Here is a 252,795-nt window from a genome sequence, read left to right as displayed (position 1 = left end):
TGAAGATGATCACAGCCCGCAAAAAAAGAATGAATGTAAAAATAAAATTATCGAATTATAGAGTTTTATTGTATGTTTTAATATAGAAAATTCTTTGTGACCAATTTATATATCATTTTACAGTGTTTTTCACTCTATCTAATCATTTATAACAATCATTTTAAAATAATTAATTATGCCTGCTTTTCAGAACATTGAATACAAGATGGAAAAATACCAAATTCGCATAATTTTCTTGTTTCAATTCAAACTAGGCCGAAAAGCTGCTGAAACGGTTCGCAATATCAACAAAGCATTTGGCCCAGGAGCCACTACTAAATACACAGAACAATGGTGGTTTAAGAAATTTCGTGGCAACAGCGAGAGTCTTGGAGATGAGCATAGTGGTCAGCCATCAGATATTGACAATGATCAATTAAGAGCTTTAGTCGAAGTAATCCAAGTACAACTGTTCAAGAACTTGCTTTTGAATTAGACATAATGTACATGACAATTTCCAAGCACTTGAGAGCGATTGGAAAGACAAAAAATTTGATAAATCGGTGCCTTAGGAATTGAATGACAACCAAAAAAAACGCTGTTATGAAGTGTCATCTTCCCTTATTTTACGTAACGAGAACAACTTGTTTCTCGACCAGGTTGTGATTAGTTATAAAACGTTGGTTCTTTACGACAATCAGCAATGCTCAGCTCAGTGGTTAGACAGTAATGAAACTCCACAACACTTCTCAAAGCCAGAGTTGCACCAAAAGAAGGTCATGCTTGACTGATGGTCTGCGACTGGTCTCATCCATTAGTTTTTTAATGCAGACAAAACCATTACGGTGGAAAAGTACTGTTAATAAATAGATGAAATGCATCAGAATCTTCAACAACACTCAGCATTAGTCAACAGAAAAGGCCCAATTCTCCTCCACGACAATGCCCAATTGCATGTTGCTAAAATGACTGCAAAAAGTTGAATTAATTGGGCTACGAAACTCTGCCTTATCCGGCATACTCTCTCGACCTCTCAACCACCAACTACCCCATTTTTAAGCATCTCAACAACTTTCTGCGTGAGAAATGCTTAAAAAACCTAAGTGACATCAAAGACACCTTCAGCAACTTCATCGCCACCAGAAAGCAAAATTTTTACATAACTGGCATAAATACACTTGCTTTGCGTTGGCAGTCTAGGCCATTCATAAATACATCCTTGGTTTCTCATTGGTTTAACAAATTGCGCTCTCCATGATATGAGTGGCAACAAGTTTCTGTAGATTAGAAATTATATTCACCAATTAAACATGATTTCAAGGAAAAGTATGGGAACTAGGAGATAGATATAGCACTATCAAGACTATGACAAGAATGTATAATGGAGAGTTCTAGAATTTTGAATAAATTTACTGTCATTCCAATTTCAGGGAAATCCATCATTTGTTATCAACAAAGAATCACTGGTAATAATAGATGTAAGAACTCCAAGTGAGTTACAATAAAATAAACCTCCTTAAAAACTTCAAATATACATTATTTTTATGAAATTTATATCATATGTATAAAATTCTCCAGAGAAGACAATATGGGTAGAAGTTTGATCCCAGCTCTTGCCTGTGGCACCCATTTGCATCAAAACGAAGATGGTGATTTGTGATTTTTGGTGCCAAAATGATTTCTTATAAGATGAGGCGACTATGTCAAGATAATCAACTTTCTACCTACCCCCTTATACACATACGTATGGCTACACTCTTCTGAAGGTTAAAAATTCATACACATAGCATAACAAATAACTATGTAGACTTTCTTTTTTCCGTTTCTCAATTTTTGAGATGAGAATTATTTGTTTTATATGGATTCTTCGGACTACTTATCTTGAGTGTCATTTTCACAACGTTTCGGCCGACGTAACCTCTGACCCTTTTTGCGTGTATCTTGTCAAACTCGGGAATCTTTTTGTCAAAGTCAGGAACCTGCACATAATTCAGTTGTAAAGTTACACTCTTCTGGAGGTTGAAGATTCAATCCTCAATGTGAGCGATACTCAAAATAAAATTGTGAATTACTTAGGACTTCTAGCCAGTCATGGCTGACAGAACGAGTATATGCTACTCTCGTGAAAAGGATTAAATGAAGGTTTCCATTTGAAATTTCGTGCAGATTCCCAAGTTAGACAAATATTAAAGTTTAGATAGCAATTTTTATGCGTTAATTTTTTTGTTTTTGGTAATAACTTTGATATTTCTTCCCTTATGCTCCATTTATCTTGAATATTACTGAATTTTTCTATATTGTGGCTCATTTTCCTTTTGCTGCTGAGTTAGACATAGACTTTATGCACACGAATCTGTTAAGGTCTATTGAGCAGTTTACTGAAGATAGAGATTTTGGAGTCACACATGCAACAGTACAGACATACATACACATAGCATTAAGCCTTATCTGTACTTCACACATGCAGTACTGACTTCAACCTCAGGCTGTATTTTCTTTTGTATTTCTATGTAATCATTAGTGTAGCCATTATTATATGTATTATTTCTATGTAATCATTAGTGCAGCAATTATTATATGTATTATTTCTATGTAATCATTAGTGCAGCAATTATTATATGTATTATTTCTATGTAATCATTAGTGCAGCAATTATTATATGTATTATTTCTATGTAATCATTAGTGCAGCAATTATTATATGTATTATTTCTATGTAATCATTAGTGTAGCAATTATTATATGTATTATTTCTATGTAATCATTAGTGTAGCAATTATTATATGTATTATTTCTATGTAATCATTAGTGTAGCAATTATTATATGTATTATTTCTATGTAATCATTAGTGCAGCAATTATTATATGTATTATTTCTATGTAATCATTAGTGCAGCAATTATTATATGTATTATTTCTATGTAATCATTAGTGCAGCAATTATTATATGTATTATTTCTATGTAATCATTAGTGTAGCAATTATTATATGTATTATTTCTATGTAATCATTAGTGTAGCAATTATTATATGTATTATTTCTATGTAATCATTAGTGCAGCAATTATTATATGTATTATTTCTATGTAATCATTAGTGCAGCAATTATTATATGTATTATTTCTATGTAATCATTAGTGCAGCAATTATTATATGTATTATTTCTATGTAATCATTAGTGCAGCAATTATTATATGTATTATTTCTATGTAATCATTAGTGCAGCAATTATTATATGTATTATTTCTATGTAATCATTAGTGCAGCAATTATTATATGTATTATTTCTATGTAATCATTAGTGCAGCAATTATTATATGTATTATTTCTATGTAATCATTAGTGCAGCAATTATTATATGTATTATTTCTATGTAATCATTAGTGCAGCAATTATTATATGTATTATTTCTATGTAATCATTAGTGCAGCAATTATTATATGTATTATTTCTATGTAATCATTAGTGCAGCAATTATTATATGTATTATTTCTATGTAATCATTAGTGCAGCAATTATTATATGTATTATTTCTATGTAATCATTAGTGCAGCAATTATTATATGTATTATTTCTATGTAATCATTAGTGCAGCAATTATTATATGTATTATTTCTATGTAATCATTAGTGCAGCAATTATTATATGTATTATTTCTATGTAATCATTAGTGCAGCAATTATTATATGTATTATTTCTATGTAATCATTAGTGCAGCAATTATTATATGTATTATTTCTATGTAATCATTAGTGCAGCAATTATTATATGTATTATTTCTATGTAATCATTAGTGCAGCAATTATTATATGTATTATTTCTATGTAATCATTAGTGCAGCAATTATTATATGTATTATTTCTATGTAATCATTAGTGCAGCAATTATTATATGTATTATTTCTATGTAATCATTAGTGCAGCAATTATTATATGTATTATTTCTATGTAATCATTAGTGCAGCAATTATTATATGTATTATTTCTATGTAATCATTAGTGCAGCAATTATTATATGTATTATTTCTATGTAATCATTAGTGTAGCAATTATTATATGTATTATTTCTATGTAATCATTAGTGTAGCAATTATTATATGTATTATTTCTATGTAATCATTAGTGTAGCAATTATTATATGTATTATTTCTATGTAATCATTAGTGCAGCAATTATTATATGTATTATTTCTATGTAATCATTAGTGCAGCAATTATTATATGTATTATTTCTATGTAATCATTAGTGTAGCAATTATTATATGTATTATTTCTATGTAATCATTAGTGTAGCAATTATTATATGTATTATTTCTATGTAATCATTAGTGTAGCAATTATTATATGTATTATTTCTATGTAATCATTAGTGCAGCAATTATTATATGTATTATTTCTATGTAATCATTAGTGTAGCAATTATTATATGTATTATTTCTATGTAATCATTAGTGTAGCAATTATTATATGTATTATTTCTATGTAATCATTAGTGCAGCAATTATTATATGTATTATTTCTATGTAATCATTAGTGTAGCAATTATTATATGTATTATTTCTATGTAATCATTAGTGCAGCAATTATTATATGTATTATTTCTATGTAATCATTAGTGTAGCAATTATTATATGTATTATTTCTATGTAATCATTAGTGTAGCAATTATTATATGTATTATTTCTATGTAATCATTAGTGCAGCAATTATTATATGTATTATTTCTATGTAATCATTAGTGCAGCAATTATTATATGTATTATTTCTATGTAATCATTAGTGTAGCAATTATTATATGTATTATTTCTATGTAATCATTAGTGCAGCAATTATTATATGTATTATTTCTATGTAATCATTAGTGCAGCAATTATTATATGTATTATTTCTATGTAATCATTAGTGCAGCAATTATTATATGTATTATTTCTATGTAATCATTAGTGCAGCAATTATTATATGTATTATTTCTATGTAATCATTAGTGCAGCAATTATTATATGTATTATTTCTATGTAATCATTAGTGCAGCAATTATTATATGTATTATTTCTATGTAATCATTAGTGCAGCAATTATTATATGTATTATTTCTATGTAATCATTAGTGCAGCAATTATTATATGTATTATTTCTATGTAATCATTAGTGCAGCAATTATTATATGTATTATTTGCATCTTTTATACTACTGTTCTCATTTTGAGTGTCATCTTTCACAACTTTCGGTTGATGTAACCTCAAACCTTCTTCAGGTGTATCTTGTCAAACTTAAGAATGTTTCTATCACACTCTGGAATTTGAACAGAATTTTGAACAGAAAAATTTATTTACTTCACAGGAGTAGCGTGTTTTCCTTCCATCAGCCATGTCTTCACAATAATCATCTTCCGTTCTTGTTAGCTGGCTTCAAACCTTCCCTGGATCAATTTCCATTATAAAAAGAAAAACATTGTTTATGATTGTTTAGATACAAGAGACGTTCACTGATGGCAGCAGATTTGGAATGGCGGTGTGTGAGCGAGAAAATTCAAGACCGCTTGTTTATAATTAATCCAATATTTTTTGAAATCCCAAATAAAAATGAGTGAAAGCTAAAACAAATTTAAAAAATATAAACATGACTAGCTTATATTTTGATTTCTTTTCTTTGTAATATTTTCTCAACAATTTGTATTCCCCATCAAAAGAGAGTCACCAACCTGATAGGTCCTGAACTGTCATCTAGGCTTCAGCCTCTGTCCCATCGACGAGATGTTGCATCCCTCTGCCTGTTCTACAAATACTTTAATGGTGAATGCTCTGACGAACTGCAAGCACTTGTACCTCCCCGACGTAACTACCCCCGACAAACCCGACAAGCTACTAAGTCTCATCCCTTTACAGTAGAGATCCCTAGGTGCAAGAAAGCCTTTTACTCCAATAGTTTCTTCCTCAGAACTGCAGGTCTTTGGAACTCCCTTACGAGATTCTGCTTTCCCAACTGCACTGATATGCAAAAGTTCAAGTGTAATGTGAACAAACATCTTTCTACTCATCTCCCTTCATAATGACCCTGCTAATTAAGTCTCTGATAGTAGCCCCTTGCTTCAAAGTGGCACTGTGCCTTGTTTGGGATGAAAATTGAATTAAAAAAAAAAAAAACGCTGATTCTTTCCAGAATTCAACCTAATTAAAAAACAAAAATACAGAAAAACCGGCAATTATGAAGAAAAACTAATTCGTCTAAGGGACGTAGCTCTACTTTTACTAAGATTATTATTATTATTATTATTATTATTATTATTATTATTATTTTTTCATACGATAATTTAGAATGCTAATTGTAAGAAAAGAAAGATGCTACTATTTTTTTGTTTTGAGCAAAAACACAAATCTAGGTTTCTTTTACAATCTACAGAGAGTCCAAAAAGTAGTTAAAAATCAAACATGCAACAAATAAATGTAATCATAGCCAATAAAAGTTACTTTGCAACTATTCGTTACAAAATCAGAATGGCATCGATACCATCGGTTTTTATTTCTCTAAGGATTGGTATACGCCCTGCATTCTTATGTAATTTTCACCTTTCACATTTAATTCCTCTATCTCATCGACGTGTTGTTCTCTGCAGTTTTCAATTCACTGAGGGTCGCAGGATCAGCAGCATAGGCAGAGAAAACAATGCCCATCTACAGGGTCGCCGCTGCATCACATATTTTTAATTTTGCATTTACAGGCGCATTTTTTCCTCTTGCACCTCATGGAGACACACCCTGTGTCCCATTTAATTCTCCAGTCAACTTCATAATGTCTACAGATAGTGCACACTGCATTTTTGCATCCCTTTTCATACGACCAATTATCTACGGCTCCCCTTGCTACATTTTCCATTACATTTCTTCATGCCTTTTATTTCACGTTAACAAGTCAACTCATCCTTACTTTCAGTGCAATGTTTATTGCAATTTCTTCATTAACCTTCGCCTCTCCAGATGCAATTTCTCTTGCATTTCAATCCATCAACACGTGACGACCACAGACCATAGCATTCCCCCCAATTGACTGGGAACTTTGTGAAATTCATTATTTTTTTATCCGTATCTCTTGACAGCCCATACCGATCTATAACAATGGACGATGATTAAAATACACAAACAAAATCACACACCTCATTCCTACCTTAAACCAACTCCATCACGGAAACGACGAAAACAAATCGTACTTTATTTTATTCTATTTTAAAACTGTTAACTGTCACTCCCTTTTTCTATTCTGTTTTATTTTTCCCTTTAAAACTATCAACTGTTGCTTCCTCTTTTCTTTCTTTTTTCTTTCTTTTCTTTACTCATTCTACTTCCTTTTTTTTTTTTTTGTTTTGGTTCCCCGACAAAAGGAGGGTGGACCTGTAAATTCATCCTTGTCTGTTCGTCCGTTTGTCAGTTCGCCTGTCTGCACTTTTCTCAACAACTACGCCTTGGAATTTTTTGAAATTTTGCACAAGCATTAAACATCATATGAGTAAAAAAGTAACAGAACAGATTTTCCGGGAAAACTCCAGTTTTTCAGGCTAAAAATGGTTAAAATTGACACATTTGTGCTTATTAAAAAAAATTGATGCCTTGAATTTTTATAAAACTTTCTGGAAAGTTGTAACTGATTTCTATATAATTTTGTCTATCTATACTTTGCGATAACTGTTGGGTGTGTCCCAGGGGCTTTTTTAGAGCTAATAAAAACACTCCATTTTTGGGACTATTTTACTATATTAGTCCAAAATTTTCTGTGTATGTCTATTTAGCAGTTTTGCATGGTGCTGAACTCAAATTTAAAAATGTTAAGGCCTTGGGGACTTTTGGGGCTTAATCAGAGGAGTGGGGGGGGGAAATGATGGACTGAGTCATTTCTTTTTTTGCATGGTGCAGAACTCAAATTTACATATGTTAAAGCCTAAAACTGCATCATTCGTTCATTTTCACTAGGATTTGACATCCCCTGGGGACTTTTGGGGCTAAATGGGGGGGGGGCAAATGCTGAACTTAGTCATTTTTTTATGCCTCGTTCACTGTGCATTCACGAGGGACCATGCATGCTTCACTCGTACCATTACACACTGTTGCTCCCTTTCCTATTTATTTTTCCTTTCTCTCTTAAAACCGTCAACTGACGTTCTTTCTTTTCTTTCTGTCTGCCTCTCTCTCTTTTTTTCCTTAAATGATTACACGACTGTCGTTTGGTCCTATTTTGTTTATTTCTTTTTCCTTTTCTTTTTTCCCCCTGTTTTTCTTTCTCTCTAAATGGAATGAAAAAAAAAGGTTGCAATTTTTCTAAATCAACAGTTAATTTCTTTTAATGTTAAGTTTAAGGGTTGACTGTTTTCAACTATTTCTCCGTCACCCTCTTCTTTCTGTTTACTGCTATGCTAATGGGTAAGGGACATTCTTATGCCTCCTTCATTCTCTCACACCTGATAGCCAGAGCCTATGTTTGCGCCCATATCTCCTCCTTCCTTTTTTTTTCTTTTCTATCTCTCTTTCTCTCTTTTGCTCGTACCCAGCACCACTTATGCATGAGTATGTTATACAGCAACATATCAATCTGTTTCTTCTTTATATATCTCCTCTTTCTCTCTCCATATCTATTTTCTATATTCAAACACATGGACTACCATTTAAGTATTTTCACTTTTTCTCTTGGAGGAGGGGTAGGAGAAAAATCAACAATACTTTGCATATTTAGACAAAAACGTTTCAAAACAATACAATAAAACTTAACCTAATAATCTGACAACCGAGACACAGACAACAGGAGAATCGCCATCCCTTTCTTCTTAGTTTTATGTTAAAAATTTTTGCTTTTGTTGTTTTTCTTTTTGAGTTCGCTTTTTTTTTTTCAATCTTTTTCAATTCTTTGTTTTGCGGTTCCCTATTTTTTGTTTTCAGGTTCAATTGTCAACATTTTTTTTTCTTTTTCCATTCGTTGCTTAGTGTGAGTTTTTTTCTTGTTTTTTTTTTTTTTTTCGTGATTATGATTATTTATTTTTGTTCTTTTTTTTCTTTCTTCCTTTTTGTCAACTCTAGCATTCTAATTTCTCGTTTTGTTTCCTTTTTTTTCCAAAACGACCCATATCTTCCCCCAGGTCGCATCCTGGTCAACGCCAACAGATATAACAGAAGTATCTATCCTGGTCACAGCACCATCAATGTAACCCATTAGGGGTCAGGTTGCACAGACAGGCAGGAAAACGTGTGCTAATCTTAAATCCCTGTGGCAGCACTTTTACTTCATTAAGTTCTGGACCTCTCAAAATGCAACCAGGCGCTCTCTGCCCACTAGAAAATAGCACTCTGATGCTCAAAGTGTACAACACGCACAACCCCAAGTTTGGGGGCTATACCTGTGGTACTGTTGGGTGGTCGTCTGGCATCAGCCTCTGTGTTTGAATTTCTTCTGCAGGTGTACTGGTGTTGGCAGATGAGTGCTCCTGACAGTTGCAGCTGGAATATCAGGGTTCAGGGCAGAGCTGAAAATCAATTGGTCCTTCTCGACAAACACAGGTATCAATAATGAACAACGCTGAGGATGATTTTCGTATAAAAAAAGTGAATTATTTGACAAAAAAAAAAAAATTCAATATATATCCTGTAGAGTTTAGATCATTGGGTCTGTCTCTAGACTTAAGCAATATTTTGGATACAAGTGCTTTTTCTTTTAAGAAGATAAAACAAAATCTCAATGTTTCTTTTTCCAATAGCTTTCTTCCACTTGGTAATTTCGAGCTAGTTCTCAGAGCTTTTGCTTTCAAAGTTAACTCACAAGTCTGAGGACCTGTATCTCAGCCGGCCAGAGGAAAAAAAAATTCCAATTTGATCAGAGCATCTGTTTTTTTATGAAATTGGTTCCCTCTCCTCCCATCTTTTTGGGATCATTCTGGTTTCCTCTCTATTCTCTCCCTCTCTCTCTTAACCTGTACCTTTCTATCTCTCTCTTTTCTCTCCAAATATATCCTAAATCAATTTATTTATTTATCTATCCACCCACCTCCCTATATATTCTAAAGATTCTTTGTGAAATCAATACCGATTCTTCCCTGATTGGGGTTTATCACCGTCCATAACTGTCTGGGTGGCCAACTGTCTAGATACGCAACAGCTGGGGGACCGAAGTCACCCCTCCCTTGATTTATGGTCCTCTGCAGATCACATTGGCAACAAGAGTCTCTGAATCCAAAAATGCACCCTCCTCACCGAAAAACCCACCTCTTCCCTTATTCTTCTTGTTTTAAAAGAAATTCCATTATAAAGTTGCCAAAACAAACAGATATCGTTTCTACATTCATGAATTCAACGCCTAAACCTTCCTGATGGACAAAATTTTATGGACATTTATTTTTTCTTGATCAAGTGTCAGCATGAACCCTCTAAATCATACTTCCTCCTCTCTCAGCAGGGATCTTGGCGTTGCCCCGGATCCCGTTACACAAAATCATTCTGAATTTATTTAAAATTGAAGCAATAAGAAATATTTGCATTCAAAATTAAAAATAACTGAGTTTCTTTTATTTTATTTACTATTTTATCTATTTCATTTCATGTGTCCGTTCCGGTTCGTGTTTTTTTATGCGTTATTTTTTCTCGTCTTACACTGTCAATACGAAAACGAGGCTCTAAACAGGGAGACAAATGGTCCATGAGACCCCCCCCCAAAAAAAAGTAGTCGAAGAAAATTACAATTCCTCTGTGATTAGTATCCTCAATTCTCGCATGAAAAACTGAATCAATCTATTAGTAAAATGGAGTTATCCCCCCTTAGTCCAATGACAACGATTGCAAAAGCACCTATAAGTCCTTTTGCAACTATCGCCGCATTTTCTTTTTTCTTTTTTTGCAATATTAAAGCTTATATTATTGTTTTCTCTTTACATTAAATAAAGTAGTTGAATGTTGATCTCAAATCTTTAATCAGTCGTCGCACTTAAATTGTATCGTCGCATTTTTAAATAGATGCAAATTCTCTTTTCTTTTATTTTTATAATTCCTAGAAGTTGTGTTTTCTTAATAAAAAAGTAACCGAAAAAAAAAAGAAGAAATAATAAATAAATAAAGAATAACAATCCCTCTATATTTAGCGTCCTAAATATGAAAAACTGAACGAATCTATTAGTAAAATGGAGTTATCCCCCTCTGCACAATGATGACCATTGAAAAAGACACCTCTTTCTTCATGATTGCCGAATAATCTTTGATGTACGTAACCATCACGGAACGAAGATAGTCTCAAAATAACGTAAATTGATCAAGTAGTTTTATTTTATTTTTAACTAAAAAAAATCAAACTTTATAAGTAAGTAAACACTTACAATGCCCGTCTCTCATGCATCGCCACCTCGAATGAAAAAAATAAGGGCAGATAAGTATACAATAATTCAAACTTGTAAGATCAGGTTTGTAATGGCACCGCTTTTCCATTAATCGCTTTAAATCTTTTAAAAATGATTTTCTTTATAAAAAATATCTAATTGATCAATTTACGTAATTTTTGAAATATGACATTTTCGTTCCCTGACGGGTAAGTACATCCTAAAAGTTTTTTTTTTTTTTTAAATTTTTATATAAGTTGAACTGTGAACTTGCACCGAAACGACCGGTAAATATAACTCGTAAATACGCAAGTAAAATATAGTAAATAAATAAATAAAACGAAACTCGGAGTTCTTTTTAAGAAATGAAAGATGAAAGGAAATTTCTTAACGGACGAATTAAAAAAAGCGTGAAGAACAAAACGGAAGTAGAAGTTGTGTTTTAGAGGGGGACGCATGCGCAGCTGTGTCCACTTCCGGTTCCACAAAAAGGGTAAAAAAAAAAAAAAGAATAAAAAGAAACAACAAAAACAAAAAGCATTTGAGAGCAGCAGACGCCAAGAAGCAGTCATGGCGGAGGGTCGGAGTGACTCAGTGGAGCAACAGCAAAAAAGCCATCACAATCAAAACCAACAACATGAACCGTCAACGACGACGACGACGACACCGACGCCGCCAACAACTGGGCCAGTTTTTTCTGGTCAAACGACAACAATAAACAACAGTATTAATTCTTCGAGTTTAATTACGACTGCTGGTAGTAGTAGTAGTAGTACTAGTGGCGGCGGCGGACAGTGTCTCCTTCAGCGGAGGGCGACAGTGACGGCGGCGACAAATCCTTCTGTCGCCCCTACGGCCTCCGTTGGAGCCGCCAGTGGTCGTCGAAATACGATGGATGGTGGAAGCACAGAGACGACGTCCACTTCTTCCTCTTACCCTCATGATGAGGTCGAAGTGGCACAAATGGGGATACACATGCTCTTGAATAATGGATTTAGAGAAGCCAAGGAATTATTCGACTCCCATAAGTGAGTTTCTTTTTTTCTTTATCACGCACGCACACACACACACACACACACACACAGAAAACAAAAAAAAATAATTAGGTGCTTGTTCAGAATTCAACCTAATTAAAAAGGTCAATGACTGTTTGTCCAACCTGCAAAGGGTGTTTATTCCGAAAGGCGTTCTTAACATGGGGGAGGTTGGAGGTGTTTATTCCGAACCCCCCCATGTTAAGAACGGCTTTCAGAATAAATACCCATTGCAGGTTGGACAACCACTCCAGTGCATTTTAATTGACTAAAAAAGAAAACAAAACGACTTTATGATGTGCGTACTGTGCGTACCCGTCCCGACCCATCTCATCCATCACTGAACGAATGTGTCATATTCCCAAAATCACGTTAATTGATCAAATAATTTTTTCTATTTTAAACTAAGAAAATCAAATTTCATGAGAAAGCGAGACGGTGAGACGCTGTGTTTCGATCCGCCATGTTTAATCAATGAGGGGACAACTAAATTCGAACTACTGAGATCAAAATCAGCCTTGAAATTGCTACAAATTCGTACAGAAATTTTTTTTTTATATAAAACTACTTGATCAATTTGCGTGATTTTGGAATATGACACTTTCATTCCGTAACAGATATGCAGGATTGCAGGATGCACATAAAGATTTTTCCGTATCGTTTTATAAATTTTTGTTAGTTATGCACTTTTGTTACCGTTTTTGTGAAATGTTATTTTGAAAGCATAGGGAGGGGAGGGTGTTTTGTAACTATTCTGTGCTTCCACCTAACAATTAAAAAAAAAAAAAACATTGTAAGACTTGAATTTAACCTGAAAAAAAACAAAAATTTTAATAGCGCGGTAACAAAAGTGCATAAGCACCACATTTTTTGTTTGTTTATTTAAATTAGGTTGAATTCTGGATAAGGACCGAAAAACGTCTCCAACCAAGCTGTCCGCTTGTGCGCGTTTCTCGCCTATACATAACTTTAATATAAATACTCATAGAATTATTATTTTGGGGGCAGTTGTAATCCCTAACCAGTTTAGAAAATCCTTCTTAGCATGAGGGAGGGTTGGGATTCTGTTAATTCTTCCCTTTCCGCGGACAAAACTCTGCTAAAATGTAAACAATTTACCGAGGATGTTAAAAACGTACAAGTACCAAATTTATTTATTCATCGAATATTTTATTGAAGTGAAAACTAAAATAATTGTTTAAAATCAAATTAAACAAACAAACAAAAAAACTCGAAAACGTGACGTTTCTTTTCGGGTAAAAATAAACGCGCGTTTTTTTTTTTGTTTTTTTTTTTGTTTTTTTTTATTCGTTTCGGCTGCATTTTTGCACGCGACTTTCAAGGAATTCTTCACTTCGTCTGCTGTGAGTTTCTCGCCTCAACGTAACTTTGAAATGTGTATTGAATTTTTTTTTTTTTAATTCGTTTTTAATCTCAACAAATGTAAACCTGATTCTTAGGGCATTTATTACTATAGACGACACAATGTCACGGTGACAAATCATTGGGTAGGTTTCTATTAGTATTTTGTCTAGTTTTCGAGTTTTGAGCGATAATCGAGAATGTAAAAATGACAGCTTCATGTTCGCCATCTTGTCATTCTAACTTAAACTTGGCATTGCTTGTGTTTCAAACTTTAAAAATTGTTTTAAAATAAGTTAAAACTTACAACAAAAGACTTATCCAAGTAAATAAAAGAAAAACTTACCTTGCCTTTGGTAACATTTATTTCTTAGTTGTTTAATGTTTCGGTGCTTGTTAAGATAGTTGACTGATCGATTGTTAAAATAAGTTGTTTTAAGCACAAACAAAACTTGTCACATCGAAAAAACAGGATATATTAAAAAATTACGAAAATTCATCGAATAGAAAATTATTTATAATAAGTGATTTTTACGGAAAATGGAGGGAAATGTCATTTTCCCTAGATGTGAAAAACCTTGAAGATTGCGACTACAGGGAACATACTTATCTCCTTTTCGCCACTTTAATGGTTGACGTTTTGTGTTAGTGATAGATTTTTTTTTATTTTACTAAAAACACAATAGCAGTTGTTCTACTCTGAAATTTTCGTAATTTTTGGAGATATTACTTACTTTTTTCGACATGACAAGTAAGTACTGTTGTTTTGGCTTAAAACATCATATTTCAAAAATCGATCTGTCGACTCTATCTTAACAAGCACCTTTGTTTCTTTGCCACTTTTTCGGCTTGTTGTCAATTCGTGAATTCTTATTACGTAAAATTGAATACGCGCCTCTTTGGGTGCATTGTTGAAGAAAAGTTTCACAATCTCGGTATTTTAAAACTATAAGAAAAGATCTCGTGTATCCGTGTTTTTCGCCCAAACGTAACTTTAATTTTTGTAATTCTATTTACAAATCACTTTTTTTTCTGATAATAAAATTCTGTTATTTGTTTTTGTTTAGCAACAATCGAGTTTCTTATGCCGAAATAATAAAAGTAAGGAACTGGATATTTGTTCATCTTGAACTTTTCAGCTTTAAGATGGCTAACCATTCAAACAGCATTTTCAGAATAATTCCAGTTTTAGAATAATTTAGGCGATTTTCAAAAACGTTTAACAGAAGAAAAAAAAAAACGGATGAAAAACAAATGTTAGCATGTTACATTTTTATTGTCTTCAAAGTCTTGCAAACCAGGCGAATTCAATATGGCGCTTGATTTTACTCTATGTGAAACCTCGATAATCGTAATAAAATCGAAAATTAAACCAGAAAAATACAGCTAATAAAAATACCAATCGGTTGAAAATTAAATTTTCGACCGATTGGCGACAGTTATTAACTGTATTTTTGTTTAATTTTCGAGTTTTAAATTATTACTCATACGCCATCGAGGCTTCACATTCGATACTTAATGTTGGAGTTTACAAAATGGCAAAGATAAAAGCGCTTTGAGATATTTCCCCAGAAAAAAATTAGACAAGTTTTTTTCTGTTAATTATTCTTTAAAATCGCTACAATTCAGAAATAATTCATTCAACAATTTTATGACCAAAAAATGATTAGGTTATATTAATTACGGTATTGTTTGGTTATTAAAATTATTAATTGAACCTAACCAAATCTTTTATTTAACTAGAACTGATTTAGGTTTCTGAATTTTTAAAATCAGGATTGATAATTTGGATTTTCTCCACCTTGACGTGGCGCAACGGATAAAGTACTAGGTTTCAGTTTTAAGTGACTCACGCACTCACTCTTCTCACTGGAGGTTACAGTGCGGGCGGGCCGGGCGATACTCACTGCGAATTACTTAACACGATCATGGCAGACGGAACGTGGATTAAATAAAGGGTTATATTCAAAATTCCTGAATTCGACAGAAAGATTCCACTCGGAGAAGGTCGGAGTGTAAATTTTCAGATTAGATCCACCTCCACAATTTTCTTTTAAATGACGACTTTTGAAGGTTTTCGGCCATGCTAAATACGAAAATCGCCTTGAAATTTTGCAAAAATAATTAGTTATCGAGATATAAAAAGTTGTCTTATGCATTGTATTCTTTGGTGGCCATCTTTGTTACGAGCGTAGATTTGTTTATGGAGCGCGCGCACGCGCATAAAAACGATGGCCGCCAAAGAATACAATGCATAATACAACTTTTTAATCTCGATAACTACTTATTTCGGCAAAATTTCAATGCGATTTCCGTATTCAGCATAGTAGAAAACTTAGAAAAGTCGTCATTTAAAAGAAAATTGCGGAGGTGAACCTAATCTAAAAAAATACCATAGAAACGGTAAAGAACTTATTTGGTTATGATACCGTTGCTTCGGCAGCCATATTAAAGCTGAATAGTTCAATATAACGGAATTTGGTTTCTATTCTGGTTTGTATGTAAGATAAAAACAAAAGAACAAACATGAACGTAAGTTCGCTTGTGTCGAAAATAAAAAAAACGAAAGTGATGTTTCGACTATGGTATACAAAAGAAAACCTCTCCCCCTCCCTTATAAAATATAGAATTTTCTTTTAGACTTCTTAAAAGAATATCTTGATTACTAAATATTAAACCCATTAATTTCGGTAAATCGTATGCTAATTCAGCCAAAATAAAAAATGAGATTTTACTTTTTAGGCGGTTGCATCATGTCAACACCATGGGAAATTTGACGGTAAAAATAAGAGAGAAAAAAAAAAAATAAATAAAATAGACGGTAGTGATTAGTTCTGGGCCGACAGTTTCTAACCGGATAGCGTTTTAAGAACATAGTTTCGTTAGAAATACTCAAAAGCCATTTCCCCAAAAATTCGGATTGAAAATTTGAAGTTGATGATTTCATGTAAACAGCCTGAAAAAACTTGACGTTAAAGCAAAACAAATGATATGCTTACACTTAACACTATCACTAACCCAAATTCCGAGTGGCAATTAACCCCTTACACATACAATTGATTTCCAATAAATCAAGAAAAATATCCAAAATAAAAATTGGTAACATGTCTTTAAAACGCTATCTGATTGGAAAGGAGTGCGTGTTATTTTACGTCTGCTAAACGGTGGTCGTGTTCTTGCATATGTTTTCCTTTTTGTTTAAGAAAAGCAGAACATTAATCGTGACTGGACCTAGAACCATAATACTTGACATTTTGTCTTAAAACTTTAATTCGATTCAGTTTCACCAGTTTGAAACACTCCAAAATCATTTTCCAATTTCAAAGAATCAAGTCAGCAGTTTTAATTTAATGTTATAACCTAGTTTTACATACCCAACGTTACCCGGTATTCTTTTGCCTTCAATTTTGTTTCGTTTTTTTTTTTTTTTTTTTTTTTTTTTTTTTTTTTTTTTTTTTAACTGTGTGGTTATAAATAAACACACACACACACACACACACACACACAAAACGACATTCCTAAATTTCTGTTTGCATAGTGGCTCTTCGAAGTTCGAGAAAGTGGACCTTAAGTTTAAGCAGTCTTGTACTCTCCCTTCTCTTAGAATGTGAGGACTAAAGGACAAACTATTGGCAATGTTTCCGACAAAGGGGGAAGAATTGCTATTATTTTTTTTATGCTTTTTTGAATTAGGTTGAATTCAAAATGAGAACAAAAGATCACTTTTGTATTTCTAACGTTGAAAAACCAAAGTCCATGATTGTGCAATTTGCGAGTGAGCGAAAACATGACTTTTCAAACACGTTCCGTGCCATATCAAAGAATCAAGTTTTTTTTTTCTTTTTCTGTTGATTTTTCTAACCGTGATTGACTGCAACTAATTTGTATTTTGGTTAAAAATTATCAGTTCAGGAAGTCATTGAATAATTTCATTAATCGATCATATTTTCTGTGAAAATATTATTGAATTCAACTGTTTTAAAATTTCTTACTGAATTAAAACTTTATAAACGAACAGAAATATCCCCCTCCCACTTCTGGTCTCACACACACACACACACACATATATATATATATATATATATATATATATATATATATACACTAGCAGGATTACCCGGCGTTGCCCGAGTGTGGCGAGGTGGTGTAGTAAGCAACCCCTGGTGGGAGAGAGTAGGCAGCCCGGGTGGAGAGAGGTTAAAAAAAAAAAAAGTGGTAGTAGGCAGAGAGGCTTGAACCCGTAACAAGACAACAGGACAAGAAAGTGAAAAAAAAACAAAACCTAACGTCTTATATAAATGCATCTATCGTCAATCAAAAGGAGACAATGACTTGTGAAAATGTCGACGAAAAAACCGACTCCTCCTTATAGGAAACTGCCCAGTTGAGGGCGAAGGAATGAATGTTTTTGGACAATTTTTCGATATTTAAAGAGATTGAGCTTTAAAAAGATACCAACTTTGTCGCATTCCTATGTGTCTGCAGAAAGTTTTTGCGAGACACACACACACACACACACACTTTGCCTTTTATATAATAGATTAGCGGGGGTACCCGGTGTTGCCCGGGTGTTTAGAGGTGTGTGTGTGCTGTTAAATAAAAAAGAAACTGAGGAGGGGGGGGTAGGATCGAACCCGAAGCCCTGAGGCGAAGTTTGAAAATAAAATCGGCCAGCCAGAAAATGAGTTACTTAAATAAATTCAAACATCTTTCAGTAAGAACCAAATTGACAGGTGCGCGCACGGAAGTCGTAGAGCGTTACGACGACAACAACGACGACGTAAGCAATAGCTATTCAGCAAATGAGGTCAATGACCAGGTTTGTTTGTTATAAGCGAAGTAAAAAAAAAAAAAAAAAAAGAAAACATAAAAACGAACGTTAAAACTTAAGCGGCAGGTGGGGTAATCAAAACATTGAAAAAAAAAAACTAACGTAAGGCAAACGAACGATGTTAAATGTAAAAATTGAAAAAACAAAAAAGGAAACGGAAAAACGAACACGTGAAAAATGGCTTAAATAAGCCTGTTTCGATATTAAAATTTAAAAAATCGGTGGGTACCCGGGTGTTTTTGGGTGTGTAGTCGGGGGTGGATAAGAGAAGTAAAAAAAAAAAAAAAAAACCCAGAAAAACGAATGTTACGTGAAAAATGGCTTAAATAACACTGGTTCAATATTTAAATTTAAAAAAATCGAAAAAAAAAAAAAAAAGACATCTCACACCACAATTCGAACCCAAAACGTTTAGATAACGAACCAACGCGCTAACCAACTGAGCTAACTTGACATACATGAAATTTAATTAGTTTTTCAACTATTTAAAGTAAATCAAGTCATGACATCATCTGACGCATGCGTAGAACCGGTCGTCGTCACGAGAGTACCGTTTTTGTTGACACCCCCCTGTTGAAAATTGTTGATTTCAAGGTGAAAAAATTAACATTTTTGGCCAATTTTTCGATATTTTTTGAGCGAAGGATGAAGCTTCAATATGATACCGAGTTTGTGAATTTTCGTCATGTCTGTCAAAAGTTTTTAGCGAACACACAAACACACATACAAACATACATACATACACACATTTTCGCTTTTATATATATAGATTATTTAAATATTGGTCAAATCCTATTTCGGCCACCTAAATTGGTTTTAACAACTTAAAACAACTTCTTTTTCTTAAACTATATTTTATTTTTAGTAAAAAAAATTAAAAACCATTCTATTAAAGCCAGATAGACCCCATTATTTTATTATACCATACCTGTTCAAACTGAAACATGCTTATCAGAATAATCTTATGTGGATCTATATTGAAAAAGCCTTGTTAAACTTTGTGATATATTTCCATTCTATGGAGGTTAGACGCGAACGCAGACCCCATAATTTTATTATACCATATTTTTTCAAACTGTAACATAATTATCAAAGTATACTAACGCAGACAGATATCAAGTCTTTGTTAAAGTTTGTAGCATATTTTCATTCTATGGAGACCAAGTGCGAACACAGACCACACAATTTTATTATACCATCCCTGTTCAAGCTGAAAGATACCTATCAAAGTATTCTTATGTGCATCTCTCAAAAACCTCTTGTAAAAGTTTGTTTTTTTATTTCCGTTCTTTGGGGACTGGGTGCGTACACAGACCCTACATTTTTAATAAACCACTCCTGGTCAAAATGTAACGTACCCATTTTTACTCCTTTATATCTCTTCTATCATTGTATGTGGTCAGTTTTGTGTAATAGTAAACCATATAGGAGCCTATTCGTGTACACACGCACATACAGCTTTATTGCTTGACTGGTAGGATTATTTAATTGTGAAAGAACTACATAAAATACGTAGTTAAAAGCAAAATAGTTTTGGGACTATTCAAATAATTTCCAACGCTATTGATAATGTTTACCCTTTCATTTATTTATTTATTTTTTTTTTTTATTACTGCCTATGTTTTGAAACGCATAAAACTATGACGTCACACCAAAGCTATATTTTGTTAGGGTAATGTTTTAAGCTCTATTTATAAGAAAGTCAGTTGCTAGAAATTTTGGTTTCCAGTCATAGGATCTGCTTTATTTGTTGTAAATTTACTTACTAGCAGGCCGCCCGGCATTGCCTGGTTATAAACTACGCCTAAATATATTTTAATCCATACAGAAACTGAGACATGGGCATGAGAGTATTGTTTTTTCTAAACAGTTCACTTCTTGTAAATATAAAAAAAAAAATATTTAAGCTGAGATCAAAACCAAAACCTAAAAGCAAGTCAAGTATGATAACCATTAGGCCAGCTTAACACGGTCTTTAAAAAGTGCTTTAAAACCTATTTATTCTTAATATAAAAAATCTATCCTGTGAATGATTCACACATGTGCATTCGTGAAACAGTTGACAAACATAAAAATCTGATACCCCCCTCCTACCATCTTGTCAATTTTTACCCCCTTTACAGCCCTTTTTTTCTGGATGTAAACTGATTAATAAGTTTTCCACATCTCTAAACAACCTATATACCAAATTTCAAGTCTGTAGATCCAAAATTCTTTGAGTATATAGGTTGAGAATTGTCCTCGCACACGCATTCTCATTTTAATAGATATATAAATTATTAATGCAGTATTTTCTTTTTCTAAAGGTAGTTAAGCTGATATTTTGAAACGAGAAAATTGTGTTAAAAAAATTGTGATTGACCAGGTTTACTATTTATGCATGAAAAATATACGACAATTGACTCCTGCTGATTCTCTATTTGTTAAAAACATCATTTGAGCAACCTGTGATTCTTATGTCAGAAGCAAGAAGCAACCGAATTTAATTCAGACGGACTGCCATGCTGTGTTTTTCTTCATTTGTTTTCTTGCAATTGTTTTCTCAACACACAGACAGTTAATTTGTTTTTATAAATTCTAACAAATAAAATGAGGTAATTTACAACAAATACAGTGCAACAATGCAAATAAAACGCAATGTAAATAAATTGGTGCTTTTTTCCCCCCATTTCTAGAACGTTGGTTTCGTTTTGTATTTTCTTAGATTTTACCAAGCCAATATTTGCATCGCAATAGGAGAGGCCGAAACCTTAGTTTTAGGGTTATATCATTTTAAGAGTTGAAGCACTTTCCGATAATGTTTGTTATGATGAAGTAAAATATTGGATTTAATAATTGTTTCATTTTACTTGTTTTCCATGCGGTCACAGGTCTTTTTTTTTTTTTTTTTTTTTTTTTTTTTTTTTTTTTTTTTTTAATATCTAGCTCCATGAAGTGGGTACTTGCGTTGAGAACAAGTATGACCTTTATAGTAATTGAATATTTTGGCTGATGCTTGAACAATGATTGTTGTGTATATATATATATAAACAAATATATATATATATATATATATATATTTGTGTTTTTTTTATTTTTTATTCAAACATGTCAATAGAAACAAATTCACAAAGAACATGAAAAAATATTATTCTTGAACCTGGCTGCAACCAGTTCTAGATGAAAGAAGAAAGTCTGTGCATTCCTTTTTATAGCATAGATTGTTATGTCACCTGCTGCCATGAAAAAGGGAGATAATTCGGGTTTAGTATTCACTAGTTAATGTATTGAGGAAAGTTATTTTTGAAATCCTTTTCATATACAAATGTAAGATTTAAAGTTACATTCAAATTATGACTTTCTTACCAGATCTAATCTGTGTTCTTGTATTTTGTTCTGGTGAAATGTATGCATTTAGGATATTGTTTGTTTGTTTTTGTTTTACGGCATATCAACCGTTTTTAGGTTATTTAATGCAGAATCCAGTGATTTTTGAAGAACAATTTTTTAATAGAGTATATTTGTTTTTGTTTTTTTTAAAGTCGGTTTCTATTTAACCCATAGTTGAGACCCTAACAGGTACTACCACTCCAGGTTGGAGTGGACCATTTTTTTTTTTTTTTTTTTTTTTTTTTTTACAGTGATCACCACTTATCAAGGCCCGGAAGCCACTCAGGGATAAGGGTTATTACAAGTACATTACGTTAGTGTGGAGATTTGATGAAGTGTTTACTTAAGGGGGCGGTTCATTAGGAATTTGTTAACATTGGACTTGAAGACATCCAAGTTGTAGTTCGGTGGGAAGCAGGCAGACGGAACAGAGTTCCACAGGCGTGCAGTTCTAAGAAAGAAGCTTTGTTCATGGAATCCGTGTTTTGATTTAGGCACAGATATAGAGTGGGGGAAATTTTTCACAGTGGATTCAGCTAGACGGGTGTTTTTCGTGAAAGATTGGCGAGGGGGGACCAGAGATTGGAGTTCAGACGAGCACCTGCCATGGAAATAACGATAAAACAAGGATAGGCTCGCAACATCTCTTCTGTGGGAGAGAGGTTGCAAGGTAGAGAAAAGGGCATCCCCCACTAAGCCACGAAGTCTATTTTGTACTCTGTCAAGGCAGAATAGGCTGTTTTTAGCAGCTCCTGCCCAGATATGGCAACAGTATTCCATCCTTGGACGTACTTGGCTTTTATATAGATAGAGAATTGCATCAGTAGTGAGATATCTTCTGGAGCGGTAGAAGGATCCCACCATCTTTCCAGTGACCTTGGCAACAGACTTGATGTACATGTTCCATTTCAGATCAGGAGTAAAGGTCAAACCCAGAAGCTTGTCAAAACACGGGGCCTCACCCAGACGAGAGCCATCCATCACAATTGATGCCAGATGGGGATCAGAGCGTTGATGATGTAAGGATAGGAGTTTGAGTTTGGATGCATTAAAGGTAACCAGCCACATCTTCCCCCACTGAACCACGCGCTCGAGATCAGAGGACCTGGGAGCAATGTCAATTTAAAGATGGCTCCACACTCCCCAAAGCCCACAAGCTGGGGCCTCACCATCGGATATAGTTTAAGGTCATATCCAGGACCATTTAGGATATTGGATTTCTATATATGGTATCTGAATCATTGTAGATGTTGTCTGTTGGCAGCTGTTATTTGGACACTGAAGCAGGTTTTAATCTGTTGATGGAAACTAATTTTTACCATTTTTTTTCTTTTGTGAAAAATTTGTCCTTTTGACTCCTCTCTAAAGACCTTTGTATTGTGGTTATGTTTTTTGAAAGTTTCATTGGAGACAAATATGTATTCACCATCAAAAAGTGTTGCACAAGACCTTTTTCTCACAACTTGCCCTGAATTATGTTCAGTTTCTGTTCTGTCGCCTCTTGGATCTTCCGACCACTCTGTTGTATCAATTAAGATAAAAATGAAATGTAATAAGTCCCCCAGACGTACCTCTTCACCGTACAGTATATCGATACACTAAGGCTGACTGGGATAGCTTCCGTACATTTATATCTGATCTACCTCTGCATTCCATGTTTAAAAAGGATGTGTCCTCTATAGTATTAGACCTAACTGAATGGTTAATTGTAGGTATTGACCATTTCATACCCTCTAAAAAGTTTCAGCAAAAACCTAACAGCCAGCCATGGTTCTCTCCAGAATGTGCTGCTGCCATTGCACACAGAAATCACTTTTTCCACTGCTTCAAACGTAATAGATGTATGGAAACTAAAGCCGTTTTCAGGACTGCCAGCAACCATTGTAAGAAAGTAATAAGGAACGCAAGAGAGTTGTATGCTCAATCTGTTAAGTCCAAAGTAGCTGAGCAGCGGCTTGGTTCCCACCAGTTTTGGCAAATAGCAAACAGAATCCTGAACAGAAGCGTGTGCTCCATCCCAACTATTATCAATGGACCTGAGGTAATCTCGTCAGCATCAGACAAAGCCAAACTCTTTGTCAAGAACTTTGCAGCTAATTCTACCCTTTGCGACCAAGACCGCCAACCCCCAATATTTCCTCCTGTATCAGAAAACACGCTATGTGATATACGTATATCTGTACGTGATGTTGCGAAGCTAATCAAAACCTTGATTCGAGTAAAGCAACTGGCCCTGATGGTATTCCAATTATAGTACTCAAAAAACTTCAACCTGAACTAGCGCCCATACTTACAAAACTGTTTAAACGTTGTCTTAAGGAGAATAGTTTCCCATCTCCCTGGAAAATCTCATCAGTATGCCCTGTATTTAAGAATTCAGGTGATCGCTCATCCCCCTCTCAGTACAGGCCAATAAGTCTCCTGTGCGTCATGAGTAAGTTGCTAGAATCTGTGTTAAATACAGAAGTAATCAAACATCTCAACAAAAATAACCTTCTTAGTGACACTCAATATGGTTTCCGTTCTGCTAGATCTACAGCAGATGTCCTTACAGTTATATCGCATAGGATTAGCAAATCTCTCGACGGTGGCAATCTTTCTAGGGCAATTGCTCTTGACATATCTAAAGCCTTTGATAGGGTATGGCATAAAGGTTTACTTCATAAGATCGCTAGCTATGGTATAGCTGGAAAAGTCTTCTCAATTATTAAATCATTTCTTTCTGATAGGTTCATAAGAGTAGTAGTTGAGGGGCAAAAATCAGAAGCTCACAGTATTAATGCCGGTGTCCCTCAGGGATCCATCCTGGGCCCAACTCTTTTCCTGATCTACATTAATGATCTTCCAAATCATATCCTTACATCATTTGTAGACATTTATGCTGACGACACTACCATTTATGGTACCACATCTAAGACAGTAAACGACCAAGTTCTCTCCAATTCTCTCTCCTCTGATCTTGAGCACGTAGTACAATGGGGAAAGGAGTGGCTGGTTACTTTTAATGCATCTAAAACCAAGCTTCTCTCTTTACATCATCAACATTCTAATCCACATTTGTCATCAATTGAAATGAATGGCTCTCGTCTTCAGGAGGCCTCAAGTTTTGACAAGCTTCTGGGCTTGACCATTACTCCTGATCTTAAATGGAACACGTATATCAAATCTGTTGCCAAGGCCGCTGGAAAAATGGTGGGATCTTTCTATCGATCCAGTAGATATCTCACTGCTGATGCTATTCTCTATCTATATAAGAGCCAGGGACGTCCAAGGATGGAATACTGTTGTCACATCTGGGCAGGAGCTGCTAGAAAGGACTTGTCCTGCCTTGATAGAGTTCAAAATAGACTTCGTAGCCTCGTAGGAGATGTCCTTTTCTCCTCCTTGCAACCTCTATCTCACAGAAGAGATGTTGCGAGTTTGTCTCTGATGTATCGTTATTTTCATGGAAAGTGTTCAACTGAGCTTCAATCTATGGTCTCCCCTCGCCAAACTTTCACAAGAAACACTCTTCTAGCTGTAAACACTATCAATAATTTCCCCCACTCTTTATCTGTGCTTAAACCTAAACGTAGATTTCATGAACAAAGCTTCTTTCTTAGAACTGCACGCCTGTGGAATTGTCTTCCGTTTTCCTGCTTTCCGGCTGACTACAATATGGTTGTGTTCAAGTCAAAAGTAAATAAGTTCTTGATGGGCCGTTCCATATAGGTTATTAAATTTGCCAAATTTTCATTACTAATGATTACTATATTGACCAATTTCTACTGTACACTCTTTAACCCTTATCCTTGAGTGGCCTCTGGGCCTTGATAATGTGGTGATGCCTTTGTAAAAAAAAAAAAAAAAAAAAAAAGCATACTTTTGACGTTTTTGTTTTTAAGTCTTGTACAAACGTACTCTAAGAATGTACATCATTTTGTTGTCAAAATATTGTCCTGGAAAAGATAATGTTGATCCAGAAAATAACTACAGCTAGGATTTCGACTTAAATCCTATTTGATGACGTTTTTAATTGATAATAGGACCAACGACAATTATCAACCCAGATGACTGTGGTGAGCCTCATTGAGAAAGATGCTTTCAAATATCTGAAATTACTCTACCAAGCTCTTGGAGTAGGAATGGTAAGTAGGTGTTTGTATATGCTTGGTGTCTAGTAGGATCTTAAATTTGACAAAAAGGTTTTAACTAGAACTGTGTACTTCTGTCCGTCGTGATAACTGTGCACACACCATATGTGGCTATCCCCTCTTTCAGAATGGCTTTGGCTACTGTGTTCGCTGAGATGTCCTTCAATAGATGGTCCTGGATATGACCTTAAACTATATCCGATGGTGAGGCTCCAGCTTGCGAGCTTTGGGGAGTGTGGAGCCACCCTTTGACATTACTCCCAGGTCCACTCTGACCCGGATCTGTTAAGGTCCCAACTATAGGTTAAATAGAAACCGACTTGAAAAAAAAATATAATCTATTAAAAATTTTTCTTCAAAATCACTGGATTTGGCATTCAATAACCTAAAAAGGGTTGATATGCCATAAAACAAAAACAACCAACAATCCATGGAATTGTAGTGGGCCAAACATAAAAATCAATCAACAATTGTGAGCATATACCAGGAGTTCTGGCAAAATGGTAAGGAGTCCAACAATGTTTATATGCAGATGAAAGAACCTGGAATCGGGGTTGCTGACTATCTCGATAAGGGACTTGGCGTGTAGGTAGACTTTGCAACGCTGATAGTTTTATATAGTTGTCAGACTCTACGCTGACATCTTTGTTCATCCGAGGCCATACAAATCTTTCACTGATTATTTTCAGGGTGGCTCTTTTGCTGGGATAGGCGAGGGAGTTAAAATGAGCCAACATGCATTTTTGGAATAAAGGTAGGACATATGGTCATGTCACAATAGAGATTTTTTTTTTTTTTTTTGCTAAAAAAGATTGGTACATGTACAAGTTTCAAAAAAGTGTTTTGGAGAATCTGATGCCTGCTCCTGTGCAAACAAGTTGTAACTAAAAAAGTCTTCAGTGAAAAGTTGTCTCTGGTCGGAAAAGTTCATAAGCTATGATACTTTGTTCATCTTTTATATATTGTTTTCTTCAGTTGAAAATTGTGCTATATATTCCAGGTGACTAGATTCATGGGAGTATATTTCTCTGCATGTCGAGATAGTGCATATGTTTGTCATCTGTGCAGCTGGTAACCTATTTTCGAGTATGTGCTTGAAATGTTTGACTGCAAAGTAGATTCCCTAGAAAAAGTGCTGTACTTTGATTTGAGCTTGGAAAAGAAGATAGATATGAGTACTTTTGCGTTATTAATTTTCTGTTGTAGTATCGGTGGTTCAGATTAATTTAGCCTGAATGTCGATAGTAAGGCATGTAAGTTTGTCATTTTTTAATGCGGATTTGGCTGCATTGAATGCATGGAGTGTTTCTGTATTGAATGTAAGTGTTTTTGTCTTTTCCCTTTGTTCTGCAGGATATTCATCAGAGGAGATAGATTCTCTGAACAGTCTGGGATAAAATGACAATTGACGAATCCTATGAATCGTTGCAACTGACAAAGTGAGGTTGGTGATAGGAAATGCTGTACTGCTATCTTTTCAGGTGCGAGTCTGCTTTCATCGATTTGTTGTCCCCAAAACTGAACAAAAGCTCAACACCGGATATACACTTGCTTCCATTTATTTTTAGACCATGACATTCTAGTCTTGTAGAACTTGATGTTGCGTGTGTGTTACTTCATCCAGGCTTGCTATGAGGATGTCATCTCTGTACGTGTATACATAAGGTAGTCCTTTAAGATGTTGTCAATGAGGTGTTGAAAGGTGTTTCCCAGTGATTCTTAACTAAAATGCATCAAATAGCAGTCGGGTGTCATTAGTGCATTGAATCGCCAATAATCAATACATACAAGATGAGAATTCAAATCTTGTTTGGAAACTAAATGGAATGGTGAAGGGTATGGACTTTCAGAAATTCAATTATTCCATCCTCAATCATTTGCTAAAATTCTTGTTTGGCATACTTTTATTTTTCGGGCAATAGATGTCACGGATTCAAATACACTGAAAGTCTTGTTCTTATGTGTTATTGCATTGAATGTTTTATTGCGTCCCTTATGTAATTCATATAACAATTGTTCTGATTTAATTACCACATACCTCAACTCTTAGAAATAAACTTGATCCCTGAGATTCTCTCAAGTGTTTACGCTATTGAGTCTTTCGATTAAGGCTCCACTTTAAACAGCCTTCACCCTGGTAGCATGTCTTGAATAAGGTTGCAAGAGATGATTAACCAATTGTGATTCCACTAAACCAACTGCTTAGTCAAGTTCTCTTGATGTCTTCAACTGTCCACTGATATGTTTGCACCACTCCAGGTGGAGAGAATTACGTCTTGAATTAATCCCCCCCTCTCTGACAAGCTGCATGTCTGAACTCAAAACTCAATATAGCAGAAATGCTGTTTCTAATACGATTCTTAACTATTAATTAGAATAATTTAAATGATGAGAAAAAAAGAACATGATTTAGTGATGTGATTTAGTTTGCAATCACAGTGCTTAATAATAGTAAGAGCTCAATAATAAATGGAGAGAATAAAACCCGGGATAGAATAGAGAAAAAAAAATAGGGTGAGGCTGTACACTCCTTGCCTAACACTTAGGCAAGGAGAGTACAGCCCCACCCTATTTTTTTTCTTTTAAAAATGACATTAATTTTCTCACCCATTTTTATCTGGTTGGGCTCCTTGCCTAGACCAATGTAACTCTCTCTCTCTCTCTCTCTCTCTCCAAATTTCCCTCTCTTCCATCAGCTGCCTCAGATTTTAAGGATTACAGTTGGTGTCATGTGTCATTTGCTGGATGTACGTGGGTCTAGGTCTTCCTATGCTTGTGCACCTATGCTGTGTACCTATTTACAATGCCTCCCCACGGGACAGTTAGACACCAGGGTCGTTTTTTAACGTGGAGAAAAGGTACAAAAATAAAAATTGTCTCAGTCGTGAAGGACTGCTCCTCCACCGAAAGAGAACAAGAAATGGAAGTGCAGCATCTGAAGAACAGATGGTATTTATTTGCTCCCCCACTGAGCAAATTAGGCACAAGGCCGTTTTTAATGTGAGGTAAAAACCAGCTCCCCTAAAAGAAAGGCAAAAAGGGGGCACTCTGGTTACCAAAAATAATAATTGTCCCAGTATAGAGGGTTTCCCCTCCATTGACTGGTACAAATTATCTTAAGTGCAGCATCTGAAGAACAGATACTACACTTTGATCTTGGCCAGACATTTCTCTGGTGAGAAATGTATTGTATTCTTGCTTGTTCATTTTGAAGTGACCGGCAAAACGGAGACGTCGCTCCCTAATGGTAGTAGATATGGCAGGTAGGTTGCCATTCCAACTGTAAACAAAATAATTGGAATTTAATTTTAAATCAAAGTTAGACTCTTTTCTTGGTCAGCAACAATATGTGTTTACAGTGTGTGTGTGTGTGTGTGTGTGTGTGTGTGTGTGTGTGTATAATCTATAATATAAATCTCACCTGTCTGTTTAAATGTATGTATGTCTACCTAAAACTTTTGACAGAGGCGACGGATTTTCACGAGATCAGTATTGTCTTCGGACGACAAATATCGAAAAATTGGCTAAACACATTAATTCCTTCACCCTCAACTGGACACTTTTCTACAAGGAGAGGTCGCTTTTTTCGCCGATATTTTCGAAAGTAATCCCCTCTTTTCAAATAACTAGCCGTAATTTAAACCTTCATCATTTCCAGTTTGGTGATAGGCGCAAAAGCAAAGACGGTACTTTTTATTCACGTTCTTTTCCTCCTTCACAGTATGAGTTCGAGCCTGCCTGCCTACTACCACTTTTTTATTTATTTATTTTTTTGCTCAACACACATCTCCAAACACCCGGGCAATGCTGGGCACCCAGGTTAGTATATATATATATATATATATATATATATACTAGCAGTTCTTCCCGACTTTGCTCGGGTCCTATGTACTTGTTCATAACTTTATGTGCATATGTATATATTAAAGAGTGTGCATATCTACCGTAATGCCTTTCTATATAATAATCTTCCTTAACTACCATAGAGAAAAGTTGGTAAGGACTGCAGAGGTCAAATTTTTTAAAACTTTGACTCTAATTTTGACCCCTTAACATTTATTGTTTTGAGCTCAAATCAAGTTAAAATGTTGAACCCATGTCCAAGTAACCTACATGTAAAATTTCAAGTGTTTGGACAAAAAATTGGCGAAGGAGTTTGGTAGAGTCTGCAAAGGTCAACTCTGTAAACTTTGATCTCTTGCCAGCCAAATTTTCGTCCCCAAACTCTTTAAACAGCTTGCTGCATGTCTGAAGACCCTTTATGTAAAATTTCAAATGTTTAGACCAAAAATTGGCTGAGTAATTTGGTAGAGACCGCAGAGGTCAATTTTTAAAAAAACTTTGACCCCAATTATGACCCTTTAACATTTATTGTTTTGGACTCAAACTAAATTATAAAGTTAGATCCATGTCCAAGTAATCTACATCTAAAATTTCAAGTGTTTAGACCCAAAATTGGGGAAGGAGTTTGGTAGAGTTCTTAAAGGTCAAACCGTTGAACTTTATCCCTTAGCAGCCGAATTTCTGGTCAAAAACCGATTAAAAAGATTTTCCCAAATCTCACTACCCCTTATTTCAAAATTCGAGTTTGTAGACTGAAAATTGAGAGAGAGTTATTTTGTAGGTAAGTGCACACACACACACACACACACACACACACACACACACACACACACACACACACACACTTTTATAGATATATAGATTACGGAATTCTTTTTTTGAAAAAGATGTTATCCTCGAAATATCAAAGGCAATTTAACATCCCGGTTATATTAAACAGTAAGTCCATATTCACTGACTCTCACTGATGTGATTGTTTTTGAAAAAAAAAAAAAAATAGATATAAGATTTATAAAATCAACATGACCTTCGTTCGTTTATCTGTTTTTGTTCATACGTCACATTATTTCAATACACCGGTATTCTACATTGTTTCAGTTTTCTTACACACACACACACACACACACACACACACACACACACACACACACACACACAACTTTATGCATATTTGTCCTTTTATGCAGAAGGATTCGTTTTAGTAAAACGGTTTCCTTGTGGCGCCAAACTCTTCGAGTAAGAAACTCTGACTTTACCCCGTCCTTCCTCTTTTTAAACTCATGTCTGTGTGAACATGGTTAGATTTTAATTGCTGAATCGCTGATATAAATGACAGCCACAAATTTAAACATCGAAGAAAGAGAGAGAGGGATATATCAACTCTGTTAATATAGTAGTTACCTGTCAAACGCGAAACAAAACTAGAATTATTTCTTTTTAACAATGCTATTTCGAACTACTGTTTTCTTATCTGATGAACACACACACACGCACACACACACACACACACACACACACACACACACACACATGACGCTTTTCTTTTCCCCTCAGAAAATAACCACGTGTTTCCCTCTGTTCGTAAAAATCAGTAATCTTAAACGTCATGTCCTTTTCACAAGACACTCATTTAGGTTGGTTGTTTTTGTTTTACGGCATATCAACCCTTTTCAGGTTATTTAATGCCGAATCCAGTGATTTTGAAGAAAATTTTTTAATGGAGTATATATATATATTTAAAATTTTTTTAAGTCGGTTTCTATTTAACCCATAGTTGGAACCCTAACAGGTACTACCAGTCCGAGTTAGAGTGGACCTGGGAGCAATGACAAAGGGTGGCTCCACACTCCCCAAAGCCGGCAAGCTGGGGCCTCACTATCAGATATAGTTTAATGTCATATCCAGGACCACGCTCATTTAGCTAAGCCTGCCTAATGAACACTCGTTGCAAAAAAAACAAAAAAAACAAAAAACAAACAAACAAACTTAACGTTGAAACGATTTGAATTAATGCTTCTTAAACATGTTAATAAATGTTATTTCATTTCAACACAGCGATCTAGAGTTCTTCGTCAAGTATCGTTGTTTTTCCGAAGTGATTCATTTTTAAAAATTTTATGTGTGGGGATGTGGTTTGATGGAAGCCTTTTGCAAATCGGAGATTACATTAAATTTGCCTTTAAGGGTCCCGTGAATACTCTACTACTTTCGACTTCTAGAGATTCCTGCATCTGCAACCTCTGTCTTAAAAAAAAAAAAAAAAAAAAAAAAAAAAAATTGATATCCAATTATGAATTGAACACCGACTCACCTGCAACCTATATAAACTAAAGTAATTTTTTAAAATAAATATGTGATTGCGTTTTTCGCGTTATGCTTCTGTTCCGTTTCATAATCAACCGTATCCATTTCCGGTAGCTTGGTTTTTCCGAGCACTGATTTTGTTGATGAGTCCAAAATAATACATTTTATCAACCCTCATCTAAAAAAAATCTCGAACATAAAACTTTCAATGGATTCCAATCGTCTTGGCCTTCTTCCTGGATTGCTATCAATTTTCAGAATCATTTCTTGTAGTTTTTTCTGTCTCGTGTTTCATAGTTGATTTTGGTGATACCCTAATAATCGAATCGTTGTCAATTTCATCTTATCCCAACCTCTTTCGTTCGATAATGGTACGGTCGAAAATGTTTTTAGCTAGGTACGTGCAAAATGAATAATCATCTTGACCCCCTCCCTTTATTCACCAAAAATCAGAAAATTAACCAATTTTAATGAAATTTTCAGTATTTATCAAATAAAGATCACGGAATATATTGAACCTAAGCACCGCCAAAACTGGGAGGGGGGGGGGGCAGGTAAGTACTTTTTGACGAACCGTCTTTTTAAAAATCTACCAAAAATCAGGTAATTATCCGATCAATACGAAATTTTCAGCGATTATTAAGAGAAGAATGAACTTTATAACAGTGCACTTATTTTTCATAAACGATATTTGTGTGTATATATATATATATATATATATTGTTTACAAAACCCCCCTTGTTTTGAGGGGGTTCCAAATATGCTTAAAATAATCATCTGAAACTGAACACAACATATTGTGTTGTTGTAAGGGACAGAATTATAGATTAAAAAAAAAAATTGTTTGCCTACCTTATTTTGACGTCTGAATATCAGAACTTCGATTGTGTTTAATTATCCCGCTTTTGAGTTTTGAAGTGTGAAATTCGGTGAATATGTTAAGTAAAATAATTAATTTAAGTTAAGCAAAACAAAAAAATTTTTTTTAATATTTATACGAAAAAAGCCATTTTAAAATCTTTGATAAATAAATTAATTTTTTTTAGCGAGCCGAGTAATGCATGACCATTATTAAACAGGGCATGCTTTGAAGAATCGATACAAAAAAAAAATTCGATAGATATTGTGCCCTTTGTGTTAAAAATAGCATCATTTTTTCGATCCCGTTTGAAAACGTTTGCCGCCTTTCGACTACGGTGGACCAAACGCGCTGAAATTTTTTTTTATTCTGCTTTAAATTGCCCCCCCCCCCATTTTGGGGAGCCTGGCCCCCACACACATACACATTAAAAACCAAACTCATACAAATGGTCACCCATCTGGTACTGGCCAGCCTCAGCGTTAATAATACATTGAAATTTTCGTCATTGAAAAAATTTCTTTTTGGCCTGTTTGGTCTTCCATAGTTTGCTTTTTATCAAATACAACCGTAAACATTGTCTAGATCGACACGAAGTAACTGGTTGCCTATATGAATAAGTGAAATTATTTGAAATCCAGGTACTTATATTATATTTTTGCATATTCTCTTAGAAAATCATCCTAAATCTTAGACAACAAATAAATAAATTAATTATTTCAAAAACCTTTTTTTTTCTTTTTTTTTTTTTTAAATATTTATGTACGTTTTTTGTGCAAGACAAAAAATGTCAATTGTTAACTTTTTAGGAAAATTTAACATTTAAAATTTAATTAAAAATAGAAAAAGTTTTACATTCTTCTGTTTTCTATATGATAAAATTCAGGGTTTTATCTTTCTGGAAAAAAGTTACTCAAATAATGGATTTTAATAAATGTAATTTCGTTTTAAAAAACAACAACTTGATTTTTCGGCCATTTTTGGTGGTGTCTATGAACCCATTATTTTTATTTAAAACTTAGTGAAAATGTATTATTTTGTTTAAACAAAAAATACCTTTACTGAAGTTATGGTTTTCAGTAGTAAAAAAAAAAAAAAAAAAAAAAAAAAAAAAAGATTCAATTTATTTTTGCTTTTTTTTTTTATGAAAATAAAGCATCGTAAAATATAACATTATTTAATTTTTACAGGAACATTACGATAAAAGCCCCTAAAGTTTGTATTAATGAATTCTATATAACTCGAAGAAAAATGAATTTCTCGAACTACCGATATTATTGAATTAAGCATTGTTTATTTAATATTTTCACACAAAAAAATTATAATATAAAAAAAATATTTCTACATCTTTTTTTTTAAATTACAGGTTTCACATAATTTTTATATGTAAGATTTTAATATTTTCTTCGCTTGAATGAATGTGAAACTTTCGGCCTAACATTATTTTTATATATTGAACAATAATTAAAAAAAATTAATTTAAAAACATGAACATAGAAAAATAATTAAATTAAAAAAATGGTAAAAAATATACAAATGTTCAGAATATGAATGTACGGATGCACGTCTGGGGGGGGGGCTAACACCCTCCTTCCTTTTTAATTACATGACTGGCTGAAATTTTGGGCTTCCGTATATTCTGTGTTTACAATACTTTTGTTGCGCTTTTGCGAACGGCAGAATCACTCGGATTATGGGCCAATTAAGCTATTTTTTGTACAAACGAGGTGTTTTTTAAATTTTTTTTAAAAATGTTTATTTAGTTCAATATCTTAGGACTTTACTTTACTAATCATCTTTGAAATAGACCCAGAGAACTAATACTTTTAAAGGATTTTTACAATGAATTTATTTAACTTGAAAATTTAGCTGAATTGGTTTGCTCGTCGTGAAAACATTTTTCATAACTTTTTTTTTGTTCACGTATACAAATATTGTTTTCCTTTTGGAAATTAAGTTGTCCTTAATCTGGCTGACGTACGAGTGCTACCCCTCTAGAGAAATACGCATCGCATCGGCTTCGATGTTGTACGCAGTTCGACTTAGGAAGCAATTATTATTTTTACAAGGAAAGAATTTTTGCGTGTGTGGCCTAGTTTTTTTATTTATTTATTTTGGCTTGAACTCTGCCCTTTTGCCCTTTGCGAATTATTTTGTGATGATTTTTTTTTTTTTTTTTCTGGCTGGATATTTTTTGGGGGCCGGAGATTAGTTATAGGTAATTATTAACAGGAAAATTGGTGCAAGTCCAAATTAGCACTTGTGGCGATGAACAAAAAGCTTTAGCATGTACTTACCTCTCATGGAATGTCGTCGATCGAAACACAGTGAAATGTTATTTGGTGATAGTGCAGTGCAGTGCACTTATTGATCCGCGCTATTTTTAAATAGTATTTTCAAGTTTAATTAAAGTTTTACAATACCTGTTTTTATTAAATTGTTAAGTGAAAGTACAGAATAGGTACACAACACTCTCCCCATATTAAGAATTGCTTTCCAAATAATGTCATTATTTCAGCACGGCTCAATAAGTGCACGAGTACCTTTTTATTTTCTTGAATAAAATCAAATCTACTCAACGAGAACACTACTGTTTTTGTTTTAATAATTATTTTTATTAAAAATTAAAAAATAAAAATTTCAATTGTTCAAAACATGTTTTTTCTCCAAAGCTTATTGGGATTTTTTTTTAATTGCCATATTTTTCATGCGCATGCTCATGTTTTAAAATTATCTAAAATTTTTCAAACGTAATCAGTATTGTTTTTGCTGGCGGCCATCTTGTTTCCCATTTAGGGGTGGGGGGAACGCCAAAAGGACCAAAACATGACCCCAAAAATATTTTTCGGCTTCAAGAGCGAAATGAACCCCCATTCACCCTTTCGGATATTTTTCCGCTTCCCGATATCGAAACGGACAATCTTTTTTTCACTTTCTTAATAAGATTCATTTTTTTCACTTTCGTACTAAACTGCGCGCATGCGCGTAGTCACTTGACGTTTCACAAGGTGGCGGACATTTTAAATGACAAATAGTTTTCATGAAATAAAGTTTTCACCCCATTTAATGGTAAAAATATTGCTGTCAGTAAGTTTTCACGAGCGGTTACGAAAGCATATTTTAGGTTTTTCGTTCTTTTTTTTTGGGGGGGGGGAGTATTCAATTATAGAAGTTGTGTAGTTCAGCAGGTGCTTCTGCAGTTTAATTAACAGTTTTTCCATAAGTAACGCGCCGACATTTACCTCGTAGAATACTGTTTAACATTTCACAGAAATTCCGTGCTTACATTTGGGGAGGCGGTGTAGGGGCGGGGGCGGGTGTGTTGTGGCAAAACAAGACGGCCGCCATTAAAAATGATAGAGATTACGTTGGATACTGAATGTCTTCAAATACTGATAACTGCGTGTTTGCGGAAAAAATAAATGCGATATTCGTCCTCAGCGTACCCGAAAACCTAGAAAAGTCGACAAATTAAAGGTGAATGCCGAGGGGTCGGTAAACTAAAAATTTACCAGACAGGTATTTGATTTTCTCTGTTAAAAAAATTACTTGATCAATGTGATGGTTTTGGAATATGACCTCTTCGTGCCGTGATGATGAGTAAAGATTTTTCTGTATTACTGATTTTTTAATTTAGTGTAATTCGAAATAAACTCACTTAGCTTTTAACACTTTACTGCAGTTTCATAGTATGAACGACCAATAGTGTCCCAGCTTCAATTGGATAAACTAATACACGTACACATGTATGGTTTATTTATCATTATAATTCGAAATTTATGAATAATTATGAAGCCAGATGACGAATAGAAATTGACTTTCGTGATTAATTTTCTCCGTGCCTCTGCCTCAGTGAGGCATGGAGAAAATTAATCACTCACTGCCTCCTCAGTGCCTCTGCCTCAGTGCCTCCTCTGTAGTATCAAAGAACCGAATGTGATTGTTCACAATGTTACGCCTCTTCCCCTACTCAGGAAATAAAATAACAATAAATAAATAAATAAAAACAAAAACGTTTTTTACTTATTTTTGTTGTTTATCGAATGTTTAAACATTAAACACTGTCCTGTTTCTGAAACCGTTGGCGTTTTCATATGATGTCATCGGAATGTGTGTTTTCCACGTGTCTGCGAGAAGATAATGAGTTTAAGAAGGAAGTGAGCGAACATTTCTTTCGTAGATTTATGGTAGCGTATTTTAAATAAATGAATAAATGAGTCGTTAATATTGCTTTCGTTGTTGATACCCTTATTTGTTTAAATAACGATTGAGTGATACCATATTCCTTTCTAATTCATTTTTTTTTCTTGTGTCGTCGCAATTTTTGGAATTGCGGAGATCAATACTTTGTGTTGTTTGTATCATTCGGACTACTATCTCCACCTGTTATTTTCACTACGTTTCGGTTAATGTATCCATCGACTTTCTTCAAGTGTGTCTTTTGGAATTTTTTTTTTTTTTTTTTTATAGAAATCGCTCCTCCAGACAGGACATGAAGTCACCTAATGTAAAGAGCTAAAAATAAAAATATTACTTCAATGTCTAAAACTATCTAACGATAAGGGTGAGATGAAACCCAGAAAACAGTAATTCTCCCCCCCCCCTTGCCAGAAGTATCGCTCATGGAAGGGAGGACTAAAGGCAAAAAATAAAGGGGAACGACATTTACAAGGCTGAGGAATTTTTGTCAAAGTCTGCTTCACAATTTCAAAAAAAGATGAAGGGCGAAGGTTACATCGACCGATAGTAACGAGAGTGAGAATAGTAGCTCAAAGTGTTCCAAAGAATACCCGGCAATTCGGAATCTTAACTGCTTGTTCTAAGAGAGGTAACTCTATTTTACTAAAGTAGTTGAAAAATCATTTTTTCTTACAATTACTCGAATGTTTTAAGAAAAATTATAATATCGCCGCATGTTCCTATTTACTTGTCTCCCCACGAGGGCAGAGTTAGACACAAGGTCGGTTTTAATATGGGAAAATTCAACTCTTCAAAAAGGAGCACTCTGGATAAAAGCAAAAATTAAAATTGTCTGTCACGAAAGATTTCTCCTCCACTGACCGAGAACAGAAAAAGTGAAGTACAGCATCAGAACAGATACTACAATGTGATCTTGGCCCGGAGGCCAGAACTTTGTTACATTAAATAAAGTAGTTGCAAAAAAAAACAAAAACAGATGCTACAATGTGATCTTGGCCCGGAGGCCAGAACTTTGTTACATTAAATAAAGTAGTTGCAAAAAAAAACAAAAACAGATGCTACAATGTGATCTTGGCCCGGAGGCCAGAACTTTGTTACATTAAATAAAGTAGTTGCAAAAAAAAAACAAAAACAGATGCTACAATGTGATCTTGGCCCGGAGGCCAGAACTTTGTTACATTAAATAAAGTAGTTGCAAAAAAAAAACAAAAACAGATGCTACAATGTGATCTTGGCCCGGAGGCCAGAACTTTGTTACATTAAATAAAGTAGTTGCAAAAAAAAACAAAAACAGATGCTACAATGTGATCTTGGCCCGGAGGCCAGAACTTTGTTACATTAAATAAAGTAGTTGCAAAAAAAAAAAAAAACAGATGCTACAATGTGATCTTGGCCCGGAGGCCAGAACTTTGTTACATTAAATAAAGTAGTTGCAAAAAAAAAAAAAAACAGATGCTACAATGTGATCTTGGCCCGGAGGCCAGAACTTTGTTACATTAAATAAAGTAGTTGCAAAAAAAAAAAAAAAAAAAAAAAACAGATGCTACAATGTGATCTTGGCCCGGAGGCCAGAACTTTGTTACATTAAATAAAGTAGTTGCAAAAAAAAACAAAAACAGATGCTACAATGTGATCTTGGCCCGGAGGCCAGAACTTTGTTACATTAAATAAAGTAGTTGCAAAAAAAAACAAAAACAGATGCTACAATGTGATCTTGGCCCGGAGGCCAGAACTTTGTTACATTAAATAAAGTAGTTGCAAAAAAAAACAAAAAACAGATGCTACAATGTGATCTTGGCCCGGAGGCCAGAACTTTGTTACATTAAATAAAGTAGTTGCAAAAAAAAACAAAAACAGATGCTACAATGTGATCTTGGCCCGGAGGCCAGAACTTTGTTACATTAAATAAAGTAGTTGCAAAAAAAAACAAAAACAGATGCTACAATGTGATCTTGGCCCGGAGGCCAGAACTTTGTTTCATTAAATAAAGTAGTTGCAAAAAAAAAACAAAAACAGATGCTACAATGTGATCTTGGCCCGGAGGCCAGAACTTTGTTACATTAAATAAAGTAGTTGCAAAAAAAAAAAAAAAAACAGATGCTACAATGTGATCTTGGCCCGGAGGCCAGAACTTTGTTACATTAAATAAAGTAGTTGCAAAAAAAAAACAAAAACAGATGCTACAATGTGATCTTGGCCCGGAGGCCAGAACTTTGTTACATTAAATAAAGTAGTTGCAAAAAAAAACAAAAACAGATGCTACAATGTGATCTTGGCCCGGAGGCCAGAACTTTGTTACATTAAATAAAGTAGTTGCAAAAAAAAAAAAAAAAACAGATGCTACAATGTGATCTTGGCCCGGAGGCCAGAACTTTGTTACATTAAATAAAGTAGTTGCAAAAAAAAAAAAAAAAAAAAAAAAAAACAGATGCTACAATGTGATCTTGGCCCGGAGGCCAGAACTTTGTTACATTAAATAAAGTAGTTGCAAAAAAAAAACAAAAACAGATGCTACAATGTGATCTTGGCCCGGAGGCCAGAACTTTGTTACATTAAATAAAGTAGTTGCAAAAAAAAACAAAAACAGATGCTACAATGTGATCTTGGCCCGGAGGCCAGAACTTTGTTACATTAAATAAAGTAGTTGCAAAAAAAAAAAAAAAACAGATGCTACAATGTGATCTTGGCCCGGAGGCCAGAACTTTGTTACATTAAATAAAGTAGTTGCAAAAAAAAACAAAAACAGATGCTACAATGTGATCTTGGCCCGGAGGCCAGAACTTTGTTACATTAAATAAAGTAGTTGCAAAAAAAAACAAAAACAGATGCTACAATGTGATCTTGGCCCGGAGGCCAGAACTTTGTTTCATTAAATAAAGTAGTTGCAAAAAAAAACAAAAACAGATGCTACAATGTGATCTTGGCCCGGAGGCCAGAACTTTGTTACATTAAATAAAGTAGTTGCAAAAAAAAAAAAAAAAACAGATGCTACAATGTGATCTTGGCCCGGAGGCCAGAACTTTGTTACATTAAATAAAGTAGTTGCAAAAAAAAAACAAAAACAGATGCTACAATGTGATCTTGGCCCGGAGGCCAGAACTTTGTTACATTAAATAAAGTAGTTGCAAAAAAAAAAAAAAACAGATGCTACAATGTGATCTTGGCCCGGAGGCCAGAACTTTGTTACATTAAATAAAGTAGTTGCAAAAAAAAAAAAAAAAACAGATGCTACAATGTGATCTTGGCCCGGAGGCCAGAACTTTGTTACATTAAATAAAGTAGTTGCAAAAAAAAAAAAAAAAAAAAAAAACAGATGCTACAATGTGATCTTGGCCCGGAGGCCAGAACTTTGTTACATTAAATAAAGTAGTTGCAAAAAAAAAAAAACAAAAAAAAAAAACAGATGCTACAATGTGATCTTGGCCCGGAGGCCAGAACTTTGTTACATTAAATAAAGTAGTTGCAAAAAAAAAAAAACAAAAAAAAACAGATGCTACAATGTGATCTTGGCCCGGAGGCCAGAACTTTGTTACATTAAATAAAGTAGTTGCAAAAAAAAAAAACAAAAAAAAAAACAGATGCTACAATGTGATCTTGGCCCGGAGGCCAGAACTTTGTTACATTAAATGAAGTAGTTGCAAAAAAAAAAAAACAGATGCTACAATGTGATCTTGGCCCGGAGGCCAGAACTTTGTTACATTAAATAAAGTAGTTGCAAAAAAAAAAAAAAAAAAAAAAAACAGATGCTACAATGTGATCTTGGCCCGGAGGCCAGAACTTTGTTACATTAAATGAAGTAGTTGCAAAAAAAAAAAAAAAAAAAAAAAAACAGATGCTACAATGTGATCTTGGCCCGGAGGCCAGAACTTTGTTACATTAAATGAAGTAGTTGCAAAAAAAAACAAAAAAAAAAAAAACAGATGCTACAATGTGATCTTGGCCCGGAGGCCAGAACTTTGTTACATTAAATAAAGTAGTTGCAAAAAAAAAAAAAAAAAAAAAAAACAGATGCTACAATGTGATCTTGGCCCGGAGGCCAGAACTTTGTTACATTAAATGAAGTAGTTGCAAAAAAAAAAAAAAAAAAAAAAAACAGATGCTACAATGTGATCTTGGCCCGGAGGCCAGAACTTTGTTACATTAAATAAAGTAGTTGCAAAAAAAAAAAAAAAAAAAAAAAAAACAGATGCTACAATGTGATCTTGGCCCGGAGGCCAGAACTTTGTTACATTAAATGAAGTAGTTGCAAAAAAAAAACAAAAAAAAAACAGATGCTACAATGTGATCTTGGCCCGGAGGCCAGAACTTTGTTACATTAAATAAAGTAGTTGCAAAAAAAAAAAAAAAAAAAAAAACAGATGCTACAATGTGATCTTGGCCCGGAGGCCAGAACTTTGTTACATTAAATGAAGTAGTTGCAAAAAAAAACAAAAAAAAAAAAACAAAAAACAAAAAAACAGATGCTACAATGTGATCTTGGCCCGGAGGCCAGAACTTTGTTACATTAAATAAAGTAGTTGCAAAAAAAAAACAAAAAAAAAAACAGATGCTACAATGTGATCTTGGCCCGGAGGCCAGAACTTTGTTACATTAAATAAAGTAGTTGCAAAAAAAAAAAAAAAAAAAAAACAGATGCTACAATGTGATCTTGGCCCGGAGGCCAGAACTTTGTTACATTAAATGAAGTAGTTGCAAAAAAAAACAAAAAAAAAAAAACAAAAAACAAAAAAACAGATGCTACAATGTGATCTTGGCCCGGAGGCCAGAACTTTGTTACATTAAATAAAGTAGTTGCAAAAAAAAACAAAAAAAAAAACAGATGCTACAATGTGATCTTGGCCCGGAGGCCAGAACTTTGTTACATTAAATAAAGTAGTTGCAAAAAAAAAAAATTCTTGCAATTCTTAGTAAAATAGTTATCTCCCTTAGAACAATGAGTTAAAATTCCGAATTGCCGAATACCTACTATAATTTTCCTTTTTATTGCTTGAAATATATTTTTCCTTCATATTTCGTTGTACACTTCGAACTAAATTTTGTGTTCAATGAATAGTCACGTGGCTGAGAAATGGTGTTTCTGGGCGCACACACGTGCCATAATACTTGTCTTTGACCTAAATTCTCTGGTCGCCAGAAATGACGATAGAAAAGATCAATCATTTTTTTTTCATGCCAAAGGTTACCATATAAATTCAGCCCCCCCCTTTTTTTTTTTTTTACTTTAGGATAATGTTATATCAATGGAGATAACTTAGCCTGCATAATTTTAAAATGCCGAAATCAATTTTATTCAAAATATCATACGTGATTAAAATTAACCAAGAAATTTTCCCAAAACGCTATTTTTTTTTTTTTTTTTTTTTTTTTTTATGTAAGAAAAAAATCGTTTGTTAAATATTGGGTAAATTTGTAGATTTAATCTACTAGATTATCATTCTTCGCTGCTGCCCCCACCCTCTCAAGCACATTCTAATAGCACATTGAAAAGCAATTATTTTAGAATGGCGAATGAGTTTCATAAATAAATATCACGTACATTGATTCCTGCTGTCCAATTCATTCTAGCGTTTTAGGGTAGTTAACCATTTTTTTAAATGCTAATTCTAATCAGAATAACAGTTTTAAAACCATTACGATAAAATAAAAAATAAGTCAATACAGCACTGAATGACATCACTCACTAAAACGGATGGGAATAACCGTGCACATTGAATGACGTAGAATATGAAGTGTTCATATTATACATCGACATTCACTGAACAGAATGATGTTATCCATTAAATCATAGAAATCTAGATCGATTTTTTTTTTAACTAGATAACCCGTGTCACTGGTCGTCTACTAAAAAAAAAATAATGAATATAAGTTTTCAGGTAATATAAACTCCGGAGAGGGGAGGGAGGCGGCATTATTTTACATTAACCGTATACTTAACTAGTTGAATGTCCCAACTAACAAATGAGCAAGTCTGTTTCATAAACTTTTCCGATTTTATCAGATTTATGTAAACATACCCATATTCTTTTTATTTCTCTTTTAAAGTTATTTTCTTATTCTGATGAGTCAGGGCGGAAAAAAATTAAAAAATTGGAAATTATATGAATGGTTCTGTCCTACGAAACAGGTGCTGTCAAGAATTGGACATTTTAACATGCTGAAAGAAATAAACGGTAGGATGGACAACATCTTAGAATTTGGAATATGTACTTTTTGTCATTATAGTATATTATAGTATATAATACTAGACTTTTGGATCCGTTAAAAATAGGCAAAACTTATACCTATTTACTATGCCTCCCCACGGGACAGAGTTAGACACCAGGGTCGTTTTTTAACGTGGAGAAAAGGTACAAAAATAAAAATTGTCTCAGTCGTGAAGGATTTCTCCTCCACCGAAAGAGAACAAGAAATAGAAGTGCAGCATCTGAAGAACAGATACTACACTTTGATCTTGTCCCGAAGGCCAAACTTATAGTCCATTGACTAAGAATGGGTACTTTATTCCAAACTTCTAGAGTAAATGTGGTATTGTGGTGACTAATTCCTGTTAATCTCAAACTGCATTGAACAGATACCATAATGCACCTTATAATAACAAAGGTCCACACAAAATTTTAGCCAAATCGGCCTATGTAGTTTCTGAGAAAAAGTGGAACAGACCGACAAACAGACAAATATATATATTTGGTTAAATTGACAGTGTCTGAGGGTCACATAACTTGCGTTTATATAAAAACCGAATTAGTGAATTGAATGAAACTGACACGAAATACATTATTTACAAGACTTGTTAGCTTACTTGCTTTTATATTAGTGGCCTGGAAAGGCCACAGGGGAGAAAACCAAGCAAAAAAAAAAAAAAAACTTAAGCTGGTCTGCCAGGACACTATATGTAGAAATGTTGGCAAATTTGTGGATATTTTATTGATTTGAAAATATAGGTTCTTTTTTTTTACCAATTGTCATAAAATTTTAATCATAGGATAGTATTATAATCTTCAAAAAGCCTGAAAATTTTCATGTAGTTTCGTCTCATAGAATCAAATATGAGTATTTCAATATTCAATTTGACTAGATATATCCACACACACACCTGATTTCTTCAACACCTCTAACCTTGACGGAGGGGAGACTAAAACTTGCTGCTATGGTTTCAAATGATCTGAAATAACTGCAAGGGAAGACTTGATTCCAAATATTTATCAGATGTCTCCCCTCTTTTGGAAATAGGGTACGATTATGAATCTTTCCAATATTAAATAATTCTTATACACTGTGAAATTTACTTTATGTATGAAAACCAAAGAGGGGAGATATAACACATAAGTATTTGGAATCAAGTCTCCTCTTGCTGTTATTTCAGATCATTTGAAACCGTTCCAGCAAGTTTTAGTCTTCCCTCCATCAAGGCCAGAGGTTTTGGGGAAATATCAGATATTTTGTAATTCATATGCAAAACTAGGAAAACAAATGATTATGATTGAAATATTGGTAAAGGTGCAATATCTTTCAACTCACAAAAAATCCTTTAAAATTACCACTATTATAGGTTTTCCAGAGCATGAAAATAAGTTAAAATCCCAGGAAATGGGTAGTTTTCAAGATATGAGGAAATTATAGTTTTAAAAAGTGGAAGATCACTTTTCTATATTAATTTAATGTAAAATGAACACCCATTTTATATGGTCCTGGATATGACCTTAAACTATATCTAGTGGTGAGGCCTCAGCTTGCGGGCTTTGGGGAGTGTGGAGCCACCCTTTAATTACCATTGCTCCCAGGTCCACTCTGACCCGGAGTGGTGGTACCTGTTCGGGTCCCAACTATGGGTTAAATTGAAACCGACTTGAAAACAACAAATACATTCTATTAAAAAAATTTTCTTCAAAATCTTTGGGTTGATATGCCGTAAAACAAAAACAACCAACCAACCCATTTTATAGCCACCTTTTTAGGTGGGGGAGTCTGTTATTTATTTATTTATTTATTTTTTTTTGGGTGGTGTTTATTTGGTAATTGTGGCCTGGTAGACCAACACAAAAGCTACCGTAAAAAACTTATTTTCTATAGGTTTTCAGGTGTGCTGAAAACGAATATCGTATTTAAATCTTCTGCAAATAAGTATTTCTCTGGGGATTGAGCAATGCAATTCTTTGTTTTAAGTGGTGGCCATTGTTGTTCATGCAAGTGCACACATATTTTTGCTTAATACTATGCCACTGACCTGATATGAAGAGTGCTGGCCTCTTCTGACAGAATCTCTTCCTGAATTTTCTTAAAACTCTACATAGTATTACTTGTTGGCTGTCTGTCCAGTGGGAACCCAGTGCATGTAGATCTTGCCTGTGCTGTCAAAAAAGGGATTATCATAAGTTTCCGGGTGGATTTGCTCTGTCTGGCATTCTTGGGTCTGGGAAATCTCATGGTCTCTGGGTCATAGTAGCAGATCCATCTTTCATGGCATCAAAAATTGTGAATTGATCAGCTCGATCATCTCCCTACTGTCATGACAACATATTTTTTCTGATCTTCTCTGAGTACCCTTGGGACAAACTTTGCGCTCTGTATCATCAGTTCCTTGCAAATAATTGTGTGTACAGTTCCCACACGGACATCAAACTGCATTTATTGTCTCTATAGACACACGATGGTCCTTATCCATGAAATTCTTTATTTGGCCAATCAACTCTGGTATTTTGACTTCCTTCACACACCTGTCATCATCCCCGACAGACTACCTGCCTTCCTTGAATCTCTTATGTCACTCAAAAACTGATGCTTGATTCATACAAGATGGCCCAAAAGCAGTCTGAAACAGTCTGTTTCTGTGGCATTTTTTTCCAAGTTCAAAACAGAATTTTATTGCATATTGTTCTTCTGAAGTGTCCTCACGTCCAGATTGCATTCTTGAAATTCATCAGACTTCAGTAGGATGTATTCCAATTTCTGCTGGAGCTGTTTATTTGAACCTGAAATCATAAAAATCGCTCAGTCATCTCATAAGATGTATAGCAATAACATACTAAATTTTAAAGGTTAAGACAATTTTAAATGCTTGTACAAAACAAATTTGAAAACTCATTTAGGGCACTTCTTATAAATAGAGAAAGATAGGTTACATTTGTAAGAATTATATTTAACTTATTCTCAACCTGCATTTTTAGTTGTACACTTTAAAAGTTGGATTCTGGACCAATAGTGCACAAACTTTTTAATTTGCAACAAACTTTGATTAATTATAATTTGATGGCTAATAGAGCAACCAAGAAAAGTTTGTTTATTTTGCAAAGATCTGTATGGATGCATTAACTGTTTTTAGATGTAATGAAAATAAAATTTTCTTTTGGGATAAGGATTTAATGATTGTTCTCGTCTTGACAAGCTTTGGGGCTTGACCTTTACTCCCGATCTGAAATGGAACTCATATCAAATCCATTGCCAAGGTTGCTGGGAAAATGGTAGGATCCTTCTACTACTCCAGTAGATATCTCACTCCCGATGCAATTTTCTACCTATACAAAAGCCAGGTACGGCCAATGGAGTACTATTGCCACATCTGGGCAGGAGCTGCTAGAAGCAGCTTATCCTGCCTTGACAGAGTTCAAAATAGACTTTGTAGCTTAGTGGGGAATGCCCTTTTTTCTTCCCTGCAACCTCTTTCCTACAGAAGAGACGTTGTGAGCCTGTCTCTGCTTTGTTATTTCCACGGAAGGTGCTCGTCTGAGCTTCAATCTATGCCCCCCCCCCCCGCCAAACTTTCACAAAAAACACTCGTCTAGTCAGAACCATTACCAATAGTTTCCCACACTCTTTATCTGTGCCTAAACCTAAATGTAGATTCCATGAATAAAGCTTCTTTCTTAAAACTGCACACCTGTGGAACTGTCTTCCGTTGACCTGCTTTCCAGCTGACTACAATCTGTCTTCAAGATCAATGTAAATAAGTTCTTGATGAACCCGTCCCCCTATGTAATCCAACCTACAAAAATTCCACTACCTATATTTACTACGTTATAATCACATTGACTAATGTATACCCATTAACCCTTATCCTCGAGTGGCCTCCGGGCCTTGATAAGTTGTGATTTCTATGCAAAAAAAAAAAAAAAAATGAAAAACAAACAAACAAATCATTCAAATGAGATAGGCATTTGTCTGTACAACATAAAAAAAATACACAAGTTAAAATTTTATTCAAAAGTAATCTATTTCATGTGGAGATAAGAAAATACATTTCCAAAACAAACGAATATTACATGAAAAAAGTCATTTCTTCATATGTACCTTTCTCTCTCTCTCTCTCTCTGCTTCTTTCTCTCTTTGTGCCTCTTTCTATCTCATGAAAATTATCTATATATTAATATAATAGCATGTGTTATTTTCTGTGTCACACTTACATCTGGGTCGTTTGTTATGTATTTCCATTTCTTGTCATAAATAATTTTACCAAGAATTCTTCATAAGTTTTGGTTTCGGTTTCGATTATGCCTTAAGGAACTCAAGTTATATATATATATATATATATATATATATATATATATATATATACATTTTTTTTCATAAGTTTTTATTTCGATTTTGATTCAAGCTAATGCACCCAAGTCATATGGATATATTTTTTTTATTTTTGAAATCGCAACTTTATAATATATAAAAAAATCAATAGAACATTAACTCTATAATAATATATACAAAATCTGCAAGAATTAAAATATCATATTTAAGCGTACTTTATGATCAGGCTTTGCCGGGCATTCGTGCTAGCTTAGATAGATGCTTTTGCAGTTTTAACAAAAAAATCTACAATAATATCAGAGCGTCTCCATTTACACTGAACATCTACAGAATGCCAACATCAATATATTACATATGAACTAGTCCCCTGTGGAATTTCCACAGGTCCCACTAGTGCTTCATTATTCCAAAACGAATGTATTTACATATCAAAATTTAAATTCAAAATGTTTGTACACATAGTAATAGTTTCTTCAAAGTGAGACAAATTTAATCTACCAAAAAGGAAAACAATGAGAATTTGATGATTAAGCACAAAAATTCAAGAAAAACTTTTCTTATGATTTAAGTCAACAACTTCATTTTCATCCGTTGCTTTTGTTTGGTCATCCTTTCAAGATAGGGCAAGCTAGCACATTTCTACAGTTTTATTTCTTCTAAATGAATTAATGTGAGTTTTTTTTTCTTATTTAATATTAGTATTAATAATAGCAATATTAATTAAACCAATTTAATGACAACTTCATGTTAGATTATTTTGAAATTCAGATGACACCTTTTGATTAAATACTTATGCATGGACTTTGGAATACTTTTCTTTTAAAGAAAAAAAAAATACAATGACTAAGAACGTTTATTTATTTTATTTTTTTTTGACAAAAAGATAATTTTATTTATTTTTTTTAATAGAAAATTTTTATTGAATATTTGTTTTATAGTTGTGGTAGTGACCATTACGTTTGTCATTGTACATACATAAAATGACACTGCGACAATGGACGGTTAGAATGTTAAATAGATCTCTCAGTCGAAATATGAGATCCGGTAGGATGCCTCATCCTCAGCTTGAACAAAACAATAAAATTATAATAAAAATAAAGAAATAAAAAAATGATCATTTTTCCTTGTTGTTCTCCAAATTACCAAAAATGTGAAATGAAAATTGTTTCTTTGATTTTCTGTAGGGAAGGCTGGCTTAGTTGCACCCTGGAGAGCGGGTAGTTTTTTGTTAGTCTCATATTGTTGTGGTATACCTACCTTATGAATGATAATGAACTCTTCTACTTATTATAAAGATCAGGAAGAATATCTCTTGGCGTTGTGCACAAGTCATGCACATGTGGCAGTCGGACTGATGTATAACCACACGTTTAATTTCTTGTGTTTAATTTTTTGTTCAGTCTATTTTATTTCCACTAAATACAAACTTGTGTCTTTCTTTCGGACACTCAAAGGACAAAAACAATAATGCTGAATCCAGTAATTGGAGTACTGTTGCCACATCTGGGCAGGAGCTGCTAGAAGCAGCTTATTCTACCTTGACAGTTCAAAATAAACTTCATAGCTTAGTGGGGGATACCCTTTTCTTTTTCCCTGCAACTTCTTTCCTGCAGAAGAGATGTTGCGAGCCTGTCTCTGCTTTATCGTTATTTCCATGGCAAGTGCTCGTCTGAGCTCCAATCTATGATCCCCTCACCAAACTTTCACGGAAAACACTCGTCTAGCTGAAACCACTATCAATAATTTTCCCCACTCTTTATCTGTGCCTAAACCAAAACGTAGATTCCATGAACAAAGCTTCTTTCTTTAAACTGCACCCCTGTGAAACTCTCTTTCATTTTCCTGTTTTCCATCTGACTACAATTTGGTTGTCTTCAAGTCCAATGTAAAAAAATTCTTGATGAACCATCCCCTTAAGTAATCCAATTTACCAAATTTTCACTACTAATGATTACTATATTATCCCACTGACTATTGTATACTCAATAACCCTTATCCTTGAGTGGCCTGTGGGCCTTGATGAGTGATGACCCTTATGTAAAAAAAAAAAAAAGAAACTTTATTATTCAAGCTCTTTATATTTTCAAATATTTATTCCTGATGTTTGGTTTGGTTCTATATTCGGGCTATTTAATGCCGATTCCAGTAATTTTGGAAAACGTTTTTATGCTTTAAGTTCTTTATATCTTCAAGTATTTATTCATAACGTTTGGTTTGGTTGTTTATTTATTTTTTTTTTTTTTGTTTTTTTACAGCATATCAACCCTTTTCAGATTATTTAATACTGAATCATGTAATTTTGGAAAAAAAAAGCTTTAATACTTATAATACTTAAGTTTATATCTATATTTATGCATAGCGTTTAGTTTGGTTGTTTTGTAGATGATTGTTTTTTTTGTTGCTTCTGACTTTGCAGAACATGCACTCTTGGCAGTCAGACTGACGTATAACCATGATCTTTATTTCTTGTATTTATATTTCTGTTCCACTAAATACTGAGTTGTCTTTCTTCCAGACCCATATAGAACCACAACAAATATATAACGAGCACTTTCATTCCCTGGCAATGCCAGGTGTCTTTAATAGTTTTAATGAAACAAATGCTAAGAATGCCATGAAGTACTGTGAATGCAATTTATAAAAAGTTGCTTGTTTTTTTTTTTTTTTTTTTTTTTTTAATAAATTTCTCATGAAAAATGTAAAATCTGACAAAATGAATACTCTCATCTATAATATAAGTCTCACCTGTTTGTATGTATGTATGTATGTTTGCCTAAAACTTTGGACAGAGATGATGGATTTTCACAAGATTGGTATTGTTTTGAATCGCGACCCTTCAGACGACAAATATCGAAAAATTGGCCAAAAACATTAATTCCTTCACCCTCCACTAAGCACTTTTCTACAAGAGGGCTCGCTTTTTTCACCGATATTTTTGAAAGTCATCCTCTCTTTTCGATTGACTAGCCTTTATTTAAACCTTCGCCACTTCCAGTTTGGTGATAGGCACAACAGCAAAGACATGTTTTTCTTTTTTTTTTTTTTTTTCATATTCTTTTCCTCCTTCATGGTACAGGGTCGAGACTGCCTGCCTACTACTACGTTTTTTTTTTTTTTATTCAGCGCACACCTCCAAACACCCGAGCAACACCGGGCACCCAGGCTAGTATCTTAATAAAACTGCTAAAACATATTAAATAGATCTCTACCAGATTTATTGAAGCTCAATAATAGGAAAAGTAAATTTCTATCATCTATGATTATTAAGTAAACATAGCATAAGGGTAAATGATCCATGATGAATTTAAAGGTCAGCATGTAACTATAAAACGTGACCTTTTCTGTCGATTGATGAGAATTGGTTTCCAGATCAGGTACACCAGAAAAGGAAATGTGAATTAAAAAATAAATCAGCAGAAGTTTAGGTTGTGTTAAATCAACACTTTTGCTGTAAGTATATTTTCATGTGTATTCATGACTTAATTTCAGACTATTTTAGTTTTTTATTTATTTACTTATTTTTTTATTGTATTTGAACGAGAAGTATGAAATTCTAAACTTTAAAGATCTTCAAAACCTATTAAATTGTATAAGTGAAATAACAAACAACTATCCACATAAATGCATTTAATGTTCATCATGATACATCTATCAAAAAAAAAACAAAAGTAAGAAACAGACGTTGCTGTTTTTCAGTCAATTCTCATCTTATCAGTTTTGTTCATCGAGATTAGATCATTCATCTTCTTCGGTCATCAGTGAATAATTCCACAATAGTTCAATATTTTTTTTATTGCTGATATGTAGTAATACTTTTTTCAGTATTTAAGATCATATACGCAAATCTTAAGCATATAATTGAGATTGGCTTCTGGCAATCGCGAAACTTATATCAAATAAAAATGCAATTAAGAAACAAATGCACAAAATTCTTTCAGTAATGAAGATCTAGGTAACAACTGGACACAAACAGTGCATGAAACAACAAGTGATGCACATTGTGATACAATTGAGCCCCTAAGTGTTAGAAAGTTGGAGAGGAAAATAAGTATGATGAGGAAATAAGTTTATCAGCAGAACAATAGACGGAAAGTAGTTCACAAAGAAACACAAAAGAAAGATAAAATGGGATGGTTAATCAAGTTGTGGAGTAATAGGAACAAAAAGACTGAACAATGGAGGTCAGTATGTTTAGAGTTAGTTTAGGGAGTGTTGATGAGTTTTGCGACAGTTCGGTATGATTTGCTTGCGGATAGTCTTGGTTGATGACTGAGTTGAGGACAGTTTAGAGTTTGACTCTGTCAAACATAGACCATTAGTTGGACCAGATCGAGAGCGCTTTAAGGGATTGAGATGAGCTAACATCAATTGACGAACATGGACTCAATAGAACGTAAATGTGGATATGTGGATCTTAACGTGTTAAGGATCGATGGTGTCACACATGCATAGCCGGAATGCAACTAATATTTGCAGAATGTTGGAGTTTGTGTTTTGTTTTATTTTTATATACCTATTGAGTCACTGCACACCCCTTGGCAATTGCTAATGTGAGAGATGATGGCATGACCAGAAGAGAAGACGAAGGAGAAAACCAAAAGCAACCGGTAGCGTTTGCTATCAAGCAAGAAACCACATGGTTTTGTCACAGAAATAGTGGAGGGATGTGAATATATATTTGTATTTTTTTTTCTACATTTACTTTAAAAGAAATTTACTTAGTTATGAAAACGAAAGAAAGCATTGTAATTATTGTCTTTTGACAACATTTCAAAGGCCAGCAATGACTTTTCGACTTAAAATAAAAATATTATTTAACTTCTTTAAGGAAATATTTCATCTAGGTTGGGATTAATATCAAATAATCGCCATCTAAAAAACGGGACATAACTCTTTATTCATCCATGCAGAATGATTGACACAAACAATGCTTTGGAAAGAAAGTACACCAGTGTAACACCATGTGGTCCTCGCTTGACGACATCACTGATCCCATTTTTCTTTTCGTGGTCTTCGCCTTCATCTTTTTTTTTTTTTTTTTTTTTTTTTTTTTTTTTTTTTTTTAGCTATGTATCTCTCAAATTGGCAACTGTCAACAGGGGTTCACAAGTATAAAAAATAAAATAAAACAAAATCCAGTACATTCTGCAAATATCAGTTGCATTCTGGATATATGTATGACCCCATCGACACTCTGAACTCTAGGATCCACATCGTCTGCTAAGGGCTCTTTGTTATTGGTTGATGTCCACTTATCTTAATCTGCTCAGAGCCACAACCTACATTCAACTGTGTTGAACTGAGAACACCTTCAACTGTTATAAACCCAAGATTCTCTATAAACTATCTGTCGTAAAACTTATTACCACTATCAAAACTGCTCACAAACTAAATATATTGACTGATATCATCCAGTCCTGTTGTCCTTGTTACTGTCACACCTTGATTAACAGTACTACTTCAGTTGCCTTTTGTGTACATTGGTGAACAACTTCCTATATCGTTGTTCTGCTGATAAACTTATTTCTGTTTCTTTTTTTTTTTGTTATATCTTTTCCTCTTTTTTTTCGTCTTAACATTTGGTGGAAGGACGTTGATAATATCACAAATGTAATGATCAAATGACACTGTAAGTCATTCAATTTAACTTTACAAAAATTCAATTAAAAACGAAGCAAATTATGTAAGTAAGGGTGAATTCTGTATTTAGATTAGTGTAATTTGTAGTGGTAAAATATGTTTGTATGTATATGTGTGTGTGTGTACTAGTGGGCAGCCTGGCTTTACCCAGTTGTAAAATATGCTTAAATATGATATTTTAATCCATGCAGATTTCATATTATTATAAGGCACTATAATTCATTATTATATTGTAAACAATTTATTCAAAAATGATTTCCAAAGTTGAAAAAAAAATGACTTTGGTGCCATCATCTGGAATCGAAACCAAAACAGTTATCCCTCCAGTCAGCCATTTTTGTTACCGTTTGAACTATCACCAGATGGCTAAAAAAGGCTAAAAGTTAAGCTATTTCAGGTTAAAAATGAGTATGCATGCTCTTAGTTAGTCAATTTACTCTTGCCAAAGTCAACTGTTCTTTTTTTATTTGATCCCTTAGCAATTATTTTTACAGAAAAAAAACAAAAACAAATCGGAGGTGAGCCACATGTCTAAATACCCTATATATCAAATTTCAAGTCTGTAGACCAAATGTTCTGAGAGGAATTTGGCAAAGATTTTTGCACACACATTGACAAGGTCACTTTATATATATATATATATATATATATATATAAACATTTCCATGTGATAAAATGTTTTCATCCTAAATATTACGCAATTATGTAGTATGTAGACTCTACAAATAAATAGAATAAAGCGTAATAGTTTAATGAAACCAATCATCTAATAAAAACAAAAAATGAATGATTAATTAATGAATGTTCGTTTTTCAAAGTAATATGCAAATTAGTTAACCTTCATGTAGTCGCTCGCATATCCAGGAGTATATTAAGAGGTTCGTTTTAATAATTTTTAAATAGAAAAAAGATAGGCTTTTAATATCAATGTCAGGGTGAGAAAAAAAAGTCAACTTCATAAGTATATTGATATATCCATGTGTTCACCAAAAGATATCATACCAAGCATCAACAGCTGCTAACATTATCCAGATGATTTTTATCATAATAAAAAGTACATTGAAAAGTAATGGAAAAAATATACTGTCAATTTTGATGGCATGTGCCCACTTTTTGTGTATTATGAGAAAGATATATGATATAAAGCTGAACGTCTGTGTGTGTGTCTGGTCGCGAATAGGCCACCTTCGTGGCCTTTGGGCCAAGATCAAAGTGTAGTATTGTGGTAAATGTTGCCAGTCAAGAGTAAAGTTACTAAAGACTCCAATTTTTACTTTAGTTACAAAAACCCTGCAACACTCCCCTCCCCAGATCTTATCGGGCCTTGTGCCTAAATTTGTTTTGTCTTTAGGAGATTTTACTTTTTTAAATTTAATTTTATATTGTAATTTTTTTAATTGTAATTTTTTCTTTAAACGAAATAAATTAAATATAAAGACCAAAGTGTAGTATCTGTTCCGGCAGATACTGCAAGCAAAGACCATATGTGGAGGGCGACCCCACATATAAGACCTTGGTCAATGTCGGGGCAACCCTTCATACCAATTGTCACTATCCAGCTCCCCTACTCCCCGGGGAGTTGGTCCCCATTTCCCCTTCACTCTTCACATTAAAAATCGGCCTTGTGCCTAATTTGCTCAGTGGGGGAGCAAATAAATACCTGGTCACGAATAGGCTCCTATATGGTTGACTATTATAGAAAACTGATCACATATAATGATAGAAGATGTATCGAGACACGGGAATGGGTATGTTTGATCTGGCATAATAATGATTCATTAAAATTGTGGGGTCTGCGTACGCGCCTGGTCCACAAAGTATGGAAATAAAAAATTTAAAAATTAAAAAAAAAACGTTTACAAGTGTTTTTGATATAAATGTACATAATAATACTTTGATAAGTATGTTTTAACTTAAATAGGGATGGTATGATAAAATTGTGGGGTCTGCGTTCACGCCTGGCCTCCATAGAATGGAAATAGGCACAAACTTTAATAAAGACTTTTCATATCTATCCGCGTATGTATACTTTGATAATTATGTTTCAGTTTGAAGAAATATGGTATAATAAAATTATGGGGTGTTCGTTCACACCTGACCTCCATAGAATGGAAATTTGTCACAAAGTTTAACAAGGTTTTTTTTAATATAGATCCACAGAATATTGTGATAAGTGTTTCAGTGTGAACAGGTATGGTATAATAAATTATGGGGTTTATCTATTTTATTTTTACTTTCATCATATTTTGCTTTGGTTTTGATACCCCAAATTCAAAGCTATCTCTTTACAACCCTTCCTTTTCATAACCTATCATACTTTCATAAATCAGAGTCCATTTTCTGTAGGCTGTTTTTGAACCCAGTCAACGACGGGTACTTTTGCTAGTATATATATATATATATAACATGTAAATGAGCAAACAATGCTGAATTCACAGAACCTTGAAAACTTTTTTTAAGCAGAGTGCGGGTATCTCTTAAAAACATCAATAATATGTACTATGTATATATAATAATAAATCTATGCTTGTAAGATCCTAAACTATTGATGTTATCATTATGGAATATGTATTCTAGGGAACAGAAGTATGTAATGTGGGTACATTATTACTTTGTTTTTAACTATACCATTTAAGTGGATATCACCGAAAGAAAAAAAAAAGTGGATGTTAAAGAAAAAACTTAAAACATAAAAAAATTTTTTTTATGGAAATCACTCCAGACAAAGCATGCAGCCACTTGATATAAAGAGCTAAAAAAAAAGTTCAAAAACTAAAATATAATGTGGGTATTTACTTCATACAGTGCTGATCAAAATGATAAGATCACACTTACAATTGGTGTTTTGAGCACAATATAATTTTTCAAAATAATCTTACTTAAAAAATATATAAAATGAACCCCAAAAGCCTTTTGAAATGTAAAAGTTTCCTCTAAAAAAATATACGTTAAATTTTATTCGCCAGAATCTAAAAATGCAACCTATGCCTGCACATATAACATAGTCCCATAGTGCACAGGGCTTTACATTGCGAGTGAAACAGTCGCATTTGCGAGTGATTTTTCAAAGTGGCGATTAGAAATAATGAAACGCTCATCTTTTGGTGATTGTATTTCTTTCACTGACAATCTTCCAAAGTTCACTGAGTGAAAAATATCTTCAACTTTGTTCGTTTTATTAAAAAAAAAACAAAGTTAAATTATTTAAACAATAAAAGTTTAATAAAACAATATACTCTTTTTTTTTTAACGAAGGATGTTTAAAAAAAAAAAAATCTGAAGAAATTAGTATGTTAATAACTTCAAGTATCAATATAAAATTTGTTGCATATTTAGAATTACACTTATTTAAAAAAAAATACGCAGCAAAATCTTTATGATGTACATACTCGTCATAGAACGAGGATGTCATATTCTAAAAATCATGTGGGTTTGGCTAGTAACTTTTCTATTTGGCTAGTAAACGAAAATATTTAGTTGTCAAAGGTCAACTGAAGATAAATTTGTCCATAGAGCCGTGGTGCATGTGAGCGCCTAGAAAATAGCAGCAGCAGCAAAGGCTTGCTTGCTAAGAGTTTTGCAGTTTAGGAAGTGTGCGCGAGAAAAAGAAAAAAATGCACCATGTGGTTGGGAGAAGCCAAATGTGACGTCAAAGAAAATGAAAAATGGGCTAACTGTAAGAAACTTTTTGAAGTTTTAAAGTAACGGTAATAAATGCTTTTATTAAAAAAGGAAAAGATGCCAACCCAGATTTTAATTTTTTTTTTTCCTTTGTTTGTAACTGCAATGTTATACTCATGGGACCATAATTGTATGATGTTGTTAATCCAAATGTAATCAAAGCATTAAAGATCTTTAAAGGGCAGGTAATTCATGACTAGTTATTATCAATTGTATCATTTTTATAATGTTGAAAGGAAACATTTTCACCGACTTTGAGCAAGGCAGAATTGTGAAACTTGAAAAACGTCTTTCACACAGAGCAATTACAAGCGAATTAAATTGATTTGGTCGATCCTAACAGTCTCCTTACAATGTTTATATCATTTCTTATTTATAAGCTCTACACACATTTTGAGCACTTTTGAAAAAAAATTTTTTTTTTCTTTTTGAATTCATGTTAACAATTATTACATCTTTGATCTGGTTTCAAAGCACAGAATTAACATTGGCTCTAGCATTCGGACTTAGGGTTAGTGCATGCACCAACTTTTGTTGAAGGGTAAGGGACTTTACCACCGAAGATGCGCCACTTGACTAATTGCCTTTAGGTATTCAACCCTTGGATATCGACACTCTTAGCTGACTTCAGTCGGGTCTAGGCAAATAAGGTGTTAGGCTTGTATTCTTTGTAATCCTCCGTGCAAACGGTTACGAAAACCTAGCAAAAATAAAAGAGCATAGTCAGCAGAGAGATGGACACAAGAGGAAGAGAAATTAAACAAAATGGCAATGAAAACTTAAAATTCAAATAATTTGATTTTCATATTCTTTCCTTTTTTTTTTTTTTTGGACCCGGCTTTTAATTTTTTTTTATAAAAACAATCAACACTTGAATGACATTGAAATAAAAGCATGTAATTAACAGAAAAAGGATCAAATAAAATGTCACATATATCAAACTTAGTCTTTCGGTTTCCTCTGGTAATTAGAAAGTGTGATGGGAGGGTTTAAGCACAGAAGTTTTCTTGACTAATGTTCAATGGGACAACTCAACAGGTTTCTGGAAATCTTGGAAAGATGAAGGTTTAAGCACAGAGTCTGTTTTTTCTACTGAATGTTCAATGGACGACTCAACGGCCCTCAGTCATATCTACAAGTCCGTGAAGAATATAGCAAAATTTTCTCTTTTCACATGAGACAAGTGGGGGGGGGGTAAGAACTTGACATGAATCTGTGAACCAGGGCTAGCAAAAGAAAATATTGCCGACCTGTTTCTTTTGGGCATAATCCGTAATCACCTTGCTACTCCGGGAGGATGTAACTGGTTCGTTGCATAAAAGTTCCAATTTACAGAGATGTTCACGCATCTCTGATTCCATCCTTACCGTAATATCCAATGATGGACTTTGTACCCCTCGGGGCAAGAAATTGTCCTCCATCATTGCTCCATGTGTGTTACTGCGGTTAAGCCTCCTTTTTTTTCCCCTAAGCACAAAGAAAATGTGTCTTTTCACACTGACGTCAACTGAGTGAGAGAGAAAAGCTTTTTTTCTCGCTACTGATCGGCACATGTATAATGTCATTATAACGTCATTCGCCCCTTGATTTCAATCGTGCATCATATCTAAAAATAGAATGTGTTGCTATCTGATAGATTTCTTGTCACCTATGTGATCTCTCAATCTGATTTAATAGCGACACTTACAGCTGCCCCGTTGAGTCAGGGCATTGCTTTATTCCTTCTTCCTCCGGTGTTGCTCGGGCCCCGTTCATCACACTATGTACTTTGACCTTATCAATCAACAAGAATATCCATTCCAGGATGGGTGGAAGAAATAAATGTAGTTGTAGTTTTAAAGGAGAGTAGAAAGTGGACCGTGGTTTTACTTTCAGCAGCCACATCACTCTTTTGCTTCCCTTATATTGTCCTTTTAGTCCTCACATTCTATGAGCGATGTTTCTGACAAAGGGGGAAAAATTGCTGTTTTCTGGGTTAGAATTTATCCATCTAATACTTAGTGTTGGTTAGTTTTTGAACTTTTTGTTTTAGCTCCTTACATCAAGTGGTTACATGCTTTGTCTGAAGTGATTTCTAGAAAAGATAATTAAAAAAAAACAAAACGAATTTTCGATGAATTCATAACAAGTTTCGTTCCTGGTATTCAAAATGGTTAACATAATAAAAAATGTATATATCTGTCTATCTACTTATACATAAAAGGCACCTTGTGTGCATGTCTCTGAGTTTGCTCCTTATGAATTACGAAACAGCTGTGTCTGAGAGCGTTCTTAGGTAGATTTTGTATCAGAATGCCATTAATAAGTATCAAAAATTGAAAAACTCTGATTAAAGTAGGAATAGTTTGATTTTGACCAAAGTTAACACCCTTATGCAGCCTAACATCATAGGTGCATTTGAGAAGTTTTATCACCACAAAAGCAGAAAGGCCTCATGGATAAAAAATCAGCATTAGGAGCATGTTCAAAATCAATGTTTCTGTTTAGAGCACAATTGAAGCATGATACTTGACATTTTGCATTTTAAACTTTAATTCAAGCCATTATCTAATAAATAATTTTATAAAATCAACAGTAGATTCTCTACAGTACAATGTAGACTACAATGTAGAGAGGTATGTGAAGCTTCTTCCAAGTACATCACGGTGGGTTACCAATAAGAGCAGGCAATCAATCGATTTAATTGAAAAATGAGCGAATTTTGCTAATTTCGATGATGAAAGTATTGGAGGTGTGGAACATTTTATCTTCATTCAATCCTGGGCAACGCCGGTTCTCGCATATATATTGCACACGCGTACAAAGCGATAACTAAATTCAGTGAAGTGATAAGGCCTAGACTATATTTTATTTGAATTTAAAATCTATTTGTCATGCTATCGACGTTTGCAATAAAACATCTATAAAATCTATCAACATTACCAGTTGTTCATATTTCGTTTCTTAGATTTTGTTTTTTTGATAAATTTATGTGTGTTCATATCAAGTTTTCAATATTCAAAGATCTATGAGAGGATAGAGATGCAAAGGAATCATTTTGACGTACAAGAGACTTTGTTGTGCAAACTCAATCTTTCAAGGCACCAAATAGATTTCATAATCTCTGTTGATTATTTGCTGACGTACTAGCAAAATTCTTTTTTTTTTTTTTTTTTTTTTTACCAAATGTTTCATCTTGTTAAAAATACTTCTCAGCTAAATATTTTTTAATGAATAAAACTAACTTTAAACATTTTTTTTCAACGGTTTAAATATTTTTTAATGAATAAAACTAACTTAAAAATTTTTTTTCAACGGTTTAAATATTTTTTAATGAATAAAACTTAAAAAAATTTTTTTCAACGGTTTAAATATTTTTTAATGAATAAAACTAACTTTAAAATTTTTTTTTCAACGGTTTAAATATTTTTTAATGAATAAAACTAACTTTTTAAAAATGTTTTAACAATTTAAATATTTTTTTAAATATCTTTTTTTTTTCATACAGTATGATGTGGGTAGCCTCGAGATGCACTTGTGTTGGTTTGATGACAGTGATCATCTGATGATAGGACAAGTGTTTGTTGAGAATAAGTTGTTTGGATTGTTAGTAACTGTTGTCTCCTCTTATATGCAGGGAAACAGAAACTTAATGAAATGAGACATGCTGTTCGTAAAGTTAACAGCAGGTTTAATAGAGAAGGAATATAAATGTAATGAAATTCTGAAAAAAATATCTACATTGTCGAATGGTGAGTCGAGGTATTCTTTAGGTAATATTGGCTTAAGTAATGTTGTTGGAGACTGTTAAGAATAGTCATCTGTCTGACTCTTTTTGTTGGTTACTGTGTCTAGTTGTTCATTGTTGGTACTTTGCAAAGAGCAAGTAGAATTCTGCTGAGTGGATTATTTGATTATTAACAATTTAGAGAAGGGGCATGCAATTAATAAGTGAGTCTGTAACAGGCTGGTCATTACTAAAAACTTGATTGCCTTAAGTAATCTCTATTCTTTCTACACTCTTCCTAATTGTTTTAATTGTTTTTTTTTTTTTGTTTTTTTTCCCTTCCTCTGCAAAAATTTAAGTTCTGTTTTGATAAGGGAGATAATCACAAGAGGATTTTTTTTATCAAAAATCAAGTAGTTACTTTTTCTTTTTCCTTTCTCGTTTTGATTAGCTGATTCAAACCATTTCTTCTGCGTCTCTCAACTGATTAACAGATTTACATTTATTGTGCACTTCCTGCTTTCAGTTATTCTAAATCGATTCTATCTTCGAACACTATGGACACAATTACTTTCTGTATCCATTCCACTTCATATAGTGTGTTCCTGTGATAGTCTAGACACCCCACCCCAAGTGTTAGGAAGTAGGGAAGAAAAAGAAATATGACAAAAAAAAGGAAACAGGTTTATCAGCAGAACAATGATGACATTGTTTACCAAGATACACAAAGGAAGCTGAATAGAATTGTTAATCAAGGTGTTGCAATGATTTGGGACAAAGGACTGAACAATGGAAATTGATGTCTTTGGAGTTGGTTTGTGGAAGAAGGTCTGAGGTTACATTGACCAAAACGTTGTGAAAATGACACTCCAGATGAGAACAGTAGTTTGAAGAATCTAAATAATATGAATAACCAATCCTCTCAAAAATTCAGAAACGTTACTTTAGTCATCCATTTTGTCTTGCTGAAAAATCCATTATAATTGAACTTCTGGAAGTGTATTCTGGAGAAGGTCTACATATCAATGGCCGGAAAACATTTTTGATAGTTGTGAACCAACAATGAAAGAACACAACTTCATTGTCGATTCCATTTATGATCATAGAAAACGTGTTTCAATAAGTAATTTTCATTTACCAATAGCGCCACACCATTTTTTATTTTTACTTTTTTGATGTTTTCTAGGTGGCAAAATTTACCCAAATTACTGTATATCTAAAAAAAAAAAATTCCAGGTGTTTTTAATGTGATTTCTGAATTTCTTGCCTCCAAAAACTGTTTCTATGCAACTTTTCATAGCTCTAGCATGTTTAGATGGAATTCTATTGAAAAGTGGATTTTTTAATCCCATGCTTTTCTTGCAAATGTTTTACACAAAATCTTAAATCTCTATATATAAAGTAGTAGTATTTGTGTGTGTGCCTGTGTACAGCTCTTTTACAGCCCAAACCACTGGACCGATCATGACCAAACCTGGCATAATGATAGTTTCCCATCTAAGAATGGTGCACACTATTTTTCTAGGTTATAGTTAAAATTATAGGCTATGTGTGTATGTATATATATATATATATATATATATACTCCTACAGCCCACACCACTGGACCAATCATGACCAAACCTGGCATGATAATGGCCCCTCATTTAGAGATGGCGTACACTATTTTTCAATGTCAAGGTTAAATGTTAAGGTCAGAACTTTGCTGTACTCTCGAGTACCCGCTTCATAGATACAGCAAAGTTCCACGCAAAGTATTTTTGCTAGTAATCATATATTTCCTGATTCACTTGGATTTAAAAGGTCAAGTTTTCAGGATTGCCTTGTTTTAATGATAGCACCAATTAAATTTTGGAAGATGATTGGATGATTTGACCTATAAGATCATCAAAGTTAAACAACATTGAGCCTGGTCAGTACATAGATAATCATTTAGGAATACTAAATGCTGTATGTAAAACATCCAATCCTAGTGATCTTATAAGCCGAACACTAGCTAACAATCTGAAACTATGGCAAATATTGTGATCTGTGCTGACAGATTGATTTCATATCAATGCATATATGATTATAAATTAAGAAAATTTTATTGTAAGATATATATTGTTTAATGCGTATATTTCTGCATATTAAAGCAATATATAAATAAATTTAGATGGTAAGTTATTAAAATTCAATAAAAAAAAATGTGGATTCCTTCTCATAGAATGAAATGCAATGCCATTCTAAGCTCTTCATGTCTTGTGCATTGCAGCAATCAGTAAACGATTAGAAATGTGTTTTTCTTTTCTTTTGTCTCTGGTAGCAATCAAAGAAAGCCAATTTCTGCAGCCAGCTTTGTGCTTATTGAATTTTTTGGTCTAGGAATCCAGAATCGGATTGGTACCATTCTAATCTAGTAGAAAAGTGCCTCGCATGCTCTTTGGATTCTCAAAGTGAGATCCATCGAACCGGAATAAGAAAGATCTATTTTTATTTTGTTTCTTTTTTTTTTTTTTTTTTTTTTTTTTAAGAAAATAATCGCTTTTATTTTCTTGTAGAGGCCTGTCATATTCAATTACAAAGAATGATGTTCAGCATACAGGATGTTGCAGCAAAATCCGACATTTGACAAAAAGTAAACAAAGTATTTGGAGGTATTGAAGTATTTTGAAGCCCTGAACGAACGAGGTTAACATAATCACCCTTAAATTTTCCAGCAGGACTCCATTCCTGCACACAAGGCTAAGGTGACTTAAGCATGGCTGGTCAATAATATTCTTCACTGCTCATTGTGTGATATGGCTACCCTCCTCACCCAACTGCAACCATCTTGCCTATTTTTCTGAGATGTGCTCAAGGCTAAACATTGAGTCTGCTCAGTACTAAAATGGATGACCATTTGGAAATTTCGAGTGCTGTATATGCTCTCCGCTTATCTCAGCATTGTTTCCAGTCAGTCTTGGGCCTCTCCTTGCCACTGGACCCAAGGACTAATGTGGTTGGGGATTGTGCAACTTTTGCCTCACAATTACACATGCAGCTACCCTTAGAGGGGTGCCCATTATCTCTTGAGACTGAATGGAGGTATTGCATCGCTCAAAGCCAAAACCAACGAGCATGCCCACAACATGGTTGACTTTCTGAAAGTTGCCATTGTGGAGGCATTTATTGCTATAGATAAAGACACAGGCACCAAAGTGTGTTATACATTTTCTGTTCAACTTAAGATAGTTGTCTCTGTCAGCAGTGGTTACATTGAAAAATAATATAGTAAATCTGCTGCTAAATTAACCGTTAGCCTCTTTTTATACAACTCTTGTTTTTATTGCCTATTTCGTTTTGTTTTTGTCAGGTGTCGAATTTTGCTGCAACATCCTCTAGAGTGCATATCTCTATTAGGGCCAAATATTGACACTGCCACAACCACCACCACCACCACCACCACCCTGTAAATGGCATTAGTGATGCATATGTGTTTAATTACACACTCCTGCCATTGAGAAATGTATGAACCCACAATATTAACACAGCTATAAGTTAAATAGTGACTTCAAAAAGGTGTAATTTCAAATATAAAAATGGCCCACTTCATTCCAAAAAGAAACTTTCTTCTCTTTCACTTATAAAAATGACTGTATCTCCTGCTAGCAGACTTTGCCACTTTGCTATCATTTTGCAAAGTTTACTATTTGAAATGCTAATCATATTATTTGTATTCTTTGAACGGCTCTTCTCATCTTGAGTGCTGTTTTCACAACGTTTCGGTTGATGTAACCTCAGACCTTCTTCAGGTTTATATTGTCAAACTCTGAACTCTTTCTGTTAATCTCGGGAATCTGCGCAGAATTTTGAATGGAGCCCTTTATTTAATCCACAGGGACAGTATGTTCTTGTTCCGTCAGTCATAACTGGGTAAAACTCCTTTAAATAATTTGCAATTTTGAGTGCCGCCCACACTGAAAATTGAACTTTCAACCTACAGAAGTGAATAACTTTACAACTGAATTTTACCAAATACTTCAACCACTATGCCACAGATCCTTACACAGAAAGATTCCTGAATTCAACAAGAAACACCCGGAGAAGGTTGTAGGTTATATCGACCGAAACATTGTGAAAATCTAAACAATACAAATAATTAATCCTTATATCAAAATTTCAGAAATTAAAACAAACATTTCATTCACAACTTTGTGGTAAACTCGAAACAAAACCTTTCTCATTTATTCGTAAAGATAAACCTTAACATGGAAATTCACAATCATTAATGCAGAATGCTTCAACGTTAATGCTCTCTTCTTGTTTGACGTCAACTGGAGATGAATTTGTAATTATTTTGTGAAACCCAAGGCTTTCTGTTCGAAATGCCATACTTTAACAAACTGTTTTTTTTTTTAATAATTGTTTATTGTTTGTGCCAATTATGGGTTGAATCAGTCACCGTGTTCATTGGATCACAAAAGCAATCAAGGTGCAAATTGTGTTTCAAAGGAAATGTCTTATTTGAGAAGATTTAATAGTTTCAATGAAAAGACAACAATGACGATGTGTAATTGATAGTGAGTTGTTATTACAAGATAATGCTTCACCTACTTATTACTTGTAATACAGACACATGGGAACAGCAACAACATCATCGGTTGCATGAGAGAAATTTTTGCTCTTTTATTTTTTTCTTCCTCTTTCTTCGCTTATTTTATCTTCCATTTCCTATACACCGCCTTCCTTTTCATATACACTCTCTTTATTCCCCATCTCTTCTTTCTCTCTCTCTCTTTTTTAAACACTTTTTCTTCTCTCCTCATTGTTTAAACAACCAATACAAGAAAATAAACAAATATATCCCCTTCTTTTATTTCCTATACCTTCCTTTTTCTTTTCTTATGCCCTCCTCTTCCTTTTCTTGTACTCTCCTTCCTGTTTCTATACCTTCCTCTTCCTTTTTCTAAACCTTCCTCTTCCTTTTTCTAAACCTTCCTCTTCCTTTTTTTAAACCTTCCTCTTCCTTTTTCTATACCTTCCTCTTCTTTTTTCTATACCTTCCTCTTCTTTTTCTATACCTTCCTCTTCCTTTTTCTATACCTTCCTCTTCCTTTTTCTAAACCTTCCTCTTCTTTTTTCTATACCTTCCTCTTCCTTTTTCTATACCTTCCTCTTCCTTTTTCTATACCTTCCTCTTCTTTTTTCTATACCTTCCTCTTCCTTTTTCTATACCTTCCTCTTCTTTTTTCTATACCTTCCTCTTCTTTTTTCTATACCTTCCTCTTCTTTTTTCTATACCTTCCTCTTCTTTTTTCTATACCTTCCTCTTCTTTTTTCTATACCTTCCTCTTCTTTTTTCTATACCTTCCTCTTCCTTTTTCTATACCTTCCTCTTCCTTTTTCTATACCTTCCTCTTCCTTTTTCTATACCTTCCTCTTCTTTTTTCTATACCTTCCTCTTCTTTTTTCTATACCTTCCTCTTCTTTTTTCTATACCTTCCTCTTCCTTTTTCTATACCTTCCTCTTCCTTTTTCTATACCTTCCTCTTCCTTTTTCTATACCTTCCTCTTCCTTTTTCTATACCTTCCTCTTCCTTTTTCTATACCTTCCTCTTCTTTTTTCTAAACCTTCCTCTTCCTTTTTCTATACCTTCCTCTTCCTTTTTCTATACCTTCCTCTTCCTTTTTCTATACCTTCCTCTTCTTTTTCTATACCTTCCTCTTCTTTTTCTATACCTTCCTCTTCCTTTTTCTATACCTTCCTCTTCTTTTTTCTATACCTTCCTCTTCCTTTTTCTATACCTTCTTCATTATCTTTTTTCTTAGCCCTTTTTCTCTTCTCATTATTTCCCCTTTTCTACTTTTCATTTTGGACAAATTATTGAAATCCATTCAAAACGAACATAAAGAGACAAGAAAATGAACAAAACTCATATTATACAATATGCTAAAAAAAAAAAAAAATCATTATCACTTGCATTGCGTTGTGACTCTTATAATCTTGCAATGCACCAATTCTGGCAGGTGTGTCTTTTTTTTTTTTTTTATATCGTCTTTCTTTTTCTTTCTTTTTTTTATATCCGGTTTCTTTTTTTATATCGTCTTTCTTTTTTTTTATATCGTCTTTCTTTTTTTTTATATCGTCTTTCTTTTTTTTTATATCGTCTTTCTTTTTTTTTTATATCGTCTTTCTTTTTTTTTATATCGTCTTTCTTTTTTTTATATCGTCTTTCTTTTTTTATATCGTCTTTCTTTTACTGTCTGTCAGTTTTGGCAGATGTATCTCTATTTGGTACCACCTTAGATATTTCTATTCTCTGGAATTTATTGTTTGTTTCATGTCTTTTACTGCATATCAACCATTTTTAGATTATTTAATTGTGGAACAATGATTACCTTAACGTAAATTATTATTTTATCCCAAAGTGGGAAAAGTGGGGTGATTCATACCTTTCTCAATTCTACCACTACAACAGTAGTGACTGCAATAGATCCAACTCTGCCATAGTTTCTGTTGGTATCGATTACATCACTTGCACCCTTCTTCCCCACAATTTATGAATTTATTTTCCTTGTAGTTTGAATGAACCAAAACTTGCAATATTAGACAAACAAAAATATCACTTGTGTAATGTACCTGTTGGTCATCCCTGCTTTAAATATATTATTTTTTTCTTTACCAATCTGTTCAGATTTTCAAAAAATAAAAAATTAAAAAAGAGATCAAATGTTATTTTAAAATATTTTCAATTTTTCTACTTTGTTTTAATATTTTCATGTGGAAATAATAATCTTATTTGTAAATAAAAGAATTTTTTTTTTTCAAATGTTAAAATATTCAAGTTTTAAAAAAATGAATAAAAGTTAAAAAATAAATAAATAAAACAAACTAACAAATGAGTTAAATTTTATTTCATTGTAGATAAAAAAAAAAATCAGTTCCATTTTTAGAAATAAAGGGATGATTTAAGTGTTAATGCATTGTACAAACATAAAAGCTAGGTTGAGAAAAAGGTGGTGTGTTAAAATTATATATACAGGGTGAACCAAAATCTTTTTGCTTTACCAATCTGTTCAGATTTTCAAAACTTAAACTTTTTTTTCTATCTTTCAGATACAATACGTCGTTAGTGTTACATGAGAGAATTTATTTTCTATCCAATTACAAGGAAAGATCAATTTTTAGATGAGTGGCTTTCAAGTAGCATGACAATTACGGAAGGGGATTATGGCATATCCTTGATAATCCCCTTCCTATCTGCTTCATATTGTGATTAAAATTTTTCCTCGAGAAAACATTTCCTCTTCGGAAATATATAAGTAAAAATTGTGTTATCTCGATACAAATAAAATTATAAGACAATTTCATGTATGTATTAGTGTTATTCTCATGATGAGAACGGAATTGATATTGTTTTTGTTTATTTACTATTAATCGAATATGTATTATAATTATGAACATGCAAAAACAACTTAAATTAAAAAAATAATTTGATTATAAAATTAAAGCAACTATAATACAGGTCTCAAATTTTAATATTTTGTTATAAGTTAAAAAGAAAGAATGCGTTATTTTTGTGACTTTATGGGGATTTGTAAAGAATTTTAAAGAAATTTAAACTGGCAAAGAGAAAGTTATTTAAATTGGTTTTAAAATTCTTAGCAAATCTTCATTTAATTAAGATTGAAAACTTTGGAAGCTATTTACATTCAATAATTGTATGAGGATTAAAACATTATTTTAACAATTAGTTATAGTTTTATGACTATTTGATTCAATTAATAATTTAATGGCAATGATGTTGCAATAATTAAATTTGGAAAATCTTATTTAAAAAGTAATTTAATACCCTCCTCCCGAAGAAAACAAAACAAAAACTGGCATAGTTTAAAAAGGAATAAAGGAAAGTGAAAATGAAACCAAAGGGTTTTTTTTTTTATTTGTCATGAATATATATATCTTGAATATACTTTTGTTTTCTATTTTGAAAAGGGGAGGTACCTTTCTCCCGAAATTAATCAAAGTTCCATACCACCAACGAACTTTATATACACCGGACATACCAGCAACTTGGTTATAAAATAATTATACAATGAGGGGAGGAATGATAGACGAATAAACAGTTAGAGATTTCTCTTCTCAAACACACTCGTCTACTCGTTTGTTTGTTTTTCTTTTCTTTACTCTCATGATTCCGGTCTTTTTTTTTTTTTTTTTTTCGCATTGTTTTTGGCTTTTAAAACTTCCATATATTCCTTTACAACAATGCTTTAAGCAAACTACCACCTACTCTTATATATATTGTGTTATTTTCAGCTTGGTTTGGTTCAGCCTAATTTAATGTGTAGAGTTTGAAAATTGGACCTCAGTATTACACCATACATGTGCAAGCTATGAGGGCTCAAATGCTCAAAATGGTATTTAAATTATAAATGCTAAAAAATTATCTTTAGAATAAACCATATAATTGTATAATAAAAATATTTTTCTCTGATTTATTTTATTTGAAATTCGACGCCTCTAAAAACGTAGATATATAATGACTTTTATCTTGTATACAGTCTACAGGTATTTCACTTTTACAATTAAATATTTTTTCATCTTTAAGGTTTAAAATTTTTAGTTTCTCATTCATACAAACTAAATTATCTAGATATATGCATATCCTAGTAACTGTCTGCTATTCTTAATTATCAAACTATATATATATATATTTTTTTTTTTACATAGGAATCACCACTTATCAAGGCCCAGAAGCCACTCGAGGATAAAGGTTATGAGTGTACAGTAGTCAATTGGACAATATCATAATAATTGTTAGTAGTGTAAATTTGGCAAATTAGATTACTTAAGGGAACGGCTCATCAAGAACTTGTTTACGTTGGACTTGAAGACAACCATATTGTACCTATTTACTATGCCTCCCCACGGGACAGAGTTAGACACCAGGGTCGTTTTCAGCTGGAAAGCAAGCAAACGAAAGACAGTTCCACAGGTGTGCAGTTCTAAGAAAGAAGCTTTGTTCATAGAATCTACATTTAGACACAGATAAAGAGTGGGGAAAATTATTGATAGTGTTTTCAGCTAGACACGTGTTTCTCATAAAAGTTTACTAAGGAGAAATCATAGATTGGAGATCAGATGAGCACTTGCCATGAAAATAACAATAAAGCAGAGACAGGCTTCTGCGGGAAAGAGGTTGTAGGGAAGAGAAAAGGGCATCCCTTACTAGGCTACAAAGTCTATTTTGAACTCTGTCAAGGTAGGATAAGGTCGTTCTAGCAGCTTCTGCCCAGATGTGGCAACAATACTACATCCTTGGATGTATCTGGCTCTTATGTAGGTAGAGAATTGCATCAGCGGTGAGATCGATAGAAGGATCCTACCATTTTTCCAGCGACCTTGGCGACAGATTTGATGTAAGTGTCTCATTTCAGATCAGGAGTAAAGATCAAACCCAGAAGCTTGTGAAAACATGGGGCCTCCCCAAGACGAGAGCCATTCATTTCAGTGATGCCAGACGTGGATCAGAGCGTTGATGATCAAAAGATAGATAGATGATGTAAAGCTTGGTTTTAGATGCATTAAAAGTAACCAGCCACTTTTTTCCCTATTGTACTACATGCTTAAGATCAGAGGAAAGAGAATCAGAGAGAACTTGGTCGTTTATGGCCTTTGATGTGTTGCCATAGATGGTAGTGTCATCAGCATAAATGTCTACGAATGATCTTAGGATGTGATTTGGAAGATCATTGATGTAGATCAGGGAGAGAGACTTTGGCCCAGAATGGATCCCTGAGGGACTCTAACCTTAATACTATGAGCTTCTGATTTCTGCCCATCAACCACTACTTATGAACCTATCAGAGAGAAATAATTTAATAATTGAGAAGAAATTTTCAGCTATATCATAACTGGAGATCTTGTGAAGTAGACCTTTATGCCGTACCTTATCAAAGGCCTTTGATATGTCAAGAACAATTGCCCTAGAAAGGAAGCCTCCATCGAGAGATTCACTAATCCTATGAGATATAACCCTAAGCACATCTGCTGTAGATCTAGCAGAATGGCAGTCATATTGCATGTTACTAAGAAGGTTATTTTTATTGAGATAGTTGACTACTTCTCTATTTAACAGATTCCAGTAACTTACTCATGATGCACAGCCGGTTTCTTCCTCCCTGTATTCATCATGTAATCAGCACTCATTTCTCTCATTCAGTCTACTTGCTAATTTAGCAACCCTGGTTTTTATATTTATTAATACAAATAAGTTATGCAATTTTAAAATAATTTCAGCAAAAATAAGAGTGTAAAAAACAAAACAAAATCAAACAAACAAAAAATTCCCAGGCAATACTGGGTAGATAAAACTAGTTTTTTTTTATTCATGTTCACCCCAAACAAGGCATATCGCCACTTGGATGTAAGGGGCTACTAATTGGGACCATACCTAAGAAAGATTAAAAAGATGTTGGTTTATGTTATATTTGAACTTCTGCATATCAGTAGTCAGGGAAACATGTTAGTAGGAAGGGAGTTTTAAAGTCTAGCTATTCGAGGGAAGAAACTATTAGAATAGAAAACTTTCTGACATTTAGGGATCTTAACAGGGCAGGGGTGTGATCTTCTTGCTAAGCAGGTTTGTTGGGGGGGGACACAAGTGCAATGAGTTCATCAGAGCACATTCCATTAAAATATTTGTAAAACAGGCACAGGGATGCAACATTGCAGTGATGGGACAGAGGTTGGAGCTTAGTTGACAGAGTGAGACCTATTAGATTGGTGACCCTTTTTTTTTTTTTTTTTTTTGGACCCTATCCAAGAGGGAGAGACTAGTGGTAGATGCACCAGCCCGGATGTGGCAACAATACTCCATGCATGGGCGAAAGGTGGCCTTGTAGAGGTACAGGATACTCTCAGGTCTGAGTAGTTTTCTAGCACGATAGAGGGAACCCACCTTCCTTGCAGCAGCTTTCGCAATGTTGTTAATGTATTTGTTCCAGTTCGTGTTTCCTGTGAATGTTAAGCTGAGGAATTTGAAGGAAGAATTCTCAAGTAGGGAGTTAATAAGATTATTCAGTTGTCTTCTTTTTGAGAAAGTCTAAACAAATAAATCCGTCAGATAAACATTTATAGTATGAACACGTCCAGTTTTGTGTATTCTTTCAGTTATATATAAAGATTGGTAAGGTGCTCGACTGAGCTTCAATCTATGACTCTCCCCTTCATTCATAACAAAAATTTGTTCAACTGCAATCATAGTCAACAATTTCTCTTTCTCTGTGCCTAAAACTAAACAAAATTTCCATGAACAAAGTTTCTTTCCTAAAACTACCTACCTGTGAAAACTACCTATCTGTAAAGCACGCTATTGTGGTGCTGCTTCCCAAATGTCTATAACATGGTCATTTTCAAGTCCAATGTAAACAATTTCTTGTTAAATAATAAAATTCTGCCCAATCTCAAATCTGTACAGTGCTATTTCATCAGCTACCTAGCACTTGTTAACTCTTATCCTTGAGTAGCCTTTGGGCCTTTATAAATAGTGCCTTCCTAATAAACAAACAAACAAGATGTTGAACTCTTGTTGATGTCCTGTGTTCCACTGTTTGGATTGAAATGTATTTTTATTTACGAGTGAGTCACCACTAATCAAGGCCCAAAAGCCACTCGAGGATAAGGGTTAAAGAGTGGGCAATGGTCACCGGGGCAACAGTATAGTAATCAGTGGTGGAGATGAAGTAGAAATGGATTATTTTAGGGGAACTTGTTTATATTGGACGACTATGTTGTTGTCGGTCGTAAAGTAAGCCAGCGGAACAATTCCACAGGCAAGCAGCTCTAAAAAAAGAAGCTTTGTTCATGGAATCTGTGTTTAGATTTAAGCACAGTTAGAGGGTGGGGGAAATTGTTGATAGTGGTTTTAGCTAGTCAAGTGTTGTTTGTGAAAGTTTGGCAAGTGGGAACCTTGGATTGGAACTCAGGCGAGCACTTGCCATGAAAATAAAGATAGAGCAGGGGCAGGCTCGCAATGTCTCTACTGTGGGAAAGAAGCTACAAGGAAGAGAAAAAGTCATCGCCTATTAGGTTTCGAAGCCAATTTTAAACTTTGTCAAGTCATGATAGGGTACTCCCAGCAGCAGCTACCCAAATTTGGCAACGGTACTCCACCTCAGGACATACTTGGCTCGTGTAAAGATAGAGGATTGCATCAACAGTGAGATATTTACTGGAGTGGTAGAATAATTCAATCATTTTTTTAATTTTCCGGCGATCTTGACGACGGATTTCATATGTGTTCCATTTCAGATCAGGAATGAAGATCAGTCTTAGAAGCTTATCTAAACATGAGAAAAGTAATAATATCTGATTGACTTGGAAATGTTACATTTAAGACTTGTAACAGCATCAATCCTAGCAATTATTCTTCCTTATGTGCAATCACTTCTAGATGAATTTATATTAAAAGGAAAAAATACATGAGAAAATAAATGCATGTTTGAAACCTATTATTAAGAGATTAGTGTCGATTAACTGATGGAAGATTTGCTAGATCCGTTGCTTATACAAAAGCAATTAAATGAACATTCATTCCATTAGGTGCGAGTGTGATTGCAAGAATTAGGATTGGATGGAAACTTCTGCCATTACTAACCAGCAGAGCGTTACCATAGTTGAACAAGGAAAGTATCTATCTTATATGTATATGGTATGATGATGTATGCTAGTATAACCTCCCTCATCCCAGGACTGTATTCTAATGAACTAAGATGATGTAGAAGCGTTCTCTTAGCAAACTCCCTGTATGCCTTAGCACTCAGTGAAACTAACCTACATTCCTCCATTGTCCCAGGACTGTACTCTAATCAACCATGTCTCTGACAGCATAGATGCAGCACTCTCCCTGGATACCAGTGCCCAAGTACATGTAATTGGCAGCATCACACCTAACATTTTTATATCCTATTCCCTACACAGTAACATTCCCGACCCGTCTCCCAGATGGACAGGTCCTGAATATGACCTTAAACTATATCTGATGGTGAGGCCCCAGCATGCGTGCTTTGGGGAGTGTGGAGTCACCATTTAATTGCCGTTGCTCCCAGGTCCACTCTGATACGGAGTGGTAGTACCTGTTAGGGTCTCAACTATGGGTTAAATAGAAACCAATTTGAAAAAATATATATTCTATTAAAAAATTTTTCTTCAAAATAACTGAATTCAGCATTAAATAACCTGAAAAGGGTTGATATGCTGTAAAACAAAAACAACCAACCAACCCAGATGAACAAGATCAGCAAGTTTCACTTCTAGACCTATTTCTGACCACAGTTCCTGAGGATTGTCACACATACTCATTGCCCACTCTGAAATGCCGATCATGTTGTAGTAATGATAGACATCACCCCAAATTCTTGACCCCAAGTTAAAAAGCCATTGCTCAAGACAACAAGGTACTACAAGAAGGCTGTCTGGGAAGCTATCAGTGATCACATTAGAGATGCTTCTTTTCTCTTCCTGTGGAACAGTGCACAAATGAGATCACTGAATGGTTCAAAGCAGCAATTGAAGCGCATGCTCTCACATATAGAAAACCCCACTCCTCTCAACGGTTCACTTCTACTTGCACAACTGCCATTACTCAAAGGCAGTGTATATACTGCAGATTTATCCGACATAAATCCAGTACAAATAAACAAAAGTATACAGAAGCTTGAAATAATTGTAAGAGTGAAATAGCTGCTGCTAAAAGAAGATATACCAAAACCACCAGAAAATGCATTGAGTTGCAGAAATTATGAACTCACGATTTCTGGAAAATTTATAACTGTGTAATAAATAACAGACAATCACCAACTCCTCCCTTATCCAACAATCTTGAGGTTATTTGCATGAAAACTGAGAAGGCTAACCTGCTTGCCCAACAGTTTGCTTTCGACTCCACTTTAGACCAGCAAACCACTCCTAGATTTTCCTTTGCGGACAGAAACCACGTTTGACGATCTGAAAATCATTCCTTCCCAAGTTTGTGATATAAAAATCCTAGAGACCTTAAAAGCATGTGGATCTGATCTCATCCCGGCTATACCATTAAGAAAATGCTTCGCCGAGGTTGCCCTAGGTCTTTCTAAACTCTGCATCAAATGCCTTACCAAACCTTGCTATCTTGGTTACTGGAAAATTGTTTCTATGGTACCAGTTTACAAGAATTCTAGTGAAAGAACTGACCTACTAAATTATTGCCCTATTAGCCTTCTCTCTTTATTTGCCAAAATTTTTGAGTTTTTAATTAATCAAACACACCCCACAGATACTAAACTTCTTTCCGACCAACAGTATAGATTTAGGCAAGCCTGTTCTACTGCAGATATTCTAACTGTAATCTCTGAATGCACTAGATAAGGCAAGGGAGGCTAGAGCAGGGTTTGGCACGATGGTCTTTCATGAAAATTAAATCATGATATTACTGGACGAATACTTAACATAATCAAATTTTTCTTAAATTATTAACTCCTTAATCATTTTTTAATGTTATGGGAAAGTTTAAAGGACTGCACAAGCAAGGAAAAATGAAGTTGAGCGGTTGAAGTTTCAATATGAAAAAAAAAAAACCTTTTATAAAGAGAAAAAAGGTGAAAATGTGGCAGATACAGCTATGAAGTTTCCAAATGTATTGCTGAAAAAAAAATGAAACCATTTATAGATAGTAATTTTTTAAAGAATGTTTATTGGCAGTTTTGCATATTGTTTGCCTGTAAAAAATGTCTTTATTTGAAATTATCAGCCTTTCTTTGAGGGTGGTCATGCAGAAATGTCAGCAGATGTTAAAAATCAAATAATGTACACCTGCAGTGAATTGCAACATTTTTTCGTTGCAGTCGATGAGAGCACAGACTTAAGTAACACTGCACAACTTACTGCATTTGTGCAAGTAGTGACTTCTACTTTTTGAAGAGTTTATTCAATTAACTCCCTTGAAGGGAACCGTGACTAGAGTAGATATTTTTGTGGATTTCATTGTCTCAAAAATTCGCAAGGTGAAAATTAAGGAAACAAAGGAAATAAAGCTTGCCATAGAACTGAAGAAAATATGGAATATTTGTAACATTGTTTGGGAACCCACACGTTGTAGCCTCAGTTGCAAAGTAGACAAAAAATAGAAAAGAACTTAAACTCGCATTATTTTTTTTTTTGTTGTTGTTATACGACTTTCATTTCCTCATTCTCCCGCTATGCATGACCTCGTAACGACTGACGTCTCTCACATGATTATCTTCTCGAACATGCGCTCTCCATTTTATAGTCTTCTTTTTCCTTACCATGACGTCATTTCGCTCACAGCTTGGTATTTGCACATAGCTATGATACACATGAAAACTGGCACTTCTAATAATTGTAGTAGAACTAGAAACGATTAAAAACAAACAAAACAAAAAAACTAGGAAAGAAGACAAAGAGAAATTGGAGTTAAAGGAAAGATTGGCATGATAAAAAAACATGGTACTTATGGAAACAGCCAAAATATTAAGAAAACTACTTGAGTGCAGAAACCAACTACTATAGTCAGGAGACTAAACAATCCTAGGCAAATGAAAATAGAATAGCACTGTGTAATATACAATTACAAATATAGAAAGAACATGAGACGAACTGAAGTTGAAACTGTTCGGATATGAGAAAAACCCAATAATCAGACACCAACTTGCTCCACACATGTACACAGAATAAAAAAAAAAACTGATGGTGTCACAGAAAATAGTCTGAGAGGATGGCAAGACTGAAGGGGGAAGTACCATCCAGGCCTCTACTTGAAGAAAACTGAGAGTACTAGATGAAGCTCATTATCACTTGAACTCCAGAGAAAGCCAAGATTGTTATCAACAAAAAAATCAATAATAACACAAAATGATTTGTAATGGTGCTTGCGGAAGAAAAAGTGGAGAGTACTTGAAAGCTGGAGAGACTTGTCACACAGTCTTCAAGGAACACCACATGTTTTTGACAGTGATCGATCACTGATAATGACTTGTGTGGGTAAGGAATAATAATGAAGACAGGTGAACGGTTGATATTATTTCTTATTCTGTAATCTTATTTTTATTTATTTATTTATTTTTTTTTTTTTACAAGGTGATCACCACTTATAAAAGCCCAGAAGCCACTTGGGGATAAGGGTTATTGCGTGTACAGTATGTTAGTATTGGAGATTATGTTGACACATTCATAGCAGATTCTTTTTGCATTTTGTAATAAAATAAATTTTCTATAGAAAATGGAGAGACAATTCAATTCATTTAGCAAAAAATAAAACAATCATGCTTCAATGCCATATAGGGAAAGAATGGTAGAAATTTATACAGCAGACACAGTAATCCAACACCTGTCCAAATTTATCTTTAATTATTGTTAGTATGTTTATTACTTCACTTGGAAGTTCATGGATTCTGATTGAGAAAGCAGCTCTCCTTCTGTTCAAATCAAAATCGACTGTGAAAAAGTTTTATGTAGTATCTGCGTAGTCTTCTTTCTGGTGCATAAAATTTTATTCTGTCCCATAACCCACCCTGTTTTCTTTATCCCCCCCCCTCCTCCACTCCGGATCCAATCTTTGGACGATAAATCATGTTTTCTTTATTGCTTTCTTTGTTCAGCTTATTATGAATCTTTGTTGTAATCTTTTCCATCTATATATATAAAAGCGAAAATGTATGTATGTTTGGATGTCTGCTATAAACTTTTGACAGATGCGACGAAAATTCACAAACTTGGTATCACATCGAAGCTCCATCCTTTGCTCAAAAAATATCGAAAAATTGGCCAAAAATGTTAACTTTTTCACCCCGAAATCGACAATTTTTGACGGGGAGGGGGTCAACAAAAACGGTCCTCTTGTGGCAATGACCGATTCTACGCATGCGTCAGATGAGGTCGTGACCTGATTTACTTTAAATAGTTGAAAAACCAAACAAATTTCATGTATGTTGCGTTAGCTCAATTGGTTAAAGCCTTGGTTCATTATCTAAACGTTTTGGGTTCGAATCGTGGTGTGAGATGTTTTTTTCTTATTTAAATTTAAATATTGAACCAGTGTTATTTAAGCCATTTTTCACGTAACGTTCGTTTTTCTGCTTTTTTTTTTTACTTCGCTTATTCTTAGCGACACCCAAAAACACCCGGGTACCCACCGATTTTTTAAATTTTAATATCGAAACAGGCTTATTTAAGCCATTTTTCACATGTTTGTTTTTCCATTTTCATCGTTCGTTTGCCTTACGTTAATTTTTTTGTGTTTTTTTTTTATTGCTTGATCGCCGCGTAGCGGGGAAAACAGAAACTGGCTTCCACAACTTGACGTTGTTGCACCTGCTAATTTCGGTTTATAAACGTCAACTTAACACACTTATCAATTCATCTGTTCCCGTGGTCGAGATGGTTAGGTTGCAGGTTTTTTTTTTCCATTTCCTTTCCCCATCCACGTCAAACGTTCGGGGTTCAAGCCTACCTTTATACTAAAACTATTTTTTTTCTTTTACACCTCCAAACAACCGGCCAACGTTTTTTTTTTTTTTTTTTTTTTTTTTTAACAGGGTTGTTTTAATCTAACAACCCCCGACCCCCACCCCCACCACCAACACACACCTCCAAACACCCAGGCAACGCCGGGTACCCCCACTAGTTATATATCAAGAATGAACTGTTCCTTTTTTATTTTTTTTCATTTTTTATTTTTCCAAGTTCTTGATTTTATCATAGACAAAAAGATGATTTTCTGACTGATGTGGAACCAGGTATGCTCCCCTGTTCAACAATCACCGATCCCAAATGCTGTGTACCATGGTCTTCTTAGTCTTCTCTTCTGGCAGTATTGTTGTCTCTTATATTGGTAGCTGTCAAGGGGGTTTGGTACACATGAGTTCACAAGTATAAAAAATAATGTAAAACAAAGCGCAACATACAAAACACATTCTGTGGAGATCAATTGGGCTCTGGATGCGTGTCTGACACCATTGTGGGAAAGTCTGTTGAGGTCTTGTTGTCTGTTGACTTCAGCTCATCTTGATCTCCTAAAGTTCTCTCAATCTGCTCCGAGCCATGACCTGCCTTCAACTTTGTTCAACTCTCAACTGTTACAAACCCAAGACTCTCCGTAAAATATTGAAGAAAAGTTGTAAGAAAATCTTTTAAAATTTTTTTATGTTACTGTTTGGTAGTTGAGGAAGGAATCTGTTACCGGCCAGGACAGGAAATGTTTCTTTTCTCCCCAACAATGATAAATTAGTAACACGGTCCTCCCTTTTTTTTTTTTTTTTTTTTTTTTTTGCTTTCTGAATAATTTGCTTTATTATCCAGTGTGTGTGTATATAAACAAATCTGCTTACATTCTTATTGGCTGAAATCCAACAGAGCATTTGATATCGTTTTCTCATTGGTTAATTGTTTTTACTATTGAGATCTGCCTAAGCGTTTCTCGCATCGCATTGTGATTGGACATTTCTGATTATTCCTGTCATTTGCCGGGCACACCTAAGTAACTTTGTGGAAATCTCGGGTCAGTAAACGCAGAAGTATCACTTTTTTTTTTTTTTTTTCAATTTCTTCGGGTTAGCCATTTTTTTTTTTTTTTTACTTTCAATTTCTTTGGGTTAGCCTTTTTATATCATAAAGATACCAAAACAATCCACACAAAAAATATACTCAGTTTTATTGACAATAGATAATGGCTTTGAAAAATAGCCAAAATAAAAAAGTTCATTGATGAAGTGTCTTTTTTTCTTTTATGGTCTCGTGTGTCAATGTTGATGTCCAAAGCAATTGTAAGATTCTCGAACTGGTTGCTATGGGCAACGAGCTGGTGTGCTGAGTGGAAATTGTTTTTCCTTTTTTTAAAGCTGACTTGTTAGGTTGTCTTTTTCTATAAAATTCAGTGCGACAAGTTTGGGGAGTAACCCTAACCGTAGCCCTAACCTGAGTTAGTTGCGAGTTCTCTTATGGCAGGTTTTAAAAAAAAAAGTGGGCTTGAAAGTTGATATAGTTGTTTTAAATACAAATTAAATAGGCTCCAGAAATAAGCATGGCATAATGACATGACACCCCCTCATTTTTTTTATATTGCGGAGGCATATAATTTCTTTGCTTCTGGTTGTTTTGTTAAATTTTTTATTTCATTTCAAGTCATCCGAAACAAGGCACACTACTACTGGGATTTAAGGGATTACTGTGAATTCAGGGCAAGATTTATAGGAGCATGCTAAGAGGGAAGTTATGCAGCAAGATAATTGTTCACATTATATTTAAATTTTTGCATGTTAGTATAGTCGGGGAAAATGGAGTGGATGGGACAAGGAAGGAATTCTAAAGGAGGGGGAAAAAAGCTATTGGACTAAATTGCATTCGAATATCTGGTGACCTCTATAGTGAAGAGGTGATATTTTTTTTCTGTCAGGTTTTGTTGATGGTATTTACACTGAGGGGGCACAAGTGCTGCAAGTTTGTTGGAGCACATTCTGTTGAGGTACTTGTAAAACAAACACACTGATGCAGCATTGTGGTGATGGGACACGGGCTGGAGCTTGGTAGACAGTGTAGGATCTATTAGGTTAGAGACTTTTTGGATTCTGCCCAAAGAGAGAGACACTAGTGTTTTGTGCATCAGCCCAAGTGTGGTAACAATATTCCATTAATGGATAAATAATGGCTTTTTAGAGGTATAGGATACTGGCAGGTGTGAGAACTTTTCTAGCCTAGTAGAGGAACTTCTCTTTTTTTTCTTTTTTTTGACACAGTGATCACCACTTATCAAGGTCCAGAAGCCACTCAGGGATAAGGGTTATTGCAAGTACATTACGTTAGTGTGGAGATTTGATGAAGTGTTTACTTAAGGGGACGGTTGATTAGGAATTTGTTAACATTGGACTTGAAGACATCCAAGTTGTAGTCCGGTGGGAAGCAGGCAGACGGAACAGAGTTCCACAGGCGTGCAGTTCTAAGAAAGAAGCCTTGTTCATGGAATCCGCGTTTTGATTTAGGCACAGATATAGAGTGGGGGAAATTTTTCACAGTGGATTCAGCTAGACGGGTGTTTTTCGTGAAAGATTGGCGAGGGGGGACCAGAGATTGGAGTTCAGATGAGCACCTGCCATGGAAATAACGATAAAACAAGGATAGGCTCGCAACGTCTCTTCTGTGGGAGAGAGGTTGCAGGGTAGAGAAAGGGGCATCCCCCACTAAGCCATGAAGTCTATTTTGTACTCTGTCAAGGCAGACTTTACAGTAGACTTGGCAATATCCTCTATGTATTCAAATTCATGTTATTTTCCTAATATTACGTGATTTGGCTTTCAAGCGCACTTGATGCATATTTTATTCAAATTAAATCAATGTTTCTATATGGAACTTACACCCTTGACGTTATTCTCACGTTACGCACTGTTCCAACATTTCAAAATATAACCGCTGAGATACAATGCGCGGCTCTTTACAAACAAACTTTTCTTTCTCCAACTTTACAACATGACAAGAAAAAAAAAAAAAAAAAAAAAAAAAGAAACAACATACTGAGGATGGAGTATAGCTCCAAAATATAATTGTTATAAATTTCAAACAAATAAAGTATTTTATTTTCCTAATATTACGTTGTGATTTGGCTTTCAAGTGCACTTGAAGTGTATTTTATTTTATTCAAATTAAATCAACATTTCTATATGGAACTCACATCCTTGACGTTAACTGTGAATGTTATACAAAGGAGTTTAAATGTTGGATTCTTAAAGAAATTGCTCTCAGCAATGGCGATAAGATGGTTAGTAAGGGTTCTTATGATTGTTAAAGTTGAGGAACTTTTGTCTTGGTGGCATCATATATAATTTTTCATTTTTGACCCCATTTCACTACAGACTGGTCATTTTCTAAGGATTCAAACATTACCTTGGATATGTTTGTGTTTGATTTGCTCATATGTTGAGTAGAGCATGGTGTCATTAGCAGATGTATCCATCTCGGACGCAGTTTCATCAAGATGTATAAAAATGAGGAATAATAATGATCCAAGGAAAAATTTCCACTCAGCACACCAGCTTGTTGCTCGTAGCAACCAGTTTGGGACTCTTACAACTGCTGTGATCATCGACACACGAGACCATCAAAGAGAAAAGACACCCCATCAATGAACTTTTTATTTTGGCTATTTTTCAAAGCCGTTATCTATTGTTAATAAAACTGAGTGTGAAGAGAAAAGTAATTACACACTTTAGAAGACATTTATTTTGAAAAGATTTTAAAGATAAATTAGAAAGCTTTAAATGTCGTGAAATGATAAAATGATTTTATTTACTTTGTTGGTGTTTTATTCAAATATTTTGCTAAAAAATTAGCTTCATCAGTCCAGTCCATATTTTTTTTTTTCATTTTGTTATGAGAAGGAGGTAATCCTTGGAGAAGAAAAAAAAATATGGACTGGACGTAAAACCCTGATGAACCTAATTTTTTAGCAAAATATTTGAATGAAACACCAACAAAGTAAATAAAATCATTTTATCATTTCACGACATTTAAAGCTTTTTAATTTATCTTTAAAACTGAATATATTTTTGTATGGATTGTTTTGTCATCTTTTTCATATTTGCCTTTTTATTTACAAAGGCCAACCCGAAAAAATTCAAAGTAAAAAAAAAAAAAAAAAAAAAAAAAAAAAAAAAAAGTTTACAAATTTCAGTTGACTAAAGATTGCATTATCTGTATCATCTGTCAGGCTCCCCTCAAGTATCAGGAAATAAATAAAAAACAAACAAAAAATGAAATAAATATGAAAAAAAGGAAAGTTTATCAACATAACAATGGATAGGAAGTTGTTAACCAAGGTACACAAATTAAACTAAATAGGATTGTTAATCAAGGTTTTTTGGGGGTACACTCACATTAATGTCCTATATCAATGTCCAGTCATTTAGAACAACTTGGATCCTTCTTTTGGTTAAGAAAGATTTGATTATATTAAATATCTGTCTAATAATATTGTACAAATATTTCTGAGAAGATTTTCATGCTAGACCTTATCAAAGGTCTTGGATATATCCATCACTACCACACTAGCTTCTCTTGCTTCAGCCAGTGCATTGTATATGCATTCAGAGATAACCATTAGGATATCTACAGTAGGACATGATTGGCTAAATCTATACTGTTAGTTTGACAAGTTTAGCAATTTTTAGATGGCGAACTATCGATAGATCAATTACTGATTCATTATATTAAGATTCTTATTGAATAAAGAATTAATAATAAAAAAATGTTTGCTTGTTTCTGTTCCTTATTGAAACAAAGATTTTACAGCTCAAATTTGAACATTAAACTTAAAAAATCAGGAATAAACTGAATTGGTTGTGTTGACAAGCTTAATAATGGAGATTTGGTGTCTATCTAAAACTGAACTTTCTCAAAAGATATTTCACCATATTCTTAAAAATAAAAATGCGAAATGTTGAAGATTATTTCTATAATGAAAGTTTTACTTTTAGAACGACCCTCGTATGACAAAACACACTCTGGACGCTCATGCACAGCCATCGTTCATTAAAGTGCATCGAGAATGGTAGTGACTATGTAGAAAGTAAATTCTAGAACACAAAAGGCCGCTCGTTTTAATAGTACCACTCCCGTTTTCGAAGCCCTTCAACTTTTTGAGTTAAAAAAAAATACAACGCTTTACTTTTGGGAATGACACTCGTAGATCAAAATGATTTGCAAACAAACCGAGCATCACTGTTCTGAGATGTTTTTCTTGCCCCTTTTCCCATGTATTAACACATTTGAATTATTTCCCCTTCCTGTCTGTTTTAAACCTCCTCCCCTCTTTCAGAATAACTTCTATTAGCTGCTACTGAACATTCTCATACATTGCTGTTAGTATGGAAGCTCTATTTTTACTATCTACGCAGACATGACAGAAAACAATAGAATCTATAGTAAATAGTTTTCCCAAGATTAATATATGCTTATTTATATTTACAGATAAGAATAGTGCTGAAAAACTTAGAGTATCTCATTAAAATTGCATCTAACAACATTGATGCATGCTATGAGCCAAAAGAGCATCAGACTTATCTGATATTCTGCAAGGGTGAATTGTGGGTCAACATGAAGGTGGTCTTAGTTTATTTTTTGTTTTAGGCTTCTTGATTCCTTAGGGAATATAGGGCCACAACAACGCTCCTCCAACAGACCCTGGTCCTGAATATGACCTTAAACTATATCCGATGGTGAGGCCCCAGCTTGCGGGTTTTGGGGTTTTGGGGAGTGTGGAGCCACTCTTTAATTGCCATTGCTCCCAGGTCCACTCTGACCCGGAGTGGTAGTACCTGTTAGGGTCCCAACTATGGGTTAAATAGAAACTGACTTGAAAAAAAACAAAAAACAAATATATTCTATTAAAAAACTTTTCTTCAAAATCACTGAATTCGGCATTAAATAACCTGAAAAGGGTTGATAAGCCATAAAACAACCAACCAATCCAACAGACCCGGTTCTGGCTTGCCCTCTTCAGTTCAGCCCATTCATTCCGGCAACTCTGGTCTCAGCCTCAATGCTTCTTTTCAGTGCACTGGCTTCCCGGAGGCTTTCACCCGCTCGCATCATGAACTCTACTTGAGAGGATCCTTCTCGGACCAAGAAGTCCACAGATGATGTTGCGGTTTCTATAACTTTCTTTGACAGAATTGGGTTGTTGGCCCTATTCTAACCCCCAACCTGAATGATCAGTGAGTGCTCTTAGGTTGAAGGGTAAAGATCAGACTGTCTGGCTTGGGTAACACTACCAGGAGACGAATCTCCCGCCAGCATAGCTATCTGGGTCCTAGAGACATGCAAGCCCCTTAACCATGCCAAGGTTGCACTCGCTAGGGGAGAAGGTGGTCTTAGCCAACGCAAAATAGCAGGAAATCTTTCAATACTCCTTTCTACTGTTAATAGAGTGATCGTACAATTCACAAGAGAGGACAAAGAGTGCACAAAATCTCATCTAGGTCACCTCGGGCCCTCTCAAAAGACTTTGCGTCTTGTGGAAAGAAATATTGAAGAGGATCTTTGGTGCAACACAAGCTGGTGTCAGTCCCAGAACAGCTGTCATGTACCTTCACAAGCTGAGTTACTATGGTAGAGCTGCAGGAAGGAAACCTTTTCTTCATCTTGCCAATGACAAGCGCAGAAAAGATTTTTGAAAAGGCACCAATAAAGACCAAATATGTGCATAAATGCTACACTTTGATCTGAGTTAGTGCCCCCTCCCTCCCTGTTTCAGATAATCTAATGCATGGTTCTATGTATGTGTGGATGTTCAAGTGGCTCAATGATGTGATGGGACGTTGCCAATTTTCAGTGCACTCTGCTCTTATGAACATCCACTCTGATGCAACAAAATTAAAGCACTTTTTGATTCCTGCCATTTTAATCTTAGATTCTTTTAAGCATCTTTTATTGCATTTTGAAGGATTTGCTCGTCTTTTGACCTTCTAGCAGTCATCTTCTGCATAGTTAAACCCATACCTTTTCTGCTGTTCAGCACCGCAATTTGGCAATGATACAATCTTTCTGACACCACCACCATCGTCATGAAACAATCCTGAGGCATTTCAGAAATCCGACTCTTTTAACAATAACACCACCACCACAACCATCATTAGGTTCATTGATTTCAAGCTGGTCTGTTTCTTAAGGTTTATCCAACTTCTGTTTCAAGATGAAAAAAATATTATCATCAATGTCCATTTAATCATTGATCTCATCAATTGATATTGGATACTGCTTCTCAGCTTTGCGAAAAATCTTGGTTTCATTTTTCAGTAAAGATGATGTGCTGAATCCATTAGCAACAGGATTGTGGAATTGATGCTCCAATCCTCAATTCCAACTTGGATTCCAATAGCTCCGAATCTGACCTAATAAATCTTATTTACTCCTAATATATCTTCTAAGATATATTCTATTTCCTGCTTCCTTTGTTTCAGCTCGTTTAACTCCTTGGTCTAGTGGTCTTCATCAATTTGTTTTAATACCTCATTGTAATACAGCTTCCAGTAGCTTCTTTTGAAGGACTCTAAGGTTGTGGAACTCTCTTCCTGCTCACTGTTTTCCTTCTACCTATAGCCTTGGGCTTTTCAAGACTAAGGTCGATAGGCATCTAATCTCTTTGCAATAATCAGCTTTCGTTAGCTTTTTGTTAGCTCCTTACATCAAGTGGTTTCATGTCGCTAGTGATTTCCATTACAAAAAGAAATGTGTACCTACCTGATGCTTCCCGCTGGTGTATTGCAATGTGATTTGCTTTTTCTTTCTTTTTTAAACCATGCCATTTTTTTTTCATCAAAAATATTTTTTTTTTTTAATAAACAAAGAGAAGTAATCCTGTGTAGATGATAATGCAAAGTTGCATCTCCCTTTTTTAAGATGGTGGCCATTTGAGAATAATTCCAACTCTGACAAAGTATTTTCTGGAAAGAGTTATATCGAATTAAATTTTATTCTTAACATGCTGCAACAATCCACAAGAAAAATTGATATACTGGAATCAAATATTGATTTTGTAGGAAGAAAGCTATCGATGACAAAGAAAACAAAGAGACTGACTTTACTTTAAATTTTAGATATTATTTATAATGTTTTGATTTTAAAGAGGACAGGCATGCATTTAAGACTGAATTCGATCATTTTATTAAAATAAAAAATTTTTTTTCATTCATAATGAACCAGACGTAAAGAATTCAATTTTAAAAAAAAAAGTAATGCAATATGCAGCACACGTTTGTGAAATATGAATGCTAAACTTTGATTCAAATACATAAAAAGTTTGACTTCCCCGGGCAATGAATGCGTCCCGTCTCCGACTTCACAAGCTGAGCTACTATGGTAGAGCTGCGAGAAGGAAACCTCTTCTTTGTCTTGCCAATGACAAGCACAGAAAAGATTTTTTGAAAAGGCGCCAATAAAGAAGCCTTTATCTGTTTTTTTTTTTTTTTACTTTGAATTTCTTCGGGTTGGCCTTTGTAAATCAAAAGGCAACACAACTGGGCAATGAACGCGTCCCGTGTCCGACTTCCCCGGGCAATGAAGGCGTCCTGTGTCCGACTTCCCTGGGCAATGAAAGCGTCCCGTGTCCCGGGCAATGAATGCGTCCTGTCTCTGACTTCTCCAAGCAATGAATGCGTTCCATCTCTGACTTCCCCGGGCAATGAATGCGTCACGTCTCCGACTTCCCCGGGCAATGAATGCGTCCCGTCTCCGACTTCCCCGGGCAATGAATGCGTCCCGTCTCCGACTTCCCCGGGCAATGAATGCGTCCCGTCTCCGACTTCCCCGGGCAATGAATGCGTCCCGTCTCCGACTTCCCCGGGCAATGAATGCGTCCCGTCTCCGACTTCCCCGGGCAATGAATGCGTCCCGTCTCCGACTTCCCCGGGCAATGAATGCGTCCCGTCTCCGACTTCCCCGGGCAATGAATGCGTCCCGTCTCCGACTTCCCCGGGCAATGAATGCGTCCCGTCTCCGACTTCCCGGGCAATGAATGCGTCCCGTCTCCGACTTCCCCGGGCAATGAATGCGTCCCGTCTCCAACTTCCCCGGGCAATGAATGCGTCTCGTCTCCGACTTCACCAGGTAATGAATGATTAGTATGCAAGTTCTCAAGCACTTGGTATATTCTGTTCTTGGAAACGATTTTTTTTCCATATATTAAATAAAGGGTCTGTTTAAAATTCCATGTAGTTTCCAGAGTTCAACATAAATATTCCCAAGTTTGAACATGTACCCCTGGGGAAGGTTTGAAATTACATTGGCTCAAATGCAGATGAGAATGGTAGTCTGAATAGTTAAATAATCGAGAAACTTATTAATTTCTAATTCTTGTTACCATAAAACAAGTGTCAGTTCTACTTTTACGCATCTGTTGCCATAGTAACTATAATATTTTTTTCTTTCTCTTTGAGGAGTGCTTGCCTTAATAGCTAACCTATAATGCACTCTTCAATTCTGATAGATATTTTGAATAGTGAGACATTCAATAAATAAGGTGAACACATGAAAAAAAAAATTTTAATTGTGCTTTTTGGAAATGGTTTATAAGCACAATTATTTTTTTTATCTTGGAGAAATATGTTTTTACGTCTTCAATATGACAGAAAATGTATGCAATCAGTTCATAAATGGATATTCTGCAAATGTTTTTTTTTTTTACTTGTGCAGTGTTCAGAGGGTGGGGTTCACCCCTTATCAAGGCCCAGAGGCCAATCTAGGATAAGGGTTAATAAGTCTTATAATAATAAGACAACTCAATTATGACCTATAATGGTTTATTTAAGAGGATGATTTAACAGGAACTTATTTACATGAGACTTGAAAACGACCAAGTTAGCTGGGAATCAGCCCCATGGTATTGTGTTCCACAGATGGACAATTTCAAGAAAGAAACCCTGTTCATGGAATTTTCATTTAGTTTTAGACACAGATGAATAGAAGGAAATTGTTGGCAGTTGTTGTAGCTAAATGAGTATTTGCTGCGAACGTCTTACAGGGATGGCATAAACTGAAGCTCAGTGGAGCACTTACTGAAGAAGTAAAGATAGAACAGAGATAGACTTGCAGTGTCTGGTCCCCACTCGCCAAACTTTCATGAGAAACACGCGTCTAGCTGAAACCACTATCAATAATTTCCCCCACTCTGCCATTTTGATGTAGGGGGCTACTATCAGGGACAGTAGTGGCAGCGATACTATGTAAGGAGTCTAGCAACAAGATATCTATTCCCATTACACTTGAACTTCTGCATGTCAGTACAGTTGGGAAAACATGAACCCAGAAGGGGGTTCCAGAGTCTAGCAGTTCTATTAGAGTAGAAGGCTTTATGTATTATGTTGAGGGGGTTTCAGAGCATCCACCATTAAAATACTTGTTGCATCGCTCTGCCTGTTTTACATTTCATCAATGGGAGAGTGGTTGAAGCTTAGATGACAGTTTAGGACCTATCAGGTTGGCGATATATCTTCACTGCAGAGTTCCTTCAACAGCCATAATTTATTGCTTTTAAAATGAACATATGGTAATGAAATGCTGTTACCAAAAAAAGAAAGGAAGATGGAAGAAAAAAAAAACCTATGAAAATTACACCAGTTTGACCGAAATACTAAATTGACTATTTAAAAAATTGAAAAAAATTTGGAAAAAAGTTTCATCAAGCAAAATACTTTATTTAATAACGTTTGACTAAATGAAAATATGCTGCCTAAATATATATATATATATATATATATATATATATATATATATGCTAGGGTTGTTCCAAAAATAAAACATCCTACTTTTCTTTTGTTTTTTTTTTTACTCCAAAAATTGAGTTATGCAGACGAGTGGTACCATTAAAACGAGCAACCTTTTGTGTTCCAGAATTTGTTTTTCTACATAGTCACCACCATTCTCAATGCACTTTTGCCAAGAATTCAATGGCACATCTCTGCGTCTGATGCACATCCACGATAGAGGTTGATTTCTTAGTCTCACACCATCAATATCTGCAACAGGGAGACGGAACTTTCAAGTCATGTATACATAAGTTCAGTCATCATAGCAATGCAAATTGCAATCCCATCCGATCCATTTGGTCGAAATGAAAAAATAGGAGGCATTACTTTTGGAACATCACTTGTATATCTAATCATATTAATAAGTCTTTACCATAGCAATTGTATGATTATCACATTGTCTGAAATTTAGATTTATAGTTTTTGATAAAAAAAAAACGTAGTTAAAACTAATGTGTTATTTCAGCGCAACAAAACTGATAACGAAACATGGAAAGGTCAAGAACTTTTATCAGAAAACAAATCTGAAAAATAAGCCTAATATTTTTTATAAAAATGCAAGCGTTATCTCTAAAAAAAATTATTGCAATCTGAAAGAAACTTAAACCCAAGTATTATGGTTACTCTTTCTCGTATATTTTATCTATATCATATTTCTCTTAGTCTCTCTGTCTGTTCCACTTTTCCTCAGAAACTACTTGGCAGATTTGGCTGAAATTTTTATCCCTAGATGTAAGAAAGCCTTCTACCCTAATAGTTTCTTCCCCAGATCTGCTAGCCTCTGGAGCTCCATTCTGGGTTCATGTTTTCCCAACAGAAGTTCACGTGCAATATGAATAGACATCTTGTTGCTCAACTCCCTACGTAGTATCGCTGCAACTACTGTTCCCGATAGTAGTCCATCATCATCATCTACATCAAAATGGCACTGTGCCCTGTTTGGAATGAAAATGAAATGGACCTTTGTGTCAAAGTGCAGCAAACCAAGTATTATGGTATCTGTTTGATGTACGGTTACAGATTAATGGGGATTAATCAGTATAATACCGCATTTACTCTAGAAGTCTTTTCGGAAACTACTGAGCTGATCTGACTGTATTTTTTTTTTGTATGGACCTTTGTTATGATAAGGTATAGAAATTAAGTATTATGGTATCCATTTAATTTATAGCTAGGAGTTAATAGTGATTAGTATTTAATGCAAAAATGAGCACAAATTTAACCATATACAACGATCAGCTTGGTATAAAACACCCCTTTAAGTCAACAGCTTATTTTAACAGTAAATTTTAGGCTGTTTGTGTGTGTATGTGTGTGTGTGTGTGTGTATAAAAACACAATTTAATATTGTAAATTATACTTTGCATTAATTTATTGTTCGACGGGATACTCGAAGAAGATATATTAAAGTTTCCTTAATCCACAGAGTTTCAAAAAAATGTGTTCTTCTCATCAGAGGAGAGATATTAGCAAATAAATATTATAGCGAAGCTATGAATTTGCTGGTACTTGCATTAATTGAAATAGCATTGTATGGAAACTAGTCATAAATGCAAAAAAAGTTTTTAGTGCAAAGAGTACATGAAATGGTGAAAAGAAATGAAAAAAAGAAAGTAAATTCAAAATTAAAGATTAAAAATCCAATTGAAAGGATATGGAGTGGTTAGGTATTTTCAAGACAGAATAATCATAAAAGTCAATGTTCTCATAAGAAATCGGTGGTTTGTATTACTGTACACATAGATTCGAAAAAGTTGTCAAAAAACAAATATATAACAAATAAATGTTATCAAAGGGAAGATAAGTTATTTTTCTACCAAAGTGGACATATTTTTCGTGTTTTTATTTAATGTAGCATGTTTATTCAGCTCAAAAAGCTGACAGTGTTTACCGATGTATTGGAAAATTCAAAATGGCGCCCGACACTCTCTTTAACACGGTAAGTTCAGGAAAAGATGTTATAAATAATAAACTAGACAAAATACTGTTAGAAATTCGCTCAATATATGTTACCGTGACATAAGTTGACATATATTCGGTTGTTTTTTAATAGTATTTTGTCTAGTTTATTATTTATAACATCTTTTCCCAAACTTACCGTGTTAAAGACACAGTCGGGCGCCATTTTGAATTTTCCGATACATCGGTAAACACTGCATGTTTTTCGAGCTGAATAAACATGTTACATTGAATAAAAACACGAAAATTATATCCAGTTTGGTAGAAAAGTAACTTATCTTGCCTTTGATAACATTTGTTTGTTATATATTTGTTTTTTGACAACTTTTTCGAATCTGTGTACAGTAATACAAACCCGAAATCGGATTTAATAATGTTGACAAATAAATCCAAATTAAAAATCCAAAATGTGTGTAATCTAAGTATGTAGAAAGATTCTGTTTGCAGTCAGTCAAGAAATTTATTTTCAATTGTTTTTTCACTTAGAGATAGTGGAACCGGTGTAAGAAATCTTCCATGACCGTTTAAAAAGTTTAGTAATGACGGGAAACTCATATAATGCAGTTTCAATTAATGCCAGTACCAGCAAATTCATAGTTTTGCTAATATCTTTTTTTAAAACTCCGCAGATTAAGGAAATCTTAATTCTTTTTTGAGTATCCTGTCGAGCAATAAATTCATTTAAAATATAATTTACAGTCTTAAGATAACTTCTTCTATGACAAGCTCTATATCTTATTTTGGTTGTATTGAGCTATTTTATTTAGTTGGGGTTACTATATAACTATTAATATTTATATTCGCTTAAAATTTACAGAAGCTTTTTGATTGTAAACCTAATTTTTACTTCTTGATTTTGTATATGTACAGGGTGGGACAATAAAGTTGTCACCCTAAAGAAAACAATACTACAACTTCATTTTAAAACTTCTTGAAAAAATCAATTCAGATTACTCGATTATATAGTAGAGCTGACATCTATTCAATGTAACCGCCTTCAGCCTCAATCACTACCTCAATACAGGCCCGGAATTAGGAGCATGCCTTTTCCATAAGCACAGACAGGAGTTCGGTGAATATTTGGCAGATGGTGGTGATCAGGCTGGCTTTGGTGATGTTATTGACGTATGACCAAATCAAGTAGTCCAGCGAATTCAGGTCAGGGGTGGGGGGCCCAGTGAGAGATAAGTACAAAGTCGTATCACTCTTTCTGAAGCAAAGGTTGGGTCTCTTTGAACTTGTGGACTAGCACCGAATCCTGCTGCCAGACCCAAGGTCTGCCAGTAGTCACCTGATTGCACCAGGGGATCACCGCACATCTAGGTCCATTTTGGGGTTGACTTTCAAGCTGACTTCAAAGATGTGAGGTGGCATGATAAAGATAAAACCACACCACAGACCAAATTGTGACCGGAAACTTTTTCATCACCCTGGGGATGTCCCTGTTATTCGTGGCAGTCCAGCGATGCATTTTGAGCGTTCTGGCAATGGTCCTGTTGTCATGACTTGTATCAGTAGAGAGCGTGAGTTGTACAGCAGCGCATCTCTGATTTCACTTGTTGAACATTGTGTCACTTTCAGAAATGATAGAAGGCTCCTATCGCTCTTGGGATTTGTTCACAACTGGCCAACTAGTAGATGGTCTCAACAAAAAAAGAAAGCTGGTTTTCCTCAAATGGAAATGGAATCATGTTGTCTTTTCTATGGTGACAATTTTATCGTTCTACCTTGTATATATAAATTAGGCATGTGGATGTGTTTATATATTTCTGTTTAAGATTCACTCCTAAACTAATTAACCGATTATTATAAATATTTGAAATACAGCTGTAAGGGTGGGAAATATAGATTATATTGGTCCCCCGATTTATCGGAGAGAGGGACCTATGTTTTCAGTGGCATCCGTGCATCCGTTAGTCTGGACGATTGTCAGATAACCGTCCATTAGTTTTTCCTGAAATTTTGCCACAAATTGTATTTCATTAAATAGATGTACACAGTAAAAAAAATTTTTTGCAAAAATTTCCGTTGTCCTCGGAGGCTCAAAAGAGGTAAAAAAAAAAAAAAAATGCCCCAAAATGGCAAAAAATGACGCGCTTTGCCCCATAGCATTTGATCCATCCATTAGATTTTCCTGAAACTTGGCCAAATGTAGAGGCCATTGTTCTTAATATAAATTCAGTGTGGGTGATCCTGGCAAAATTCTAGTTCACATCCCTCTGGGACTTTTAGGACTAAAAAAACATGCCTTTTTGGAACTCTTTTTTCATATTACTTAAAAACTTGATATGTATATCTATTTAGTGGTTTTCCATGGTGCTGAATTCAAATATACATGTCTTAAGGCATGAAACTGCACCATTTGTCCATTTTTTACTGGGATTCGGTGTTCCCAGAAGCTCAAGAGATTACAAATGCCCCAAAATTGCAAAAAATGACACTTTTTACCCCCATAGCTTTTGCCCCATCCATTAGATTTTTCTGAAACTTGGCGAAAATGTGAAGGCAACGTTGGTCCTTCACACTTCTCACATTCATCATTTCCTCACTATTTTTTGTGGCGTCATCTCGCATGCAGCACCAGAGGGGGACCACGCACGTGCGAGTTGTTTAGTTTTAATTTAGTTCAATGCAACAGGAACAAAAAGGGAATGAAATCCCTTTGTGAAAATTGATACATCCAACGTTTGAAATATCAAAATAGGTATTAGATATCAATTGATAAATATTTCTCAAATGTCATTTTCTTTGTAGTATTTGAAAACGTTTTTAAGCACAACCACCTATTTCAAGATTTAAATATTTCAGATTTGCATTAAATTTGATCCATAGTCATTAGACACCAATTATGCCAAATTTCCTCAATTTTAATATTTTTTTTAAACTCCTTTAGCTTTAGCCTTCAATTTTAGACATTTTCTAAAATCAAAATCATGCCATGGATTTTGACCTAAATTTGAATAAGAATTCTAGAGATAAGATTTAGTGGTATTATATCTTGATTCTAATATTCATAAGCAGACATAGATGTGGTGCAAAATTGTTTTGTTTGGGCGATTTTATTTACTCTAGAATGAATATTGTTTCTAGTAACTTAGAATTTTTTATCAAACAATTTTTCGAGTTTTGAGGATAGACTTTCATGATCATACCATCTGTGGACAGAACAGATTGCAAAGTTCAAGTATTTTGTTTAAAGTTTCGTGTTCGACACAGCAGCGATATCAGATAAAGTTAAAATACTTTTTGTATTTCATCTTTACTGATCAAACGATCCCATCATTTAAAAAACAAACTGAAGGGTATAATGCATGTGTGGACATGAAATTATTTTAGCATATTATTATTATTATTATTATTATTATTATTATTATTATTATTATATAAGAGTAGCAAAATTTGTGGAAATTCTTTGGAGTGAGAGATATATTTAATCAACAAATATGTTTTGATAAAGTTAATATTTTTTAGGAAACTGCAAAAAAAATTAGTTTTTTTGGACAGAAAAACCAATAACATACAGCAATATGAAAATGTCTTTTATTTTAAATATAGAACTGACCCAAATGAGATGAACTAATAAATACTCAAAAAGTAATAGTGTGCTACATAGTTCAATACAAATATCACATTGTTAGAGACAACCTTTAATGTGCTCCTTCAGTCTAGCACCTCTTGGCTGACTATGTTCTTTTTTTCTCTGTTTCTTTTGAATGTTCCCATTTTTACGTAACATTTCACTGACTTTCTGCAGTGAAAAACTGCTGCACATCGCAATTTACTCACACTATCACAACAATGATCATATATTATTATAATAATATTTGAAAATGAGACAACTTCAAAGGGAGGTTACTCTTATATTCTTGTCCAGGGTTTTTCAAGTGAAAGTTTTCAAATTTGGTCCTTTTTGAAGTAGTTTGATCTTCAAAAATTGTATTTGGCCTTTTTCAAAGCGTAATGTATGGACTAAGGAATGAACAAGCAAAATATTATATGGATAATGGATTCATCTGATTTATTCCAAAATGTCTCCGTCATTGTTCACATCCCATCAGACGAGCTTTTAATTTAATTCAATATATTTTTTTTTAATTTGTTTTTATTACCATATTGTTTTTGTTTTGTTAAGCCCAATTTCATGAGAACTATTAAAAAAAAATCAATAACTGGCAAATATCAGACGACCTACTATTCATGCTTGGAAGAAAACTGATCAATTCTAATTCATAGAAATGATATTCTAGTGACTAAAATAAATTAATTATATAGTCAATGTGCAGACAAAACAATGGAGTTTTATTAGGAAATATAAAAACATCTGGAAATAATTGATTAAAAAAAAAAGTTTAATTGAGAGAGAGGGGGGGGAATTGAGAATGATACAAACAGAAAAAGAGTGAGTGAAAGTAAGGGAGATAATTGTGTAAGAGGGAGAGAATAAGGGAAGGGATAGAGTGGGAGAATGAATGAGAGATATTTTCAATAAAAAAAAGAAATGAGAATGAATGAATAATTGAAGGGAGCGAAGTGTGTGTGAGTGAGTGAGAGAAAGAAAAAGAAAGACAGAAAGAATAAAAGCGTGATACCGGTGAATGAATATAAATTTTGACTGGACTCCCAGAACATCAGATTAATCTCATTTTTCATTAAAGATGCAAGCATTTAACTCTCTTACTTCTAGTTTTGATCAACCACTGATGTAAGCCCCGTCTTCACTCCCCTTACTGACAGAAATTATCCATCTATGCTTATTAGTGGATACGTACTGACGCTATTTAACTAAAGAAAGCGGTAAAGCGCTTTGCTATAATCAACCAATTGCCATTCTTGGCTCAGGGCCACAATCGCGGGCAACTCTTTTCAAAAGCTGTGGCCAGCAGTAACCATGACCTCTAGCAATCTATGAGAGAAAGAGAGATGCTTATGAAACTTTAGCCACATCGGGCAAAACGCCATCGGAAAAGAACTGGCATGCCAGGTTAGGGTTGGCATTCAAAAATGCTAATTTTTACGAGTGGAGAATTGCTTGAAAATCATCATTCAGAAGACATTGATTACATCCCTGGATACTTTGCAATCTTATGCCACGACCGAAAAAAAGTATCTATATTATATGATAAATAATCCAACTTTTTGCATCCGGATTCCAATAATCAGAAACTTCAAATTGTATGTTGTACATATGATTATGGATGTTGCCATGTGGTTTAAACTACAGTGGCAAAAAAAAAAAAAATGCTTGCTATTTTATCGTTTTGGTTGCTTTGTGGACTTAATCATAAACTCATCATCATCATCATTGGTTTGATCTCCTTTTTACTTGCTGGCATGTGTTCGACAGCTTTTAGAAATTGACTTCCAAATTAACCTATCTCTGGCTATGTTTTTATTTATCCCTATTTCTCTAAAATTCATTCTTAGCACGTCCTCCGTTTGTTACATAGAAAAGGGGAGGACCATAATTGTATTTGTTGTCATGGAATGATTATTATTAGAATGAAAGGAGATTATGCGTGTCATAAAAGAATTCCGTGTGCGTATGATCGTCTAGTTTCATATGCGGTTGTGTGTGTGTTCATATCTAATTGTTCATATGCTTTTGTGTGAGTGTGTTACATGCATTTTCTTCGACATACCTTACTTCATGTGTCGTCGATGTTGATCCATCTGGAATTCATCTTCTCTTGGAGGGAGACTGGTACCTGTTAGACGAAGATTTATCACTCCAAGACGATGAATTGGTTTTATAGTTTTTTATTTACCTTCCAGATGTCGACACAGAATATGGAAGTGAATCTTGCTTGCTTTGAACACGTCAGCATTCCCCACCCTCAGTGAAGGGGAGGGAACAGCTATTAAGCCGTCTGTCTTCTTCAAAGCCCAAATCCAGTCTCACAGATCTAGCCAACCTGACCACGTCACTCATACGTAATCTGGTCAGCTGACCCTCGGTTCTGGTAAACGTGTCTACACTCCACGTTTACTCACCTCTCTCTCTCTCTCAATCCATTCTGTAACACTTTGGAAGATATGGACACAAACAATATAACAAGATATGTAATATTTTAATATAAAAGTCATAAAATCTACTTTTTCCATTATGGAATTTTTTTTTGTACTAACGAGTCACCACTTATCGAGGCCCAAAGGCCACTCATGGATAAGGGTTAATGAATGTCAGGTGGCCGGTTAGACAGCACTTTGGGAATTGGAGGCAACGGTTGAAACTTGCTAGAATTTAATTATTAGAGAACGGCTCAATAATGTGTTAACTTTAAAATGACCATGCTGTAGTCAGGTGGAAAGTTGTTTTGTGTAATTTGTATTCCACAAACAGGCAGCACTTGGATAGAAACTTTTCTCATCGAATTTCTGGTTAGTTCTAGGCCTAAAAAGGAAGAAAGAAAAAAATATTTGTAGTGGTTGTAGCTAGATGAGTTCTTGCTCTGATTGTTTTGTAGGGCTAACCAGAGATTGGTGTTCAGTTGAGCACCTGCCATGAAAATAATGATAGAGTAGAGAAAGACTGGCATCATTTCTTGTGCAAGAAAGAGGCTGTAACGAATAGAAGAGGACATTCCCCACTAGATTTCAAAGTTGATTTGGATGTACTGATATGCTAGGAGTGTATTGCTATTGGGGCAACCACGTTAAAAAAAAAAAAAAAAAAATTCCATGGAAAGGTAATTGTAAAAAATCGTTTGTACTTATTCTAATTTAGGGTTCATTAAAGATGCTGTGAATGACACCACTTTCTATTCTTGACATGTGGACAAATTGAACCACACATATCCAAGGTAATGGCCGAATCTCTAAAAAAAAAAAAAAAAAAAAATTGATATCCAGTATGTCAATATGTAGTGGAATAGGGCAGTAAATAGGTGGTTACATTTAATACCACCAAAGCAAAGCTCCCTTCGATTAACAATTATAAGAAACCTTACCAACCACCGATTTCCATCATCGCACCCTCCCGAGAGTCCAACATTCAAACTCTTGACCTAGCAGTTACATTTAACATGAATTTGAATAAATACATAGAAGATATTGCCAAATCTGCTGTGCAGAAGGTAAGCTCCCTCTACAGGGCTAGAAAACTTCTCTCACCTGCCAGCGTCCTCTATGTAGCCATTGTTCACTCATGCATCAAGTATTGTTGCCATTATGTACTCATAAAACTTGCTGCACTTGTGGCCCAATTAACATAAATACTCCTGACCAACCTAATAAAGAGCAAAATCATATACTTTTATTTCAGAGACTCCCAGATGTCAGAAGACCTTTTACTCTAATAGCTTTTTTCCTTGAACCGATTTCTTTTGGAATTCACTCTGTTCCTTGTTTCTACCAGCTGTATCAACATGCAGAAATTTAAATGTAATGTGAACAAGCATCTCACTGCACAACTCCCCACTCAGGATGCCTCTATAAATCTGATCCCTAATTCACAGCAGCCCCTTACAACTCGGTGGCAGTGTGCCTTGTTTAGGGTGAACTGAAGTAAAAAAAAAAAAAAAAAAAAAAAAAAAAAAAAAATTACATACCTTCTGTTCATTTATTTAATTTTTTATGCCAATTTTGGTACTGAGTAACTCAACAATAAACTTCAGTTCCTGTTGATAAAAAAAGAAAAGAAAAAGGACATCAGTGAAAGAGCTAACAAATATCACAATATAACGGTTTGCAATAGAAAGTGGTGTCATGTGATGCTGTGCTTTTTATCTTTTAGTGGATAAGTTGTTTACATTATATTTCGAATGTACATCCTAATCTTGCTTGTTAAATTTACTAGTGGCAGGACGATTCCAATATTTTCCCTATTCCGATACAATTACCAATGCTGTTCTAAATTCCTGAATCCGATATAGTTATCGATTCTGATTTTTCTTAAATTTCTGAATATTGATTTAAAATTTTTTTTTTTTTTTTAAAGGTGGAGTGAGAGGAGGGAATTTCGTAAAAATCCATGTAATATGTGCATGTATTTTCAGAAACGTAAAAATAAACTTGTGGATGGATTAATCTATAGATTTTAGTTTTACTGATAGTTTAGAATCAAATATTTATCATTTCATGAGTAATACGAGCCATGGAAAACTAAATTTTAACAAAAAAAAAAAACAAAAGCACAGATGAATCGTTTTTGGCATCAGAAAATAGATAAATTTTTCCGATACCGATTCTGATATCCCAAAAGTTCCGATTTTTTTTTTTTTTTTCAATTCTCAATTCCAATTAATTGTATAACACTAACATTTACAGTATCTGTTCTTCAGATGTTGCACTTCAATTTCTTGTTCTGTCAGTGGCAGAGAAATCCTTCATGACTGAAATAATTTTTAATTTTTGTTCCTTTCTTCACATTAAAAAACAACCCTGGTGTCTCTGTCTCGTGGGGAGGCAAAGTAAATAGGAACACTAAAATTTACATTATTTTGACTTCCTGACATTCTAAGATGGTGATCATATTATGTTTTTTATCATCATCATCATCATCATCTTGTTTTTGTTTCAGTCATTCTCTGCCTTTCAGTGACAAGGTGTTATTTAAGTAATTCAGACTTCTGGTAGTCTTCATTATTATCACAATATTTTTGGTGTTGTACTGTCCTCTAGGTATGGCAAACCGGTGTAGTTTGGGTGTGCAAAAACAAATATAGTGCAATTCTCTTCAATTTCAACTTGCGACATCTTGTTTCTATTTGAGGAAGGGGGTGTATTTTGATAAAATTTGAATCCAAACACAATTTAACTTTTTTTTTTTTCTATTTATAAATGTGGAAATCCTACTCTTGTCTCATTAATAGCTTTCTTTCCAGGCTGTATCGAAATAAGGTCACGTTAGTCAAGGTTAGATAGCCTGAAATATGTGAATAGTGTTAATAATGAAAAGAATATTTTGATAAAATGTTCCACTTGTAAATGTATGCAGTTGATTGAACCAGAAAATAAGAACATGCATCGATTGAAGCAGCAGCAGTCATGTTAAGCTACGCTCGTATTTTTGCACCGACCGCATACCAAACATATGTGCCATGGCTTTTTCTTGTTTTTCATCTTATTATTGGTCGTGTCGAGATTCTAGTGCCTGTGATCGCCGACCATGAAGCATTAGTCCATACTTGGCATATATAATAAGAAAAGAAAAATGAACATATATATATATTGTATACAATACTTATTGAACATGGCTGTAGGTACTGTTCAGCATCTACATCTGAACCAAGCTTTCCATCTGCCATGTTCAGGATCTCAGCTAAGATTAACTGTTGTTGTCTAAAGAAAAAAAGTCTTAAATTTTTAAAATAAAGCGCTTGGGTTTCTATAAGTAAGGTTAACTCCACAGTGTGAATGCGGTATTGTGGTGAAAGGTGCTGAATAAGAGTAATCTTAAGATTCATAGACAATAGAAAGACCGCCCCCCCCCCACCAATTTTCTTAGAGCTTCATGCCTAAGTTTATTCTTAGTTATTTTATCTTATATTCTTTTATGTATCCATTACTGAAATGTATTTGAACTTAATGAGTAATAAACTAAATATATAAAATTAACTGTTGTTCGACGCTTCTCACTTTCTGGCATTTCTCAGTCAATCTCTATCGCTGATCTGTTCTCATGGCCAGTGTCTCTTCAATATCTCTACTTAATAATCATATACTTTTAGATTTTCTCAGTTTACTTCAACTGGAAAATTTATAGCTCCTCCTTCCGAATTCTCTATTGTAACACTCTCTTTCATCTAACTCAGGGCTTTTCAACAGGGTCCATACTGCTCACTAGGTGCGGGAGATGGCGGAGGGGGGCGTTAGAGACTTCAAGTGAGCGATGGACAAATTTATCGTATAGTGTGTCCTTGAGATCCTTTGGGGGGGGTGTGTGAAAAACTAAGAGCTTCTAGTAACATTACGGAGTAACCCATTTTCTTTGGGATTCACAATTCATGTGGAAATTATTTGGAAAAATTAATTCAAGAATTATACCCTGTAATGTTGGCAAAGCTTCTGAAGTGTTTCCTGAATCTGATTGATTTCTGGTTCATATTTTCAACAAGTCTTTTTCATCTATCATCAAATGGATCCTGGGAATAGAAACCGAATGAATGTAGTGAAACGTGGTGATCGAAGACTTTTTCTATCAAAAATGGAAGCAAATATTTCAAAGTTTATTGTTGATCATCAATAACGATCTGCAAATTGATTGGTTATTCCTGTGATTTTTATTCTGATTTTTATTTTATTAATTATTGTATTATGAGTGTTCTAGGGGAGCGTTTGGCGAAAAAGGTAGGAAACTCTGATCCAACTACTCATGGCGTTACTTTGTCTACAGGGCTCTATGGACAAATTTATCTTCAGTTGACCTTTGACAACTAAATATTTTCGTTTACTAGCCAGATAGAAAAGTTACTAGCCAAACCCACATGATTTTTAGAATATGACATTTTCGAGTATGTACATCATAAAGATTTTTCTGTATATTTTTAAATAAGTGTAATTCTAAATGTACAACAAATTTTATGTTGACACTTGAAGTATAAACATTCTGTTTTCTTCAGATGTTTTTAAAACATCCTTCTTTAAAAAAGAGTATATTGTTCTATTAAACTTTTATTTTTTAAATAATTTAACTTTATTCGTTTTATTAAAAAAAAAAAGTTGAAAAGATATTTTTCATTCACGCTTTGCAAGATTGTCGATGAAAGAAATGCAATCGCCAAAAGATAAGCGTTTCCTTATTTCTAGTTGCCACTTTGAACAATCACTCGCAAATGCGACTGTTTCACTCGCAATGTAGAGCCCTGGTCTATGTAACACAAAGTATACGTTGCTTTCATATTGTCATTTATTTCTTAGCTAATCTCTCTCCAGTGGTCCTGATTGTGTAGGTGGGTCAGTCTGATATCACAATGTTTTCAGAATTGAGTGTAGAAATGATTTGCACAAATATTTTTTTTTTTTTTTACACGGTGGTCACCACTTATCAAGGCCCGGAAGCCACTCAATACATCATGTTATGTAGTTATGATTGACGGAGATTGACGAACTGGTTGTTCGCTTATCGCTTGATATAAAGGTAGATAAAGAATTGTCTGTGGTTAGTCATGTGACTAGATGAAAAGATTTGAAGTGATGTAATCGGTTGCAGTGTGAGTTTTTAATGAGGATATAAATACAAATGTCAAATTTCGCAGGAATGCTAATATCCACCTTGATGAAAGATTTAGACACAAATTTTCTATGGCGTCAGTTGTTGCAAAAATTGATAGGCATATTATATCCGTTCTAATTTGCTTGTTCCCGCTATTTCCCTCCCTCTCTCCCCCATACTGTCTCCCCTCTCTTCCGCCATTTTTCCTTTCTTCTATCTTTTCTTTTCTTTCCATTCTTTCTCCTTTTCCTTTCTTCCTTCTCTCTCATATTTTCCTTTCTTCCTTCTCTCTCATATTTTCATTTCTTCCCTCTCTCTCCTCTTTTTCTCTTTTCCCTCTCTCTCTCTCCTCTTTTTCTTTTCTTCCTTCTCTTTTCCTTTCCTTTACTCTCTTTCCTGTTGTTTTTCCCTTTCTCTCCTCCCTGCATTTATTTTCTCATTTTCTCATCCCTTTTTTCTTTTGTTTTCTTTCCTGAATATAAGCAACCCATTATATAATACTTAATGCCCTTCATAAATATTATTTTATGATGAATCTAGATTTTATTTATTTTTTTAAGGAAACAGAAACCAACAATATTAATTTGATGTAAGCTGTTTGGTTTTTTTTCCCTATTTTTGTGTGCGTGCATCTCAGAATGGATTTAATTTTTGTTAATCTGTTTGTCACTTTTTGTAAATTTCTGCATGCTTTTATTTTTTTTTTTATATATGAAAAAAAATATACAGAAGAATTTATCTATTGATCATTATCATTTTAGGGTTGACGTCCATTTTACATGCTGGTATGTGAAGGACGGATTTCAGAATTTAACTTCCAAATTAACCTATCTCTGGTCAAGTTTTTATTTATCCCTCTTTCTCTCATGCCCATCTTTTCTTTTTTCTTAAATTGGTTTTCTCGTGTGAGCTGACCCTATTGTTTCCTGTTCTACACACATCTTTCTATACCGTACAGATTTAATCTTTCTCTGAGCTCATCAGATCTAAACCTGCCTTGAACACATTACACATCCATCATATCATTCTCATGCCATTTTTATCCACACAATGCGTGTCATCATCCTCCACTGGCCAAGTTTCACTTTCATACAGTATCACACTGTGTACACAACAGACCTGAATATGTACCTGAAATTTAGGATGGATTCATTCCCGAATTTAGACAAGCCAAACTAAAGTTTGCAATTCACATTGACTCTCAAATGTGAAATTTTTATCAATAACAATGCAAAATGAATGGACAAATGTTGGGAATACATATTTCTATTTATTGTAATAATGTAAGTTTGTCTTCACCTAAACTATCAGTTTGTTTTGACTTCTAATTATATCAAGCTGTGGCCATCTATAACAACAGATTTTCAGCCTTGTGTAAAATAACGTTATGAAACGATTGTTCTGATCTAATTTTAGGTCAAATCATCAGACCAGATGTCACACACGCACGCACGCATGCACGCACACACACGCACGTGTGTGTGTTTTATGTACAACCCACACAAATTTATGCTAAACAATTTTTATGTCTTCCTGCTTTGATAATTGAATTATTGATAGTTTTAAATGTTTAAAACCTTTGACGCAAACAAATCTATCATGTTACACATTGATGGGAATGTTTAAATGAATATTGCTTTCATTTGTAAGTTTTATTGCAGCATAACCAGCATGTATTGTTGAGAAACCATGTGGTCCCTGCTCGGTAACATTGTCGACCCCCAACGCTGCTTCTTTAGTCTTCTTCTTCTTGGTCTCTTCTGGTCGTGTTGTCGTCTCTCACACTGGTGGATGCAGAAGGGGTGTGCATGGGTTCACAAATATGAAAAAACACAAACTCCCATGCATTCCATAGATATTATTCGTATTATTTTGATTCTTCGAACTATTGTTTTCAGCTTGCATGTTATTTTCAAAACGTTTCTGTCGATATAACCTCCAACCTTCTTCTGGAATCTTTGTTGAACTCTGGAATCTTTGTTGAACTCTGGAATCTTTGTTGAACTCTGGAATCTTTGTTGAACTCTGGAATCTTTGTTGAACTCTGGAATCTTTGTTGAACTCTGGAATCTTTGTTGAACTCTGGAATCTTTGTTGAACTCTGGAATCTTTGTTGAACTCTGGAATCTTTGTTGAACTCTGGAATCTTTGTTGAACTCTGGAATCTTTCTATTGAAACGGTTTCAGAAATAAAATGCTGGTGGGTGTTTGTACTTCGCTAAAAAGGGGCGTGGCCATTTCGCCAATGTCGCCTTCAGTGGCAGATGTGTCACTAAGCAAACATTAATCAGTGACCTTCAATTAGTAGATTTCTGATAAGTTTAGCTGTACACATAAAAGTGCATACATAACCAGCATGAGCTACTAGAGTAAATACAGTTAATTGAATACAAGTTGTTATTATACCTATTAGGGATGTTAAGGTGATTGTGTTTTTTTTCCTTTTTTTTTTTTTCGATGGTATAATTATGTACCTATTTACTATGCCTCCCCACGGGACAGAGTTAGACACCAGGGTCGTTTTTTAACGTGGAGAAAAGGTACAAAAATAAAAATTGTCTCAGTCGTGAAGGATTTCTCCTCCACCGAAAGAGAACAAGAAATGGAATTGCAGCATCTGAAGAACAGATGGTATTTATTTGCTCCCCCACCGAGCAAATTAGGCACAAGGCCGATTTTTAATGTGAGGAGTGAAGGGAGGGGGGAGGGCAAAAGGGGACCAGCTCCCGAGAGGTGGGAAATGGGAGCTGGTTAATGGTCAGGCATGTGGGGTTGCCCCCACATCTGGTCTTTGCTAGTCATAGCTAGTCATAGCCTGCAGCATCTGAAGAACAGATACTACACTTTGATCTTGACCAAAAGGCCAAGATGTAATTGGAGATGGTAAACTCTATAAAACTTCATTTCAATTACATCAATTAAGAAAAATGAATGTTGGTTTAAAAAGAAAAACTATAAGCTCAATGACGTCCAGCATCTTGTTTATATATTGTCTTTAGAAACAATTATTGAAATTTGTTTTTTTTTAATCTCTCTCTCATATATTGTATATTTCGGCGTATAAGGCGACCGTCAGATAAGACGAGGTACAAAATTGGAGCAAAGTTTAATAAATTTATCTTATATCAGTTGTATAAGACAACTGCTCAATCACAAAACCATTTTTGTTTAGCCTAGGCTAGAGATTGCAACACCCGGTATCTTGTGAAATCACTTTCATGTTTTGTTTTTCTCCATCGTTGTGAAAAAAAAAAAAACCTACAAGATACAACTAATATTTGATACTATGTGGGTGGTCCCACCTTTTCTTTTTATACCTTCTAGTGTATTTATTTTTGAATGAGAAAATTTGATTAATACATAAAAGTTTTAAAATGTATTTAGACGCATGGTAACTAAAGTCTTGCAACCTCAGACTAATTATACAGATTATAGATGCCTCCCCCTTCCCCCCAAATAAAATCTACTCCTGTCCCACAACCTTGTAGGTGCCCTCTTGATTGGGTCAAAGCTATCTGAGAAAACTTAGATCAGTGTTAGCAATGAACCTGTCTAATTTGTGGCGATTGGGAAAAGATTGATTTGAGACTGGTTGCCGATTCACAAAACTACGACACAGTCAGCATACATGCTGTGCTGGATCATTGATGATGGTGGACTGAAGACGTATGCATCTTCGTCCTACTCTACAGGGTGGAACAATAAATTTGTCTCCCCTAAAGAAAACAATGCTACAGCTTTATTTTAAAACATTTATGAAAAAATTCAATTCCGGTACTTGATTATGTAGTAGAGCTGACATCTATTGAATGTAGCCGCCTTCAGCCTCAATCATCGCCTCAATAAGGAACTGGGAGCATGACTTTTCCACAAGATCTAGTGGAAGCTCTGCGAATATTCAGTGGATGGCGGCCGTCAGGCTGGCTTTGGTGTAGTGAGAGGTCATGTTGGTGATGTTCTTGATGTATCACCAAATGAAGTAGTCTAGCGAGCTCAGGTCAAGGGAGGCGGGGGGAAATGAGAAAGGATACAAAGTCGTAGCACTCCTTCAGAAGCCAAGCCTGGGTCTCTTTGAAGTTGTGGGCTGGCGCAGAGCCATGCTGCCACTTCCAGGGTCTGTCAGCGGGTACCTGATTTAATCAGAGGATCACCACACTCTTCAGCACATCCAGGCACACTTTGGTGTTGGCTTTCAAGCTGACTTTGAAGATGTGAGATGGCATGATGTGGCCCTCACTTGAAACCACACCGAAGACCATAACCATAACATAACATAACTTTGAGTTGTGTCCATAAGCGTCAAATTATCTGGATTTGCATTTTGAGAGTGTTGGCAATGGTCCTGCTGTCATAACTTGGATCAGTAGAGAGCATGAGTTGTACAGCGGCGCATCTCCGATCTCGCTTGTTGAATATTGTCACTTTCAGACATGATAGAATGCTCCTAGATAGGATTTGTGCACAACTAGCAAACTAATAAATGATCTGTCGCAAAAGAAAGTGCTTTTCATCAAACAGAAATGAAATCACTTCGTCTTTTCTAGGGCGACAATTTTATTGTTCTAACCTGTAAAAATCTTGCACAAGTATTTTTTTAAATTATTTTATTTTGTTTTTTTTAACATTATGAACCTGTCCTGGGATATGTATTCTACATAGTATTAAACATTTGTACACAACAGAATGTGCATATATTAATATCTATAGTAATGGAGATTTGGTATCTGTCTGTCTGAAATCGAACTATACTATTGTATTATCTTTTGATGCTCAATTCAGTTTACTATTTCAAACTATTGTACTATATTTCAATACTCACTTCGGGAGATATCTATTCTACTGTTATAATATGTTATAATACCATCCTCCCAGGCGTTACCTGCCTTTTTTGGTATCAATGCAAGGGATATTCATTTGTTATATATCCTAACCGAAATATGGTCCTTTTTAATCACATTTTTGCTAGTGTGTTTCTCATTTGTTGGTGTTCATTTGTAGAAAACAAATAAAAAAAAAATGTGACTCAGGATTTTATTTGTTGAATTTACATAATCTATAGAAACCTGTCTTGTTTACAGGAAACAATTTGATCCGATTGTCGACTTCAGATAAAGGCATGACTAATATTTGGTGCCATGTGCTGGAAAATAATCCTGTATTATTGATTTATACTCTCGCCTTGTTTCACTTTCATAGAAATTATTGCTGACTAGAAACAGATAATTCAAGGTTGAGTAGTTTAAAATCAAATTAAAATGCGATCTATATTTAATAGTTCAAATAGTCTGTTCATTGGATTGTTACAATCGGAGTGGTATTTACCTCTCTTACACGGCGAGAACTGTGACACAACGATTGGGAAATGTTATTGAAAAAGCCACTGTTCCAGAGGAGAGACACTTCTCTATCTCTGCAAAAGATGCCATCCCATCAGCATTCCCGGCAGAGCGATTCATGTGATTAGCAATAAACTTACCCCTTCTTGAGTATTCGCTTGTTTTTTGTGGACTGTTATCTTCATCTTCATGGTTGTTGTTTAACCACATTTCGGCCAACTAATCCTTTGGCTTTCTTCAGGTGGTTAACTGCAACAAGATAGGAATGCTGAGTCTTTTAACTGTATCTTCAGTAATTACTGCCTTTCATAGCCGTTGTCTCACCATATTTTGGCCAACTAATCCTCTGACCTGCTTTGGGTAGGATTAAAAGTACTATCTTCAGACAATGCTCACCTGAAAGTGTAGGGACTCAACGCCTCTATCCACTGTGCCACGGGTCCGAAGGACGATCAAGGATGGGTTTTATGATCTTATAAATCCAATTTTGTGTTCTTATCTATTCTTCCATTGTCAGGTCCGTACTGACAACAACTATGGAAGGCAGTAATTACTGGGGATACAGTTACAAGACTCAGCATCCCTATCCCGTCACGGTTAACCACCTGAAGAAGGCCAGAGGATGAGTTGGCCGAAATGTGGTGAAACAACAACTGTGAAGATAAAGATAAGTTCGAAAAAAAAAAAAAAAAAAAAATGAATACTCAAATTATGAAACCTCATTTCAAAGGATTCCAAAAATATAACATAACACCTTCTTTTATCGCATATACATAAACAATATATAAAATAGATGATGTATCGATCGTTTAAAGCTGAATTAACTTGAAATAAAGTGCTTTTATTTTACTATTAATGCAAGAAGAAATGGATCCCAGTGTCGCATTTATTAATTTAGCCATTAGGTTAAAACAGTAATTCACAAGAACCTGTAGATTTCAAATATGCAATTAGTTTTGCTTGTTGGAAATAAACAATTGACAAAGCATGTATTCATGCATGCACTTTTGCTTGAGACATGCATCTACATATATGGTGGCTTTCTTCAGTCTTGACAGAATATGGTTACCTACTGTAAGGGTGTCTGCGCATGGAATTTTTGTGGCATGAGTGGTGCAATCTCCAACCACACTTCTTCCGAGTCGGTACTGTTAAATATCAGTGGCAAGTGAAGGTTCAGGACAACTGGAAACAATGCCGAGATAAACAGAGAGTACTTACAGTGCCTAGAATTCTCATATCTATCTGGTACTAGCCAGGCTCAACGTTGCTTAACTTCGGTGATTTGACGAGAACCAGTACGCCAACGTGTGTGTGTGTGTGTGTTTATATATAATGTATCTATTTATATATAAAAGGCACTTTGTGTACTTGTGAGTTCGTTTCCTATGGACTCCAAAATGACTGCGCTAATTTAAAAAAATAATTTGCACAAATGTACTTTGTGTTTGGGAGTGTTCTTGGATAGATTTTGGATTGGAATGGTTCCGATAAGTATTGAAAATTGATAATCGAAAAAATCCCATTAAAGAAGGAACATTACAATTTTTGACCAAAGTTTTACACCCTTAACTAACCTCACAAGTGTAGTTGAGAAGTTTTATCACCACACATGCAGAAGGGCCCGATGTATAAGATCAACAGTAGGTTATTCTATAAGACAGAGGCATGTTCGAAATGAATGTTGCTGTTTAGAGCACAACTGAATCATAGAACTTGACTTTTGCATTTTAAATTTTAATTCAAATAATTTCATATAATCAACATGAGGTTCTCTACAGTGCAATGTAGACCACAATGTATTGTGGACTGTCACTGTGGGGAGGCATGTGAAGCTTCCTTCCAGTCCGCTATGGTGAGTCTCTGATTAGAGCAGGCAATCAATAAATTTGATTGAAAAATGGGTGATTCACTGATTTTAATGACAATAAAAGTAATGGAAATGTGAAATCTTCATTGATCCTCATTCAATTCTGAGCAACGTTGAGTCTCTCTGCGATTATATATATATATATATATATATATATATATTGAATGAAAGATGAAGAATAAAAAGTTATATATAACTTTATTATATCATCAGAACAATAAGGAAAAGTTCAGGGGAAATTTAAGAAAAAACCTCTTTAGGCAATTTCTTAAATTTCGCCTTAACTTTTCATTAATGTTCTGATGATATAATAAAGTTATATATAACCTTTATTCCTCATCTTTCATTTAATATTGTTTGCTCCTCTTAATAGTGTCGAGCTTTTCTTGTCTTGATAAGTTTGCTTTATTAAAGACTAGCCTGGGTGCCCGGCGAAGGTGTCTGTTGAGCAAAAAAAAAAAAAAAAAAAAAAAAAGTGGTAGTAGGCAGGCTGGCTTGAACCCGTGACGTCAAGGCGTGAAAGAAAACCTGACATCTTACCCTTACTCCATGATGCGACCGGAAGTTCGGAACATTAAAATTAGATAAAGTCAATCCAACCGATACAATGACTTGCAAAAATGGCTCACAAAAAATCGACCCCCTCCTTGTAGAAAACTGCCCAGTTGAGGGTGAAGGAATTAATGTTTTTGGCCAAGTTTTCAATATTTGTCGTCCGAGCTTCAAAATGATACTGATCTCGTGAAAATCTGTTTCCTCTGTCGAAAGTTGTAGGCAGACATACAAACATACATTTAAACACACAGGTGAGATTTATATTATAGATTTACACTTTGGTAACAATCATTAGTGTTGGGACGATTAATCAGGATCAGGGATTGAAAAAGATTGTGCGTATTATCCTTTAAACTACCTGTAAAATTAAAATCTATAGATCACTCTCACAAATGCATTTTTAATTTTGCAAAATTATATGGACATTTTACATGGGTTTGTGGTAATCTGATCCCCACTCACAAAAAACAACTCTATATTTAGAGATTTAAAAAGAATCTGAATCAGTAATTGTATTTGACTTGTCCATCACTAATATAATTACTAAATTGGTTTCATATAGTATTATGTACTTGAACATAAGTGTACGTTGGTGTAAGGAAGGACATACAGTAATTACTCAAATTAAAAAAAAATTATTTTAGAGTAAAATTTTGAGATTTTAAGTGTGGAAGCCAATCTATGAATAACCTATTATAGACTTGAATTTTTTTTTTCTTTTATAAATGATTGTTGTGCCAATAAGCAATTGAGATGGAGGAGAAAATAAGTGATCAATAATTGTTGAATACTATTTTATTGTCAAAAATACGAAAAGAAAGAAAAATGGAAATGACCATATTAGAGAGCGATACTGTTTTGTACGGATAACTTCAAAACCTGGCATCAACTAATTCATTAGTTGTTTTTGTCGAACCGATCTTACTAAACAAACAATCCCATTAACTATGATCCCTCCCCACTGTTAATTTCTTTGTGACTATTTGCTATTCAATATGTAAATATTAGGAATTCATATATCATTTTCGGTCAGGCAAATAACAGGAACAAGAAAAAGTACCCCCCCCCCCAAAAAAAAAAAAACAAAACAAAAACAAACCCAAAACAAAAAAGATCAACTAATTTTTTGTTTTGCCTGATAATTTGTTGAAAAGAAAATAACCAAAGAGTATTGTTGCATTCAAATGTGTCTGTACGTGCTAGGTGGGCAAGTTTTTTTTTTTAGTTTTTTTAATTACATTCTGATACAGATAGGCATGAATAAATTAAAATATTTCCAAAAACAAACAAAAGTTATGAACATGCACTATGCAGTTGCATGTTTTAATGGACTGCATAGTTATAAATGCATGCAAATAACAGACTTGCTGTAAGTGAGAGAAATAAGTCACACAGGAAAATGGGAAGTATCTCTGATTTTGTGTTTGGTCATCCAGAATTCGATTTACCTACTTGAGAAAATAATGTTCTTCAGATACGAGGTTCTCTGCTGTTAGCCACTTTATTTTTTGCCAAAAGTAATAACTGGGACCAACTAGGCATTAGGTTTTTGATGAGCACAAATTGGCAGCAGATCAGCCTTTTCAAGTGGATATCTGGATGGTCTTTCTGGTAGTGCTAGAATATCTAGGGTAAGGGATTAGTAAGTTTCCTGACAGGCAGTTTGGTTTTCTGGGGGCTGATAGTTTTCTAAATGTTGTTCAGTAGAAGAAACCTGTATCACTGTAGCCCCCCCCCCCTCCAATGTAAATAAATAAAATAAACATTTGTTCCTTGCTTTAAACGGGAGTCATGGTTTATTTTGACAAAAAATGCTTCCAGTTGCAGCAGTGATTGCGACCACAATTGACACTGCGACCAGTGAGAGAATTGAGCAATGACTTTTTGAACAGGACAACAACAGGACAATCATGGCTTGTGCTTGAATGCATGCAGCAGCGTGTTCATGGAGGTCTTTTTTAATCCAACACATGATTTATTATTTTTAATTACTTTAAATATCTTTAATCTTTTTTATTTTATTGGAGAACACTAGCTTATCTGTGTCCCGGTGTTGCTGGAGAAGATATATTAAACTCAATATGCTTTCCCCAATTCCAACATTGAAATCATTGAATTATTTACTGCTTTTGATTGTCCAGCACAGACACAAACCCTAAAAAATTAATGTGAAACATTTTTTGCTTTGTTTATTAAGTCGGTTTCAAATGACTGTTCGGAGAGGCTGAATTTTAAACAATTATTTTGTTATGAAATGCATATCGATTTACAGTTTAGCATGTGCATTATTTTTTTGAATGGAAACCATTGTAAAAAAAGATTTTTTTCTTTTCAATAAAAAATATTTTTTCATATAATAAATCACAAATCTTTATAAGGTGTTACGGACTAGCAACATATACATATTAACAGCAGTTTCAAGATAAACAAAAACATGGTTTCTGTCAGATAGAAACATGTGCACATGTGTCGGCAAACAATATACATGGTCTGAATACTAGCAAGGCTACCTGTCTTAGCCTGGTACAGCTCGAGTATGTGTGTTCATACTAATCAAGGATACGTTCTCAAAAATCAGTTTGATAGTGGATTTCTACCAGCACAACAAGCTGTTCATAATAGTGTTTGCCGATATGAAAGTGAACACTCAACATCTGCTACCATTCCCTGTTCTCGCAGCAGCAGAAATTTTCAAGCACAGGTTATTGGGCAGGTCAGCCATCTTCTCATTCATTGATGACTTCCCAATGCCACCATCCAGGATGATCAAATGGTTCTTGTTGTTCTGACAGATGAACAACATAACAAGGTGTTAGTTTATTGCTAATCGCCTGAAGCGCCCCTGCAGGATGCTCAAGCATTTTTTTTGTAAGCCAGAGTACATTTATTCTAGTGCACTAGCTTTTCAAACCACATCTGATCTAACCTTCTGGAGACGATATATAAAAATAAATGTTTGTCGTTGTCAGGATCCTGAATAAGAAAATAGATGAGTTAAAAAAAAAAAAAGTGTAACATGGTTCTTTCAAAACATCTCTCTTTCTCCTTCCCCCTCTCCTTACTTTTAGAACGCATATTTCTCTTTAACTGACCCTCCTCTCTATTTCTCTATCTTGTGATGCTCTGGCAACTGGTTTAATATAATAGAAATAAAGCAAGAAAGAAAAGGATAAAGTTATCAACTAACTGGTGATTTGATCTAATTTCTTTGTTCCTTTTTCAAACATTCCCCCATTCTATTTAGCTTGCTTGTGGCTATGGTGACTGATTATTGCTATTTGTAAAACCGCTCATCAGTGAACAGTTCTGATATGGTTTTTAGAAACATAGTTTTGGACATCAGTATTATAGACAAGAACATCTCTGGCAACAGTCTCCACAATATTGTGATGTATTTTTTAGATCCTTTTACAATTAATCTTAGTCTCAAAACACTTATTGACATTGTTGCTAATATAGTTAGAAGTGCATAGCCTTTCCAAATGATCACCCATCTGGTACTTGTCAGGCTCATCGTTGCTTAACTTTGGTGATCTGACATGATTGTACTGTATGTGTGTATGTACTGCATCGAATAGTAGAAATTTTCAGGTTGATATCTGAGAGCATATTTCATTCACTGGGAGAGATACACCCCTGAATAAACTCACCTGGTGGGTAGACGATAAGACGATGCTCCATGTAATGGTGTACCGGCAACCTGATGCTAGATGCCTTTCTGAACCTGCATTTCAAGCACGTTTGCCGTAATGAATGCTGTTATCTGAAGTGTGTGTGACAAAGTTGCGCTTCGTGGATCACTTAAAACACTTTGTAGTTGGGGCTGGCTCAGTCCTAATGAGCAAAATGTATATTTGTATGTAGTTGTGCCAACGACATTAGAAGCCTTCATTAAATGTTTTTTTTTTTTAGGCTGAGTTAATCTACTGTGTCATGAAAACACATTAAGATCTTAAAATTTTTATGTGACGCATATGATTTTTTTAATGGGGAAAGACTTTGCACAACACAAATCTTGTGAATCAGAAGAATAAGATACTCTAAGTCCGCATCAAAAGGTGTCGGATAAACAAATGATTCTATTGTTTTAAAAAGTAAAAAATCAATAAGTATTCCATAAAGTATATTTCTTATAATAATAAAAACAAATTAAAAACAATGAAACGGTATTTTATTTATTGCAAAAAAAAATTAAGTATAATACAAATTTTTTATCGGACACTTTGCTGCCGACTTTGAGTCGCCTGTTCTGATTTACCCGAAATCCCACCCCTTGAGCGAATCACCCCCCCTCCCAAACAAGAGTAAATGTACATCGAAGTAAAAGCGTCGCAAGTTTTTAAATTTTTTTTTATCAGTTTTCCTTCTCATAAGATGCCGGTCTTTAAGGAAACACAAAGGGTTTAATGGGTTTCTGTTTTAACACGTTATAAAATAATCCCTTTTATATGTTTTTTTTTTATGGTAATATTAAAATGTCTTCTTGGCCTTTTGCCTAGGAACAGACATGCTGAAAAGTTGGCTTTTCTAGGTTGTTCACTAGAGGAGGACATTCCGTGGGTCTCTGCGGTTGAAAGCGCCTTTCCTAACCTGTTGAATGCTATCGAATGCTGGGGACCAGTGTCCTCTCACAACCTAGGAAGAATCTTTATCGGGCACTAGTGGTGGGTACTGCTTTGGATGATCGGAGGAGGAGATCCACTCACAGTGGAATTGAGCGCTGGGACAGGACTTAACAATTTGTAATTTTCCCTAGCATGACGACTAGTCTGGAACACACTGCCCCCTCTTTGCCAAACTTCACAAAGAAGATGCTACAATCCCTCCTGAGTGTCGTTGCTGCAATGACCACGAAATTGAAACGGTCGAGCGCGTCTTTTTCTATTAGAGCCAACTTTGGGGACTCCTGGAGTATGTCGAAGTAACTGCTTGCATCGAGGCCGAGTGCTCGCTTTTCTTTGACTCTACATATGTTATAGACAACATCGATTTACCATTGTTCAAGGAGAAAAGAATGGTTTTTCTGGCCATCTTTGAGGTAGAGAGAATCGTGATTTGGATCATCCGCCTCAAAAAGGTCTACAAGAGGACATCTGTTTCAAATCGAGATCTGCTCATTTACTTTAAACATTTGTTTAAAGTAAAGATCAGATGCAATGGGAGGAGGTTGCCTCAAGTGTATTTTAGTAGGAGGTGGTTGCATGACACTAGTTTATGCATCCGTTGAGGACCAGGTTTGAATTTGTGCTCCCACTGTAAAAGCATGGTACATGTGGTCTTAGGTGCTTCGGAACTCACCTCACTAGATTAGCTTAGACTTTAAAAAAAATTCTTAGCTGGTGGTACAAATGAGATCTCGTTCCTTTGTTTTGATACTAGAAAACCTCCGAGCCTGCCCAACCCATGCATCCTTTTCTTTTTTATTCTCCCCGGTCTTTCCCCAACTCGGAGGTCACCTTCCACTCCTATTTCCCCCCCCCCCTCAATTTTTTCCTTTCTATATCCCAGAGTAATTCACCCCAATCCCAACTAGTACCCGTCTAGGTATATCAGAATTTTTGTAGGAATTTTTGACACCCCTAACACGAAACTGCGAATAAAATATAAAAAACTCGTAATTTCTCTTTTAAAAGTGGGTTTATTTTCTTTATGGATTATACTTCCAAAATAAACTATTAAAGTTGTTTTAAAAGTAATAGAAATATATATATATATTTTTTAAAAACAGTAATGAATTTTACGAACTCAATATGTTTCAATTTTTAAACTTTAAAAATCTATCAAAATTTTTCTATTGATTCTATTTTTACGATATTTTCAGGGTCAATGTGAAATTTTATGCTCTTTCCAATAAACCGAATATAATATTTTAGACAAACGTTTTTTGTTAATTCCCCCCCCCATTTTCAAGTGTCTATTAAAAAGTAAATAATTAATTTACTTACCAAAGTGTTACATATCACAAATTGAAGAAAAAAGATCAATAAATAATATATTCAAATTTAAAAAAAAAAGTAGTGTTTTTTAGAAATTTACCTGTAAAGTTCGAAGTTTAAAACCTTTTTTTTTTTTTTAAACCATGTTGTTTATTTTTTCTTTTGTTTTGTTTTTTTAATGAAACCTTTGTCCTTGCTCCTTTTAATTGAAAAAAAAAAAACATTAGGGCTTGAATTACATTTTTCGAGTAGTTATAAGCTTGGAAAGACAGGGGGTCGAATAATTCACGCCTCCCATTTTGAAATGTCTATTAAAAAGTAAATAATTAATTTACTCACCAAAGTGTTATATATCACAAATTGAAGAGAAAAGGTCAATAAATAATATATTCAAATTTAAAAAAAAAAGTAGTTTTTTTTAGAAATCTACCTGTAAAGTCCGAAGTTTAAAACCTTTTAAAAAAAAAAAACACTTTTTTTTTTTCTTTTTTTTTTTTTAAATGAAACCTTGGTCCTTGCTCCTTTAATTGAAAAAAACAATTAGGGCTTGAATGACATTTTTCGAGGAGTTATAAGCTTGGAAAGACGGAGTGGAATTATTCACTATTTTTCACGAAATTTCTGACACACCAAGTGCCCGTCTTGCTTGTTTTCTGTTCCAGGAAAACCATGGGCGATCTAATACTTAGATTAGGGTCGGGAGGGATCATACTAACATACTTCAATAGGCATTTTATTTGTTTCAATCTTTTTTTTGGGGGGGGGGGTGTTTCTTAGTTTTTTTTCCCCCACTCCATTCCATAAACTTTTTACAATAATGAACTTTTACACCATAAAATTCAAAGACTTTAACAAATGAACGATTTTCTTTTTTTGTTTATATATATTTAAACAAAATAATTTTTAAATGTATACACATGAACACGCATACACAATTTTTACAAAAACGCTTGGAGAATTTAAGTAGGTTTAACTTTACGGTGTGAATGCGGTATTGTGGTAAATGGTACCATTCAATAGTAATTTCACAAGTTGTATAAACAATAGAAAGACTCTGCATCCATCTCCCTCCCCCAATTCCTTGTAGGGCTTCATGCCGAAGTTTCTTTGTGATCTTTTTCTTTTTATCGTTTTTTAACCTTAAATTATAAATTTTTACCGGCAATAAACACACACACACACACACACACACACATATATATATATATATATATACTAGCATGGATACCCAATGTTGCCAGGATCGACATGGAGTTCGGTTTGGCCACACCTGCTATACTAAGAATATTGACAAGTTTTTCATTATTATATGTCAACTCCATCGTTACCGCAACAAAAATTTCAAAAATAAAAGAACGAATGAAAACACGAACATGTAATTCCCCCCCCCCCCCGGAAAAGAAAAAGGCAGAAGTACGCGACAAACACTCCACCAGATATTTTGGCAGAAGGGATAGGAAGAGAAGCTATTCTCCGGATATTTAGCACCTTTTATGACTATATTGCAGTTTAAGCGAATTTCTTTTATGCTCCATCAGTCTAGAAAGATTTGTTATTACGGTTTGTTGCAACGAAAACAAACAGTAAATAATTCAGTTTCAAAAATACCAAAGTAGAATTTGTTTAAACCGAAATACACATTTTTATGCTATAAAAATGATGAGTTTTTACTTGTGTTATTAAAAGAAAAAAAAAAAAAATTAGCAGTTACAATGTCAAAAAAATGTGGAGAAAAAACTGGCAAAAGACGTAAATGAGTTTTTTTTGTTTTAGTTTTAAATAAAGAATCGTAGTTGAATCGGATTATTTGTTTATTTTAAAATAAAAATCCACTAGATTGCGAAATTACGGAAATTATTTTATTTGAACTGATTCCAAAAATAATGCTTGAAAGTTTGTGTGAATTATTTTTAGTTTGATTATCCGCCGAAAAAGAAAATAAAAACAAAAAGAAGAAAATTAGCGTCCAAGGGAAATAACTCAAAACTCAAATAACTGAAATTGGTTTATAAAAAAATCGATGTTGGTAAAAATAAATTAAATTAAATATGTTCTCAATATAAATCAAATTTAAATAATAAACTTAAATAGAACACTAAAAAACAATCCTTCCACTATGAACAATAACTGACACACCACTATTTAATAAATCGATTTCCCTTAATGTAATATGCAAATGAGGTCATCTCTTAATCGTCTATTTTGCAAAATAATAATAATATATATATAGGAATGAATGAAGTATTAAACTAGTAATGGACCTTTTGTATATATTAATCAAATTGTGAACAAACAAACAAACAGGAATACGAATTTACTAGCAAAAGTACTCGTCGTTGACTGGGTTCAAAAACAGCCTACAGAAAATGGACTCTGATTTATGAAAGTATGATAGGCTATGAAAAGGAAGGGTTATAAAAAGATAGCTTCGAATTTGGAGGTATCAAAACCAAAGCAAAATATGATGAAAGTAAAAATTAAATAGATAAACCTCATAATTTATTATACCATACCTGTTCACACTGAAACACTTATCACAATATTCTGTGGATCTATATTAAAAAAACATTGTTAAACTTTGTGACATATTTCCATTCCATGGAGGTCAGGCGCGAACGAACACCCCATAATTTTATTATACCATATTTCTTCAAACTGAAAGATAATTATCAAAGTATACTTACGCAGATAGATATGAAAAGTCTTTATTAAAGTTTGTGTCTATTTCGATTCTAGTGAGGCCAGGTGCAAACGCTGACCCCACAATTTTATTGTACCATCCCTATTTAAGTTAAAACATACTTATCAAAGTATTCTTATGTACATCTATATCAAAAACACTTGTAAACGTTTTTTTTTAATTTTTAAATTTTTTATTTCCATACTTTGTGGACCAGGCGCATATGCAGACCCCACAATTTTAATGAATCATTATTATGCCAGATTAAACATACCCATTCCTGTGTCTCGATACATCTATCATTATATGTGATCAGTTTTCTATAATAGTCAACCATATAGGAGCCTATTCGTGACCAGACACAGACGTTCAGCTTCATATATATAGGAACAAAGTGTAGTATCTGTTCTGATACTACTCTTCGTTTTTTCTGTCCTCGATCAGTGAAGAAGAAATCCTAAACTGAGGCAATTTTTATTTTTGTTCCTATCCCGAGTGTCCCATTTTGGGATCTGTATATTTCCCACATTAAAAACCGACCTTGTGTCTAAGTTTGCCTTTGTGGAGAGGCAAGTAAATAATATTAAAATGTATCCCTACTGTCCAGGTTGTACGTGTTGCTCCTCATTTGTTTTCAATCAGTTCATAAAGCAAATGTACCTGTGAAACTCGATAACAAAAAACTGGGAGTGACTCATCCCATTCTCCACTCTCCATCTTTATGCTTGTTTATCCTTCTAGCCGCCGGGAGAGAGGAGGATGAATTCAATATTAAAAATGTTTTATGTTTCATTTGTTTTGTTGGCAGTGACCTGTACTGACCAACCATGGTTGACAGGCAAAGACATAGAAAGTGGAACGGCTGCTCCACTAGTGATCCGTGTAATTTCCGGTTTTGGATTTGAATACTTCCCATTTTATGTGTGTGTGGGGGGGCAACTTTTGATTGATCAATACCCCCCCCCAATCGTGTGTCACACACACACACACACACACACACACACACACTAAATAAAAAAATTAGTGAAAAGTAATAGAGATAGATAAAACAGGGAAGAAATAGAGCAAATACTAAGGTAAAAAAAAAAAAAATAGACAAAGATATTCAGAGAAAAATAGAAACATGCATTTTGTCAATGGAAGAAATGTGTGTGTGTGTGTGTGTTAGGGTGTGTGGATGGGGGATACGTTTCAGTCTTTATTGCCAATAATAAATAATGAGCACACTTTCCCTTTAGTTTCCCATCATCACAGCATTAATAATAATCTATAATTATCCTTTTATAGGTCGACTTCCAATTTCTATCAGATCTAGTATTTGTGCTTGCCTGCTTACAAGCGTTAGACATGTGGTTGGAGTTTTTAATGTGGGAAAAATTTAGCTCCCTAAAAGGATTGAGACAAATCTATCTTCTATATATATATAAAAGCGAAAATGTATGTATGTATGTACGCTTTTCCTCGATGTCCACAAAAGGCTTCTTTCAGAGAAGCGCTCGCTCGCTTCACAACTTCTTAAAACTTTTTATATAATCTATAAATTGTAATATCTCACACTTAACCACGGAGCTCGCTTGTCTATTTAATTTTATTGACTTTCAAACATTAATTATTCCACATTTCCCGCATCGGCACGCGTTACATTCGTTCAAAAAGCGAAACTTGACTCTAATCACTGCCAATGGTCTCTCGAAAGCTAAGTAACGTTTGGTTAATGTCGACTTCGTCATATCAGACAGTAGCTTTCATTTCGAGACGAGACGCTCCCCCTAATAAATAGGGAGCGGGTTTTTAAAAACAAACAAACCGATTCATTGACCTCATTAAAAACTGTCCCGCACAAAATGCTAACTGCTGAATACCTATCGCCGTCACGTCAATCAAAGATGCGCACCTGTTTTTTTTTTTTTTTTTTTTTTTTTTCACACTTTACTATTTTCCAACTGTGGGTCAAGGCTTGGTTTTTTTTTCACGGGCACCTGTTTTTTTTTTTTTTTTCACATTTCGGGTTTTTTTCACACACACCTACAAACACCCGGGTAATGCCGGGTACCCCTCGCTAGTATATCTATAAAAGTGAAATTGTGTGTGTGTGTGTGTCTGTGTGTGTACATTTCCCTACCAAACTACTCTGCTAATTTTCAGTCTTTGGACCCGAGATTTGACATAAGGGGGCCAATGTTTGGTCTAAACATTTGAAATTTTACATAAAGGGTATTCAGACATGCAGCAAGCATTTTAATCAGTTTTTGGGCGAAAATTTGGCTGCCAAAAGGTAAAAATTGAAAGAATTGACCGTTGCAGACTCTACCAAACTCCTTCGCCAATTTTGGGTCTAAACACTTGAAATTTTAGATGTAGGTTACCTGGACACGAGTCAAACTTTTTAATATATATATATAAAGTTAATAACAGTACATAGGGCCCGAGCAAAGCCGGGCTGAACTGCTAGTAAATAAAAAAAACAAAAAAAGAACATTTCAATCTAGAAGATTCCTATTATTCTAAGCAAGCATAGAACAGATAAAACACTTTGATCCTAGTTTGTAATTGATTACCTTGTCCAGGTAACCTTCATCTAAAATTTCAAGTGTTGAGACTCAAAATTGGCAAAGGAGTTTGGTAGAGTCTACAAACGTTAAACTATTTGCCAAGAACTTTGCAGCTAATTCTACCCTATGCGACCAAGGCCATCAATCAACCCCCCCCCATTTCCTCCTATAACAGACAACACGCTATGCGACATACAAATATCTGTGCGTGATGTTGCCAAGCTAATCAACAACCTCAAGTTCTGATAAGTATTGATAATCCAAAAAAATCCCATTAAAGGAGCACTCCAATTTTTACAATAGTTAACACTTATACAGTAAGTGCATTTAAGACATTTTATCACCATGTAAGCAGAAGTGCCCAGCATATAAAAACAAGTTCTTTGATAAAACAAAAGCGCATTCAAAATGAATGTTTCTGTTTAGAGCACAATTGAACAATTATAGTTGACGTTTACATTTTAAATTTTAATTAAAGATAAAAATAATTTCATGAAATCGCTAGTAGGTTCTCTAAAATGCAATGTAAACTACAATGAATTGTGGACTAAAACATTGAGAGAAGGCATGTGAAGCTTGCTCCACTGCACCACTGGTTTCCTGACTAGAGCAGACAATTGATTTGATTGATAAATATACGATTTAACCAATTTCGATGAGAATAAAAGTATTGGAGGTGTGGAACATTCCTTGATCTTTTTTTGAATCCTGAGCAACGTCTGGTCTTTCTGCTAGTAAATTAATAACACTATTTGAATTAAGGACAGAGGCATTTTATTGAGTTGCATTATTTTTTTTTTATAAATTTTTGGATGAATAACTTTTACTCACTCTGATTCTGACTTTACAACCTTGTCTCAACTTACTGAATTATATAAATCCACAAAGAAAATCGACCAAATGAAAACTTAAAAAATTGAAAAAATTTCCATGCCTTCAATTTTGTGATGGTAATTTTTTTTTGTTTTTGTTTCTCATACATTTTTTTTTTTTTTTTTTTTTCACACATTTTTTTTTATTTTATCATGAAAAAATGTTTTCGGTTGCTTTCAAGTATTTTTGAAATTTGATCTCTTGCACTTGTTGAAGTTGCCGAGTGGATACCATTATTGTGAACTGGAAGACTATTCTAGCTTGTGTGTGGGAATCATTAGGCTAGATTGCCTATAGGGATGAAACGTTAATGCCTCTGTAGCTTAATTGATATAAATATATTTTCATAACTTACTATCTAGCGCTACTGATGTATTATGCACTGTTGAAGTAAATATTAAAAATTGATACATAATATATTATATCATTATAAGTGGATACATGAAATAATAATAATATTAATAATAAGAATTTGTATAATAGCGTTGCCTGGAGGAAAAATGATTTCAGTGAAAAAATATACATTAGAATATTAACTTATTTTTAAAAAAAAAGAAAAAAAACTATTTTGTTGTAAGTTTGGTGATCAAAATAGGATTTAACCATATTTTTTGTATGAAGATAAAAAATAATTGTTATAAAAAAAACAACAACATATAAACAAGTTATCTAGGTCTAAAGCTGTGGCTAGGTCCTCTACGGTAATGTTTTGAATAGTAGCACCTCTCTTAAATGTTTTCAGGCGAACCATGACAACACAAATATCAATTTTCATCTAAAAATTGTTATAAGATCTCATTTTACTATTATTACTAATAATAATAACCACAGCAGAAAAAAAGTAAAATAACAAAGAAATATTCATGAAGCTTATCATATTGGAAACAGATGTATTGTTAATTACCAAAGTAATGAACATAATTAAATGAAAAAAAAAATAGTAAGAAATGGGTTTATAGAAAAAGTCTTAACGAATGTTAAATGTTTGAAAAGAATTATGAAACTGCTATTCTTATATTCCACGAAATTGGCACCAGTCATTATTTGAATTGAAAATGTACAGCAGATAACAAAATATTATTGTAAAAAATAAAACTCAAACGGTGTTAATTTTATTATACTATGAATAATTAGGACCCAGGGTTTTGTATGGAAAGAAGATATTAAAAAGCAAGTAAAACTGGTAACCACATTTTAAAGATTTTTTTTGGCGAAGAGTGAAGAAGGCAGGTAATCCAGAAAAAAAAAAAATTCAATAAATACTGAAATGAACTAAATGCATAATTTCTGGAAACATGCCTAAAGACTTAGCCTAATTGAACGCTGAATTAGCATGTGAAGGTTTTGGTTATTAAGCACTAATGTCTAAATGTAAAGAAAAAATCGATTTTCTTTTTGTCAACATTCTTTTGGTTCATTTTTTATTTGAAAAAGAGATTTTATTGTCGAAATATTTAAGACATCTACCATCCCTGTTATATCAAACAGTAAGCCCATATTTACTGATTTGTATTTGTGATTGTTCTTGAAAAAATAGATATACGTAGATGTATAAAATCTGCAAGATTCGTTTGTCTGTTTTTGTTCATATGTAAATGAATGATAAAAGATAAAATAAAATTGAGTAGGACTTGAAAGAGTTAGAGGATAGGTCTGATGTGGATTGGACGAGAACGTAAGGTGGGGGGTGTAAAGAGCGAATAGTTTGTGATTGTAGAATTCTATCCACCCCCACCCCCCCATCTTATACATACAGAATACACCTGGAAACAATGGCAAGTAAAACTGAAGCTTTGTGTCATCTATAGGACGGTTGGAGGTTGAGAGATCTTACATAGTTGATAAGGTTAAGAAATAGTGTAAGCAGAAACCAAAAGGTATAAATATATTTATCTCCCACAAAGAGAAATAATACAAGGGTCAGAAAGTGCGATTGATAAGTTAGCATCCCTAAAGAGGGGCATTCTGACTCTGCAAAAAATGCCTGAGCATCCCTGTCAGCATTTCCTAGTAGAGGCACCTCATAGGGTGAGCTTATTGCTAACCCTATCTCAAAGAGAGAAGGCAAAGCCTGGGAGAGTGGATTTCTTAGAACTAGACAGGACCAACAATATACCACAATCAATAGGGAAAAGGTCATACCAAGAATCGTCTAAACTCTGTTGATTTGGGGGGGGGGGATAAAGCTGGAAAACATGGGTTTTTGTGTGTATGTGTGTGGGGAGGGTGAAGTAGGGTGTTAGAAATATTCTAAATAAGATGTTTTGCAATTTGCATAAGTGAGTTTATTATAATTTATGTTGCTTTTTGCACACAAATAAAGTGTGCAAAAAGCAACAATAGGAGAGGTTCTATATAAACTCCCACAAAAGAACTTCCAACAGAAGGAACTCTCAAATATTGGAGGAAGTTAATTTTAATTAAAAAAAATAAAAAAAGCACCTCACCTCTGCTAAACTGACTTTCTTAAACAAGGAAAACACCTTCCAGAAAAAACCGTTTGTTTGGAAATCACACAAGAAACCAACTAAGTATCTCTTTGTTATATTTGTAATTGTAATATATATTCGATTGAATGCAATAATTGCCTTTGTTTGGTTTGTCACTATCTTTATACAAAAAAAGATGATTGTTCTTAAACTAAAGTGTTTTTGTCTTTATTGTACAAGTTAGAAGTAACCTTCCAAATAATTTTTTACAAGGGACAAACACCTTGCACAAGGTTGTCCAAGACAGTTTATGGACAAATTCAATTCAACCCATAGACGAAACTCGGACAGGTACTTCTAATCAATAACTAAGGCATAACTCAAAGCTCCCCGATTGGTGAATCACCACCAGATACACTTTAAAGTCATATATAAGTCTGAGAAAATTATTTGAATACATCATGTGAATACACAAACATACAAATGTTGAATGTTAATTATTAGTTCTTGGATTGGACCTAGTAATCTACTCTCATTTGTTTGTTCACACTTTTCTCAATAACCACGCGGATTTAAAAAAAAAAAAAATTGCACCAACATTAGTCATGGTGAAAGTAAATTTTTGCCAGAACCGATTTTCTGAGATAACTCTGGTTTTCTCCCTAGGGGGGCATTATAAGAGTAAAAATGCCCCAAATCGTTCATCCATTCGCACTTAGATTTTTAAAAATTTTGCACAAACATTAATCATGGTGAAAGTAAAATTTTCACTTGTGGAGGAGGACCTTGCATGCTCAGCTTGTGTTGTCCATATGTCTTTTTTTATTTCTTTATAAAGAAACAAAAAATGAAAGAAGAGAAATGGTAGAATGTGCAATAAAGTAAATAAACCAAATCATGCTAAGATATATATATATATATATAAATATATATTTTTTCTTTTTTTCTAGAAATGAAAGTCCTCTGATGCATGCTGGGTCCAGTTTTATGCTGTTCATGGTAAGTAAAATTTTATGTCTTCATTTCGCCTCATATGATTAGTTTAGTGGGTCTGTTCCAATAATTTTGTTTATTTACCTGACGATATTAGACACAAGGTATGGTGATGTTTTGAAAAGTTATCGGAGTAGAGGAAGTGCACGCTGGCCTACAAAAAATGTCCGAGTCAGCCCATTGGCATTAGCTGAGAATAGGGGCTCCTCAAACGAATAGCAATAAACTAATCATTCTTCAAAGAAAGAAGTAAAATCTTAAATAATTGACCCCCTAGAACTAAACAAAAATACCTTAGACTGACGGAAAGCAGCAAGGGCTCTGTTAAACAAGTTTTATCTGTTATTTGATAAAAAAGTTATTGCAGTATCGCGAAGAAACAAGGCAGTAAATATGTTTTTAGTTTAACCCTTTATGACCTGAATATGATGTAGATGATTAAAAAAATATTTGTTAAGTTTAGTTTGTTTAAAGGGTACAATACAGTGGAACCCTGGGATATGACCTTAAAAATTAGTAACAAAATACATTACAGTATATAATACACATGACATTATAAATAACACCGTAAGGCGAGGCAAATACCGTAATCAGAGGCTCGGAAAAGCATATTCCACATTGTAACCGGAAAAAAACGTATCCTAGAGCCACCGTATCCTGGGGTGCTACTGTATATTTATCTAAATAACCCATGTAATATAGTTTCAGAATATGTATGGCTGAGTGCAATCTTTCTCCAAAATTTATAAACATGCAGGCAGAAACTGAAACTTTATAATAGATATATACATAATGCATGTAAATTTTATTTAGATTTTTAATGAAAAGTTGAAATGAGAAAATTAATTAAACTAAGAGATGCCCAGAGGGGCATAATAAATAAATAAAAGAAACAAAATGAAACTCCCACATATGTTTTGACATCACCTGAAGCAAATGCTCTTTGCCTTCAAACAAGCAAAAGAATAAATGCTTTGATTTTTTTTTTTTTTTTTTTTTTTTTTTTTTTTACTCAAATGTTTTTATTGAATTACTCTCTTTCCTTCACTGCACGACTATCGGTGCAATTGGTTCTGCAACTGCATGGCCTTCTCAACCTATATGCTATAACCCTGCTCGTGTTGTATAATGTAAGCAGGTTTAAAATGCATGGAGCTAGCTGTGACGTCATTCATTGGCAGTGGAGATTAAAATGGAAATCGATCATCCCTTTTCTACATGCAAACACAAACATATACCCATTTCTTCCCTTGTTTAGTTTTTTACTCGCTATTCCTTTTTCTTTGTCTTTCTCTCCTTTCTGTTTGTTTATTCCCCAACCATCTCTCTCTCTCACCTGGTTGTCTGGTTTATTGGGCGCATTTACATTAAGGGAACACAAAGGTAGCAAGTTCATTGAAACATATACCATTGAAGTACTTGTAGAACACAGGGATTCAACATTGCTATGATTAGGCAGTGTAGGAGCTAGTAGCTTAGAGCCTCTTTTTTGAACCCTGTCGAAGAGGAAGAGCTTAGTGCAGAGGTTCTCGACCAGTGGTAAATTTACCCCTAGGAGGTAGAAAAATTGTATAGTCGGGAGGGGGTAAATAATTGAAGTACTTGATAGTTTAAAAATACTTATTTCTTTTCAGATTGTTTAAAATATTTATTTTTTAAAATTACTTGTTTCTTTTAAGATTGTTTAAAAATTCTTGTTTCTTTTCAGATTGTTTTAAAATATTTCTTTTCAGATTATTTAAAAATACTTAAATATTTTAAACAATCTAAAAGAAATATTTCTTTTCATATTGCTTAAAAATACTTATTTCTTTTCAGATTGTCTAGTGTCTAAGAAACGTACAAATATGGCTTTGCCTTCATTGTTGTGGATCGTGTATAATACTATTTTTATATAAAACCAACAGTCCTAAACAATAAAAAGGTTCTTTTTTGACCTTGTTTTTCTGTCACTTTATGAACTTTTTTTGTATGAGAGTAGGAAATGCATAAAGCGAAGAGTTTTTTTTTTTTTTACATGGAAGTAATCACTTATCAAGGCATAGAAGCCACTCGAGGATAAGGGCCAGTGCATGTTTTTTTTACATAGGCATCACCATTTATCGAGGCCACTCGAGGATAAGTGTTAAAGAGTGTACAGTAGAAATTGGACAATATAGTAACCGTTAGTAATGGAGATTCGGTAAATTTGTTAACTTATATGGAACGGCTCATCAAAAACTTGTTTACATTAGACTTGAAGACAACCATATTGTAGTCAGCTGGAAAGCAGAAAAACGGAAGACAATTCCATAGGCGTGCAGTTCTAATAAAGAAGCTTTGCTCATGGAATCTACATTCAGGTTTAGGTACAGATAAAGAGTGGGGGGAAACTAGTGATAGTGTTTTCTGCTAGACGAGTGTTTCTTGTGAAAGTTTGGCGAGGGGGGGGACATAAAATGGAGCTCAGCCGAGCACTTGCCATGAAAATAACGATAAAACAAACTTGCAACATCTCTTCTGTGAGAAAGAGGTTGCAGGAAAGAGAAAAGGACATCCCCCACAAGGCTACAAAGTCTATTTTGAACTCTATCAAGGCAGGACAAGTCCTTTCTAGCAGCTCCTGCCCAAATGTGGCAACAGTACTCTATCCTTGGACGTACCTGGCTTTTATATAGATAGAGAATTGCATCAGCAGTGGGATATCTACTGGATCGATAGAAGGATCCCACCATTTTTTCAGCGGCCTTGTCAACGGATTATATGTATGCGTTCCATTTAAGATCAGGAGTAAAAGTCGAGCCCAGAAGCTTGTCAAAACATGAGGTCTCCCCAAGATGAGAACCATATATTTCAATTGATGCCAGATGGGGATCAGAGTGTTGATGATGTAAAGATAAAAGCTTGGTTTTAGATGCATTAAAAGTAACAAGCCACCTCTTTCCCTATTGTACCGCTTGTTCAAGATCAGAGGAGAGAGAATCAGAGAGAACTTGGTCATTTACGGTCTTAGATATGCTACCATAGATAGTAGTATCATCAGCATAGATGTCTACGAATAATGTAAGGATGTGATTTGGAAGATCATTAATATAGATCAGGAAGAGAGTTGGGCCCAGGATGGACCCCTGAGGGACTCCAGCATTAATACTGAGAGCTTCTGATTTCTGCCCATCAACCACCACTACTCTTATGAACCTATCAGAGAGAAATGATTCAATAATTAAGAGATTTCCAGCTACACCGTAGCTGGAGATCTTGTGAAGTAAACCTTTATGCCATACTCTATCAAAGGTCTTTGATATGTCAAGAGCAATTGCCCTAGAAAGGTAGCCTCCGTCGAGAGATTCGCTAATCCTATGAGATATAACTGTAAGCACATCTGCTGTAGATCTAGCAAACGGAAACCATGGATTGAAGAAATAAAATGGACAGAAGAGCATGTTATCTTGGTTGGGATTAAATTATCTATATATAAATACTGGTATTTATATTAGATTGAAGTTTACCATTGCGTATATCAGGTAAACTGCATCTTTTTTTATATATCTTCTATAATCCTATAAATTCGTTTTTCTTTTGTGTGTATTGATATTCATATTAAAAACCGTCTTTTCTATTTATTTAAAAAGAAAATACAATTTTCTTATATATGGGTTGTGGGATTGCATTCACTAGCAAAAGATCTAGCTAATTTGCATATTCTTTTAAACATTCATTTTTAATTCCCTATTAGTTTTTTCGGTTTTCTGATGGAATGATCATCTTTAGTTAACTATTACGTGTAATTATATTCATGCAGATATTCTACATGATTTATACTTGCATAATATTTGCATAGAAAGTTTACAGTAAAAATTGTTTCCATATATATTTATGTATACATATATATTTTTGTTTAATCTATCTATCTATCTACATATCTATAAAAGTTAACGTGTCTGTGTGTGTACATTTCCCTACTTAACTTTGTTAATTTTAAGTCTACAGACTCGAAATTTGATATACAGGGTACTGAGATTTGGGAAAATCTGTGTAATTCGTTTTCGGCCAGAAATTTAGCTATTAAGGGGTCAAAGTTCAACGATTTGACCTTTGAGAACTCTACCAAACTCCTCCGACAATTTTGGGTCTAAACACTTGAAATTTTAGATATAGGTTCCTTGGACATGGATCTAACTTAATAACTTGATTTGAGTCCCAAACAATAAATATTGAGGAGTCATAATAGGGGTCAAATTTAAAAAAAAAAAAAAAAAAAAAAATTGACCTCTGCGGTTTCTACCAAATTACTCAGACAATTTCTGGTCTAAACATTTGAAATTTTACATAAAGGGTATTCAGAGATATGGCAAGCTTTTTAATCAGTTTGGGTCGAAAATTTTTAGTTACATATATACATACATTTATATATTGGTATGTTTGCATGTGTGCCTAAAACTTTGCGACAGAGGCGACGGATTTTTACAAGATCAGTATCGTTTTGAAGTCCGACCTTTCAGACGACAAATATCGAAAAACTGGCTAAAAACATTAATATCTTCACCTTCAACTGGGCACTTTTCTACAGGGTGGGGGGGGGGTCGTTTTTTCGCCGATATTTTTGAAAGTCATCCTCTACTTTCTATTGTCTTGCCTTAATTAAAACCTACCTCAATTCCGGTTTGGCGGTGGTCATAATGACAAAGGCATCAGATATTTTTCCCCAATCTTTTCGTCCTTCGTAGTACGAGTTCAAGCCTGCCTTTCTACTACCACTTTTTTTTTGCTCAACACACACATCCAAAAACCCGGGCAAGGCCGGGCTGAAATGTTAGTGTATATATATATATATATATATATATATATATATATATATATATATTTTGAAGTTCAACCTTTTAGACGACAAATATCGAAAAATTGGCTAAAAACATTAATATCTTCACCTTCAACTGGGTACTTTTCTACGGGGGGGGTCGTTTTATTTGCCCTCGTTTGTATGGTTTGCCTTAGACCCATAAAGAGGGGGTACCGTTGAGACCCATATTATCTATGATAGGGTCTTGTCAACATAAGCTAGCAAAATGGTTGACAATTATTTTAGAACCTGTTTTGAAACTTTATAGTTCATATTGTGTTAAAGATTCTTTTAACTTTGCTAACTTTATACAAAATTATACTCATTCAGACAAATTTATGTGTTCCTTCGATATTTCCAGTCTTTTTACTTGTATCCCATTGTTAGAGACTATTAATATTTGTGCTGATGCTTTATATCGGAATAAACTTCCTACTCCCCCAATACCAGAAAATATTTTTGTAGAATTGATGAAATTCACCACCATGTCGGTAGAATTCAGTTTCAATGATATTATGTACAGACAGACGGATGGTGTGGCCATGGGTTCCCCATTCCCAGTGTTGGCTAATATCTTTGTGGGTTTTCATGGAGAGGGTCGATTGTCTGGCTTGCATAAACCAGACATTTATTTTCGTTACGTTGACGACACTTTCTGCTTATTTGACAATGAGACGAATGCGGATGCTTTTTTTGTGTCCCTTTAATAACGTTCATCCAGCCCTTAAGTTTACGGCAGAAAAGGAAACGAATTCTACTCTTCCGTTTTTGGATGTTTTTGTGTCCAAGACATCCTCGTGTTTTCTTACTTCTGTTTATCGTAAACCAACTTTTATGGGTCTCTATACGCGTTGGGACTCTTTTTGCCCTATAAACCAAAAATATAATTTAATCAAAAATTTAACACATATGGCCTTGATAATTTGTTCTGAGGTCAATTTGGATAACGAACTCAAATTTATCACTAAGACCCTCTGTAATAATGGTTACCCCTTGGATATTGTTGAAACTACTATCAATAAGAAAGTTTCTAATTTTCATAAACCTAAAGAAATTATAGCTAATAAATGTCCTGTGTACCTACGTCTACCTTGGCTAGGTAATATCAGTGACCGATTTGCTAAGCAAATTTATTTTTCTATACAACGGTGTCATTTTGCATCGAACCCGTGTGTTGTTTTTTCAATTAGACCTATGTTGCCGTCTATTCACAAAGATGTTCTCCCCCCCACACACACACACCATAATAATTCTATTATTTATTTATTTAAATGTAGTTGCAGTGCGCACTATGTTGGGCGAACCTCGCAAAGATTAGATTTTCGTTTGAAACAGCATGTGCCTTCAAAGATTCGTTATGCAAATTTTTCACCCTCCGATGTTCTGAGTAATACGTATGGTTCTGCGATTTGCGCCCATCTTATAAATAACCATGCGTGTGCCACGAATTTCAGTGCTGACATGTTTACGATCCTTAGTAAGTCGCACTCTCCCTATCATTTGAAAATTTTAAAGACTCTTTTTATTAAGTCATTGAGACCTTCTCTTTGCAAAATCTTCTTGAACTTAATTTAGTCTCTGTAATTTTTCCCCGTTTATTTATTTTTTATTTTTTTCCTATTCCCCGCCATTTTCATGACTTTTTTTTTTGTTTTTTTTTTTGTTTTAAATCGTATTTTCCTCGATTTAGCTTTGATAAGTGAGGAAGGAAACCTGGTTAGCTAACCTTTATTTTCATTTTTTATTTTTTAAATTCATTGCTTTTTGGTCTGTATTTAGCCGTTATAAAATTCTGTATCCCCCGGAAAATTTTCAAATATATATATTTATACTCGCCGGACCCGTAAACTGGCGTTGCTCGGTGGAAGCCCCCCCCCATCATCTGCAAAAAAGTTAACTGCTGTTGTTGGTGGTGGCCACTGCCATCCCTGAACAAATGCAGACACTGGTGGTCGTGGTTGAAATGAAATAATCTGGCTTTCACTGGCAAGTAGTGATGGTTTGGGTTGATAACATGCAGGTACTTTTTGAATGAAAAAAAAAAAGCAATTAAGGGAATGCGCAAATCAGTATGATTTAATAAAAGTACGGAAAATAGTTTATTATAATAATGATGGAAAGTATAAACAGAAGTTTTAGAGGTTAGGGATTCTCTCTGTATATGAATATAAGAATCAATAGAGATTGATTATTATTTATTACGAGGAATAATTTGCACGGTGGACTAATTTGCAAAAAAAAATAAAAAGTAATAATGATTATGCCGTTCTTCAATTCCATCTGTGTTTATTTACAGTATGACATCAGCTGATATTTGGGCTTGACGATGAAAGCCCTGGAAAAGTCACTTCTGATTAATGTTTAGTTTTATAATATGTGAACCAAGAAATGGTTTACAGCGATTTTAAATGGTATCTCTTCTTTTATTGTAAATTGAACTCATTAATAAGAAAAATTAAAGTAAAATGGGTGAGATACATCCAAGCTTGAACAGGGGATCATTTGATCTGTAGTCAAATGCTCTACCATTGAGCTATATCTCTAGATTAAGATAAATCTTCTTTTTTTTTTTTTTTTTTTTTTTTAAGAAGAAATGATTTGCTGAGATTTTATTATTTCCCTCATCCAGTGTAACATAAAATATTCCCCTGTAAAATTTTTTTTTTTTTTTTATCTATAAGAAAGAAAAGATTTTTTAAGATCAAATGTTTTTGATTTTCGAAACTTATCAGATGAATTTCTGTCCAAAACATATTTAAGAACACTGCCAGACATATGAATTACCTGTGTGGGAAATTTGCAAAAGATAAGCTCAGCCGTTTGGGAACCTATGAAGAAGGAACACAGACACACACAGTGACTTTTATATGAGTGTAAATAGCATTTGCTTTATTACGATAGCATTATTTGGGGTCAGAGTTTTTTTTTTTTTTTTTCTGATATTCAACATATACGAAGGAGTGATAAGATCAATAAAAGTAGTTTCTGTCCATGGTGCGAAATTAGGGAAAGAGTAATTCGTGGAGTGCAAGGCAAACTGCTGGGCAAGCAGTTCAGCCTTATCCATTGCCGTGCAAAAGGTTGTTGGGAAGTAAGGGAATTATTGATTACCAATCAATCTTTCACACTATTATAGATTTTCCAGAAGTTTCAAATTCATAATTTCTGCGACTCTATGCATTTTTTGGTCATGACAGCTGCGGCCATTACATTCCTAGAATGTTTTTTTAATGCTCTGAATTTTTGCCTATTTGTAGTTGGCGTACATCTGCTTTGATTCATTATATAGAATTTTCATGTGCAGACATATGCTTCTATGCCTGCATTGACCCATTCTGTTACCTAATTTGTACACTTTTCATCAGGGAGGGAAAATGTTTTACTCTATGGAGTGTCTCTGATGGATTCCCAGTCAGTCTGTTTGTAGTATCTCATTGTTTTGAGTAGCAGTGCTTTGGTTTGGGATTGGAAGTTTGTTTTCGGCCGTTATTACAGGGTCATCAGCGTTCTATAGTGAACTATGGGCTTCTGTCGCAAGTTCAAGCAGAATTGTCAAGAGAAAAGGTCCTGAATTGAGGCTTGCTGATCTTCTCAATCTGGGAGTTGGGAAATCCAGTTTGTGAAATGAAAATGCGCAATACTTTATTCATCACTATTCCCTCTCTTGATGACACCCTTCCCATCTCTTGATGATGCCCTCCCCATCTCTTGATGACGCCCTCCCCATCTCTTGATGACGCCTTCCCCATCTCTTGATGAAGTTGTCGTCCCTCTCTCTGCATCACCCTTCTCATCTTTACATCACGTCATCCTCCCATCTCCATCACACCCTCTGTTCTTCCCACCACTCCTCTATCACACATTCTCTCTCCCTTCCACTTATATTTTTTGTTAATATTTTGCTATTAATAATGGACCTATATTATTATTACTGCTCTTGTTGAATGAAGAAAGAGAAAGTAAATATCTCTTAGAATAAAGGAGTTGATGTAAGCATTGACCATTTGTATTTTTATAGGTTTCTGTGTACCGACCTTTTTCCCCTCACTCTCTTCAAAATGGACGTCAGTTTTTGTTTTTTTTTGTTTTTTCTAGCAATATTGATCCATTTTGGATTTGTGTCAAAGTTTTCCTTGTTAGGAACCACTTGTTGAAGGAAAAAAAAAATCTGTTAAAATAAAGGAGTAACCGTATATATTATATATATAAATATGGTTCGATCTGTCTACGCTTTTCGTGCATCATTTGTTTTTTTTTTTTTTTGTTTTTTCGTTCATGCTTCATTTAAGTTAGCATAGCAGTGGATGGACAGCAGATGGTATGGTCCAGAGAAAAGGAGAAAGGCAAGAGAGAGGTTACAGCAGGGGTTTTTCAAATTGTTGGTCAAAAGATAAATGAAACGGGTTTTAGAACAAATAAATGCAAATGAATGCCCAGAGCAAAATATTAATAAGTTGTTGCATAGCATTCATGCCTAGTTTGACCTATTTCTGTTATAACCAATGAAAACATTTTTTTTTCTTTTATGGATAAAAAATGAAGCCATTTGATGTAAGGGAGCTAAAAAGAAAAAAAAAAAAATCAAGGTTAAAATCTTGCCAACGATAAGTGTTACATAGAGTTGATTCTGACTTAGAAAACAACAATTCCTCCCTCTTTGTCAACAAAATAAGGGAAATAAGGTCCACTTTCTACTTTATATTACATATTATTATGAATGCAGTATACATATCATCACGTTTGATTTAACTTTTGCTTTACATGTTGGCAGGTGTTGGGCCGCTTTTAGAAATTGGCTTTTAAACTAACTTCTCTGGTCAGGTATTTATTTATTCTTCTTTCAAGCCTGTCGGGTCCATCCTTATCACTTCCTCCCATATTTCCTTCACCTTTTCTTGGCCACTGACCCTGCTACCTCAGTTGTTTTACATCTAACCTAAGAACTTTCATCCATTCTTTCAATACAGCCTTTTTTTGGGGGGGGGGGGGGTGAACAAAGTTTTTTTTTTTTTTTTTTTTTTTTTTTTTTTTTTACATATTAGTATTTGATATGAGATTACCCTGTTCTAAAATGGATATTCTCTGCAAATAGATATTTTAGGATTTCTTTATTTAAAATTTTTTTTTAAATTCCATTTTCACCCCAAAAAAAGGCACAGTGCCATTTCGATGTAGGGGGCTACCATCGGGGACATAAGTTGCAGGGATACAATGCAGAGGGTTGAGCAGCAAGATGTCTGTTTACATTACACTTGAACTTCTGCATGTCAGTACAGTTGGGAAAGCAGAATCCTGGAAGGGAGTTCCAAAGTCTAACAGTTCTGGGGAAGAAACTATTGGAGTAGAAGGCTTTCTTACATCTAGGGATCTTTACTGTGTAGGGGTGGGATTTTACTGTGTGTTGGATTTGTCGGGGGTATTTACATCAAGGCGTTGGAGCATTCACCATTAAAATACTTGTAGAACAGGTAGAGGGATGCAACATTCGTCGATGGAACAGAGGCTGAAGCAAGGATGGTAACTCTCTTTTGAACCCTGTTCAGGAGTGAGAGACTAGTAGCAAATCCACCAGCAATACTCCGTACATGAGCGAATGGTGGTCTTATAGAGGTACAGGATATTTTCTTGTCTTCATATGAATTTATGTGCGGACATATGCTTCTTTTTTGAAAAATGCTGATTTTGGAGGCGGAGGAGGGCATATTTACAAGTGAATGTTGATATTAAAACAGATGACTCATTTTCAATCATTAATAAATTGTTTAGCTTTCTTATGGCTTAAATCGTTTAAAGAGTGTCTTGCATCTCATTTGCATCTCAATTTTTGAATGTTTCAATATTTCTGCTTCATTTAGAGTTACTTGTTACTTTTCAAAGGAGATAATTCAAATGTCAACTAATCTATTCGTGATATTTGTGAAATAGAATTTTTGCCAATTTTTACTTTCTTGATGCTTTTTTTTGGGGGGGGGGGTTACTTGGATCAGTAGTACTTGTATTTTGAGCAGTATCTAATGAAAGCAATTTTAAGTATTTGACATTTGTTTTTCTGTCTTTGAAGCATTTTACCTTCTTGAAAAATATAATTTTGCAGTCATTTTTCGAAAAAAGTTAGAATAACAATAAAAATTAAATAAAGTGATAAAACCAAGAACAAAACGTAATTTTTTTGTTTTTTTTGTTTTTTCTTTTTGCAAAAACAATCTCATGCAATGACAAACGTGTTGAATAGCACTGAATGGGAAATAATGACTTTTTCTTTGCTCAAGCTTCATTTTCATTTCTGATTTCTGTAAGATATATAAAATATAACGTGTTTCGCCGTTTTATTGCTCATCAGCATGGCCAAATACTAAATCTAGTGTTGGGATGATTAATCATGATCGGAAATATCGAAACATTTTGTGATATCAGAATCTGAAAATTTTGTGCCTGTTTCCCCGATGGTAAAAATGATTCTTTTCATTATTTTGTTTTTGTTTATTTTTGTTTATATGCTCACATTATATGGATTATTACGGTAATCCAAAAAAAAAAAAAAAAAAAAAATAAAAACATTACATCTAAATGTTTAGGGATTTTTAAGAATTGGAATCTGTAATTATATCAACATCCAATAAATAGAACTCAGTATAGTTAGTACTTATATCGGTAACAGGGAAATTTTGGAATCATCTCATATATATATTCAGTAGATTCCAAAATTTATGGGATAATTATCGGGGAATGGGGGGTGCTTGGTCGTAAAATACAGTTAAATAAAAAAAAGCAGGAATTGGGTGCCATCTTATTAGGTTTATTAAAAGAAAAAAATATGCAAAGTGCTGGGTGCAATTTTGCAAAACTTAAGTTCGTAAGCGAACACATTATCGATCGGACCACGATGACACAGATGTTATCACATTGCAAATTTAGCTTTTTAAAATGAGACAATGAAACAACCGTTTGTGCATGCGCGTTTAACAAACAGCGTCTAAATTAAGATTTTTACAGACCCCCCCCCCATTCAAACTAAATGACATTTATACATAAAATAATTGACAATTTTTTTCTAATTTTTTGATATTACATGTCCAATGGATTACTCTTTCTAATGATACCTGTTTGATGCAGATGACAAAAGTTTTTAGCAGACATACAAATTCACACACACAAACGGTTTAGATTTATATGATAAAAGAAGAAAAAGATTAAACATTAATTAATAATTTATGATTATGCTCTGAAAATCCACACCTTACAATGGATATCCATATGTAGATGTGCTTCAAAAATCTTTATTACAGTTACATCAGAGTAAAGCCGAACCCATTTTTCTAGTTTTCCTCATCAGCATATAGACTTCATCAATTCCAATTCAGATAGTTTCCAGTGGATGTAATCACAATTAATTCAAGAATAAAGTGAGATCCGGATGGGTGGATCTGATACAGCATTTTTTTTTTTTTTTTCAATAATGAGATCATCACGATAAATTTAACATAAAAAGTAAAAAAATATTCCAGGATGAGATCCCTTCCTTTAATGAGCAACAATTAACTTCAGTTTATAATTTTTGTTACCAATAAACAAGGCTTAATTCTCTCTTCCCCAAATAATTATAATGGTGTGAGAGATTCAAATATTTATGTATATTGACTTGACATAACATGTATAGGTGCTTGTCTATGATTGGGCCTAAAAAAATTCTTTTACAAGAAAAATCTGAAAAAAGTCTTTATAATTTACGTACTTGTCACTGAATGAAGATGTCATATTCCAAAAATCACGTAAAATCGATCAAGTATTTATTTTTTTTATTTAAGAAAATCAAATATTATGACAGATTTTAGCGAAGAATTGCTTCACGCCATCTTGTTTTCGAATGATATGCTACTAACAACACCTATTTGCGATTGTTAGAAATATAGGATCAACAAGGGCAGACAATCGCCTTTCCACCCTCTAGAAATAAAAAAATTGAAAATTAAGACATATATAGGTTTTTGAGAAAGCTGAAAAACATATATAGGTTTTTGAGAAAGCTGAAAACGAGAATAACGTTTAAAATTCCAGCAAACGAGTAGTTTTTTTTTTTTTTTTTTTTTTTACACATTGGTCACCACTTATCAAGGCCCGGAAGCCACTCAGGGATAAGGGTTATTGCAAGTACATTACGTTAGTGTGGACATTTGATGAAGTGTTTCCAAGATATGAAGAAATGTTAGTTTAAAGAAAGTGGGGGATCACTTTTCTATAATAATTTAACGTATAATGAGCACCCACTTTATGACCCCCTGTTTTGGTGAGGGGGGGGCAACGCACAATGAACACAATTTTACATAAATTGGAATTTTAAATGTTATTTTCGTTTTCAACCCCCCCCCCCTCAAACCTATATATGTCTTAATTTTCAAGTTGTTTTTTTCTAGAGAGTGGAAAATAGGTGTTGTTAATAGCGTATCATTCAAAAACAAGATATATATATAAAAAAAAATACTTGATCGATTTACGTATTTTTTGGAATATGACATCTTCATGCAGTGACAAGTATGTACATTACAAAGATTTTTTTCAGATTTTTCTTGTAAAAACAATTTTTTAGGCTCAATTATAGACAAGCACCCACATATATCTATTTGACATTACATGTTTTTTTTTTTTTTTTTTTTTTTTTTTACACAGTGGTCACCACTTATCAAGGCCCGGAAGCCACTCAGGGATAAGGGTTATTGCAAGTACAGTATGTTAGTGTGGAGATTTGATGAAGTGTTTACTTAAGGGGGCGGTTCATTAGGAATTTGTTAACATTGGACTTGAACAAATCCAAGTTGTAGTCAGGTGGGAAGCAGGCAGACGGAACAGAGTTCCACAGACGTGCAGTTCTAAGAAAGAAGCTTTGTTCATGGAATCCACGTTTTGATTTAGGTACAGATAAAGAGTGGGGGAAATTTTTCACAGTGGATTCAGCTAGACAGGTGTTTTTCGTGAAAGATCGGCAAGCGGGGGGGGGGCAGAGATTGGAGTTCGGACGAGCACCTGCCATGGAAATAACGATAAAACAAGGATAGGCTCGTAACGTCTCTTATGTGGGAGAGAGGTTGCAGGGTAGAGAAAAGGGCATTCCCCACTAAGCCACGAAGTCTATTTTGTACTCTGTCAAGTCAGGATAGGCTGTTTTTAGCAGCTCCTGCCCAGATATGGCAGCAGTATTCCATCCTTGGACGTACTTGGCTTTTATATAGATAGAGAATTGCATCAGTAGTGAGATATCTTCTGGAGCGGTAGAAGGATCCCACCATCTTTCCAGCGACCTTGGCAACAGACTTGATGTATGTGTTCCATTTCAGATCAGGAGTAAAGGTCAAACCCAGAAGCTTGTCAACAATTAATCTACATTTTATCTGCAGTATTTCATATATCATCAGCATTACTAACATCTTATTTATTAATAAACTAGCAGGACCCGTTAACCAGCATTGCCCGATGGAAGTTCCCCTCCCCCCTTCCAAAAAAAAAAAGGTAAACTATGGTTGTTGTTGATGGCCACTACCATCCCTGAACAATTGTGGACACTGGTGGCCATGGCCAAAATGAAATAATCTGACTTTCACTGGTGATTAGTGATGGTTTGGGGCGATAGCATGCAGGTACTGTTTGCATTTGAATAAAAAGCAATTAAAAGAATGCGTAAATCAGTATGAATTAATAAAAGTACAATAACCCTTATCCTAGAGTGGCCTCAGGGCCTTGATAAGTGGTGACTCTTATGTAAAAAAAAAAAAAAAAAAAAAAAAAAGAAATTGACCTACTAGTGTGAGAATAAAACTGGAAGTTGGTGGTCCCTTTCCTTCCCTTCCCATCCTCCTTCTCTGTGAAAGATTAAGATGTCCTTTTGTCAGCATGCCTCAATACAGTCATTGTAGTGCTGTTACATCATGGTGGATGAGTGGCAGGGTCTACTATATCTACTTCATCTTCTTTTGTTAGAATGAGAAAAGGAAAGGGAAAAAAATCAATAGGCCAGATCTGAGAAGCAGTTACGTTTAAATAAAATACTTATTCTGCATTCGGTATCAGGTAAGCATGCCAGATAGTATCTACATTGATTTGTCGCATGCTTATGGAAGACACAGGTGGAATAAGAAGGTGCTAATTACAGATACACAGCAAGATGCTCCTCGTAGAGAAAGGTAGAATTTATTAAAATGAATCGTACACACTGGGTTAAGAAAATATTGATTTTAAAAAAGCATTTAGATTGGCGTCCTTTGATTACCTAATTGATGCTGATCATGAACGTGTCCATGAATTTTTTTTTTGCTTTTTAGAATTCATGTTCAGCTGCATAATCTTGGCTGATTTCGAATATATTTTAAGAAATCTTACTACTTTCTACAGTTTGGTTTCTCTGTTTGCAATTTCATACATAGTAAGTTTAAAATGTTATGTAGATACATAAAATAAATATATATATATTAAATCCCCGAAACAGTGTTTCATGGTAAACAACTGATGATCCATTAAAAAATAAATTATTACTGGTACTATAGTGAATTCGAGAGAGCAAGTTGATGCAGTGATTGCAGGTGATTGAATGACTTACTAAATAGTTTTCTAACGAATGATAAAAAAATATATATTTTTTTTATTGTTTTTGTATAGTTTTAAAGATTAAAAACTTCCAAGACTATACTTATTATTTATATTTCTTTAAGTCTGTCTGTCTGTCGGTTTCACCTTGGAAACTACTAGGCTTATCTAGCTGGAATTCTGTATAGACCTTTTTTATGATAAGGTTTAGTGAACTAAGTGTTGTGCCATCCATTTGATGCACAATTAAGGAATAATATGATTAATATTTAATGCAAAAATGAGTACAAATTTAACCATATTCAACCATCAATTTGGCATTAAACACTCATTCTAAGTCAATGGGCTATGACTTGTTCTCGTTTTTTTTTTTTTTTTTTTTTTTTTTAGACAAAAAGGTGTAGTGTGTGTGTGTGTACATTTAGACATTTAATAACAAACCAGTTATTTAATTCATGATCCCCATAACCAAATATTGACACAATTTCGTTATTATTCTATTAAAATTAAATAAGTACAAATATTACTCGCCATAGTGTGTGTGTATATATATATATATATATATATATATATATATATATATAAAGACGCTTATTTTTTATTTATTTTTTTTAATTTATGTCCGTTGGACTGTTTACATTTTGACTATTCGTCGCTGAGTTTATTTGTGAAAAAATGTGTGAATTTGTTTATATCATCGTCAGTTACTATTCCAAAAGTGTTTGTCTCAACCAAAATTTTTATTTAAAAAAAAAAAAAATAAGCATCTTTAATTTATGTCTGTTGGACTGTTTACATTTTGACTATTCGTCACTGAGTTTATTTGTGAAAAAATGTGTGAATTTGTTTATAACATCGTCAGTTACTATTCCAAAAGTGTTTGTCTCAACCAAACTTTTTATTTAATAAAAAAAAACAACAAAGCGGGAGACCAGTACCCGCATTAAGCTGGTCTGCAGTTTGACTTGTTGCTGGCTATCTTGCTCTTGCTTGTTGCTGGATGTCAACATTTTGAACCGAGAGAGAGATTTAGCTGTCGTACAAAGCTAAAACTCTGTAACACCATCTTTGTATAGATACTCCCTCGGGTATTTGTCTATTATAAAAAAAAAAAGAAAAAAAGTCCTGTGGCGATAAAAAAAAGTTGTGACGTGTGTACGCCTGTAATGCTGGATGCATGTAACAACTATTCTGCCATCATTATATGTATCTATGTATGTATGTGTGTGTGTATGTTTATGTGTGTATATATTTATATATGTACATGTGAGTTTATATGTATTTATATCTATGTGTATGTGTCTATGTGTATATATGTTTGTGTGTGTACATATATACATTTATAAATGTTTGTATACATGTATGTGTGTATGTGTATGTTTGCAAGTGTGTATGTATATGTATTTGTGCATGTATGTGTGTATGTGTATTAATGCATATATATGGATGTGTATGTATATATATGTGCATATGTGTACGTATATGTATGTGTAAGTATATGTGTGTATGTATTTGTATATGTGGATCTATATGTATGTATATATGTATGTATGAATGTGGGTATGTATATGTATGTTTGTATATTATGCATTGTGTATGTATATGGGTATATATGAGCGTATGCTTATAGACATGTATGTATGTATGTATGCATGTAAGCCGTGGTGAAGGCAACCTTTCTAGGAGAAGCAAATCTCTGATTTAAAAAAACCATAAAGCGGAAGACCAGTACCCGCATTAAGCTGGTCTGCAGTTTAATTTGTTGCTGGCTATCTTGCTCTTGCTTGTTGCTAGATCTCAACATTTTGAACCGAGAGAGAGACTTAGCTGTCGTACAAAGCTAAGACTCTGTAACATCATCTTTGTATAGATACTCCCTCAGGCATTTGGGCTCATGGATTTTAAATGTCTGAGGGAGTGGCATTCGTCTGACAAGACGTTGCAATCATCATATCATATCATGTCTGCATGTATACATTTATATGTATGTATACCAATGACCGTTTTGTTTATGTTTGCATGTGTGTGTGTATATGTATGTGTGCGTATTGTGTATGTACGAATGTATATATGTGTGTGCGTGTATATATATGTATGTATAACAATGACCGTCTTTAGTGTCATGTTTGCTTGAGCATGTGGATTTGCTGGCAGGACTATACGTCTTTTTTCGGGCTCATGAACTTTCCGTATCTGAGGGAGTGGCACTCGTCTGACAAGACGTTGCAATTATCATATATATATATATATATATATATATATATATATATATATATATGGTGTCTGAAAAATATACATTTACGGAAACCACTAAAAAGCGCATCGAAGCACAAAAACTAGGAACTCGAGACTTCTGGAAAATCTACAACAGTGTAGTAAATAATGGGCAATCAACAATTCCCCCACTAACCAACAATCACGAGGTTGTCTTCTCAGCAACCAACAAGGCTAACATGCTTGCAAGTCGGTTTGCCTCAAACTCCACACTGGACCCTTCCAACCACCCCCTACCTGACTTTCCTATGCGGACTGACGCCACACTAGACGATCTGAAAACCACCCCTGCTCAGGTGCATGCTATCATAAAAAACCTTGACACCTCAAAAGCATGTGGACCCGATCTTATCCCAGCTGTGCTATTAAAAAAGTGCTCAGCCGAAGTAGCTCCAGTTCTCTCCAAACTCTACAACAAATGCCTTAATGAAGCTTGCTTTCCGGGCTGTTGGAAAACTGCTTCTGTTGTACCAGTATTCAAGAATTCTGGCGAAAGGACAGACCCATCAAATTATCGCCCCATTAGCCTCCTGCCACTTTTTGCCAAAATATTTGAGACCATAATTAACCATGCTCTAGTCCATCATCTTACAGATGCTAAACTACTGACTGACAAACAATATGGATTTAGACAAGCCCGTTCCACAGCAGACATCCTAACTGTGATCTCTGAACGTATATACCATTCACTGGACAAAGCGGGGGAGGGCAGAGCGGTAGCTCTAGATATATCTAAGGCTTTTGACAGGGTATGGCATGAGGGTCTCCTCAGTAAAATCAGATCATACGGTATCACTGGTAGAATACTTAACATCATTAAATCCTTCTTAAATAAGAGAAAAATCCAGGTTGTCCTCGACGGTCGTACATCTAAACAATATGATATAAATGCGGGGGTGCCCCAGGGTTCTATCCTTGGACCTCTATTGTTCCTGATATTCATAAATGACCTCCCCGACAACATTGCCTCTGAGATGGGTATATATGCTGATGACACTACACTCTATGGCAGCCACGACAGGAAGACGAATGAACACATTTCTAAAGAAATGGCAGAAACACTAGAGGAAGACCTCCAATCTGTAGTGGAATGGGGACAAAAGTGGTTGGTCGCGTTCAATGCTGCCAAGACTAAACTAGTTTCATTCAATAATTACAAGAAACCCTCTCTACCACCCATAGCAATGGCCAACGACTCTTTATCTGAGAGTACATCTTTCAAACTCCTTGGCCTAACGTTCACAGGAAACATGAGCTGGAACAATTACATTGAAGGCATTGCCAGGGCCGCTGCAAGAAAGGTGGGCTCTCTCTACCGTGCTAGAAAACTACTAACACCCGAAAGTATCCTGTACCTCTATAAGGCCACCATTCGCTCATGTATGGAGTATTGCTGCCACATCTGGGCTGGTGCATCTGCTACTAGTCTGTCGCTCCTTGACAAGGTTCAAAAGAGAGTCGCAAACCTGATAGGCCCTGAACTGGCATCTAAGCTTCAGCCTCTGTCCCATCGACGAAATGTTGCATCCCTCTGCTTGTTCTACAAGTATTTTAGTGGTGAATGCGCTGACGAACTGCAATCACTTGTGCCCCCACGACGTGAGCACCCTCGACAAACCCGACAGGCTGCTAAATCCCACCCCCACACTGTAGAGATCCCTAGATGTAAAAGATCTTTTTACTCCAATAGTTTCTTCCCCAGAACCGCTAGACTCTGGAATTCCATTCCAGGTCCCTGCTTCCCCAACAGTACTGACGTGCAGAAGTTCAAGTGTAACGTGAACCGACACCTTGCTGCCCAAATCCCTACATAGTACCCCAGTAGTTGTTGCCCCTGATAGTAGCCCCCTACACCAAAGTGGCAATTTGCCTTGTTTGGGGTGAAAATGTAATAAAAAAAAATAAAAATATACTCACACTTTAATTGTTATCAGCATTGTCTGGAGGATAATGGTCATCAATTTGAATGTTTGTAAAAATGATTCTTCACTTACATTTATCTTCTGTATTCGAACCTATTCCATTTCACTCTGTTCATACATACAGGTTTTATTGTCATTTGAAGTGTGAGTACATAAGTTATTTTTTTAGACGCCCTATACATATATACACACATACACTAGCAGTTCAGCCTGGATGTGCTCAGGCACCGTGTACTGTTTATAACTTTATGTGCATGTATATGTATATATTAAAAAGTTTGACTCGTGTCCAGGTAACCTACACCTAAAATTTCAAGTGTTTAGACCCAAACTTGGCAGAGGAGTTTGGTAAAGTCTGCAAAAGTCAACTCTTTCAACTTTGACCTCTTGGCAGTCAAATTTTCGCCTAAAAACTGATTAAAAGCTTGCTTCATGTAAAAATTGGCTGAATAGTTTGTTAGAGACCACAAAGGTCAAATCTTTTGTATTTTGACCCCTTGGCAGTCAAATTTTCAGCCAAAAACCGATTAAAAAGCTTGCCTGATGTCTGAATACAATTTATGTAAAATTTCAAATGTTTAGACCAAAAATTGGCTGAGAGGTCAATTTTTTTTAACTTTGATCCCAATTTTGATCCCTTAACATTTGTTTTGGGCTCAAATCAAGTTAAAAGGTTCGATCAATGTCCAAGGAACCTACATCTAAAATTTCAAGTGTTTAGACCCAAAATTAGCAAAGGAGTTTGGTAGAGTTTTCAAAGGTCAAATCGTTGAACTTTGATCCCTTGACAGCCAAACAACATATAGTGAGAGAGAGTAAAAGTGATAGACAGAAACTTAATGAAAGATGAATTGCTATTGAATTGCAAATCACAATCAATTGGAACAAATGATATAGAATTTCTTTTTCTGAAACATAACTTAGTTTCAGAACTAAAGAATATTTTGTGTTAGTATAGTATATGGGGAAAAATCTTTAGGAAACACAATAATTCATCCAGTTTTAGTATAATAATATTTATTCTGTGGCATCAAATACTTCCAAAATTATTGATTTTTTTTTTTCAGGTTATTTAATGCCAGATATGCTTAATTGATAGATCTTCTAGGATTTGAACTTGACATAATTCATTCCATAGTAGGTAATAGTATCTATTCAGCTAATGACATATCTCTTCTGACTTTGAAAACCATGCCATGCTTCCCTTTGTCCTTCAGTCCTCGCATTCTATTACCAATGTTTCTGACAAAGAAGGAAGAATTGCTGATTTCTGGGTCAGAATCTATTCCATTTAACACTTATGGTTGGCAAGTTTTTAAGTTTGAAGTAGTATTTTTTTTTATTTATTTATTTTTTTTTTTTTAGCTCTTTACATCAAGTGGCTTGTCTTGAACGATTTCCATACCCCCCCCCCGTAACACTATTGAAAATGTGACCAAAATGTAAACAGAAATCGCCTCTCATAATATTTAATCACTGATTCTGTAATTGAGGAAAACTAGACGATCTCTCTCTCTCTCTCTCTCTCTATATATATATATATATATATATATATATATAAGGCAAAACGCACGCGAGAGTTTTTGTATGTCCAAGAAAGGCTTTTTTTTTCAGGGGATTCTCGCGCTTAGAACTTCTTATATACCCTGGCGATCATAATATGTATGAATTGTGAATGCACGTCGGGTTAGGTTAATTTACATCGAGTTTTACACAATTCTTGTTATTTTGGCCCTTCTTGTGTTGATTCAGCTTTTTCGTATAAAAGCGAAACTGGTGAAACTAAGGCATGGTTCTTGGCCTACGGGCCGGTAGTGTCCAGTAGCAATAGACGTTTGGTCAATGTTGGTTTTCACCATCATATCAGACAATTGCTTTAATTTGGACACTTCCCTAATAAACGGGGGAGCTTATTTTTCCCCAACATGTTGGGGAGACAAAACCAGACAAAGTTGGGTAAAAAAAAAAAAGAAAAAAACCTCAAAAGAACTATTCTGCAGTAAAATTAAGTGTAGATTTGACCTCATTAAACACGCACTTAAAAACTGTCTTGCAGAAATATTTAACTGCGGAATAGCGTGATGTTTGACCTCAATTTGAACTCATTCAGTTTTTAATCGCTAAATTTAACGTTTTACATTGCTTCCGTCGCCGTAGCGCAAGTGCACATCGTCAGCCCATTGGCCTCAAGGCTCCGGGTTCGAGCCTACCTGCCACCGAACCCCCGCTTTTTTTTTCCTTTTACACCTACAAAAGATTTTTTTTTCCTTTTATTAAAGTCGCTGTTTTTTTTTTTTTTATTTTTAACAAGTTTAACATCGTTTTTTTATATTAAAACAGGGTTAAGTTTCCTTTTTTTTTTCTGCCCCCCCCCCCTCGGGTAAGCTTGCTTGCTTGGGCGTTTTTTTTTTTTTTTAATTCAATTTTTACCCCAAACAAGGCACAGTGCCATTTTGAAGCAGGGGGCTACTATTAGGGAATTAATTAGCGGGGTCATTATGAAGGGAGAAGAGTAGAAAGATGTTTGTTAACAATTACACTTGAACTTCTGCATATCATTGCAGTTGGGAAAGCAGAATCCCGGAAGGGAGTTCCAAAGACCCGCAGTTCTGGGGAAGAAACTATTGGAGTAAAAGGCTTTCTTGCACCTAGGGATCTCCACTGTAAAGGGATGAGACTTAGTAGCTTGTCGGGTTTGTCGGGGGTAGTTACGTCGGGGAGGTACAAGTGTTTGCAGTTCGTCAGAGCATTCACCATTAAAATATTTGTAGAACAGGCAGTATTTGTAGAACCGTCCATCTGATTTCTGACGTCCGGTTTCCAAAACATTTGTCTGCTTACCTATTTCATGATTGTCCTGTCTTAAGTTTAACATTAAAAATTACTGCTGCTATTCAACAATATTTTTTTTGTTTTAAGGTGATTTCCTTACAAATAAATGTAATTTAATCCCGTTGAGTTAAAAATAACTGATTTAAATATAAATATACAATATATAACTATAATCATATTTATAACCATACTAGCAGGGGTTACCCGGCGTTGCCTGGGTGATCGGCCCCCTTCCCACTCCGAGGGGTAACAAAAAATTTCACCCCTCTGGATTTACATGCTTGGTGCCGGCCTCCCCCCTTCAGGGAGAGATAATCCCCCCCCCCCAGGAAAAAAGTCACCTCCTCCTGGCCTCTTCGCCCCCCCCACCCTTGGGGGGGGACACCGGCTCCCTCCTTTGGGGGGAGAAACTGCCAAGCTCCCCCCTTTCGGGTGAGAAAATGCCAGGCTTCCCCTTTTGGTGGGGGGATGATGGCCAGCTCCCCCTGCTTGCCCGTAGGTGGGTGGAGGATCGGACGCCCTTCCGTTAGGAACCCACGCTTCGGATAGGATTTAATAAACAAATAGAATTTTAAAAAAAGTAGAATCGATCAGGATCGAACACGCAAACTAATGGTTAACAGTTTAGTATGCATACCCGAATTACTCTCTTACCTTTAATAAATAAAAAATAAATAAAACATGTTATTTTTTAAAAAGTTAATGGTATACTGTGTGTCTAGGACGGTAGTGAATGTGTGCGCGTGTGCTGGGAATAGTAGTAGTGCTAATAGTCAGTCCTTTGGAGGACAACGTTTGTTTTCGTGTTGTGTGTACGTGTGTGCGGCTAGTGCCAGACGGCACTTTAGTAATGTGTGTTTGTGGGTGTGCTGTGTGTAGTAGTAGTAGTAGTTATAGAGAGTCGTTTGCAGAGTCAGCGTTGGTTTGGCGAATGGCGGACGTGGTGTCGGAGGTTGGATTGTGATGGCTGGTGTAAGTTTCATAATTTTGTAATTTGTAAATGGCAAGTTAGAGAAAAAATAGACCCTCCCAAGATGGACAATAAATAAGGGCATAATATTTTATGGTAAAGTTAAGAACGTAGGAACCATAGTTTTTTAGGAGATGTGATTATTGGATTAACCAATCAGAAACCGTCTGTGACACACACATCTCTGTTTTTATAGATATACTAGCAATCGGTGCCCGGCGTTGCCCAGGTGTTTTGAGGTTAATGCTGAGAAAAAAAAACGGTCAATTTTTTAAACTTTGACCCCTATTATGACTTCTTAACATTTATTGTTTAGGGATCAAGTAAAGGTAATAAGTTAGATCCATGTCCAAGGAATCTATATCTAAAATATCACGTGTTTAGACCCAAAATTGTAGGAGGAGTTTGGTAGAGTTCTCAAAGGTCAAATCGTTTGATAGCGAGGCCAAATTTCGCGAATTTGGCCTTTTTTTAAAGCAGTTTGGCCTTCAAAATTTATGTTTGGCCTTTTTCTTCACCGATGAAATCTGGGGACGCAACGGAAATTTTCGGCTAAAAAATGTTGTTACTATGCACATCTATGTATTGAAATACAATTTGTGGCAAAATTTCAGGAAAAACTAATGGATGGTTCTCTCGCAATAGTCCGGACAATTCGCTAAATTATCTCGTCAAAACCTTAAATCTCGAATTTTTGTGCATTTTTTTTCGGGGGGGGGGGCTAATTTGGCATAATAGTGTCCATTTAATAGTATTATCTTGAAAAAATAAAAAAATAAGGAAAATTACCAAAAAAAAACCAAACAAGAACAACAAAAGTGTGCCGTATTTTTAAAAGTTTTATTGCGTTGTTTTTATTTGCTTTTTTTATTTCATCGGTGAAGAAAAAGGCCAAACAGAAATTTGAAGGCCAAACTGCTTTAAAAAAAGGCCAAATTTGCGAAATTTGGCCTCGCTATAAAAAAAAAAAATGGGGAAATCCCCCTACTTGAACTTTCTGTTTAATTAATAATGACTCGCTTGTAGCGTTGATTTTTTTCTTTTTTCGCTATAAAAAAATAACTACTTGATGAAATTACGTGATTTTTTCTGTAGGAAAACTTTATCCCATGACGAGTACGTACAATATATATATATTTTTTTAAATATTTCCATTTTTTAATGTCAATGGAAAACTGCACAAGTACCCAAACCCGAAATGTAAAGACCACGAGTGAAGGCGCTTTTTTTTTTTTTTTTTTGGTTTAGTTTCATAATGGCGGCCGTGATGTCGGAGGTTCGATTGTTAGATTGTCAGTTTCGTATTTTTTTAATTTGTAAATCGCAAGTTAGGAAAAAATTAAACCCTTCCAAGATGGACAATAAATCAAGCCATAATATTTTATGGTAAAGGTAAGAGCCTACGAACCATAGTTTTTTAGGAGATGTGATTATTGGATTAACCAATCAGAAATCGTCTGTGGCACACACATCTCTGTTTTTATAGATATATAGATAGATTTACTGCTTTTAGTAGCACTCATGTGGATTCTGACATTTTCTTTTTTTTTTTTTTTTTTTTTTCAGGCCTTACTTAAAAAAAAAATATTTTCTCTTCAAAAAGAGGGGGGAGTTAGAAACTTGGTTTTAGTAGGGCCTCCTTAATTTTAATTAGTGCTTGCAATAGTGCTCTGGAGTCTTCCTGAGTTTTATTTTTTATTACTCATCACTTATAAAAAATGTGTTCTCAAGACAATAAAAGACAATACAATCTCAAAATCCCTTTTTATTTTGAACATTTTTCATCTTACACTTTAAAGGCCAATAGGTAGACTATTACTATTTAAAAATAGTGTGAGTCATTAAATGCAAAAACCTATTTTAAAAAGTTAAAAATAAAAACAATGATTGGTGGGCACAGACTGAACTTTTGTCAGTGAAAAATCACACACACAAAAAAAAGAAAACAAAATAATAATAGTGGGTGAGGAGTGTGCTGAAGGAACCAACATCAAATCGGGCCTGTAAATCGGTTCTGAAAATGGGGGGTTGGTTTACTAGAAATGTGAAATTGAACCCGGTTTCCAAATCTTTGAATATTGATTTAAAAAAAACAAAAAATTTTTTTTTTATAATCTGGTAGCTTAGTGTCCAATAATACGCAAAATAGTTGAAAAAAAGATGAAAAGGAAAAACTGTAAGGGAGATGCAGATTATTCAGGTGCACCTACATATTTAAAAAAAATATTTTCTTTACCCAAGTTGTGCATGATTAAAACTAGAACTTGATTTATAAAAAACTTTTTCGTGTCCAAAATTATTTATTTATGATTATTTGTATTTTTCATTGCAAGTTAAAAAAAACACAAATGTTTTTCTAATGTAAAAAAAAGAAAAAAAGATTACTTGATCAATTTACATATTAAAAAAAAAAGTTTTTTTACGACTTAATATAGCGTAGTTTACCACCTAAAAAAAATCAAAATCTATTATTTTTTTGGGGGGGGGGGTAATATGTTTCAATGTGTTGAAGACGCCCCTCCATGGAATTAATGGACTATCTCATAACGTCACTTCCGGTATTGAGTACTGGTGCCGGCAGTCTGAGATTGGTACGCGACGAAGCAGGTCGTGTGCAAATGCCCCACTGTTGAGGAATGGATATACTCAACTCACTTTGCCTGTACCACACACACACACACACACAAAAACAATCTAGGGTGGATGTGTACAATGCACACTCCCTCTTTGTATTTTTTCTTTTCGTTTTTTTTCAATGGATTACATCCTGCTTATATAAAGGGTTTTTCATTTAATCTAAGGGCAACAATGTTAAGAACTTTATTATCCAATGTATTCCGTATTGTTTTCACTAGTTGCCATGTTTGTTTTTGTGTGCACATCCATTCAGTTTTTTTTTTTTGCATGCGCAAAATTGCGTATTGTTTTCACTGGTCACCACGCTTGTTTTCACGTGCACGTGCATTCAGTTTTTATTTTATACATTAATTCTGTATACCCACTTGCACTTTTATAAATGAATTTTGTATACTCACCATTCCGTAGCTAGCTATAACATATACTGACCAAACTGGTCACGGGTAGTCTAATTTTATATAAACATTTCTTATGGGAATCTAGAAATTTTCAAAGAAAAATGATTTTCGTCAAAATGGAAAAAGCTAATTGTGGGGAAAAAATCTGCTTGAAATGTTTTTCTGATAATTATATAATTTTTTTATAAGGGAAAATGAAATCTTTTTAAATCGTAATTATAAAACATAAATCGAAATATGATGAATGATTAATAAGTTATAATTTCCAAAGGGTTGAAGGAAAGAGTAAAAAAAAAAAAATCATGAAATTGTATAGTTTATTTTTCTTATACATTTGCAAAACAACCGTTTTAAATGTAGACAAAAGGTAAAGTAGCAGATTCTTTGAGTTGTAATCAAAATGCAAAGGTAAAGTTTATTCCAGAATATTTGAAATACAATGATGCAGAATAAAAAAAATTAAACAAAGATAAGTTTCCTCTGCAAAACTATGAAACATATTATAAACAACAGACTGATATTATACCTGAAAAAAATTACTAGATTTTAGCCAGGATTCCGCAAGAAGAGGTGCTTTTGATCATATTTGCCCGGAAACTTTTTTGTTAGGGAGGCATTTATAAAGAAAGAACACTTAACTACCATTTTTTTTTTTTAATTAGAGAAAGCTTATGATGAGAAAATGGAGATATGGCATTATGATAGACATACATGATCTAGATTTAAGGTGAAAAGTCTTCCTGGCTTTCTTGAAAAATCTTTTACAGAAAAACATTTCAGATTTCATCTTCATACCACTGTTTGATCTTAAAAGGCAAGTTAAAGAGGGGTATCATGAGAAAGTATCCTTCCGGTTACTCTCTTCAGCATTCAAATAAATATCATACCACTGTTTGATCTTAAAAGGCAAGTTAAAGAGGGGTATCATGAGAAAGTATCCTTCCGGTTACTCTCTTCAGCATTCAAATAAATATCATCAAATGTATAAATCCTGGAATAGACTGCCTTATATGTGGATAATTGTTTTTTATATGCCATAAATTTAAACATATCTACACAATAACACACCAGCTGCAACTGGATCTCAATAAAATCAACGAATGGGCAAAAAAAAAAAAAAAAGATGGATTTCAATTCTTTAAACAAAAAAAACAAGTGTGTACATTTCTGTTTCTGACCTATCATCAAATTTGATGAAACAGAAATTCCACTTGTTAAAGAATACAAATTATTTGGAATCATTTTTCATGAGAATGACATTCATTCCATTTATAAAATACTTAAAGACAGAATGTAACAAAGTTCTACAACTTCTATGTGTGGGTTGCTCATACAGAATGGGAAGCTAACAAAAGAGCCATATTACAGCTCATTAATACGGTCAAAACTGAATTTAGTTTCTTATGTAGATTAGCCTGTAAATTCGATCTCCAAGAACCTTGTCCAATACAACATGAAAGACTAAGACTTGTATTAGAAGCAGAACATTTCCAGTAGAAAGCTTACATGTAGAAGCACATGAAATACCCTGATAACTAAGAAGTTAAAATCTTTCCCTAAATCACTATATAAAACTAAAATTATGTCCATCCAATCCAGCTTATGACACCAAATCTAAAGAACACTTCGAACAAAAAAAAAAAAAAAAATTGATTAAAACTTTTTGATTAAGGATGAATTTTTGTAGAGGGTGCCGATATCCCACAAATCTTGAATGTGTTCCCTAAAGCAAATACTCTTCTTTCACATACCAAGACAAACTTCAGAACATGGATTACGATCCTAACTATTCACAGATGCCTCAAAGAGCGATACTAAAACTGCATGCACAGCTATATCCAAACAGGAAATTACCAAGAAAAGATTTCCAAAAGAAGCATCAATCTTTATTGTTGATACTTGTACTATATCATTTGAAAGAGAAAGACTCAGGAAAGATTGCAAGAAGTCTGGAATCAAAACATAAACTAAGTTTTTTTTTTCCATTAAGTCAAACTTGAGAGAATGAAAGTCAGGTTTTAGAAAATTTATAAAGTAATAGGTAATAATATATGTTTTCATACGAACCACATATAACGAACACGTTTGTTTATCCTGAAACAAGAGGAACATCCAGAATGTGTAGCATGTCAAGTCATAAATCATGCAGAGGGCAAAAGTCCCTCAATGGGGCCACCTGTTGGCCGTGGGTGGCAACCCGTGACACCTTGGGACAGAATCCTGGTGATTGAGGGTCTTGGAGGACGAGATCAAGAACCTCCTCTTCCCGGGCGGTTGGGGGGGGGCAATCCCATCAATCAGTTGGTCAGGTCAAACCCACCGTCAACTATTAATGGTTTCGACTAAATAAATTGAGAATCATAAAACTAATAAAAGAAATCCTCACAAAAAAACACAGAAACCAACAAACCTCCTCCCCCAAAGCAGACCTTTTAAGGCGCTGACTAAGAGTCAATCAGCAAGTGAAGACCACAATTCTGACATGGTTGCAAACTCAACTTTTTTCACTCAAGATTTGGGTAGTGAAACAAAAATCTAGTGGCAGATGCTCAGGGTTTCCCAATTGACTGAGTATACTGCCTGTGTAACACTGACTCTGTCAAGGCGAAAGGGTTCCCCTCTTGACAAGTCCCAATATCGGGCTCCGAAGTGGGTGGGGAACACAGGCAAAGAAAGTACTATGCAAACTTATGTCAAAACAAAAAAATCCAAACGCTCCTTATCAGACTCTGAAAGTGAAGAAAATCCAGATTTCCAAAAGTTCTATGTAATAGTCACTGGAAGAAACTCCAATGTCAAAAATGTCTCCTTTTAGAACCAGTTGAAATATGTATCCCAGATATCCTGAGATGTTTCAACTGTCAAAAATTCGGTCACCATAGAGATGCCTGCAGAGATCATCCCACGTACGTTAAATGTGGCTCTAAAGAAACAAGTCACAATGAACAAGATCAAAATGTCACGAGTCTAAATGTATAAATTGCCAAGGCAAGCACCCTGCCTATTCTAAAAACTGTGAACGATGGAAAATTGAAAAAGAAATCTTACCCATAAAGCATAAGCGAAATATATTTTACTTAGAGGCGAAGACAATAATGGAAGAACTCATAAAAATAAAACGTGAAAATAACAGAAAAAACAAATCCCAGCAACCAGTTTGATAAATACAACAAACTTATTGAAAAACTTGCACATTTAGAGCCAAATGAATTGCTTAACTTAAAAAAAAAAAAAAACTAAAAGTACACACTTTCAAAAACTAGAAAAATCGAAAACAGAAACTAGAAAAGAACCCAATAAAATATTTGTCTTTTCCCAAACTCAGACCTCCCCTCTGAAAGGCCAATGTTCTCAAGAACAAACTTTCTTAAAACTAAATAAACCAGCAAAACAAAAATAGAAATACTCCCTAAAAATTTAACAGAACCTGATTAAATAAAGATTGAATATCTAAACTAACAAACAGAAACTCCAAAACAAGAAACTTCCTATCGAACACTATCAAAACAAAAGAAAAACAAAACAGATATAAGTCCTGTTCAAACTCCAGATCCAGAACTCCAATTCCTAAAAATCAAACTGAACCTGAAGATGAAATGGAAACAATACCCAAACCAACAAACAGAAACACTAAAACAAGAAATTTCTCATCGATCACTGTCAAAACAAAAGAAAAACCAAAACAAAACAAACATAAGGTCCCTATTAATTCCAGCCCCAATCCCTCAAACAACAGAACCGAAACAAGACTTTTCCCTCTCCCATTGCAAAGCTCATTCAAAGCAGGAAACAAAAACGATAAAAACCACTATAAAAAAAAAAACAAAAAAAAACAAACACTACAAACTAGCGATTGAAGATGTAAAGAGCTTGAAGAATAAAAAACCTTCTACAAAATAATTGGATGCAACATGAATAGTATTTCCAAAATAACTGGATTCTGCATTAAATACTCCAAAAAGGGTTGATATGCCGTAAAACAACCAAACCAGACTCTGCAATTACTTGAAAGAAGTAAATCTTTTCTCCAAAATATAAATCTACCTAAAAAAAAAAGAAAAAAATTTTTCAACCCCAATCCTTTACAAAACTTCCAAACTCGCCTTGATATACTGGAAAGTAAAGAATACCTAGTCTATTAAGACAAATCCCTCCCATTTACGCCCCCCCCCTCCCACTTTTTTGGCCTTAAATGATCATGCAGCTGTTGATAGGCCATTAAACCAAACAATCAAATCATTTCATAATGGGTTGTTGCAATTTCGTTCATAGATAAGTATTTTTTGATGTTGATGACATGAAAGATATATTTGAAAGAATCAGTATGAAGACAATTTTACCATTCTCGAGGAAGATCAAAATATGTAATAAAATGTCTTCAAAATGGCATTAAATTGAAACCAATGACGAAGCTGCAATTTAGGAGCTTTTGGGGGTGTGGGGGTCACCTCATAGTTGTCACTGTATCCAAGTTTAGAGTAGGAGTATTTGTCAGGATTAAATAGAATTTATTTTGAAAATAACTTCGATCAGCTATTTAATAGTGGGGCAGATGCTGAAACAATTTTTCACTTGGTGATACAAGCACCAAAATTGAAATTTGTCAGGTTTGCTTTTGCAGCCATCTTGAAAACTGGCAGCCATCCTAACTTTTCTGATGGCTAATGTTCTTTTCTTAAAATGTATGCTCTGAATGTCATTTGTACCAATTTTGGTGCTTGTATCACCAAGTGAAAGATTCTTATTGAATATTGAGATAAACTGCCCCACTATAACTTTCTTTGATTAAATGCCTTAAAAATTGGTACAAACCTGTTCTTTCAGCAGACTGTAGTGTCCAGTGAAAAGAAAAAGAAATGGTTGCTGCTTCTTTTTATATACTGACACTCTTGTCACCTCATATGCAAATGAGATGCTTTTGGTAAAAAAAAACAAACAAAAAAAAACCCTGATTTTTCAGAGACTCAGTTGATTTGGATTTGAATGTTGAAGTAGCAAATTTTTTCAGTACAGTGTCGAATTTGGATTTGTGTATTTTGATAGCAATGTGTCGAATTTAACTCTGTCAGTTGGAAGTTAACAATCCATTAGGGAAAAGTGTAGAATGGTTAACTCTTGATTATTTAACCACACTTTTATCTGAAATAAATAATAGAAGCAAAGTACAAGATTAAATATTTGAAAAAAAATTATTAAAATGATTGGAACTGGCATTAAATATTTCTTAATGGACTGATAAGAAAAATAACATCATTTTAAATTTCATCAAAGTAATAAGACTCTTCAATAAAATTTAACTTTGACTATCTTTAAAAAAAATATTTTCCCATCTGTAGGATTCGATTTGACAATTTAGTTTGGCATTAAATAACCCAATGATGATTGATATGTCATAAAGCAAACCAAAAAAATAAAAGGGATGTAATCCATCTTAACTCGAAGCAGTTAATAATAACATAGTCAATAATAAGCAGTTAATAATAACATAGTCAATAATAAGCAGTTAATAATAACATAGTTAATAAGCAGTTAATAATAACAGTTAATAAGCAGTTAATAATAACATAGTTAATAAGCAGTTAATAATAACATAGTTAATAAGCAGTTAATAATAACATAGTTAATAAGCAGTTAATAATAACATAGTTAATAAGCAGTTAATAATAACATAGTCAATAATAAGCAGTTAATAATAACATAGTCAATAATAAGCAGTTAATAATAACATAGTCAATAATAAGCAGTTAATAATAACATAGTCAATAATAAGCAGTTAATAATAACATAGTCAATAATAAGCAGTTAATAATAACATAGTCAATAATAAGCAGTTAATAATAACATAGTCAATAATAAGCAGTTAATAATAACATAGTCAATAATAAGCAGTTAATAATAACATAGTCAATAATAAGCAGTTAATAATAACATAGTCAATAATAAGCGGTTAATAATAACATAGTCAATAATAAGCGGTTAATAATAACATAGTCAATAATAAGCGGTTAATAATAACATAGTCAATAATAAGCAGTTAATAATAACATAGTCAATAATAAGCAGTTAATAATAACATAGTCAATAATAAGCAGTTAATAATAACATAGTCAATAATAAGCAGTTAATAATAACATAGTCAATAATAAGCAGTTAATAATAACATAGTCAATAATAAGCAGTTAATAATAACATAGTCAATAATAAGCAGTTAATAATAACATAGTCAATAATAAGCAGTTAATAATAACATAGTCAATAATAAGCGGTTAATAATAACATAGTCAATAATAAGCGGTTAATAATAACATAGTCAATAATAAGCAGTTAATAATAACATAGTCAATAATAAGCAGTTAATAATAACATAGTCAATAATAAGCAGTTAATAATAACATAGTCAATAATAAGCAGTTAATAATAACATAGTCAATAATAAGCAGTTAATAATAACATAGTCAATAATAAGCAGTTAATAATAACATAGTCAATAATAAGCAGTTAATAATAACATAGTCAATAATAAGCAGTTAATAATAACATAGTCAATAATAAGCAGTTAATAATAACATAGTCAATAATAAGCGGTTAATAATAACATAGTCAATAATAAGCGGTTAATAATAACATAGTCAATAATAAGCGGTTAATAATAACATAGTCAATAATAAGCAGTTAATAATAACATAGTCAATAATAAGCAGTTAATAATAACATAGTCAATAATAAGCAGTTAATAATAACATAGTCAATAATAAGCAGTTAATAATAACATAGTCAATAATAAGCAGTTAATAATAACATAGTCAATAATAAGCGGTTAATAATAACATAGTCAATAATAAGCGGTTAATAATAACATAGTCAATAATAAGCGGTTAATAATAACATAGTCAATAATAAGCGGTTAATAATAACATAGTCAATAATAAGCGGTTAATAATAACATAGTCAATAATAAGCGGTTAATAATAACATAGTCAATAATAAGCGGTTAATAATAGCATAGTTAATAAGCGGTTAATAATAGCATAGTTAATAAGCGGTTAATAATAGCATAGTTAATAAGCAGTTAATAATAGCATAGTTAATAAGCAGTTAATAATAGCATAGTTAATAAGCAGTTAATAATAGCATAGTTAATAAGCAGTTAATAATAGCATAGTTAATAAGCAGTTAATAATAGCATAGTTAATAAGCAGTTAATAATAGCATAGTTAATAAGCAGTTAATAATAGCATAGTTAATAAGCAGTTAATAATAGCATAGTTAATAAGCAGTTAATAATAATAATATAGTTAATAAGCAGTTAATAATAACATAGTTAATAATAAGCAGTTAATAATAACATAGTTAATAATAATATAGTTGATAATAAGCAGTTAATAATAATATAGTTAATAAGATAGTTAATGATAATAATAATAATATAGTTAATAATAAGCAGTTAATAATAAAAGTTAATAATAATATAGTTAATAATAAGCATTTAATAATAATATAGTTGATAATAAGCAGTTAATAATATAGTTAATAATAATATAGTTAATAATAAGATAGTTAATAATAAGCAGTTAATAATAATATAGTTAATAATAAGCAGGTAATAATAATATCATAGTTAATAATAAACAGTTAGTCATAATAATAATAATAATAATAATAATATAGTTTATAATAAGCAGTTAATAATATAGTTAATAATAGCATAGCTTTCTTTCTGTATGTGGACAAATTTTCTACTATAATAAAAGAAGAGAATGATGAAGTAGACCCATCCCTTCCTTTTTGTATCATTTGTTAAAGCAAATAAAACCTGTTCATAAGGTTACAAACCTCCTACGTTTTCATCCCTTGTACAAAACCTCACAACATCTTTTCGAGATGCTTTTGCTTTAACAACCATTGTATCATTCAGCAGATCCGTTGCGGGTTGGGTCTCTCTCGCTTGTAATCTGATTTCAATTCTCTGCAAATTTCATTGAAAGATTGCATCTCTTTTACCAGCTGTGATCAAAGGGAAATTTAAATCAGTATTGCAACAGAAGACATTTCAGCTGGTTTTGGAATGTAGGAGGGATATTGGGACAATGGGGAGTGCAAAAGGCGTGTTTTCAAGCAGAGCTGTGGAGTTGGTCATGAGACTCCTAGAAAATCCAACTAAGCTCCACTAGTCTCTCACTCTTAAACAGGGTCTGAAAAAAGGTCCCACACTGTCAGCCAAGCTCCAATCTGTCCCATCACTGCAGTGTCGCATGTCTGTTCTTGTTCTACATGTACTTTAATGGAATGTGCTCTGATGAACTCATTCCAGTTGTGCCTCCCTCTCGACATACATACTCCAAACTAACCTAATAAGCAGCATTGTTTATTGCTAAAGTTTCTAGATGTCTAAAAACGGGCAAAAGTTAGACCCTGCCGACTTAGAATGAGTGCTTTATGCCAAATTGATTATCGATAAATTTGTGCTCATTTTTGCATTAAATATTAATCCCTATTAAGGCTTAACTATGCATCGAATGGATACCATAATATTTAATTCATTGTACTTTTTAACGATAAAGGTTCATACAAAATTTCAGCCCGATCAGCGTGGTAGTTTTAAAGAAAAAGAACTTTAATACTAATCCATATTAATCCCTAACTGTGCATTGAATGTGTTGTGGTTGCAAGGTTGAACAATAATTAGTAAGGAAATACAAGGAAGACGCAAACAACAAGATAACGCAATAATAAGTGTATTAAAGAAAAGGTATATTTACAATATGTACAAATGACGGTGTCGAGTCAGAGAGTCTTGGTGGGAGGACATGTACGCTCTTCGGCGTCACTTCCGGTGGCATTTGAGTAAGACACACCAAGGCCAACCTAGGCTTGCCATTTATAGTGTTATGTTATTCGCATATGCAAATAAGTGGTTGCCACCACAACACCCCCCTCCCAAGATTTGAAGTCACACAGATTTCAATATCTTTTTCTTTACGTATACGGTGGGGGCTGCCCACTCGCTGTGTTGTATTTTTGATAGAATTCCCGTCTGTTCCAATCTATTTAATTCTTTATCAATCTTTTCCAACCCAGCGAACGGAACATTTCGCTTTTTTCTAAAAATTGGGCTGGCGTTTTCTTTAAGTTCAAACGAGGCCTTGAATTTATTGCAGCGACCTAAGTTAGTTGTGAATGCCTCAGGAAATAATTCTTTTAAATCGTCTTTTATATTTACTGTTATTGGAGAAGAACATTCTAATTTTTTACAGAATGTATTGATTGGCTTATCCCATAGTCCGAATTTCTCAATTAAATCTATTCCAAACAGATTTTCACTATTTTTTAGTACGAATATTTTTAATTTCTTCGAAATCCCTTTCAATTTTATCAGGAGGACAACTTCTCCTTCAAATTTTATACCACCACCAGTTACCGTCCGGGCTGCTTTACTAGTTTTCATCATGGCCGGTTTTCCCAACTTTTTCCACGTATTCAGGTTTATTATAGAAACATCGGAGCCGGAGTCGAGTTGTAACTTTATTGATGTTTTAAATATTTCCACTTTTACGTATTTTCGCCGATCTTTGTCTAATTTTGTATTTGATTTTGTTTGCTGTACTCTCTTTCTGGTGTAATCTTTATATCTGCAGCAATCGCTTTTGTGTCCCACCTTCTTACAAATGTAACATTTTTTCTTCTTATAAGGACAATCTGATTCCCAATGCTTTTCTGCACATCTCTTACAGTTATATCTAGGAAGAGGCTTGTTATATTCTGTACTATATTTATGGTTATTATCTTTGGAATATCCCGTTCCATTGCTTTTCTTTGTAAAGTTCTTGGTTGGTGCGTATGGTTTTCTAACTTTTCTTACATATGCCACTCCGGATTCTTCTATATTTTTTTAATCCTTTTTTAGTGTAATGGCCCTTTCACAGTCCTCTGCTAGTTTCTGGAGGGTTAATTCTTGCTCAGATTCCAGCTTAGACAACACTCGTCTGCGTATTTCTGCATTTTTCGTGGAAACTAACCCTTGAGCGAAGATTAGACATTTAAAATATTCTACCGTTAGTTCTGCAAGCTTAAAATTATCGCAGTTTTTATTGACAACTGATGCGTATGTCAAATAATCTTGGTTGTCCATCTTTCTTAGATTCATGCACAGCCATCTTTTATGAAAAAGAGATATATTTGGATTAAATAATTCTTTTAGTAATTTTACAGCTTCCATGAATTCTAATTCCGCAGTTTTTTTAGGTAATATGTAATCTACGAATTTGCTGTGTTCTGATGTACCCAATTTTCTGAGTAAGAGGCTCACTTTCTGACTATTTGGCCAATTTTTACAGTCCAGTTGAAAAACATCCTCGTATCTTGTGTAGTATGCTTCAAAATTCTTCTCTTCCTCAGGCACATAATGAAATGTGTCCATGCTATTAAAAATAGTTGTATGGGAGAAATTAATATTATCGACATTTTCTCGATTACTCTTTAGTAGTTCCAGTGTTTTAGCAAAACGTTCATCTTGTCTTTCTTCATATTCCAATTGTAGTTTCTTATGCCTTTCTTCCTGTTCCAATTGCAGTTTTTTTCTGCTTTAATTGTGCCATTTTCTGCTTTTCTTCTTGTTCCTGCTGCCATTTCAATAATCTGTCCTCTCTCTTTTCCTCACGATCAGCCTGTGCCTGTATTTGTGTTTGCAAAAACTCGTTTTGTGTAGCTTGTCTGCGTTCATCCCGCTCAGCCTGTGCTTGTAAAAATTGCATAAACATTTTTGATAAGTCTTCCATGTCTTTTTTTTTTTTTTTTTTTTTTTTTTTTAGTGTGTAGTTAAAAAAAAAAAATATTGTACCATGTACAATATACACCGGTTTGGGTTACAACAAAAAAGCAAATTGCTGTAAGCTCCTGTTTTCAATAATAATATCGCTGCTTGCAATAATATATTCTTTTTGCGAGTCACGCTGCAAAAAAAAAAATAAAACAGGTTTATCTGGAATCATGAAATGGAATTGACTTTCCGTTTTTAGGCACTTACTAATAAGTAACTCTTTCCACAAAATAAAAGTTTGGGGTTTTTTTTTTTTTTTTAATCGAGTCACAATTTAATAAATGTATGCAGTACATTTAGTTCTTTGAGTTTTTTTTTTTTTTCTAGTATTTTAGTAATTAAAATACCTCTTAAATTGAGATTACCTTTTTTTTTTTCGTGACGTTTTACTGTATTATCCATTATTCAGTGACAACTTCAAGCAAAAAAAAAATCCTTTCCTTGAATTTTAGTTTTAGCTGTGGTATTTCCTTTTAATACCGACGTCAACCAAAACATTAATTAAAAAGTCCTTTAGTTGTTGTTTTGTTTACGGAGAACAGTAATTAGAATCCACTGGTGAACTTTTTTCGTAGGTTACTTCCTTGCTTTTCGTAATACGGGTCTGACCTGTCATTTTTGCGACAGAACAAAGTTCGCTTTTCGTTTGTAAGTTGGTCCTTTAGTAAGATTTGTCGTGTAGCGACAAAACAAAAATTCACTTATACATTCGTTTGCAAGTCGGATTCCCAGAAAACGGCGTAAATTGTCGCTTTTGCCACGTTAGAGTTTTTTTTTTTTTTTTTCACTTGAGTTGAAACTTCTCTTTAGCGTAAAATCCGTTTGCTCGTCAACACTTTGCATTCCTTAAAAAAAATGGTCAACCTTTGCGTTGTACTTTTTTTTTTTTTTTTTTTTAAATAGTTCTTCGTCAAACTGTTATATTTGACGCTTCATATCTCGTCGCCAACTGTTGTGGTTGCAAGGTTGAACAATAATTAGTAAGGAAATACAATGAAGACGCAAACAACAAGATAACGCAATAATAAGTGTATTAAAGAAAGGTATATTTACAATATGTACAAATGACGGTGTCGAGTCAGAGAGTCTTGGTGGGAGGACATGTACACTCTTCGGCGTCACTTCCGGTGGCATTTGAGTAAGACACACCAAGGCCAACCTAGGCTTGCCATTTATAGTGTTATGTTATTTGCATATGCAAATAAGTGGTTGCCACCACAACAGAATGGATACCATAGTACTTAGTTTTCCGCACCTTATAACAAAGGCTCATACAAAATTGAAATCAGATCAACTCTATAGTTCAGAAAAAAGTGGAATGAACAGACAAACACAGACTAAGAGAAATATAATATATATAAATGCGTGTGTGTTTCCTATAGAATAAAGTTTAGAGAATTCACATAAAAACTAAAGTTGTATTCATATGTGAAACTTTTCCAATGAAAAACAATCAAAGCAGTCTCAAATCTTTAAGTCGTATAAAATTTCAGATATATTTTATTTTGATGAAATTTAAGTCATAAAATTTTCTGGGGAAGATGATAGAAGTGGTCCTGAAATCTCTACATGACCCCCCCCTCCCCCTCTAAGGAAGCAATTTCTTAAAGCTCTCCAATTCCTGTCAACATATAAAACCTGTTAAACCAAACATGATGATGACTGCCAATTCTTGAGTGATTGAGACTGAGAGGCTGTAATTTTTGCCAAGAGTCAGTTGGGTTTTTTAAAACTGACTTTGAAGTCAGTTTCTTTGCACCTCATGCCCCAACATTTTTTATTTTTTTATTTTTTTATTTTTTTTGCTAAGAATTTCTAATGAATCGTATTTTTAGAAAATCCAGCATAACAAAATATTGACTGGTTTTTGATGAAATTGTTGGATGTGTATTTTAATAATATCAGAATTTTACCTTTTCATTTTCATAGGATATTCAATAGTACTTTTGTTTCCATGGAATAAAGTCCTGTAATAACACAACTTGTAAAAGGGTCCCAGAAATTGTGCTTAATCCAGACAGCAATTAATGGAGAGGAAGAGAAAAAAGAACAATAAGAAATGCATAGAAAAAAGAGAATCAAAAATGAAATGAACACAGGGAAGAGGGTAGACCTGTTACTATGCCAACAGAAAAAAATCCGACCAGGAGAGAGGAAGGGAAGATGCAAGTATAAAACTGGTGAACAAAAGAAAGAAAAAAAGGGCAGTATGCATACATAATATGCATTGTTTCTTTGTTTTTTTGTTTTTTTAAAGAAAATAGTGAAGTATCAATGCTTTTGATAACCCTACCGTAAATAGTGAATAGACATAAATATAATAGACATGAGGGGAAAAACGAATTTAAACATATCCAAGGCAATGGTGGAAACCCCCAGAAAATGACCTTCAATCTGTAGTGGAATGATGCCATAAATAGTTGGTAACATTTAATGCTACTAAGACTAAGCTTCTTTCCTTTAACAACTACAAAAAAAACCTTCTCAAGCACTGATGGCCATGAGAAATAACACCTTTCCTGAGAGCTCATCTTTCAAACTCCTTGGCTTAACATTCACAGGCAACATGAATTGGAACAAATACATTGAGGATATTGCCAAGACTGCTGCAAAGATGGGTTCCCTCTACTGTGCTAGAAACTTACACCAGAGAGCATTCTATATCTTGAGAAAGCCACAATTCGCCCATGCATGAAGCATTGTTGCCACATTTGGACTGATCAATCCACCATTAATCTCTCCCTCTTAGAGGGGTTCCAAAAAGCAGCTAAAATCTAACAGATCCCACACTGTAAGCCAAGCTCCAATCTCTGTCCCATCGCGGCAATGTTGCCTCCCTGGTTTTGTTTTACAAGTACTTTAATGGTATGTGCTCTGATGAACTCATTGCACTTGTGCCCCCCCCCTCAATGCACATATCCCCGACTAACCTGACAAGCAACATTGTTTATTTTTGAGGTCCCTAGATGCCTGAAAGCCTTCTACTCTAATACCCTCCTCCAGGCTGCTAGATTTTGGAATTTATTTCCTTTTTCCTGCTTCCCTAATTGTACTAACATGCAGAAGTTTAAATGTAATGTGAACAGACATCTTGCTGCTAAACTCCCTTCAGTCTGCTGTTAGACAAGTAGTAGCCCCTTATGTTTGTTTATTATTGTATTGATACTTGATGGTTCATAAACAATTGTATAACTCACAGGTGAGGGTTGTGTTGATGAATGATTATTAAGGTAAAGTAGGATGCTCTGGTAAAATGGTTAATCCAGTAAGACTCTGGAACCAAAGGTGCCAGAAAATTAGTGTTGTTTCTTAGTACACTCAAACAGTAGGTCAGTTTTTATATTTTGTTTGTTTATAATATTTTTTCAGCAAGCCTTGATGTCCTTCGAGGAGGAGAAGATAGATGAGGCTATCAAAGCTCTACAGGATACAGAGAAAACATGCGATCCAGAAAGTGGAGTCTTCAAAAATCTAAGAAGAAAATTTTCTAAAAAGAAGAAATCACATGTAAGTCATGTATTATTATTATTATTATTATCATTATTATTATTTATCTCTTTTTGTTCCTCTGATATTATTTTTTCTCTCTGGATTACTTAGTCCCTAAGTATGTATCCCAACCAGAAATTTTATTTTTATTATATCGAAAAACTTAATATTGGGACATAGATCTTTTCAAGACATTAGCAATCATACAAAATAGAAAAATAAGAGCAAAAAAGACTTCCATGCAATGTCAGATTGGTACATCAAGTAGGAAAAGAAAAGTTTTCTTTGTTTGCACTCGATATAGGCATCATGTTGATACCTTCTGCTGTGACATAGGTTCTTGTCGTCAAGCCTTGGTAGAGCATCATACTAGACATGCCAAGAAGAGCAGCAACAGCCTTCAATTCTGAAAAGACAAAACAGGAAATTAAAAAACATCCAAGCTCTGTTTATCACCTTTTATTTTATTTTTTTATAAATATTATATCGTAGCTATCCCAAACGAAAATTTTATTTTCATGATATTGAAAAAGTTTTAATGTTATCACGTAGGTCTTTGCAAAACATAACAATGATACCAAACCTTTTTTAGAAGCATAATTAGCCGCTGAATTATAACTGTTCAAATTTTGTTGGAAATTTAAAAACTTTGCCATCTTGTGTGCTATTAGTCAGGAAGCCAAATTTCAGTTTATAATAAAAAATGCAAGTCTTTTAACAAGTCAAATATAATAAATGTAATGTTGCAATATTTTTTTATATAATGGGATAAATATTTATTTTCAGTAAATATACAAACATTTTTAAAAAAAAATTTGACACAAGGCCGAAAAATGGGGAAAGGGAAGGAGACGACGGTCTTCACAAACTATTGCTAACTAAGCTAACCTAGCTAGTTCCTACTTTCACTCTACTCTCACCACAATATCGCATTCATACTATATATCCATCCGTGTATACATCCTTCATCCATCACCATAAAAACATTGATATAATAGGATATGATTGAAGAAAATTAGAAAGTGATAGAAATTGACTAAACAAATGGAGTCACGTTCTGCTAGCAACAAACCAGAATCCGGAATTGCTCCATAAAAAAAAAACAAAAAAACTGGATCTGTTAAAATTCATGCACATAATTTTTTTTGTGTCCACATTAAAGATCTTTGCTCTTAGTTTGCAAACTTTTAAAGTTCAAGACTTATACAGATCAGCTACCCACTGAAAACTTTTTTATTTTCATCTCCAGGGCTTGTACAGATTAGCTACCCACGAAAAACTGTTTCCAAATTTCACAGTTTATCACTAAAAATGCACGTCTTTGAACAGTGAAATATCTCAAATTTGATGTTATCTTGTGATTGATGAACATTAATCATAATTGAAACAACAATACAATTATTAGATCAAGCCAGCCAAAACATTGGGAAAAATCCCATCAGATATTGAAAAAAACAAACAAACAAACAAAAAAAAAAAACAATCAAAAAACCAAAAACAGTCATCACATTTTAAAAATAAAATTGAAAAGAATTTCACTGCATTCAATACACTATTCATGCACTAAACCCTAAGCTGGTTTGTGATACCTATTACAAGCATTTGTAGGGTGTCTTCAAAACAAACACCCTCATTTTGATTGCAAACCACACATTTGCATGTTAAAATATCAAATGTTGAGATAGAATATCATAATTAAAAAAATTTTTTTTACTGATGAGCCACCATTTATCAAGGCTAAAAGCTACTGAAAGATAAGCCTTAATGAGATAGATAGATAGACAATTGAATGATGATGAATACTATGAACATTAAAAATAATGAATAAAAATTTGATGACTTATGGAGAAAGTTTATGACAAGTGCTTATTGAGTTTGGACTTAAAAAATGACCATGTTGTAAACCTTAGAGAAGCAGACTTGTAATATTTCCACAGATAAAAAGTTCTTTGGAAGAATTATCGTGGAAATTTCTTAATGTTAGGCACAGTGAAAGAAAGGAATGCTTTTGTGGTGGTAGAAAGAAGAGTTCTTGCTGTGAATGCTTTACAAGGAAGAACAAAAGATTGGATATAAATGTAGATGAGGATTTTACTTGCATAAAATGGGTTTGGGTTTTATGATTCATTTTAATACAAAATTCTAATATTAAATGTAAAACAGTTATTTTTGCATATAGTCTTGAAAAATGTAAAACGATAAATTTTTTTTGTCTCTTACTGCTATGACCTCCAAACTAGCAGGATGTCTGAAGCAACTCTATTTAGCATGTTTTTAAAACCTGTTAAATTATATTTCTGATTGAGTCAACCAACTCTAAGACAATGGTCAAGAAACCAGATGACTTTGTATATTTATCATGAGTGTCGCGTCACCACTGTTAGATTCTATATGTAACTTGGCATCTCACACAATTATTTTGCCTATCAACACATTTTCTGCATTGTCAGTGTCGTGGAAAAAAGACACTACTCTGCATTTACCGAAAACAATATATGTTGAAAAGAAAATCATTCTCTCTGCTGCATTTGCTTATACATCGGTATGACTGCCAAGTGTGCATAACTTGTGCATACTGCTGTGAGACATATTCTCCCGATCTTTATAGTAATAGGAAGAGGCTATTATCTGTAAGGTGGGCACCACAACAGTCAGGGAACAATTGTAATACTTGTTTCAGATTCATTTTTTCCTAATCTGCTTTTAATGTTTGTCGAATAAATTGTAAATAAAGTAAATGTTAATCAAGGAACACACCCAATGCACCGTTCTGGCATTTGAAAATACTACCGTGAAAAACAACTAACGGACTTCTATTTACTGATTCTCTGCTCCAACAACAACACAGCAAAAAAAAAAAAAAAAGAAAGAAAGAAAGAAATACTGAGGATGAAGTGTAATTTCGAAATATATTTATAAATTTCAAACAAAAATAAATGTTTATTTTCATAATAAAGCGTTGTTTTTTGTTTCAAACGCATCTAACACATATTTTATTTTAAATGTTAAACTGTTTTGGAGATTCAATGGTACAGTGATAGGAAACTTGAAATAGAGGAATGTCAACATCAAGAGGATAAGTATGATCCTAGTTCAAGGGATTTCATGAAACTGCCATCATTTTTATTTCAACAAACTACATGTGTGTGTGTTTGTGTGTATAAGAAGACACTTTTTTGAATTCTCAAGCTTATGAAATAAATATTCCAAACGGTTTTAAAAAATGATTGTATACCAAATATTGGCTAAATTTGAATTCTTGGAACTGATATGTGCTGATTTTATCTATCTTAACCAACTAAAATATATATATATATATATATATATATATATATATATATAATTATTGAAGTCAATCTTTTAAAACAATTCAACAAATGCTAGCATGTAAAACATATGTTAAACTAAAAATGATGATAATTCATAACTCCTTACTCTCAAAGTACAAATTTTAGTTTTTATTTTATCCAATTTCATAACTTATCAGAAATTGTGTGTGTATGTATATATATATTTTTTTTTGGGGGGGGGATTCACATGTAATTCATTCTCTGTCGGCAGTGTTGTAGGAATACTGGGTTATTTTAAAATTCAATTTTCCCTCATGAGTTTTCGAAATCTTGTCGCCAGTTGTTGTGGTGTTAGTGGTTGAATAAATGACGAGAAAGACGCAGTAAAAATAATTACTAAAATAAATATGTATTAACAAAAAATAAATATGTATTAACAAAAATACATAAATGAGGTAATTGAACAATATCTTTGCTCATAGCAGGACTAGTTGTGAACGATCACCTGCTTCGCGTGTCTGTGTCTGACTCTCTCGTAATCCGCTTCTCAATATGTTGTTTAAATCTTTCGACACCCTGCACTGATGATTCCTGAAAGGATGAAACATTAGTGTCTGTAGGTATTTAATAATTATTATAGTAAATAATCATATATATATATATATATATATATATATATATATATATATATATAATGATTATATTGCTGTGAGTTTCTAATGCAATGAAACTTTAGTGTTCATAGAATAGTGCTCAATAACAAGTAATTTTTTTTTTTTTTTTTTTTTGCATAATTTTTTTTCTTCATTTATTCAAAACATTTATGTGCTACATAAGTGCATACATGTTTCTGCTATGATTTCTTTCGAAATTGAGACTAGTGGGTACTGATGACACTAGATTTCCAAATAAATCATAGCTGAAACATATATGCACATATGTAGCCAATAATGTTTGTATAAATAAAGAAAATTATACAACTATTACACACATATATATTTGTGTTTTTGTTTTATTTGCTATAGGAAAGCGAGCACTTAGTTATTTTTTATAAGATAACTCCATAATAATAGCTAGAATAAAAAAAATATAAATAAAAAATAATCAGCCTGAAGAACTATTTGATTTAAATTTCTCTAAACTTTAAAATTCACAGACAACACCATGTTACCTTGCCATTGTTGATTATCTCTTTCCTTTTTCTTTTTTTAGACGGAAGTTCAGATGGGGAGTGAGGATCGAATGCAGCGTCAAATCATCATAGCAGACTCCCTCTTGTACCAGGCCGTGCTGACCTTCACGCACCAAGACATTCCAAGCTATATCAAAGGTGGCTGGCTTTTGCGTCGCGCTTGGAAAATCTACGAGAGACTCCACCGTGAAATTAGTGAAATGTTGTCCCGACATTCACGGACCAAACTCAGTCAATCTTCGGATTCAATTTCCAGCAGTAACAGTGACGTCCGTCTGTCACAGGATGGCACTTGCACGGACGGCAATGATAACGAACTCGCCAAAGACGTCCTGGAACGTCTGCTTGGCTCTGTAAACTTTGGTTATGGAACCTTCCAGCTGTGTGTATCAATGGTTCCACCTAAAATTTTAAAATTAATAGAGTTTTTAGGATTTGAAGGGGACCGCAATGCCGGATTGGATGCGTTGAACCATACAAGCTACAGTAAAGACATGAAAGCACCATTAGCAATTCTTGGGCTTTTGTGGTATCATACGGTGCTACGGCCATTTTTTGCACTGGATGGTACCAAAACATCTGCTGGTAAGTAAAAAACAAAAAAAAAAAAACTGAAGCTTTCTTTGTATTATTTTGATTCTTTGAACTACTGTTCTTATCTTTAGTGTTATTTTCACAACATTTCGATTGATGTAACCAACCTTTTTCAGGCGTATTTTGTTGAACATGGGAATTTTTCTGTCGAACTCAGGAATCTACACGGAATTTCAAACAGAGCCCTTTATTTAATCCATGGGGTGGTAGCATGCTCTCGTTCTCTCAGCCATGATTAGGTAGCAGTTCTAAATAATTCTGGCCAAAACGTTGTGAAAATAATACGGAAGAGACATTGCGAACCTGTCTTATTGTTATTTCCATGACAAGTACTCGTCTGAGCTCCAATCTCTTGTCCCCCCTCCCTCGCCAATCTTTCAAGAAAAACAACCTTCTAGCTGAAACAACTGTCAATAATTTTCCCCACTCTTTATCTGTGCCTGAATCAAAACGTAGATTCCATGAACAAAGCTTCTTTCTTAGAAGTACACGCCTGTGGAACTCTGTTCCGTTTGCCCGTTTCTCACCTGACTACAACTTGGATGTCCTCAAGTCGAACATAAACAAATTACTGATAAACCGCCCTCTTAAGTAAGACACTTTATCAAATCTCCATTATTAACGATTACTATGATATTATCCCATTGATTACTGTACACGCAATAACCCTTATCCTTGAGTGGCCTCCGGGCCTTGATAAGTGGTGACTACCATGTAAAAAAAAAATACCGAAGATGAGAACAGTAGTCTGAAGATTCAAGTGATATAAATAATCAATCCTAAAAATTGAGAAAAGGGAACGTGATTATGCCGTATAAACAACAATACCATAACAAAATTAGTTATACTTTGATAGCAATTAATAATTCAACAAAAAAATATTGCCGTAACAATGAAGTTTAACTTTTACGTTGTGAAAATAATTTGATAACAAAATGAAAAAATAAAAAACGTCTAAAATTAGAAATGGTTTTAATAAAGAAGAAAAAAATGTCTATAATCAAATGATTTAAGAAAAAACAAACGAAGAATAGAAACAATAAAAAAATGCGAATGTAACGCGTGCCGATGCGGGAAATGTGGAATAATTAACATTTGAAAGTCAATAAAATTAAATAGACAGGCGAGCTCCTTGGTTAACTGTGAGATATTACAATTTATAGATGATATAAAAAGTTTTAAGAAGTTGTGAAGCGAGCGAGCGCTTCTCTGGAAGAAGCCTTTTGCAGACATCGAGGAAAAGCGTACATACATACATACATTTTCGCTTTTATATTTTATAGATTGGAAACACTTTTTGTACTCTTTTTCTTAAGAATTATTGAAAGCACTTTTTAAGATCTTTTAGAAATATGTATTGATCACATTTTTTTTTTATTATGTTTGAAATTTTCTTATTTTGATTTCAATAATTTCAATTTGTTCTTTTGATTTTAATAATTTTACTTTATTTTCATAAACATATTTATTATATAAATTCATAGCATAGTTTTTGTTAATCTTTATTGTATACTTTTCATAACGTCCTTTTCTTATATTTTATTTTAAATAAATCACTTCACAATAGAAATACTGAAGAACAATAAGTCACTACTTCTGGTAGCAGCCACGCTAGAAGTTAGGAAATATGTTAACTGACTATAACACAGATTTGTTTTAATAGAGTTCAACAAGATAGTCGGAGGTTACATCTACTGAAACTTGTAAATAACACTCAAAATGAGAACAGTAGTCCAAATAATCCAAATAATGTGAGCAATCAATCCTCATCTAAAAAATGACATTCAGAAACTTAGGTTTTTTTTTTGTTTTCTGATTTAAAAAAAAATGATCGTCTTTTTTTTCATTACTTTTTGATAAGTCTGTCAGTTTATCACATTTAAGTTTTAGACATTGTATCACATTTGATCGGTTATGCATCTGCACATCTCTTTAAGGCTTTGTCAGTTGATCATATGATTCTCTTGAGAACCATGAGGTATTTTTAAGGCCAAATTTTTAAAATGGGGTACAAGGGGTCCACAGAAAATTTAGGACCCACAAAATACGAGGGGCGTGCAATAAGTAATGCCCCTGACCCACTTCCAGTTGTCTGATCTAGCTGAAATTTTGCATGTGCAATGATTTATATCTCTACGGGTTATGTGGCAAATTACAGCTCTGAACTAATTGTGGTTTCTGTTTTACAGGTGTTTGAACTGAGTCAGGTGTGAAATGGAGCCTGTTGAATGTTGAGCAGTGATCCGGTTTTTGTATTTGAAAGGATGCACACCACAAGAGACTTTTGATGAAATGAAAGAAACTTATGGTGATAATGCCCCATCATATGACCTTGTAAAACGCTGGCATCATAAATTCAAACGTGGCCGGAAGTCTGTGGAAGCAGCTCCCAGACTTGGTCGCTCCTCCCCCCTTCTGCCATTGATGAGGCATCTGTCCGTTAAGTTGAGGCTGCCATTTTGGAAGATCGGCGCATTACTATTCGCCAAATAGCCCAAGATGTCAAGATTAGTACAGGGTCTGTGGAAACTATCATTCATGACCATTTGCATATGCATAAGGTGTCTGCCAGGTGGATTCCCAGGTTGCTCACACCATTCCAGAAGCGAGAACACGTTAAGTGCTCGAGAATGAATTTGGAGATGTTCCAAGAAGATGAGTCAAAGTTTTTCAAAAGACTGATTACACAGGATGAAACCTGGGTCTATCACTATGATCCAGAGACCAAAGCCCAGTCAATGCAGTGGAAGCACTTGAACTCACCACCTCCAAAGAAGGCAAGGGTGCAGCCCTCCACTTGCAAGGACATGCTCACAGTCTTCTGGGACCAGGACGGAGTAGTGATGACAGATTTCCTGGAAAAGGGTACCACAATTACAGGAGTCTATTATGCTTCACTTTTGAGAAAATGAAGGGAAGCTATCAAAATCAAGAGGTGGGGCAGGATCAGCAAAGATACCCTTCTCCTGCAGAACAACACTCCGGTCTACAACTCGCATGTTGCCAGATCAGAAGCACGGGCATGTGGTTATGAAATCTTTCCCATCCTCCCTACTCTCCCGACCTTGCACCCTCTGACTTTCACCTCTTCCCAGCCATGCAGTTGTTTTTGAAAGGAAAGCATTTCCTAGATGATGCAGCCTTGATTTCTGAAGTCACGTCGTGGTTGGAGGACCAACCTGGGGTGTTCTACAAAAACGGTCTCCAGAGCTGCATCAAACGATGGGAGAAATGCATAACTCTAGGTGGTTCCTATATAGAGAAAGACTAATAACTGTGCCAAGTTTCGTTGCTCTACTGCTATGGGAAGTGAGTCAGGGGCATTACTTATTGCACGCTCCTCGTAACTATATGGAGTAATTATTTTAATAATTATTTAAAATTTAAATATTAAGTCCCCCCCCCTCAAAAAAAAGAATCCTTACTTATTGAGGTCTGGATGCTATTCGAGGATAAGGGTTTATGAGGGTATGGTAATCAATGTGATAATATTGTAGTAATCGTTAGTAGTGATAATTTGATAAATTGGATTACTTAAGGGGACGGCTCATCAAGAACTTGTTTACATTGAACTTGAAGATGACCATGTTGTAGTCAGCTGGAAAGCAGAAATGGGAGAGAGTTTCATAGGCATGCAGTTATAAGAAAGTAGCTTTGTTCATAGCATTTATGCTTAAGTTTAGGCACAGATAATGAGTGCGGGAAATTATTGATAGTGGTTTCAGCTAGATGAGTGTTTTTTGTGAAAGTTTGGCAGGTTTATCTGATATTTCATTTTTTTGTCTGATCTGTGCAAAAATAGTGGTTTTTGGTTTTGAAGTTCTTAAAATTGAAGTTAAATTATTCTGTAAATGATTTTTTCCTCAACTTCAAATTTTTGTTTTCACAATTGTTAATTTTATCTAATTTCCATATTTAACTGTAATTCTTCTATTTAATTTCTAATCAATCGTTTTCTTTGATTTTCTTGATTTAATTACTTTAGCAACAAATTTATCAGAAAGAAATTGTCAAATGATTTATGCACATTTAAATTTTTCAAAAATTTAGAATAGAAGATTTCTGTACATTTTAAAATTTTTAAAAATATTTTTATTAAAAATTATGTAAACTTCTCGAAAATCAAAGAAAACGTGTTCATTAACAATTATTTAAATTTTTCCAAAATTAAAAAATATATTTTTATTAAAAATTAAGTTTCTCAAAAATTAAAAAACATTTTTCTTTTAATTTAGAATATAAGATTTTGCTGGTTTAGTTACATTGAAAGAAAGGACTAGAGTTCATGAGTAAGATGTATAATAGTTAATACAGCAGGGTCAGTTGACAGAGTATGACTAAAGAAAATATAGGAGAAAGTGATATGAACAGATTTAAGAGAAAAAGGGGTAAATGAAGATCTGGTGAGAGACAGGTTAGGGTTAGAAGTCGATTTGTAAAAGTTGTTCATTAAACGTTATTAAAAGATTAATATATAATTAATTTTTTAATAACGTTTAATGGACAACTTTTACAAATCATCCTTTAAAGGTTTTAAAAAATTAATATATAATTAGTTTTTTAATAACGTTTAATGGACGACTTTTACAAATCATCCTTTAAAGGTTTAAAAAAAATTAATATATAATTAATCTTTTAATAACGTTTCATGGACGACTTTTACAAATCAACTTCTAACCCTAGCCTGTTTTTTATAATAATAATTATATAATAATTAAACATTGAATAGAAGAATTACAGTTAATTAAAAAAATACCTTCCCAAAATGTTAGGTTTCAAAATAAAACTAAAAAGAAAAACATCATAAACATTGGATATAAATTTTTATGCATTTGGGTGAGCCCATAGTTCCAAATAGGGAGTAACAGGTGATACTGGTCATAATAATGTATAAACAATGCTATTACTATACAAATTTTCCACTTGTATCAGCAGTTTTATTAAATCTTAGTTTTCAGTAAACCTAAACTTTGCCATGTCAATTTATATGGAATGAAGTATAAAAATTCTCAAAATTTTGAACTGATATAAAAAAAAGTAACAAAATTCTTTTGAAATAAAATTCATAACATAAGCTCTTTATCTTTTTTTTTTTTTTTTTTTTACATGGGGATCACCACTTATCAAGGCCCGGGGGCCACTCAGGGATAAGGGTTATTGCATGTACAGTAATCAATGAGATAGTATTGTAGTAATCATTAGTATTGGAGATTTGATAGAGTGTCTTACTTAAGGGGGCGGTTTGTCAGGAATTTGTTTATGTTGGATTTGAAGTCATCCAAGTTGTAGTCAGGTGGGAAACGGGCAAATAGAAGAGAGTTCCATAATCGTGCACTTCTGAGCTGTGCCTAAATCAAAATGTAGATTCCATGAACAAAGCTTCTTTCTTAGAAGTGCACGCCTGTGGAACTCTGTTCCGTTTGCCTGTTTCCCACCTGACTACAACTTGGATGTCTTCAAATCCAACATAAACAAATTCCTGATAAACCACCCCCTTAAGACACTTTATCAAATCCCTATTACTAATGATTACTACGATATTATCCCATTGATTACTGTACATGCAATAACCCTTATCCTTGAGTGGCTTCTGGGCCTTGATAAGTGGTGACTACCATGTAAAAAAAAAAAAAAAGCTTCCACCCATGAAATTGTTAATAAAATTTGCAGTCCTTTTTTTTATCCAACCATAATTAGTACAAATAAACTTCAGTCTATGTTTTTCTTGTCAATTTGAAGAAAGTCCCGTTTATAAAGATGTTGACATCGCTTTCTCTTCTGCTAGTGGTGGAGGATGTTCCAGGCTACAGACATCTGGTTTCTTTTACTCTTACTACTTTTTTACGTATACTAAAGTATGAACTAGAAATTGTCTCGTCTATCTGAGGGTCAAGTAAGTATGAATGCTCAATTCATCATATGCAACAAATCGTTTATAATGCAGGATGAACCCTACCCCTAATGTCATCCATAGAATTTGGTACAAGTAAACTTCAATCTCTGTGTTATTTTACTTGTCAGAATTCCGATCATAACAGGCTTTGTTTTATCGCCATTCAATAATAATCGATAATAATAACTATAATTTTTATGTAATAAAAGATGCAACATGCAAAATTGTCAATAACTCTGACACACTTTGCCTCTTTTTCATTGCTCTGAGTTCTTTAAATTTTTGTTCATCTGAAGCAAGGCATATTGCTATTAGTGATGAACCATCCCAATATTTTTCCCGATGCCAATACAATTACGAATTCTGTACTAAATTCTCCATTCCAGTACAATCTCCGATTCGGATTTTTCATCTCTAAATATCTAACTATAGAGTGGTTATACCCCCTCCCCGATTACCTTAAAATATGTGTGCACATATTTTCTCAAACGTAAAAATACATTTGTGAAGAATGATCTATAGATTTTTATTTTACTATTAGTTTAAAATCAATAAATATTTATTATTTTACTATTAGTTTAAAATCAATAAATATTTTATTTTACTATTAGTTTAAAATCAATAAATATTTTTTATTTTACTATTAGTTTAAAATCAATAAATATTTATTTTATTATTACTACCAGCAGTGGAAAATTTTGCTTTAAAGAAAATCACCTAAGGAAAGGACAATTAAAAGAATCGTTTTTGGTCTCAGAATATAGGCACAAATTTTTTCGATTTCAATATCTCCAAAAGTTCCGGTTAATCACCTCAAAGCTAATTTCTCTTGAATTTGGTCAGATTGTAGAAAGGATTGTGAATTTTATTAAGTTTCATTGGTGGTATATATCTGAAGAGTTTCTCAAAAAACATTTTTTTTTTATTGGTCTTAAAAATCATCTTACACAAATAGCGACCGATGGGAATATATGTATAAGGTATCTTGGAAAGTTCTATGCTTTTTGGTGTCATCTTGGATGAGAATTTTGTTGGTTTCTTCTTTGATCATTTCTTACAAATTCTCAAGAGTTGGGAAAAAATTGTTGAAAATCTGTTTTTTTTTTTTTAATTTTTTTAAGTAAATATCTTCAAAGTAAAAGATCACAAGGACTAAAATTTTGTGGCAGCTCCCTACAATATGGTTCCCTTTTATAGGATGAAGCACCCAGTAAAACACTTTTTCCATGACCATCGAATTGTCAATCCTCATCTAAAAAATTCGGAAACATTATTTTTATTCTGTGATTTTTATCACATGTACAGGCACTTGCCATTATTTCTAAATATGTGCCACAATTGCGTCACTGCATCTATATGTTCCAATGAACTTTCTGCACTTGTACACTCTTAATGTAACCCTAACCACCAACGTATCCGATTAGCAACAAAATCCCACCCCTTAACAGTAAAAGTCCCTAGATGCAAGAAGATTTTCTAATAGTTTTTTTTCTTCTGACTGCTTGCTTTTGGAATTGCCTTTATGCTCTTGTTTCCCTGACTGTACCAACATACAGAAATTTAAATGTAATCTGAATAAACATGTTTTTGCCCAACTCACTGTTTAAATATAATGTGAATAAACATCGTTTTGCCCAACTCGCTGCCCGTAAGGGCGAGAACTCTGTGACATTTTCAGGTTTCAGTCGATGTTGGAAACAAAATATATTGAACAGAAAAGCAGATACGACAAAAAATGTCTGTATATATCAGTCCGACGGCCACGAGTTCAAGACATAAGCATAATCTGTGTACTAATGCTGAGAGACATATTTTCCTGGTCTTTATAGTAAGTTGAAGAGTTCATTATTATCTGTAGGGTGGACACACCACAAGACTCTATCTAGGTTTCTCCTTCTAAATGTTAATTCTATGATGACTGATGTATCAACATGATATAGCTAGAAGCATAACCTGGTTATATACCATTGTATTTATGGTTCAAGAATCAAACGAATAGTATAAATTCACAAGAGAAATCTTCTCAAAATCAGACTTGGAAGAATGGCAGTTTTATCATTAATTATTTTTAGAAGATTTCTCTAGTATATTTGTACTATTAGTTCGATTCTTTATGCTAAGCTGTCAATTTTCTTGGCTCGCTTGTAAATTTATTGGTTTCTTTTATTGAAATAAAGGAAATGGTTGTTGCGCTTGTTGACATGCACGTCTTTATGACTTGGCTTCATTTATGACATTTAAAACCAAGATGCCTTAGAATGCAACAATCTCAAGCAATGACACCCAATGTTTGACCAGCTACGCTTCATTTTGATATCGTAACAAATCTTTAGGAAAATAATTAAAAAAAACAAAAAAAAACATCTGTATGAAAATATGTCTAAGCTAATATAGCAGGTCAAATTTTTCTGAATTTTGTTTTCACTTTTGGTAAATTCCAAGTTTTCTGTTTCAACTTTTGGGGAATTTTGATTTATAATATTTCATGAGAAAATTGAAAAAAAAAATGCTACAATTATTAAATAATATTATTAGTTGTAATATTTAATGATAAAATTGCAAAATTAAAACAAAACTCAGTTTTATTTTATCAGGTTGACAAGAAAGTTCTTGCGGTTTTAAACTTTTGAATTCAGATGAACTTATTTCGGCTAAAACCAAAATTTATTCATCGAAATAAGCACCATCAAAATCAACACACTTTTGCTAATGCAAAACCAGTGTATTTATGCTAGTAATGTAAAAATCTTGCATTCTGGTGGCGATGAAGTTGAACGAATTGGGCTATGAAACTCTCTCATCTACCATGCTCTCCAAACCTCTTACCTACTGGCTACCATTTTTTCAAGGATCTCGACAACTTTCTGCATGAGAAATGCCTCAAAAACCTAAGTGATATAAAAAAACGCCTTAAGCAACTTCATTGCCACCAAAACGCAAGATTTTTACTGGCATAAATACACTTGTTTTGCGTTGGCAGAAATGTGTTGATTTTGATGGTGCTTATTTCGATCATTAAATTTATTATTATTATTTTGATCATTAAATATATTATTATTATTTTGATCATTAAATATATTATTATTATTTTGATCATTAAATATATTATTATTATTTTGATCATTAAATATATTATTATTATTTTGATCATTAAATATATTATTATTATTTTGATCATTAAATATATTATTATTTTGATCATTAAATATATTATTATTTCGATCATTAAATATATTATTATTTCGATCATTAAATATATTATTATTATTTTGATCATTAAATATATTATTATTATTTTGATCATTAAATATATTATTATTTTGATCATTAAATATATTATTATTATTTTGATCATTAAATATATTATTATTATTTTGATCATTAAATATATTATTATTATTTTGATCATTAAATATATTATTATTTCGATCATTAAATATATTATTATTATTTCGATCATTAAATATATTATTATTATTTCGATCATTAAATGTATTATTATTATTTTGATCATTAAATATATTATTATTATTTTGATCATTAAATATATTATTTTGATCATTAAATATATTATTTCGATCATTAAATATATTATTATTATTTTGATCATTAAATATATTATTATTATTTTGATCATTAAATTTATTATTATTATTTTGATCATTAAATATATTATTATTATTTTGATCATTAAATATATTATTATTATTTTGATCATTAAATTTATTATTATTATTTTGATCATTAAATATATTATTATTATTTTGATCATTAAATATATTATTATTATTTTGATCATTAAATATATAAAGATATTGTTGTATTTTAAATATGAATTTTGTATTTTAATCTCATTTCAGTGTGATAAATGGTCTAGTTTTATAGAAAAAAACTTATTATTTATGTGTATGCCTCCCTCCCCTGATAATTTCTATGCCAACACAATTTTGTCTTTTCTGTTAGTTTCACTTCAGTGATAATCTCTCAAGCCCGATAACATTTTTTAACATTAAATTAATTTTGTTTCATATCTTAAATAGAAAAATTTAAATATTTATAAATTTATGAAATCAACAGCTATTTGTCTTTTTTTTTTTTTTTAATTAAAATTAAGAAAATCATAAAAAGTAAATTTAAAAAAATGAATAGATAAAATATATAAAAACGGCAAAAAAAAAAAAAATTGAAGAATTTTGTTTTTACTTTAATTTTCTGAAAGTGAATCTAGTCTTTGTTCAATGTATTAAAAGATTTAAAGTTAGTATCACGTTTATTTAGCAAAAATTTGCAACTGAAGGAAGCATATATTTGCTTGTGTAATAAATATCTATCTGTAAAAGTAAGAATGTGTGTGTGTGTGTGTATATATATACAAGTTAGAAAAGCATTTCATCCAAGGCATGAAAATTGTTAAACAAAATGTTTTTACTATAGGCTTTAAAAATAAAGGTACAAGATTCAATTTGAAATTTATTTATCTTCAAAGTGCACTTTTATAAATTTTACAAAGTAAGGTATAAAAATTAAATTTAAATTGAATCAAAAAATTACTTTGCATTTATTTTATGCAATGTACATTCTGTTGCACGTTTTAAAAAAAATAATTGAAAATTTTATGTCTTTATCATTAATTGCTAGATGAATAATGTTTTTAAATTGCAACAAAATGTACATTACATAAAATAATTTTTTGGTTCAATTTAAATTAAATTTTTATACCTTACTTTGTAAAATTTATGAAAGTGCACTTTGAAGATAAATAAATTTCAAATTGAATCTTGTACCTTTATTTTTAAAGACTATAGTAAAAACATTTCGTTTAACAATTTTCATGCCTTGGATGAAATGCTTTTCTAACTTGTATCTTATCTTTTTAATATTATATTTTAAAACTCTTCTTCTCTTTATTTTAGTTTGTATTTCTCCTCACACCACAACTAATTTTTGCAACCCCCTCTTTGTATTATTACAGGTCTGAATATTCTGTTTCAGCTTGTATTTTTCCTCACACCACAACTCATTTTTTGCAACCACCTCTTTGTAATACAGGTCTGAATAATGAGAAAATCTGAATTTTTTTTAACAAAAACTTTAAAATAAATTTTTTAGATTAAATTTTTTTAAACTTCTTTCAGAATGGAAAATCTTTAAAAATTTAATAAGGAACATATTTCATATAGGTTTCATTAATAAATATTCAGTACATAAGAAAAATAGAGATGAAAATTTCAAAAGGACTGTATAACTGGTTACGGTCAATAGTAGTCCTCGCCAGCAAAAGTCTTTGTTATTCTATTATTATTTAAAACATTTTGTGTCCTGTTCTTTCACGCGAGGACTAATATTCTTGCAAATGTTAAGATTTTTGTTCAATGAGACTTGTTATTTTTTCAATTTTTTTAATTGTATGCCGAACAAATTGGTGAATATACGTTCTGTGGATTTTTCATTCTATTTATATATTTTTTTTAATGTTTCTGAATTTTTGAGATTAGATTGGTTATTCCTTTTTTTTGGACCCATGGCACAGTGGTTAGAGTATTTGGAAAAATCAATTGTAAAAGTGATATTCTCTTGACGGTTCAATTCTCAGTGTAGGCAACTAAAAAATACAATTGCGAATTACTTAAGAACTCTATCCAGTCACGGTTGATGGAACAAGAGCACGCTAAATAGTAAATAAAGAGTTCCATTTTAAATTCTGTCCAAATTCCCAAGTTCAACACAAACAATGCAGAGTTTGACAAGATACACCTAAAGAAGGCCGAAGGTTACATCGACCAAGACGTTGTGCCAATAACACTCAAGATGAGAATGATTATTTGAACGATCAAAATAATACAAATATTACTGCCGTCGGAGATACATTCTCCCAAAGGACATTGAAACTGATATATAATTTTACTTTTTAAATTTTTTAACATTTATATTCATAGTGTGTTTTGGACCTGAAAAGAGTTACTGTTTACTATCATCAGTTTTTCATATAAATTTATTATAAAATGATTACCTCTTTTAAACAAGATAGCGTTTTAAGAACATGTAATCAATTTTGTTTGTTTTAAATTTTGGCCGTTAATGTTTCTGATCAAACTTAAGTATAAAATGTTATTGTCAGAAAACATGGAAAACACACATCTTTGCTACTACTAAGTCCTCGTAGTATTATGAAAAATAAACTGATAATGTATGGTTTTATGACTTTGCCAGTAAGACTTAGCGTTAGTAGTAAAAAATTTATCTAAATGCCCTAAAAGTTAGAAATGGGGAAACATTTTACGTTATGCACAACTAATCCCTACTCTAAATTCTAAAATAATTCTTTTTTTCTTCTTTTTTTGTGATCACACATAACCACCTTTTAAAAGAAAAAAACATAACCACCTTTAAAAAAAAAAAAAAAGTAGAATCTCATTTTTTATGGGAGGAGAAATTCTTTTAAATGTAGATATAATTTTTTTTTTTTTTACAAAGTAGTCACCCCTTATCAAAGCTCGGAGGCCACTCGAGGATAAGGGTTAATGAGTGTACAGTAGTCAATGGGAGAATATCGTAGTAATCGTTAGTAGTGGAAATTTGATAAATTGGATTACTTAAGGGGACGGCTCCTCAAGAATTTGTTTACATTGGACTTGAAGACGACCATATTGTCAGTTGGAAAGCAGGAAAATGGAACAGTTCCACAGGCGTGCAGTTCTAAGAAATTTTGATAAATTCATTGTGAGATTTTCATCTATATATTGTGCCAAGCCCGAAAAAAAAAGTACAATAAAACATTATTTCAGAGGATATATACATGATAATCAGACCACAAAAGGGCCAAGCCAGCACCAGTAAAATTTAAAATCTTTTTATAATCAACTATGAACTCCCTGAGAGGAGTTGTATAGACATTTAAAAAATTAATGCAAAAAGAAATTTGTATATTTCAAAAGATTTGATAAAGGAATAGAATGAAATGAATTCTGAAATATTTACTTTGTTTATTGTCATTTACAAATAAAAGACATTAGATTAGAAGAGTCAATGCTAAATCTGGAAATGAAATTCCTAACCGACAGTTCTGTGGCCCTTTAGTCTAATGTTGTAAATAAGTAATCTTATGATAGATAAATATATTGTGTTTGTTTCATTTTTTCTTGTCAAGAATTAAAAGAATCGTTTTCGAGATCTGAAATAAGGTTAAGATTTTTCTTATATCGATTCTGATATACGAAAATGTTTCTATATTTCTGATTTCTGATTCTGACTAATCATCCAAACACTAATATATATATATATATATATATATATATATATATATATATATGTTCTAGAAGGTCGCCCGGTGTTGCCCAGTTGTAAGATGGCTTAAATATGATATTTTAATGTATGGAGGCTTCGTATTTATTATTATAGAGCCAATTCTCTATTGATTATTATATTGTGCCCAATATATGGTACTGATTTCAAAAGTTAAAAAAATATTACTTGAGTGCAATCAGCTAGAATCAAAACCAAAACATAGTGTTCCAGTTATTACGTTTAAAAGTTTGCTAGAAATTATGTCATGATGTTAAAATTTGAGATGATAATAAATTCAGAATTTTAGTATTATAAAACATATATATTTTCCCAAAACCTCTGGCCTTGATTGAGGGGAGACTAAAACTTGTTGTTATGGTTTCAAATGATCTGAAATAACAGCAAGGGGAGAATTGATTCCAAATATTTCTCATATGCTATATCTCGCCTCTTTGGTTTTCATACAGTAAATTTCACAGTGTATAAGGATTATTTAATACTGGAAATATTCATAATTGGACCCTATTTCCAAAAGAGGGGGAGGTATAACATATGAGAAATATTTGGAATCCAGTCTCCCCTTGCTGTTATTTCAGATCATTTGAAACCATAGCAGCAAGTTTTAGTCTCCCCTCCATCAAGGCCAGAGGTGTGGGGGAAATATTGGATATTTTGTAATTCATATGCAAAACTAGGAAAATAAATGGCTATGATTAAAACATTTTATGGCTGTAAAAATGTGCCAAACCCACTGCACAATTCAGGTCATTGCCTTTCCAATGAGCCCTCATTTGTTAAATTCTGATCAATAGTCACTGAGATAAATAAAATTGCCAAAAATTATAAAATTGCCAAAAATAAAAAGGTGGTATATATACACTAAGTTATGAATATATATGGCGTATATATTTATAACTTACTAATTAGCTCTACCTACGTATTGAGCACTGTTGAAGTAAATACTTAAAGCTTACACATAAATTTATACTTTTGTATATTAATTTTATGTGAGTAAATGAAGTAGTTATATGGATATATCTATGTTGGTAGCCAAATTGAATATTGAAATGCTTATATCTATGGGACAAAACTACATGAAAATTTGAAGGCTTTTGGAAGATTATAATACTGTTCTATGGTTAAAATTTTTTGACAATTGGTAAAAATGAACCTATATTTTCACACCAATAAAGTATGCTCAAATTTGTCTACATTTGTATATAGTGTCCTGCAGGCCAGCTTCAGTCTTGCTGCTTCGGTTGTCTCCCCTGTGGCCTTGCTAGGCCACTAATATATAGGAAAATGATTTCCATACAAGACAGACCCAAAACTTATATCAGTTATCAATCCTGGATTGGTTATAACATAAAATTGGAATGCCCCCCCCCTCGCCAAACTTACATGAGAAACACTCGTCTAGCTGAGAATGCTATCAATACTTTCCCCCACTCTTAATCTGTGCCTAAACCTAAATGTAAATTCCATAAATAAAGCTTTTTTCTTAGAACTGCACATCTGTGGAACTCTCTTCCATTTGCCTGCTTTCCGGCTGACTATAATATGGTTGTCTTCAAGTCCAACATAAACAAGTTCTTGATGAGCTGTTCGCCTTAAGTAATCCAATTTACCAAATTTCCACTAACAATTACTACGACATTGTACACCACTGTACACTTATTAACCCTTATCCTCGAGTGGTCTCTGGCCTTGATAAATGGTGACTTTTTTGTAAAAAAAAAAAAAAAAAAAGAAAAGAAAAAAAACTAACAAGCTCCATAACATTGACAGAAATTCAAGATAAAAATAAAGGTAATTGTTTTCATTTATATACTGTACAAAAATAAATATTTACATTTATAAAAGGAAAGAAAAAGTTTCCGAACGCATAACTTCTGTTATGTTATTTTAGTTAATCCTGCATTATTAGAGAAAGCAGTTAGCACAGTGCTAGATATACTGAGATTTGCAAAAAAAGAAAAAGACACACAAACACACGCATAAAAAAAATAATAAATAGATAAAAAAAAAAAACATAAAGCCAACGATATTAGTTCACTGAATCAATGTTTGATAGGAATCTTAAGTACTATTTTTCATAGCATGAAAATGGCAGGATTTGAACTTGATAATTCCCAGACGATCAAGAGGCTATCATTGTTGGCTCTTAACCTTTACTTAAAGCAGGTTTTGCCATTTTTCTCGAGAAAAATGTCTCTCATAATTGATTACTCTATTAATTTTACTCTTTTCTGCATTTTTGTATTTCCTTCTCCATTCCCGCTTCCCACCCTAGTATTCGTTTTAATGTTCCTTTTATGCTCCCCATACTAATGCCCCATTCATGCTTCCTTCTCTTCTCCAAAACTTCATACTTATGATTAAGTTAATTACTTATCTACTCAGAAAGGCAAAATTTAATCATAAAATATGTTAAATGTTCTTTTTGTTGCTTTCATAAGTAGCAAAAAAATAAAAAAGAAAGAACCGGCAGCTTCTTCTTTGACTCCTTCATTCTTGGTAGATACGATAAACATCAGAAATAATAAAAACCTGAAAAATTTAATATTTTTTTTGTTTTGAAATGCTTCTATCTTTGGTTTTATGGGACGAAACTACACGAAAATTTGCAGACTTTTTGAAGATTATAATACTATTCTATGTTTCATTGACTCCAAAAGCAATGAATTTGGTGGTTTTCTCCTCACACCTAAAAGCCTTTTTTGGTGTCAAGCATTTTACAGCTGCATAACATTTACAGTATTATTAACGCAACAATTGCATCTATATTCTTCTTCTTCATCCTCATCTTGTTTCTACTGTTTGTTTTTTTATGTTGTGTTTATTATTTATCTTACTTATCTCTATATCTATAAAGTTGAACCGTTTGTCTCATGTGACAGTGATATTAAAACAGCAATTTTATAATAATGATAGACATGACTGAAAGCTGTATTCTGTGTGATCGATATCCAAAGATTAATTTACATATTGCTTTGCACAAGGACATTTCATTGATTAACTTATTCGTTTTTATTTTCTAATTTGATGATTGTTTTCATTTTACTCTTACGACTTTTTAGTCTTTTAGAATAAGGGAAGTAACTCTGTATTGACGAACATAGTTACTTTGTTCCTATTTACTTGCCTCCCCACGAGGGCAGATGAAGACAAAAAGGTCGGTTTTAATGTGGGGAAGATCCAGCACCCCATAAAGGGGCCCCTGGATAGAAACAAGAATAAAAAATTGCCTGTCATTAAATATTTCTCCTCCACTGACCGAGTACAGAAGAGGTGAACTGTAGTATCAGAACACAGAACAGATACTACACTTAATCTTGTTTTTTTTTGTTTTTGTTTTATAAAGATGATGAAAAATCCTTTTGATATTTCAGTAATGTAAATTATTAATGAATGTGACAATCATTGGATAACATTGGGTTAGAGACTGTAAATCTTATAGAATAAATGTCTGGTGAAAGAGGAGAAAAGAACTTTGCTTGGAAAAAGGTTTTCATTCTATGCGTGAAAGATCGTAAATCATAAATATTTATCACTTGAATGATGGTAATTTCCTGTTCCTTATTACTTACTAGCCTGGATGCCCGGCATTGCCCGGGTGTTTGGCGGTGTGTGTGTTGAGGGGGGAAAAAAAAAGGAGAAAAAGTGGTAGTAGGCAGACAGGCTCAGAACTCGTACCATGAAGGAGGAAAAGATTGTGAAAAAAAAACAAAAATGTGAAGGCTAGTCAATCGAAAAGAGGGGATGACTTTGGAAAATATCAGCAAAAAAAAAAAAGCGACCCCTCTCTGTAGAAAAGTGCCCAGTTGAAGGTGAAGGAACTAATGCTTTAGCCAATTTTTCGATATTTGTCGTCTGAAGGGTCGAGCTTCAAAATGATTGTGATCTCGTGAAAATCTGTTGCCTCTGTCAAAAGTTTTAGTCCAGACATACATACAAACATACATACATTTAAACAGACAGGTGAGATTTATCTTATAGATTACTATTGCAACCAATTCTAAAACATGTCTACCTAATAAGTCACTATTTTTCTTTTTTTTACGCCCAACAGCATAATTTTCCATTTGTAAAAATAACACATTTTGTTCAATTGAATGTATATAAGTACTTTCCAATATATATTATTTTGACATTAAATAACCTCAAGAGGGTGGATTTGCCACAAAACAATAAAAGTATATTTTTATGTTTAATGAAAAATTGTTTCTTTTCTTTTTTTTTCTGGAAAATTAATATTCATCTCCCCATATGTACAAGTTTGAGTTATTGTTTATTTTTTTTACTGGCACAACGAACATTTCTATTATTGTGTAGTAAATAGGAACGTTTACACACATCTCGAAATTAAGAATTAGTGGTACTCATGCACTTATTGATCCGTGCTGAAATAATAACGTTATTATTTAGAAAGACATTCTTAACATGGGGACGGGAGGGTGTTATGTACCTATTCTGTAATTTCACCTAACAATTGAATAAAAACAGGTATCGTGAAACTTTAATTAAACTTGAAAAATACTATTAAAAAATAGCGCGGATCAGTAAGTGCACTAGCACCGAATTAGTTTATGCCTGAGATGAAATATGGTAAGTGGTTGTGAACAAAGAATAAGGAAATGAATAGGTAATTATTAATTTTACTTACCCACTTGGAAAGCGTGGGTTTTATTGGTCTTAGACCAATTCATCTTGGGTGGGGTAGAGGTGTTTAGTTACTATGGACAATTATATATCTTTACTTATATATAATAGGCACGTTGTGTGTGTGTGTGTGTGTGAGAGAGTTCCCTATGAACTCCAAAATGGCTAGGCTGATTTTGAAATTTCACACAAATGTACTTTATGTATCTGTGAGTGTTTTTAGATAGGTTTTGTGTTGAAATACCTTGGATAAGTATCGAAAATTGATAATCGAAAAAATCAGATTAAGGAAAGAACAATCCGATCTTGAACAGTTAACACCCTTACAAAGCCCAATTTCACAAGTGAATTTGAGAAGTTTTATCACCACACTAGGAGAAGGGTCCGGCATATAAAATTAACAGTAGGTTCTTTGATAAGACAGGTGTGTTTGAAGTGAATGTTTCTGTTTAGAGACTACTTGAACCATGATATTTTTGCATTTTAAACTTTAATTCAAGAAACTATATAAAAATAAATCTATAAAATCAACAGTAGGTTCTCTACAGTGCAATGTAAACTATAATGTATTATGGACTGTCACTGCGGGAAGACATGAAGCTTCCTCCCGATGCACTGCAGTTGATCCCCAACTAGAGCAGACAAGCAATCGATTTGATTGAAAAATGGGCGATTTCACTGATGTCGATGAGAAGAAAAGTATGGCGTTGAACATTTGTTGATTCTCATTCAATCCTGGGAAATGTCGGGTCTCCCTGTTTGTTGCTTTATAAACCATAAAAACTTAATGGAAACAAAAAATGCTGTAAACTTTGTGGGACCAGATACATACCAAAGTATTCCGACAAGTTGGTTGTGTGCAATTTTATCTTTAAAAACAAAAAAATTCATTTTTTAATCTTTAATGATTGATTTTTAGGCAATAAAAAACATATTGTCTTTTCCTTGGTTACAGTACTTCAATAGTGAAAATCTTCTCCAAATTCTCCACACAGTTTGTGAAAGGGTTTAGAGCAATGGTTCCCAACCTTTTCTTGATCCACACCCCTCAAGAAATTTCCCTTAAACTTTGCACACCCCAAAATTTCTGAATTTACATTTAAATACATGGTTAGATAGAATAAATCTATTCAGTTATGTATTTAATGGTCAGTTAATAACAATGCTTAACCCTGAAATGAAAGTAAGTCTGCTTTCCCAACTGCAATGATATGCAGAAGTTCAAGTGTAATGTTAACAAACATCTTTCTACTCTTCTCCCTTCATAATGACCCCGCTAATTAAGTCCCTAATAGTAGCCCCCTGCTTCAAAGTGGCACTGTGCCTTGTTTGGGGTGAAAATTGAATTTAAAAAAAAAAGAAAAAAAAAAAGGTACATTGCAAAAGCAAACAAAAACACAAAAGCGTAGCAATAGCCTATTTTCAATCTAAACTTTTCCCGCACTCCCTGAAATATTGTCTCGCACCCCCAGAAGATGCAAGCACACCAGGTTAGGAACTCTGGTTTAGAGAGAAAAAACATTTCCCTTTCCTTTTTCCAAAATGTCACGCTTGTTTGGAATAGCAATTTTCCTAGGACTTTCATGCTTAAATTTAAAATAGCAACTTTTTGGGTCTGTCGCGCTTAAGTTTGAAATAGCAACTTTTTCAGACTGTCACACTTAAGTTTGATATAACAACTTTTTGGACTGTCACACTCAAGTTTGAAATAGCAACTTTATCGGATTGTCACGCTTAAGTTTAAAATAGTAATTTTCTGTCTTTCATGCTCAAGTTTTAAATAGTCTTCACATCCATCTCTTATACTTATGTTTTGAATAACATTTTTGCTGATTTGCTATGCTTAAGTTTGAAATTTAATTTTTGTCAGTAAAATCTGATTGAAATCTTGGCTAAAAATCATTAAGGAATTTCTATTAATTCATCTGAATTTTATAATTTTTCATCCACATAATTGCTATTTTACCAGATATTTAATATTTCTGTTTATTTCTAGGTATTCCTGATGCAGAAACCATCATTAAAAACCGCGAGAGGGATTTTCCACGTTCCTCGTTATTTTTGTTCTTCAGAGGAAGGGTTCACACACTAAAGGTGAGAATTTAACATTTAAGGTGTTTTTTTTAACTTAATTTATTATTATCATTATTTAAGTGTATTCATGTAGCCATAGTTAGCATTTTTTAATATGTGAATATTAAGATTGCTTGATTGGTCTACTAGATACAACTATACATTATCAACCAGCTACACAAGTTTAAAACATCATTGGACCTCTTCTCAGTAATCATTTATGTTCAAATACTAGGTAGAAAAAACTAGCCTAGAGTTTAGTGTGTGTAAAACATGAATAAACATAGTGAAATTTTCGTCAATGTCAAATTATTTTGATAAAATTTAGATGTAAACAAGATTAGTTTTTATAAATGTGTAACAGAACTACTACTACTGGGTTAGCATCAGTAGCAGCCATATGCAAATGAGCAAGTTGGTTGCACGATGTGACGCCCCACCAGAGATAAAAAGGACACACATGTTCAGAGAAGCACATATTCAAGACGTAAAGAATTTGAGACATGTCCGAAACATGAGAGGGTGGGAAAGGATGTGACGGAGACATGAGAGGGCAGGAAAAGACGCGTCCGAGATATGAGAGGGCAGGAAAGGACGTGTCTGGAACATGAGAGGGCGGGAAAGGACGTGTCCGAGACATGAGAGGGCGGGAAAGGACGTGTCTGAGACATGAGAGGGCGGGAAAGAACGTGTCCGAGACATGAGAGGGCGGGAAAGAACGTGTCCGAGACATGAGAGGGCGGGGAAGGACGTGTTTGAGACACTAGGGTTCAGAGAAGTGAGATTTGAGACATGTTTGAGACGCCCGCTTGGCGTCAGAGCAGAGACGAAAAGTTACACATGGCTGGAAAAGGAAAAATGAATTGTTTAAAGATTTTAAAAAAAATGTGTTGTTAGAAATATCAGGTATAAAGGTTTTTGTTAAAAAAAAAAAAGAAAGTGATTCAAGTTTTTTTTTCCTTTTTTTTTTGTTCCTTGTGATGGAGTCTATAAGTGTTTGGGATCAAGTATGGCACTGTTAAAAAAAGGTCTACAGCATTACGAGTGTACAATTCTTTATCTGGTGTCATTAATAGCTTTTTTCCAGGTTACTTCAAGCTAGGTTACTGTTTTCGATAGTGGATAGTTTATTTTTTAATCTTAGTATTTTTTAAACTGAATGCACATAATATGGTGTATCTTTATGCATTTAAAACAATCCCTTCTTAAAAGGGCAACACATCAACATGGTGGACTTTAAATAGTTTGAAATTATTTTAGTGAATGAAATGTTTGTCCAGTTATCAAATTGTGTTTCTATCCGTTTTTCTGATGGTCTAAATTTGAATTGTCTTTTTTTAATTGATTTATTATTAAAATAAAAATATAATTGATCTCAACTGTACTATGAATCATATTAAAAAAATTGAATGTGTTAACTGTTGAAATGAATTTTATAATTTTGCATTTTTGTGACATTTTTGCTCATTTTAAAGAGGTAATGTGATTTTACTCAATGTTTAGAGTTACTTTGTAGAGTGGAATAATTATGGAAGTTGCTATTCGTCTTAAGTTATGTGAGTGTAATTGACTCACATGTGAAGTTTTTAATGAGTTTAGTTGTCATATTTCCGTCCATTTTCCAAAATAAAATAACTTTTTTGAGCAATTGTACATTTGAACCCAAAAATCACTTTCCACATGACAAGACCTATCAAAAGAAAAATGGTGGACATAAAATAAAATGGAAGACAAATTGCAAAAACTTGAGATTCTCTCTTGAATCAACACCACCGCCGCCATGCTTGTCTGTTAGCGGCTTAACAGCGGAGGAGCTCAACACTTTGCTTTCATTTACGGATATATTTCTAGATGCTGAGCGTATTTGAGTGAGTCCTGATTCAGCTGCGAAGCATTTATGGAAGAGTTTGGTTTGCTTTTATTCTCCTGCTATCATTGTGTTGGTTGCTTTCTAAAATCGAACCTTGTACGTCTTCTTCATGGTGATGGAACAAAATGATTGGATGGAATGACCATCTTCAGTTTTAAAGAGAAAACCTGTGCTAATTAAATACTTATGGGAAGTTGCTGTTCATCTTTCACTCAAATAATGTGAACATCACATCCACAGATGCGGTTTGCATTCATTTTCTTGTCATCTTAGTGTTGATTACTTTCCAAGAAATGCAATAATAAAGAATATCGTGGAAAGAGGTCTAGATTTTTTTCGCAAATTATAAATCTGTGATAATGGAAAGCTGTTGCCAAATTGGGTTAACATTTTTCCCCTTTTACAGGGTGGGAGAGTTGTTGATTTGAGATGCTATCTGTGGAGACGTAAGTACTTATTTAGAATTAAATTTATTTTAAAAAACTAAATTGCAGAAAAATCTCAATGTATGTACCTATCACGGAATGAAGATGTCATATTCCAAAAATCCTGTAAATTAGTCAAGTAGTTATTGTTTTATGCAGAAACTTTTTTTTTTTTTTTCAATTTTTAGTGATTTTGATAGTAAGTTGTATCCATTACAAGGTTGATTTTTGTCAATAGTTCAAATTGAGTTGTCTCCACCTTATTTATAAACATGCTGAATCAAAATCCTACATCTCACTGTGTTATAAAATTTGATTTTCTTAGTTAAACTACTTCATTAATTTACATAATTTTTGGAACATGACATCTTTGGTCTGTGACGGGTACATACATCATAATGTTTTTTAAAGAATTTCTGTATTTTTGTTTTGAAAATAGGTTTAATTCTAAGTAAGCACTGAGTCATATTTTAGACGAGCAATTTGGTCAAGTTTGCAATTGAACTCAAATCTGTTGCTTAAAATGTAAATAAAAAAAAATCCTTTTATGGACGGATTTATTTTTTTACTCTGATAGCAGTGTATACTTCTGGAGTTGTTGGCCGTCAATCAATTGTGTTCTTTTGAATGATTGGTGATATTGGAGCCCCAGTCAAAGCATGAACTTTGCAAAAGAGTCTAATGGCTCTAGCGATGATGCACAGTTATGCATTCATCTTTCTTCCCCTCTCATCTATTCTATCTTTAAGAAATTATTTTCTTGATTGTTTTAATGCAATAATTTAAAATTATTGTTTTAATGCAATAATTTAAAATTTACAAAAAAAAATAGGTGAAGATTTTTACTTTGCTTTTGCTTTTAAACTTGTAATCTTAAAAAAAAAAAAAAATGACAGAACTCCCCTTCACTAATGCCGCAATTCACAGCAACAACTCTTAACTCTGTTTTCTATCAAAAACTAAACTTGCTGTTCGACCCAATTTGTCCTTCTTAAAGCAGCTATTCTCCTAATATCTGTATAATTATAAAACTGGACTGTGCGCCTTTGCTTGAATCTTGTCTTCAACGATTGGGTGATTCCATCTTTAAAAAAAGGGATGACAGGTGAATTTATATATGTAGTCATCGACATACAGTACTGTTTCGTTGTATCACAACTCATCAGTGCCGTTAGACTAGCACTTCTCTCAAGCTGAGAATTGAACCTAGAACCATCACGTTGTGAGTCGGCAGTTCTACCCATTGACCCATGGGAGCGGTGCCCACAAATAACCTCCACAAATGTCTATTTAAAAAAAAATATTCGTTCACCACTTTTATAGTGCTCAAACCGCTTGTTTACAAACAAACAGCGAGCCTTGCATTTTTCAACCAATCAAGTAGTGGGTGGGATTTTATATATATATATATATATATATATATATATATATGGGTATGGCTCAGAGGCTAAGGAATGAGGATGGAGAGTTGTATGTTTTGGTTTCAATTCTAGTTGGTGGCACCCAAGTCATATACATAATTCTTTAGTTTTGATCTCATCACTACATATTAAATACAGTATAATAAACAATAGAGAATTGTCTCTATAATAATTACATAATCTGTATGAATTAAAATATATTTAAGCGTATCTTATGACCGGACAATGCGGAATGTCCTGCTAATTATAAATAAATGGCACATATATAAAAACAATTCATCTACAAACCTAAGATTTTTAAAAAAATTTTTTATAAAGGAGTCACTACTTATCAAGGGCCGAAGGCTACTCGAGGATAAGGATTAATGAGTTTACAGTAGTCGATGGGACAATATCGTAGTAATCGTAGTAGTGGAAACTTGGTAAATTGGATTACTAGATTACTTAAGATGACGGCTCATCAAAAACTTGTTTACGTTGGGTTTGAAGATGACCATATTGTAGTCAGCTAGAAAGCAGGGAAACAGAAGAGAGTTCCTCAGGCATGCAGTTCTAAGAAAGAAGCTTTGTTCATGGAATTTATGTTTAGGTTTAGGCACAGATAAAGAGTATGGAAAATTATTGATAGTGGTTTCAGATAGATGAGTGTTTTTCATGAAAGTTTAGCAAGAGGGGACCATAGATTGACAGGCCTGCAACATCTCTTCTGTGGGAAAGAGGTTGCAGGGAAGAGAAAACGGCGTCCTCCCACTAGACTACAAAGTCTATTTTGAACTCTGTCAAGACAGACTAAGGTGTTTCTAGCAGTTCTTGCCCAGATGTGGCAACAGTACTCCATCTTTGGACGTACCTGGCTTTTATACAGGTAGAAAATTGCATCAGCAGAGAGATATCTACTGTAGCGGTAGAATGATCTCACTATTTTCCGAGTGACTTTGGCTACAGATTTGATGTATGCGTTCCATTTCAGATCAGGAGCCCAGAAGTGTCAAAACATGGAGCCTCCCCAAGATTAGAGCCATTCATTTCAATTGATGCCAGATGAGGATCAGAGCGTTGATGATGTAAAGATAGAAACTTGGTTTTAGATACATTAAAAGTAACCAGCTACCTATTTCCTCATTGTACCATGTGCTCAAGATCAGGGGAGAGAGAATCAGAGAGAACGATCATTTACGGCCTTTGATATGTTGCTATAGATGGTAGTTTCATCAGCATAAATATCTACGAATGATCTTAGGGTGTGATTTGGAAGATCCTGGATGTAGACCAGGAAGAGAGTTGAACCTAGAATAGACCCCTGAGGGATTCCAGCATTAATACTATGAGCTTCTGATTTTTACTTTTTTCTTTCATTGATGCTGTTTGTGTGATTAGTTTCTTCTACTGCAGAACTTTCTTTGGTCCTTCTAGTTGAAATAACCTCTTAAAAATTCTCTCTTTCAAGTGTATTTCTTATTTTATTTTTATTTTCAGAGGGAAAATGAATATTCCCTGTTACTTTACAGACAAGCCTTGACCGTTGCTGCTGGTCAACGAGAAATTGAACTCATGTGTCTCTATGAAATTGGTAAGTATATACACTTCTGAAAAAGCTACCACACCTTTGGGGATTAGAGCTAAAAAAAAAAAAAAGAATTCGCCATATTTTTACACGCATGCTGCCAATACATTTTATTTAGTATTGTCAAATATTTTCGAAGATTGTGTCTCTGTGTGCATAGGAATATTTTTATAGACTAATTGACCATTGACCCTACAAGTGTGTTAAGTTGTTTTTGAACATTTGGAATAATTTAGTCCACCTCTTCACATATCAACTTCTACAAATGTATTTCTACTCTGTTAAAAAGAACAACAATACGCTGATATATATATATATATATATATATTTTTTAACACAGTGATCACCACTTATCAAGGCCCGGAAGCCACTCAGGGATAAGGGTTATTGCAAGTACATTACGTTAGTGTGGAGATTTGATGAAGTGTTTACTTAAGGGGGCAGTTCATTAAGAATTTGTTAACGTTGGACTTGAAGACATCCAAGTTGTAGTCCAGTGGGAAGCAGGCAGATGGAACAGAGTTCCACAGGCGTGCAGTTCTAAGAAAGAAGCTTTGTTCATGGAATTCGCGTTTTGATTTAGGCACAGATATAGAGTGGGGGAAATTTTTCACAATGGATTCAGCTAGACTGGTATTTTTCGTGAAAGATTGGCGAGGGGGGACCAGAGATTGGAGTTCAGATGAGCACCTGCCATGGAAATAACGATAAAACAAGGATAGGCTCGCAACGTCTCTTCTGTGGGAGAGAGGTTGCAGGGTAGAGAAAAGGGCATCCCCCACTAAGCCACGAAGTCTATTTTGTACTCTGTCAAGGCAGGATAGGCTGTTTTTAGCAGCTCCTGCCCAGATATGGCAGCAGTATTCCATCCTTGGACGTACTTGGCTTTTATATAGATAGAGAATTGCATCAGTAGTGAGATATCTTCTGGAGCGGTAGAAGGATCCCACCATCTTTCCAGCGACATTGGCAACAGACTTGATGTAAGTGTTCCATTTCAGATCAGGAGTAAAGGTCAAACCCAGAAGCTTGTCCAAACACGGGGCCTCACCCAGACGAGAGCCATCCATCACAATTGATGCCAGATGGGGATCAGAGCGTTGATGATGTAAGGATAGGAGTTTGGTTTTGGATGCATTAAAGGTAACCAGCCACATCTTCCCCCACTGAACCATGCGCTCGAGATCAGAGGAGAGAGAATCAGAGAGAACTTTGTCATTTACAGCCTGTGATGTGTTGCCGTAGATGGCCGTGTCATCAGCATAGATGTCAACGAATGATTTAAGTATGTGTTTAGGGAGGTCATTGATGTAGATCAGGAAGAGAGTTGGGCCCAAGATTGACCCCTGAGGGACTCCAGCATTTATATTGCAGGCCTCCGATTTTTTTCCATCTACCACTACTCTTATGAGCCTATCGGAGAGAAATGATTTAATGATTGAGAAAACATTTCCAGTTATACCGTAGTTGGAAATCTTGTGAAGTAATATATATGATTTTCAGAATGTGAGAGATTGTATATAATAAATTCCACAGCCAAACAACGTCATAGCCCACAAGAGCCATGACAGTCAAAGCACCGGAAGTCCAAGACTCAAGTTTCGCCCTCATTTGGGCTCATCAGTTAGACACATCAAAACTCAGGATTTGAAACCCGAGCCTCTTGCATGCAAGGCAAGCACTCTACCAACTGAGCAAATGCCCTGCACACAAGAATTTCTATTAACCAACACAGATCAAGCAAACCGCGCCAAAATCCGACTGTGAAATGAACCTACTTCGTCTCAACAAGGGACGCGGTCATCCAACCAGCTAATAACCCCAAGCCGATGTCTCACAAGTAGGAGTTTTAACTCGAAAGGACGATGCCATCCAGCAATGTTAACCAAGCGAGCAACTTATAAGATTTTCAGAATGTGAGAGATTGTATATAATAAATTCCACAGCCAAACAATGTCGTAGCCCACAAGAGCCATGACAGTCAAAGAACCGGAAGTCCAAGACTCGAATTTCGCCCTCATTTGGGCTTATCAGTTAGACACATCTGAACTCAGGATTCGAAACCTGAGCCTCTTGCATGCAAGGCAAGCACTCTACCAACTGAGCAAGGCGTTTGCTCAGTTGGTAGAGTTCGGATGTGTCTAACTGATGAGCCCAAATGAGGGCGAAACTCGAGTCTTGGACTTCCGGTTCTTTAACAGTCATGGCTCTTGTGGGCTGCGACGTTGTTTGGCTGTGGAATTTATTATATATATATAAGTACTAGCAGGACCCGTTTCTCAGCGTTGCCTGAGGAGATGTAAAAGAATGGTTAGTAAGAAAAATATTATGGAATATTATTTTTGAATTGCTAAATACCTGTGATTTCTTGAGTAGTTATTTATCAGATCATGTAATTTTCTAAAAAAAATAATTCAAAGTTATCAGCAAAATTGTTCTGATGAAACACATAAAAGCATATGAAAATGAAGTAATAAAGCAGTGGAGTAATTAGATAATGATGCAATGGAGCAATGAAGTAATAGAGCAATGTAGAAATGGGGCAATGGCGTAATTGAGTATGGAGCAATGGAGTAATGAAGTAATGGAGTAATGAAATAATGAAGCAGTGGAGTAATGAAATAATGAAGCAATGGAGTTATAGAGCAATGAAGCAATGAAGTAATGAAGTTATAGAGCAATGAAGTAATGAAGTTATAGAGCAATGAAGTAATGAAGTTATAGAGCAATGAAGTAATGAAGTTATAGAGCAATGAAGTAATGAAGTTATAGAGCAATGAAGTAATGAAGTTATAGAGCAATGAAGTAATGAAGTTATAGAGCAATGAAGTAATGAAGTTATAGAGCAATGAAGTAATGAAGTTATAGAGCAATGAAGTAATGAAGTTATAGAGCAATGAAGTAATGTAGTAATAAAGCAATGGAGTTATGAAGCATTTAAACAATGAAGTAATGAAGCATTTAAGCAATGAAGTAATGAAGCATTTAAGCAATGAAGTAATGAAGCATTTAAGCAATGAAGTAATGAAGCATTTAAGCAATGAAGTAATGAAGCAATGAAGAAATTAAAAATATGTAAGAAAATTCTCCTTAAACTGCCCTAAAATTATCATTAATTAAGTCTTCAGATTAAAATAATAATGATAATCCGCTATTATTGTAGTAGAATTTGCTTTTTGAGAATGTGTTCTGGAATAATAGATTTGAACTGCATATAAATAAGAAGTGACATAATTTTAATGAATTTATGTAAGCGAATGTGTTTATGGAATGTAAGAATGGCTTTCTTGTTTGTATAAAACTCTTGGATACACAATATTTAATGTTGTACCTTTTGGTGCGAGTATATGTAAACATTGTGTGTGTGTGTGTGTGGGGGGGTCTACCAGTGAACATTCTATATAAAACTGCCCATGACTAAAGCAAGGTGAAGCTAAGTTGAGACCAATCACTGGCAAGAATTGATTACAGTCATGGCAAAATAATTTCAATGGAACATGAAGCCTTTTAAAATAAATTGCAAAATCTGATGGAATAATGAGTATTTTGGGAAAGAATGTCGGTTCCTCCTTAGCCACATGTTAATATGACAACTTCTTTCTCCTAAGGTTGCATGCGTTTAACAGACAGTTTTGTTATATGCAGCAGTTATGTGGCATCAAGAATCCGGAGTAACATAAGTTGGCATCCCTCGTTCAGCTCGAATTAATGACAGGTGTCATGTCATTCTTAGCAGCTAGAATTACTCATTAAAATCACCACCGATTGGATCTCTATTAAGATGGATTGTTTTGAAGAAACGTTGATGAAACGATCCCCTCCCTCCCCATACAAAGCAATAAAATTGTTGATACTTATACAACAAAGCTACCTTAATGTGTACTTTCATCTAAAAATAAAATAAACATAATTGTAAAGTAGTTATAGATAGAAATGTTCCTGTAAAGACTTGTAAGAAACAAAGAAGGGAAACTATCAAACGCTGAAAAACTGAGTGTATTTTATTTTATTGGAAACTAGCCTGGGTGCCTGGCATTGCCCAGGTGTTTGGAGGTGTTTGTGAGCAAAAAAAAAAAAAAGTGGTAGTAGGCAGGCAGACCTGTACTACGAAGGAGGAAAAGAACATGAAAAAAAAACGTGACATCTTTGCTGTTGCATCCATTGCCAAACAGGAAGTGATGAAGGTTTAAATTAAGGCTAGTCAATTGAAAATAGTGGCGAAAAAAGTGACCCCTCCCTGTAGAAAAGTGCTCAGTTGAGGGTGAACGAATTAATGTTTTTAGCCAATTTTTCGATATTTGTCGTCTGAAGGGTCAAGCTTCAAAACAATACCGATCTCGTGAAAATGCGTCGCCTCTGTCAAAAGTTTTAGGCATACATACATACATTTAAACAGACAGGTGCGATTTATATTATAGGTGAGTATAAAATCTATATATATAAAAGCCAAACGTCTGTGTGTATGTATGTATGTTTGTTTGTAACGCTAAAACTTTTGAAAGACGGAACCAAACTTGACAAATTTGGTATCATATCGAAGCCCCATCACCCGGATGACAAATATCGAAATATCACGTCAAACGGACCACTAGAAGTTGGTCAACTGATCAGTTATCTTCGAGGGGGGCCCCCAAAAAACCTGTCATTATCTATATATATAAAAGACAAATGTTTGTTTGTAACGCTAAAACTTGAGATGAAAGATTCCTCTCCCCTAAAAATAAAACATATGTTCAATATCTGCTTTTGTTTTTTCATTGTTTATACGGTCCCGAGCAACGCCGGGTAGCCCTGCTAGTCATTTATAAATGTTAAAATTATTGGACAAACTGAGCAACCTAACAGATTTGATATTGGATTATTACTCTCTGGCATGCAGAAATTAAACACCTTCAAATTGATACAATTAGTTCAGTTCCTGATATTGTTAAATAATAATTTTCAATTAGTTTGAACCAAACAAAATCGAAAGTTTAAGTGTATAAATTACCCCCTCCCTCCCCCAACATGTAGAATAATTTCAAATTATGATTGAATTAGTTCAGTTTCTGATTTGATTAAATGAGAGTAATAAATTGTATAATTACAAATTGTAATGTATTGTTGAAAGTGAAAACAAACAAAACTTTTGGTCCTTTCATGTAACTGATCAAGATAACAGCTACGAAAATGTAAATATTATACCCGCCGCCTTCCCCTCGGAATAAATAGAAAAATTTATAATTATGATAGAAATAGTGGTTCTGATGTACTTGTCTCCCTGTTTCTACTGTCATTTGTTCTCGCTCATGTGCCCCGATTCTTAATTCGGAGCAGTGGGCTGATGTCAGTGATTTTTTTTTTCTACCAAAACGGATATAAACAAAGTGTGTTGTAAATTTAACCTATTTCATACAAATATAAATTATTGCACAGTAAAAACTATTAAATTAACCGACATATATAATTTTTGCTTACTTGAATACTAAATAAAAAAAATTTAATCTAGCGAATGTGTTAGAAAAACAAATAGTGTAAAAGTTAAATGTTATAGTTGGTTAACATACTTCCTAACTTCCGGTATGTCTGCTACCAAAAGTGGTAACAAGGCAAATCAGTTCCTTCACTTTTATTGTTTTTCAGTATTTCTATTGTGAAGTGATTCATTGAAATAAAATATAAGAAAAGGACATTATTTAAAAATATACAATAAAAATTAACAAAATTATATACAAATAAAAATAAAAATCTTTATTTGCACTTTTAATAAAAAATGTGTTATAGTAGCTAATGTACTTCCCAGTTTTCTGCAGAGTGCTACTGGGAGTGGTGACAAGACAAATCAGTTCCTCCACTTTTCTTGTTCTTCAGTATTTTTATTGGGAAGTGATTTATTGAAATAAAATATAAGGAAAGGACATTATTAAAAGATATACAATGAAAGTGTTCGAAGTTTTGTATAATAATTCTTCCATCACTGTTTTGGTGATGCATAGTTCCATGGTTGGCATTGCTTCATAAACTAAATAGTTCATTATTTAAAAAGATTTTTAAACATGTTTTCAATAATTCTTAAAAAAAATAAAACTAATTTCAATAATTCTTAATTAAAATAAGACCAAAAAAACTTTTCAATGATTATTAAATAAAAAAAGAACGATCAGAAAAATTTGATAAAAAAACAAAAAAAAAAAAGTACATGCACTGGTGAGAGAAAAAAAGCGAAGGAACTGATTTGCCTTGTCACCGTTTCTGGTATCGGACACATCAGAAATTAAGATGTACGTTAGGTGACTATTACCAATTAAATTTAATTTGAAAGCACTATGAAGGAATATCGTTTTAACAAAAATATCAATGTTCATCATTTTTGCTATATTTGAATTATTTAATCAAGTAAAACTTCCATGTCCATGAGAATATGCAAATTTTCCGGATTAACGTTTCTAATTTTTTAGATGAGGATTGGTTATTTGTGTTGTTTGGATTCATCGGACTACTGTTCTCATCTTGAGTGTGATTTTCACAACGACTGAAAAATACAATTGCGAATTACTTAGGACCTCTGTCCAGTCATGGCTGATGGAACAAGAGCATGCTACCCCCATGAAGTAAATAAAGGGTTCCGTTCGAAATTCTGTCCAAATTCACAAGTTTAACAGAAACATTCCAGAGTTTGACAAGATACACCTGAAGAAGGTCGGAGATTACATTGACCAAAATATTGTGCAAATCACACTCAAGATGAGAACAGTAGTCCAATAAATCCAAATAATACGAATTGCCAGATTAACTTTTTAAATTTAGTAAGCAAGTGAAAAAATGGAATTTTTACTTGAATTTTGAGAAATAAAAAAAATCATTCTTGTTTAATTTAATTGGTTTTTACTGTGCAATACTTTATATCAGTATGAAGTAGGTTTAACTAAAAAAAAACATTGTGTCTAGTTTTGAAAAAAAATAAAAAAAATAAAATAAAAACGTTCACTGATGCTGACCCATCAGTAACTAAAAAATTTTTTTATGCTATTGGTTCAAAATTTATAATTCAAGTTCATTGATGCAGGTCCACTGCTACGAATTCGGGCCCCCATCCAAGAAAAGAAGCAGAAGGAAGACTTCAAATGATGTAAAGCAAAAAGTATATGATTATGTCTGCAATGAATAGTGTATTGATAAATTTGACCAAATCTTAAAACGCAGAAGGTCTTGAAAAGCAAGTGCAAGAATTCTAAAACATAAACAATAAGCATTTCCAGATTGATTCAGAAATCTTTTATTTCATTGTTTATGAGAATGTGCACATAAACTGAAGGAAGGAAGGAAATGTAAAAGAAAAGAAAAATTGAAGTAAAAAAAAAAAAAACCCGGATTTTCATGTGACAGTATCAGAGGAATCCATTCCGTACTTTCACCAAACAGAATAAACAGAACTTCGAAAATGTGACATTGATTCATGTTCATTCACACAATTCTGAGGCAGCATATTCAGAACTACAGAACACAATATGAAAGGAGATTGCTGGTACAACTCTGAACAAACACTGGTGTGATTATGCGAAATGTGAAACCAGTTTGAAGTCGTACTGAATCAAAATATGTAAAGATTGTAAATGTATCTTTTATTTATTTATTTTTTTCATTTTATTGTCATATAAATGGAAAATATGATTTTCTTTCACATAAATGGAAAATATGATTTTCTTTCACATAAATGGAAAATATGATTTTCTTTCACATAAATGGAAAATATGATTTTCTTTCACATAAATGGAAAATATGATTTTCTTTCACATAAATGGAAAATATGATTTTTTGATTATCTGTATTTATGTCTAAGAATTTTAATTTCTTTTTTTCTTTCAATTAGGTTGGTGCAACCTCATGAAACTCAGATGGATTGAATGCTTACAAGCATTTCAAAGGTTTGTACAATCTTTTTTTTTTTTTTTTTTTAATCACATCCAGACATCATAATTTCTTTTAAATAGAAGTTTTAAAAATCACCCTCCACAATTTGAATGACTGAAAGATATTTGATATGGGAGAGAAAACAACCGTCATATTTTCACAGTGAAACTAATAAAAAACAGAAAAGATATTAATTACAATTCTCTTTGTGTTGGAATAGAAAGAATGGAAGGAAAGCTATTAAATCAGAATTTCTATATGCGAGTGGGAATACCAACACTCCATGTGGAAGAGGAAGATAGCATATGATAATTAGAAGGAAAAAAAGGAAGATTATATTGAGAGAAGTTGTTGAGGTAGATATATTAATTCCAATAAGAGAGGGGAGAGATAAATTGCCAATAAAAGCAAGAGTTTACCAGACTTGAATCACTAACTAAACGTCACCTTGAGGAACTTAGTAGAAACATTAAAGTGAAATAAACATTAAAAAGGAACATTAAATTGAAAACAAAGTATAACCAACTGTGAACATATGGAAAGAAGTTTTCAAATATTTACAAATATGTAAGGCAAGCAATTACATGCAAGTCTCTACAGATTTCCACATCTATGAAGGTCTTCAAACTCTTGCAAATTTTTGGTAATTATTAGGAATTGCACTTTTATGGATGTATGTGGAGCTAGGTCATCCTACTAGCATAGGACAAACTAGATCCTGATGCCAACTGTGATCCTGAAGATCTGAGGAAGTTGATAGAAGACAGGGAAGTCTGGAGAGAGAGAATCACATTGGTCCGGGCAAGGAGCTCGACCAGATAGATAGGACTTTTATCAAAAAGCAAAAATGGACAAACATGCACCTATTTGTCACGGAATGAAGATGTTATATTTCAGAAATTATGAAAATTGATAAAGTATTTTTTTTTTTTTTAATTTAAGAAAATCAAATTTTACGATTTTTAGCAGTAATGTATTATTAGGAACCATTGATAAGACCTAGAAAAAAAAAAAGAAATAGCTGAATAGTTATCCGCCCCTTTGGGTTGTCTGCTCTTGATTTCAATCAAATATGACGGTTGTTTTTTCTCCCATTCATAAAATTTGATTTTAAAAAAAAACAAAAAAACCTACTTGATCAAATTACGTAATTTTTGGAATATGCCATCTTTGTTTCATGATGGGTACGTACATCTTTTAATTTTCCCTATGAGTGCAATTCTAAATAAGCACCAACTTTTCTGGATGAAAAAGATTACTGCCTGTATTAAGGATTGAACCTTCAACCTCCAAACGACTGTTGATTAGACTGATTGTTAACCACTTTAAATCATTAGGCTATATGTCCATATAGTTAAAGATAAACACGAAGAAAGAGCTTATATGGACTGAAACGTGAATACAGGGTAGAACGATAAGTGTTGCCCTAAAGAAAACAACACTACAGCTTTATTAAAAAAAATTTTATTAAAAAATCCATTCACGTAACTTGATTATGTAGTAGAGCTGACATCTATTCAATGTAGCTGCTTTCAGCCTCAGTCACCACCTCGATATGGCGTGAAAAAACTGATATGGCTTGGTCACATACTACACCACTTTCAAGAAACACCAGCATGTATGGTACTGGATCACTTTGTGAAGCTGGTAAAGAGTACAATACAATCAAAAACAACCAGGTTTGAAACAATTATACTTGTGTAAATTGATGATCTTTGAATCCAACACATTTCTGCTGAAAACATTATGTAGTCACGTGTCATGTCGAAATTTGTATAAATTTAAAAAATTACAAAACAACGATCCCGTAGAAGATGAGCTAGATCTATTTTTTAACAAAAAAAATCATCCACAATTATGTTCCATTTAAAAATGGCGGACCATTAATTTAAATCAAGGGTGATAAGTCAGTTTGTCATACTAAATTCGTCGTACTAGTGTTCCTCATTAAAACATAACCGGTAAGTACGTAATATTTTCATGTGAAATTGTCTGGTTTAAAAGATCACTAATCTATACAAACACAATGGTTTCGAACTTGGTTATTTTAGGTCTTTTTGTCTTCTTTACTAAAGCCAGCAATGTACACTAGCACTATAATCATTACAAAAGAAATAATTTCTCATCAATTCCTCTCAACATTCTTAAAAACGTGTATTTCAACAGATAAATCTGGAATGAAATTGTTTAATTAAATCGAATTTACATTCAAACAAAAGAAGTTCTTTTTTTTTTTTTTTAATTTTCTTCCTTTGAAGATTGTAACGTTGGGTATGGGGAAGCCAAACCAGCTGCCAACACTGCCCTGCTTTTTATTGAAACCAACCGGGAGCTCTTTTTAGTATCCTCGTTGTTCTCTTAAGTGCAATTGTCTGGATCTCTTTTGCACTTGGTTCACCACGAATATTAGTTAGGTAGGACTTCAGGTTCTTCTTCATAAGCCCTGTGGCACCTATAATAACTGGTATGATTGATATCTGCCTAAGATTAAAGTTTCTTTTCATATCATACATGAGACCTTGGTATTTGGTCTGTTTCTCCCTTTCAGCTCTGTTCAGACCTCCATCATTAGGGACACTTACTTCAACCAACATTGCAACTCTCTCTGACTTATTCCATATAATTGTCGGGTTTCACAGTAGCATTTTCAAGGTAGGTGGCTGTACTGAGATGCCCTGTGATTGGCCTGATGGATATGAACCACAGACTATGGAATCAGCTATGCTTAGTTCAGATTCAATCCATTATGTCCAATTTCATTCTGATACCATTATGCAAGATATGACGTAAATCCAATCCCACTTCTATGAATAAAAGATAACTTGTCTTCAACTAAACGTATATAATTATGTGTTGACAATAAAAAACAACTTGTCTTCAACTCGTCATCATATCGTATGAATCCAAAGATTGAATTGTTGGTATTGGTTTCCCTGATAATTTTCTAGTCAAAATTCTTTCTAGAAAGACATTGCATGCTTACAGGAGGGACTACAAGAAGTTTGCCAACATTCTCAGTGAAAGTGATTTTTGTGGAATGAACTGGATTCGAACTTGGAACACTCAGGTCGTCAGTTAGTGTCATTGAACCACTTGACCATCGTTAGCTCCCTGTTTTCAACTAAAAGTATACAATTAAATGTTGACAATAAGTGTAATGTTTTGGTATTAGTCACTGCAAAATCGTAGATTTACTGCAAAATAGACAAATCAAATGGTAACAATAAAAATATATGGAAGAGAAAGAGAAAAAGCTGTAAATTATGTTTTTCCAATCGAAACTTGTGATGTAAGAAAAAAATATTTTCCTTTATTTTTAAATTTAATTTTTTAATTTTCAATCATATGATGAACAATAAAAATATTTTAAGTGATGGGGAAATAATTAAATTAATTAAAATGTAATTCCTTTATTTACTGATTGAACAGTTTATAATGGGGTTTCTCTTTGTGGAGTTTTAAGTAAAAACTATTAATATAGTAAAAAACTTAATGCGAAAAAAATGTTATCAAGATAGATAAAAACGGATAATGAGGAAATTAATATCTCAGAACGTATTGGGTGATTTTTTTTTTTTTTTTTAATATCAATCTGTATTCTGATATGTGTGCTTTTGTTATTTTTATGGGCAATGTATGTAATGTAATCCTCCCTCTCTCTGTCACTTTCAACCCCCCTCCCCCTCATTCAGTCTTTTTCCTAGGTCTTGTTTACTCTTTCTCTTTCTTTCATTTCTCTTTCACTCATTTATTTAATTAAGATATGTATGATTGATTTATCTGAGCCGTTCAATGAGGGAAGGGCTCTTTCGTTTTAGGAACATCACCCTAACAACAATCCCAATTTTATAACTATTAATTTGAATGTCATTATTCCATACTACTATGACTGTAAGAGTTTTTTCAAAAATGTAATATCTCCATATTGAGGTGCGTATATAACATGATTGAAGCATTTCAAAGCATGGATGACCCGTGCTGTGTTTGATGGTATTGTTGTAGTTGGTTTATTGACACCTGCATTGCTTCACTCAGTATGTGAATTAAAAAGCGAACACATGAAGAGTGCAACATAGTTTAATTTGGTAACTTATACACAGTAAAGTAACTTGAATATCCCAGAAATTTCAATCGGACTGCAAGAACCTTAAAGATTAGGCATGGTCTGATCAACTCAAGTCATTGCATTCTTAGGTGGTGCTCCAAAACGCAGAAATCAAATTATCAAGCTAGCTTGACCTCCCACAATCTAGTATGGTTCATCATCTTCATAACTTTAGCAAAACATCAGGAACTGCTGAATCGTGTCAAAATGCTTTGAAACTTTTTTATTTGCCTCATATTATTGGTCCTCCGATTTATCGGAGAGGGACCTATGTTTTCAGTGGCGTCCGTCCGTTAGTCCAGACGATTACCAGATAACTGTCCATTAGTTTTTCCTGAAATTTTGACACAAATTGTATTTCATACTGTGCACAGTAAAAACATTTTTTTGCAAAAATTTCCATTATATCCTCAGGGGCTCAAAAGAGGTAAAAAATGTCCCAAAATGGCCAAAAATTACACATTTTGCCCCATTATTTTTGATCCATCCATTAGATTTTTCTGAAACTTGGCCAAAATGTGGAGCCCATTGTTCTTAATATAAATCCAGTATGGGTGACCCTAGCAAAATTCTGGTTTGCGTCTCCGGGGATTTTCAGTTCTAAAAATGGCCCTTTTTGTGGCTCTTTTCATATTCCTCAACAAAAACTTGATATGTCTAACTATATAGTGGTTTTTCACGGTGGTCAACTCAAATATACATGTTAAGGCCTGAAACTGAACCATTATCCATTTACACTGAGATTCGGCATCCCCAGGGGCTCAAAAGAGGTCAAAAATGCTCCAAAATGGCCAAAAATTACACTTTTTGCCTCATAGCATTTGATCTATCCATTAGATTTTTCTGAAACTTGGCCAATATGTGGAGGCCATTGTTCTTAATATAAAATTTTTAATATAAATTCAGTATGGGTGACCCTAGCAAAATTCTGGTTCACATCCCTCTGGGACTTTTAAGGCTAAAAAAACATGCTTTTTTGGAGCTTTTTCATATTACTCAAAAACCTGATACGTGTGTCTATATATGATGCTGAATTCAAATATACATGTCTTAAGATGTGAAACTGCACTGTTTATCCATTTTCACTAGGATTCAGCATTCCCAGGAGCTCAAAAGGGGTCACAAATGCCCCAGAATTGCAAAAAATAACACTTTTTATCCCATAACTTTTGCTCCATTTATTAGATTTTTCTGAAACTTGGTGAAAATGTGAAGGCAACGTTGGCCCTTCACATTTCTCACATTCATTTCTTCACTATTTTTTGTGGCGTCATCTCACATGCAGCACCAGAGGGGGACCATACAAGATTCTGTGAAATTTGCTGCAAAGAAAGTAGTCTCCTTCTGTTGCATAGGGGACATTCATTTTGGAAAGCGCCGGAGGACATGTATATAACAATGATGAGAGAGAGAGAGAGAGAGAAAAGACGTTTATACGTGTTACAGTTCTGTGGATTCTTATAACATATACTAGCGATGAGAGAGATAGGGGATGCACATTCTTGGGAGAGTTACATAATAACGATGAGGAAGACCAAGTTCATATTAAGAGATAGGATGGGGACATTCATATTGATGAGGGGAAGTGTTTCTTCTTTACACATATAGCAAAGACACAGGAGGGAACAGTCATTATTTATGATGGAGAGAGACATTACTTAGGATGGGGTTATACAAAATTCATATTAAGGATGTTTCACGCATTACCTTTTGCTGTTGAATGATGACATGACACAGTTTTACAAAAACATGATGATAACTTTATTATCAGATCAACCAGTTTAATGATGATGACGTCAAGGAATTCAAAGTCGTACTACATGATTAAAGGTTCTCCCTTCGCTTCTAAAGGGACCCTCCTCTGATCATGTCAGCTCTATCCGACTGACTCTGCTGATTGTTCGATCCGGACTCGACTGCCTCTGATCTTTGACTCTTAGCTCCTATATTGAGAATTCATTTTTGCTATGACATCAGATGTGTGGTCTCAAAACGTGATCGACTCACGTGGCTAAAACATACATTTCCAAAACACACTTCTGCAACAAAGAATTCTCACTAACCTATTTTTCAACCTAAGTTATTTTTCAATGTTTTTAAATTGTATCGTTCATTATTTTTTTTAGCTGACCTTTTTAATTCACTTTCCATAAAAAAATGCACAATTAAATTCTTTTTACAATACAAACATATCTAAACTATTTTATATGAAATTTAACAATGCGAAATTCTAACATTCCATTTTCTGAACATTGCTTACAAAGTTCGAATCTCGGTCTATCCTAATCTCATTTTCCACTTATCTAAAGTTCTTCTTACTTACAGGAAAAGGGGACAGCCCTTTTTCCTGTAACACTTTTACTAGGCTAGAAAATGTCTCAGACATACCAGTATCTTATATCACTACAAAGCCACCATTCACCAATTCATGGAGAATTATTGCCTAATCTGGAATGGTACATCAACCATTAGTCTCTCTCTCTCTCTGACAGAGTGCAAAAAAAGTCTAACCTAATTGTTTTCACATTGTCTACCAAGCTCCAGCCTCTGTCACATCACGGCAATGTTGCATCCCTGTGCTTATTTTACAAGTGCTTAAATGGAATGTGCTCCAATAAACTTGCATCCTTTTCAATGTAACTACCCTCGACTTTAGTGGTTCTTAGATGCTGGAAACCTTCTTACTCTAATAGCTTCTTTCTTAGGATCGCTTGTCTTTGGAATTCTCTCCCTGTTTCTCCAACCATACCAACAAGCAGAGATTTGAATGCAGTGTGAACAAAAGTTTTGCTGAACAACTCACCACTTAGGATGACCCTCATTAGATCTCTGGTAATATATCTTATTTAGAGGTGAGTAATAAAAAGCAGTAATATGGCAGTGGTAGGGGGCTAAAACTGAGAAAGTCTTTTGAAAATGCCCCCTCCCCCTTCTACACATACCCAAATCGAATATTATAAAATGTAAAAAAACAAAACAAAATAATAAAGATAATAAAAAAATTTTTCATGGAAATCGCTCCACACAAGGCATGAAGCCACTTGATGTAACAAGCTAAAAATTGAAAACCTACTACTTCAAGGTCAAAAATTTGAGAACGATAAAATTGTATAGATTCTGACCCAGAAAACAGCAATCCTTCCCTCTTTGTCAGAAATATTGCTCATGGAATGTGAGGACTAAAGGACAAAATAAGGCAAGTGAGAAGCTGTTATAAGGTAGGAGCAGAGAGCTATAGTGTTTCTCATTCAATCCCTGAAACGTTGGCTTTTCCTGTTCGTAATTATAATACTACTAATAATTACTGCAACTATATAACTCGTGTTTTTAAAGTCTTATTCTGAAGTACATTTATTATGACCTGAATTAGATTTATTTACATCTATTCGCAGACTGTGAAGAAAGCTGAATGAATTCGATATAATGAATTTGCCAAGAATTGGATCCATATCCAAATACTTAAATGCCCGTTTTATTGATTTGGCCATGAAAACCGAACCAGCTGGTCCAGATCAAATAAATCACAATGTTTTTTTTTTTTTTTTTTTTTTTCTCTTTTCTTTTCGGTCTTTGCTGATATATGATTGGTTTCGTATTTATTGGTAATATCTGTAGTCAAACTATTCTCACCTACGTGAATACTACGTAAGGTGTGTATTAAGCTGCAAGAGAAATGAGGAGTTTTTTTCTAAGGATTAAGTTTCATTAAGTTTGTTGTTTTATTGCATACCGACTTTAATTAAAACCGAAGTACAATATTTATTGTAAACAATAGGTTTGTTTGATTAATGGAATATCAACCCTTTTTAAAAAAAATTATTTAAGCTGAGACAATATGCATTGTAAATGATTAATTGCTTACGTTTACGTTTGTCCGATTTGCTGCATTTCAACCCATTTCAGCGGTTTGTTTACTAAAAAAGACCCAGGAATATGTGTCAGATCTAAGAGATCCATTTCTGATCTGAAAAAAGGACTATATTTTTTTCCGATAAAATTAATAGTCACTTTATGATGGCATAAATGATATTAAAAAAAACAAAAAACAGGCGGCAGTAGGAGAGGGGATTTTGCAACAATGTGACAATATCAGGAAGCCCTGCAATGCTTTGGACAAGTTATAAAGATTGCCTATGTACTTAGAGCACTAAAGCCCAGGTATAAATGCCGTTCAATCTGAGAAAGGAATTACTACTACCATTACTATTTGTTTTTTTTAACTGCCAAAGGATGTAGCATGGCCATCTTCGTCAACAATTTTCAAACCACTGTTGTAATCTATGTTCCTATTTACAATGCCTCCCCACGGGACAGAGTTAGACACCAGGATCGTTTTTTAACATGGAGAAAAAGGAGCAAAAATTAAAAATTGTCTCAGTCGTGAAAGACTTCTCCTCCACTGATAGAGAACAAAAAATTGAAGTGCAGCATCTGAAGAACAGATACTACACTGTGATCTCTTCCCAAAAGCTGCTGTAGTCTATGTTCAATGAGGATCTCATAGTTGAGTGTCTTGTTGATATTGTGAGTTCCCTGTATTGCTTTATGATCTAATTTCAAACTCATACAAGAAAATTACTCGCATTTACTGTCTGTATATCATCTATTTAATGACCTAAATTTACGACATCAATGTAACATTTTAAAGTAAATCTAATAATAGCTGTAACATTTTAAAGTAAATCTAATAATAGTTTTAACATTTTAAATTAAATCTAATAATAGTTTTAACATTTTAAAGTAAATCTAATAATAGTTGTGACATTTTAAAGTAAATCTAATAATAGTTGTGACATTTTAATGTAAATGTAATAATAGTTGTGACATTTTAATGTAAATCTAATAATAGTTGTAACATTTTAAAGTAAATCTAATAATAGTTGTAACATTTTAAAGTAAATCTAATAATAGTTGTAACATTTTAAAGTAAATCTAATAATAGTTGTAACATTTTAAAGTAAATCTAATAATAGTTGTAACATTTTAAAGTAAATCTAATAATAGTTGTGACATTTTAAAGTAAATCTAATAATAGTTGTGACATTTTAAAGTAAATCTAATAATAGTTGTAACATTTTAAAGTAAATCTAATAATAGTTGTGACATTTTAAAGTAAATCTAATAATAGTTGTGACATTTTAAAGTAAATCTAATAATAGTTGTGACATTTTAAAGTAAATCTAATAATAGTTGTAACATTTTAAAGTAAATCTAATAATAGTTGTGACATTTTAAAGTAAATCTAATAATAGTTGTGACATTTTAAAGTAAATCTAATAATAGTTGTGACATTTTAAAGTAAATCTAATAATAGTTGTGACATTTTAAAGTAAATCTAATAATAGTTGTGACATTTTAAAGGTAAATCTAATAATAGTTGTGACATTTTAAAGGTAAATCTAATAATAGTTGTGACATTTTAAAGTAAACCTAATAATAGTTGTGACATTTTAAAGTAAATCTAATAATAGTTGTGATACGATGGATTGCAACACCATCCCCCTAACAGTTGGGACTGCTGGGAAATGTTAAGTTAGGAAATAGCAGACAATACAAAAATGGTAAAGAAGTAGATAAACAAATGACAATAAAGAGTTCAACAAATCCGTTGAACTCCTTAGATGAAATGACACCATGACAATTTGTTGTGAGTTGCTTGGTGGCCGGATAATAATGGAGAGAGAGTGAGGTGAGAAAAAAGCAGATGTAGCCAGTTCTGAGTATCACCTGAGAGTAACTGAGAAAAAGAGTGGACATTTAAAAAAAATTTTTAATTACATTTTCATCCCAAACAAGGCACATTACCACTTTGATGTAGGGGACTACTATCAGGGACATAAGCTACATGGGTACTATGTAGGGAGTTGGGCAGCAAGATATCTATTCACATTACACTTGAACTTCTGCATGTCAGTACAGTTGGGGAAGCAGGGACTCGGAAGGGAGTTGGTAGTAGTCAGTTAATGATGGAGAAGACCCAAGAAGGTATAATATTAGAATAAATGGACGCAGTGTAGAATAATGATTTCTGGTCAAAAGTAGATGTATTTAGGAGATGGAGCAGCTGAGGAACATGTTAGATTGAATTGTTTAAGGAGATTGAATAGATCGGGTCGAACAGATGAGATGAACAGATGACTTAGATGATGTTGAGCAGATGACAATGATGATTTCAGTTAGGTCCTAGCTGAAATCATGGACTTGCGAGATGGGAGGCTTCAAATGTGGGATCTAATGGTGCACACATGCACACACTTATACAATGGATTTATCCACACAGAAATGAATGGCAAAGAAACAAAGACTGTTGGACATTTATAACTGAAAGTTGGTAGACAAGTCAGAGATAGATTGAAGTTTACTTGTACGAGATGTGGAAAGGATTGTGAATTTTATTTAACGATTTCCATATGAGGCACTTTTTTTTTTTTTTTTTTTTTTTTTTAAAGATCTGTACAATGTCCTGACTCTGACTTCCTGATGCCAACTCAACATCATTGGTTTTATCTTTGTCTATTATTTATTATTCACTGTTATGTTCTTCTCTGATGAGAATACATAAAAGAAAATTCACAGAAACACTAATGACTGCCATGTTTTGTTTTTAAAACTTTATAAACAGTTCTTTTGTAATTCTGTTTTCTCTTCAGACTTCGTGAGGAATCAAAATGGTCCAAGTGTTATTATTCCTATCTTTTGGCTGGTAAGTTCATATTTTCTCTTTATCCATTTTGAAAGACGATGGATATTCCCTAAAATGATGTCTTTGCTCTGAAGAATTTCTCCAGACTTTTTGAATAGGGGCCATATTGCTACATTTTTTAGAGCTATGTGGGCCAAAATAAATAAAATGACTTGGATGTGTTTTACACTGTTTTGCCTCATTAGCTTTGATTTTTAGTGAAAATGGTTCTCCCAAACCTCATTCTTTTAATCATTTTCTGAACAAAAATAACACCTGACACTATTTTCACACCTTTCCATTAAAAAAACAATCCAGAATATTTTTGTTTTTCATAAGAGCTTCACGTGCAGACTTTGGCGGGCCATAGTTTGGAGACCCAAGAACTGTACTTATTCTTGAAACAAGAATAAGTTCAAGATAACTTGAAACAATGCTGGGATATGGAAAGGGGTTTAGTGTTATTTTGGAGTTTTTATTTTTCCAGACTAAATTCCTTATAAAAATGCTTGTCTAGTCTACCCTATTATTTTAGCCATGGGTTCATACCTTTCCCTAAGTATATCAAAGAAAGTGATTTTGTAGCCACTTATATTTTTATTTCCACTTCACCTATTATTCCCAAATTGACTTGATTTAGTAGCATTCACTCAGAATAGGTTGAAGTGACTCCTCTCATAGAACACACGGCATCATGGATGAATGCAAACTATGCACGACGGTCTGTAGTGACCAAGATAGTTATGAGTAGATAACTTGAGGACTAGCGGCAAACACTGTGGACTGAAGGTAGATTTTGATATCGGCATTGATGGTGTGTAACCACATCTTTAGCTGGCTTTCTGGTTGTTTTCACCAATCTTGGAGTGATTCTGAAGCTATTGCCGCAATAGTTAAAAAAAAAAAAAAAAAAATTGAGTATCCATCTAAGTATCGATCAGACTCGACATTATTTAATTTTGATGACATTTTACATTGACACACGTTAAATTATTAACTAACTAAATAAAATAAACAATGTAAATTTTCAGAAAACCTTTTTTATTTTGTGTATATGTTTTATTAAACTGCATGCAACATGTGTGTAGTCAACAAGTATCAACCTATATACATGCTTATTTTTTTTTAATCTTTGGTAAATACTAGTGATGGGACAATTCTAATATTTTTTCTGATTCTGATACAATTACCGATTCCGATTCTTCATAAATCTCTGAATATTTTACTATAAAGTTATAATTTTTCCCGATTACCGTAAAAACATCTGTTAAATGTGCATATATTTTCTCAAACATGCTTGTGACGGGTGATTTTATCAGTTTAAAATAAATAATTTATTATTTTATTATTACTACCAGTAGTGGCAAATTTGATTTTAAACAAAATCAAATTAAAAAAAAAAAAATGATAATTAAAGGTATCGTTTTTCGCTTTGTTTTTAATTATTTTTAAAACTTTGAAAAATGTTTTAATTATTTTTAAAACTTTGAAAAATGTTTTAATTATTTTTAAAACTTTGAAAAATGTTTTAATTATTTTTAAAACTTTGAAAAATGTTTTAATTATTTTTAAAACTTTGAAAAATGTTTTAATTATTTTTAAGACTTTGAAAAATGTTTATTTAATTATTTTTAAATAAAACTTTGAAAAATGTTTTATTTACTGGCTAAAATCTGGGTGTGAAAGATTTATTAAATAATGCTTTTCTATTATAATACATATCTATGAAGCTAGCTTGAAGTAAGAAAGTAACGGATAATCTGCACTCAGGAAAAGATGATATATGCAAATAATTGATAAAAAATGTAAGTAAGACAACAGTCTTTCCTTAATGGAACATGATTACATTGATAAAACACACATGGTAGAAACTTCTTATAGAGTAATGTGGTCATTACACTTTCACTTGGACCCAACACGTTGTATACAGAGACAGTCACAAAGGAACAAAGAAAGAAAAATTTGACTCCGCCTTTTTTCAGGTTTAATAAAAGGCATTTATTAATGGTACTTTCCAAATTACACCTGCATCTTTTTTTACAGTTCCTCTTGTCTGCCATGTGGTTAACAAAACTCTACTGTCTCAACATGTCTTTTCTAGTCTCTCATGCTGCCATGAGATTCTTTGGTCACTGTCGCTGGCACGTGGTTCCAAATCTCTGTGTTCTTTTTCCTTCTCTTCCTTCACTGTGACATCACCTTTTGCCACAGCTTTATTTGCATACATTGAAATCCACTGCTGCTATGTATGTCTCCGTGGCTTCATTACAGTAGTAACTGATTTGTATATAAATTTTTCAATCTAATAAGTCCCACTTTGTCAACTAAGCTCCAACCCCTGTCCCATCGCCACAGTGTTGTAGCTCTGTGCCTGTTTTACCAATATTTTAATGGAATGTATTCTGATGAACTCTTTGCACTTGTGCCCCCTCAGCATACATATCCTCGACAAACCCGCTTAGCAACAAAATTACACCCTTTACTGTTGAAGTCCCTAAATGCTAGATAGCTTTCTATTTTAATAGTTTCTTCTCTTGAACAGCTAGACGTGGCGATATGCTTTGTTAGGGGTGAATGCAAGTAAAAAAGTAAATAAAAAAAATTAAGTAATTGTATGTGCAAATGCTGGGTCAGTATTTCTATAGATAACTTATTAGCAAACCGCCCGGCGTTGTTTGCTATATTTAATTTAATTTAATTTTGTAAAAAGGGGTAGAAGTCCATGTTTTGAAAATTCAGATATCTTTGAATTTTGTGAACATTCAACAATAGGTGTAGACATCAAGTAATAAATATTTCCCTATTTTCAGTTTCTTTGGAGTACTTTAAAGTGTTAATATGCACCCCCCCCCTCATTTGTAAAATTAAAATTTATCAGATTTACATTTAATTTGATCATTAGACAACAATCAAAAAAGATTCTATGACTTTTAATTTTTTCCTAAAACCCATTAAGTTTAAATTTGAGATATTTTCTAGAATAAAAACTATGTAATAAATTTTTATCAAAATCAGAATAAAGATTCTAAACATACGGTTTAGTATCATTATATCTTGATTTTTAGTCTTCATAGCAAGGCATAAAAGTGGTGTAAAATTGTTCCGTGCAGGGAAATAAATTTTAATCGTGGGACCGAGTATTCGTTGTGCGTGAGTGTGTATATATATATATATATATATATATATATATATATATATATATATATATATATATATATATGTTTGTGTTGAATTGATGAATCAGAATCAGGAATTGAGAAAATCTGAGCTTTTTGAAGTATCAAAATCGGTACTGGAATTCGAAAAAATTGTGCCTATTTTCTGATGCCAAACAACGATTCTTTTAATTGCTTATTATTTGGTTGCTTTTTTTGTTTAAGACTCAACTATTTATTGCTGGTACTAAAGGTAAATATGTATGTATTTTAAGCTACAGTCAAATTTAAAATCTATAGCTCATCCACACACGTGTATTGTTACCTTTGCAGAAAATATAGACCTTGTATCACATGAGGTTTTTACAGTAATCTTAAAGAACAACTCTATAGCTCAATATTTAGTGATTTTTTTAAAAGAATTAAAATCGGTATCGGTAAGTGTATCAGAACCATGAAAAAATTTGGAATCATCCTTTCACTTATATATAAATATATATAGAGAGAGTATCAATAAAATAAGAAAATTACAATATAAAAATATATACTAATGTATGTAGATTTATTCATTTATTCAATAAGGATGATACATCAATTGGGGGTATAGGATAAGTAAGAACTCTTTATACCATGGTATTTCAAAGCCTAATGCTTCTCATCAGAAGAGGAGAGAAGATGCTAGGTAACATAATAGGGATGTACTTCTTTCTTAGAACTGCATGCCTGTGGAACTCTGTTCCGTCTGCCTGCTTCCCACCTGGCTACAACTTGGATGTCTTCAAGTCCAACGTTAACAAATTCCTAAGGAACCGCCCCCTTAAGTAAACACTTCCTCAAATCTCCACACTAACGTACTGTACTTTCAATAACCCTTATCCCTGAGTGGCTTCCGGGCCTTGATGAGTGGTGACCACCGTGTAAAAAAAAAAAATAAGTCTCGCAATAGTTACATTAATATGCAGTGAGAAATAAAATATAAATAAAATAAAACTAATCTAATATATAAAAGGCTATATGTCTGTCTGTCTGCCTCCATATATTCAAACTCTATCTCCTCGGAAAGTAAAAGTTGCAGAGCGGCACTAGGGGCCTCAAATAAATGATGGACAGTTCTTTTATGGGTCTTTAGCTGGTTAAAATAGTTTTTAAGGGGTCAAAATTGAAGAAATCGTTATACATTTTGTACGTTCATCTCAGTTTATTTTTAATTTTTAATCAGTTCATATGCGTGTCACGATATGGTGGTAACGTCACCAACTTTGAATGCTACAGTTTTGCTTTCAGTTTAGATTCTAGCTGAAGGCACCCAAACACTTTTTTTTATTTACTCTTGAAATCACAGCTCTATAATAATATAAATAATATATATGAAATCTGGACAAATTTAAATGTCATATTTAAACATATTTTACACCTGGGCAAAGCTGGGTGCCCCCCCCCCACCTCCCCGCTAGTATATATATATATATATATATATATATATATATAACTGGCGGGGATGACTGGCGTTGTCCGAGCGTTTGGAGGTGTGTTGAGCAAAAAAAGAAAGTAGTAGCCAGGCAGGCAGGTTCGAACCTGTACTGTGAAGGAGGAAAAGAACATGAAAAAAAGACGATAGTGAATTAAATGAGTTGGTAATTGACTTTGGCCCGGTTGGAGGATATTAACACAAACACAAAATAAAAAAATAGAAGAAAAAAAAGATAGAACGAGAGAGGTGGGATCGAACTTGAAAACATAGGGTAATCAGTCTTCCTTGTTAACCATTATGTCATAGTGGATAATGAAATCCATTTGGTAATTAACCTAAAAATCAAAGAAGTCGGCACAGAGATGAAAGTTGCTTTTAAATCTGGCTGAGGGCTAGTTAAACTTTCCGCTTTCTGTCATGGTATTTATTTCCTTCCCCACAAAAGCAAATTAGACACAAGGTCATTTATAATGTGGGGGAAAAACCAGTATCCAAGTAAATAGTAATTGTCTCAGTATGAAGGGTTTCCGCTATATTGGCCAAGGACCAATTACAGAACAGATACTACCTGGGTTAGAGGCCAGGCGCCAGTTTTCGTTCAATTAGTTTTGCTTTATTTATACGAAAAAGATGAACAAACACTCAAAATGACGGCACGGAGGGAATTTTTTAAAATTAGATCAAAAAAAGATAGAGAATCTGAGATATTACAATCTAGGAAGTATAAGAAAACTTCTTGAATGTAAGTGACGTGAGAATCCTGACGCAAAAAGCCTTTCATGGATATACACAAGCATGTGCGCCTATTTTGCTATTGTTATATAAAATCAATGACAAATACATAATTAGATGTTATTTATTGTTTAAACCCACACGTGAAAATAAAAGAACATTTTTATATTTCAACTGTCCCAGAAAAGAATATATGCATCGAAGCACACAAACTAATGAAACTCTGTTTTAAGTGCTCATTATCTATCGTTTATTAATTTCAAATATGCTGATGCACATCATCATTTTCATATGAAGTCAGGTTTTTTTTTTGTTTTTATTTTTTTAAATCGACCCAATTCCTTACTTTACAATTTCAATTTCCTTTCATTAAAAAATTTTTTTTTTTTATCTCTTTCTTTATTCCAGTGTGTCATGGTTCCCTCGGTGACATTGACAGTGCTGCAAATATTTTCAAAGAGGTGCCTAGTCTTGTCCGTAGTAAGAACAACCAGATTGAATCATTTGCATCCCACCGAGTAAGTATTATCTAAACTTTTATATATTGAAAATATAGTTATTTATGAATATTCATTTTTTTTTTTTTTTTTTTACCCCTTCAGCGATCAGCGATCAAAAAAACAAATCAACAAAACAGATTCTTTTTACATACATGCACGGTTGTTGGTCTTTATTCTCCAATTGTGGCTTTTCTATGTGTGGCCTGTTGTTTGTTGAGCGTCTGTTTAACTCAATATAAATCTACTCATGCATGAAAACACAATGGAGACTTGTTGGCTTTCAAGAGTTTTATTTAGAGAAAAGTTGCTCACTGGGAGGAGAGACCAATATTTAATTCTAATTACTTCTTGATTTCTTTTCTTAACTCAAAATGTCAAGATGGCAATGCATGAGGTTCACTGGAGCCTCTTATAATAAATTTCCACTAATTTTACACATTGTATCCAATCCTTTCAAAATATGACTTCTCATCAAACTGGCAATCTCATTACTCGTCATACTTGAGTGGCTTTTGGTTTTCGTAACTCTTTAACATAGAAAAAAAAAAAATTTAAATTTAAACATGATAAAGTGATTAACTATAATTGAGGGTGATCCAAATACTCCCTTTTCATTAGCTACTATGCTGAGATGTAGGGGAGGGTGCCATTTATTTTCTAGTATCATTCCACTTATCCTTGATCCTCACCTTTATAATGCTGAGTGTTTAACAAGGAGCCATCAAGTAGCATTTTTCCAGCATTTGGTATGACTTTACTGAGGTTTGAACCCTGGTCTCCCAGTCCATTAGTGAACACTCTAAGCATTATCCCAAATGGATGTTATAGACCAATGAAAATGTTGTTTAAAACTTAAGCATGGTGGACCAGACTGCTGGAACTTTTGGACACATAAATCATTTAAAAAAATTTTTTTTTTTAAGTGTTATTCACCCAAAACGATGCATATTGCGGTTTAAACATAAGGGACTACTTTGGACTATTTGGAACCGTGTCTACAGGGGCACTCTGCAGGGAGTTGAGCAATGAGATGTCTGTTCATATTACATTTAAACTTCTGTATGTTAGTTCAGTCAGGGAAACAGGAAACGAGGAGGGAATTCCAAAGTCTAGTAGTCCCAGAAAAGAAACTATTAGAGTAGAAGGCTGTCTAGCATCTATAGACCTTAACAGTGAAGGGGTAGAATTTTGCTGCTTGTCAGTTTAGTTGAGAGTATTTATGTTTATGGGGCGTTTTTGCTTTATTTGATTTTATTTCTTTAACTTTTAAAGAATCTTTTTTTAATGTAAATACTTTTTTGTTTCTAGGCCGAAAAATTGAAGACTTGTCCGCCAGTCAGTCCAGAACTTTGCAAACTGTTAACTCTGGAGTTGGTCTTCCTTTGGCATGCTTTGCCCACATGTACAGAACCAGAATTACGAAAAATGTTGATGGGTGAGAATTTTTTTTTACCGATACTAAAACTATGAAACCAATGGAACCATGCTTCATTTTCGACAATTATCGCCATTCATTAGGGTTTGTTTAATGAAAAGATGACACAACGAAAATAAATAAAATCATTACAAGTAGTGTTGAGAATTAATCAAAATTGGGATTTGAAAAAATCAGAACTCTTTGGAGTATTGGAATTGATATAAGAAAAAATTAATCTTAATTTCTGATACTAAAACGATTCTTTTAATTTTCTTTTCTTGACAATAAAAAAATCAAATAAACACAATGTATTTAAGATTGTATATTTAAAACATTAAACTAAGAGCAAAAAACTGTTATAAATTCCATTCTCAAATTTAGTGATCCTGGATATGACCTTAAACTATATCCGATGGTGGGGCCCCAGCTTGCGGGCTTTGGGGAGTGTGGAGCCACGCTTTAATTGCCATTGCTCCCAGGTCCACTCTGACCCGGAGTGGTAGTATCTGTTAAGGTCCCAACTATGGGTTAAATAGAAACCGACTTGAAAAAAAAATACATTCTATTAAAAAATTTTTCTTCAAAATCACTGGATTCAGCATTAAATAACCTGGAAAGCAGGCCAGCAGCCCAGAATTCTGCAGGTAGGCAGTTCTAAGACTGGAAAAATTATTTTTCAAATTGAAATTTAAGTAAAATTTGAAGCTCGGGTATCAGTGCTGACGGCATGACTTCAGACATCTTTAATAAAGTTTGATATAATAACCACTTCATTATCAAAATATTTTCAGTTTTTTTCTGTGTTGTTTGCATCTATATTAATAAAATTAAAGTACATTTCATAAAAGAACTAAATTAAAAAAAAAAATACGCCTTGAAAAAAAAAGCTGTCATTATTTTACATTAAATGAAACACTGTTTTGTGAATGAGACGTTTATTTAGCCGTCACTTTTGTTTCCTTTGTGAAACGAAAATAAAAGGCAATTGAGTAGATTACTATAATGCTGTGTTACAAATCTATAATCTTATTCATGTTTGGTCTTGATGGATTGTTTCCATTTTCTGATTTTCAGTGTGCGAGAGCCAGAGAGACACTCGAATATTTCACCTGAAATGTCTCTTGGAAGGAGCCATCCACAAAGAACTTGGAGAAACCGAGTTGGCCATTCAGGTAGATGAAACTAACAAAATTTCCTTTTCGTCTTTATCCATAATTATCATTTTATTTTTTTGCATTTCATTATGATTGGTTGAATCTAGTTAGAATGCCAGTCCAAAGAATTTCATTTCATTTGAAAATAATTATTATATATAGATTATTTACATATAGTGAGTGGTGGTGGAGGGGGCACCCAGCTTTGCCCGGTCATAAAATATGCTTAAATATATTTTAATTCATGCAAATTTCGTATTATTACAGAGCCAATTCTCTGTTGAATATTATATTGAACCTAATATATAGTGCACTGATTTCAAAAGTTTAAAAAAAAATGACTTGGGTGCCATCAGCTAGAATTGAAAACTAAACATTTAGCACTCCAGCCACGTTCCCTAGCATTTGTGATATCGATATATAGATGAGAAAGATTTAAAATTAAATCATTTCAAGCTATGAATGAATTTGCACATGTGCAAAAGCAACAGAAATATGTCAGCAAGTTGAAATGAACATTTTGCATTTCAACTTGTCGACATATTTCTGTACATGTTCATCCATCCAAAGATTTTACTCGTTATAAACAATCTTTAGTGTATGATTACTATTTCCTGTTAATTTCAGTGTTATGTGACCAATAGTTTTACACATACATCTATTGTTTTATTTATATAAAAAAAGGGTGCCACTTATAAGGTCAAAGATCACTAAGGTTTAATGATGTAGAATCGTTGTCAGTTGAAAGATTAAGAACTATGAGAGGATTGGAAATGATTGATGGGATGAACCAAGCTCAAATTACGCATGGAGATGATTCATAACAGGAATTTGTTGACATTGGATTTGAAGATGACCATGTTGTACTCTTCAGAGAAGCAGTCTTTTGGAAACATGTTCAGCAAATGGGAAGCTCTTGCAGAAAAGAAGCTTTGTTTGTGGAAGTCCTTCCTGATGTTAGTCATGTGGAAGAAAAAAAGGAAGTTTGTTTTTTTATTGTTGTAGTAAAAGGAGTTCTTGCTGTGAATGTTTTATTAGAAAGGGCCAAAGGTTGAGGTTCAGTTAAGCATCTTCCATAATACATGCTAGAATATTCCTTAGGTTTGAAATTGAGTTTTATTTCCCTTCACATGGAGGGAAGATCTGGCTAAATAAAAATTGTCTGAACAGACCTGTCAGTATTCTCTGGTAAGAGAACCTTAGCAATTGCAATTAGCAATAAACTAACTCCTTAGAAGAAACAGTCTGATTTGGACCAAAGTTGACACTTTTATACAGTCTAAAATCACAGGTGCATATTAGAAGTTTTACCGCGTACAAGCAGAAGGGCTCAGCATATAAAATAAACAGTAAGTTTTTTGATAAGACAGGAGCACATTGAAAATGAATGTTTCTGTTTAGAGCACAATCGAACCATTATACTTGATTTTTGTTTTTAAATTTTAATTTCAGTCATTATATAAAAGTAATTTCATGAAATAAAAATTAGTTTCTCTACAGAGCAAGGTAGACTAGAATATATTGTGAACTAAGTCACTGTGGGGAGACGTGAGCTTCCTCCCAGTGCACTGCAGTGGGTCCCTGATTAGAATCAGACAATCAATTTCATTGACAAATGGGCGATTTCACCAATTTCGATGACAAACATATTGAAAGTGTGGAACATTCGTTGATCCTTATTCAATCCCAGGTAACGTCTGATCTTCCTGCTAGTATATATATATATATATATATATATATATACTAGCTGAATTAAAGGAATAAATTATAAGATGGTCAACATCATGAACTTTGGAATATAGTCTTTTGTCATTTATTCACTTTATATACTAGCATGCCTGGGTTGACATGAAGTTCTGTTTAAAACACACCGGTATACTAGTTATTTTCATCATGGGCAACGTGGATACCCTCACAACAAATATAAAAGAAGGGATGAAAACATGTAAATGTAAATGCCCAAAAAAAGAAGTATGTGATACCCTCTCCACCAGATATTTCAGCAGAAGGGCTACAAAGAGAAGAAACTGTTCTCTGGATATTGAGCACTGGAAATACCCCCCCCCCCCCCAAGAAAACAAAATTACAACTTTTGTTTCAATAAAAATAGCAGTGAATGCCCGTGCAATCGCAAAAAAAATTTTTTTTTTAAAAAGATCTACCAAAAATTAATTCCAAACACAATTAAATGACATTTTTCGTCATTTTATATTTCTAATGTAATCATCCCCTTTGCCCCTTAAAAAAAAATTGAATTTGTCCTATTTTGGGGTGTGTTCTGTTTATAAAATTGTTAGGTGAAAGTACATAATGGTTTCATAAAAATTAATTAAATTTATCGTTATTTTATGTTTCAAATGTAATTTCCCCCCCCCCCACCACCACAAAAAAACTAAAGATTTTTGTATTTGTCATCCCCCACCCCCTCGATCGCCAAACTTGAAAAAATGCTAGAGATGACATGTCTGGTTGAACGCTTTGTGGCCAAAAAGTGGGTTCTCATTTTACGTTAAATTTATATAGAAAAGTTATTCCCCACGCTAAAATGTTAAATTTTTTTTTTTTTTTTTCAAAATTTCTTCTTCCATATTATTTATAAAGACTGCTTAATTTTTTTGGTCAATGTCAAGTTTCTTTTCAATTCCCCCAAAACTTTAACATGATGACTTCAAGTTTTTTGAGGAGTTGTAAAGAAACTTGACATTGATCATTTTTTTCTAGAGGTTAAACGACGCTGGGTCATGTTGTAAAAATTGACCATTTTTAATTTAAGATATTAAATAAATTATAAAGAAAACCTGTTTCGCAAGCAATTAAACACACTTGCTGTGGTATAATTATTATAATAAATCCTGGGCAGCACCAATTAAATTTTATAAACAAAAAACAAAAAGAGCAGGGGATGATGGATTTTATTCACATGTGTCTCTGTGACTAACTCTGCCCTCGTGAGGATGCAAGTAAATAAGGGCATTAGTTTTAATTATTTTTCTCTAACAAATAAAAAAGGTTACTTAAAAAGTAAGAATAAGTGAAAAAAAATTCCTCTGAATTAGAATAATTCTGCTTAGAATAATATTTCGAAATGAAAACAAAAACAGGAAATATTTAATAACGTGCTCCATTTAAAACAACTTTTTAATTAAGCTATCATAGTTATTTCCCCTTTTGGTTTTCTGGTTTTTGGTTTGAAAATAAAACGGTTTTAGATTTCAGATAAAATAAATTAAATCAAACATAACTTGAAATTTAAATAAACTAAATAATTAAATTTTTTTTTAATTAGTACAGTTGAAACAAAGCTATTATGTTGAATAAGTAATGTCATTGAGGTAATTATTTAAATAGATTGCATTTAATGTGATATGTTAATGACCGTAACTCAGTAATGAAAAAGTGGTTTAAAGAATGCTATATATTGAAAGTCCGTATACAATATAATGTCTCGTTTGACAGAAGTATCCTAATATGGGCATTAATATTTCTTGACCAGGAGATGTGTACACACATATGGCCTTTATATTTCTTTGGTGATTGGTAGTTGTACACAAAGACACACACACACACGAACACTACTACTTTATATATATATAGATATCACTAGATTCAGCCACTCTGATGAGTCATAGATGACAAAACGCGTGTCAGTGGATAATTATACTTTAAAAACAATATATATGCCGCTGCCCATATGGGGGCACCAAATTGGTTAAAGGGAAAATTATTCCCAACTTGCATTTAGGTAAAAAATGCACTTTCGTAAATGATTGAATTAATTCAAAACGTATCGCAAAAACAAATAATATATGATAGCGTGTGTTATTGTGTGTGTCACACATCTTTTTTCTTCCTAGTGACGGTTGTTTAATTGTTATGACCTATTTTTTTGTAATAAATAATTTTACCAAGAATTCTTCATAAGTTTTGGTTTCGTATCGATTCAAGCTGATGCACTAAAGTGATATGGATATATTTTTTTATTTTTGAAATCGCAACTTTGTAACATATAAGAATCAATAGAAAATTGACTCTATGATAATATATACAAAATCTGCATAAATTAGAATATCGTATTTAAGCATATTTTACGACTGTGCTACACTGGACGTCCCTGATAAGTACTTGTGCAGTTTTAACAAAAGAGCTACAATAATATCAGGGCGTCTCCATTTACGCTGAACATCCACAGAATGCCAACATCAGTATAATACATATGAAAGAGTCCACTGTGGAATTTCCACAGTTCTCGCTAGTATACATTGACAAAATGGTCACATAAAAAAATAGTACAATACCTTTTGATGATCAGAAATATAATTTTATACTTCCATATTATAAGTTAGATTATTCTCTTGTAAACAATAAAAAATAGAATGATCGGTATGTTAACGCAACAATATCAATACACCAATTTTTGTTTCACGTTTGACTTTAATAATCATCATGTTTATTAGTATTTTTCTTTATTCTAATTCTAATAGTATTTGGAAGAAGCACTTGCCCGGCACAGTGGGAAGAAAGATGATGTCCATGTCGCTGCATTTGCCCATTACGAACTATCCTCCATCTATGTACATGATCAGGTAACAATACAATCTCATACACAGATCTATCGAATGATGACAAATCTCACGTGAAAAAAGAAAGAAAAAATTGAGTGCATATTTTATTTTATTGAACAAATCTATAATAGTTATATTCCTGTTTGCTTGTTTGTTCACAATTTGATTAATATGTACATTTGTTTCACAGATTCATTTTCATACTGAAACCAGAATTTTATATACTTTTATTCCAGCATAATTTCTATATATCTAAAAAAAAAAAAAAAAAAACACGAATAAACCTAGAACCCCATCCTTCAACGTAGACCCCACCCCTACTACCAGGTCTCCTTCTCCAACATCAGGGGTCTATGTTCCAACCTTCCAGAGGTTGAAACACAATTACAGGAGACGAAACTGGACATATTCTTTCTAAGTGAAACTGGCATAGGACCAACCACTTCCCTAGACGAATTCATAATTAAAGGATACTCTAACTTAATATCTAAATCTGACCCCCAAGATCGCCATGGGCAAGGAATATGTGCCTACATCAAAGATGGCTTTCCATGTGGTAGGGATATCTCCAGAGAAGAACCTAATTTACCTTATATGTGCTTCCAGGTTGCACTAGCTTACACCACTGCATTTATATTTGCCCTCTATCGCCCCCACAACAGTGGGGTTACTATCTTTAAGAGCATATCTGAGAAAATTGATCACATCCTGTCTGCGCATCCTTCGGCTAACATTCACATTTGCGGTGACTTCAATGTCCATAATGTGCAATGGCTGACCCACTCAAATAAAACTGATGACGAGGGGAGGTTCTGTCATGATTTTGTCACTGCCTATGACCTCACTCAGATTGTTCACGAACCCACCCGTGTGCCCGATACTACCAGTCAGTATGCAAGCCTTCTACACCTTTTCCTCACAACTTCCCCTGAGTTATGTTCATGTTCCGTTCTATCTCGTCTAGGATCCTCTGACCACTCTGTTGTAGCAGTTAAGATAAAAATGAAATGTAATAAGTCTTCAGACGTACCTCTCCACCGTACTATATATCGATACTCTATGGCTGACTGGGATAGCTTCTGTACATTCATATCTGATCTACCTCTGCATTCCATGTTTAAAAAGGACGTGTCCTCCATAGTATCAGACCTGACCAAATGGTTAATTGTAAGCATAGACAGATTCATACCATCAACAAAATTCGGAGAAAAACCTAACAGCCAGCAATGGTTCTTCCCAGAATGTGCTGCTGCCATCGCGCACAGAAATCACTTTTTCCGTAGCTATCAACGTAATAGATGTACTGAGACTAAAGCTGCTTTCAGGAATGCCAGCAACCACTGTAAAAGAGTAATAAAAAATGCAAGAGACCTATATGCTCAGTCCGTTAAATCCAAAGTAGCTGAGCAGCGGCTTGGTTCCCACCAGTTTTGGCAAATAGCAAACAGGATCCTGAACAGAAGCGTGCGTTCTATCCCAACTATCATCAATGGATCAGAGGTCATCTCGTCAGCATCAGACAAGGCCAGACTATTTGCCAAGAACTTTGCAGTTAATTCTACTCTATGCGACAAAGGCCATCAACTCCCCGTATTTCCCCCTATAACAGACAACACGCTATGCAACATATAAATATCTGTGCATGAGGTCGCCAAACTAATCAAAAACCTTGATTCCAGTAAAGCAACTGGCCCTGACGGCATTCCAGTTAGTGCTGAAAAAGCTCCAACCAAAACTTGCCCCCATACTTACAAAACTGTTTAAGCGTTGCCTTAAGGAGAAGTGCTTTCCAACACCCTGGAAAACCTCATTAGTATGCCCTGTATTTAAGAATTCAGGTGAAAAGTCATCTCCCTCTCAGTACAGACCAATAAGTCTCCTGTGTGTCATGAGTAAGTTGTTGGAATCCATATTAAATGAAGAAGTAGTCAACCACCTCAACAGAAACAACCTTCTTAGTGACATGCAATATGGTTTCTGTTCTGCAAGATCTACCACAGATGTGTTAATGGTTATATCTCATAGGATTAGTGAATCTCTTGACAAAGGCTTTCTTTCCAGGGCAATTTCTCTTGACATATCGAAGGCCTTCGATAAGGTATGGCGTAAGGGCCTACTTCACAAGATTTCCAGCTACGGTATCACTGGAAATGTTTTCTCAATCATTAAATCATTTCTCTCCGATAGGCTCATAAGAGTAGTGGTTGATGGGCAGAAATCAGAAGCCCACAGTATTAATGCTGGAGTCCCTCAGGGGTCCATCCTGGGTCCAACTCTCTTCCTGATCTATATCAATTATCTCCCAAAACACATACTAAAATCATTTGTTGACATCTATGCTGATGACACCACCATCTACGGCAACTCATCAAAGGCCGTAAATGAGAAAGTTTTCTCTAATTCTCTCTCCTCTGATCTTGAGCGCGTGGTACAGTGGGGGAAGATGTGGCTGGTCACTTTTAATGCATCCAAAACCAAGCTTCTATCTTTACATCATAAACGCTCTGATCCTCATCTGGCATCAATTGAAATGGATGGCTCTCGTCTTTGGGAGGCTCTATGTTTTGACAATCTTCTGGGTTTGACCTTTACTCATGATCTGAAATGGAACAAATACATCAGGTCTGTTGTCAAGGACACTGGGAAAATGGTGGAATCCTTCTACCTCTCCAGAAGATATCTCACTACTGATGCAATTCTCTATCTGTATAAAAGCCAAGTACATTCAAAGATGGAGTACTGCTGCCATATCTGGGCAGAAGCTGCTAAAAACAGCCTATCCTGCCTTGATAGAGTACAAAATAGAATTTGTGGTTTAGTGGGGATGCCCTTTTCTCTTCCCTGCAACCTCTCTCTCACAGAAGAGACGTTGCGAGCCTGTCTTTGTCTTATCGTTATTTCCATGGCAGGTGCTCGTCTGAGCTCCAATCTCTCGTCCCCCCTAGTTAATCTTTCACGAGAAACATCCGTCTGGCTGAAACTACTCTCAATAATTTTCCCCACTCTTCATCTGTGCCTAAATCCAAACGTAGATTCCATGAGCAAAGCTTCTTTCTTAGAACTGCATGCCAGTGGAACTCTCTGCTGCTTGCCTGTTTCCCACCTGACTACAACTTGGATGTCTTCAAGTCCAACATAAACAAACTCCTGACAAACCACCCCCTTAAGTAAGATACTCTATCAAATCTCCAATACTAATGATTACTACAATATTATCTCATTGATTACTGTACACGCAATAACCCTTATCCCTGAGTGGCCTTCGGGCCTTGATAAGTGGTGAGCCCCATGTAAAAAAAAAAAAAAATATGGATATACTATTTATTAAAAGGAAATCTACATTCAAGAAGCAACATCATTTGCATATTACATTAAATAAAATTATTTTTTAATAATTAACTCCATGTTATTGTTTGTTGTTATAGAATTTTTAAAACTTTTCTATTTAGAAATATTGGAAGTGGATTTATTTTTAATTTAATTTATATTTAATGTATTTTCAATTATTGTTATTACCGACATCAGTTGAGTTTAAAAACGGAAGTAAATTTATTTATTAAAACTATGAGAGTTATTTCCCCTTTAAGTTATGACTTTCCGTTTTTTTTTTTTTTTTTTTTTTTTTTTTTTTAAATTACATTTTCACCCCAAACAAGGCACATTGCCACTTTGATGTAGGAGGCTATTATCATGGACATAAGCTACAGGGGTACTATGTGGGGAGTTGGGCAGCAAGGTGTCAGTTCACGTTACACTTGAACTTCTGCATGTCAGTACAGTTGGGGAAGCAGGGACCCGGAAGAGAATTCTAAAGTCTGGCGGTTCTGGGGAAGAAACTACTGAAGTAGAAGGCTCTCTTACATCTAGGGATCTCAACTGTGAAGGTGTGAGATTTTGCTGCTTGTCGGATTTGTCGGGTGTATTTACGTCAAGGGGGTACAAGTGCTTGGAGTTCGTTGGAGCATTCACCGTTAAAGAACTTGTAGAACAGGCAAAGGGATGCTACATTTCGTTGATAGGACAGGGGCTGAAGCTTAGATGACAGTTCAGGATCTATCAGGTTGGCGACTCTCTTTTGAACCTTGTAGGAGTGAGAGACTAGTAGCAGATGCACCAGCCCAAATATGACAACAATACTCCATACATGGGCGAATGATGGCCTTATAGAAGTACAGGATACTTTTGGGCGTTAGTAGCTTTCTAGCACGGTAGAGAGAACCTACCTTTTTCGCAGCGGTCTTGGCAATGCTCTCAATGTAATTTTTGATGGCTGTGTTTTATGCTTCCATAAATTCAAAATATGGTCAAAGTTTAGGAAAATTGTAAGAAGTTTGGATATTTCGCATATCTTGACTGTTATGTGACTAAAACTTCTGGTCAGCAATATGTTTTAATCTGGCAATGCTGGGTATATACAGCTAGTATTTTAATAAGAGAATTGGCAAAAGCTCTTAGAAGGACTATTAATAAATAAAAATGATAATAAAAATTAAAACTTTTTAAATAAACACACACAACAACAAAAATTTCCTTCTGGATATTTTAGCATCTGAAATTATTAATTTCAGATGCTAAAATATCCAGAAGGAAATTTAAAAAAACATTTTAAAGTATTAAAAAAAAATCGAATTTTTTTTTTTTTTAAATTTCTTTTAATGAAACATTTGCACCATAACATGGTTTAAAAACAGTTTGTTTATTTAAGGTTTTAATTTTATTAATGATGTTTCTAAGAGCTTTTGCCAATCTTCTTAACATTAAGATGACCATATGCTCAAAAAAAGCTTACAGTGGAGAGTTCTTTAGAACAGTCCCATCTGTAACAACACTTGCACACATCCTTGATATGGCAGCTTGAGGGCATGGATGCATTTTTGCTTACGAAAAAACAACAAAAACAAATTCTGTTTCCTTCTCTCGATATTTTACTACCTGAAATTAATAAGAAACATTTCAAGAAAAATTTCAAGTATTAAAAAAATTTTTTTTTTTTTTTTTAAAACATTTCTTTTAATAAAATATTTGCACATCAATATGGTTTAAAAGTAATTTGTCTGTTTATTTCAAGATTTTAAATAATTCAATTTTGATAAATATTAAATACTTAAATAATTAAACAAATAATTTTTTGTGTTATGTTGATTAATATTCTCATCGTGGGTGTTATTAGCACAACGTTTTGGTCGCTGCAACCTGCGACCTTCTTCAGGGTTTAGGAACATGCTTCTTTTTCTCTACTAAGGAAAAGAGGGTTGGCTCTGCATCACAAAAATTCGAACCATGGGTTTAAGGGTGGGTCCGTAGCATATAAAGAAGGTTCAATCTTCAGGGGTCACTAGGACATTTTTTAAAGGCTTTCCTTAGACTCGCAGGTTGCAGCAACCGAAACATTGTGCTAATAACACCCAAGATTACAATAATAGTCCAATTAATCAACATAACACAAGCGTTCACATCTTATCTCCAAAATTCAGAATTGCAAATAATTTTTTGTATTAAACAAAAATTCAAAAAATATATATTTATGGAAATCGCTCCATACAAGGCAAGATGTAAATTGCAAAAAAAATACTACTTCAAGGTCCAAAACTTGCCACCAATAAGTGTTAGATGGAATAGATTCAGACCTCGAAATTGTAACCATTAGGTGCACCATCTGGTATGAACATTTTTTTTCTGAAAAATGTAACGTGGTTATAATGATGGCACGAAACTTTCTATCTGACATGTTACAGTTTCAAAGTCACCAGCCATGTCTTGGGCAGTCTCTTTCTTCTTAGCTAAATATTTCTTGCATTGTTGGCCTGTAATCTACATGCATCACAGCTATGCACCCCATGGTCGCAGTGTTAATCGTGTGATTTCTGTTAGCACTGCAACAGAACAATTCTCCTCTGAACTGCAACTCCAGCTTAAAACAATCAACAGTGTTTTATGTTTTATTTTAATGGAAATCGTTCCAGAAAACTTGATATAAGGAGCTAAAAAAAGAGTACTTCAAGGTCAAAAACTTGCCAACGATAAGTGTTACATGTAATAGATTCTGACCCAGAAAGCATTATATATATATATATATATATCTATATATATATATATATATATATATATATATATATATATGAGCAAACAGTTAATAAAACATGTTAAAGAACACTTTGAAAAAGAGTTAAAAATATATTTAATCTGAAAAGAAAACACTAGAGAAGTGGATAGTCCTTAATCTGCGGAGTTTTGAAGAAATACTTTCCTTCTCATCAGAGGATAGGAATTAGCAAAATGCGGGATCGGATTTTGCATGCAAAAGTATTTGATGAAACAAGTAAGTCAAAGATCTTACTTAATAACAAAAAAGTGAAGCAGAGGGATTATTTTATTTTATTTTATTTTTATTTTATATATATATATATATATTAATGATGGAAAGATTCCAATATAATTTCTGATTTTATCTATTCCAATGCTATTTCTGATTATTTTAGAAACCTTTAAATAATTTACTCTAGAATTATTATCATTTATTTATTTTATTTTCAAATTACTTTATAAACCCATGTAATTTATGCATATATTTTCACAAACGTAAAAATTGTGGGTGTGGTCTATAGATTTTAATTTTACTGATAAAATAAAGAAATATTTATTTCATCATTAATACGAGCAACAATGAAAAATTAAGATTTAAACGAATCAAAATTAAAATGCTTGTTTTTGGTTTCAGAAAATATGCACAATTTTTTTTTTCTGATATCAATTCTAATACACAGGAAGTTCTGATTTTTCCACTTCCCAGTTCTGATTGATTATACCAACACTAATATGTGTATGTGTGTGTGTGTGTGTGTGTGAGTTCCTTCCTCATAGGTTCCGAAACAGCTGAGCCTATCTTTTGCAAATTTCACACAAAGCTAATTTATATCTGTCTGTGTTCTTAGCTGTTTTTTGTACAGAAATTCATCAGATAAGTATCGAAAATCTTAAAAATAGTTTTTCTCTCTTATAGATAAAAAAAAGAATAATTTTTACAGGGGGAATACTTTTTATTACACCAACAAAGGGAGATAATAAAATTTTACCAAATCAATTTTTCTTAAAAAAAACAACAAAAAAACAGATTTATTATAATTTGGAGATATAGTTTAGTGGTAGAGCATTCGATTACAAATGGAATGATCCCCGGTTCACTGAGTGTACCTTACCGTTTTATTTTAATTTTTTCTTATTAGCAAATTCAAATTACGAAAAAAGAAGAGGTACCATTTAGAATCGTCGCAAATCATTTCTTCGCTTGCATGTTTTAAAACTAGACATTGATCAGAAGTAACTTTTCCAGGGCATTCATTGTCAAGCCCAAATATCAGCTGACATGATATTGTAAACAAACACAGAAGGAATTTGATGAACGGCATTATCATTTTTTTAATTTTTTATTTAAAATTTTTTTTTTGCGAATTAGTCAACTGGGCAAATTATTCCTTGTAATATATAATAATCAATAGAGGATTGATTATATAATAATTCATATGCAATCTGTATAAATATAATTGTCATGTTTTCGCATATTTTACAACTGGTCAACACCCGACTGCTAGCTAGTATATATATATATATATATATATATATATATATAAACCTGTGGCCGTAGTTGCTAATATTAAAATTTTTTTTTCTATTAAAATCTGTTTTTAATCTAATTTATCATTCTAATAAAATTGCTTATCCATAATTTAATGGTATTTTTATTAAAAATTCCATCATTTCCCATTAATTTTAGTGTACAACTTCCATATTTCACATGTATGTTTACACATAGCAGTACGGATTTTTACGGATTTTTTTTTTTTTTTTTTGCAATAGTTTTTCTATGTGTACTCTTGTTATATTCACTATTTTTCATTTTTGTTTCTTTTTTAAAATATTTTTTGTTTTAACATTTCTATTTTGAAGCCTTCAAAATCCATACAATTGCTGCAGACAATCAAGGTAAGTTGCTGAAAATGCGTAGAACGACCAACACTTGTTTTCATCTTCATCTGAACCTATCACTCAATAAGTCCAGAGCTTAACCAATAAAACAACTTTAAAAACAAAATCTGACTTTATTGACCAACATGAAAATCTCTTTATAGTTATACACCGACTCCAAATATTTAACGTCTTTTTTTTTTTTTTTTTTTTTTTTTTTTTTACATAGGAGTCACCAATTATCAAGGCCCGGAGGTCACTCGAGGATAAGGGTTATTGAGTGTACAGTAATCAATTGGATAATATTGTAGTAGTCGTTATTAATGGAAATTTGGTAGATTGGATTACTTAAGGGGACGGTTCATCAAGAATTTGTTTATGTTGGACTTGAAGACAACCAAGTTGTAGTCAGCTGGGAAACAGGCAAACAGAAACGAGTTCCACAGGCGTGCAGCAGTTCTAAGAAAATGATTTGTCTTTTACCTTAAAACATGCCTCATATTCCAATATCACTTCCAAATTAGTACAGAGTGGCGTTGTGTAATGCAATTAGCACCTTACTGGGAAACCTAGCGTGTGAATATAATGTCACAGGGTGAAGCCAGAAATCTCTAAAAGGCCATCTACAAAGTTGTTGGACATTTAAAGAAGGGCAGTTGTGTGTCAAGTTATACTACATTGCTGTCTGTTGTACATGATGATGCTACGGCGGCACCATCGATAGCATGCTGTACTTTCTATTTACAATCTTTTAGGATGAGATGCTGTCAGAAGAATCTAATTAAACATGTTCCATTTGAAATTTACAAATGCTGATTTTGACATATTATGCTTATATTACTGAGCATGAATTATGAATTTCAATATTGTTTGATAAGGATGAATAACGCTACATTGCTGCCCGTTATACATGAATCTGTCGGCTCCAGAGGTGTAATCGGTTAGTGCACCTTACTTATAGATGGTCAAGATGGAAAACTTATAACAAAGCTGACTCATATTGCCTAAATATAAGGGGGAATATTTCAAAACCTTAGTTAATGGTGAGTTTTGACATGAATATTCACGCGTGGAGATGGTGGCAGTCCCGATGCTCCAAGTATTGAGAGTTGAGGTTGTGATGGAGAATAACAGATCTGCTGAAACATGCAGGAAAGATTGTCATCAGATTAATTCTGTCAATTTTCCAAAATATAAAAGTGATGACGCTACCTAAGCAATGGACTAATAGCATCACTGCCCCACTTTACAAAGGCAAAATTGCAGTGTGGAAATTATAGAGGACTGAGACACCTTGTGCATGTCTTGAAGAGCTATGAAAGAGTACTCTTGAATCAGATCCTCCCTTTTATTGAAATAGACAGTTATCGGTGTAACTTTAAAGCACTGAAGTCAACGATAGATGCTCCTTTTCTACTATGATAACTCTGAAAGAAGTTTCTCCATCAAAACAAACAGCTTTTCCATGTCTTCAGTGATCTAAGAAAATACCTTTGACAAGGTGCTATCCTCTGGGCTTTTACATTTTAGGGTTATTTCTGAACAACTAGTAAATGAAGTTTTCAGACTCTGTCGCAGATCTACTATGCTCATGAGCTTTGCTGGTGTTCTTGTTGAACTCCTAGAAATAATGAGTACTTAGTTCACTACTGTTTATAATTACAAAAACTTACAGAAGTAGTGCTCCTATATAGATCTTGTATGCAGATTATATTTTTATCGGTGCACTCATTGCAACAGGTGGAAATCAACAGTTGAAAAGGATGGCTTAAGGGTTAATATAACAAAGATAAAGTCTACGATATCCCACACTAAAGAGATGATATCTGACGCACAAGACAAATACTAATACAGCATCTGTAAGTTTGGAACTGGCTCAAACTACATCAAATGCAGAATGAGCAATAAGTTCTATCACAAAATCCAACATGTCGGTGCTAGATGTAGCAGATGCAGCTAATTTCATTTGCAGCATTTGTTGAAATCCGACTTCCATAGATAAACAAATTGTTGCTGCTATTGAAAGTCAGTAAATTCACCTACCTAGTTAACACAGTCCATGACAATCAGTGAGCTGGCATAACCATAATACCATGTGCCACATCGAGAGTCTTCAGCTGTCAACAATTTTTTAAAAAATGCAAGAATCCCATCAAATGTGAAAGTGACAGCATGCAACACACGTGTTCGATCTGTATTCTTATATGGCTGCGAAACGTGGATGGCGATGAAATGTAAAAAGACATGATCTTGACTGCAGTGAAATTGTATTGTAGCCATCCCTCCAGCAGAAGGTGACTCACACTCTCTACTTTGTGTCAGAATTTTTTTTTTTTTTTTTTTTTTACACAGTGATCACCACTTATCAAGGCCCGGAAGCCACTCAGGGATAAGGGTTATTGCAAGTACATTACATTAGTGAGAAGATTTGATGAAGTGTTTAATTAGGGGGGGCGGTTCATTAGGAATTTGTTAACATTAGACTTGAAGACATCCAAGTTGTAGTCCGGAGGGAAGCAGGCAGACGGAACAGAGTTCCACAGGCGTGCAGTTCTAAGAAAGAAGCTTTGTTCATGAAATCCGCGTTTTGATTTAGGCACAGATATAGAGTGGGGGAAATTGCAATAATTGCCGAAACCATTTATCTTAGAAGCCTGGGTCATCAAGCCCTGATCATGGGCAGCCATTATCATCTTCTCCTAACCATAGTGGAGCGATACTCTTTTCAGCCAGTCTTCCTTATCGATATATTCCTGGAATAGTTTTTCCAGAAAATATTTTGCATGTTGTTGGTTGGCCCATTCTTCCAGTTTTCTACGATGCAAAATCTTGATGTATTTCTTTCAAATGTAAGAACTCTGTATTTATATTTATGTGTGTATTATTTTTTTTCTTTTTAGGAAAAATACAAGGATTACGACTTTGAAAACAGGTTGACCGTAAGAGCCAACAATATGCTACGCAGCCTGAAGCCAGCTGGGTAGAAATCACTCCTACTAAATAAAAAAAAACAAAATTCTCCCTGTGCTGTGAAATTATAGAAACTTGAGCAATGTGAATGGAAGGTACTTTGATTGTAATAGTTATCTCCCTTGGGGCATTTGTTAAACTGCCAGCCCAAAAGCAACTCTGCTTTACTCATTGTTGACAAAATATTAAAATTGCCTTGATATGAAGATACATTATACGACTTAATGGGAACTTATAGATGAAAAAAAGTATATTTCCCAATAGCTATCATCATTTGACAAATTTTGAATAAAAGTAACGTCAGAATAATTAAAACAAACAAACAAATGAAACTGAAATGTTGAAGTGAAATTAAAGAGTTCTGCTCCAGAAATATCAAATCGTTTGTTGGACAGCTTCAACATAAATATAAATAAATTCCTGATTGTACATGGATCTTTGAAAAGGGGTCACACACACACACACCTCATGGTTATGGAATGATATTTCATATTTTCTATTAAAACAAACATTTTAAAGATGGCTTATGTAAATTAAAATATAACAATAAAATCCAACATAAAATGTAGGACTTGTGTTGAATTTAAACTTTTCTATGTTAATTTACATAAACCATCTTGAAAAAGTAATTTTAATAGAAAAGATGAAACATGATGAACGTATCAACCTACTTTTGATTTTCCCTTTTCCTACCTAGTTTCATTATATATATATATATTATCTTATTCAAATTTAGGTAAACAAAATTATTTGTCACTACCATAAATTTACTGTTTCAATCTAAAAAGATTTCATCAGGTGACAGAGGCCTCTGTTCTTCATCAAGGCCAATATAATATTCTGCTCTTTTTATTGAGCACTATCAACAATCTTCTTAAATTCAATGGTCTTTAATTTTAGATATTTTTATTTTATTTATATATATAATATATATTTCTGTGGAAATATACTTTATTTCCTTATAATATATACCAATCCTTATTTAATAAGCTCAATGTAATTACAGAGCAATATAGTGAATGAATGACAAAAGTCTATATTCTAAACAGATACTGTCAAGTATTGTAAATGTCAACTGAATTACAGGAATAAGTTGTAAGATGGTCAACATCATGAATTTTGGAATATAGACTTTTGTCATTCATTCAGTCATTTTATATATATATATATATATATATATATATATATATATATATATAGTAAGTTATAAAATATATATGGTGATTAAGCTACACTGAATATTCCACGTTTCATCCACTCTAGGATTCATAAGCCTAAAGAATCCTAGAGTGGATGAAACGCGGAATATTCAATGTAGCTTAATCGCCATATATATTTTATAACTTACTAACTAACTCTACCTATGTATTGAGCACTGTTGAAATAAATACTTAAAGTTTACGCATAAATTTATACTTTCGTATATTAATTTTATGTGAGTAAATGAAGTAGTTATGTGGATATATCTATATAACTACTCACATAAAATTAATATACGAAATATAAATTCATGAGTAAATTTTAAGTATTTACTTTTTTTTATTTTTATTTTAAGTATTTACTTTTTATTTTTATTTTATATAATATGAAATAAAAAATGACAATATAAAAATATATATTAATGCATATAGATTTATTTGTGTATTCAATATAGATGTTGCATCAATTAGGGGTGTAGGATAAGTAAAACATGGTATTTCGAAGTCTAATGCTTTTCATCAAAAAAGGAGAGAAGATGCTAATTTGTTGAGCTTTGCATAAGTCTCCTCTTAAAGAATCTATCTTATTCTTTCAACTCCCTCATATATATATATAATTTTAGTAGTATGAAAATATGCTTAAGCCAAGTGAGGCTAATAATCTGATGATTTTCCCTGGAAAGAATACATGAACATTCATGCATAGCTTACTTGCCCTGAGTGTACTTTAATACAATAACTGAGCTCTACGCATATATTTAGTACTGTTGGAATAAATACTGAAAAAATGCATGTAATATTATTTTATACGATAAATGCATATGCATTAGATAGTAATAAAAAATATTATACTTATGTTAGCCATACAGAAATTTTTCTGTTACATTCCAGAGAGAAATCATCAGGCTAATTACTTAATGATTTTCCTCAGGAATGAAACACTATCGTTTCTTTACAGCTTACTTGACATATTTTTATACTACTATGAAGTTCTACACAAGTAAAAAATATAAATGGAACATTATTTTGTGTGTGTGTGTGTGTGTGTGTGTATATATATATATATATATATATATATCTTAGTTGAATAGTTTTAACACAAGAACAAATTCCTTTTTGTTTACAAGATGCTGGCTGAAGACTTTTGATACAAATAGTATTGAAAAAAAATGATACGGAAAGAAATTATTAATAATAATAACAAAATTTTTGTCAAAGGTCTGTGCACATTCGGCTGTTATTTCTTTGAAAAACTGTCTGTTAAAAATAGCTATTTAGGAATTTTTGAAATTTTTTAATTAAAGAAATACTCTAGCAACATATAAAGGCAATTTTGAAATTTTGTACCATGAAAATATAATATTAATAAAAAAAAAAAAAATAATTCCATTCCAGAGACATTCCTTGTTACATGATTATTGTTTTTGTTTTTTGTTTTCTTTTTATAACCATTAATAATAAACAGTAAAAAAACAAAAGCCGGACATTTTACCCCCCTCTTTTCCATGAAGTCATTTTTTTTATCAATTTTTTTCCATGAACAAATGTCTCATTATTTATTTAGATAGAACAATTTTTCAATTAAATACTCCAGTAATCATAAGTTGTTAGAATATCATCACATTTTGTTAACAAATAGTGTTGGTGTTTTTTTAAATTTTTTTTTTTTTTATATATATATATACTTTTATTAAAATTTTTACTTATTAAATGATATAATTATCAGTCATTATCTTTGGATCTCTATTATGCTATGGAAGCAGAAAATGCTCATTATATTTGATGTTTAGGTGTTTGTAAACATTATTTTTGATGTTTAAATGTCAAATAATAGTGCACATTTTTTACTTCCATAATCTATTAGAGATACAGAAAAAAAAATAATTGAAAGAAAAAAAAAAGCACAAAATTTATGAAGTATTTAGTTAAAAAAAATTGTTCTATTTTCAAAGAAAAAAAGGTGCTTTTTGTTTCTTTGTGACAATGTAGTTATGAAGAGACATTCAGAACGTGTTTGATTTTGAACAGAGAATAACAAAAAAATTTAGGTGCTTGTTTAGAAGTGATTAAAAAAACAAAAATGCAGAAAAAAATCTTTATGATGTATGTATTTGTCATGGAACGAATATGTAATATTCCAAAAATCATGTAAATTAACCGAGTGTCTTTTTTAATTGAGAAAATCAAATTTTACAAAGTGATTAAAAAGCTTTAATTATTTTGAATACAAACAAAATCTCTTAATTAAAAAATAAATATCTACTTGATCAATTTATGTGAATTTTGGAATATGACTTTGTTTCGTGACAAATACATACATAATAAAGATTTTTCTGTATTTTTATTTTTTAACTAAGTGTAATTCTAAATAAACACCAAAATTTATCATCCCTACCCCTTCCTCTCTCTCTTCCTTTTTATCATAGAGAATTTTTTAAAAAAATCGGTTCTTTTCTGCTGAAATGGTGTTCACTTTTCACTATCTTATATTTTCTTTCTAAATATAAACAACAACAACAACAAAAAAAAAGACAAGGAAACCTAAAAAAAAACAAAAAAACCTGTCAATTTATTAATAGATTTCGTTGCATCATATCGATGTATATACACACCTACATTGACGCATATATGATTTAATTAACCCTCTCCTCAAACATATACACATATTCATATTTTTATATGTTTCGATTACATCAACATGTTAAGGCTAAGATTCAGTGGTCTCTTCAGAGCCAACATAAATATGATGGACTCAGTTATAACTGCATGGTAAAGTTAGTATGTGTGTATGTGTAATCTGATAGTGTTTGATACTAAAATAGTTATTAGTAGAGCTTGTATATAAGTTGTCTTCAAACCCCAATCATTTAATCATTTGGCTCGAAATCTTAGTATTTCTATGTGAGCCAAATGTTTTATAAATTTACCAGATCTATTAGTATATTTATAAGTATTTTTATAAGTATTTTAGTATTGAATACTATTGTCTATTACAAACTTTAGCTATAGAGTAATAACTTTGTATTTATCATATATATATATATATATACATATATATATATATATGGAATTATTCAAGTTAATAAAGTAAAATAATTCTTGATTTACCATCATTCTGGTTTTTAAGAAAGATAAATGTTCAAACTACAACTTATATTTCTGATATAATTAAAAGAAAAAAAGCTTTATGTAATCGTTTACTTTGAGTTGTTTGCTCTTTAACTTTACGTAAAATTTGAATGTGCTGAGGAAGAGAATTTGTATTTCAAATAAATTTTAACAAAAATGTAATTTTATACTGAATGAAGCTGGATATCTTGGAAATTTCCGTACATGAAGAGGATGTGTTATTTATTCTCAGAACTGAGTTTGAGTATTTACAATTCTATTGAATATTTTAAATATATTAAATATTATTTTAGACACACGCGCGCACACACACACACACACACACAGTGTGGCATATGTAATGCCATTTGTTTAAGTGGAACAAAATTAAAGCCTTTTTTATTTTTTCAAATATGAAGGTATTGCCAAATTAAAAAGAGTATTATTTATGCCTTTCTCTCTCTCTCTCTTGCTCGCTTATATATATATATATATATAAAGATCTGTTATTTTTATTAGCGATATTAAGTTTTAAAACACTGTATTTAATTTCACTTCTTAATGCATTTGTTTTGCATTGCCCCATTTTTTTGATGGGACATATTTGGAAAAAATTTTTTATTTTTAAATACTTTTGTGTGCATAAAAGTTATCCATGGACATGTGTTTCTGGCTACTAGCTGTCGTCAGCATGGCTAGACTGCTTTTTTTTTTTTGCCAAGGATCAAACCCATAACTACATAATCCACAGTCTGGCATTTTACCGCTGAGCTATGATGTCTTGTCAAATTTTCTGCACGATTTTTATCACTTTTAAATCTGTTGGTGTTATTTTTTTTTACTTGTGATATATATATATATATATATATATATATATATATATATATATATATATATATATTTTCAATGACAAGCCAAGCATAATTATAATATTTATTTATACAAAAATTATTGGCTACATATGTGCATACATGTTTCTGTTGCAACTCCTGGAGAAAAGCAGTGTCTTCAGGCCTAATTTTCTTTAAAGAGAAGATTAGGCCTGAAGATGCTGCTTCTCTAAAAGAGTTGCAGCAGAAACATGTATGCACATATTTAGCCAATAAATTTTGTATAAATAAATATTATAATTATGCTCTGTTTGTATCGAGCACTTTTTGATAAACACCAGAATTCCAGTGGTTTTACATCATGGAAACTATAATGATACAACCATTATATATATATATATATATATATATATATATATATATAGTGTTATGAAAATATGTGGCATTTAAGCTACACAGAATTTTCTGCATTTCATCCTCATCAGGCTAATGCATGGATTTGATATTACAGCATGTTTTTATATATGGTATTAAGTTTATTATTTAGCCAATCAGATTCTTTGTTATTGTTGCTCCCATTTCACCAGCCAGTGACTGGGCTTTTATCAGACAAACATTGTGTGTGTGTATGTGTGTGTATTTCTTGAATAAAAATAAGAAATCTTTTCATATTTGAAAAATTGAAAATCATGTAAAATAATTTTGTTTTATTTGATAAAAAGTAAATGTATATGGTACCAGTTATAAAAACTGGACATTTTCAGTTTTGTAAATTACTGTTGAGAGGAAATGATTCCTTCAACCAAGAAAGTTTCATTCAGAAACGAAATCTGCCTGCAAAATGTATACATAAAACACATTAATATTAGAGTTCAGACCTGATTTTTGTGTTTCGTTTTAAAATCCATTTTTTTTTTTTTTTGTTTTTGTACACATATGTGGACAAGAATTTAGTGTTTATTATTTTAATAGATTTTAATACATTTGATATTATGTAATGTAGGTTATGTTTGGTTGAAATGTTTGACTATTTGACAGTAGGTTGTGTAGTAAGATTTTGGCTATTAACTCTGAACTAAAATGGTCTAACTTTTTTTCCCCACTTGGGAGTTACCACTTATCAAGGCCAGAAGCCCACTTGAGGGTAAGGATTAATGAATATAAGGTGGTAGTGTAGTAATCGTTATTGGTGTAAATAGGGTAGAATTTGATTATTTATGGGGACGGCTCAACAATAACTTGTTTACATTGGATTTGAAGGCTAGCATGTTGTATTCAACTGGGGAGCAGGCCAATGGGACAGTGTTCTTCAGGTGGGCAGTTCTAGATAATAAACTTTGTTTATGGAATCTGCATATAGATTTAAGCACAGATAGAGAGTGGGGTGAAAATGCTGATGATTGTTGTAGCTGGTTGAGTGTTTTTTGGAGAAAGTTTGGCAAGGGAGACCATAGATTGGAGTTCAGACGAGCACTTACCATGAAAATAACAAAACAGGCTCACGTCTCTTCTGTGGGAAAGAGGTTGCAGGGAAGCGGAAAGGGTATCACCTTTCTCTCTCTTATATTATCACCATCTTATAATAATATATATATATATATATATATATATATATATTTTTTTTCAAACACATCTGAGTGAATATGACAGTTTTTGGCAACAATAAAGGTTATTCTTTTTCCCGATTTTTCTGGATATCTTTTTGATTCGCCGAGTGGTCTTTTTTATTTCAGTTGGCATATTGTATAAAATGGTGCCCAAAAGTTGTTGTTCAGCCATATTCTATACAACATGCCGACTGAAATAAAAAAGACCACTCGGCGAATCGAAAAGATATCCAGAAAAATCGGGAAAAAGAATAACCTTTATTGTTGCCAAAATATACAAATATATACAAAAAAACTTTTGTCTAGCAATAATTGTCTTGCTCCAATGAGATTTTAGAGACAGATATCTGCATGCAAATATCTGTTAGAGTGCTGTTGAAGATACGCATATCCCAACAGTGCTTCTTCGCTGCCAGAGAATAAAATCCAAGAGAAAAGGTAAATTCCAAGACATCCAACACCTTCTTTCACAGCTGCAGGAGGTTCAAAAATAACCCAAAAGAGGTTAACATGACATGAAACAGACATAACTAGTTAACAATTCTATTAGTAATATTTATTATGCTTTCAAGTACAAAAGGGTTGATATGACATAAGACAAACAAAGCAGACGAAATCTGATGTTGATTATTTTTTTCTTTTCAAAATTTTTTTATTTAGTTTTTGTCTTTTTTTTTTGTTTTGTTTTTCTTTTGTATATTAGTAAGAATTTTGTCATTCGCTGAAACCATTAAAAAATAATCTTTGTGGAAGATTGTTATGCAAAACTCTTTAATTCCGGTGCACTTTTCCGACTTGAACATTTTTGTTTTTTTTTTTTTTTATAGCAAAGTTGGATTTGTTTTAATTGCCATCCCAACTTTAAAAAGATGCTGACTCTGTGGCTTATTATATATTTGATGCTTAATTAGAATTACTCTTATTTAAAAAAAAAAAAAAAAAAAAAAAAATGCAAGAAAATCTTTTTGATGTACATACTCGTTACAAAACGAAGATGTCATATTCCAAAAATCACACAAATTGATCAAGTAGTTTTATTTTTTAAGAAAATTAAATTGTATGAATAAGCAAAAAAGGACTGTATTGCATCACCATCTTGAAAAATAAAAACAACAAAAACAGAACACCAAAGACAGATAAATCAACAATAATTAAAACCTGTGATACCAGTCTTATAATGCTAGCAATTTCGCATTAATTGCATTAAATCGTAAAAAAAAAAAAAAAAAAAATATAGTATTCTTTATAAAAATAAATCTTCTTAATCATTTTACATAATTTTTGGAATATGACACCTTTATTCCATAAGTTACATCAGGATTTTTCTGCAATCTATTTTTTTTTTTTTTTTTTTTTTTAATTGGTTTAATTCTAAATAAGCATCTATTTTTCTTTACAAATTTTTTCCCTAAATTATTTTGTTCTATGGAAAAATCGTAATCCTTCATTCTCTTAAGACATTTTTTAATTTACACCCCCCACTTCCCCTAAAAAAAAAAAATGAAAACCCCAAAGTTCATATTTTGCTGCTAAAACAGAAAAAAAAAAATTCATGCATCATATGAATTTCATTCATACTGCAGAATGTGGATACCATTTTGACCGATTCATGACAGTATTGATGCTCATAAATTCTTCAAGCAAGTGTCATTCTCATTGCAGGGATGGACAATTTTTCGAAACCGCCAATATTCTGTAGCCAAATAATACGCCTTTCTGATGTATACGAAGACGTTTAAAATAGACCCAACAAAGTTTTTTTTTTTTTTTTTTTATATGCAGTAGCTCCAACCTACAAACTAGTCATTCCTCAATATAGTTGGGTGCTGCGATACAGCCAGGTCTAGAGAATCACAGACAACGTGGGTTTTATTCTATTATTATGGTATTAGTCTTCTTGTGGTTTGCTGTCCGAACATCTGTCGCTGTGATGATGACTACAGTCTAGTTTCAATGTAAATACTCTTTAAGAAATGACATTTGACAATGGCAACATTTTCTTTTCTTTTTTCTTTCTTAAATTTATTTTAAAAAACCCAGCTCTTTTCTGGATCCTCATTAGAGAAGAGAACGCTGTTAAATCGGAACGAAGTAGACCCTGTCAGCAGAACATGTGTGGAATAATGAAGAATAAAAACGGAATGGCCCACATGCTTCTAACTGTATTTTACTTTGTCATTTTTTTCTCTTTTTTTGAATTCAACTCATTATTTGCTATAATCTTCTTTAATGGGATTCCATGAAAGAACGTTTTCAGAAGTTTAGCCAGAACTTGCATAAGGTATTTGAGGACATGTTGAAGTACAATGATATTTTTGCTTGTGGTAATGCCAAATGGCGTTGTTGGTATATTCTGACGTTATATTGTCAAATTGAAAAGTGGAAGGGAAGAAAAAGCCTACAAATTTATTAAATATAGCAAGAGAGACAGATAAAGTTGTTCATCAGGAATAGAGATACTCAGATGAATTTGTTTACAACTGAGGTTAGTGGACAGTGCGATGGATAAAAACTGTCAAAAAGTATTTTCTAAGGATAAAGAGACACTAGTGAGAAAAGGTATTAATTTAGAATAGAAAAACAATCTTGTTAACAGCTAAATGTGCAGATACGAAACTGAGGACACATGCAAGAATGGTTGGATTAAAAGCTTATTTGATATAAAGCTGTGATGTGGGTTTGGAATTATTGATATCCATACATCACACTATCTATATTGGCACGGGTGGCTTTCAGGGAAATTGGTCGTGTTGTAAGAATGTTGACTTGTTGCTTATTAAATGATGAACCACATGTAATACTTGAAGGAAATTAAATCTGGCAAGCTAGGTGGCCATGTATTTGGTATGATCTGGCTGTGCAGATTGGGTCACCACAGCCTTGTGAGAATGTACAGAGTTGTGTTGACGTGCATATGACTTTCCGACAGTCTATCTAGAGTCTCATAGGGGTTTTGAGCACATCACTGTAACCTAAGACTATGTTCTTCTTTTTCTTGAGGTGGCATTCACCCCAGATCAGTTAAGCTGGCTCCTTCCAATGAATTCACTGCATCTTGCATGAAAGTTGACCAAACCCGGTAATCCATCACCAACACTGACTATTGATAACCAGTCACGGTTCCAACGGTGAACACTATCGATTGTCGGGCCTAGAATCAGTTTGATATCTTGTTTAACTGTTCTGAACCATGTTTTAAGCTGGCTGCCACATTGCTTCTTCCAGTTCTGAGAAGGAACCAGATCGATGTCTTCTCTGATGAGATCGCCTCATTTACAGTGGAGGGTGTGACAAGGCCAGAGAAGTCATCGCGTGAGAAGAGCCTGCTAGAGGGAGGTGATGTGGTACAGCGCTCGGACTACTACATTTCGTAGTAGGTGTTGCCAGGGCACATGCAGGATGTGACGCAGATAGAAATGATCCAATGTTGAAAGAAATATTTGCTAATCATTCTTCCCAAAAAGTAAAAAAAATATAAGTAGGAAACTTGATGTTGAACATCGGAAAAGTTCTGCTTAGGATGAGTCGTTATTTCTCTTGTTCATATTTTGATCCTGTTTTGTTTTGTTTGAATGAAAACAACGAAAACAACTTTAAAGCACGCCAGTCTCTTCCGGATGTTTTGATTTATTGAGAAATCTTTTGGTTTACATTTTGATCATAATCATATTTTTTGGTTAGAATAAAAACAACTTGAAAGTATAGTACTCCCAGCACTTGAACCCCACTCGATGTACATACTCCTGACTAACCGTATGAGCAGAAAAATCCCATCCCTTCACCAGTAAGATGTCTTTATATGCCAGAAAACCTACTGTAATAGTTTATTTTCTCCCTGTTTCCTTATTCCCCTGTTACATCCTCACATTTAAAAAAAAAAAAAAAAAAAAAAAAAAATTTTTTTTTTTTTTTTTTTTTTTTTTTGTTGAAAATCCAGACCCTGGATTGTTTTTTATCACTTCGACTTTGGAATGATTGTTCTGTTTCTTAAGCGAGAATTTTCTATTTTTGCATATCTGTCATCTGACATCGAGAAAACGTATCTGGCACCAGATTTTCTTTTCCCTTTGTATGTTTATTTTGTGAGGGATACTTTTGCAGAATAAGAAACCAATTTTTCAACTGGCAATTTTTATTTCTCATTCCATTCAAAAATACTAATGGGTTATGATCGCTATATGTATCCGTGTGGGAACCTTCCCTGATGTAATATATATTTTGCAAAAGTTTATATATAATGTGAACTGACATCTTTATCCCAAATGATAGCTCCTTATGTTCCAAGTGGCAATATGCCTTATTTGAGGTGAAAAAGAGTTAAAAAAAAAAAAAGAATGCCAAACCCTTCTGGATGTTTCAACTTATTTAGAAATCTTTTTACTCAGCACAACTGTTTACATTGCATGTCATGTTCCTCTTCCCTCATCACATATGAGTTATGAATATCTGCATGCAACACATTGCAGATTGTATCTTTGGACAGGTGGAGATCTCGGTTTGTACTTTATACGAATTGTGATTTCCTGATGCTGTCCCAACTTTGTGGATGCTTTTTTGTCCTTCGCCAGGAATTTCCATCCTTTTTACCAAACTTTCAAGATACACGAAATCACAACATCTGTACCGATTCTTGCATAACGACAGTACATCATTCCATCTGATGTCTTCATTAATTATCACATAATAACTGCAGACAAACACATGCATGTCCTCAAATACCTCGCTGCAATTGAGTACTCTTTGTTTATCAGTCACTTTTAGGATCCAAAACTACCCGACAGAATGTCAATAAATTTAAGATTAATGTAGTAAATGCTATTACCACAACTACTAATATTAAGATGAACACTTATAGGTTCCAGAACTACTGGTCAACAGTGCAACAAGTTTGACATGAGGCACCTTTGGCCAATCGGATGATAAAACAATGCTCTCAATGCTAAAACAATGCAGTGGCACCAATGCCAGTTGATGCCATAGAAAGTAGATCAGAAAGATCTGAGAGGGTGGAAGACTGAGAACATCCAGACGACTTGGAAGGGTAAGGAGAGTACTGGAACCCTTCGGAGGTTTATTGTTACATACTCCAAGGAAAACTACCTGCTTTTATCAGTGAGCCATTATTGGCAATGCCTTTTGTAAAAAGTTTTAGTAAATAATAATAATAAACACTTATGGGTTAGAAACTATTTATCAAAATTATACTACAAATACTTCTACTATAATAATAATACACTTTGAGCCTCCAAAGGTATTGAACAGAATTGCACTAAATTAATCATGAAGAGACCTTGGGATGCTGAGTGTTTAAAAATGAAATTACTACTTTAATATGAGGTTAATGTAGTTTGCGTGAAGCATTGTTTAGTGTGTATATGAAAAAGTTTAAATTTATAATACAGTAATGTAATACAGTGCAGAGGTGTAACAGATGGACATAAACTGAATGAGAATTAGCTATGCAGATTCATCTTTATTGATACAATATGTGTGTGTGTGTGTGTGTATATATTAATATTTTAAATAAATTTATTTCCAATTTCTGCAGAATTTGCTCATATTGCAATAGCTCCAGCATGCATGTCTAAAAGTCGAACACATATCTGACGAAGGAATATTTTCTGAAATATAACACTATAGATACTGACCACCGGACACAAATAAGCACACATGTAAAATATAAGATATATATATATAGTCTAAAGAAGCTTTGAGTAAATAAATGTAAAAATAAAGAATGCAGTTTAAATTCCCGGGGGGGGGGGGCACAAAAAAAACAAACTTAATTTAACCTATCGCAGACTTAGCATTTGCATAAACCGACTTCTAAAAAGTTTGCAATTACAAAACAGAATTCAACTATATAAGGATGTAAAAAAGAAAGAAAAAAAACCCTTAACTACAATTGTTAAATAGGAAACGGGGATCATTATCTGCCTACCATGTAGCCGTTTGTATATATGCATACAGATATAATGGAGGAATAAGCTATGCAGATTCACCTTTATTGATACAATATATATATGCTCATCCGAATTTGGCATTTAATTGTTCATAATTTTCTTCATTCTTGTGGCAATTGTTTGGTGGTACTGAGGTATAGGCTTGACAAATGGAGCAAAAGGTAGCTTAGTGGCTGGTACAAATTGCTACCCTACACTGATGATTGCGTAAGCATGAAACACTAGTGTCTGTAGGTAAAAATGAATAATTATTATTTAATTATATATATATATATATATATATATCTGCATAGCTTATTCCACTATCATATCTTAATTTTCTTCAGTTTATATCTATCCGTTACACCTTTGCATTGTATTGCCTTCTATAAATTTAAATTTCCTTCATATGCTGTTATTTTATTATTATCATGATAAGTTATTATAAACACTTATAGGTTCCAGTATTGGTTAGAATTACACTAAACATGGTCAAAAGAACCTTAGATCAATTATGATGCAGAAAAGAAGTTATAATTGCTAATAGAATTTTTTTTTTTTTTTTTTTTTTTGCTAATAGTGATATATTTTCTGAAAAAAAAAAATGTTGCAAAATCAGATTATGATCAGCTATGGTATCAACCATTTTAAACATTAAAGTGAATGAATTCAGAAAGAATTCTAATAGAAAAAATTAGGAGGGAATATTTTGGGAACCATCAGATGAGATATTTAATACATGTTGAAGATGATTAAAAAGAAAGAGGCATAAAGAAATAATAGAAAAAAAAAAATTCAACTCTGATAAAAGTCACCCTTAGGGGTGAGGAAATATTTTCATTTTTTTTTTTTTTTTTTTTTAAAGTTGCTTTTGTTTAATGTCATTTAAAACTTCTATAATTGTTTGTTCAGCGACCGAATTGTAACATAACACACATATGTTCCCGCATGTTAGTTGTTGTATTAAAGCAATCAGTGTATGTTTTTATATACGAGTGAGTGAAGATAACGCCTTAAAAATATTTCGATGTTTCCACAATACATGAACTGAATATCTTTTCGTTGAGACTGTCTATTTA

At 33.5% G+C, this 252,795-nt stretch overlaps 1 protein-coding gene and 1 pseudogene across 2 annotated transcripts; one reads left to right on the top strand and one right to left on the bottom strand.

The window, feature by feature from the left end:
* Positions 1-11,746: 11,746 nt before the first annotated feature.
* Positions 11,747-239,076, top strand: LOC145243927 (tetratricopeptide repeat protein 39C-like). Of its 2 annotated transcripts, none has more exons than XM_080107048.1 (14): positions 11,747-12,341; positions 125,391-125,439; positions 166,043-166,180; positions 170,665-171,229; positions 191,074-191,171; positions 196,343-196,436; positions 204,280-204,334; positions 215,076-215,128; positions 220,874-220,983; positions 222,274-222,400; positions 223,457-223,554; positions 228,018-228,119; positions 236,043-236,078; positions 238,961-239,076. In XM_080107048.1, exons 1-14 carry the CDS (start codon positions 11,770-11,772, stop codon positions 239,042-239,044), a joined length of 2,181 nt encoding a protein of 726 aa, XP_079963174.1. In that variant the 5' UTR covers positions 11,747-11,769; the 3' UTR covers positions 239,045-239,076. The 2 variants fall into 2 exon arrangements, with proteins under 2 accessions (XP_079963174.1, XP_079963175.1); XM_080107049.1 differs by lacking the exon at positions 11,747-12,341 and adding an exon at positions 124,480-124,542.
* On the bottom strand, positions 104,922-105,084 carry LOC145244204 (U2 spliceosomal RNA; annotated as a pseudogene).
* Positions 239,077-252,795: the final 13,719 nt, after the last annotated feature.

Source organism: Euprymna scolopes, chromosome 22, assembly GCF_053919585.1.
Source record: "Euprymna scolopes isolate OS-2025 chromosome 22, ASM5391958v1, whole genome shotgun sequence".
NCBI classification, from domain to species: Eukaryota; Metazoa; Mollusca; class Cephalopoda; order Sepiida; family Sepiolidae; genus Euprymna; species Euprymna scolopes.
This window is presented reverse-complemented; position numbering and strand designations above follow the sequence as displayed.

Excerpts from the sequence above, each read along its gene's own strand:
- LOC145243927 (XM_080107048.1), top strand. The coding sequence starts at position 11,770 with ATGCGCAGCTGTGTCCACTTCCGGTTCCACAAAAAGGGTAAAAAAAAA. Across the intron at positions 125,440-166,042 it reads CCAGTTTTATGCTGTTCATG|CAAGCCTTGATGTCCTTCGA; the intron begins GTAAGTAAAATT and ends ATATTTTTTCAG. Across the intron at positions 215,129-220,873 it reads TTATTCCTATCTTTTGGCTG|TGTGTCATGGTTCCCTCGGT; the intron begins GTAAGTTCATAT and ends TCTTTATTCCAG.